At 41.3% G+C, this 263306-nt stretch overlaps 2 protein-coding genes across 15 annotated transcripts in view; both read right to left on the bottom strand.

Annotated features, from left to right (window-relative positions):
• The window catches only part of kdm4aa (lysine (K)-specific demethylase 4A, genome duplicate a), a 36306-nt gene extending 16114 nt beyond the window's left edge, over positions 1-20192 (bottom strand). Inside the window, exons 1-14 of one of the 10 annotated variants that reach the window (XM_069151011.1) lie at positions 19474-20192; positions 18926-19068; positions 16520-16695; positions 16298-16412; positions 14783-14976; positions 13184-13233; positions 12904-13007; positions 12565-12702; positions 11007-11224; positions 8130-8365; positions 1909-2300; positions 1728-1821; positions 1451-1635; positions 238-439 (exon numbers count right to left, since the gene is read on the bottom strand). In XM_069151011.1, coding sequence (XP_069007112.1) covers positions 238-439; positions 1451-1635; positions 1728-1821; positions 1909-2300; positions 8130-8365; positions 11007-11224; positions 12565-12702; positions 12904-13007; positions 13184-13233; positions 14783-14976; positions 16298-16412; positions 16520-16695; positions 18926-19051 — 2230 coding nt within the window. In that variant the 5' untranslated portion in view covers positions 19052-19068; positions 19474-20192. The other 9 variants (XM_069151012.1, XM_069151013.1, XM_069151015.1 and 6 more) reach the window with 9 other exon arrangements.
• A 2106-nt stretch (positions 20193-22298) lies between these two features.
• ptprfa (protein tyrosine phosphatase receptor type Fa) lies at positions 22299-239306 on the bottom strand. 5 transcript variants are annotated; one of them, XM_069151002.1, is made up of 35 exons: positions 238774-239306; positions 183419-183582; positions 170103-170248; positions 167557-167698; positions 138639-138827; positions 133214-133231; positions 128370-128480; positions 123813-123824; positions 113045-113314; positions 109383-109964; positions 108347-108483; positions 106514-106658; positions 96255-96448; positions 86938-87055; positions 84464-85045; positions 77355-77464; positions 76439-76695; positions 75592-75673; positions 72441-72647; positions 63144-63307; positions 58155-58166; positions 55676-55785; positions 51547-51579; positions 50817-50914; positions 47845-47968; positions 46395-46570; positions 43724-43843; positions 41674-41828; positions 40143-40428; positions 36807-36985; positions 33553-33679; positions 32450-32575; positions 30230-30384; positions 27771-27906; positions 22299-26244 (listed from the first exon to the last, which is right to left on the bottom strand). In XM_069151002.1, the coding sequence occupies exons 2-35, from the start codon at positions 183510-183512 to the stop codon at positions 26176-26178; spliced, it is 5466 nt and encodes a 1821-aa protein (XP_069007103.1). In that variant the 5' UTR covers positions 183513-183582; positions 238774-239306; the 3' UTR covers positions 22299-26175. The 5 variants fall into 5 exon arrangements, with proteins under 5 accessions (XP_069007103.1, XP_069007105.1, XP_069007106.1 ...); XM_069151004.1 differs by having other exon boundaries at positions 77355-77452; XM_069151005.1 differs by lacking the exon at positions 51547-51579 and having other exon boundaries at positions 238774-239305.
• Positions 239307-263306: the final 24000 nt, after the last annotated feature.

The following is a 263306-nucleotide window of genomic DNA, read 5'->3' as shown; positions in this document are numbered from 1 at the left end:
TGCGTGTGTGTGCGTGTGCGTGTATGTGTATGTGCGTGTGTGTGTGTGTGTGTGTGTGTGTATGTGTGTGTGTATGTATGTGTGTGTGTGTGTATGTGTGTGTATGTGTGTGTGTGTGTGTGTGTGTGTGTGTGTGTGTGTGTATGTGTGTGTGTGTGTGTGTGTGTGTGTGTGTGTGTGTGTGTATGTGTGTGTGTGTGTGTGTGTGTGTGTGTGTGTGTGTGTGTGTGTACTGACTGGTGTGAACCCGAACGCTGCACTGAGAGCAGCTGATGAGGAGGCTGGTTCCATCTTCCTCCAGGTGAGGTGTGGCAGGCTGCTCCTCACACTCAGAGTCCTCCTCCGTGGTGGTGGTGAAACACATCTCTGGGATCAGAGGTTTGGTCCTCATCCGGCCGGCCACCACCACGGGACTGTCCACGCCGGTCGCACACTCGGTCTGACGACACAGCACGCACCAACAAAACTTCTTCAAACTTTTCAACAATGACCGTGAGTCCGCGGACTCAACATGCCGTCATCAAACCTTTACATACTGAACTATAGAAGATACTTTCCTTTCAGAGGAAAGAGGTCATTTAAACTGATAATCTCCATCTGAACTTTGACACGGTTTCTGTTCTTTCCTTGATCAGAGTTGTTCTGAGAAGTTTCCTAAATGTCTCCTAAGATGAGACTCCTTGATAAAAGTTTGAGGCTCTGAGAGGATTCTAAGAATCTTTGTGAATACGGACCCTGATGCACTGAAGAATTAACAGACTCTGATCGTTATTCTTGATGAGACGCTCGGTCTGCAGTAGTCCGGCTGCTCCGACTGTCGCCCACAGATTCAGTTTTCTTCTCTGTGAATACATTCTGGTAACTCGGTTCCTAATTAATTTTTGCTCAGCCACTCTGAAGGGCCGACCAATCAGCAACAAGTGTCGGTGGTTTGCCCCGCCCCTCCTTCACTGTGATTGGATGATTGGTGACAGCGACAAATGTTAAAACAATTTCAAGTCTCACTGATCAAAAACAAAAAGGGCTGAACGTTCAGTGTTCAGTGCAGAATAAACGCTCAGCACCTCGTTAAGCTGCTGAAGTTCATTAAAACAACTTTAAAAATACGCTGGACTCAGGAACAAACACTTTGGTTTCTGTGCATGCTGATTGGTTAAAATTAACTCGAGGTCTACGTCCAATAGGCTGGAACGACTGCAAACCATTCTCTGTGGCGGGTGGACAGACTCATGTTCAAGGGGTGGAAGGGGTGGAATTGGGTCGGGTTGGAACCAGGCCGGGTCTAAAGCACTAATGTGTCACATGCACTTTTCATAACGGAAAATACAATGAACAATAATGTCAGCATCAGTAATAAGATAAGATGTTAAGTCTCAACCGGAAATGGAGGAGAGCAGCAGGCGTTCTGGTGTCTCTGCAGTATTTGGTCTCTATGTTGGGAGCAGATTACCTGCTGGTACGTGTGGAAGAGCATGCAGATGGAGCAGTACGGAGGTTTGGAGCCCATGCGCTGGTTGTACTCCCTCTCTTTCTTCAGGTTGGGAGGTCGGCTCTGCCACAGGTGAGCCAGAGGCTTGGCCCAGCTCGCCCCTTCCAGACCGCCCTCCTCCACTGGGGGGGCCTCCTCTGCAGCCTCTGACAGACCAAAAACCAAAGAGAACGTACACATTCAAGTCAGATAAGGACGAGAGGGAGGATATAAGAAACAAGTTTGTGTTTGGACGGACCTTCGTCACTCATGCCGTCCTTTATGAGCGGATGGTGGCCCGGCAGCTTCCCCAGGTCGCTCTCCAGCTCTCCAGCTCTGACTTCTACCACCTGCTGGGGACGAACACCGACTGTTAGCATCAGCTAACACAAAGACAGAGAAACTGTTCCATTTTGTGTCTCACGTCGGCGTCCACTCACTGCCTTGCTGACATGCTGGCTGTCTTTCTCCATCTCTCCGTCACTGCTCTCACTCTTCCTGTCCTCCCTCGGCAGGACGTCTTCTCCGTAGTCTCCCTTGGCGTAGCTGTGGACGTGCAGGACGTCCGCGGGGCTCAGCGTCCTCTGGAACACTCTGTGTGCTGGGCTGCAGCTGCTGCCCAGCGGGGGCTCCTCATTGGCTCCTCCCTCCTCAGAGCTCAGGGCCACTACCTGGCCCTCGGCGGGCTCAGGAGGACAGACGCCTGCAGGTGATACACAGTTCTTCTCTTTTTTCAAAGGGCTTCGTCTGTTTGAAGACTTTTTGGTGCCAGCTCTCAACTGTGGCTTCGTGTCCTTCTCCTTCTTCGGCTCCAGTTTGACTCTCATCGTGTCTGAAAGAGGAAAACCTTATTAACCGTTGCAGATTGGGCACTACAGGCTCCATCTTACAGCAATACAAGTGTCTTTACTAATTTTCTGTTATTTGCCTATCCAGCACCCATGTTGTTTAAATAGCAAATGTACTTGCACCCATTGGCGTGTTGGTCTTAAAATGAGGTGTGGTCAGGTGCATTGTTGGTGTTTTTCTATCCCGAGACAGCTATAAGTAACTGACCAACAAGAACTGGTCAAAATCAACGGTGACATATTTTACTGGACACAAGTACTAAGACAGTAATATGCAACACATGTACACTTGGCTTTCTACCAAGTGGTAACCAGCAGTGATGTCACCTGTTGGTTTGTAAATGGTCATTATGAAGCCTCCAGTTTGAGTTTGGCTGACGCCATCTTTCCTAGTTCGGAGTGGTTTGGAGCAGGAAGTGACCATATTTGGACGAACTGTGGATGAGCGACTGATCTGATTGGAAACCCGACCATACCACGTCCCACCCATCGATAGCTGTAACCTGACTGCACCACAGGCCTGTCAATCAAACAGACACGCCCCCAAAAACAGGTTTTCTTGAATCTTCTTTTCTAATGAATGAGGGATTATTTTCAGATGGACCTCGAGAAAACTAATAAGAAGGAGTGACTTTAGCTAACAACACCGAGATAACTGATGGACACATTTTATTCACTTTGGATTTGATGAGAGAAGTTGAATGGGAGTCTATGGAGCTGGAGGCTTTTTGGAGCCGACCTCTAGTGGCACTCGCTGGTATTGCAGCTGAAGACACTTCTGTAACGGAACCATTTTTCAGAGCCGGTAGCGACACACACTTTTATATACAGTCTGTGCTTTCTACACTCACAGGTACAGGCAGCAGTGTCAAACAAGCAAAGAATTTAAAATACAAAAAGACAACATTTTTAGTGTGCACAGCGATCTGGTCAATCAGCACACGAGTAGCTCCGTATCCTCAGTAGAGAAGTGTTCGTTTTAACTACTCAGATCCGCTGTTAAAATATCACTTCTGCGCACCTTGCTTTTAAAGGTAATTATGAAGTAGCAAAAGGAGAATTGCCCTGAATGCAACTGCGCTGTGTGCTTTAATCACCGCACTTACACCGCTAAGATATAAGATATAGCCTTTTATGTTAAAAGGACTACATCACCCATGCAGTTCTGCATATTAATTACTTTGGAAATACATGTTAATCAGGTCTACATAGTAGGAGACTTTTATTCTAAAGTGACTCTCAACCAGTGTTTTTTTTTTTTTACTGTAGTCGTTTTATTGAAAAGTAATAAGTTGCCCTGTATTTTATTATTGAGAGTAACACATTTTCAGCATTTCAGGCAGATGGACCTTCAAAGTTTCAATGTTTATTTTACACCTTTAGTAGTTTACTGGTCCTCAGATATAACTGACAAAAATTCAACATAGTCTTATTTCTTCCGTTTCCAAAACCTTATCCTTTGGTTTATTGAAATACTTGTTGCTTATTTTGGTGTGTCAGTGGATCTCCAGTTTCTCACTCCAACAGATACAAAGTTGCTCGAGAAAATATTGTTAGTTTTCTAGATTACTGCACATAGCTTCTTTTTCTTCAATTAATTCAAGCACTCATGAATTTGAAATCCTTTTTTATTAACAAAGTGCTTTCAAAAATAATCCTACAAGAGTCTAACAGTATAATTCTTCTGCAGTGCATTACAAATGTCCTGTATTGTTCAACAATAAGGTTTTCACAAAGCAGCCTCTGAACTGACAGACAAGAGGACTAAATAATCTCAAACTGCTAAGCAGTTAGTACAAGACGGTGTGTACGAGGTACAATCAATATGTGCAGAGACGGTTCCTGTTGCTGATGAACAGAGCCCAGTACAGTGATGCTCATGGAGCGGTGTCTTCACGTCACTTGATCAACAGCAGCACCTGAGTTACACACTTTTTTTGTGACCACCAGTTCGTGTGCGTTTTACGATTTCCACATCACATTTAACTTGGTCAGACAGTGCACATCAAATTTTGTGTCAACTTTTTTTGGGAGCAGAAACATGTCGCAGGAAGAGAAACGTGGTGAGGAGAAATGATTGTGTTGTTGCATTGTGTTGTCACAGCATTATTGTTGTGCTGGAGAACCCTGTTGCCATGGTGGTCTGCAACGAGTGCTTTCCCTCAGACACCTCAGAAGGTCCCAGTAGAACTTGTGTTGACACTGGCGAATTCACGGTGACACGACCCCACCATACTCAACTCCAACAGTCTATAAAACAAATCCCAAAGTCCCTTCAAATAATCTTGTGGTTAATTATCAATTGTTGTTTTAAAGTTGGTTAATTCAGGGTTTTGCTTTGGTTTCTGGGGGCTTAAAGGTGCTATAATAGCAATGAGTTGGTGGGCACTTATTGGTGGGCATTTTCACATAAGTTTGACACATCAAATTTTTTATATTTCTGAAAAAATTCTTATTTTTTTAAGAATTGCACCATGGGCCATGAAAGTATTTTAGCTTGTGAGCTACCACGTAGCCACTGGTTGGAGACCCTGGTTTCAATATATTTTACAAACTAATGTGAACTCAGCCTCTCTGTTTAGGGGCAGCTGAGATTGTCACTAAAATGAGAACAGCTGGTCCACCTTAAAGGTCAGTGCCCTTTCGTAAGTCTGGTCAGGTTAGGCTAACCTTTAATCAGTAGGTGGCAAGCTTGAAACAGGAACTTAACTTGGGTCTGGAGGAGTTTTAGCATTCATCAACTGGCAAACCGACTGAACTATAAACACACTGCACTGCTACATTCACAGCTTTAATGCTGACTTGACACTCTCTCAACCGCATACTGGTTACAAGCACCACCGATGCACCCACCATAGCTTCTTATTTAGGATGCTTCAGTTTGGGCACTCAACTGTTTTAATGGTGGGAAAGACCTTGCATGCACTGTTAAAGGTTTTAACCAGGTAAGGAGGACTGACCACACATGCTCTTTTACCGGCCCTGTTTACACCAGGCATTTAGATCCTTTCATGGAATAAAAGAAGCTCAAAATTTGAATATACATTTCTTTTCATTAAATTAAACTGTCAGCTAAAATAAATGGCACAGACCAACCTGAAAGGCTCAATCTCAAATCAGAGAACCTGTTCATTAGAAGTCAAATATAACAAGTACCGAGTTGATCACTGCTCAGCATGTTGAAATCGTAGTGGTCATGTTCTGGTTTGATGGAGCTGCCTTTCACAGGGACAACATCTCCTGGAGAGGAGAAAACTCTCTGCGGACACGTGCCGAGGATGCAGATATGCTTCTTTCAAAACTTAAGAGAGGAAAGGAAATGTGACCTCATGTACATGATCAAAAGAAAGAAAAGCATTTAACCAGGACTTTGTGAGTCAATACATGAGCTCACATCTATTAGGATAAAATGTTATAACTTTTACCCACTGTAGCTACTTCATATAGGGATGAAGTTTCACATGAAACAAAGTGAAATCACCTTCAAGGCCGCAGCCTCTGTACTCTCCCCAGCGTAGATCTCCCAACTGTCCTGCGTGAGGAAACGCTGTATACAGGAGGTTCTTCTCCGCCTCACTGTTGGACCGTTCACAGCCTTCTGATCTCCTGGTAGGTCTTCTGTGGGAAATGCCATTTTCAGGAGGAGTTGTGCATTGAGTGAAGCAATGAGACGAACAGTCTTCTGACAGTATCCTTCAGGGTCCTCTTCATTTGACTCATTGTGTTGAGAGTGCAGTGGTCAGGAGACGGTTTTCTACGTATGACTGGTGCTGCTGTCGAGGAGCGTTGATGTCCGTCGGATTGTTCCAGAAACCCGGAGGCCGTGGACGGTTTAAGAGCCCGCTGTGATGCGAAGTATGTGGGACATGTTGTCGGGCGCCGGTATGACATCTTCGTATGTTAGGCGGCATTCTTCCACGACATGGGACAGTAGCTCTGCGTTCAGATCTCCCACTTCTCGCTAATATACGCTGTTAAATAAATGTGCTCTCATCATTCCATACGAGTCAGTTGTGACAGGAAGAAGATGAGATTGCTCAACCAGCTTTAGTGACAGACTCCATTACCTGCAGGTAGAGCCATTTCTGTCAACTGACTTCTTGATGGGAGCTTGTACCGTGGCTCCAAGACTTCAGCAGGTGGCATCTTAAGTTCATAAAGTCCAAAATGAGCCCAGATGTCTTCTTTCAAAATACTGGTTTGGGTTTTTAATCACTTGTTCTCTGTCGCGCTCTGTTTATCTCCCAACATTCGTCATGTTATCCTAACGTTTGCCCACAATTCAATGCAACGTTGCCCCCGAAAGTAATTGTACCTTTAAAACGGTATTGTTCAGCCAAGGCTAGAAAATCAACAATTAATGTTAGTAGACTACTTTTGTGCGATTGGGATGCAAAATCCTCAACGTTCAAAATGTTCACACCTCTTGTATTCAAACCACTCTACTTCTTGAACACGTCATAGTATTGTGAATCTAAGTTTAAAAGGATTAAACTGAATTATTTTTCCATGAATCTACAAAGTGAAAACATGTCTTAGGAATTTCTTTCACATGTCTAAATCCTGTACTTTGTAGTGGCCATTCAGGTATTCTTGGATAAGTCTCTACAGGCTTTGCACACCTGGAATTGGACAGTTTATCCCATTATTTCTGGCAGCTCTTGTGAAGCTGCATCATAAAGGTGCATAAAGGTCTGAGAACGGTCATCTTCAGGCCTTTCAACAGACGGGGTTGAAGTCTTGGCTTTAACTGGACCACTCATCTACAGTCACTGTCGTGTGAACTCTACAGTAAGTTTTCTTTATGGATCGCTCTGTATTCATTCTATGTTTAATTCTGGCCAGTCTTCCTGTCCCTGTTTCTGAGAAGCACCCCGTAGCATGATGCTTCTATCACCGTGCTTCACCATTGGGATGGTATCAGCCGGGGAACGAAGTGTTCACGAGACGTATCGATTGGACTTCTGGCCAAAGTTTTCATTTTTTGGATTCATCAGGCCAGAGAAACTTCTTTCTGTATTTTATCATGTGCCTTTGAGTACCTGGAGCACCTTCAGTCTAGCCGCTCTATTTATAATCAAGTGTTTACAGACGGAGAGGGTTGTATGATCAAAGGTTTCCCATCTCTGCAGAGGACTTTTGAAGAATCTGTTAGGGAGGTGACCAGAGACCCAACAGTCACTCTGAGAAACGACCGCCTTGGTCTGTGGGCCAAAGGCCAAAGTGCAGCTGGGAACACGTAAATCCTCCCTAACGGAGGATACGGAGAGTTCCTTCGACTTCATGGCTTCATGACAGTTTGTGTCCTGATATGCAGTGTGGATTATGGGCTCTTCCTGACACGGGTATAATGGGCCCTTCCAAACTATGTCCAAATCAACTCAATTGGTACACTTCAAGGTCTAGTTTAAAAAAAAAAAAAAATCATTAAAGCAAAAAGGATGAATGTGACCACCGTTTGAAGTGCTTTGAAAAGAACGATTTCAATATTTGTTTTTTAATAAATTCACAAAAACATGTTTTCACTTTGTCTTAATGGGAATGTGATGGGGAAATAATATTTAAAAAAATTAATTTACAATGCAATAAAGTGTGCAAAAAAATGAAGGGGTTTGAATACTTTTTGAACCAAATGTGAGACCAAAGCACAGAGTCATGTATTTTAAGCAAATGCCCGTCAGGTGAAAAGAGGTCAGAGGTAGAATTAAGCAGAAAAAAATCCACTTTCATAGGCTCATTTGTATTTTGCCTTTTAGTTTTAACCAAAAAGCTAAAAATGACTCTATGAACTCTGTCTGTGAACCGTGTGGTACCTTTTTCTGGTCTGCCGGGGACTTTCGATGGCGACTCCTTGCGTGACAGCTTGGCCTTCTTTGGCTCCACCGGCTCCACCGGCTCCACCTCCTCCACCGGTTCCACCTCCTCCACCGGCTCCACCGGCTCCACCTCCTCCACCGGCTCCACCTCCTCCACCGTCAGCTCAGGTTTGACATCTTCACAGTCTTCAACGGCTTCGAGCTGACGCTTTGTCCCCGTCTGAAGGTTCAGACTGATGCATAGGAGACTTTAATGAGGACATGTTGGACTCAAGGAAAGTCGAGTTGTTGAGCTTATGAGAGAGAATCACAGACTCTACACAGACTATTGACAACTGAATCACTGTTGTTACAGAGAAAGTAGCTTTGAGTGAAGCAGTTCCCCTTACTGGTAAGGGTAAAAGATCATTTCACAAAAAGTAGCTCCAACCCAGAGATCTGATTGCTCAAATCATCATGACATCACACCCTGCTCATCACTAGAAATATCACTCCACCTCCTCAATGGGAACATAGAATTAGAATATAATTTCCTATAATATGTAATATAATGTAGTTTCTACTTGTTATAGATCTATTAAATGACCCATTTGGTGAAGTCGGGTCTCTTTTGGTCCTTTTTGGTCGCTCCGAGCACCCGTACCGTAACACCACGGACAGTCACGCACTTACAATCCTAGAGGAGGCTAGCTGGACCGGTTTGGTTTGAACACATGACACGGAGCTAAAATGTTAAAAACACATGAGAACATGGATATCTTTGTTCATCAGATATCTTTGTTCACCAGATATCTTTGTTCATCAGATATCTTTGTTTAACAGATATATTTGTTCATCAGATATCTTTGTTCCAACCAGACTGAACTAGCTGAGCAGTTTAGTGTTTCTATGTTCTGTGTTTATTCAGTTGGAGACTAGAAATCCTCTCTGTTGCTAGGGTGGTTGCTAAGGGTCAGACTACTTCCTGGACTAGTAAACATGGCATACGTTACAAAAAAGTCTATTGACGCGACTGATTGTTTTCCAGTTGTTAGTCATACCCCATGCATTGCCATGGAAATGGAGATCACGCTAAAAAAAAGTTGTATATTTTGAGAGCGAATTGCTCCACAATATGAACACATTTAGATTTCATATTTTATCTAGATAGTAACTTGTTGTATGTGATGCGGTCAGGACCATATTGCTTAATTTTAAAAAACTGCAAAAGCCACAGAGACAAGTCTCAAACAGTTGAACTTTAACCTTATAAACAACCCGCGCAGCACAGAACAGATTCTGTAATTCTCTGAAAACAGGTTGAACGCATTACTGACCTAAAACAGCGTGAATCAATAAATGCATTGAACAAACTGCAGTCAGCAACCATGAACCTTTGAATTTAGTTATTTATAATTTCTTCAGATTCAAATAATTTGTCCCAATTTACTACGGTCTGAGGAAATTTAGGATTCAAATACAACGCAGCTGCCATGTAAATAGTTTAAAGAATCAAGTTACTGTTTTCAACCTTATCTCTACCCGGATCAGGGACACAGAGTGAAAAATCCGTCGTTCTTCTATCACCAGCGCCATCCTCTGGCGTGAACGGTGACATAGTCGGGGGCCGAGAACAACTACATGCTAATTTGACTATTTGCTAATTTGTTGTGGACGAAGAAGCATTTTTCAGTGTTTTGTCTGACTTCGATATTCAGCCACGTTTATTTGAGGCAGAGACCTCTCTGGTTTCTGCTGCTGGAGCTGGTGGGAACCGTCCAGAAACTGAGCTGCTCAGAGCAAATAGCAGCTGCTGGTGCCTTTGATTAAACTGCTGTCAGATGCCAACAGTGCAGACTCAGTCGTTTCACAAACTTGTTTGTGCCCTTTTCTATTTACATGCTGAACAAGGGACCTTGTTCGGATGGAACGGTTGTGCTAATGTAGTCCTTAATGGTGAAATATGATCATTCAATAGCAACAATATCCAAGATGTTGAATGTATTTTTAGATCATGCAACATGCCATACCATATATAGACTGCAATGTTTGTTTTTTAAGCTTGTGCACAATACAATAAGTGCAATATACCTTGGGATGTATTGTCTCTCTTTACGTACACCTCGCCATCTATGGCACATAAATTTAGCCCATGTTTCTTATGAATAATGCTATGTTATGTCCAAAATCCAGAATCGTATCGCATCGTATCAGACAGAATCATTCTGCTGCAGCTTTTGTTGGATTGTGTTGCCGAAGCCAACCCGGAGAGAGAGCCCTGTGTGCATTACTTTTACATTTTACTTGGACAGAGACGTGATGGTGACCAAAGAGGAACTGGAAAAGACAAACCAGTAGAGTCGAGAGGGCAGTCGACTGTTGAGAGACTAGTTGGATTGAACAAGCTGTTTACGTAACACGTCGAGTCGTTTGTGTGTACAATAGCTGCTGATTTTGCAGTATATGATCAGGGCTAGCAGCTTCCTGATCAATAACCACCTTCTTTCCGATCTTTCGCTCTCTGCAAACAATTGGCTGCTTATCATAGTTTTGTTGAGCGAGTGCTAAAGGGGAGAGATTTGGCCGGAGAGCCAGGTTTTAGCAGGATTGGGGCGTCCGACCCGTGTGTGTCAGGCATCCTGGCAAAGAATGCTTATTGAGACATGCTGAGGAATTTACTGCTTCAGTTGTCTACATGTACCATTAACACAGATAGGACATGCTCATTGTGAAAGTAGTAAAATTTCACTTTAAGTAAAGTGAAGAAAATTCAGGTATTTCATAGTTTATAAGTATCTGACTATTAATTATTGATCGTTAAGAACTAGTCACATCCAGAGTAGAATAATCAGTGAATCTGTCAGAGACGGGTTAGTAGTGCGTGTAAATCCAGACCTTTTGTCCTCCTGGACAGGAGGAGTTGGTTCCTCGGATGGACTCTCTTTTGGAGGCTCGATCTCTGCTTCCTGAAACTGAGCAGCCTCCGGTGTGGGTTTGGAGTGGTCGATGGGAGCGTTGTCTTTCCCTGCCTTCCACAGCTTATAGCGGTCAGGCTGAAACTTGCGTACAAACACGTCCATGGAGATCTTCACCATGTCTTGACGGCATGAACACTGAAAGGAAGAAACACACCGACCATTTATTACACAGATATTCTTTATCACGTTTTTAAGGGCGAGTCCACAGCAATATTCAATATGTTGCTGTAATTTGTACTGTAAGCACAAGATTTTCTATTTTGCCAAAGGTTTGATCAAACTTCAACAAAATAGTTGACAAAACACCCAAAATCTTCACAAGGATGTTTGATTTTCTTTAGAATTTTGACTTGACAGCATAAACAGACAAAAATACGCACGTTTTGCACATGTGATGTTATTGCCTGTATATCTGTGTCTCCCCAGTGGCGCAACTCATCTTGTTTGGGGATCGAAAGGTTCAGAGTTCAAATCTCAGAGCAGATATAATAAACTATTTCAGCTTGTGTTTGAAATTATTCAACAGTCTAAAATGCTGCTCGGGACCACTTGCAGCCGTTTTATTCTCCATTTCTACCAACGAGAGACGGGAAGTCTCACCGAGAGACAGGAACGAGAGACCCCTGAATCCCAAACTAAAAACCTTTAAAAGAATAATCTTGAGAATCGTGCAACAATCAGGTCACAATTTCCACTTGTACACAATGTTAGAACTCTACAGTACCTGCTGTGAAACATGGAGGAGGTGCGGTTCCGTTTCAGGCTGCTTTGACGGGAGAGAGACGGGAAGTCTCACCGAGAGACGGGAAGTCTCACCGAGAGACACAAGGTCTCACCGAGAGACGGGAACGAGAGACGGGAAGTCTCACTGAGAGACAGGAGCGAGAGACGGGAAGTCTCACCGAGAGACGGGAAGTCTCACTGAGAGACGGGAGCGAGAGACGGGAAGTCTCACCGAGAGACGCGAGTCTCACCGAGAGACGGGAACGAGAGATGGGAAGTCTCACTGAGAGACGGGAAGTCTCACCGAGAGACGCGAGTCTCACCGAGAGAGTGGAACGAGAGATGGGAAGTCTCACCGAGAGACAGGAACGAGAGACGCACGAGTTGTCTGTTTGAGCTGATTGTCTCTGAAGGTTGTGCAACTAAATATGAGGTTAAGGGTCCCGGAATTTCAGGTGAAAACTAAACACAGCATGATTTTTATTTAATATTGAATAAACAATCACGGAGTCCAGTTACTTTTGTAAGTTTCAAACTACTGGCCAACCAAATTATATTTATGTGTAGTCCATGTTACATTAATTGTGCAGAATGACTGAGTTACCTTGCAAGCAAGGTGTTTGGTCAAAATAATGTGAAATCATAAACCACATTTCCTACACGTTTGTAACGTTGTAGAAAACCCTCCACTACAGATGTAGCCGGACCCTTTGCATGTGATTCCCTGCTGTATAAATGATGGTTTTGTGTACCAGCGTTGCCTGTTTGCCGTAATCGATCCATCGCTGGGTGGCAAAGTTGGTGGACTCTGCACAATTGAAGCCGTGGTTGAAACCAGCATGATAGCCAAATGGGAACGTCACAATGAACTGCCCCGCCTCCTGAGTGACCTGTAAATAAAAAAAACAACACAAAATTGCTAACGCTGACAATATTTTCAGAATTTGACGTTAAATGTTGTATTTCAAAATGTGTACTTTCTTTTTTCATGTAAGCATCATCATTTTTTTCTTCCTGTTTGCTAACAGCTAACATAGTTTATTTTTCTACAAAATCTCACAAAGTTTATGCAAAAATATATGAAAGATTACCTTCTGAAATGGTATGCCATATTTTTTCAGGATTGAGGGTGAAATTAAAGTCATCTTGTGCCGCAAGAAGGCCTCACAGCTCTGAGCATTACCTGGAAAGAAACCTGGAACCACAGGAACCCCCCCAAACCATCAGTGCAGCTCACCCTCTTCGGTTGTGACCTCCTCTTTAAAACTACTGAGCGTTCACAAGCTGAAGGGCCTTGAGGCACCAAGAGGTTCAAACTGGAGGAAAAACACTGTAAATGGTCAATCAAACATGCACCGCCCCATCACGTACCCTTGGCAAGTCGCTCAAGTCTTTTCCCGTGCTCTGGAGGGACAACATACCTGAGGACCAACAAAAAGACATGCGTGTCAAATATAATGAGAACTGTGATGCTGGCAGCAGCGTCAAGATGAAAATCTGCAGATGAGGTCTGTGCTGGTTTCGGATTATTTGAGGTTTTGGGAGAATAACTACTTTAGAGAAGAACATCTTCTTTCAACAACTGAACATCTTCATGATCTCTTACTGTAGTATTTTAAAGTGGAGACCATCAACACATGAAGGAACGATTACCAATAACAGAGATAGAAGAGAAAATAAGTTTATGGGTGTGTGTTTTCCCCTCTTCAAAGATTTGACTGAAACTGAAGAGCAAAAAGTTTTTGAACCTTTGGTTTATTTTCTAGTTGCTGTGTCTGGTAACTATGACAACTACAAAACTATGTGAACATTTGTGTTAGATATATATGATGTTCATATTAAATATCATAAGATATAAATGTTTATTAATTGTTCACCAGTATGTACTAGGGCTGTACATTTTGTATTCGAACATTTGTTTAAACGTATTTAACATTTGAACTGTAATGACCCGAATGAATATAAAATTCACAGTCTATATGTGCAGCAGACCGTTGGAAGCAGTTTGCCTTTTCATCCAGCAGGGAGCGCTCTAACAAATCACCATCTGATGGCCCTGTTGGAGCCACTATTTGGCCTGATTTGATCACTGGTTGTTGATCAGACAAATGTAAAGAGAGCTGTCAATCACGACACCAAAACAGGTGAGAGGCAGTGTGAGGAGGTATTTTGGGTTCTAATTAACAAACTACTGCTGTGACGTCGTCACCCAAGTGTCCACATTAATTAATATAAATAAATAAAATAATTCGATACATGTAATTTTTTGAAAAAGTGACCTCCCTTATAGGTATACTGAGGGGCTGATTGTTTCCACTGCCAGAGTCTTCATGTATTTACACGTACATAATGTTTCTGATTACATTTTCTGGACAGTTCATCACTGAAAATGTCAAGGTTACCCAGCATGCACTGAATCCAGACAGGATGAAAACTAGTGAGAGATGTTTTTGATTCACTTTACTCAAAGTCATTCAAACCAGGAGCATCAGTGAGAAGCTGAAGATCGGAAACAGTGTATGACCTGGATGTGTGTGTGTGTGTGTGTGTGCGCGTGCGTGCATGTGTGTGCGTGCGTGTGTGTGTGCGTGTGTGTGTGTGTGCGTGTGTGTGCGTGTGTGTGTGTGTGTGTGTGTATGTGTGTGTGTGTATGTGCGTGTGTGCATGTGTGTGCGTGCGTGCATGTGCGTATGTATGTGTGTGTGTGTGTGTGTATGTGCATATGTGTGTGTGCGTATGTGTGTGCGTGCGTATGTATGTGTATGTGTGTGTGTGTGTGTGCGCGTGTGTGCGTGTATGTGTATGTGCATATGTATGTGTGTGTGTGTGTATGTGTGTGTGTGCGTGTATGTGTGTGTATGTGTGTATGTGTGTGTGTGCGTGTATGTGTGTGTATGTGTGTGTGTGTGTGTGCGTGTATGTGTGTGTATGTGTGTGTGTGTGTGTGTGTGTGTCAGTGAGGGACTGTACCAGGACTTTGGCTCTCCAAAGTGCAGGTAGTTGATGCTGTACAGATCCATGTCCTCTGTGTGCCACGCGAAGGCACTCTTCCACATCCCAAAGTAGAGGTACGGTGTGTTGACTCCGTTGATCTTGATGCCGCTCTCGTTCTCCACAGTGTCCAGGATGGTGTTGAGATGGCCAATGTTCCATTCAGTCACATCCTGCGAAGGAGGGATTGTGAGAAGTTGTGATAAAACAGTTAAAACACAACCAACGGAGCTTTAACTGATCAGGAAAACAACACTTTACAAGATGTGGTTGAGTGCGAGCTTACAATTGAAAGGTTTGTTTTAACCAAGCGGAAACCAACAGTGATGTCATCGTTGGTTGTGAACGAATGTTATGAAGTCTCGAGTTCGGATTTTGTCCGTTGCCATCTTTGCTAGTTTGGAGCAGGAAGTGACCATATTTGGACGAGCTGGGGGAGGAGCCAGCGGTGGACCTGACTGATCTGACTGAAACCTGACGATACTACGTCCCGCCCACCGATAGCTGTAACCTGACTGCACCACAGGCCTGTCAATTAAACAGACACGCCCCCAAAAACAGGTCTTCTTGAATCTTCTTTTCTAATGAATGAGGGATTACTTTCAGATGGACCTCCAGAAAACTAATAAGAAGGAGTGACTTTAGCTAACAACACCGAGATAACTGATGGACACATTTTATTCACTTTGGATTTGATGAGAGAAGTTGAATGGGAGTCTATGGAGCCGGAGGCTTTTTGGAGCCGACCTCTAGTGGCACTCGCTGGTATTGCAGCTGAAGACACTTCTGCACCGGCCTCATTGTTCAGAGCCAGAAGCTACGAACATTTTTAGAAACTGTCTGTGGTTTTAACACATTGAAAAGTTGGAGGTTTCAGGTATCCAGTCTGTATCATGATATAATGTTTTGTGATGCTGTATTGATTCTTAAAAAAGATTTTTAATTAATTGTTTACATTATTTATTTTACTTTTTATTAATCCCCGAGGGGAAATTTCTTCGCTACAGCAGGGGGGCTCTCAGGGGGGGAGCTGCTGCAGCAGGCTGCCACTAGCGCGGCGCCAGGTAACCTGACCTGAGATGCATGTTTTTGGATGATGGGAGGAAGCCGGAGAACCCGGAGAGAACCCACGCAAGCACAGGGAGAACATGCAAACTCCGCACAGAAAGGCTCAGGACCGGATTCGAACCCGGAACCTTTTTGCTGTGAGGCGACAATGCTAACCACTGCACCACCATGCCGCCCAAAAATGCAAAGATTTGTTGCGGTTCTTTTGTAGTGCTATGAATTTAAAGGATAATTCTGCTCTAATTGCATTACTACATACTCAGATTTTATGCATATGGTGGTGTATTCTTTATTCTGACAGTTTTCCCAAAATTAGATTAAAAACAAATAGTTAGGAATTGCCTTTCTTGCAGTTCTCTCAACGTATTGAATGGTAGCGGTATCATGATATGAATGGTATCACCACATTCTTGCCCGACAACTCACTGGATCATACAGCGTGCCACTGACATCGGCCCCGTAAAGTGGAGGGTTGAAGGTCAGGTTCTTCCAAAACTTCCTTTCCAGCTCTTCAAAATCCACATATCGAGGACTGCAGAACCTACAGTCATAAAATGTGTGGAGATATTCAGTGAAAAACCATCTGAAGTCACAGGGACAAACATTTATCAGTTAAGTGGAGCCGATGGTTTCACTGTGTGAACTGACTTGTCCATGTTGGAGGTCTTGCGGAACTCGTGCACGGTCATCGGCTTCTTCTGGATGTTGTACTGTGTGAACAGTCCCGACTGGCCGGTCACCACCTGCTGGATGGGAGCAGGAATCACCAGGTCGTCGATGTCGTCGTACGTCCTTCTAGGTTTCCAGCCTTTAGGTGGAATGACCTACAAGTAGAGAACAGAGCAGATAAGAGAAACCCCAGAACGGTGAGTCTGACATTACTGGAATTAGTGATGTGTAAAAAATTAGTCTTAATCTGTCAAAAAAAGAGGTTGTGTTCGCTCATTTTTTCCAACGTTGCTCAGGTTAAATCCCCCTCAACTGTCAGGCTGCAGCGGATGCCGAGTTTCTTGTACCAACGAAGTTAAGTCAGCATTGAATTAATGCTTATTTAACTACGGAAAGAGGTGAGCAGTAAAAACTGGATTCAATCTGAAATTTTTAAGTTATCAAACAAATGACTACTGCTTTCATTCTTTTTCAGAACAAAAGAACTTAGTTCAAGTCATGTATTTGGCTATTTATATGTAAGTGCAACGCAGACAGTGGTACATATTTCATTGTATAAATGGCAATAAAACAAAAAACATAAGGTTGTTTCAGCATAAAATTATGAAAATGAAAAGTCTATAAAAACAATTCAGTCTAATGTTAAAAATATTTCAAAACCTGTCAGCATGGAGTGCCATGTGATTGGTTGTTCCTGTGGTGCTCATCAGTTTGGGGATCAAACTGTTCCAGGTCCATACTGGTCATGTGACCACTGACCAACAGATATAAGGAACAGCCCCAATGAAGGCCTTAGTGGCTGAAAGGCGTAAGCATGTGTTTTTTTTTTTTACTATGATTCAAAAGCCGAGTGATTAAAGGCTTTTTAATTCATCACTCTCTTGAGTGCCTCAGATTTCCGAAAGTTTTCATCTTAAAAATATTCAGTCAACAAATGTTGAGTTTTACTGACAGGAGCTGATAATTATACTCTACTTACTAGTGTGCTTATTTTTTCACTAGTAAAGCAGCTGTTATCTCTCAGGCACAAAGCTGCCTCATTAATTATGGCTTTTGTTGAAATGTTGCATTCTGAATCTGCACAGATCCTGGTTTTAATGTGACAAATTAAAAGTCAAAGATGAAACCAGCTGCAGTGATGCACAGACACAGTTTCAGACAGAAGTTTAAATCAGCACATATACACCGATATGTCTGTAAAGGCCACTATTGGCTGATATATCAGCAGGCGCCAATTTTGAGTGTTTTCACTAAAGATGCAACATAAATATAAAAAGGGCATTTCAGAGAGGCAGAGTCTCTCAGCAGTGGATGGGGAGAGGTTCATCACACTGTAAAAGATCATGTGGGCAAATAGTGCAACAATCTGAGAATAATGTTCCTCAACGTAAAACTACAAAGAATTAGTGGATTTCATCGTCTACGGTTCATAATATCATTAAAATATTCAGAGAATCTGGAGAAATCTCTGAACACAAGGGACAAGGCTGGAAACCAATATTGGATGGTGGTGATCTTCGGGCCCTCAGGCAGCACTGCATTAAAAACACACTATTCTGGAGTGGAAATCACTGCATGGGCTCAGGAACACTTGTGAAAACCATCGTCTGTGAACACAGTTCATCGCTGCATCCACAAATGCAGGTTAAAACTCTCCAAAGAAGAAACCAGATAGAAACATGATCCAGAAACACCGCCGCCTTCTCTGGACCGAGATCATTGAAGATGGACTGAGGTGAAGTGGCGAACTGTCCTGAGGTCTGATGGATCACAATCTGAGATTCTGTTTGGAAATCATGGACGCTGCATCCTCCCGGTTAAAGAGGAGAGGGACCATCCAGCTTGTTATCAGCACCATTAATGCTGAATGATATATTCAGGTTTTGGAGCAACATATGCTGCCATCCAGACAACGTCTCTTTCAGGGAAGGTCTTGTTTATTTCAGCAGAACAACGTCCAACCACATTCTGCACGTATTCCAACAGCATGGTTCTCTAGTAGAAGAGTCCGCTGATAAACTGGCCTCCTGCAGTCCAGACCTGTCAATCATTGAAAACATCTGGAACATCATGAAATGAAAAGTACGAAAGGAAACCCCGAACTGTTGAGCAGCTGAAATCCTTTAACAGGCAAGAACGTGACCACATTTCACTTTCAAAACTCCAGAAACTGATCTCCTCAGTTCCCAAACATTTACAGAGTGTTGTTAAAAGTAGAAGTGATGCAACACCGTGTTAAACATGACCCAGTCCCAACTTTTTTTTGAGACATATTACTGCCATCAAATTCAAAATGAGCATCCCAACTTTTTTTGGAAACGGGGTTGCATTAGATAAACAAGTTTAAGAAGAAAGAATGAGTGAGCTGAAACACAGCATACTTACTTTTGCCATCCCGCCTCTGTGTGCTCCTTGCGACTCCATGTACGCGATGTAGCGACCGAAGTCCTTGAACTCCTCTTTGGATGGGGTGAAGGTCATGATCCTTTGGGGCGGCGTGTCGGTGGTCATCTTGACTTCAACTCTGACTGGTGGAAAGTGCGGACGCATGGTAAAAAACCATCTTAGTTTGTTTGTCTGAGAGTCACCTTCACTTTAAGCATGTTCTTTTCTCGACCCCTGAGCAACAGCTTGTGTCATGGATCGACAGACTTAACGAACCACCTCACTCACACCACTGAGGACAGTTTAGCTGAACTGGACACCAGTATCAGTGGTAATGCTGGTAAACTCTTTATCTGATTTATAAAAGTGTACTCCATGACGACATAATAAAAAGGCATTTTCACTTCTTTTTCTCAGTTCAGACCACTTTATGTTATCAAACTGGCTCTCTTCAATAAATGGCGTCCAAACAGACCATTTATAACCGAAATTAAGATTTCTGAAACCGTTACTCTATTTATAGAAACAGAAAACTGCATCCAAAGTACCTTATAATAAATAATAATACAAACAGTCACTCAAATCCCTCCCTTGGCAGGTTTCCTTTGAAAGCTCCAGATTGACATGTGATGTTCATGAAGAGAAACGACGTGTGCAGCGTTGGTGTTTAACTTTGAGCTAACGGGCTACATCCTCTGCGCTCCGGCTTCACGGACATTACCAGTGAAGCCCGAAGACTCGGGAGTCCACCGTGATTGGACGGAATTCTGACTCCTCCTCCTCCTTGCAGCGTGATTGGCTGAGCGAAATGTCCGTCACACACCGTGGCCCACTGACAGCGAGGCTCCTCGGGAAAATAGAGCTAATCCACTGGCTAGCATGCTAACTGCAGGAGAACTAAAAGTGCCGCCAACTAAACCCGAGCCGCCGTCCGGCCCAGGAGGACATACCCAGTACCCGACAGGTACGGACGGAGCAGGTGGAGCTGTCAGACCTGACGGGAGCTCCTCAGGTACCGGGCAGTCTGAGGCGGACTGAGGTCTGACAGCTGCTCCGCTAACGACGAGCGAACACGTCTCGGCTCCGCTTCCTGAACGAACTTCTGAGTCCAGCTGCTCTCCTGCAACAGAACTACTTCTGACGTCACGAGCACTTACTCACGCACGCGGAAGCGTAGAAGAGGTGAATTTGTCTCGAGTCACCGGAAACAGCCGAAACACAGACATCATCAGGAGAGGGAGAAAACACTGTCCTCCATTACTCCAGTGACGCATGCCCAGTGTGTATTTGTTTACATAGTGCCCAGGGGGCGGGGCTTCCGCACTCCCCCAGCCAATCACAGCGCCCTGATTTCCAGAACGCGCCTCATGTTTTAACAGCAGAGCTGAGTTTCTAAACGCTGCACCGGGCAGGTCAAAAACGGACATGTTATACCATTCAAGTTTCTTTGTGAAATCAGCTATGAACAAAGCTACTTAATAAGAATAAGAACACAGTTACCTTAATCAGTGTCCAAATGTGATTTAAACTGTCAAATTGATTTCCCAATACAAGCATGGACCTGGTGTAATGATCCTTCCTCTGTTGAACACAGGGAATGAAGAAGGCTCCACTAAATGAAGACATGCCACCCACGCCTGCTCCAAAAAAAAGTATTGTGCTCTATTTCCTACCAACAGCCACATGTTGTTGAATTAGTGATGCTCTATACATTGTAATTTATAGATTGTATTAAAAATAACTATCCACATGATACCTTCCATAATTAACAGAGGAATACCAGAGTCAGGCTGATTGCCAAATACATTTTCATAAAAAAGGAATTTGTTTGTAAAAATGCAACACAATCAACAACTAAAAAGTAAGAGAAGAAAACTATACAAAGTGAGAAAAATACGACGAACACAGAAGACAGGCGGGATTGCTGCATAAATGAAGTTTCACAATAAAGAACGAGTATAAAAATATGTAGCCTACTAGGTCAAATGTTCACAGTATAAACAGTATGTGTAATGTTCAAAGGTAATAATTAAAGAATATGAATAATTGTGTTACTGTAACGCTCCCTGCAATGAGTTAACAGAAGTGCAATAAAGGATTATAGATTTGACATGAATGTGATGTGTGGTGCCTTGGAGTGGTTTGGGTCGGTATTTCTTTTTTTCTCGGGGTACCAACAAATCTGTCGAGGCCAATTTAGACAAATCTTTGCGGAAGAAGCAATACATTTTTTTCACAATCTTTTTTCACACTTTCTGCCATGATCTATAGAGCACATGTGATCACAGATATTTTCGCTGTATATTTTTGATATCAACTATGAAATATAGGCGTCAGGTTCAACAAGTCATGACCATAAACTGTAGCTGTATAAAAGTGTTCATAGCTTCCAGCTTCCAAAAATGACGCTGGTTTCCATAGACTTACATTCAACTTCTCTCATGAAATTCTCAGTCAACAAAGGTTTTCTACAAGTTTTTCTGTATATCGTTAGCTAAATTCACTCTTCCAGATTAGTTTTCTGGAGGTCCATCTGAAAATAATCCCTCACTAATTAAAAAATAAACCTCAAGAAGACCTGTTTTTGGGGGCGTGTCTGTTTGATTGACAGGCCTGTGGTGCAGTCAGGTTACAGCTATCGGTGGGCGGGACGTAGTATCGTCAGGTTTCCAATCAGATCGGTCAGATCCACCGCTGGCTCCTCCCCTTGCTCATCCAAATATGGTCACTTCCTGCTCCAAACCGCTCCGAACTAGCAAAGATGGTGACGGACAGAATCTGAACTGGAGGCTTCATAACGTTCACAAACCAACGATGACATCACTGATGGTTGATGACATCACTGATGGTTGTTGATTGGTTTTTGACTCTCTCACAGGTTGTTTTTCTTCCTTTTTTGTTGTTTTCTTCAATTAAATATAAAGAAGATAACTCTGAAGAGCATCAGTGGTGGAGACACTGTCACCGTCATTTAGTACGTTCTGATGTGCCATCTCTTGATTTGATTTTCATTTTTATATTTTTATGTCACTGTTACATTTATTTGCCAGTAATTCACACTGTACTTTACAGATAAAATTTGTATAAGCATTCACAATTCTGAAATATTTCTTATGAACTACTTATTAATAAGCAAAGCCAGTTTTAAAATTAGAATGTTTCTTACATCACTAAGTACTTTTACTTTTGATACTCCCGATAAGATAAATTTACTTTGGTGAATATTCGCTCATGCACATTTTTTCATAAATTTGAAACACTGGTAATCTGAAACACAGCTGGACAGGAAGTAAACAGGAAGTGAAATGAAAGAGGAGGAAATGTTTGTTTACCATTATTTTTCATTTATTGAAATAAATCACCGCTTTCATGGTAAAAATCAATAATTCAACTTTATTCGCATCAAGGTTTTCAAGACATTTTTATTAACAATTAGAAAACAGATTGTGTATACAACAAATAGAACCCCAGACAGCAAAAATATGTGAAATGAATCCTTTACATGGGTCACTTCATCCAAAACCAGCTCACTCTGTCATCCTGTGAAAACCTCAGAGATCCACCACTGAGTTCAAAGTCTGTCAATCTGCAACACAGTGATTAAATACTTGCGTTGTAATGTATTAAGAATGGGGAGCCAGTATACCTGTTTATAAGTTAAGCCCATATACAGTACATACTGTATATGATGTCATGGTATCCAGATGTCCAGATTTAGTCTGCTTCACCACAACTGGGCTGATTTTGTACAAACAGAATATCAGAAAATGTGGTGAAATGAGTATGCGAACCAAAAACCAAACAGCATGTTAGAAGAGGTTAAACTCAGCATGTTCAGCTCGGTGACGCCAACTTCAAGTAAAAAACCTTCAAAAAAACGCTCTCACTTTTTTCAGCCAAATTGTAATGAGAAAATATGTTTTTGTGGTTTTGTTGAGCTGGTCCTTCATACTTTGTGTATGTGTTTTTTTTTCCCAAAATAATCCAATAGTGACCTCCAACACCTACAGTACATTTCTTCCAAGATCATCTTTCATGCTTTAAAATTTCAGATGTAAACTGTGATGATTTAAAATCATCATTAGGCGAATGCAAACATTTTTCTCTGTCAAAAAAATCCCATGTGCAGAACCAAAGCAACAGTAAACTGTGGACCAGGGGTCTGCAGCCTTTTTGCCTCTGAGAGCTAGTTTGACAAAATAAAAGTGTCCGAGAGCAACTCATGTTTCGTAACATTTATTCACACAGCTTAGCTCCTCCCAAACCAGCTGAATAAGCTTCTTTTATGTGAACAAAAACAATTTAATATTCTTCACACACATTTTGTATCACAAGAGCTTAAATTCAACAGCATGTTTTTTTTTACTGTATGCATTTCTTTAAAGTTTCAATTAAGGAGGTGGGTGGAGGTGGGGTTCTTTATCTCTATCTACAATTACACAGATGTTCCCTAAATGCATACTGCCGTGCATGCAACTCTTGTGTGGCCAAACTGGTTTAAAAAGTGTCAAGTACATTGTTCTAATATAAGATTTAACTAATAAAATCCAGTGTTTAACCTTCGTTTGGAGAAAGGAAAGGCCCCCCCCCTCCTGAAAGAAGAACATGTCTAAGTCAAAACCTAGCATATGGCTGGACCACTGATTTGACTGAATGTAAAAGTGGACATCGCTTGCTGGTCTGAAAAATGTGCTTAAGCTGCAATACCAGCGAGTGCCACTAGAGGTCAGCTCCAAAAAGCCTCCGGCTTCATAGACTCCCATTCAACTTCTCTCATCAAAAACAAAGTCACATTTTTTCCAAGAGTTATATCAGTGTTGTTAGCTAAAGTCACTCCTTCTTATTAGTTTTCAAGCGGTCTGTTTGATTGAAAGGCCTGTGGTGCAGTCAGGTTACAGCTATCGGTGGGCGGGACGTAGTATCTTCAGGTTTCCAATCAGATCGGTCAGATCCACCACTGGCTCCTCCCCCAGCTCGTCCAAATATGGTCACTTCCTACTCCAAACCGCTCTGAACTAGCAAATCAAATTCAAATTCCGAACTTCATTACGTTCACAAACCAACAGGTGACGTCACTACGGGTTGCTGCTCGGGCTGAACCCTGTGTCAAACCAGAAGGCTTTTAATTTGAAAAGTTACAGCGTTCAGCCGACCTACAGTGTAACTTCGATCTCTCACTCTTTCAGTGACAGACACTCTTCATAGCTCCGCCCCCCTGTAATGTTGTATTTATGTTATTGACCTCATTTCTGAGCAGCCGTTTGTTTCCAGCTCAGCATGAGAGTCTCTGCTGTGTTTTTGTCCTCTGATCTCTGTGTCTCACTGTGGGCGGAGCTCCACCTCAGCTGTGTTTCTGTCCTCTGATCTCTGTGTCTCACTGTGGGCGGAGCTCCACCTCTGTTGTGTTTCTGTCCTCTGATCTCTGTCTTACTGTGGGCGGAGCTCCACCTCTGCTGTGTTTCTGTCCTCTGATCTCTGTGTGTCTCACTGTGGGCGGAGCTCCACCTCAGCTGTGTTTCTGTCCTCTGATCTCTGTGTGTCTCACTGTGGGCGGAGCTCCACCTCTGCTGCACTGAAGCAGCGTGGAGCAACAGAGGGGGAGGGAGGAGGGGAGATCGTCCACTCGTTAATCCATCGCATTGATGCAATCGTCCTCTCGGACAGGTTAAAAAATTAATATATTAAAAATGCTACAATGGTTCACCAAGAATACTTGGGCAGACATCAGTATACCTGGGCAGGAAACACTGCGTACTGTTGGATCCTTCCTCGATCTACTCAGAACAAGGTCCCGGGCTACTGGTGGTTCACGAGCTGTGTTGGAGACCCCTGACGTATACTGTGAGTGTATCCAAAGCCTGATACATATTATTCCTGTGCCATAGAGTATAGTTGCAGACTAAAACGATGGAAACACATTGTTCTTTCATCACCTTGAACTCACACTTTTATTTTGACTCATACACTGTCCTGCTGCCCCAAATATTCAATAATCCCCAATAATCCACAGCAGAGTATACTCCCTCCAAAATACACTTTTACATTTTTTACAATTGAAAATAAATCTTCATGAGCCATTCTTAAGTATTGATATATTCAGCTGGTGCTGAGGGAGGTCGCAGACGAGCATGTTTTAGATTTTTGGTCTTTTCATGGGATTTCCTTACAACAATAAAAATATGGACTGAATCCGGTTTAATCCTTCAAGTTTAAGCAACAAAACCCATCTGGTTGTGGTGCAGCACTGAGTGTTGGACTACTCAACAGAAAAACATGATGAGGCTGAAGTTCTTCCTTCAGAAAGGATCTCTTTTCTTTATTCATGCATATTGCATGACGTGGATTTGGCATCATACTTATTTCACAAAAAAAATCGAATGAGCCGGCTGTCTGTGTTTAGCCTACCTGAGTCCGAGCTGAGAGTGCAACCACAGTGTGAATTATGGTGCACGCAACCTTTTCCAAGAGCTTCATATTCATTTTGTTGGAGATCTCCAGATCTCTAAAGGCTTTGAGAAAATTAGTTAAAGACAATAAACTCTGTACATTCTAGCAGTTATTCAGATGTGAATAGTATTTGCACAATTATAACCATTGGTTTATCTCATACTGCAGTTCCCAACCCTTATGTGCTTATTTGATCTGTTTGGTAAAATTCCTCATCGTTCTGTTGGATGTCGAGACGTTTCTCCCTAAATAAGACCAAATGAGTAACAATAGATTATCATATCTATGGCACAAAATAAAATGATAAGCAGCTGTGAGTATATAACCTCCAGTCTTAACACCTCAGAGCATGCTGAAAATACATGACCCTTCAAAATGATGAAAAAATGATAAGCAAATTAAGAAAAGACCCATCAAGACATACAATAACCAGTTAAAGTGATTATAAAATAATGTTTTAATATGCATAACAACAAAGTAATTATGAATATAAATGAAAATAGCCCCCAAAAAATAGTTTTTGCTATAGAGAAGAGGCAGATATTGGGGAGTTAGAATCAGGCATGACTACAATATGAGTCTGTTAGGGTGGGATTCTGGGAAGTATTGGTGTGGGATCTTTTGCAGAGTCACGATACCAGTCCAGGAGGAGGTCACGTCCCTTCTCCTTTGTCCTTCAACCTCAACTGGCTCCTGTGGTGGTCATCTCCTCATCAGTCTTCCTCGTAGCCTCCTCATCAGGCTGCAGGGACTGATGCAGTTGAGTGGACATGGCTCTTCTGAGGGTGTCTTTCCAGGTGGGGTTATGTTGCATAGTGATCAAAGCTTCCCAGGTACTCTAGTGCAGCCCGGTAGCACAGTTGGTACTGTTCCTAAAAGACAAAAAAAAAAAAATAATAGTTGATTCATTTTGTGAGTGCTAAGCCAAAACTGAAGAAATAATAAAGTTGTAATTTAAAGTATTGAGACATTTCAGCGAAGTCTGCAGGTTTTCTTTTGCAGGTCTGCAGCCGCAGACAAAGTGAACAAGAGAACTGTTGTTATCTCATAATGGGATGTGATATCAGTATATTATTCCCTATATATGTATATATATATATATATATATATATATATATATATATATATATATATATATATATATATATGTAAGTGATGCTTTGGTTACTTGGAGGGAGCAGAGACCAGAATCAACACTGTGTCATATCACCTTTGTGGCAAAGTTGTTTTCTACATATTCAGCAAACATAGAGCAACTTTATCAGTCATTTCAAATCAAATATTGTGTGTGTCTGTGTGTGTGTGTGTGCGTGTAGGTGTGTGTGTGTGTGTAGGTGTGTGTGTGTGTGTAGGTGTGTGTGGAGGTGTGGAGGTGTGTGTGTGTGTGTATGTGTGTGTGTGTGTGTGTGTGTGTGTGTGTGTGTGTGTGTGTGTGTGTGTGTGTGTGGAGGTGTGTGTGGAAGTGTGGAGGTGTGTGTGTGTGTGTATGTGTGTGTGTGTGTGTGTGTGTGTGTGTGTGTGTGTGTGTGTGTGTGTGTGTGTGTGTGTGTGTGTGTGTGGAGGTGTGGAGGTGTGTGTGTGTAGGTGTGTGTGTGTGTGTGTGTGTGTGTGTGTGTGTGTGGAGGTGTGTGTGGAGGTGTGTAGGTGTGTGTAGGTGTGTGTGTGTGTAGGTGTGTGTGTGTATGTGTAGGTGTGTGTGTGTGTGTGTGTGTAGGTGTGTGTGTGTGTGTAGATGTGTAGGTGTGTGTGTGTGTGTGTAGATGTGTAGGTGTGTGTGTGTACGTGTGTGTGTGTAGGTGTGTGTGTGTGTAGGTGTGTGTGTATGTGTGTGTGTGTGTAGGTGTGTGTGTAGATGTGTAGGTGTGTGTGTACGTGTGTGTGTGTGTAGGTGCGTAGGTGTGTGTGTAGGTGTGTGTATGTGTGTGTAGGTGTGTAGGTGTGTGTGTGTAGATGTGTAAGTGTGTGTGTACGTGTGTGTGTGTGTAGGTGCGTAGGTGTGTGTGTAGGGGTGTGTGTAGGGGTGTGTGCCAGTGTGTTGGTAGGTGACCATTTAGCTAGATTGTTTATTGTGGTAGATTAAGCATTGCTGTAGTGTTGCTTTTCCCCTTTTGAAAAGCAGTTTTAAGTTTGTGCCTTATATGTTTGTTTGATTTATTGTTAATAAATCACTTTTGTTTATCCATTCGTTGCCCGTGATCTTTTTTCCCTAGTTTATTTACATTGTTACTCCCCGCCCCCCCTAGACATCAGTCGGGGAATGTAACACAGTGTTTGAAGTAATTAGAATCCTGTAATGTTATCAATGATAATATAACATTGTGACGGGCCAATATATTTCCTGTTTATAGTATCAGAGCTGACACAGACAGGACGGAGAGGAGATTTGACAAACAGATACCTCAGTCTGCACCATGGCTGGCCTCTGAGTTCGGAGAGTCTTGATGGTTTGGAAGAGGTCGACGACTCCCTCATACCTCATCCTCTCCAGGACGATGCTCAGGGTGATAAAAACACCTGTCCGCCCAACACCGGCACTGGTGGGCACACACATTATTACATTCTTATTACCATTCCCCCAGTTCATCGCAAACAAAAAATGACATCACGCTAGAAAACAGAAACCTGAAACCATTTCACCATTTATAGCTACTTCTGTTCTGTGAAGTCATGTCAGGATAAAATCAGAACTTCAGAAAATCTCCAAAGGGTTTTCACAAGTTAACCCAACTGATCTGGTAAAATGAACTGTTACAATCTGCTGACATTTGAACGAGAATGAAAATGAAGAAATGGATGTTCAAACCGAATATAAATGAAACACAAACCCGTGTAGATGGTCAGATAAACTAAAACAACAGTGTAGCATCAAGTTCTACCTTCAGGAAACATTGTGTGAAAGAGATGTTGATTCAACTGTGATCAGTTTTGGGGCTGCAATTTGTCGTGTTGATTTATTGGACTGGATCTTATAATAAGATGTTTGTTTTTCTTTTGCAACAAAGTAATTTGGGAAATATTCAAATACAAACATTTACTTGTACATTATATTTTGAATACCCGTTAAAACCAGACCAATTATCATAATTTTAGCAATGCAATTACAGAAAAAGTTAGAAAATACAATATTAAATAGAACATATTTAGCTGCAGTAACTAACTCAGCAGTTGTTTACCTCCACTAACCACTTAAGTAGTACTTTACATGCATATCTGTCAAAACTCAAATAGATGTTGCTGCAAAGAAGCTATAAATTCAAAAAATGTAGCTGGTTCACACACAACCTCAATCCTGACATCACAGAATACGGACATCCAGTAATGTCACCAATTTAGTATCTGTTATAAATGTCAAATATGGTCATAATCTCCACTTCTGCTCCTCAGTTATGGTGCTGAATAACGGGACAGAAAAGAAGAAGAATCATTTTATCCTCTTAGAAATTTGTGTGAAATGTTGTTGTAATTCATGTATGAATTATTGAGTTATGGCCACAAACATGACAACCAAATCCTAATCAGTTCATCTTTGAGTCCAAGTAAATGTCGGTGCCAAATTTGAAGAAATTCCCTCAAGGCGTTCCTTACATATCACATTCACGAGAACGGAGTGGGCGGATCGGACGGACGTGAGATCATGTTGACCTTGACTTCTGACCTCCTCACTTCATGCTTTAGTCTAACTGAATATTTATGCCAAGTTTGAAGAAGTTCCCTCAAGGTGTTCATTGAGATATTACGTTCAGAATAATTGGAAAGACTTGAGTTGAGGTCAGAGTCACCTTTGACCACCAACATGGTCAGGTCGTCCTTCGTACCAAGAGAAGCTTTTTGCCAAGTTTGAAGAAGTCCTCTCAAGGTGTTCCTGCGATATTGAGTCCAGGAGAACGGGATTGACTAACATTTTCATGTCTGTAGAGGGGGGCCTCCAATTTACTTCTGGCTATGGCTATTACCAGCATGGATATAGATGCGGTACAGAGGTTTTTTTTCTGTCAGACAGGTACAGTGGGCATAAAGCTGTAAAACATTCAAACAGCTTCAAGCTTTGTACACCTGGATTTTTTTTAGGCCATTCTTCCTGATGAGCTTTTCCAGAGTGGATGGAAGCATCTGTGAGCTGCAGTCTTCAGGTTTCTCCAACAGATGCTCTTTGGGGTTCAAGTTTGGGCTTTCAAGGACAAAGGCTTGTCGTGAAGACCCTCCAGCATCGTCTTGACGCACGCTTCACATCACTGTCATGGTGAAAGGTGAATTAATGCCAGTTCTCAGGCCACCACACTCTGGACCAGCTCCGAGGACCTCTGTCTCTGATCATTCATGACTCTCCACCGTGGCTCACTGTACAGGCGGTAGTCACCAGCTAATGAGCAGTGCTCGGTGATCCAACCACTTCTTCTGGTCAAAAAGTTATACTTTGTGTATGTTTGAGGACTGGAGTGCAGCTGTAGAGTGATAAACCCAAAGCTCCCGGTTTAATCCTGTAAAAATTATGACTCTGAATTTCTACTGATCTGATTTGTTAGTAGTCGAGCTGTCTCTGCCCTGGAGTAGCGTTACCATGGTGATCTGCTTTGGTTAAAATCCAGCTCTGTGACCATCAAAAAACTTGAGTCCAAAGAAAATTGGATTACCAACAAATCTGAGGATGTGAAACGTTTGTACAGTGAAAGGGACCCGGACTGTGAGCTACTCCCCCTTCCATGAAAATCTCTAACTAGTCACAACCAGAGGTTCCTTTAACCAGTAAACACAGTAAACAAGCAACACACACACACACACACACACACACACACACACACACACACACACACACACACACACACACACACACACACACACACACACACACGCAGTTACCTGCAGTGCACAGTGATTGGTCCGTCCTGTCCAAACTGCTCTTTAGTTTTATGGACTTGGCCGATGAAGTCGATGAATCCCTCCCCTGTTTTCGGCACTCCTTGCTCCGGCCAGTCGGTGAACTGAAACTGCCTGATGGTCCGTGACTGACCGTCCTTATGAAGAAGCGGGAAAATGGAAACAGATATGATGAGAGATTCGCTCCCCGACAGCCTTCCTGTACTGTTACTACTGTTACTTTTCTCCTGCATGTTGTCCATCACATTAGCTGAGTTTCTTCTTAAGAGAAATCAGTGTCTCAAATCAAAATGTTCTGAGTACTGAAGTTAGATCCTTCAAATGGTCTCAGCATTTCACAGAGCATAAAACGTGTTTGACTCTAAGCTTATATTCTTTTTACCGTAAGTGCTGTAGTTAAAAAAATGTGTTATATAGCTCCACCCAGATTCTCTCCAGCGAAAAGTATATAAAGTATGAAGTTTTTTCCTCCAGTTGTAATGTTCCAGTTCTTCTTAGCTCCATCCATCCAACACCAGCACATATGGGCTTAAGGTCGAGGGGACTTTTCAACCGGATTTTATTTTTTCAATTAATTTCTAACAGAAACAAAACTTCCCTTTTCCTTTCTCCTCTTTGTTGTTTTTCTGCAGGTTGCGTAGGCTAAATGAGACTAAGGACTGTTTTTTCCACTGGTGTCCCATGTTGCAGAGCAAAGCCCCAAAACACGTCACAGCTGCATGAAGAATGGTAGCAGAGCAGGAAAGAAAACTGTACATCAACCAGTGCAGTATCGCCCGTGCCTTCATCACTCACACTGGAAATGTGTGGAGTGTGGAAATAAGGAACAACCTTTCCCAGATGATCAGCTGTCAGTCAGATTTTACAGCTCCGTGGTGACTTCAGTTGAAGTTTTTGCCTGTTTGTAAGCAGGATTACAGAACCTCACTTCCATTACCTCTGCCAAGCTTATATTTTTGGTGAGGTCTGTTTTTTTCTTGGTTTGAATGTTCATCAGCAGAGTTAAAGAGAAACTACCCACTTGGTAGAAGATTGGAGGAAGAGCACGATCAATTCTGGCAAACACCCAAAACACAGGGCGGTTTGTGAGCTGCAGGATATTTGGCCTACTGAATGCCATACATCTTAATGTCCAGCAGATGCCAGAACAGTTCATCAAATCTGGAACTATGATAACTCCGTGGCCCGGTCCCAACAGTGTTTGACTGTTTTAAGTTCATGAGAGCTAAGAAGGCAGAAATGCAGACTTGCGCAAAGGCTGTTTAAAGGGCTCAAAATGTCTCCAGAGAGCCTTCACAGACTCGATGATGTGACAGTGGGAGACTTACCAGGTTCGACCTCAAAGTCTGTGAGTCTGTGAGGGTGGATATATTGGGATTGGGCCCATGTCATAGTCCAGGGACCCGGCAAATCCCCTGGGACACACATGGACCTGCTCAAACTTAATACAGTAATACAGTTGCTACGGAGCACTTGGGTACAGTGGAGGGACTTCAGTCAGCTGATTAAATATTACTGGCTGTCCCTCAACAAGCCTCACTGCGATCTATCGACTCGTGATTAGCACGTCTATATAACTCTTCGTTTTATTTGACTTTTTAATGACCTATTTCTCCACTAGTGTTAAGAATGTTGCTCTTGTTCTTGTGACGTCGTTTGATTGTTGTTTTTGCTGTGATTTTAACTGTTCAGAGCATCATATGCTGCTTTATTGATGTGAAGCACTTTGTGATTTTATACCTGTGAAATTAAATAAACTTTACTTACTTACTTAAATTCTAGTTTGCATTTACTGACATTCTTGAATTTGATTTGTTATTATAATTATTAGTGTGAATGTTTTACATCGTTTAACATCAATATTTTAGGTTCAACTTTTTCCTAATCAGTGCACAAAACCCTCAGTTTCACATGAGAAGAAATTCAGGATGATAAATCAGAAAATATAAAATCTGTATTTAAATATGTACAATGTTATTTATATGTCCAGTAGGTCTAAGATTGCAGTGAGTTATGATATAGCTTCTCTCATATACTCGCTCGTGTCTCCACAAGTGAAGATTGAGAAGGAAGAAACAATCAATTTCACATGGTGTCGGCCATGACCTCTGACCTTTTGTTCTTTGACAGCATCAAACTCTGTGTGGGGAGCACACAGTACAAAATCCTCCCTCTCCCAGTTTCCCACTGGAGAGAACCTACCCGGGCGTCTGTGACTTTGAACTCTCTCAGGATGTACTGCGGCATGTTGTACTCAGCCATGGGGTCCACAACGAAGTACTGATAGCGTGCAGAGCGCTCAGCAGGCCAGTACTGATGGCACTTCTCCTAAACAACGGAGAGAGGCGATGCATCACAACGTGGGCTACTTAGGCAACTGATTCATGTCGTGAAATCACCGTTAAGGGACAGGTAGCAGAGTTTGTTTATTGAGGGGAGTTTTTCCTTCTTCCAGCTATCTTTCAAGGAGGAAGTTCTTTTTGTCAAATTACAGGGCTGGCGGGACCCTTTGTGTTAAGAGATCAAAAACATTCATATGGCAGAATCTCTACCACAATTTGTGGATAAGTTAATATGAAATTAATGTAAGTTATAAAAGCAATTCAATTCTTAAAAGAAGAAACCTCCAACAGAAGGAAGGAAAAATTCCCTTTTATCAGGAAGAAACCTCTGACAGAGGGAAAGAAAAACTCCCTTTGAAGAGAAAGAAACCTCCAACAGAAAGAAGGAAAAACTCCCTTTGAAGAGGAAGAAACCTCCAGCAGAAAGAAGGAAAAACTGTCTTTTAACAGGAAAAAAACCTCCAACAGAAGGAAGGAAAAACTCTCTTTTAACAGGAAAAAAAAAACCTCCGACAGAAAGAAGGAAAAACAATGAAATATGAAATAGTATAATTTAAAGTTAACCAAACCAAACTATAACCTAAAACGAGTTTTGAAAACTACTAGTATGTAGGATACTTACAATATGTCTCACTTTCTTCAGGATTATTTTGTTTCACCTGGAGAAACTGTTGTCTTACTTTCATTGTTAAATGCAATTCCATAAACATTTGATACTTAATGTCCAATATAGACAATGTATAATTTGTAGTAATTAACATATTGTGCCTTTTTTTCCTCAGGAAATCAGCATAATCTTTATTCTGACATTTAAATAGCTCTGCTTGCTATCAAAAGAGTAGAAAATGCAAAAACAAGATTTCCTACTTTTGATATGATTCAAGGCATAAACTGTATTCAGACTGATGTAATAGTGGTTAATACTCAATGACATGAAATCAATAAAAATGATGTTGATGTTACCCGTCCCATCTCTCGGAGTTTGGTGAGCATGACTACAATGGTGGAGTTGTGCTCCCATAACATCCTCCAGAAGTCCTCTGTGGTCTCAGCTAACGGTCCCTGGGTGGCCATGTATGCTTTCTGCTGCCTGCAGATGGAACAGAGACACGTTTGTGTTTACTCCTCAGAGCTGCAGTCCAGGTGAACAGAGGACTGTCTCACTCTACAAAGGACCGTCTCACTCCACAGAAGAATGTCTCACTCTGCAGAGGACTGTCTCACTCTACAAAGGACCGTCTCACTCCACAGAGGACCGTCTCTTTCCACAGTCATCAGTGATGTCCTACAACTGTTGAATGATCCGTTCAGGTGTTTTACACACCGACTTAAAGTGAATCTGCTGAGTCAGCTGCTGGCTAACGAGTGCGCTGATATTTAAATGGTTTTACTTGAACACAGACCGTTTTTAACAGCACTGTTAGAAGGACAGATGCCTCCCCAGCTGCTCCGCCTGGCTGATTCATCAGAGTAGTTACAGGACTCAGCCACTAGGGGGCAGCGTTGTAGCATGCAGCAAAGGGCTTTGGGTCACCTCAGAAGTCTTGTGTGCTTCTGTTCTCTACATCAGGGCTGTGTCGTGTTTGTGTGCCAGTGACGGTTGGAGGCTTTATTGTTTTTGGCTGCATGTTTGCTGCTCTCAGCTTTACAAGCACTGGAACTATTATCTAAAAACTTCACAATGCATCAATCAATATATAAACAACACGAGCTGCAGTATTTAGCAGGACCTGCAGCTCCTCTGTCACTGCTGAAGGACTGAGGCACGTTAACAAGCAGCAGGTGAGCCTGACTTTGTTTCATGTCAGATATTAAAACTGCAGTCTAATGAGCACACAGACGAGTTCTACCCAAATGCTTCTCCATCAGTCTGCTGTGTGTTTGAAGAAAAGGCTGGTTTTATTCTCCCAACAGTATATCAGTCTATTCTTTATATTGTGGGCCACGTAAGGCTGATATCACATATGGCCCTGGAGAATGAGAAAAATTAATGTTGTATTATCAAATGACAGCTTTCTAGTAGAGAGTAGACAAATCTTTTATACTTAGAATCAAAATGCTCAATAGGTGGATATAGATGACGTGATAATGGATTTCCAACCTGCTGAAATAGTACTTTGTCTACTTCTACTTTATATCTGCTGTATTTACTGCAGTAGTGGTTTTACAGTTCATGTGCACTCATGTGCAAATGTTTATTAACAATATTTCAGGCATCAATTTTCAGCTTGGTCACCTTCAAATTATGGTTCTGATTATTTACTAATTATAATAGAAATCTATAAACATTGATATAAACAAGGGTCAAACCAAAAAAGAGAAAAGCTGTAAAAGATGACAGATTAATGATACATATTTGTATTAATATTGGTCACATATTGGGGTGAGAGGTGGAACTGACTGCATCTGATTGGAAATCTGAAGATACTAAGTCCCGCCTGCAGATAGTAGAAAGTAACTGCACCACAGGCCTGTCAATCAAACAGACACGCCCCCAAAAACAGGTCTTCTTGAATCTTCTTTTCTAATGAATGAGGGATTATTTTCAGATGGACCTCCAGAAAACTAATAAGAAGGAGTGACTTTAGCTAACAACACCGAGATAACTGATGGACACATTTTATTCACTTTGGATTTGATGAGAGAAGTTGAATGGGAGTCTATGGAGCCGGAGGCTTTTTGGAGCCGACCTCTAGTGGCACTCGCTGGTATTGCAGTTGATGGATCTTCTGCATCTGCCTCATTTTTCAGAGCTGGAAGCTACGAACACTTTTATGTCAAGTTTCCAGTCTATCCGCCTCACCTTAATCTGTCCTATTCCATGCTGTGCAATTTATAGCCTGAACACAGAGAGTGCTGCAGCTCCTTGTAGCTCACTCCACTTTTAATTACTGGTACAGGAATTAGAAAGGAATTACATGCTAACCCTGCCTCCCACCATATCCTCCCTCAGGAGGGGGAGCCCAGGGGACTTCATTAGGTCCTGGCAGCCAAAACCCAGATAAACCCACCTTGGAAATAAAAGAGGAAATCCTGATTCATTTGCCTCTGCTTTACTCACTGCACTCACTTACTGCACTGGGAAGTATTCTCAATTAGTCTTTAGATTTACATAAAGGGTCTGAGAAACCAGTTTAAGCTGTTTATCTGACAGATGACAACATCAGTGCTGATGTCAAGTATGTACAGTTGCATTAGCAAATAAAACAGATGACCTTTATTTAGCTATCACACTGACACAAACAGACAAACAAACATAAGACATAAAAAAAAAAAAAAAAGATCACTAACATTGTAGGACAATTACACCTTCCAGGTTTAATACAATTTACTATATATTTGTCTGTGAGATAAAACACATTGTGTGCATGATCTTAATACACACACACACATGCACGGAAGTGCCTTAAACTGCAATCCCAGCGAGTGCCACTAGAGGTCGGCTCCAAAAAGCCTCCGGCTCCATAGACTCCCATTCAACTTCTCTCATCAAATCCAAAGTGAATAAAATGTGTCCATCAGTTATCTCGGTGTTGTTAGCTAAAGTCACTCCTTCTTATTAGTTTTCTGGAGGTCCATCTGAAAATAATCCCTCATTCATTAGAAAAGAAGATTCAAGAAGACCTGTTTTTGGGGGCGTGTCTGTTTGATTGACAGGCAGCTCGTCCAAATTTGGTCACCTCTGGCTCCAAACAAGCAAGATGGCGATAGCCAAAATATGAACTCTGGGCTTCATGATAGCCGTTCACAAACCAACGGATGACATCAATGTTGGTTGCTGCTTGATAAATACTAAATTGTTCTGCGATGTAGTTTTCATTCATTAAATTGTAATAATAATAAAGTAAGTAATAAGTGTACAAAGGTAAAAACTGACTGCTGTCTCATGAAGCCCATGAGTGACAGTGTGTCGAGGACACAGACACTAGAGGAGTGCAGGCGTGATCACTTCATCCCTCTGGTGTGTCACCGACATCCAACCAACTATACATTTAAAACTAAATGGGAAAACGGGGCAGAATTAACAGGCCTGTCAATACAACCAATTTGTTTTGCCAACTGACATAACTAAAGGATGGAAGGCAATGAAAGGCTGTTACTCCATGTCAACTTGTAAAAAGGAGAAAAGGTCCAACCTCCAGTATTTGTAATATCCTTAGACAGATTTTTCAGACTACCCTCTGCTTCCTCTGTTCCTATGATCTCTGTGCACTCACCTGTATCCGTCGATGAAGCTGGCGTTGATGTAGTCGGACCCCTCCACCCCTCGGACCGGCTGCAGGCAGACGCGGCTGGACTCAAAAGGCAGAATATTCACCAAGCGGTTCTTGAACTTGTTGCACGGCAGGTTGGCACTGATGAATCTTGAGGTATGTGCTTTAGAGTTGGCCAGTTTCTGCAGTCAGAGGGAAGGACGGGGGTGTCAGCGATGCTCCTCACATCCCCGGTCCTCATCTTAGAGGTGACTTCACTACACCCTCCAGCGCTACGGTGCGTCTATGATCTTTTAGAGTGCTCATACAACTAGTGCTGGTGGAGGGAGGTGTTTGAACAAGGTTGTTAAAAGGCTGAAGGAGCAAACTACCAATTATCATTGGTGCACTTTAACATCATCATTTTTGATCAATGAATTCAAATAAATGCCTGATGTTGCAGTGTAAATGGTAAATGGTCACACCCATGTGATCGAACCACCAACTTTTGGATTAGTGGGCAACCCGAGCTGAAGAAGACAGATCCACATGAGGAGAATAAAACTCTTGAATACAAAAAAAATGGTTGACAGTCCGTTCAAATGTTGCAGCACGGGGACACGTAACATGCATCAGTCGTGGATTGGTTGAACACCACTGCTGATTGACAGTTAAAAACAGAGCCAATGTCTCATGATGTCTTTCCTACAGTGGGATAACAAACGTTAAGTAGACACAGTGGTCCACAACACTGGACAAAGCCTATTCAATCTGAATGTGGACAGTCTACAAAACTACAAGCTGTCATGCAGACAAGTGATTTAAACAACAGATTATTTGTTTATTTCTAACTGATTTCTTCATCACCAAAACGTAGGTAATTAAGACAAATTATGGATGTTTCACTCACGAAGGGATGTCACTGCTCAGCATGCTGTAGTGTAGTGAATGCATTTCATACACGTTGTTTCATCCTCCTCCATAAACTAAAATAATCCCAACGGTTTAACAAATTTTGAACATTACGCTTGCGTTTTAAACGTCGTCCTCCTCTCTTTTATGGCAGCCAGCTCGACGTACGACAGTCCACACTTGCATCATTATGCATCTCGAGTGACTACTTTGACCGGATGTCGCTTCTCCTCTAAATGCAAATGAACGCGTATATAAAATATGCAAGTAACACATGAACACAGCCCGGCATTTAACCAAAGGAGACATCTTTGCTCACTGCTCCTCATTTTAATGATCCTTCTATCAGAACTTTATGATGTATTTCATGTTTGTAAATAAGGTTGTAGTTCACAGCCTGAACCACCAGGACCCAATCCGTTCACATTATACATTTATGGTGAGTGGTGGAATGCAGTTGTTTGTTGCAGTGGATAAATTACCTGTGGGACCCCCCCCCCCCCCCCCAACAGAGAGTGATGCTTAAAGGAGTGATGTCGCTCACTGCAGTGAGCAGTCAGAGATGGAGGAATGCTGCAGCTCATCCCGTGTAAAGCCACACCTCACTGAGCAGGACCTTATCTGTCTGCTGCCGGTTTGGTGGTGGACCCCCCCCCCCCCCCCACCATGGCCCGTCGTCACAAGCTCAGTAGATAAGCTGCTGCCCCTCCTCCGAGAGGGAATTCAGCTCTCTTACGCAGGCTGAAAGTGAAAATCCTTCCTCTCTCGTTGCTTTCTTGCTCAACAACATAACAAACACGGATTCTTCTCGCTCCACTCAAAGCAGACGGCTTCCATCATCTGAGTCTGTTCAAAGGAAATGTTCCCGCCACCGTTGCTCGTGTGGGAATTGTTCAAATGTGTGGAGTTTCTCTTTAAAATTCGGTAACCTTTTGACCAAACTATGTAAAGTGCCCCGAGATGATTTGTGTTGTGATTTGGCACTACATAGATAAAATTTAACTGAATTAAAAATGGAATGTTAGAATTATATATCTGGAGTTAAAGGCTTCTTGTCTGCAGTAGATGCAATTAAATCTGTACTTGCAGACAATTGATGAACGGTTTTAATGTAATTAATTTCTGTAATGAAGCATCACGGATGTAATTAGTACTACAGTTGAGCGTTGTGATGTCTGCGAGGCTCCTGAGAGTCAGGTTCGCAAAAATGATTAAGGAAGTACAAGATGCACATCTAAAAGATAAAGAAACCGTCCTTGTCTCACTGTCTGTGTGGTAGCATCGTTCAGTGTAAACACACAACAGAAAGGCACAAAAAACACACTCTGTGTTCTGTCAATGCAACTGAATGTGTAATTGACATTTCTTGACTCATTTAGGTATTTGTTTCCTCCACATCATAAAAGCATAGATTAAACTTCACAGATCTGATCATTTTCACTGTGGAGGAGGTTCCTGTGTTCGATGGGTGTGCATGGATCGCCTGATACGGATCACATTCTGTTTGCATGGAGGGTATTGTGACTGTTCACAGTCTCCAGCTTCACACAGATCTGCTAATACATCCTGGGTTTGAATGCTAATAGAAAACTGTGCTTTTAGTAAATTCATGTGTAATTTAAAAGACAAAATAAAAAGACAGAAGCCCCGACACCCGTAAATTACAACACATTAATTTACCAACTATAGACTCTGTCCAGTAGACATAAATGTAGGCCCGGACTGTCTCCTTTCCTAACAGAGGATCAAATCCAGTAGCCAGTATCTGATTTAAACCATATTCACATTTGTATGCTACTGAGCTCTCCAGTTGGTATATGTAACATACATTTTAAATGGCTTGCTATGAGAATGGATCAAAAAGTTTAGAGACTGAAAGATAAAACCCTGATACGTAGCAGGTCAAGATTTGATCTCTTGATCGTCATCAGTTCCTGACTTACACACGTTTTTGTGAGCAATGTTGTGGGTGCATCCACGATGTTTTACGCACCTGAAACTTTATCAGAGTTTGTGACAAATATTTTGGTGACCGAAAGAAGCAGCAGGGAGCCAAATCTGGTGTGTGGGAGTGGAGGGAAGTGATGACTGTGTTGTTGTGAGAAACTTGTGTGTTTTCATTGTGCTGTGAGCGGGCGTGTGGAGAACCGCGATGCGATTGGTTCAGGTAATTTGAACTTAACGTTTGTCCTCAGACGCCTTAGAAGGTCCCAACAGAGCTCTGTGGTTTCACTCCGACCCTCCAGGGATGAATTCACAGCCCGTCAAAGAAAACCCACCTGCCCTTTTTCAGTCTTGGACGGAGACGTTCTTTACATGTCAGCGGGAATTTGTAATGACAGAAACAGTCTGGGAGCCTCTGGGTTAGACTATTATAAAACTCTCCCCGGTGGTCCACCCTAAAGGACAGTGAGAGGGTACACGTGGTCACATTACAGCTGACCTCACCTTGAACTCCAGCTCCATGGCCGTGCCGGTCTCTCCAGCAGGGGTCTGGCTGAGCTTCTGAATGTGGGCGTACAGGTTGCGGGCCGGGACTTCCGTGTTGCCGCATGTTGCAGCTTCCAGCAGCGCCTCATGGATGAAGATGTACTGATCCTCCGTCTGCACCATGTAGTTCCTCTCAGATCGCATACATGTCACATGACCGTATATGTCCACTGACTTCTCGTGTTTGATCCTCTCCAGCATGGCTGCGATCACGATGAAGCAGCCCGTCCGGCCCACACCGGCGCTGACGGATCACAAACACACAACACCACACAGCAGTTTCTTGTCATGACAACATACCAACTCATCCTGTTAGGTAGCGCTGTGAAGGCACCTGCTGCTGTCAGACTGTAGAAATCTAATTTCACTGTCTGCACTTAATACTTCCACAAACACTGCTTGAGAGTTTGTGAATCCTTTGGATTCTTCTATATTTCTACATAAATATCACCTAAAACATCACAGGATTTCAACACAAGTCCTAAACATAGATAAAGAGAGCCCACTTAAACAAATTAGATGAACATGTTATACTTGGTCATCTATTTATTCAGGAAAGGGTCCAATATTACATATCTGTGGTTGAAAAGAAGGATGTAAACCTCTGGGATTAGCAATGAATTTGAAGGTGACATTAAAGTCAGGTGCTTTCTATGGGATAATAATGAGTGTGTGGGTGTGAACCCTGATATATTTAAAGAGCTGTCAAAGTCTGATGTTCCCAGCACATGCTTGTGGCAGTTTGTCATTGCACGAACATACAAAATGTATTTGAGGGTTGTTGGTGCTCACCAGCCTGAAACAGGTAACAAAACCATCTCTGCGGTGTCCACAGTCAGCTCGATTATGTACAGTTGGAACAAATTCAAGACCATTGTTACCCTCCCCGGCAGAGGTTAACCAACAAAGATCCCTCCAGGAACGTAACAGTCCTCCAGTTGAACCCAGGGTAGCTTCGAAGCAGCTAATTGGCTAATTTTAATGTTCTTGAGTCCACTATTACGAGAACACCGAACAACAAAAGATGTGCATGACACGATTACAAGGTCGCTGTCCTCTAAAAAGATCATTGCTGCCCATCTGTAGTTTGTCTAAAATCATGCGGACGAGCCAGAAGACTGTCTGAAAATTATTTTGTGGACGGATGAGAAAAACAATTTAAGTTTCTGGTTTAAAAGAAAAAGTGTTATGTTTGGAGAACAAAAGCCTATAGTATTCAAGCCTCACAATAATATGTTTTTAAATGGATGCTAATGGATTCTAGGTGCCTGTGATTCTGTGTGAAGAGCCTGAAAATGTTCAAATTGGTCTACTTCCACTCTCCTGACCAGCCGCTGTGTAAAAGACGGCTAATTGTTGCTCTGCCTGTTTGAGAGAGATACAACGAGTGTTGGATGTCATTGGGAGGAATTTTCAGACGACATCAGATCATCTCACAAACCCTTTCTTTCAGACACACTGAGGGGTTCTCATGCATTAGACGGTTTACCTGCAGTGAACCACCATGGGTCCAGCATCTGGGGGGTTACAGGTTGTGACTCTGCGTAGAAAGGCCAGGATCGGGGTGGGATACTCAGGCACTCCATGGTCAGGCCAGACCATAAACTGGAACTGTCGAACCTCTCTCTTCTCAGGTGAGCCATTCTGTTAGAGCGCAGGTACAGAAATCCGTGAAAATGACTGTAAGCACACTGTAAACTCCATGACACGATTATGTAGCCATCAATCATCTGACCGGTCCATTTAAAGACTTAACATTTGTACACTTCCAATGCAAAGGTCAGAAATCCAGCAACATTTGCAGCATGTGGAACAACTTTATTGTTAGACCAACGCGTTTTGGCTTGTGGCCTTCATCAGGGTCAACAAGAGACGCCATGCACCAAACACTCAGACAGGGGGGGGGGGGGGGGGGGGGTTTAAGACACATTTAAAAAAAATCCAAAAGGTAAACAAAATGATGGACAACCAATCCACTGTAGAAACTTACACACATAACAGCCAATAGGGCACCTGAGGTGGGTTGGATTCATTGAGGGACATGGTTGACACCATAACTGGGCCATAGACTGGAGAGGTCTACCGGTGGGGTGTCACTCAAGTTGGTATGGGCGGGCCCATCACACACTTCTATATACACTTTAAAACAGAAGTAAAATACTCCATTTAAGGACAAAGTTATCCTAAACAAGTTAAAAAAAAAAGTCCATCGTATGTGTTTTCTGTACACTGTATATGTTTTGAAGTATTTATATAACACTGGACCATTGGCTGTTACATGTGTGTGTTTGTATTCATCAATTATTTTACTTTTTGGATTTTGTTACTTTGTTTTAATCACACGTGTTTCACGTGATGAAGGCCACGAGCCGAAACATGTCAGTCCAACATGAAAGTTGTTCCACATGCTGCTGTTGTCGCTGGAGTTCCGACCTTTGGAGACCTTTTCTTTCTCCGAGCACCTTGTGGCTGCAGGTGAAACTTCTACTTCCTTTACATTACGAATGCATTCAGAGCAGCACTCAAAACCATAAGAAGCTTCCCAAATGTTCTTGATGTATGAGGACAATTTGAATCTATGAAAATAATGTAATAGAGTGACATACACTATTATTCATGACATTTTCAGTAACTTCTATTAATAATATTAAACAAAACACAGTTTTCACATTTTCTCCATTCAAGCACCATAACACAACATTCAATTTTAGACGTGAAATATGTGAACGTGTCCCATGCTGGTATGATATCGGAAACCAGATGAGTGTACGAGAGATCAAAATATCATGACAGCAAAGAGGAAGAATGTTTTGTGTTCTCTCAGGCTGTTGAACCTGATGCTTCCAACCTCTCACTGTGAATCCGCTGTGTCGTCACGTATATGTGACCAGAGGTGCACTTTAAGAGCGCAGATCTACACCAAGGCCAATAGTTCACTCTTTTTTAACATGTTACAATCGTACTGGACCTGTTTCCTCTCCATGAACTGTCCCTAAGTGCTCCACTGCAGTGTACTGGCCATCAGGTAAATCCCTGTGGGCCTCATCAGTGGGCCGGTGGACCATCAAAAAACTCTCTAGTTTTGACAGTTTGTCTGTCTCTTTCCCACCAGCCCCCTCAGGGTGCCTGTCATGTTGGGTGAGCATGGGAGCATGATACAGGCGCTCCAATCTAGAGAAGTCCAGGGCTGAACTTCTAACCCTGTAAACCCTGACATGACTGCTGCTGTATTTAGTTATAGATACGGGGTCATGATGTTTCTCCAATGGTCTATGTTTTATTATTATTGTGGCTCCAAAATGAAGGCGGTTCTTCCTCGGCCTATGCTACATCCCGACACCAAGTGTTATGAAAATCGGGTCTGCAGTTTCTCTGTAATATTGCTGACAAACAAACTGCATGAAAAACATAGCCTCCTTTTCCAGCTGTTTCAGAACCGCCAAATTCTTCTTAACCTGCGAGTTATGAGCTGCTTTGCTGCCAAACAATCACACTTCACACACACAATACAACACATACGACACACATGAAGGCGTCACCTTGTAGAGGGCGAATGTTCGAACGCTGTACGTAGCCAACTCGGCATTGTCCAACATGGTCACCTGAATCATCCCATATGTTTCGGTGCCTCGACTCGGCCAGTACTGATCACACTTTACCTGCACACAGACACACAATAACAATATCACAAGTGGTATTTATTCATTCAAAGTGTTGACGACATGGGGACAGAAGGGGGAAAAAAGAGAGAGAACATTTTCTGGCACGCTACCCTTCCTCCGGTTGGTCCTCCATACATCCATCTGACACGGAGCTCCTCTGGAGAAGATACTGACCACTTCGGATCACATCCACAGATTGTGTTGGATATTTAGGAACCGCAGCAGAGTATTCCTTGTGTTTTCCTTGAGTCCAAACTTGAACAGTTGACTCTTAAAAAGTTGACTTTGATTTTACAAACAAGGAAACAACACCAAACAGTTTTCCAAATTCAAGAACAAAATAAGTTGTTGCCCTTTAAAACAACTAGATGTGTTGGCTAATCAGCAGGACATCTTTTGCCAGTGTCCCAAATTTGTTACAAATCCCTGCCTGTGAGAAAACATCCTGGTGAGTGTTTGGTGAAGTTCAGACACATAAACAGCTTGGCTAAGTTTAGGGAGAGATCAGGGTTAAGGTCAAACTCCACTCTACTTAGTTAAGGCTAATCAGCTTGTTGCTCCTCACTGAGTTAAACACTCTACAAAATCACAACTGTTTGCTGTCCTGGCTCCTAAATGGTAGAATGAGCTCCCCACCGACATCAGGACAGCAGAAACTCTGAACATCTTCCACCACAGACTAAAAACACACCTCTTCCTCCTTTACCTTGAACAGTAGAACTTTAGTAGCTTAAAATGGAACTTACTGATAGAACTTTGTAGTTTGGCTTTCTGGAAGAAAATTGTATTTTCTTGATTCCTGTTGTTCTGGTTTTGTACCCTCATGGTTAAAATGAACTTATTGTAAGTCTTTGGATAAAAGAGTCAGATAAATTAAATGTAATGTAAACATTTGGATCAATTACCACGTTGTTAATGTAATAGGACCTTTGAGTCACAGTCACACATTCAGGTGATTCTTTGTACCTTAATCACAAAAAGCAAGCCTGTTATCACTGTAACATTGTGTTTGCATTTTCACTTCAAACATTGTTAAAAAAGTATCAGTTATAGCTGAAATTTTTCACAAAGCAGCCACCATTTCATCAATTAGGTCTTAGAACTTCTCCTTTGCTACCACTGATAACTAAAAACAATATATGATATATAAGTGACTTGATCTAACTTGACATTAAGAGGAAATATATTCCATAAATTACATTTTGTATTGTACATGTGAAGAAACAGCATGTTTATGTTATGTTAAAGACGTTTATGTATTGCATTACACTGTGGAGTCTCTTAATACCCCCCCTGCACCTCTAGAGGCAGTAGAGAGTCATTGTGATGTCCATTCAACCCCATCGATTGTATATAAAAGTGGACATAGCTCCGGGTCTGAGAAGGGAAGCCAATGCAGAAGTGACGTTAAGTGCAATACCATCAACAGCCACTGTTGGATAAAAAAAACTCTGACTGCATAGACTCCCATTCAACTTCAAAAGAGAGACTTTTTTGTAGATCTAGGTGTGATGCACATGTCAACCGCATTTTGTACATGTAGGTCGGAGCAGCCATAAGGTCACTTCTGGCTCCAAAAAACTAAAATAATGGCTGAAATGTGGAACTCGAGGTTTCCAAACAACAGTTTCCAAACCAGTGGGTGACATCATGGTTGATTGTGGCTTCTTCAGCCCTCCGTCCAACATGAGAGGAAGAGGAAGTAGCATATTCCAGCCTCTTCTTATAATGAAGAGGACAGTAAACGCAACCATAACTGGAAGTTTTGACAAAATAGAAGTGAGGCAAGATGTTGCTTTCCAGAACGAGAGTCAGCTGCTGGCAAGTAAAGAAATAACATGAGATGCTAAACTCTGAATGTTTCTTTGAGGTTATTAAGCAAACAGCTTTTCCTGCTAACAGAGGCTATGTTGCAAACGCTAATAAATGCAGCGGCTCATCGTCCGTGGTGTACTGGACAACGAGGAAAATGGGACAAATCAGTGTGCTGCCGCTTTAATGGACCAGCTTACTGTCCAAAAAAAAAAAATCCAGGTTTTTACTGACCGTGTACTGTAAGTCTCTGTACCAGTCCTCTCTGTGTGTTTGTCATTTAGGGTGCTTTAATGTAGCTTACAACCAGGCATGCTGGTCTTGTTTGGACAACTCAAAAGGGATGTGTGGTGCAGGTGGCTCAGTTTGGATGCGAGCAGTAGATCTCACAACACAAACCGCAGCCATATCTTGGCTCAAGTTGGACTTTGAATGGGAACATTATCTGGGCTGTGACTGATGTGTGACATTTTATAAGTCCACAAGAATACAAGCACAGAGAAGAGAGCATATTGAGAGAAGCTTTGGACTAAACCCTAGCACTTAGCCAATGGACACTTCAGACGAGAACCAACCCTTGCTACAACATGATGCCCTGTTCTTCCTGGAACATATGTGACACCAGGCGCTACCCATTGGGATCCACTTCTTCGTCACCTTTGCGGCATCGGCCCTAACCCTTTTGTGACCGGTGCATTGTGTCCTGCTGCTTTGTGCCAGGAACAATCAGGCTCACCCGTGACTTCTCCTCGAGGCGGGTCATCATGACGATGGTGCAGGTCCTCTGCTCCCACACCATCCTCCAGAAGTCACTCAGTGTTTCCGGCAGCGGCCCTTGTGTGGCGATGTAAGCATTCTGTTTCCTGTAGCCATCAATGTAGTTGGCATTTATGTAGTCGCTACCTGAAACTCCTGCAGCAAAGCACAAGTTAGACAAAGTTAGTGAGTAACAGACGAGGACCGGACTGATAGCTTTTGATGTCGCTTTAAGCGTGTTTGTGTCCCTTTCTGTTGCAAACACTGCGTTTTGCAGTTACATTAGCTGTTAGATCATATTTCTTATCTCTACAACACTAGATGTCTGTGGACAGTGGCCAATTTCAGATCTATTCAAACACCTGTGTTGCAAAATCTCTTTCTAACTTCATACTTAATGTGCTATTTCAGGTCCACTAGCTTAGCAGTCAGCAATGGCTGCTCTCTATCTGCCTGTTTCTCCTTCTTTCTCCTGCTCAGTTTGTCAGAAGTTTACTCTATCCTTAGCATCCTTTAGTGAGATTTGTATTAAATGTAATCGTTTCACTGGAGGCAAGGCTTACTGATTTTTAATTGTGGCACCACATCATGAAAAACAACCCATTAGCTGCAGTAGCTAATCAGGTCCCAGTAGTCAGAGCCAACCCAAGATAGTCCTCGTTAGCCAGCCGGGAAGCCGGGCCAGTTGGGTGATGGTACTGAGGAAGCATAGCCCTAAACAGACGTTCACCACCATCCCGCTTATGTTTCACATTGATTTTCCCCTCTCAGTGATCGTCATAAACCATTTTAAGAAACATGAAGTTCGCCACTTTAATGACCGTAGTGAAATATGTTCCCAGGGCCAGAGCAGGCGCCATTAAAGTCGAAAAATATAAATAATAAGATTGACTTCATAGTTTTCTTGGCATCCCTGGCTAATCTGACCAGTGATGGTATGTTCAGCCGCATGTCATCATTGAGTCGCGGCGCTTTGTCATAATTGGAAAACTTGGAAAATTGGAAAAGCGTCCATCCCTCATGTACCTCCAGCTCCTGAGCTACATGTTTCTGATCCACAGTTACTGGTCCCACCAACCTGCCCAGCGTTTACTGTGTTGGTTCTCTATGCTGTTCTTTTCTCTCTCCACTCTCCCCTCACCTCAAACAGCTACTCCGCTCAGAGTCTGCTTCTCACTTTTTCTCTCTATATGCTTGTAAGGTCTCAGCCTTACGATGTGAAGTGGCCTGAGATGACTGATCCTGTGATCTGGAACTATATAGTGGGAGCCAATCAGAAAATAGAGAAACCTTTTTTTTTTTTTTTTTACAGTTGGGCCTACAGTTAGTAGTCTGTCTTACATGAAGGCCTAGTTCTCGCTGTAATGAAGGGAGGTCAGCGAAGGCCCCGTCCACTAATTGAGATATGCTCAAAGATATGTGTTTCTCACCGTCCACAGGTGTGAGGATGACCCTGGAATGGTCGTAGGCAATAACATTTGCATAGCGGTTCTTTGGCTTGTTGACCTCCAGGTTGGACTGCTCCCAGGTGAACTGCTGTCCTGGATCAATGGACTGACACATAACGGAGGGGAAGAGAGGGAGGTTCAGAGGTGCATACTGCATACTGCATACTGTGGTTTAATGAAGCCAGACCAAGACATTTGCACACACAAAAATGCATCATCCCTCTCCCAGCTTCTAGCTCAATAATATTAAAAAAGCCCTGGACGATCTTTGGCGCTGTAAAGTTTTGGGACAATGAGCATTATATGTAAAATGAATAGATCGATTTTTCTTCCCATTGGTAAAGCACAGGCAATAAAGTATTTATAGCTCAATTGAGTTTGGGTTACTGAATTAAAACACAGGCTACAGACCTGGTTGGAAAGCAGCTGTATGCTAAGTATAGCAATCCAAAGTAGGAGAGTATGTTTCAATGTAAATGTGGGCGCATGCACAGGAAACAAAGCCTGACAGTTATTATACCATTTCAAGCTATATTGTTTGATATGCCAATCTGTCCACCTACAATAACTGTAAAAAACAGACAATATGGTGATCGTTTTTCCTTCACTTGTAAACATTCACTGATGGGTTTTTTAGCCACAGCCATGCTATGACTCTTGGTATGGTAATGAGTCGGTCCACCATTTAAAATAACTCCATTGTAAAATGGATTGCCTTTGAATTATCTACAATCTGGTCAAAGTTGTATTTTGTCCAATAGTTTGGTTTATCATTCAATAAATGCAAAAAAAAAAAGCCTATAAAGCCTCTTACACATCAGCAACACAGACGGTGGCTTTCATTCTACAGTACTAATAGAGACGAGGGCAAACCAATTGTTTGATTCACGCATTTAAAAAAGTAGAACGATATCTGACGCATCCAGTCTAAGACGTGGTCGGGTAGAGACGGCTGTTTGGAGAGAGGGAGCTTGGACTTTTAGAACCTTATACTTGGGTCACAGTTTGTAAAAAGCATTTTACGGTATTCCTGTCTTTTTCAAACTCACTCATTCACACATCAGTGCCAGCTAGCTACTACACAAGGGACTTGTCCTAACCTTTTGGGTAAATGGGATGCAATGGATACCTCAAGCAAACTTGAACATGCGTAAGTGATGCTTCATATCTACACGATGGTATCTGGAGGACAGCTGCCTATCAAAAAGTATGCAAGATTGTTGGTGATTGACCAGCTTCACAGAGCTGCTGGTGTGCTGTCATATATTGTGTAAACTGTATGCTGTATGTGTGTGTGGATGTGGATGACAGATGGCACAATTGACAATAAAATTGACTTTTGACCTTTTATCCAATCCAGATTCAAAACATTGCATTTGCTTCATTCATATGTAAACATACTTTGAGCAACAAATCAGGTGTGAAGCGAGCTGTCTTCCCACCAAAACATATTTATCGAAACTAAATATTGTCTTGTTGAGCAAACATAACAAACTGGTCTCCATAAAGTATTTCACCATTCTGGAAAAGAAAAAAAAAGTTGATTTACTTGGGTTTCATAATTCATATGCCTCCCCTCCTTCTCCTGTGCATAAACAGTGCACCCATCTGTCCTGGTTTATCCACTTGGAAATGCACCACTTTAAATGCAAATAACCTTCCTTTGTAGGACATCAACAAGCAATAATCTCTCACTTGCTTTTACAGTAGGTAGAAGCTGTGGGATATTATTCTTAGAAAGGAGGCAGAGAATACATGCATACTTAGCAGCATCCTTTTTCTTTTCCACCAATGCTGAACTTTAACTCTGCAATAGTAATCCAGCGCTCTACGTGAGTGTGATCATCTGAGGGGGAAAAGCAGAAGCTGAAATGGAGCCTGCTGAAGTAGAGGCTAGTTTTTCAATGGGCTTAAGGCCAGTTTCTCAGCCATCTGCAAGAAACAAACCCCAGACAATGACAAGCACTGTTTTTAGCCTCCTTCTCCCTGAACTCTCAGAGTTTCCCGAGAGACACAACTCAACTCGCTATCAAAGTGTCCTCCTGAAAATAACAAGGAGGTTATCCTCAGTGGCCCAGCGCCTCGACTCTGACTGGGTTCATACCATCAGGAAGCCCCATTCCCAGTCTGCTAGCAACAAGCCTGGGAAACCCCACTCACACATGACATTTCCCAGCATGCCTTCTTCCCTCGTAATGCTTTGAGAATATAGCAATCAAAATAAATCGGTCTAAGAGAGGGGTTGAAATCATTGTTGTTTTAATAAAACATGCATTTTTGGAATATTATAATAGAGACAAAGATATACAAAATAGGCTGTGACTCAGTGGAAGTCATTGTGAAGTGCACGAGGTGGGAAGGTGCTGTGTATATATAATTTTAACGATCCCTGATAATTAATCAGGGAGATTATGGATTAATTATGATACCTGGTCTTACCTAGAAAACATTTAAATATTGTGTAAACAGCTGATAGGTCTTACACAAATGCCCGCATCTTATCATCAACACTGGTATAATGTGACATAACTCCTGTTATCTTAAGTCCCTTAAGTCTCTTGACCCACCGACTGTACTCATTTTTTTATATATATATATATATATATATAAAACTGTCCAGCCAGAAAGGTCAATCATTTTGCCTATTGATCAATTTGCTTTTTACAGGACACAAAAAAAACGTTCTCAACTTTTGAATTATGTAGATAACTATAAAACAAAAAACATGATTACGTGAGCTATAAAAAAGTGGATCTGACATAAGCCAACTTTAATGTTGTATTTCAGACCAGACTTGATCAATTTTAAGATTTTTAAACACCTCCTTTCCTTTTACTTCTGTTTGGTTTTGTTTTCAGAAAACTAGCTCAACATTGTCACACTAAAGACTTTGAAAGTGGAAAAAAGTGTATATTGATTTTTCTTGGAAGCCGTGTGAGAGCAGGAAGGTTTACCTCATACTCCTGAGAGAAGTGCAGACTGTCGTTGGCTCTCAGCCTCCCTATGTGGTCTGCCAGGTCACCCATAGCAACGGGAGGATGCTCCCTCATCCCTGCAGAGACAGGTGGAGTGGTAAGTACATCACACACACACACACACACACACACACACACACACACACACACACACACACACACACACACACACACACACACACACACACACACACACACACACGGACTGGACAATGTAACCAGAGTGCAGATGCATGTTGAAGGCTTAATTGGTCATCGTGATATGGGCTGACGGTGCTGCATGGTGAGCAGAGGGATGACGTGTGGCCGTTCAGCTCTCCAACAGCATGCTATAACCAAACTGGTGATGAGCATTAACGAGCATGCTAACTGGTTAAAGAAATTCCACAAAGCAATACGGTGTGTGAATGGGGTGGGGGTGGTGGTGGTGGGGGGGAGGGGGGTTACACAGGTGGTTGGGGTGTGAGAATACAGTATCTTACACTGTATACCTATACTATATTTTACAGATGTCTCACCACTGTATTACATTTCAGCTTTTTAGTTTTCATGATAGCCATTCGGTTCGTGTGGCTGACAGACAGAACATGAGAAAAAGAGGTGATGCATTAAACAGGTCGGCTCCATTTCAAATGGCTGCTATGCAAAACAAAAAAAGGTGATGAGGCAGGAATGAGAGAAAATATTAGTTAGTGTGTTGAAAACTAACTTGGAGGGTTCGGGCAACTGAGGACACTGGAACCTGTGGAGGAAAGACGAGGTGAAACCAAGAGCACAGAGGTCAGTTAGGACAAGAGAACACAGGGAGTCTGCACTGTCCTACATCTGCAAAATATCAGAAATGGTGCTGAAATCCAGCAGATTTATTCATGATCCAAAGTACAGTAGTTGAAGCCTGCCAGCTCTGGTGATCTTCTGACTTTAGCAAATGTTCATTTGTCCAGTTTATGATCATGTTCATCCTCAGCTGCACTGCTAATTGCATGTCAGCAAATGTTAAAATGCTGAATGAAGATGGTGAACATGATGAAAGTGCATCTTAAGCATCCGCATGTTAACACTGTCGTAGTGACATCACAGCTTCAAGGAGATGCTGTAATCAAAGGATAATACAACCCCACGTTTTAGGTCCTTAACTACAGATATTACAGATATCTCATATTTTTGCCGAGCAGTTTTGAATGCAGGCTGTGTGCTTTGGGATACATTTAAAAATATATATTTCAGGAATACATTGGTAACCATTCATTTCTGTATAGTATGACCCCTTAGTGTATTATAAACATATTGCACAGCAATGTAATTTACATATTAACTCAACTCTTTTCTGTATCATCAAGATAAGTTAAAAAAATAAATGTTGATGTGTTCACTGTGGTGAACTGAATAACTCCAGCAAGCAAGAATGGAAAAAAAGGTTTATAAATAAGAAATGACTTGGAGTAAGTTGGACAGCAGTCAGTCTGCTACCGAAGCCATACCTGTGATATAGTACTGAGTATTCCTCTCAGTACTATATGTCTCTGGTTGCTGCAGTCCACCTGCTCTAGCTGTTATTCCATGCCATTATTTAACCAAATAAAGTATGTAGCAAAACATTTAGAACATTTTAAGCAATATAAAGTTAACAGAACAAATATTAAAAGCATAATTTATTTACGATGAATAGATTAAAAACTCTAAAGATGATGTTGCTTCACTAATCATGAAAACGTTCGTTGCTGGTGAAGATATGTTGCCATGGTCACCAGCCATGGTGTGCTGTGATGGAATATAATTGGAGCTTAGCTATGTACATGTAATGAGCATGGCCTTTGATTAAAAGCGACAGATTCACATTCACTTTTAGCAATCTGTGTCGTGACTGTAAATAGTATACATTTAGGTATATATTTCACCTCCCCACGTTGTTGATTCACAGCCTCTTCTATGTAGGCTATCTGAAGAGGTCTTTATTAAAAAGAAATATCATTTCTACCAATCCTTTGCACCTCATTAACTTGGTTGCTATATTGTTAAAAGTTACCAAGGATAGAGGGCATGCTGGGAAATGGGAGGGGAGGAACCCAAGAAAACTATATGAAGCGACAGTTATGTTAGTCTGCAGCAGATAATCTACTGAGAGCAAGAGACACTGATTCATTTTCTGTTACACAAAAGTTACAGACATAGAAGCAGCCATAAATTAAGACAGGATCTGCTGTTGTTACAATTTGATTTTCAAGAACAGAAATGAAAAAACAAAAACTCATCTATGCACAGTGCATACAGGATGAGCGAGCTACATGAAAATCTCGTTTGAAATACATTCAATACATACACATTATTTTTAAACAAGTTAAACTGTTGATGTTCAGCAGGTTTAAAGAATGTGAACTGAACTGAAATATAGATTACCCAATTAGTGAGCGACCTACAGACTGACTCAGCACCTCTCAATGTTTCAGGTGAAATAAGGTTTTCTGCAGTGATAAAACCAATATCAATTGTAATCACAGTCGTATTCGCATTTCGCCATGTTTACAGATGCTGGGATGAGAGTTAACTACTTCATGTGACTGTTAGTTCTGCCGTCATGACAACAGCGGCAGCAAACAGCTGCTGACCACTCTGCATCATGGAAAATGTATGTCCTTCAAAATTAGAAATCCTGTAGTCATCAAAATAAAAATAAAAAACTTTTTTTCCATCCCATATGTCCCCAAGACCCACTTTGGGGCACGACCCAGCAGTTGAGAAACCACTGACGTAAGCAACATCTGCCTAGTTACTTTCTCCTGCTATCTGCCACCCGTCTGAAATAACATGGACACAAAAATGACACATCGAACTTGAAACCTCCCACTAAAAAACAGATGCTAGAAAGAGATAAGAGAAGTTAGAAAGTGTAGAAGATAAAAAAGTGACAATCTGTGAAACAGTCAGACAGTTAATGGGGACACAAAGATACAGAGTTTGTTTTAAGTAATTATCATGGGATAAAGGAGGAATTCAGGTGATATTATTGGGCCACAAAGCCCTCTATAGGACAAAACATTGTACTTTATACTGTAATGCAGGACAAAAAAACAGGCTTTGACAAAATTGACCAGTGGTTTGTTTCAGTTTCTAACTGGCAGTGAACTGTTCTTTTGTCTTCTTTTGTCCCTCACCTTCAATCATTTACCAGTTTTAATTAGTTCCAAAATGTTTGCTGTTTCTACTAATGATTTTGAAATCGTGGTCACCAGGCATCGCATTGTGTTCTGATTCATTGTGACAGATGGTGAACTGTGGGGACGACTTTGTTTTCACCACTTTAATTCTGAAACTGAATGAAATGTTACTATGAGACTGAAGATAGTTATGAATCAACATCAAATTCAAACTGGTGTTTGGTGAATGAAAATTGTCAAATAAAAGCTAATAAAAAGGCCAGAATTCAAAGGGAGCTTTAATTACTTGTACTCTTATAGTTTAAATGGCGAATTTGCTATAATACATTTTTTGAGCAGCCAAACAAAATATGATAAAATATTCAAACATTTTATAAGTACATTTGTATATCTATAGTTTTTCCTAACTCGTTATTAAAACAAGATGTCCAGTGTTGTAAACAGGTCGTCTCCTGGTTAGTGTAATGATGATTTATATTTATGATGGTATGATTTATGTTTAGGTCTGTGAATTGTTATTTCTCGTTGAAAGTCATCGTTGATGTCCTCAGGCTTGAAACCTTAAATGTTTTATCACAGAACCAGATATTTTGTAACATACTTGTTCATCTTTTGTACCAATGATTAAACATGCCTAACTCGAACCCTTTTTAGCAACAGTTTACTCCGAGGGAGGACGACCCAGGAGGACTGATGACATGAGTCCCATCAGCAGGAAAAGATGAAGTTCTCCAAGAGCAGAACATCATACCTGCTGTGAAACATGGAGGAGGTTCGGTTCTGTTTCAGGCTGCTTTGCAGCTTCTGGTTCTGGGAGCCTTGAATCTGCAGCGCAAAGAAACCTGAAGACTATCGAGGAACTCTGCAGCCAAACGTGCTGCCCAGTGTTAGAAAGCTCTGTCTCAGTCACAGGTCCTCCAACAGGATCAGGAGCAGAAACACACAGCTGAAAGCAGCCACAACGGATCAGAACCAAACATGGGACTGTTGTGAAGTGATCCTCTCTGAGTCCTGATCTGAATCCTATCAAACATCTAAAGAGCTGAAACATGCAGTCTGGAGAAGGACGCCTTCAAAGCTGAGACAGCTGGAGCAGTTTGTTCTGGAAGAGTGGACCGAAGTACTGTTGACGGGAAGTCTCGCCGGGAGACGGGAAGTCTCACCGGGAGACGGGAAGTCTCGCCGAGAGACGGGAAGTCTCACCGGGAGACGGGAAGTCTCACCGGGAGACGGGAAGTCTCACCGGGAGACACGAGTCTCGCCGAGAGACGGGAAGTCTCACGAGAGACACACACATTGGGTCATAATATTCGGTTAACGGTCCAATGGAGTTTTTGATTGCAATTTTTACTTATTTCTACATTTAAAAACATTGATGGAGACAGATTACTTTTGTTAGTCTCTAATTATTTCAGAAAATTTTGAATTCTTTTGTTTTTTTGTGGAAAGATACCAACTAATTCACCCATCACTTTAAGTTGCTAGTTCTCTGCAGTTGCAATAACTATTTGATAATTCTTAGTAGAGTATTTAAGGACGGGTGGAGGGATGGAAACCTGAGTAGATACGCATCAGTACTCAGGATACGACAGAGATCATCTGGACTTCCAGTAAGACTCTACTTAGAGTGTGAAGGAATAAATGAGTTTATAGATGTTACGGTCCACGTGAGTGGGTCCATACCTTGTGTCTGATAGTTGAGTCTCCTCATCTCCACGGGGTCTGAGGAGTGGGCCAGCAGCGAGTCCTTCACCCCCGCCATGTGCTCATCCTTGGCTGGACATGTTCGTTTCCTGGGGGGAGAGAAGAGGAGGCGTGACGAGACGCGGTAACCACGAACTAGAAGAAGTCACGACGACTAAAAGAGTTACATTTTCTTTGACACAAACTGGAAAATGATGCACATTTACTGAGTCCAGACTGGACTGACAGTAAATGTGCAGAGTTGCCACTGTAAGAAAAAAAAAAAAAAATCACAGTATGTTGTGATGGGAAATATTTTCCTTAAAGCTACACGTTGACTTGTTTTAACGGAAGTATCTGGTTCTATTACGAGACTGCAATACAGCTGTGAGGAGGAACTACAGTGGTCACAGTTTTGGGCTTTCTTCATCTCATTTCTTCTGGACTCTCCGACATAAAGAAAAGTTTTCTGTTTGCTTGGACCTGCCTCTGTGTCCCTGTGACAACAGTATGACAACGGCAAAAAGGTTAGCCTGAACAAAATACCACACAAGTTGTCCCATAAAGTATAACATCAAAATAATAAGGTACAAGACTTTATCAGGTCAGCTGTGTCTTTAGTATTGTAGTACAGCATGTCAGAAAACAGCTCTGATCAGAGAAGGCTGCAGCTTCTATCACAGTGATCTTCCACGTTCGGTGTTCACTCCCTGAGAGGACCATACTATGTATTAAGAGAATCATTATTATTTATTTATTGTCATTATGTCCTTATTCAGGGTTTTCACTCAAAGTCAAATGTCAAACTCCTCTCTGACTTTCACAGACTAAAAAGCTGAAACTCCACAACCTGTAATAAACAGAGAAACATGCTGCTGTTGTGCTGAGCGACAGGAAACAGACATTTCTGTTCAAAACCGGCTGACATGTTCATCTGTTTGATATTAAAACAAATGAAATCCATCTCTAAATCCTGGCTGCAGAGAGAAATAATTTATCGAACAATAACAGTAGTAAACTACATTTTTAATATCTGTCAGTGAGCACTAATGCTACCAAACACACACACACACACACACACACACACTGACAATAACTAGATAACTAATGTTACAGCTACAGACATGGGAAATATTACATTTGATTAAATGAAAACTCAAATTTTAACATGCAAACTAAATTAATTGATATTCCAGGACTTGGACCAAAAAACAATAAAATTCCCTGTCTGGGAAAAGAGTTTATAAAATTCCCTGGAATTCTGTGACCCGTGGAAACCCTGATTATTAGAGCCAAAGTCTTCTGACATCAGGTGTTTTAACTATTACAGTTGTTGATTTCTACATGTCTACAGTTTGGATAATGTGTCATGAGTAACAGTTTCCTGTATACGATGCTGGAGGTGGAAAGGATGCTCTGTTTTTTTTAAGTACACTTCCTTCTGCTCTGCTGGTCCTCCTCGGAGCAAAAGCACCAACTGTGAATAATGAGTGTGTCTACAACAGATGTCTGAGGACTAAACTGTTGCTACTAGCAGATTGTTCCTGTGTGCATGATATGGAAAACAGTATTTTTACATGAATTCTCCTCTTGTTAGCGCGAACAGTCACATACTTTCTTTTTTAGTACAGTCAGCGTCTGACCTCCGAACACCCAGGTCAGCGGTCTCAAACCTGTCGCTTGCCAGGAACCAGTAATTTGACACCCATTTTCTCAGGCGTGTTTAGAGATTATTACTTTTTTTTTTAACTATTTACTTTTTAACCTGTCTGAAATAACGATGCTATCAATGGTGATTAACGAGTGGACGATCTCCCCTCCTCTCTCCACCTATGTCTGCTAGGCACCGCGTCAGTGCAGCAGAGGTGGAGCTCCGCCCACAATGAGACACACAGAGATCAGAGGACAGAAAGGATGATGAGAGGGGGATTTTGAAGGGAAGTAAAATAAGTAAACTAAGTAATGAAAATGTTTTTATTTTCTATGACAGATGTGAGCAGTGTGAGCTTCATCAATTGGAAACATAAAGAAATTCATTCAGAAAAAAAACATGCACATGCTGCTGAATTGAAGGTGTTGTGATACAAAATGTGTATGAAGGGTATTCAATTGTTATTGTTCACATAAAAGAAGCTTATTCAGCTGGTTTGGGTGGAGCTCAGCTATGTGAATAAATGTTACATGAGCAGCTCTATATTTAAGAATTAGTTCTCAATACCAATTGATTGACAGGTGAAGTAAGCTCTCATGGAGGTTTAATGTAGATGGAAGATTCACAGGATTTGTGAAGTCAACAGTAGAAGCTGATGCTGTCTGAAAATAAAACCAAAACTTGAAAGCTGCTCAGGGAGTCTGGCACCGCGAGGGGATTTGAAAGTGTAACAGAAACAAGTATCCATCATTCGTCATCATCAGTTTCAGAAAACATGGATGTGAAGGGTGAAGTCGGTCGGCGGGGGGAACAACAGGAAGCACTCACCGTTCTTGTTTGCTGCATCCACAGAAAGCCGGCAGACGTTGAAGGATGGAGCAGAGAGAGAGAGAGAGAGAGAGGATTAATGGACGAGCAGGAATGACAGTGTCACAGTGAACAGGAAGTGAATCTGAGACAGCACCGTCCTCACTACACCTCCTCCTCCCTCTGCTCTCCACCTCATCCAGACAACTGGGCAGTTCAGCTCGCACACGTTTTATCAACGTTATCCTCAAATAAACTGCAGTTTAGTGAACAAATAAAAAAATCACACAAAAGACAACAGGCCGTGTTATTGATTGACTTTAATATACTCCTCCTCTTAAGGCCGGTCAGGCACCTGGAGGGATCCAGGCATCATGACTGACCGGATTCAGCTCATGACAGAGTGAAGCAGCTACATCAGTAACATGTAAAATTAGACTTCATCGTTAGTAAGAAATCCATTCAAGCTGCTCTTCTTAACCTGGCAGATTACTACCTCCTCTCCAAAAACAAGTTGGGACGCCGTGTAAAATGTAAATAAAGACACAACACAGTGATTTGCAAATCATGTCAACTCATATTTCATTGAAAATAGACCAAAGACAACATATCAAAAGCTGAAACTTATAAATGTTAGTAAAAATATGTGCATATTTTGATTTGATGGCAGGGGTCATGTGATTTTACATGATTTGCAAATCATTACATTCTGTTTTTATTTACATTTCACGCAGTGTCCCGACTGTTTGAAAATAGGTTTTATGAAATGGTGCATGAACGTAGAGTGAAGGGAGCTGAATACTTCCAGAGGATCCCATCTGAATCTCTTCTCCTCTAATCTCCTTTCAAATTCAACATGAAACATTTGCATTGCTTATCTTATACATTTTGGATTGACTGACTTATGATGTGTTATAGGTTAATAATAAGGTAGGTAGGTAGGTAGGTAGGTATTTACTTTACTTTACTTTATTACCTACTAATAAACAAACAACCTTGTGAAACAACTGGCCTTTTACACGTGAAATGGTCTGTTTTATTATTAGATTATTATCAACTACAGCACAGAAACATCACTGGGCCGAACATGAATAACTGTAGTGTTGAACGCAGCTATGAGGAGTTTTCACTGTTAATTTATCCGTCTTGTTGCCTGCAGGATAAAACAATGAGACTCCAGACAACAATGTACAAGAAAAAAAAATCAATGCGGTGAAAACACTTGTATGTTTTTCTAACAATTTATTTGCAGAGAAATTTTGCTGTGCTCCCCAACTGACGGGCAAACCTCTGAATGGCCTTCTTATTGAAGGGAGGAATGTCTCTGATGAGTTTCCTCTCCACGGAAAGCATTAAGGCCATCCGGTGTCATGGTGTTTCCCAGGAAGGGTGTTCATCCTCTTAAAGAAGAGAAGAACCTCTCAGATGGAGCTCAGATGTTTGTTGTGATGAGGATCTTTCAGAGTCTCTGTGAAAATGCTCTTAAGGTTATTCTCCTTAAAAAAAAGGGGGGTACAGAGGAACTGAATTACTTATAGATACAGTATAGGTATATTAAAGTTTTTGGGGCTTCCAGGTCTGAAAAATGAGGCCGATGCATACTTATTGGAGCTGAAGCCATTATTAATGTCTGCCATGAAAAAAGGTCTAATGGAAATATCTTAACCAGATCCATGAGCAAAGAAAGTCTGATATTCTTGTGTTCAGCTGAGGAAGTGTAACAAAAGTCCATCATTGCTCAAGACGGTCAGACAGACAGTTTCAAGAACTTTCTAAGAAGTTTCCTTAAATTCAAATGAAAGCAAAGTTCATTTGAGTGACCAACAACGAAAGTGAAAAATGAATTCGAGCCCACATCTGTGCTTCCCAGAGGTCCAGCAGCAGCACATCTCATCATCAGCTGATGAGGAGACAGGAATCAGACCGAGACCGAGTGGGACAAACAACGAGCCCAAACACACCTTCAGGCTGCAGAAAATAGTCCTCACAATGAAAGCTCTTTGAGTGAGTAGTTGTGTAAATGTAATGCTTCCTCCTGCCCACACTGACTAAAGAAATCTCTTCAGTCATATCTTAAGATCTCTTTAGTCAGAGAACAACATCCTCCATCCTTTTTCTACGTTGAGTCGAGTTCAGCTGAAGTTTAAATGAGTCTTCAATAGTTCAACTATTCAAAGGAGTATCAGGTAAAGTTTTGGTCCTTTCAGAACTATATTCTCTGCCTGTTGTTTTGTGTCCTGGTGATGGGCACATACATGTTCTGTTCTCATCCTTACATGTGTATGAAGCAGTTAGTTCGAGCGTGTCGGCCATTTATGACAAATAAACACAAACTCATTTGTCTAACCGACTCATCGGGTGTCATTGTGGGTTAAGACTAAGATCCGTTACACTGGTGCTGCATGATGAAGGGATCACATTCATAGTCAGTATGGATATTAAAAGCTGAATATAGAGACTGGTGACTGTGCTCTTAATTCAGTAGAAGTTATGACTATCTTGACGAAGCATTAGCTCTTTAAAAAAAAAAATCTCCAAACAAACAAATGTACATTTGAAGAATGGAAAATAAAAGACAGTTAAACTGAGTTTTTCTTCCCTCTGTTGGAGGTTTTTCTCCCTTAAAGAGTTTTTTCCCTCCTAGCTTATGTGGAAATTGATGAATTGTTGAATTGTTGGTTTCTCTGTATAATATTGTAAAGTTCCACTGTACGGACGTTAATGTGTTAAGTGCCATGACATAACCTGTGTTGTCATTTGGCGCTATATAAATAAAATTGAATTGAATTGAATTGAATACACTGAATATGTTGTTTTTACCAATCACATCAGTTTTTACTGATGGTGCCTGCTGGGTTTGTTTTCCCTCGACATAATCAGGAAATGAAACAGGGTGTTCATATTTCAGAATACACTTTACTATTACTTCACAACCTGGGTGAACTTTGATAGAATCATAACTTCACACTGTATATTCCTTGTGCTGGATTACAACCTTGCCTTGAAGACAAGAAAAGCACATTCAAGATTGTACAATACTATTATTCTGTATGTTTAGGCGCATGTTGGACAGTAGTTTAATGAAGCCATATTATACACAATGGTGTGCTTTAACGCCATTATTGGCACGACAGTGATGCGGTTGGTCTAATTCGTTTTTAAAATATACAACTTTTTGTTAGTGTGAGCTCCGTTTCCATGGCAACACACGGGGTATGATAAATAACTGGAAAACAATCAGTTGCAGACTCTTATGTAATGTACGCGAAGTTTACTACTCCAGGAAGTAGTCGGACCCTTAGCAACCACCCTAGCAACAGAGAGGATTTCTAGTCTCCAACTGAATAAATACAGAACATAGAAACACTAAACTGATCAGCTAGTTCAGTCTGGTTGGAACAAAGATATCTGAGGAACAAAGATATCTGATGAACAAAGATATCTGAGGAACAAAGATATCTGATGAACAAAGATATCTGATGCTCTAAGATATCTGATGAACTAAGATATCTGTTGAATAAAGATATCTGATGAACTAAGATATCTGATGAACCAAGATATCTGTTGAATAAAGATATCTGATGAACAAATATATCTGTTGAACTAAGATATCTGATGAACTAAGATATCTGTTGAATAAAGATATCTGCTGAACTAAGATATCTGATGAACTAAGATATCTGCTGAACTAATATATCCATGGACTTTTGTTTTTAAGAAAAGTAAGTGTGAAGTCATACAATGGTCCGAGGACAGCAGCATCTCTGTGAAGCAGCAGTCGTTGTTTGGGGCTATTTGTAGAAATTAAATTGCACACTACCATTAAAAGAACAGCTGTTCACAAAGTCGATTTCTATTGTAACCTACTGGTCATTTACCCAGAGTGCATAGTTACAATGTTGCCATGGAGATGGCGGACTGATATTGTCCCGTGATAAGCTCGTTCTAAATGTACAGTTGACCAATCAGATTTCTGGGTTGGAACTACTTGTTGTACAATAAATAAGATGCAAAACATGAACTTGGCTTTGGAAGACTGAAACTCTGCAGCACAGTTAGTGCTGACACATTCAAGAGAAGCAGAGAAAAGGAGGAATTAAAAAAACAAAAACAAAGCACAAGTTGCCTTTTGAGGAGAGAAGCAGCCATATGGAGGCCGTCAGCAGCTCCGTCAGCAGCTCCAGATGTTTCACCACAGTACAGGAAGCACAAGCCAACTGTTCGCCTCGAACAGCAGCGCCGCGAGGCAGCGCACACTCTCTCCGTTCCATATGTCATGAAGGACCTTTGTCCTCAGGCCTGTTGAGGCAGGACACACGTCTGTCTCTGTTGGAGAAAACCGTCCACTTGGACCGTTTCAAATGTTCCTGTCATCTGTTGTGCTGAAGAAAATGCTTCAGGTCTCTCTTTGGAGTGTGATTAAATGATCGCTCAGCTAGATAATACGAGGAGGAACACAGTGAACATTGCCTTCAAGGTTCACTGAAATTATTGCTCTTTTATAACAGATGACAAAAAAAAGGATCATTTTTATACTGCTGTTTGTCAGTGGAACTATTTAACTTTCAGGGAGTGGGAGAGTTTGTTGGAGCGAAGATTAGACATAAAAATCTTTTTTTATAAAAAAGATTGATATTAATCTTGTGTACAAGGTGAGAGGTGCTTTCAGAAGTTTCCTGTGAAACGAGCAAATCACATTAAACTGGCTGTTCTGATTTCCTTGATAATCTTTTTCTAACAACAATATAAACTACATGAATATATTAAATATTATAGTTTCAGCAATAAAGACCCAGTATTTCAATATTATATAGAACTATTCTTTATTATGTGTTTAGATGTGACGTTTATGTGAGACAGCCATGTTTGATTTGTTTCCATGAACCTGACCTGACTCCAAAGCATTGCTCTGATTACATCCCTCATCACAATAAAACAGTTCCTGCAGTCACCACAGACTTCACGAAGTATCTGTCACAACGACGTGTGCTGTTTGAGTGTCACACTCACCTTTTGAAGAGTAAAATTGCGATGACGATGACGATGATGAGGATGACAGCCAGCACTGGACCCATCACCCACAGCATCTCCGGGGCCTCCTGAGGGTGCCGGATCACCCCGCTGAGCTTCACCACGAAGGGCTCGGAGAACGGGCTGGCTGCAAACGTCCGCTGCTGCAAAATGATCGGAGGAAGTTCAGTCAGTTCACATTCAGTTAGACCCAACCAGACTCCATCATGACATCATACTGAAGTAAATAGACCTGCATCAGGCTGCACAGCAGCACCTACAACAGCATACAGAGGAAACCAACACTTCAACATTTCCCACGTAAGATAGGAGGAAAAAAAACTCCTCTTTAAGGTGCAAAACCTCCAACAGAGGGAAGAACTCTCTTTTATTTTCCATTGTTCAAATGTACATTTGTTTGTTTGTTTATTGCTCATTAATGCATTGTTATTTATCAATTGTATTTGACCTTTTTGTATGTTATTATATTCAATTTTCCTCTATATTTTCCTTTGCCTGTGATACTGCTGCTGTAACACCCACATTTACCAACCTGGGGATTAATGATGATGTAACGAATCACTGAAATACTTTCACCTTCGAGAAAAGAACAATTATCGGGAGAGAACTGAAACCGAAAATAGCTTTGCAGATATTATTAAGTTACACACACACACACACACACACACACACACACACACACACACACACACACACACACACACACACACTTTGGAAGAGACAATAGCTGCTGTTTGATCACGTCTCCTGAGGTTCGATGGTTTGAAGGATCAGTGTGATGGTGTTCTTCACAGGTAGCTGAGGTTGTCCGAACTGGATTCACTTTATTTACGCAACACTCGAGTGCAAAGGAGGATGACGGTGTTCACATAATAGATGGAAGGTTGTAAGTTCCTCCAGTGTCCAGCTGATGGGAACACTTTCTTTTTAACGTAATTAGGTTACATGGAAATATAAATGTGTGTTACATGTAAAGTATTTCCATGTTTTTCGAGGGCTAATGAGCTGAATGAAGGTGGTCACTGGTGTACGTATATTTTTGTGAGATAAATAACAGAACTCACCAACTCAAAAAAAACTGCTCCATCAACATCAAAAACCTCAAAGGGAACCTTTAATCTTTTGAAGATGAATCTTTTCATGACAAAAACACACTGAGAACAAACAAAAAGTCACCTTCACTGACCAGAGAAACATTTTCAACACTCTAAACTACTTTAAAGCCCCAATATGTGACTTTTATTTTACCTTACAACAGCTTCAACATCATTTTGTAGGTAGACTGACATGTGGGCATTTCCGCACTGCGCCCCGAACATCTGTATTTGCACGATGTAATTTTGGTGAATGAGTTGAATCTTCCACACAAAGGTCACTGTTGGCCAGCAGGTGTTAGAGTTCAGGAGTGCATGACGACTAAAGCTGAATCTCTTTACTGATAAGAGCTATAAAACCAACCACAATAATTATGAGGCTGAATCCACGAGCTCGGTCACATTCAGTCCAGGGTCCGTGAAGCCGGGTACAAAAACCACTTCCAAAAACCGAGTCAGGTTAACAGTCCGAAAATTCCAAACCAGAGTAATCAGTCCAACCGGGCCGAGATCGAAGAGGCAAATACACAAAGAAATCACCAGGAAAACAGCCGGCCCCAAGAACTGGCAAAGACACGATGGAAAGACAGTTGGACGCAGGTGGAGACAATCAGGGCGGGACAAACCATCAAAGGTGGAAACACGAGAGACCGGATTCCCTCGCTGCTTTTCTAATCTCGGATCCATCGTCAGCTACGTTCTCCATCAATCAATGATCTCATGTGATGAAGCTGCAGCACCATCAATCACTGTTTGGCCATCAAGCACGGCTCACTGAAACATTTACTGCTTTCCAACAGAAATGTCGTGCGGACTATAAAGAGAGGACAATGTTGACCTCCAGTCGTACAACACAAAGACATTTGTTGTTGCCCAAAGTAGAACGACTACAACACTAATTTATTATGCAACTTTGACAAAGTCTGTGGACTCATCAAAAGAACGGTCAAATTGAACTTGAGACATCCTGACTGTCCGTCTCTAATCGAAGGGTCAAAGTCAAACATTTACCTCAATGCAACCAACAGCACGAATAGACCAACAGAACCAGTACATGGTCCTTCACTGTAAAAACAAGTTTGATGCTTTGACCCGTCCAAACATATCAAACACATATTTTCCATAATACATTTGGGTGGGTGAAGATCAAACCAAACTACGAACCTGTCTGAACACATTTCAAGAAGCAGTCATGTCAACCAGCCGCATGGCACCTTGTCTGCGTCTGTCTGGAGTCAGTGGGTTTGTTGTGAGAATTGGCTGGTGACGTGGACATTGAAGGATTCTTACATTCAGCTGCTCAGCATCACGGGTTTAAATCTGAACAGGAATTTGTTTGAAAAGGTTTGTGGTGTGACCATAAAACACACACATTATATATCACTGCAGAGCTTTATGGAGCTTTAACTCAATCAGCATGCGGTGAAACCGGCCGACACTGTTACGGCTGCAACCACCGACCGTGTCCATCAAAGGGATATTCTTCCTCCCTGATTTATACACTGCCATGCAGTTTTCTAATGTCGTAACAAGCTGAAACATTTATTTAAAAGTGCAGCCACACTGAAAACTTCACGGCAAAAAGGTGTGAAAACACAATCATCTGTCTCCGTCACTCTTTCAGCTCTCATTTGTCTGTAATACTTTATGGTACTTTCAGCAAATCACAGTTCGGAAACCTTTTATTTGAGGTGTATATTTTTCACGTCACCTCTCTGTCATGTCCACAGGGCTCTTCAGTCAGAGGAAGCCACCGTTCACTGCTCCACCACCACAAAGTGATCGCCCTCTTTATTTGGCCCTTTTTCATCTCACCAATTTCATATATCACAGCTTGTTTGCAGCAGTGGGGGTCACAGAAAACTCCGCTCCCCATTTCCTTCAGTCTACAGCCAACCTCTTTTTTTGTTTTTGCTTCCTACTCTTATTTTCTAAACCTCTGCCCTGTCAGCAGCCTTTAAATAAAAGCTGACCTCCCCTGTTTGCAATGAATGTGATTCTATTTCTATTTTTGTACAGCGCTTGAATTACATTCAGCAGAGGGTCATTTATTAAATGTGGACTGCAGCTCAGAACACAGTGAAATGGTCCAAGGCTGCAAACTCTTGACAAAAGCAGTACTGAGGGGAGGCAGAGCAACGTGAAGATACTGCTGAGGAGAGCATGTATTTACAAAGCAAAATCTGATTAAGCCTTATTACACAACAGAGTAACGTCATTATTAACACAATAGTTATGAGGTCCGTAAGCAGCACTATCGCCCAAAGCACACCCTCCAGTGTAATATCACGCAAGATACCAACTAAATAAAATAAGTAATCAAACTATTCATATTCTGAGGCAATTAGCTCTCTAAATATAAAACTTTTTGTGAGTGCGATCTCAATTTCCATGGCAACACATGGGGTATGACCAGTGACTGAATATGAAAGTGTTCGTAGCTTCCAGGTCTGTAAAATGGTTCTGATCCAGAAGTGTCTTCAGCTGCAATACCAGCGAGTGCCACTAGAGGTCGGCTCCAAAAAGCCTCCGGCTCCATAGACTCCCATTCAACTTCTCTCAGCGAATCCAAAGTGAATAAAATGTGTCCATCAGCTATCTCGGTGTTGTTAGCTAAAGTCACTCCTTCTTATTAGTTTTCTGGAGGTCCATCTGAAAATAATCCCTCATTCATTAGAAAAGAAGATTCAAGAATCGTCAGGTTTCCAATCAGATCGGTCAGATCCACCGCTGGCTCCTCCCCCAGCTCGTCCAAATATGGTCACTTCCTGCTCCAAACCGCTCCGAACTAACAAGATGGTGACGGACAGAATCTGAACTGGAGGATTCATAACGTTCACAAACCAACGGGTGACGTCACCGTTAGGTGCCGCTTAGATATGACTAACAACTGAAAAACAGTCACGTCAGTAGACTCTTATGTAATGTCTGCAATGTTTACTACTACAGGAAGTAGTCCGACCCTTAGCAACCACCTAGCAACCGAGAGGATCTCTAATCCGTTTGAATGATTTCTAGAGATTGTTTCTCTAACTGAATAAATACAGAACATAGAAACACTAAACTGCTCAGCTAGCTCAGACAGATTGGAACAAAGATATCTGATGAACAAAGATATCTGATGAACTAATATATCTGATGAACAAAGATATTTGATGAACAAAGATATCTGATGAACAAAGATATCTGATGAACAGATATCTGATGAACAAAGATATCTGATGAACAAAGATATCCATGGACTCATGTGTTTTTAACATTTTAGCTCCGTGTCATGTGTTCAAACCAAACCGGTCCAGCTAGCCTCCTCTAGGATTGTAAGTGCGTGACTATCCGTGGTGTTACGGTACGGGTGCTCGGAGCGACCAAAAAGGACCAAAAGAGACCCGACTTCACCAAATGGGGCATTTAATAGACCTATAACAAGTAGAAACTACATTATACTGCATATTATATGAAATTCTATTCCAATTACAGTATATATCTACCATTGAGATGGTGGAGTGATATTTTCTAGTGATGAGCAGGGTGTGATGTCATGATGAATTTAACACGATCCAAACGTGCAGCTGACCACTCATCTCTGGGTCGGAACTACTTGTTGGATCATTTTTAGTGAAAGTGAATTAATTAGAACTGATTCACACTTCGCTGGCTGGACATTTTGCAGTTTGAATTTGCAACGTGAAGAACAGCTCGGCAGCGTCATCTACGTGACAACAATAACAATAACAACAACAACAACAATGGTCCATTTCTCCGTGGTTTGTTCAATTTTTTAAGGCTTACAATGAAATGCATTGTTTGGATTGTTCAGGTGGGGTTGTACGGAACACTTTTGGTGGTTGGCACCATTTTAACAAGTTTAAATGAAGGAAAGGATTTGAAATTAGAGAGAGCCTGAAGATGCAGGAAGCACGACGCCTGTGAGTGACAGCAGAGGGGTGAACTACGAGCTTAATCGGTACTACGACGGCTTTCTCTGTTCACTCCGGCTCTCTGCTTTAGGCTCTGAGCGCCTCCACATAAAAGAGGAGGAGTTTTCAGCATCTGACCAATCACAAACATGGACAAGTGTACTGGCAGCACAGCGGCGTATTAAAAAAAAAGGGAGGAAACTATAATTTTTTTTTTAACTAGAATGAAGTTAAACATAATCCAACTGAAAGCAGCTCAGCTGCTAAATGATGGAAAGATGTGCAGAAACATGACGACTGTGTGAACGTAGAGCCGAAGTTGAAAGACTGATAATATCACCACAAAGACCACAGGAAGACATGTGTGTATTTCATTCATTCATCTATTATTAGATTCTCATGACGTGATGAATGTTTTAGTTTCATCATTTCACCTGCAGCCCCGGAGGAGTCCAACGGACCGAGGAGCAAATACATGAATATAAAATCAGAATTCAAATTCATATTAATCACCGGGGAAACACACAGAGGTTTGTCTGTCTCTGAACACTCTGTCCCCCGCAGAGGACTGTCTCTCTGTCCAACTGTCTCACTGTCTCTGAGATAGAGACACTCTGTCCCCCGCAGAGGACTGTCTCTCTTTCTCTGTCTCATGGTCTCTCTTGCTGTCTGTCTCACTGTCTCTGTCTCTCTATCTCACTGTCTCTGTCTCTCTGTCTCTTTGTCTCTCTGCGTACCGAGCTCCACTGGATCTTCTCTGATTGGTGGTGATATATTTCAGAGATCTGATTGGTCAGTAGTCGGTACTTTCTTACATTTTGATCCGATATCTCCAACATAACCTGCTCTGGATCAGGTTAAGTTTGCAGCATCAGTTACCATGGTGATCCAGCCAGCTTAAAGGAGAGCCAGCTTGGTGATACTGACAACCCTTTAGTCTCAACATACCTCGCTAACCCACTGATCTCACTTCGTAGTACAAACCTCTGGATGATGGTCTCACTGCCGAACATACCTGCAGATGCATGCATGACTCAAGGACGTGGTTCCTGCGACGTGTTCGGCATGCGAGCAGCGCTGCCGGAGGAGCTGCTCTTTAATCCAGACAGAAAGCTCCAGGGAGGAAATACAATGCCATTGACAGCAAACTCTGCTTTGTTTATTCAGCAATAAAAGGCATTTGAAATAGAAATGGAGCACACAGTGCAGCTGTATGTGGTGCAATGTGACCCATAAATGAAGTTTAGTTAAAAGCATAGTTTTATGAGAACTCCTCATTTGACACTTTTAAAAGACCGCCATCCAGAAAAATGTGCAATAGATCCGGATGTTTAAAACCCATTCACGTTGCCTCAGCCATTCTCCCGTCCTCTGCTTTATGATTTATTAAAGGGTAAGAGGTACCAAATGCAGCCTTGGTCTCAGTGAACCATTCTGGACACCGCGCTGCTGCACACGATGAGGCTGCAACTTACAGCTTCATCCACTGATTGAATGGATGATTGCAAAATGTGTTCATGACCAAAAACAATTGGTGCTAGGTGGTAAGAGATTGAAAAATGCATTAGTATTATCACCAGAACATGTTCTTCCAAGCTACTATTGATTGAAGGTGCCAAAAGATCAAAACGTGGAGAAAATAAAAAGTAAACTTTTGAAATATAATCCAGTCCAGTACAACAATACAGACGGTGGCCTGACTGCACAAACGAACCACAGAACACAAATGCTAATTCCACAAGTAATAAGTCTGGGTTTGTATTCATTGCCAGGCTACTACATTATATTAAACAATTGTCCCTCCTACTTTGTGCAATCCCAACATCTTATCAACTTTTGGATAAAGAGGTATCGTTGTAAAGATGTGCAGATGGTAGAAATTCAGACAAATTTGAACCTTGAATTTGTCATTTGTAACCTGTATCCTTTAAATCCCTGCTTGTTGTGTTTCCAGTTTTATTTTGAAGAACCTGAATGCCCTCAGTTCAGTTACTGCCCTCCTGTGTCTCCTGTTCCTTTGAACATCCAATCAACAGTCTAAGCACAAAGTCTAAAGTGCATTTGGTCCAAATCCACTTTGACTACTTTAATACTTGTAAGGTGCATAATTTAAATGGGTTGTACTCCGTCTCTTAATTAATCGAAGACGTGTTTTGGGCATATCCTGAAATAAACCCTGACGTGTCAACTTCCACCCTGTTCCTGTATTAAGTTTGAAGGACTAAGGATGAAGGATTCCTGGTTCCTGTGAGTCTGGATTGTGAGATGGACTCGTCATATTTTTAGAATTGCTGTTTTGTCACCATCTACAAACTGGTTGTGTAAAATATAATAAATACATAATGCATTGATTTGGAAATCCTGTAAATCCACATTTAATTGCAAATACACTGGAGACAATATATCAAATGTTGAAATTGTATATATGTATTTCATATATTGTTTTATGAAACACATATGCTCATTTTGAATTTTAATTTGATTTTCAATTCCGTTTTTATTGACATCTTACACAGCATCCCAACTTTTTTGGAAACAGGGTTGTAAACATTTTGAAATAATCTTTCAGCTGTTAGTCAGTGAATTTGGGTCAGTGAACATCATTGGCTGCTGAAAGGCACATTTGTGGGGTAAAGTCTGTTGCTTGTAGGGGAAGCCGACATGGAGAGGTAACGTGTAGCGTGATGTACATAAACCAGCCATGTTAAGCATCAGGGCTTTGAGAATACACCAGACTCCCTTTCAGTCAGTGACAGGGATAATGTCTCCCTCTCTGGACCTGAATATTTAATGCTAAAGGACACAGTGAATGAAATCTGTCTTGCTCCTGCAGCACCTTCCTCCCCCTCTTCTTCAGACTGTAATAGTGTAATTTCATCACATCCTGTATTGTGATCTGATTTCAGATGCTTAGCGAGGGTGGTGGTGTTTCCACGGTACCTGGCCGTCCTCCCACATGCATCACATACAGTGTTGTTGCTGTTTGAGAACTGAAAACATCCACACACGACTGTTAGCTGTCTGCAGCCGTCAGTTTCAACACTGTACAATGGATCACACCTTTAAAGAGCTGGAATTCACATTGGAGTTCAAATCAATGAAGTATGATTTAGACTGATTCTGGTGGTAGCATCATTACTTTCCCTTTTGATAAAAAGTATTGAGTCTATAAATCAGTCTTTTAGTTTGTGAATCTATCCTCGTACAGAAATGTTTGGGATCGGAGTTATCAATATTTCAATATCGACATGCACAACACGACCAAAGAGTCCTTTGATTGGCCTTCGTCACAACATAAATACTGTTTACGTCTATACCTCATTTTTGGGGCAGGCTTACTCTCTTCTGGAAACATGCAATAAATCAGTCCCTCCAGGAAATCACGATCACGAGCACAATAATCAACGTGAATGTAAGCAATATCTGAAATATTTGTGGGAGTTTGCAATTTTTCCGCAAAACAATGTCATCAGCAGAAACTGTGCTGAAAGTATTAACGGCATAAAGTAAGTCTTTTCAAACAAAACTTCTCCTATGAACAAAACAAACTCTGTACACTGAATGAAGAAGGAACCAGAGGAGAAACAGGAAGTGAAGGGGTTTGTGGGAAATGTGTTCTTCACATTAAAATGATGTGATTAAATGTTTGTGATCAGAGGAAGTGATTCCATATTACTGGATGTTAAATGAGTTTTCTCCAAACGTCCAGTTGTCAGAGACGTCTCTTTGTTTGTTTCATCCAGCAGGTCTATGTGTTGAATGAACATGAATTAAACAGCATCTAAAGCTCTTATTTTGACAGCTGATGTAGTCCTTGTTTCTATATTCCAGTCACAGATGCTCTGTTCTGGAAACATACGCAGCTTTTAGGACCTTTTTTTTCTAACTTTTAGCCCCATGGTTCTGAACTGAAATATTTCTGTGATGTGCAGCATGATTATTATCACAGGAAGTGTTTACATATTCATTCCTTTGTCAAGTGGTGCTTAAAAAAGCTAATTTATTTTCCTTGACTTGCAATTTTTTCAAATTCCCGCAAAAAAAGGTCACTTAAAACTCCACAAATTACATTGTAATTTTTGTTTTTAAATCCACCACAAAATCAAACAATTTTATAATAATAAGCAATAATAATAAAAAAAAATCCTGGAGGGACTGATAAACATAGTAAGGCCCAGTCCCCTGACTCAACCAGCGCAGCTTTAAAATGTATGAAAAAAAATGGCTGACATGCTCATATCCTTATAAATACAGAGGTCACTCACAGACTCATGGTCCGTCAGGTCAGCCAAAACAAAGCAGCGATACTGCTGCTGGCCAGGGAGGGGTTTGTTGTAGTACCCGTTGTATTTCTTTTCATCACCCAAAGTGAAGATCTCCGGCAGTGTCTCCAGCTTGGCGGCGATGTAGGGCTGCAGGAAGTCATTGCTCTGCCTCCTCTTCCTCTGTAGACTGCTGTCAGCCTCCAGGAGCTGCCGGAGGGACGACACAACAGGAGACTTTGGAGCAGGCTTCATAACAGGTGACACGACAATGCAACATACTGACGCAACGTGACATAACAACACAGACTAGAGTACACAGCATCAACACAGGGTTGAGATATTCTCCCCACTTTATTTCCTTTTATTGTTCTTGTTTACATATTGTTCTGCAACGTACCAAGAATATTTTGCTGTTGCATGTCCCTATTTATTCTAATCCAGTTTCCATTCTCATTACTTTGTCTGTATCTCTCTCTGAATGAGGACAAACACAAATCCTTCAAAAATCTAAAAAATATTGTAAGAACTCCAACTTGTCAGACATTCGTTAGTAATGATGGGCTTTATCGAAGGGAAACTCCATCAGTAGGGACAAGGGAGTACACCACTATCTGTACCCGTATCCATACTGGGATGGGGCGGGACACACACACACACACACACACACACACACACACACACACACACACACACACACACACACACACACACACACACACACACACACACACACACACCAGGCAGGCTGTGTCCCTGGCCTCTTGAGTTATTTTTGTATTATTTGTATTGATAGGATAAAATGAACGGCTGAGATTTGAGAACTCTGCAGATTGTAAAACACATTTAGATGTGACCAGAAACATGAGCAGTCAGACAATCAGTCATACATGTTGTAAACATCCCAACTGTTTATTTCACTGAAAGCTCTTTATTCTGGGGTCATGGTTCTCTGTGATTATGTTGACGCTTCTGAATTGTACTTCAGACTGAATAAACATCAGTTTTTTGTGAAAATGATTTAGTGGTTTTCTGAATCTATATTTATGCAATAAGCGTATAGTACTATGACAACAAGCATTTGCTTCAGTGAATCCAGATTTCCAGATGACAGAAAGAACTCGACTGGCACTCGCAGAGCTCTGAAATCACAGCTCGGCTGAGACGACTGTCGCTCACAGCTTCCGTTTTCTTTGCTGTGAATAGAGTCTGGGAACTCGGCTCTTATTAACGTTTTCACAGCCACTCTGAAGAGCCGACCAATCAGCGGCCAGTGTTGGTGGTTAACCGCGTTTATTTCGCCCGTCCTTCACTGTGATTGGACGACTGTTGACTGTGACGAACGCGAGAACATTATTTAACTCCCGGAAAAGAAACGCTGATCGTTCAGCGCTCAGCAGAAAATAAACGCTCAGCAGCTCGTTCATTAAAACCATTTTTAAAATACGGCTGTAATCAGGGAAAAAGCCTTTGGTGGACACTGTAGGTGGTTGCAGTGGTGGCAGAGTGTCGGCCGGTTTCAGCCGACTGGTTGCTGCTGATTGGTTGAAATCAACCCGAGGTCTACGCTCGTAACAATGAACTCTTTTGGCATCTTCGATTCTGTCTCATCCTTTTCAATAATATGACACTTCCAAGATTAATTTTCACATAGTAGTTTCAGATATGTTGATTTCCTACATTTATTGTGTGTCTTATTCTAATATGGAGACAATTTTATCTGATAAAACTATATTTTCAAAGTAATGTCCAAGTTCAGAGAGAGAGAGAGTGTGTGTTGGAGGATACCAGACACTTTCTGATCAGACAGGACTGGATTTATAAGTGTGAATGCCTGCTGGCACATTCAGAGGGAGTCCAGAGGGTCACAGCTTCGTTACAGAAGCTCAGATCTTCAGATTTATTCCAAGCATGTGTGCCTGTGTGAGAGAGACATCTCTCCCAACGACCTGCTCTCTATCGCCACCGTATATCATCTTAGAGCAAGACTCACCTGCCACCCAGCAATGATCACAGCAACACTGACTTCAATCACACATATCATATGTAAGACATGGTACATCAGCGTTTTGACAGATAGCACTACACAACAAAAAATGCTGACTGCAAAGCAGCAGACCTGAAATCAAGAGTAAAAGATGAACATCTTGATAACTCTCATTGAAGCAATAGCTGATGAGTGACAATAACACAGTCTCCCTCAGGATGACTGACACTATCCAGTTAAAAAACATGGCAGATGAAGGTGTTTGTTATAATTATGCCATGTTCCAGTTCTATTTTGATTACACATAGTCAATATTTAGTCCAAGAAATTAGTCCAAACTATTTTTATGATATATGAAGCTGAAACTAAAAAAAAAAGAAATCCAAGCACTCACAGGAAACAGATGCTGAAAGCAAAACAGCTGGGACAAGCTACAACTAGAAGTAGCGCCTGGCGGTTGTATGCCACCGCTAACCACTCAAGTTGTAGTTTACATGCAGTTCAAGTTCATACATGTCGGTGCCACGTTTGTTGAGATTTCCTCAAGGCGTTCCTGAGATATCGCACTCATAGTGGGAAATGGATGTGAGCGCATAGTAACCTTGAACTTTGACCTTTGATCACCAAACTCTAATCCGTTCATCCTTGACGCCAACTGAACTGTTTTCTAACATGAAGAAATTGACAATGATCTGTGGTGCTATGCAGCCCAGTGGTGCCGTAGGAGGAGTAGATCATTAGAAAGGGTGCCACAATCATGGCCAATTAAAGCAGCTCCTCTGTTTCCTTAAAAACTGCAGTGGTGCAGTTTATTATGAGTTTTTAATGACTGAAGAAGGAGCTGACCGACACCACCAGCCAAACTTTACACAGGAGGAAACGGACATACTTGTCGGGGAAGTTCAGGCTCTATATTTATGGTACTACGACTCCACAGGCTGGTGATGTTGAATTGGCTCAGGAAGAGGGAACTAATATTGTAAAAAAAACTCCTTCCCTATTATTATTATTATTATGAGAACAATGATATAAGACAGATTCAGGGTAAACGTGATTTTCTCATTTAAGAGGAAAGTGAATTAACTCACATTTAAACAAAATGTTTCATGGGCTTTTCATGATGGCTCAGCACACGACCATATCAAGGTGAACGACACATCTACTCACTTCCTGTATGTCCATGTCCTCAGGGTTCTCCCACATCCTCTGAGACGCCGGGGTGACCGGCACCACCACGATGTAGAACCACCTGTATTAGACACACAAACACAACTGCATTACACTTTCATGTGTCACGCATACAGCCAGCAAGCAGAGCTTTACTTTGGATCCCATGCTGTTCCCATATCAGTCATCTATTGCTGTTTGTTTGGACGATGCAACTTTTCACGTCTTCTCTCTCTCTTTTTGATGAAAATACGACTCTTTGGCGAAGTAATATTTCGGTGTTGAACTTCTGATGTTTACTGTACAGCTTTGTTGCTGTGTTAGCATTTAGGGTTATTGTTCATATATTCATATGGTAAACAAGTGTAATCATAAAGTTGTTGGGACGTAGGACTCTGTGTTGTACGAAGGTAATTCAATAAGTTCCCAGTCTGCTGCTGGTGACGTACACGGAGCAGCAGAAAGATAACATCCTGATTAACTGGTGCAGATTTCCTCTCTGGATCATCATCAGTTCCTGAGTTCTGGTGTTGGTTCAGTGTTCTGGTTCTGGTTTCTCCGTGAACATGACCAGAGGCTTCACGTCAGATTTACTATCAAACTCTGGAAATCATCAACGGAGACTCTGACGATGCTTCAGGAGGTCTGATGGACAGAATCTGAACTGGAGGATTCATAATGTTCACAAACCAACGATGACATCACTGATGGTTGATGACATCACTGATGGTTGATGACATCACTGTTGTAATAACAAACCGATGACATAATACAGCTAAGACAGTACCACGAAAATAAAACCATGGAACATCTATTTTTTAGTTTTTAAAATAAACCCAACACAGACCTGATGAGGGCTCCAGCGGGACCTTTGGATATGCTGATGGTCACTCTACCACCCTCCTCCTCATCCTGTTCGTATGCATCCGGCTTCACTGTCAGCAGGTCTGGAGCTGTTCGGATGGAGACCTGCTGCTGGAGGCCGCCGGCGCTGTTTCCTCGGCTCATCAGCACGAAGGAATAATCGGTGTCTGGCTGCAGCTCCGTGATCAGCTTCCTCTTCAGGTTGCCTGGAACCTCCACACTCTGCTGGTTGTACAGGATCTGAAACCAGGAAACAGCGTCTTACTCATTCTGATGTATATAAATCTATATTTATCAATCTTAGACTGAGACCACTGTGTTTTCACACTTGGTCCCTTTCAGACCGATCAGTCTGCATGTGTTTCACAGTGATTGGAAACTTCCCATGTTTTCTCTTGTGTTTTGTGTTGCACTCGTCATATGAATGTACTCGATAAAGTATAATCCATAAGCATAAACTTTGTAAAGTTTTGTGTATAATCAGAGGCCTACAGAGTGACAGGACAAACTTATTTATATAAAATATAATGGTATAACGTGTGACTAGATTTTCTTGATGGTTTATGGAACAGCTGTTCAGTTAAGGAGCGAAAGGTTTCACTAAGCGTAGTTATTGTCTTAAATTAGCTATTATTTGTTTATTTTTATTTATTTCTGTTATTACTGTTACAGTCATTAACTTAAACTGCTTTCTTTTCCACTGTTTGTCTGCATATGCAGTTCCAACACAATGATAATAATACTTTTCTACCAACCATGAAAATACTGAAAATACTTTTTATTGTTATTGTATTTTTCTGATAAGTTGGTAAGAAAGCTCTTTTGGTTGTTAACAGAGCCTTTGATGTCTGTTTCAGTGCTTCAGCAGCTGTGTGGGCGGAAGAGAGTGTTTAGCGTACCTTCAGAGGCACTTGAGATTTGTAGGTTTCGGGCACTTCCCATGTGAGCAGGACCGACGTCTTCATCACAGCCTTCACTCCGAAATTCTTGGTGAACGCTGAGGAAAGAGCTGGATGATTATTAGGGGGTTAATTTGAGTATGACATGGCTGACATGATTCAAGGTTGGCTGGAATATGAAAGCAAGAAAATTATGATATACAGAACAAGATTGCATCGACTGACTCGGGGTTTTTCTTTATTTGTACTATTTTCTACACTGGAGAATAAAAGTGAAGGCAAAGGCTTAAAGACTTAATTCTTAAGACATAAATAAACTTTTTTTTAAATTTTTTATTTATTCACTTTCTCTCTAGTTGCATTTAAATTGACATTATACAATAAAGTGTAATCTGGTAAATTAGTCTGCATTCATCTATTATTTCATTCCAATTTATTCATTCCATGATTTTGACAAAGATCTGTGTGAAAACGTTGCTACAAAATAAACCCGCACACCTCGACTGCTTTTTCATGAAGGAGACTTCGGATTACAAGATTTGATTAATCTGATTAGATTACAGTCAATCTGACTGATTATCTGATTATCATCTGATTAAGATGATTAAACATGAAAGATATAACGTAATCATTTACTTCCTAAAATACAGTAGAATTATGACCGCAATAGCAGTGGATGAATGTGATCACATGAGCTTTACAGAGTTATTTCTATCATTTATTTCTATCATCGGTGAGCTAATTAACTGTGAACAGCCCACAACATCTGCCTCTGGCTGCAGATCTGTGATGCTGTGTGTTCGGGGTGTGAAAGGTTGAGAGTATGTTAATCACCGCATCATCTGATCTATATTCAACTTCCCTCAGACCTTTCATTTTTTTTCTTTGTTCTCTTGCACATCCACTAACCAAAAGAGAAAGAATGACTGGAGATGTCCACATCGTCCATGAACCTCAAACCTACATTTGTTGCTGAGCTGCTCCAAATAATGGTCAGATATGAAGTTTAAAGCCAAATCCTGTGGTTTGAAAACAAAGTCTAAGTGTCTCCTTTGTGTGATGAGTCCTTACAGAGAGTGTTTCTGTCCCGCTGTCACTACGAGCTACATATAGAAGGCTGGTGATTACCGTGGCAGAGTAATACAGAGGGGCATCTTAAGCTTTGTCTTCGAGTAAATGTTTCCAAATAGTATGTTTTGATGAGGACTGACTGATTGGACCAACTGGCCGGAGCTCGTCCCAGATGATGCTTTGGAAAGACCAATGCTGTGTTCCAAATGTTATACTTGTGTTCCAGATGTTGTACTTGTGTTCCAGATGTTATACTTGTGTTCCAGATGAAGTACTTGTGTTCCAGATGTTATACTGGTGTTCTAGATGTTGTACTTGTGTTCCAGATGTTATACTTGTGTTCCAGATGTTGTACTTGTGTTCCAGATGTTGTACTTGTGTTCCAGATGAATTACTTTTGTCCTAGATGTTGTTCTTGTGTTCCAGATGTTATACTTGTGTTCCAGATGAAGTACTTCTGTTCCAGATGTTGTACTTGTGTTCCAGATGTTGTACTTGTGTTCCAGATGAATTACTTTTGTCCTAGATGTTGTTCTTGTGTTCCAGATGTTGTACTTGTGTTCCAGATGTTGTACTTGTGTTCTAGATGTTGTACTTGTGTTCCAGATGTTATACTTGTGTTCCAGATGTTGTACTTGTGTTCCAGATGTTGTACTTGTGTTCCAGATGTTGTACTTGTGTTCTACATGTTGTACGTGTGTTCCAGATGTTATACTTGTGTTACAGATGAAGTACTTTTGTTCTAGATGTTGTTATTGTGTTCCAGATGTTGTACTTGTGTTCCAGATGTTATACTTGTGTTCCAGATGTTGTACTTGTGTTCCAGATGTTGTATTGGTGTTCTAGATGTTGTACTTGTGTTCCAGATGTTATACTTGTGTTCCAGATGAAGTACTTGTGTTCCAGATGTTGTACTTGTGTTCCAGATGAATTACTTTTGTCCTAGATGTTGTTCTTGTGTTCCAGATGTTATACTTGTGTTCCAGATGTTGTACTTGTGTTCTAGATGTTGTACTTGTGTTCCAGATGTTATACTTGTGTTCCAGATGTTGTACTTGTGTTCCAGATGTTGTACTTGTGTTCCAGATGTTGTACTTGTGTTCTACATGTTGTACTTGTGTTCCAGATGTGATACTTGTGTTACAGATGAAGTACTTTTGTTCTAGATGTTGTTATTGTGTTCCAGATGTTGTACTTGTGTTCCAGATGTTATACTTGTGTTCCAGATGTTGTACTTGTGTTCCAGATGTTGTTCTTGTGTTCCAGATGTTGGACTTGTGTTCCAGATGAAGTACTTTTTTTCTAGATGTTGTTCTTGTGTTCCAGATGTTGTACTTGTGTTCCAGATGAAGTACTTTTGTTCCAGATGTTGTTCTTGTGTTCCAGATGTTATACTTGTGTTCCAGATGTTGTACTTGTGTTCCAGATATTGTACTTGTGTTCCAGATGAATTACTTTTGTCCTAGATGTTGTTCTTGTGTTCCAGATGTTATACTAGTGTTCCAGATGTTATACTTGTGTTCCAGATTAATTACTTTTGCTCTAGATGTTATACTTGTGTTCCAGATGTTGTTCTTGTGTTCCAGATGTTGTACTTGTGTTCCAGATGTTATACTTGTGTTCCAGATGTTGTACTTGTGTTCTAGATATTGTTATTGTGTTCCAGATGTTGATCCTTGTGTTCCAGATGTTGTACTTGTGTTCTAGATGTTGTACTTGTGTTCTAGATGTTGTACTTGTGTTCCAGATGTCATACTTGTGTTCCAGATGAAGTACTTTTGTTCTAGATGTTGATCCTTGTGTTCCAGATGTTGTACTTGTGTTCCAGATGTTGTACTTGTGTTCTAGATGTTGCACTTGTGTTCCAGATGTTATACTTGTGTTACAGATGAAATACCTTTGTTCTAGATGTTGTTATTGTGTTCCAGATGTTGTACTTGTGTTCCAGATGTTGTACCTGTGTTCCAGATGTTATACTTGTGTTCCAGATGAAGTACATTTGTTCTAGATGTTGTTCTTGTGTTCTAGATGTTGTTCTTGTGTTCCAGATGTTGTACTTGTGTTCCAGATGTTATACTTGTGTTCCAGATGTTGTACTTGTGTTCTAGATATTGTTCTTGTGTTCCAGATGTTATACTTGTGTTCCAGATGTTATACTTGTGTTCCAGATGTTGTACTTGTGTTCTAGATGTTGTACTTGTGTTCCAGATGTCATACTTGTGTTCCAGATGAAGTACTTTTGTTCTAGATGTTGATCCTTGTGTTCCAGATGTTGTACTTGTGTTCCAGATGTTGTACTTGTGTTCTAGATGTTGCACTTGTGTTCCAGATGTTATACTTGTGTTACAGATGAAGTACTTTTGTTCTAGATGTTGTTATTGTGTTCCAGATGTTGTACTTGTGTTCCAGATGTTATACTTGTGTTCCAGATGTTGTACCTGTGTTCCAGATGTTATACTTGTGTTCCAGATGAAGTACATTTGTTATAGATGTTGTTCTTGTGTTCTAGATGTTGTACTTGTGTTCCAGATGAAGTGCTTTTGTTCTAGATGTTATACTTGTGTTCCAGATGTTGTACTTGTGTTCCTGATGAATTACTTTTGTCCTAGATGTTGTTCTTATGTTCCAGATGTTATACTTGTGTTCCAGATGTTATACTTGTGTTCCAGATTAATTACTTTTGTTCTAGATGTTGTACTTGTGTTCCAGATGTTATACTTGTGTTTCAGATGAAGTACTTTTGTTCTAGATGTTGTACTTGTGTTCTAGATGTTGTACTTGTGTTCTAGATTTTGTACTTGTGTTCCAGATGAAGTACTTTTGTTCTAGATGTTGTTCTTGTGTTCCAGATGTTATACTTGTGTTCCAGATGTTATACTTGTGTTCCAGATGAAGTACTTTTGTTCTAGATGTTGTTCTTGTGTTCTAGATGTTATACTTGTGTTCCAGATGTTGTATTTGTGTTCCAGATGAGTTACTTTTGTCCTAGATGTTGTACTTGTGTTTCAGATGTTATACTTGTGTTCCAGATGTTGTACTTGTGTTCCAGATGTTATACTTGTGTTCCAGATGAATTACTTTTATTCTAGATGTTGTTCTTGTGTTCCAGATGTTGTACTTGTGTTCCAGATGTTATACTTATGTTCCAGATGTTGTACTTGTGTTTCAGATGTTGTACTTGTGTTCTAGATGTTGTTCTTGTGTTCCAGATGTTGTACTGGTGTTCCAGATGAAGTACTTTTGTTCTAGATGTTGTTCTTGTGTTCCAGATGTTGTACTTGTGTTCCAGATGTTGTACTTGTGTTCTACATGTTGTACTTGTGTTCCAGATGTGATACTTGTGTTACAGATGAAGTACTTTTGTTCTAGATGTTGTTATTGTGTTCCAGATGTTGTACTTGTGTTCCAGATGTTGTTCTTGTGTTCCAGATGTTGTACTTGTGTTCCAGATGAAGTACTTTTTTTCTAGATGTTGTTCTTGTGTTCCAGATGTTGTACTTGTGTTCCAGATGAAGTACTTTTGTTCCAGATGTTGTTCTTGTGTTCCAGATGTTATACTTGTGTTCCAGATGTTGTACTTGTGTTCCAGATATTGTACTTGTGTTCCAGATGAATTACTTTTGTCCTAGATGTTGTTCTTGTGTTCCAGATGTTATACTAGTGTTCCAGATGTTATACTTGTGTTCCAGATTAATTACTTTTGTTCTAGATGTTATACTTGTGTTCCAGATGTTGTTCTTGTGTTCCAGATGTTGTACTTGTGTTCCAGATGTTATACTTGTGTTCCAGATGTTGTACTTGTGTTCTAGATATTGTTCTTGTGTTCCAGATGTTGATCCTTGTGTTCCAGATGTTGTACTTGTGTTCTAGATGTTGTACTTGTGTTCTAGATGTTGTACTTGTGTTCCAGATGTCATACTTGTGTTCCAGATGAAGTACTTTTGTTCTAGATGTTGATCCTTGTGTTCCAGATGTTGTACTTGTGTTCCAGATGTTGTACTTGTGTTCCATATTAATTACTTTTGTCCTAGATGTTGTTCTTGTGTTCCAGATGTTATACTTGTGTTCCAGATGTTATACTTGTGTTCCAGATGAATTACTTTTGTTCTAGATGTTGTTCTTGTGTTCCAGATGTTGTTCTTGTATTCCAGATGTTATACCTGTGTACTAATACTCACTATTCCAAGTGCATCAGTGTTTTCACCCTGTCAGTACAGAAACATCAGAACACTACAAGTACCAGGATGAGGCATTCAGAACACTCCAAAAAAGAAACGCTGAACACTTTCCATCCTAAATGGTCGCCATCTTGGCTCCCTTGAGGAAGGGGCGGGGCCACCGACATAAGGAATTTTCAGATTAAGACATCTGATGAAGATGCAGCTGTTCCTGAACACAACGTGTCTCTTTTCCACTGCTGCTTCTGGACAGAAGAATCAGTGTGTTTATTGAGACAGTTGAAACAGAGGACACAAAAACATGTTGAATTCTGGGTAAAATAATTAAAGCTGCAGATATTTAGGAGGGTGACGTGTTCACATGATGAGGTCATTTCCTGTCGGTGCAGAAGAGCAGTGTGCGATCTGAAACAACACGACTCTGTCTACATTCAAATACTACACAAGTCAGAGTCCTGACATGTAAGAGCACTATTTATTAGTGTACTAATGGAAGTATGTCATCTGGAACACAGCACAAGAGATCTATTGTCCTGCAGGTCCGAAGCAAGTCGTTGGGCAAACATAGTTCAGAACTGAAAATTACATTATCAGTAATACAGTAAAACAAGACTGTACAGAGCAGCCTGCCCTCACACCGGAAACTACAACACTGGTCAATTGTTAAAGAGTGTAAAAATGACCTATTTACATTTATTGCGACCTCTAGTGGTCATAGTAATTATGACTTAATTATGAGTAATGGAGGAAGTCCACCTCGGTGGGTCAGGGGCAGTTGGATGGATCAAACACAGCACCCAGGGGACTGTTCATGTCACATGTGATACAAAAAAACAATGTTACTCCTTTTAACTTGCATGTATGAATGTTTAACATACATGTTAGGGAACTTAAGTCATGAATTTAACGTCAGGCAAGTTACTTCACATAAGTAACGCAACTTTAGTCACCTAAACTTTACCAAACAGAGAATGCCTTCACAACGAATGATAGTTGCCATGACGACCAGTATGCCTGTCGCTGGTACTCCCAGTGATCACAACACCTATTCTGTTTATTTGTGAGGGTTTGTTGATCCGTTGGAGGCAGCTCAAAATGCTTGTATACAGTTTGTTGTTTTCGATGTCAGTGGAAATTGACTGTCACTTCAGTATGAAGATGTGTTGGTACCATAGCCTGTAAATAAATATGGACGTCAAAGTCTCTAAAATGAAACCAATGTGCAAATGTAGTACAACTGAGGGCCACTAGAAGCCGCCGCTTGAAAAACTCTGTTGTGTTGGGTTCAACAATCAGCAACATTTTGTTGTCATGTTATTAGCTGCAGCATGACTGCACATTTTTAATCTTTTTTTTTTTTTCTTCATATAATTGTTTTCATATTTATTTGTTTTTTATTCTGTTTTGAAAATATCATAAATTATATTAAAAAAAATGTACCAAATTTTTTTAATGTTTTGAATTTTAAATCTCAGGAGTACAATTCTTTCTTTCTTTCTTTCTTTCTTTCTTTCTTTCTTTCTTTCTTTCTTTCTTTCTTTCTTTCTTTCTTTCTTTTTTTCTTTCTTTCTTTCTTTATCGCTTTCTAAATACAAATGCCTATTAGAAAATCCTCAAACCTATTTTGCATTTGTTTACTGAAATATTTAAGAGTTTTATGTATTTTTTTCTTGCTTGTTTTGTTTCGTGTCTGATAAATAAGGGCTGATATCATATCTCCCTGGACTTTAGACAATAAAAGACCCTTTTCAAAAATCCAGAGGAGAGGAAACAACACTTTGTTTGTATCATTGACACGTTTAAAGAATGCTGAGTCAGCAGCTCCTGGAGCAGCACTGAGACCTCGCCGATGGTTCTCACCTGGCATGGAGGTGGACATGGTCCTGCTCTGGATGCTGGGGCTGATCGGTCCTCCCCCCTTGCTGGTGAAAGCTTGTACTCTGATGTCGTAGGTTGTGTCCGGCTGCAAACCGTAGACAGTCGTCTCTGTTTCTGTGGTACTGTTGGTGTTATTTTGCTGGCTATTAATATCTCGATACACCACCACGTACTTGACAATCCTCCCGTTTCTCTCGGCCAGAGGAGGGGGGTCCCAGGCCAGCCTGGTGGAGGTGGCAGTGAGGCCGACCACGCTCAGATTCTGCGGGTAGCTGCTGGGAATGTCCTCAGGGGTGCTGATCTCCTTCAGGAATTCTTCCCCGTTGCCAGCTTGGTTCACAGCACACAGCTTGAAGACGTAGAGCGCCCCCTTGTGGAGGCCGGTGACGGTGAAATGATCATCTGTCTTTCTGAAGTCTTTGATGGTGAAACCTTCCTCCTCTGTTCTCTTGTACTGCAGCTGGTATCCCACATGCTCCCCCACCATCTCTTTAGGCGGCTGCCACTGGATCAGAGCCGTGTTCCCGATGGTGGTGCTGATCATCATGGTGGGCTTTCCAGGCACTGGAACACAGGAAGCATTGGACAACATTCCCAAGTCTTTATTACTTACAATACCAAGTTCATGAAACACGAAAAGATAGTATGATAACAACACATTAGCATCCAATTGTTATCCAGCTGTTGTTTTCAACTTTACATGATATTTTCAAGCCTATTATCAACAGAGTAATTGCTTCATTATGAATGCACCCATAATTCCATAAAAAAAAATCCATCATTTCACAGGAAAACTTTTTCACCATTATTTCCTCTTCAAAATGAGTTGAACAAAAGTGAGGATTTGTTTCCAAGCTGCCTGACTCTGACTGGTTGTGCTTTGTTTGATATATTTTACCTGCAGTGTTGCCACATCTGAACACAGTATGATGTTACCATAACCAACTTCCACCTGGGTAGAGGATTAAAACCATATGTCTCTTTAACCGTGACCGCATGATGGAATTGGTAAGTTTTTATTTTGACTGATATTCTAATTGGGAACGATATAGATTAATTGATTTGAATATTTCCCGAACTCCAACTCTTTCGGCTCACACCTTAACCCTTCGAACCCGCTGCAATTTTCAGGCTGACTTCACTACCTTCACTTTGAGGCTCATATCTTGGTCATTGTTGGGTCGAACCATTCATGCTATATCTTGGGGTTTTTTCAGGACAGTCGAAGCTATCCAGATCTGTCACCATTTAATTTGCTAATACTGAGAGATGTTTTATATTAGCCTTTCTATCAATGAAAATTAAATTGTTGTTTTTACATGTGTCTCATCAGAAAATATTGTTAGTCAAAATATCTCTTCATAATTGTGTCGAGGACATTGTGTAGAATCTGGCAACGTCTGAATAAATGTTTGTGGGACACTTGTGACTCAGCAATTTGAAAAATGATGTGCTTAGTACCGGACACAAAATAAATGTCCTGAATTATTATTATTATTATTATTTTGTTTCCTACAAAGTGGGATGTAATGTTGGAGACGGTACAGAAGTCAGCTGTGATTTCAAAACCAGATGATCTGAAAACTCTGTCATACAGAGAAACGAGCGGTTTCATCAGTTCCGTTCAGTTCATAAAACACATTTCACAAAACATGATAACATTTCACACACAAACCAACATCTGAAATGACCAAACAGACAGGAGAAGAGATAATTATTTGTATTACACCTGTGGAAGAAAACAGTTTAACATTAACAGTTTGTAAAGTAGAGCTGAAGTACCTGGCAACAGTAAAATGATGTGGTACCCTCAGTCGTGGACATTCTTTGAATTGACTTTGTATGTCATCACTTTGCAGGAATAATTAACTTCGCATTTGGTCTGAACACAGCAGAAGTTTCAAAGGATGGATTCAGCACAAACTCTCAATGAGGGTGAATGTGAATTTTAAGCAACAGAATAAATGTGACCAGGGAATTAACTTCTGTCAATTTAAGGAACTTCCATTTATCTGTCCATTTAGTTTTCTTTAACATGCCCAGAGCGTCATCATTTGCCTGACAGCTAAATAACCAATCACAGCAGCATAGAGTTTAGACTGTCCCTTCGGTTGATCCAATCTGGTACCAATCCAGTTTAGAGAAAAAGATTCATTCAATAAACTCTATTCACTTTGATTCTGTTCAGTCACAAACAGGAAATGTTGTTCCATCCTGTCTGTAATCCAAAATCTCATATTTTTGGAAATTATGTTTTTTGTTTTCTTTTATGAAACGCTGTTGTAGTTTTTGAAATGTTGTTGTCTTTTGTGAAATGTCATTGTGTTTTGACCCTCAGGGACACCGTACGTTACAGTAGAATATTTTAGTTTTCATGAAACAGTTGGAAAAACGTCCACTTCAAAACGTGTACGATGCAGGTAGATGTAACACATAAATGTAGACAGTGCACACACCTGCTCCTGTGGTGGTGACCAGCTGGGCCTTGCTGCGAGCTCCATCTCCCTTGGTGGTATATGCAGCAACAGTCACAGAATAAGTCGTTTCTGGGAGCAGACCTGTTATAGTGGCCTCCTGTACGGGAGAAAGACACAACGACGAGGGAGTGAATGAGAAACAGAAACAGAATAAAGACAGGAAGAGGGAGAGGGAAACAAAGGGAGGGACAACGAAGGCCTTTCTTATTTCAGCAAAACACTTCTAAACCACATTCTGCACGTATTCCAACAGCATGGTTCTCTAGTAGAAGAGTCCGCTGATAAACTGGCCTCCTGCAGTCCAGACCTGTCAATCATTGAAAACATCTGGAGCATCAGGACATGAAAAATACAGCAAAGGAGACCCTGAACTGTTGAGCAGCTTAAATCCTTTATCAGGCAAGAATGGGACCACATTTCACTTTCAAAACTCCAGAAACTGGTCTCCTCAGTTCCCAAAAGCTTGGAGTGTTGTAAAAAGAAGAGGTGATGCAACACAGCGGTAAACATGATCCTGTCCCAAATTCTTTTGAGATTTGTTGCTGATATATAATTCAAAGTAAGCATATATTTTTCGGAAAACAATAACATTTTTAAGTTTTAACATTTCATTTGTTGTCTTTGGTCTATTTTCAATTGAATATGAGTTTACATGATTTGCAAACATCACATTGTGTTTTTATTTACATGGCGCTGCAACTTTTTAGGAAATGTTTGTAGATTAAGGCTATAACAGGTAGTGGATGTGCAAACTAGGGTAAATAATTACTATATTACATTCTGGATAATAATTCCACTATTTGCCTTTATTTTCTCCTCATAAAAGTCTGAGTATGGCGGACGGGTTTAAAACGCAGTCAGCAGGTAAACTACAGCTACGAACGAAGCCTTTTAAAGCAGCAGAAGAAAGTTCCAACTGGAAGCACACGATACTGAGAAACGGGCCGGCAACAAATGTTCCGGCTTCATTTAGTCGATACACATTTGAGGAAATCCAGCGTGACTTGGATCGATCCAGAGAAATATGTAAAGAGGCGCCGTGTCCGTGCTGCTGCAGCGGTGTGATGCTGTTTGAAGCACCGCAGCTTGTTGTGGCTTTAAAATCTAAAGTTAGATCATCTTCTTCAGGAACACCTCCCTGCAAATGTTTCACAATAAGTGAATCCGTTAATACATCTTAAATGTAATTATGAGAAATTGGACTGTTCCACTTGTTTTTATTGTTTCTCTTGAATGAAACACTTTGTATCTTCAAACAGGTCAAATATGTTCATGAATTTCAACCGGATCAAGTAAACTGAAATAAGTGGTGGAGCATCACTTCAGCTGCAGAGTGTCATTTCACAGTTCCTATTGGTGGTGCGAACGCAAACAGTAAAAGGAACCTATTTAGTTTGGGGGGGAAGTTCCCCTTGAGAAAGTCCTTTGTTCTTTTTGGTCTGAAAACGCCTTAAAGTGACAGCAGAGCTTTCAGGGTGGCTCACTGCAGTAAACTGCATATCCTGCAGAAGAGTGCGTCATGTGAGATTAACAGCTCAGTGGTTTTAACCGTGTGCCACACCCGGCTTCAATAATACAAACTGGAATGATGGACCAACCATGAAACTATAGGAGCTGCTTTTTTAACCTGCAGTATGTTAGAAAACATTTCACAGGTGTAGAAAACTGATAACTGGCAGCAACGTTTCATCCAAATCATCCTCATGTTGCACACACAAGCAGATCATATGGGATAACACATCCATTAAACATGGAAACTTCATGATGTTTGCACATGCTCCTTTGGCCCTTGTTAACACACCAACATGAGTCCATGTAGAGGCATGAAGAGGGGCTACAGAGATGAAGGTTGACCCAACAGAACCGGGCCTCTGCCTCCAGCCCACAGGTCGCTGCGTGAGTACAAACAAGCAAAGCCCTGCCACAGCTGATGGATGTTTAAAAGATCCTTCTCCAGCTAATTTAAGAGCAGACATGAACAGAGCACAATTCTGCCAAAGAGAGACTCCTGACTTCCTTTTCTCTTTAGTTGCTGGGGATGTTCTTACTTTTGAAAAGAGACACACAAAAAAAAAAAATCCAAATCAAATGGTTCTTTTATCTGTTAGTATAAGCAGGAGTGTGTTTGGATGTGGGGATGAATTCCCGAGGACTAAAACAGACGGTACACTTTATATTAAAACCGGAGACATCACTCCTGGGAAGGGAGGGAGTGGTTTAACAGGAGCTAATTAATAGATAGTGACTTCCTGTGTGTCGAACACCCAACGCTGCTGTCCTCTGCTTCCTTCTGTTTTCAACCTGCAGCCCCGTCGGGGAGATTCCCCTAACGTTGGGAACGACATTCATTCATCCCCACAGAGCTCGACGCTCAGTGACGGACTCTTCTGACTGATCCTTCAACGATTGTTTCCCATCAACTAAACCCAGTCTGCTTGTAAAATGGAAGAATTTATTCAAGCTCATATTTTTAATGCAGTCAGGGAAGCTGGGCTGATATTTTACAAGCTAGTTGACCATAACTCCTGAATGGCATCGGCTACAGCTGTACCTTTGTTGAAGGCTGGCGGCTCCACCAAAACAACATCCATTAGTGATGTGTAAATATCAGTGAGTTTATCAGGCTAACCAGTAGGTTATGATATCTACCGATCCTACGCTGAGTCGGGTGGTAGTCGTAGCTGCTCACAACAGAGACAAAGCTGTACATGGCTGAAACTCAGTTTATACATATTATATTGACATGGGTTCACCTGGAATAATTATGTACAGAATAAGATAAATAATTAAATTTTAAGATTCATTATTTGGTTAATTTGTTGCTTGAATACTTTGATGTACGTAACTACACCTTTGGCCTCAGAAGCTCATATTGCCTCCTTTAGCCAAAATAACTCCATGCAGGTGTTTTTCATGATTGTCCCAGTACCAGTCTCTGACAAAAAAATCCTTCACTTTCAAGATGATTTTTTTTTTTTTTTGTTCCGTTTTTTTTTTTTTTTTTTTTGCAAATACCATCTGTCCATTTCAAATCCCGGCGCACCATTTCAACAGGAATCAAATCTAGAGTCTCTTTTTTTTTTTAACCTTGACCAGACCGTTGTGTAACCCTCTATTTCTTCTTTTTCAACCTTGGTGCATTTGCACCATTATCCTGTTTAAAGGTCCACTTCCAGCTCAACTTCAAGCTTCGGACACATGGCCTCACGTTATCTTTCAAGCACTCTGTGATATGATGCAGAATTCATAGTTGAATCAATGACTGCGAGCCACCGAGTCCCTGAGGCGGAGCAGCAACTGAAAAACATCTTTATCACCGTGCTTCACAGTTGATGTGAGATTTATCTCCTGAAAATCTGGAGCCAAACAACTCAACCGTCGAACGCTATTATTAATAACTTATTATTAATAACAACAGTTATTAATTAATTAGTTATGAATGGGAAAACTCTTCACAATGTGTTCTTTGGATCCGTGGACAGGACAGTGTCCCTGGAAACAGATCATACTGCTGAATTATTTAAAGTTTATTTAAAAAAAACAAAAAACACCTTTAGTGTAATCAAACTTCTGATTTTGTTGTTTTGTCAAATTCTCACATGCGGGTGTGACGTTTTGCAGCATTTCAAAGCTCTTTACTTCTGTCCAACAAGGCAGTCTGAAAATGTTACTAAAACAATGGTTGCACAAAGATGTTCCCTCTGTTTATTTCCCATTAATTCTGCTTAATGAGCCTCTCACTAGGAAGATTTTAGCTCATCAAAATGATGAAACATTTTGAAAGGCAAAATCAAAGCTGAGAGAAAGAATGAAAATAATCGTGGTAATGATGTGATTGTTTAAAACTTTGTAGTTGCATGAGACAAGTGCATGAATGTAATTAGTGTGCCGACCGTGAGTCATTAATGCAGCTGCAGTGTGGACAAGCAACAATGCTGACACTGCAATCAGATAGTTCCTTATTATTGAACAGGGTGTTGTGACTTAAAGGGACAGTTCAATCAAAATACAAATAACCCCAGTGCTGCAGAGCAAAGGTTCCCAAACGTTTTAGACCTTGTACCACTTCCTGCTGGAGATATACCAGAGATAAAAATAACTTTTGAACTAACTACATTACAACTTATAAAACTCTCAAAAAACATATAAGGAACTTTCAGATAGGATGGAAAGATAAGAGGTTAATCAACGACCGGTTAGTGGATTATTTATTTTAATTATTTAGTTTGTAACCTCGGGACATTTTGATAGACGGTCTGATTTCTGACACTTCAGTGGTGCTCACACACGATGTGAATTCCTAGTCTGAAGGTAATTAGCCAGTTAGTCAGTGGAGAAGCCGACTTCCTCGTGTGCTGTCTCGGCCACCTACTCCGTCACACGACTCTTGGCATGCATGTGATGTCCCACTTTGCCCTCAAAACATGAGGCAACATGAGCTTGAATATTGCAACATGTTAAAATGCAAAAACAAACATCCTCTTTCATCAATAAGTCCTTCAGCTCTGCACCTGGTTCCACACCAGCCTGCTGTTCACTGTTGGACTCTGAGACGATCTGGAGACGATCTGGAGACGATCTGGAGACGATGTGGAGACGATCTGGAGATGATCTGGAGACGATGTGGAGACGATGGGTGGAGTTACACGATGGTGGATTTACACGATGGGTGGAGTTACACGGTGGGTGGAGTTACACGGTGGTTATGCTCAGCACTGAAGGAAAGAACAAAGTGGAGCTGGACTGAAGAAATGCTGCTTTCAACACAGTAGATAGAATCTCAAACACATCTGTGTGCACTGATGCAGCGGGAGTCCAGCAGACAGCAACAGGAGCTGGATTCAAGCAGCCTCGTCGTCATTGGAGACGAGATCCCAGACAACAGACTTCACACGGAGTCAAACAACAACGTGAGGAGGCAGCAGGACACACTGAACGACAAGATGAACACTGTGGGACAATTACTGAGGAGGCTGTTCACTGTGGGTCTGTGTGTGTGAGTGTGTGTGAGTGAGTGAGTGAGTGAGTGAGTGAGTGAGTGAGTGAGTGAGTGAGTGAGTGAGTGAGTGTGTGTGTGTGTGTGTGTGTGTGTGTGTGTGTGAGTGTGAGTCAGTGATGTGTGTGTGTGTGTGTGTGTGTGTGTGTGTGTGTGTGTGTGAGAGTGAATGAGTGAGTGAGTGTGTATGTGAGTGAGTGAGTGAGTGAGTGTGTGTGTGTGTGTGTGTGTGTGTGTGTGTATGTGTGTATGTGTGTGAGTGAGTGAGTGAGTGAGTGTGTGTGTGTGTGTGTATGTGTGTGAGTGTGTGAGTGAGTGAGTGAGTGAGTGAGTGTGTGTGTGTGTATGTGTGTATGTGTGTGAGTGAGTGAGTGAGTGTGTGTGTGTGTGTGTGTGTGTGTATGTGTGTATGTGTGTGAGTGAGTGAGTGAGTGAGTGTGTGTGTGTGTATGTGTGTGTGTGTGTGTGTGAGTGAGTGAGTGAGTGAGTGAGTGAGTGAGTGAGTGAGTGTGTGAGTGTGCGTGTGTGTATGTGTGTGTGTGTGTGTGTGTGAGTGAGTGAGTGAGTGAGTGAGTGAGTGAGTGAGTGAGTGAGTGAGTGAGTGTGTGTGGATACACAGACGTTCCCACCCTGAAAAACAGTAGAATCCCAACTGGAACATTACATCCAGAAAACAATCAAACGGTGGAAGTGTTCAGTCTCATGTCATCGTCTGTGTTGTATGTACATGAAACCATGACAACTCAACCTGACAGTACACCCGTCCACTATCAGCAGAAACCTGAATGCACACCAGGACTGTCAATCAAACTATAAGCCTACAAACGTACCGCTTTGGAGTCCTAATATCAAATTAATTATGGAATTATTTTCAGAATTAGAAGTCAATTTAGTGAATCAAACTGTGGAGAAATAATGATTGACTTTGTATTTGGTGGAGCAAATAGCTGCTTCAGCAGAGATCAGCCACAGAGAGGTTTCCATGTCATTAGTACTGTCTGGGAAACCGACTGGACACACTGAGACTCCTCCGATTCTCTGGATGTGGGTTAAAGGTCCCATAAAGGACTCCCCGAACCTTCAGTTCATGAGGTCTTTTATATCCAGTCTGTGGTTCAAACTCACTGCTGTTGGTTTTTACTTCAGTTACTTCACTGAAAACAGCTGGCTGATTCCATCACCTCATCAGCATCCACAGTTTACAATTCTGTAGCTTCTTTGAAGCAACATCCTCTGTCAGTCAACTTAATTGCCCAAACGTGAACACATCCCCCGCTACACCGACCTGCTCCTCCACCGGTCAGAACCAGGCGCAGAACATTGTAAAATGTTTGTAATTCTCAATCCTGTCAGGTTTGGTCCATCATGTTGCTTCCAGCTCAGTTTATTGAATTATTCCAGCAGCGAGTGAGAGGGTTGGGTCCTGTGCCGCGGTGGATAAATGAACTGAAGTGTGCGGGGTTCTTCCACAGTTATAGGTTTGATGTGTTTCAGAAATTGAGAAGGAAAGAAAAAAAAAAAAGTAGGCTTTGATGAAACAAGCGTGAGGCAGGAAGCTTTTTATATTTACAGTTCAGCAGAATGACACAGAACACTTGTTCTACGTCATTTGGATTTCTTGGTTTCACCAGGGATGCTCACCCCTCTTCTCACAGTTAGTTCACATTTTCAAATCAATTTCAGCATTCATCGTTCACAGCGAGGAAATTGAGCTTGTTTTATGAAATCAAATGGTGCACAGACGCTGAATGATCAAACATTGAGTTCTGGTTTGAATCCTTTTCACTCACAGGCTGCATGTGAAGTGTTTTGGCTTTATTTATTCATCTACACAGATGAGTGTTTTATAGACTGATTAAACAGCCCATGAAAAGATATCCTCTTACATAAGACATGAAGATTGAGATGATAAATTCATTAAAGACGGTACAACACATTCACTCTGTGTTTTAACTCCTCCGGCAGCGTTGAAAGTGATTTAAAGTGGTTAATAAGCGAAAGACCAATGTCTGTACAGGTCTGCAGAGCTTCCACTACATGCCATCAGATATGAAACCACAACAATTCACTCTGAGTAATATAATATGTGGGAGCCTAAATGCTGTTTAATGATGTTTGACTAATTGGTTACAATAATTGAATGCATAAAATGTTGTTGATACGACTTTAGTAATCTTTGGAGCAGGATACAATGCTCCTTTCATTTCTTTGGATAGAGAGTGGAGCCCTTCGAACTCACGTTTTCTCTCGCTTGACTTTTGTTATAGCAGTGTGATACATACATAGTAATTCTAAGTATTTAGGCCTTCTGGAAACGGTCACAACATGAGCCTTATTACTGTATTTACATTAGCTGCGGTATGCTAAAGATCAATATGCTGCTATACTAATACACACTAATAATTTTTCCTGTTTTAATATGAAGGTAGTGGTAAAACTTTATTGTGAGACAACCACAGTAAATGGTGGCGTTATGGCAGTTGGCCAGACAGAGGGAAAAACAATATTTTGAAAATTGAGACATGTCCTGCCTGTCCACAGTGGAAATGACTCACTTTATGGATTTTATTGCATTTTAGTTGCTATGCGGTTTCAACTATAAAAACTTCATGAAATGTAACACCAGTCGACTTGTGTCAAAGAATAGTTTCCCATTGGTTGCTGGGATTTGAACCTCAACTCAAAGCAAAATTCAAGCAGTTCTCAAAAACGTGCCTGATTCAAGCAGCAACCATCAGTGATGTCATCAACCATCAGTGATGTCATCATACATCAGTGATGTCATCGTTGGTTTGTGAATGTTATGAATCCTCCAGTTCAGATTCTGTCCGTCACCATCTTTGCTAGTTCGGAGCGGTTTGGAGCAGGAAGTGACCATATTTGGACGAGCTGGGGGAGGAGCCAGAGGTGGATCTGACCGATCTGATTGGAAACCTGACGATACGACGTCCCGCCCACCGATAGCTGTAACCTGACTGCACCACAGGCCTGTCAATCAAACAGACACGCCCCCAAAAACAGGTCTTCTTGAATCTTCTTTTCTAATGAATGAGGGATTATTTTCAGATGGACCTCCAGAAAACTAATAAGAAGGAGTGACTTTAGCTCAAAATGAAACCAGGTTGTGCAGAGATGGATAGAACGGTGCAACAAGGGGTGTGTCTGTAAAAATACGCTTGAGCAGTGACATTTTGGTGTCAATTTTGAGGTGAAATCCTGCTTTTGTTTCAGACAGCTGAGGACTACTTTGATGGCTTTAGCAGAGAGCGCATGAAAAAAAACCAATTCAATATTCCTACGTATTTCTACCCTGGCGTACCCAGACCCAAATTCACTGTGTGAATATCTGGCCATGCTCCTTATGGAATCACACGTAGTCATTCCTTCCTACTGGGCGTAGACATTGGGTTAGTTTTGAAACTGTTGGGGCACCTTTAACCAATGAGTCTGAACCACTCTGTTACCACGGCAACGACCTTCAGAAAAAAAATACTCCACTTCAGCATCATTGTACTTAACCACCAACACCGGTCACTGATTGGTCTGTCCTTCAGAGTGGCTGAGCCAATAGCAAAAGTCTGGTGGAGCCAGGCTGACGTATTTAATCCCATTTACATGAATAACTAGAGATTGTTTTTTAATCCAACCTTCTGATTTAATTTATCATTAAAAAAAAATGTAGCGTCTATTGAGTTTGATGTGAATCAGGCAGTTGGTGAGTGTCATAACAGATTAAAGACTCTCAGCCATGAAATAAACTCAACTCTGGTTAACTACAAATTAATTGCAATTCAATTACACACAAAGGGGAAACAATTCAAAAGCTTCATCATCACCATAAAAAACACACAAAAAAATGATGTGCGGCTGGACCTAATGGCAAAATAATGCAAACTATGAAATTTTAAATTAAAGTCTGCAAAACTGCTTAACACGTTAACATTAACATTATTAATGGTACAGATGGGTGTAGTTGCTTTACCAAACAGAAAATGCAGCAAACAACAAATATTATTGCAGTATAAAGATATATGTTATAGACCATAAAACATAAAAGTCCTTTGTTTATCTACAGGTGAAACTTCGAGGGCCGAAACAGGCCTTTTGTGACAGAAAAAGAAGACCAATAAAAACAAGCAACTGTGCTTCTTCTTGTTTTGCTACCTGATGTGCCCCTTTCCTGTTTTGCAGTACTGACCACAGCTCAACAGTCCCTGACTGTCGCAGGATATTTCAGCTGACCATCGTCTCAGCAAGCTAAATAAACGGAAACGTCACGGGACTCAGAGTGTGATGATACCTGGGCTTCAGGGAAGGAGATGTCGGTGATGACTGGCTGGCCGTGAGGTTCCCCGTTCTCCAGCCGGGAGTGGACCAGCTGGTAGCCTTGGATGTGACCATGCTGCTTCACAGACAGCGGAGGACTCCAGGTCACCCTGAGAGCCGTGGAGTTCAGGGCTTCTGCCTTCACCTTCCTGGGAGGAGCTCCAGACACTGAAAGCACACAAACCTCTGCTTTAGAGTCTCTATGGCAGGTTTAATGTTTCCTTTTCTGTGTCTGGTTGCATGTACCACATCAAGCTGTCTAATTTCAACGGACTAGGTACTGTTAAACTTTTTTACAATGATATCCTGATGAAGTGTTTTACCTTCATTCTTACCTGAGGCCTTGTTAGTCTCTGGTAACATTTCCATGAATTTACCAGTTGAATAACTCTGCATTAGTTTGTGTGTATTGTAGTGGAGTATTTTCTTTCTAACCAAGAGAAACAGAAGTTTGAGCTGCTGGACATTTTTGACTGGATTTCAAAAAGCCTCAATTGGCCTCCAACATCAATAAAACAAAGGTTGGTGTATTTCATTAATGTGACAATGTTGTTTTTTTCCCTGATACTTCTCACATTGTCAGTGCGGTTATTAGTCACTGAGTGCTTTTTCTTGTGTGGTTCACTTGCTGGGAGTACTTCATGAAATGGCTGTTACTGTTGTACACCATCAGGGCGGAGAGAGGTAAATAAACAACCTCCCTGAGGAAGTATTCCACGTTGCATCCATTCATCAACATCAGCACCTGAGTTACACACTTTTTTGTGACCACTGGTTCACACACACACACACACACACACACACACACACACACACACACACACACACACACACACACACGTACTTGAAGATCCAACCATCTTCAAAGTGTTTGTCGTGGAAGAGAAACAAGACAAAAATGATCACAGTGACCTTTTAGGTGCATTGATTTATTAACGGTGCAAACTAAAAGCCTCATTTTGATCCATTTGCCCTGTTAAAGCTCCTGCTTCAGACTTAAAAAAACCTTCTTAATAGACAACAATCACTTCTCCTAGTTCTACCTTTAGGTTTAGTAAATATCATTACAGGTGCTAAATCTATCTATTTACATTTTTCCCCTCCTCGTGTTTTACACATTCAAGTAGAAACGCCCAAAGTTTTATGCATTCAGGAAAACACACAAAATGGACAACGTGTGTTAAACTGCACATCTGAAAGAGAAAATCCTTGCTGCACGTCGTTAGTAGATCAGCTTGGACATTTGTTTTCGGGTGATGTGAAGTTTGCACGTGTTTTAGTAAATCAGGCCCCGTTTATTTTAAGATGAACAGACTCTGGAAACCAATGTGGAAAAAGATCTCTGTTTTGAATGAGAAACAAAATAGATTTAACAAGCTAAATTAAACATCCTTTTAAAAACTTTGAACAGCCAACATGGCAGCAGAAGATGTTGGATAAAAGCAAAGTCATGTCAAGGCCTGGTCTCGCATGTGTAATCCAGGGTCTCTGTCCCTGTTTGACCTGAGGAGGCGGTACAAGGTACTGTGAATGTCACTAACTATCTGATAGCAGGTTATACACATCAAGGCTTGTGCATACGAAGCCCCCAGAGAACTCTGGCAGCTGGTTTAGAGCTCACTTTCTACTTTTTTTGCATTTCAACATTAGCGAATAAAGATTCCTCCAGAATGCTTGGTCAGCTTTAGAGGGACGTAAAAATGAATACAAAATTTGACTTCAATAAAAAATGAAACGAGGTTTTGCAAATATTAATGATATTGGAGCCAGCAATGAGATAGGAGGAAGCATTAAAGGTTAAAATACTGGAAATAAGAAGAAGACATGGAGAGAGGAGAGTTAGTGAGCAGCACTAATCCAAAACATCTAACCTTTAAAAAATCAGTAAGCTTCCAGAAGCAAGCTTCAAACTGTGGAGGAAAAACATCAATAAAGCACCATGTTAACAGAAGAAGAACAAAAGAACCCGACTGAGTTCTCCTGCACGCCGAGGCATCTTTGAAGTCAGTCCACCGCCATGGAGTTAAGCAACGTTGCACGAGATGGTGCTTTAACATTATTGATGGCACGACAGGGATGCGGTCAGAGGTCCGTAAGCATCACTCGTGTGCCAATAATGACATTAAAGAACACCCTCCAATGTAATATCATACAAGTTAAACTAAATAAAATATGTTGTCAACATGTATTCATATTGTGGATATACAACTTTTTGTAAGCGTGATCTACGTTTCCATGCCAATAAATGGGGTATGACTTATGACTGGAAAACAATCAGTCACCTCAGTAGAAGCAAATGTAATGTATATAATGTTTACTACTCCAGGAAGTAGTCCAGCCCTTAGCATCCACCTAGCAACAGAGAGGATATTTGGAGTGATATTTCTAGTGATGAGCAGGGTGTGATGTCATGATGATTTGTTCCAAAAGTACAGTTAACCAAACAGATCTCTGGGGCGGAGCTACTTGTTAGATAATGTCCGGATGAAATCTGGGCTATTTTCAGGGTCATTTTATCACTATGGCTACGCGACATTTTGTTTTTTTGTTTAAAAAAAAAATCCAAGGTACCCAGATCTTTTATTATTGGATATGATAATACTTCTGATTTTTTTCTTTTTTCAAATGTACAGTTGACCAATCAGATTGCTGGGTCTGAACTGCTTGTTGTATAATTTTGTTTATGAGATTGACTTATTAACGTTGTAATACGCGACAGTTCTCTCTGTTGGATAAGTGCTGTCAAATCTTGTGTCATACGTTCTGCACATACCTCACGATAAGAGATCATAATCGTTAATAAGTGTAATAAGTGTAAGTGAATAACAATGGAATATATTTGCATTAATATATCATTTATTTCATATTTGTGTTGAATCCATCTCCCAGTTAAAGCCTGTTGGTGACTGAAAATTGGGTTGAATTTGGCTTGAAGCTTCCTCTGAATATGGATTACCTTCAGAGCAGATTCAAACTGTAACGTCAGGAGGAGTCTCTGAAACTAAAGTAGGAGCTGGAACAATGTCTACTTATTATACTATACATGCAGTATAGAAAAGGGCAAACAGTGATGTCTGTTAGTTTGTATGGAAGCCTGTTGGGGTCTAAAATGATAATGTGAACCAGAAAACTAAAATGTAATTCCATACTAATTCCCCGCATATGTAGAAAATGCACATACAAGGGTCAAATGCATTTCTCCAATGTGCATGTTCATTTGCATAATTTAAACTTTGACCATATTCAAATTAAAATGAAACAGCTGTTTGACATTTATTTTTTTTGCCGTATCCTGCTGGACAATATTCAAATGTTAATTCATATTTGAAAATTAAAGCTGGAGTGTGGGACTTCTACATATGAATGACAGTCTGATACATTAAAGCATTTCAAAATGAATTATTAACTAAATAATTATATATTATTGTTTGGAGTTACAGGGAGTTATTTTTCGGATGATCAGCAAATAAACTCTTAAAAGTCAACATATCTGGTCAATCAAATCTCACATCAGAAGAAGTTGGTTTCTGGGTCCTATTTACTCAATTTCAAATTGCCATGAAAAATAAATGGGACCACAAGTTTAACCATACTTGTATCTATCTTGCATTTTATTACACAGGAAACTCAGAAATCAAGTAAAGATGCAAGCGAGCAGGTTGCGGGAGAAGATGGTGGATCCTCAGGGCTTCAGGTGAGCCGGGGGTTGGGTTGTTGTTTCCTTCTGCCTCAACAGAAACTGGACAAACAAGCTAACTTCAAAGTGGATAAAATAATTCAAACATGCGGTTTTCTGCATTTTATGAACGTTATCAGGTCAAATTCTAAAAGTGAAATGATTCATTTTGTCAAAGTTGTGACGCCCAAAAACATGCATCAGCCTTTATAAAGCCGCAATAGTAGCGACAGGGTCGTTATCAGCAGCGGCTTACTTGTGCTGCACTGATGACTTTTTGTGGGAGGATGTCTCTGTAGCTGAAGAGAACTCTCCTCCTACTCAACTCATTAGGACACAGAACCTTCTCAACCTATAATAGGTGTGGAAGCTACTGCTGCTAATGACCCTGATTGAACCTCTTTGAAACCACAAACATTGTTCATTAAAAACAACATATTGCCCCGTTCTGTGCAGTGGACATAATTCAAACGCAATAAAAAAAATAAAAAAACAGCACCATCCTTCTATCTTATATATTTAGATGTTAAGTCTTCCGAAATTAAATATCAAATGTTTTCAGTTAAATATTCAAATTGTTAGAAAATGTCATTTAATTTTAATTGTGACTTTGAAATAGGTCACGTTGTTTATTTTGCATTATATTTTTCAAATTTGAATATTGTCCACTGTACAGCTGGGTACATACCTTAAAAATTAATCGTTAAAAAAAAAAAAAAAAATTCAAACACGGTCAAAACTGGTCTATGACTTATATATATAACATTTTTGACTGTGTTGGAATTTTTTTTCAAACAATTTATTTTAGTAAATCTTTTATTTACTAAAATAACACACATATGTGGAAATTATAATGCCGTTGAGCAATTGCAGTTTTATTTTCAATTTTAAAATATCACTGTAATATAGTACCTTCCATAATTTTGCTTTAACATGCCATATGTATTCATGTTTTGTGTTCCTTGTGTAGAACCCAACATGAGGGAAACTAAGCTTGCACAAAGCTTCTGTTGGCTCAAGGCAGCAGGGAAATAATTGAGCCCTAATTTGATGCATGTTTTGATGAGGCAGGCCGGAATCACATCCCAGTGAGATGTGATGAAATCTGTGGAGGCAATGAAGTCTGACAGAAGCCTGTTACAGATAATTACTGATACTCTGTGCTCAGACTGGAACAAAAACAATATGTTAAAATGTTCAGTCTCAGTGTTTTTAAAAAGCAAAGTTAGCTTCATTTAAGTTGATTAAAATAAAGCTGTAGTGAGATAAACTTTCACCCTGTGCTGTGAGCTGCCGTCGGTGTCAGTGAGATAAATAGAAATGTGTTGTGATACTAAGGCACTGGGATGACACCAATGTGAGCCCGGAGGAGGATCCGTGGGCCGCGTTGGAAATGGACATATGCTGGAGAAATCCACCGAGCAATCAGTGCTCGAAGTCAAATGGAGCGAAATGAAGAGAGTGAGATTGAATTTGAGTGGGTGTGCAGCAACAAAGTGTGTTGAAAAAGCTGGGAGAGAGAATCTAGAGAGGAGAGAGAGAATCTAGAGAGGGGAGAGAGAATCTAAAGAGGGGAGAGAGAGAATCTAGAGAGGGGAGAGAGAATCTAGAGAGGAGAGAGAGAATCTAGAGAGGGGAGAGAGAATCTAAAGAGGGGAGAGAGAATCTAGAGAGGGGAGAGAGAATCTAGAGAGGAGAGAGAGAATCTAGAGAGGGGAGAGAGAATCTAAAGAGGGGAGAGAGAATCTAGAGAGGGGAGAGAAAATCTAGAGAGGAGAGAGAGAGGGGAGAGAGAATCTAGAGAGGAGAGAGAGAATCTAGAGAGGAGAGAGAGAGAATCTAGAGAGGAGAGAGAGAATCTAGAGAGGAGAGAGAGAATCTAGAGAGGAGAGAGAGAGAGAGAATCTAGAGAGGGGAGAGAGAGAATCTAGAGAGGAGAGAGAGAGAATCTAGAGAGGGGAGAGAGAGAATCTAGAGAGGAGAGAGAGAGAATCTAGAGAGGGGAGAGAGAGAATCTAGAGAGGAGAGAGAGAGAGAATCTAGAGAGGGGAGAGAGAGAGAATCTAGAGAGGGGAGAGAGAATCTAGAGAGGAGAGAGAGAATCTAGAGAGGAGAGAGAGAGAATCTAGAGAGGAGAGAGAGAATCTAGAGAGGAGAGAGAGAGAATCTAGAGAGGAGAGAGAGAGAGAATCTAGAGAGGGGAGAGAGAGAATCTAGAGAGGAGAGAGAGAGAGAATCTAGAGAGGGGAGAGAGAGAGAATCTAGAGAGGGGAGAGAGAGAGAATCTAGAGAGGAGAGAGAGAGAATCTAGAGAGGAGAGAGAGAGAGAATCTAGAGAGGGGAGAGAGAGAATCTAGAGAGGAGAGAGAGAGAGAATCTAGAGAGGAGAGAGAGAATCTAGAGAGGAGAGAGAGAGAGAATCTAGAGAGGGGAGAGAGAATCTAGAGAGGAGAGAGAGAATCTAGTCAGAGCCTACAGCCCTGTCAGTCGCCACTACAGACTCTCTACCCCCCCAGCACCGGCGAGTGATCCAGACGCCATTCGGGACGAGGAGTTGGTCCGCAGGATCATGCAGGCCGTGCCTCCAGCTGCGGCCAATGATCCAGATGCCATCCAGGCCAGGGCGTTGGCCCGCAGGGTCCTGCAGCGTGGTCTACGCGGCAGTAGCGCTGCTCCTCCGTTTCCTGTCGCTGGACGGGTCGTCGACGTCCTGTCTCCAGCTCCTGTATCCTCCGGCGCGGTCGACACCCCCGCCTCCGGCTCCGTCCTCCGGCTCCGTCCTCTGGCGCGGTCGACACACCGCCTCTGGCTCCGTCCTCCGGCTCCGTCCTCTGGCGCGGTCGACACACCGCCTCTGGCTCCGTCCTCTGGCGCGGTCGACACCCCCGCCTCCGGCTCCGTCCTCCGGCTCCGTCCTCTGGCGCGGTCAACACACCGCCTCCGGCTCCGTCCTCCGGCGCAGTAGATGCCCCTCCTCCAGCTCCTGCTGCCTCCGGGTGGGTCGATTCCCCGCCTCCAGCGCCGGTCTCTGGCGTGGCCAATGTCCCGCCTCCAACTCCGGCCTCCGGCACGGTCGTCACTCCGCCTCCTGCTCCGTCGTGGTCGACGCCCCACCTCCTGCTCCGTCCTCCGGTGCGGCCGACGTCCTGCCTCCGGCTCCTGCTGCCGGCTCCTGCTGCCTTCGGGTGGGTTGAAGCCCTGCCTCATCATCATCCCCCGGAGGGGTTCCCCAAGCCCGTCCTGCCCCGTGGGCGTCCTCCGGAGCGGTCCCCCGAGTCTGTCCTGCCCTGTGGGCGTCCTCCGGAGAGGTCCCCCGAGCCAGTCCTGACCCGTGGGCGTCCTCCGGGGCTGCCCTGCCAGCTGCGTTTCCCTGGATCAGTCGGTTGAGTTGCCCTCCCGACTTGGAAGCAAGTGGACACTATAGGTGCCACCTTTTGGTTTGTTTGTTCGTTTGTTTGTTTGTTTTTATTTATGGAAATAAAGACTATTTTGGAACTGATACCTGAGTCTGTGAGCCTGCATTTGGGTCCTGGTAAAACACCCACCACACAACACATGTAGAGGAAGGGGCGGGGCCACCGATGTAAACATTTTTCAAATTCAGACTTGTGAAGAAGCTGCAGCTGTTGCACAGTATCATTCGTCATTTGGAACACATGATTCCTTCTGGGAGCTGTCAACATATTCAACTGTCGCGTCAAAAACCCAGACAATGAGTCAGTAATCTTTAGATTCTTCAAAAATATCATGATTCAATAGTTGGTAAAGCTTCTTGACTCATTAAGACAAAATAAGATACAAAGACATTCAGGCTGACTAAAGTACAATATGCCTGGCAGAGTTCAATGCCACATAAGATTTACTGCATATCCAAAGACAAATCTGAGAGTTGGTTTCCAGGGAGAGCGTCACTGAAAAGATTCTCCAAAACTCCCTTTTTAGATCTAAAATATCCACACCTTATGGTATGTGGCTAAAGACCAACCAATTTGATTACCCACGCCTTGGCGGAGTTTAGTTTCAGGACGTTCTATATTTCATTTCACTAGTACGGTGCCCGATGAAAGCATCCTGTTGGCAGTATGTTGCCTGGCGTGTGGTGCTGTGTAGCTTCGCTGAGAACAGCTCGGTCACATTGGTGAAGACACGCTTCATTACATCACCAGACATGTTCATCTTTTGCAATTGTATCATTTAAAAGAGGAGATGGAGATATGAAGGAGGACCATGGGCAGGTAGAAGTTCATTGGGTGAACCTGTTAACATTAACTACTACCAGGTCATGGAAGTTAAATGTCACTTAACTGAGAAAATATCATTTGAAATTTGAAATAACTCATGTTGGAACTCAACAAAGTACATTTATTTACAGACAGCACTGATATAAATATATGATGATCTTATATTGCTGTAGATTAAACTACCCGAAAAAAATTTCCCCTCGGGGATTAATAAAGTAAATACCTACCTACTTACCATACCTACCTACCTACCCAAGCGTGTAGTTATTAAAATTAGCACAACTTTAAACATCTACAGCAGCTGTCACGACGGTAGTTTTTTCATTCGGTTTATGTGAATTGAAGGTGAAAGAACTTGGGCGCTGCTTCTAGGTGTTTTAACGGGTAGATTCAGACTCTAGAGAAGAGCTAGCTGTGGAAATACTGTGGGGTCCCGGGAGGGACGGCGGAGTCTTCGTCAAACCTGGCAACCGGTCAAAGACAGCTGCCAGGTTTGCTTTTTCTTTTTTTTTTTCCGCGTTTTGCAATCGCCTCTTTATGAAAATGTATTCATATCGAACGTGTTGCACATGTTGCTTATCCTAATCTTACAATAGGCAAAACCTCATGTTCCCAGCAAATCTCCTACTGAGTTTGAACCAGGTGGGGCGATCGGTTGTGGAGATATGCATAGGACAAACAGGCAGAGATTTCTGAAATTCTATAGAGATTATTTTCTGGGGATTTTCCATTACGATAGACGGAGTCGAGGAGTTCAAGGCCACGATGGCATCGCTTATCTGTGCATGCACTCTACAGGAGTTCCTCTGCAGCAGCACACAATTAAGGCACTATAAATGATTTTTCAGACATTTTAATTTACCATTATTTACTGAAAGTGGAAAAATCACAATGTCGAAATAAAAAATAAAAATCTACTCCTATTTTCAGGACTTAGAAACGTTCGGGAGACTTCGACCATATCTTTGAGTCATTTAAAGTTTCATCACACCTTTAAACTGATTACTTGATCGAGGATAATATACCACAGCACCTTCAACTCCAAGTTTTCCAGCATGCCAGAGAGGCAGAGATCAATGGCAGATATGCAGTCCAGTGCTGAATTAAAGGGGTTTAGTCTATGCTACATTTCGCATGACAAACTCTTCTTGGGAAGTAACATGACAGTCATGATAAAAGCTGTCTGCGACAGTCACTTTGTGTTTGCCGGGTCTTACATCATAATATTCCCTCCCTTTATTAGACTGTCAAAATGTGCAACGTCCAATGCCTGGTGACTTGTTACGCAGAAGAAAATTCAATTTATATCAAAATCAATCAACACTAATGCTGCTACAAACGTGGATTTCATGCCTGACAAAATACTCTTTGAATGACATTTTCTTTTCATGCTGCCTTGCTCCTTGAACTTTGTAATTGAGTTAAATTGTTCAGCAGAATCAAGCATGACCGGCACATGGTGAAAACGTGTACTTATATTCAGTGCCACACTGCTGATTACATTTTGCCAGCTGGAAAAGTGACATTAGTAATTCCACAGTTGTGTGAGCTGCAGAGCCGTTCTGCTGCTGCTATCACTGTGTTCTAATAGTTTCAATAAACTCCAGTTGGGTCACAATCACAACAGCAGTTTCTGCTCCGCCACTCAGGTGACAGTCAGTGTTACATAGATCTACATATAAGCAGATCTCTGCTTTTAAAGAACACAAGAACGCCACAAGGAGACTTCTAAACTCAAACCTCTCTTTGACGTACGCATAGGTATGAAATAAACAGTAGACTGAAGTTTAAAACCACAACAAACTAAACGATACCTATACCACATAAATGTAGAACGCAAGTTATGGATATGCAGCAAAGCTCATTCTCAAACACAAACACACTATAATGCTGCTGTCGCGAAAACATTTCCCCTTGTGGGATTAATAAAGCATCCATCCATCCCTCCACCCATCCCCCCCCCCCCCCCCCCACACACACACACACACACACACACACATATAGGAAACAGACAACGCCAACTAGCCACAGTCAAGACCAGAAACCTAAAAGCTGAGACTGAGACACGTGTAGGTTGATAAAAAAGATGTCTCTGAACTGCACCGGACTGGACAGCTGACTGAGACCCAGTCCCAGCACTACAACATTATTACCTTAAACTGTATTCACCCACAAGAACACTTCAAGTTCAGTCTTCTTGGTTAATTCAGTACGAATTAGTTTTCAACTTAAAAACAGAGCAGAAGTGAAAGTGAACAGTAGACCACAACCTGACTGACACGTGTACAAGCTCATACTGAATGCTGTTGTACTTACTGGACTGGACGGTTCTGGACTCAATAGGCTGAGTAAAGACTCCTAAACCCATCTCGGATCGAGCTGCCAGGGAGAACATGTACACTGTGTCCGGCTTTAGACCATCAACTGCATACGAGCCTGTGGCAGCGAAGGTGACACGGATCTGTAGGGAGATGAAAACCAGGAGATCATGAGGGCAACAGTCCACAGACAAACTGTACAGTGCTGTGAACAAAGGTTGAGGCACTCATCCATCCATCACATAAGATCCTCAGGGTGGTGCCATATTGGTCTCAACATCATGCATGCAGTCTGGGGTCACATGAACACACTGCGACAGACAAAATCCCCTAAAAACTGTGGCAAATCTCCAAGATACGAAACCACCTGCCTGTCAAGTACCTTGAAATAAATTAGCATGACAGTGTACCGTGGAGAACTGGTGCTGGTTTTGAGGCAAAGGGCACGAACACCAAATATGGATTTAATTTAGGTTTTTAGTTTTTACATTTTACTTCACTACGTATTTAGTTATGAAATAACTATAACTATTCATTCTTTTGTTGTTGTTGTTATAGCCTCCTCACTTTCCTTTTAGTGCCTGAAACATTTTGCTTGGTATTTTAGTTTCATTTTTAAATTGAACTTTGGCAGACTTCAATTCAAAATCAGCACAATGAGCTCGAACCTTCTCCTGTGCTTCTTAACAATGAGAAGGAACGGATGCAGGGGAAGTTAGGGCACATTAAAAGTTTAGACCCTGTTTGCTCTGAGGCTGTCTGTGGGAAATGAAGGAAAAACGATGTCCTACTTGGGGAACTCAGTCTGAGATCAGATGGGTTTATGAAGTGGAGTGTAAATGACAGCAGGAGCAAACATTAACAGCACTGAAATAAACCACAACTACTGCCTCGCGGTTGTATGCTGCCGCTAACCCCTAAAGTTATAGTTTCCATGTATATCTGTCCAAACCCATATAGATATTGAGCTCACAGTGACCTTGACCTTTGGCCTCCAAAACCTAAACAGTTCATTGCTGAGACAAAGTGAACAATTGTGACAAATATAAAAAAAACCTTTGATCTTTAAACATCAAAATCTTCTTAGGTTATCATTAGTACTAAAATAATGTTTTTTCAAAATCTTATCAAATTCCTTCAAGAGGTTCTTGATATATTGCGTTCACAAAACCAAGACAGACAGATGAGGAGAACGGGAGGTCACAGTGACTTTGAACTTTGACCACCAAACTCTAATCACTTCGTTGTGGCCAAGTGAACGATTGTGCCACATTTGAAGAAATTCCATCGAGGCCTTCCTGAGATATCATGTTCAGGTGAATGTTTCAAATTGGGGTTGAAGTGACCTTGACCTTTGACGTCTGTCCCCCCAAAATCTTAGCAGTTCATCCTTGGTAGCAAGTGAATGTTTTTGCCAAGTTTGGCCAAATACCTTCAAGGCGGACGGACAACACAAAAACATGAAATACCTGAAAAAACAAGGCAGCGAGGAGCAGATGGAGATAACAGGTTTGTAATTTTAGTGTTAAACTGTCAGTTCTACACAAAGAATGCATGAGCTGGTAATAACTTAAAATGATTAATATGTTAATATAAACAAGAAAAACAGCCATAGAACAAAAGTGCAGATAGTACTGCATGCATACACACACACACACACACACACACACACACACACACACACACACCTTATATTACATATGCAGTTCATATTTTACAGCCATAAATAAATGTAAATGCACAAAATAAAAAAAAAATAAAAACACATACAACAATAGAAAAATGAGGTGAAGATTTAATGGCGATGGGACTGTTTTCCAGCTGGTTGTACCTTGCCTGTGGGAGTGCTGGCCTCCCAGTAGAGCAGTTCGAAGCCAACAATGGGGTCCTGGACCGGCCAAAGCCACGACAGCATGATGCGCGAGTCGAGCTCGGCCTCGGCCTCAAAAGCAGACGGCTGAGCTGGAACTTTAAGCAGAACCAAAGATAAAGACGGTAAAACACAGGAACGGTGAAAGGTGTACTCAGTGTGAAAATACAAACAAAGGTAGTCGAGAGGTTAAGTGAGAAGCTTTTCTTCTGCCATCCTTACTTATGAGTAATTAGAAAAGCTTCGAGTTCACCAGTTGTGACGTGTTTGCTGACGTTTACAGAAATGTCAGAGGTCATGTGATTTATTTTCCGTTGGATGTTCAGCTAATATATTGTAATTTTAGTCATGTAGTTTGTCTTCATAACTTAGATGATAGTCTCCGTCTGAGGAAAACGTTGATCTTCCCAACGGCCTCATCTTGTCCCTCTGTGTCTTTGTATTTCCTGCATTTCGTTACCCCCCCCCCCCCTGTTAGCATGTTAAACTGTTAGCTCCTGTGGCTTCTAGACACCGCCCACATTGCCGTTGCCTAGCAACGGTGTTTTTACAACTTAACCACTTGAACACCAAACATACGACTTCCCACGTTAAAACCACGAGCTCACAAGTTCCATTTGAACGCAGCATTACGGTCATCAGGTAAACAGGAAATGACACTCCAAATGAATGTTGGTCTGTGTCTACTGGCTGTAAAAACATTCATCAATACAACTGGATCCGGTGATAATGAGGCAAAGTTGCATTAACAGCTTGTGTTATTGCACCCAAGCAGCCAGAGAGAATTGATTAACACAGCTTGACGTAACACTGCAAACATCAGTTTTTAAATACAAGAGAATTTGACAGAATTCTTGCACCACTGCCAAGAACTTCACCGCCAAATGATCCAGCAATAATCTGGCCCAGTGGCACACTGATTATAATAACGCAGTGTGACTGGAACACCTTCAGAGTTTGTCACTGCTTTTCAGTGACACAGTGAGCATGCTCTCACCTCCCTGCTGGGTTTTGATTTGCAGAACATCTGAGGGAGGCCCGTCTCCCACCGAGGTGAAGCCCAGCACCCTCAGGCTGTAGGTGATGTCTGTGGTCAGGCCTGAGATGGTGGTGAAGTGGCTCTCGTCCGTGTTGTGTTTCTGCCAGGCGCTGAGTGGGGCGTCCTGGTCAGAGCTGAAGTAGACCCGATAGCCCCGGATTTGGCCGTTGGGTTCCTCCGGAGGTTCCCACTGGAGAAGCATGGTGCTGGAGCTCAGCATGCGTGCCTGGACATGAAGAGGTGGAGACGAGGGTGCCTGCTCGCTCGTACGGGTGTCCACGATACCGCTGGGAGGCCCCCGGCCCACGTTGTTCACAGCCATGACACGAAACTCGTATTCGGAGAAGGGGCTGAGGCCGCCGATGCTGTATCGAGTCGTGGCGACACCGTCGACTTCCTGGAAACCGTTGTCAGACACTTTGGCTCGGTACTGAATCACATAGTAAGACACAGGTTCTGGGTTGCCGGAGTCCCAGGTCAGAGTGACGCTGGTGGCCGTGGTTTCTGTCACAATGAGTGAAGTGGGCAGCTTGGGAAGAGCTGTTAGAGAGCAGAGACAGACACAAGACTCAGATGAACAATCCCTCCACAGTTTCTGTTCTATTCAACCTCTCTGACATGAAGGTCTGGCAGGAGGCAGACCTCCTGAAGCTCTGAGCATGGAGCTCTTCCACAGTCCTTCGGCCAATTATAATGCAGCGTCTGTCCTTTCCTGATCCCAGCAGGCTGAGCATGTGTTATGTTGCCAGGTAGATGAGTGCATGTCCTGCTACGTAAATATATCTATCGTTGACCCAGCCAGAGCTGGAGATCATCAGAAATGCACATATTTAATGAATGCAGACACAGCAGAGCTCACAGTCCTGACATTTTAAAGAGTAAAAGAAACTATTCATTTAATCTGGAGCTCAACAGGAGTCATTAAGAGAAAAAAAAGTAAATAATTCATGTGCACAAAATAAAATACTAAATTGTGTATATCTGTTTAACCATGTATCTGGATCCCGTTCAGATGAGATCGTCCATGATAACACACGTCACTGTTCCTTTTTCACGGCAGTAGGCAGCACAGTCCAGCATCCAGTGATTACATTGTATTAAAACAAATGTAAAAGAAATGTATATAAAAAGGGCTGTCCGAGGAACAAGTGAAAAGATTAGCTGGTGGTATTATGAAGGAATTAAAAGAGCATCTGTAGCTACTCTGAGGGCTTCCCCCCAAATGCAGTAGACATGAGAACCTGCTGCTATCGGAAAATAACATTCAGTGTTAGTAATAATATTATGATAATATAACAAAAGATAGTCAATCATTTTCATTTCAGTTTTTGACAATGATACATAGATTCACTAGGTGATTTTGATTGAATGCTGTGTTTAACAGTCTTCATATGATAATATCTTATGTTGCTTTGCTTACATTTTTTCCTCAACAAATTAAAATTAAACCATTTCCGAAAACTCATATGGCATGAACACAAAAACAAACAGTGCTTCTGATTTCTGCTTTTCACTTCTTAACAACAACCTTTTACCATTAATTATGGATATTTAAGAGCACAAGTTAAGGAATTTGAGAGCACAATATAGTATTTTTTGTACATACATTTGTTTCTTAATTCTTTACAACGTCGGCCAAGCTTTGTGATTTCAAAACAATTTCTGTAATAAAAATGTGAAAATCTGAGAGCATTTTCAAACACGGTCTTTTAAGGCAGTGATTTTCTTCAATATTCACTCTGCAGCGTTACGAGCCATTAAATGATGCATTCTATGTACTTTATTATTGACCAATAGTCTATAGAAAAAAACACGAGTTAAAAAAAAAAGCCTTCCAGAAATATATAATGTGTGAATTGTGTGTGTGTGTGTGTGTGTGTGTGTGTGTGTGTGTGTGTGTGTGTGTGTGTGTGTGTGTGTTCACAATACTCCTACTGATGTGGACGAATACATACAAGCAACACAATAATTAAATGGAATGTAATTACAGCCAGATCTCAGGGCAGTAATTTAATCCTTCTAATTTTGACACAATCTGAAATGATTTTCAAACAGCGATTGATGTTTTTTTTACTTTGCCTGTGAAATATGTTTCTCTGCTCCCAGTAAACTTTTCCACGTGAACATGTTACCAAGTTAAATCGAATTAAAGTAGGTGCTGTTTTGAGGCATGTGGCTTGACTTGTTGTTATTTGCTAGCTTGTAGTTTTTATAACAGTTTGGTGAACAGCTCTGGCAAAACTGGACAAAATGTTCAACAGCGTTCGACAGTCCATCCAGGAAAATTCCATCTCTGCAATATTTGCAGCAGCTTGCAATTTGCCAAAATTCCCACAATTTCACCGCAGTAAGGGCCTGATTTACTAAGATCTGAAATAAAGGTACTAAATTGATTCATAATAAAACATGGTCAAATAAAAGAGGAGGACGGTGGATGAGATCCTCTAACAGACAGAGATCAGCAGGTCCAGATCTTTCTGTGATGAGCAGCTGATGTTTCATTGAGTTCCTGGAGGTCTCGTGAACCTGATGAAGCTACCTGTGAATTCTGCAGGACTCATTCAGGATGTGACACCTGAATAACAGGACTGGAGGGAGATCCAAGCAGAGATACGCTGGAACCACCCAGAGGCAGCAAAATGCAAAAAGTTTTGACTTTGCTGGTATCTCGTGGCTCCTCCTTGCTGTTGGCTGTCAATCATCTTTCAGTTCATTCAATAACTCAGAAGTATCATCGCTGGACAGACGATATGTCTGAATCATTTTTACCTCTCATCTCCAAAATGTTTCCACGGGTGTAAAATCTCGTTCTCTACATATTCTTTAGTTTCCTGTGTCTCCTTCACAATAAGAGCAGCCGTGTCTCCTTCACAATAAGAGCAGCTGTCTCTCCTGATGTTCATCTGATTAAAACCTTCAGTCGTACTAAAATACACAACAATCACTTCTGTTTCTACTTCCAGGTTTAGTAAATAGTTGCAGGTGATAAATTGTTCTATTTGCATGTTTCTCAGTATTTTACACCTTCAAGCACAAACGTCCAATATTACATATGATGCAGACAAACACGCAAAATGGACAACGTGTGTTAAACTGGACATTTGGAAGACGCAGTCCTCACTGCACGTCCTTGGTAGATCTGATTGGACATTTTTTTGGGTGGTGTGGAGTTTGATTTTACCCACGCAGACCTTCAGTAAATCAGACCCCTAGTGTAGAATTTTATTGGAATTTTGAGCACATGGTTCTTTCATTTCAGGAAATTAAACAAAATGAGAAGTGAATCATTTTCAGCTATTTCTGTAACGTGCAGAATGTTAATTATCACAGTAAGTGATTTGTATGACGCTTTTCTTATTAGTCATTTAAAAAATATTTTGTTCCCTGAATTTTTGCCAATTTTACTCCAAAGAAAACCAAATAAAATTCTACAACTTGCATCTACATTTTTGAGAAAAGACAATCAAGCCCTTTTGATCGCAACTATCACCCCCCAAAAAACAAACAAACAAAAAACGCAAAATATTTAAGGTCATGCTTGGACTTTAAATCCTTAAAACTCCAGTACAAAATCAGAAAATGCATCTCAGATCACATCCCGTCCGGACACCGTTGCTGACCTTTGACGGTGATCTGCGCCGTCGTCTCGATCACGCCCAGGGACGATATGGCCACACAGGTGTAGTTGGCAGATTGGCGAATGTTGGTGAGCTCCAGGACGTTGCGTCCAATCGGCATCTCGTCCTCCCGGGTCAGCTCCACCTCACCACTCATCCACTTGACGTAAGGCATGGGAGCACCGACCGCCACACAGGTGAGGTTGACGCTGCCGCCGGGCATCACCTCGTGGTTGGTGGGCGGGATGGAGAAACGGGGAGGCACACGGCGAACTGCAGGGGTGAAGAGAGGGAGGAGTCACTGAGGAAGTGACTGAAGGAAGGAGGGAGGGGGGGGGGGCACTGGGCTGACTTAGTGTCTGATTGGTGTTACTTGTGCTGTGCAGAAGTCAGGGTTGATGAGCCTGAATAGCCAATTGGCATCAACCTGGTGGAGTTTTACTGTTCGGTCGGTTTGAAGCTCATTTCTCCGCCCGGTTTTTCTCCTGCGACTCAAATAGTCTTCATGAGAACTTGTTTCACTTGAGATCATTCAGTCTACGTCTTCTATTGGTGAATGTCCCTAAGGATGATTTCTACAATCGTTTTTTGTCCATCTACTGTTATGGGTTATCATTTAAAGAAATCAGTTGATTTAATAGGAGAAAGAAGAGTTTGGATTTGTTTCAGACAAAATTATCACCACTAATTTTACCTGCGAGTTTTGGTCCAAATTCACTTTCACAGAGCTGTTCAGTTGGTTCTGAAGCAAACTTTTTACTGACCATGATTGCATAATTTCACTTGTGATGCTACCCTCAATTGATTTTGCTTTTTTTGTAGTTTGTGTAGTTTTACCAGTGGTTTTATTAATTTAATTGAATTTGTAAAGAGTTCTGTGATCTAGAATCAGAACAGCATGCCCTATTGGTCATTGTTTCATAATTTGACCATCGGTCTGTTTTTACAGATGCACCTCCGTGCAAAGCTAATGTAACTGTGACAAGCGCAGACGTGATGTGTAGCTACTGTCCTCGATGTCCTCATGTAAGGAAACCTGAAATCTCTGCACATTGATTTTGGTAATAAAGAGCAGTTCATTTAAAAACAATGGCTGCCAGAAAAGTAGTAAAACCTAATTAAGCCAACAGTAGGAGATACTTTGAATTGGGAGCCAGATATGCTGTTTATTCAGTTTCTATTCTCAATCTGTGAATGATGCAGAAGGTTGGCAGCAGCCTCGACAGCACTGAGGTTTGTTGTTGTTTTTCTGTCTCATGTTGTTTTGTTTCTTTCTCTGCACGTCTTCTATCTGATCGGGAAGCAAAGCGTTTTGATTTTTTTTTTAAATTTCGTTTTTTGTAATTTTTGTGTCTAAAGTTGTTATTTTCTACTTTGAACTGTAGCTAACAAACAAACTTCATATAGTTTGTTGTGTTATAGTAGGTAAAAAAACCATCCTCTAATTATCTTATAGCTGTTTCATACTCAGTGCCTGTAGCTGGATGAGAATGCAGTTTCTGTCCTACGTGATTGATTACCAGTGTAGAAGTTGATTTAGTGATGGAATACAGATGGCGTTTTATTCTGAAGTTTTACCGCATGCCCTATGTTTTCCTCCGTCTGATCTGCTGTCTCTGATCTGCTCTGTGTAGATCGACATGATCTCCATCCTGCTTCCATCTGAACAGACCTCAGCAAAGCGCCGTGCCGAAGACGCACCGCTGCTGACGCACCGCGGTGGGTCTGGTGGACCGTCGAGTGTTGACTTTAATGGCAGCGATCGCCTCTGGTGGCCGTGTCGGAGGACAATAGCCATACTGGACCCTTTCAAAAGCCTCTTGGTCTCTTCCACTTCCACTTGTAACTTCATTACAGCGTGGAACTAAAGGATGAGTTCAGCCTTCCCTCTCAGAGCTCCATGATACTGACATGGCATTACCTTTCCTCTTCTAGATTTAATGGTTCACTCAGAAATTGAGAGCCTGTGCCTGCATGTGTCTGGACCTCCTGCTGAGTCTACTGCACTGCTAGTCGGGCCCGTTTCAATCCCATCCTCATACTGAGTGTTCGATGGATGATGATGATGTTCATTTTTTTTTTCTGTTTCTTAGAAATCTCCTCTAAGCGGTCGGAGCTGCTTCTTCAATAAGCTCTAAATTGGAGCAACAGTCATGTGAAGGTGTTAGATATGGAGGCCGCTGTGTTCAAGTGAAGTCCTCGCTCTTTTCACTCAGCCGGGCACACAGTCACAAAGATGTGACTCACAAAGTGTAATTGAAGCTGGGAGCCCGAGTGTTGGTGTGAGGGGCTTATAGAGTGGACCGGAGGGATTATTAAGGGCTTCGTCTTGGTTTCACTGAAGAAGGAGAAAAGCAGGGTTCCACAGTCGACCACGCTCCCTCTCAGTAAAGAAAACAAATCATCACTGGTGGTGCAAATCTACAGTAACGCTTGGCTCAGTGACTGGTGACAGTCAGTGAGTGTTAGAGGACAACGTGGGCTAAATGCTGCTGCGGTAGAAGAGCTGCAGTGTTTCTGGTGCTGCTCGTACAAGAACAGCCTCGTTGGCTGGCATGGGAAGCTGGAGGCTCTGAAACGCAGATGGCTGGCATTAAGAAAGATTCTCATGGAGAACATGATGTGGAGGAGGAAGAGGAGAGAGGCAGAGACCTGGGAGACGAGGAGGAAGAGAAGGAGGAGGAATATTTTGGTTTAGGCGCTCTGGATATATTTTTTGACGTGGCGGGTCACGTGTTTGATGTTGAAAGATGTTTTCTTTGAGAGTTTGATTAAAGTCAAATACAAGAGTGGATGAAAAAGCTCAGAGACTGCTCCTGTTGCACCTGAACAGTAAGTAGTGCCGTGACGTGCACGCAGCCGAGGGAAGCTATTACTTATGGGACGAAGTATTCCAGCTACACGGTTCTGTGAGCGCTGGTCCGGGTCCACTATGGCGACTTAGAAAAGATGGGGGCAAGATGTTTTAATGATATTCACATTAAAAAAAAAGGGGCAGAACTTCACTGTCTGAAGCTGTAGAAGGCGCGTCAGGTCAGGAGCATCCAGGTGGGTTTTCTTTGACGTTGGTGGGGTCGTGTCACCGTGAATTCGTCCCCCAGAGTCAGACTGTCAACACGAGTTTGACTGGGACCTTCTGAGGCGTCTGAGGGAAACATTTGGTACAAACCACCTGAACTTTGGCACCATGGCAGCAGGGTTCTCCAACATGACAACCAGCCCGCTCACTGTGCATTGAAAACAGTCGCTGCCCACCCCCTTTCTCTCTGTTCCCCGAAAGCTTGACACAAACTTTGACGTGAGCTTTAGGTGCATGGAGACATCGCTGTTCATCCAGACCAGGGCTCCCAACAAGCTGTGGAACTCATGATGTTGATCAAGCCAAGAAATGTGGAAATACTTACTCAGGAAGGTTATAGCTTCCCCGTGCTCCATGAATCTCATGGTGCTGCACCATATTCACACACAACAGGAGTCTCAGAACCTTTTTGATCCACCCACTAAGATTGTTACAACCTCACATAAAAGATATTCATATTTAGGGTAGGTATCATTCTTGCTCAACAGCCATGACATCATACTGAGACATCTGACTGGAAAAATATTAAGGAACTGTTACATTTATGTCTTTTTTATTTACATTTCTATTTCTTACTTGCCAGTTCTTTATATCATTATTGTCTCAGTTTAATCCGCTTTTATTGATGACTTTTATTTATGTTGTTAGAAACGTGTTAAATGTGCTGAGAAACCCCAACAGTCACTCAGACAGGTTGTTAAAAAGCCAAAATTATGGGTCCTATTCATAATATTTGACGGGGAACTGAGAGTGAGGAACATCTAAAAGTCAGTAATAATCATTGCAAAGGGAAACGACTGCAGGACGTACAGCTTGGTCAAGTTTCATTGAAGAAGTGGGTCTCTAAATTAGGAAGTCTGTTGTTTGTAACCTTTGCTCACCCCGACACATTAAGACTATTTTCATGTCAGTGGATGGACCACTGTGTTGGATTTTTCTTGCAAGGTGCTCAGGACAGATTTACCCTAAAAGTTCTACTGAATGGTAGAAAACGGGACAATAAACTAATGATGGTGGTCAATTTGAATTTGTGCACAGCAGAAGTCAGGCATTGGCCTGTTTCACCAATCGCTCTTCCAACACACAGGTGGCCTCTCGCTGCCGTGGCCATGTTTCTCAGCCACCTTTGCTACTAACTGTGATTAATTAATCTTGACTGTGACAACTATATATTGAACAATAAAAGATTTGAGTGAAAACTAATGATGTAACAGAGAAGAATGTGATTCCAAACTGTAAAATTTGGATGCCAAAAAAAGGGGAATAACCAAGCTTTGTGTGTTGCCAAAATCAAAACACTAAAGCCAGCAGTGAACAAAGGAGATCTCGACTGGTAGACATCACAACACTGAAATTACCTGTTTACATTCTTACCACGACAAAGTGGGGGAGGTCGGGCACACAGTAGCATATATTAGTGTCAGCTGGCCAGCAGTTACATCCAAACTGTTTGTACAATGTCCTCATTCTCACTATTGGTTTATTGAAACTAGTGAATCTTTAGCAAACATTTCAGTTTTACATGACATGGATGCAACATTCATCCACACAGGATGAGCAAAGATGGAAGCATTATGGATTATATAACATATAATAAAGGTGACAGATTGCAGAGCAGTACTCATATCGTTACACCTGCAGCCTCGTATCTATAGTTGCCCTAAAAAGGCAGGAAAACTTTTGGTTGGTTACTTTTAACTTACAAAAAACGTACTAAAAGTCCTTCAACTTTGTTGTTATTCCCTTCTTATTCCTGTCTTGTACCAATCGATTGGGAAACTAAAGTAACTTTGCAAGCAATTTAAAATAACCCTCCATCTTTATTTGATGGTCAATTGTTTGTAAGGGTCAGCTTCGGAGTAGGGTTGCAACGGAAGGAGTTTTTCACGCTATGATAACCGTCTCAGAAGATATTACGGTATGATGATATCACTCTACACAGTACTTCATTATTATGATTATGATTATGATTATTATTATTATTATTATTATTATTATTATTATTATCAGTTGCATTGTTTGACGTGTCATCAGAAGTGCTCTTAATGATGGTTTACTGGAGGTGTGTGACGGTCAGTCCAACTTACAAACTAAAAACTCACTCACACTGATGTCAGCACCCTGAGGTGGAAAAGGTGGAGTTGGGAGGGGGGATGTAGGAAATTATTGCAATAGTACATTTTTGGATTGATGTTTAAAAAAAAAATCCTGTTTGTTTGTTCGGCATTGACGTACTTTGATCTGCGTGGAGGGATTCTTGAAGATGTTTTGTGTGTCTCCTCCTTTGGAGACACTCTGCGTCCACATTATTGGAAATCCGTCCTCAAGGACAACCTCACATGTATTTATAAGAGCCGTTTTTTAATCACTTTTTCAGGGGTGGAGACGATGATGTGATCTGTGTTGTTTTATCTGTGGCACCCTCTGCTGAGTCCGACAGCCAGTCGAGGAGGAGAGGAGAGTCGCAGGCGAACAGCTGCGTTCGCTGCTTTGTTTTTTTCCCAATCCCGGTAATTTGTGGACAGTATGATAACCATCGATTTGAACACCGCGACATACCGTGATACCCATATACCGCTGCAACCCTAGGTCAGGTGGGAGCAGGCTGAGCAAAGTAGCCCACCATCCTTCTTGTTAGCATGTTCTCCAGCTGCTCCTGGAGGTTTCTAAAGGAGCATCCACACCAGATAGGTTACGTGATGTCTCCATGGTTACCTCCAGGCATCCTTCCAGCGGTAAATACGTGGAATATCTCCGCAGGGAGGTGTTCTGTATCAGGTACTATCCCCGACCCACCAGCTCCTCAGTGGATCTCGGCTGAAAACTAATTTCTGCTGCTTGTGACCAGAATCTGGTTGTTATCTAAAGCTCATGATCAGATTTAGGTTTATTTATCATGTCGAGACTATTATTTGTCAGGTGACTCTGAGATGCTCAGTTTAATTTAAGTCAGGTAACACTGACATGCTTGCTTCAGAACATTAGTACAGATTCACACTCTGACACTGGGGGTTATTACGAGTGTGCTGGCCAGCGCTGTGGGAATCATCACGTTCTTATATTAGTCGATTAGAAAGTCAGCCGTGGACATGGAAAATGGTCACAGTACAACGACAACAGGTTGTTAACTGGGGAGTTAAAAGTGATGCTATTATTGCAACATTTAGTTTGGACAACAAGTGGATGAAAGCACTGAAAATCTGAATGTTTCACCGAGTGGCCGTGACGACATCGAGGGGTTTCAGATACATTTTAAGAGCAGCAAATAGTGAGAAGCAAGTAGAATGCAGACAAACTCATATCTTTCATTTGCATGCCAGAGAAGAGACACAAGAGAGGAAAGGGGAGGGAGGGAGGGAGGAGAGGGAGGAGTGGAGAACATTTTGAAGCCAAGTCCTGATAAAGAGAAAAGTAAAATAAAATGGGTGGAGCAAACATCTCTATGCATTGTAGGAGAGGTCATGCAGCAGCACAGGTAGAGAAGGAGCAGCATGCTTGCTGAAGGTTACATTGACAAACCATGTTGAATTGTTCTAATTTAAAATGCTGTGAAATACATGTCAAGAAGAAGAGTTTTTGTTAAACTGACCAAAAGTTTAACATTCATTGAATCATTTTCCTTTAACTCCACAGTGACAAGTCAGTCGTTCCTGCTCCTGTTCAACAGGTTGAAGTGCAATTCACTGCATAAATTCATTATCACTACATTTAACAATATTTTCTTCAAGTCTGTACCAGTTTTTGATATACTTGGGGGGATGTAAACTCTGTGGATCCATCCAGATCAATAATATTGGTGCGGTTTGTGTCGTCAACAGCTCACTGCAGTGCAGAATTGTTAAACTGGCTTGGCATGCGCAAACTTAAATTAATTTTCACCCGATACACCTTTCGCCTGATTTCAGACTGATTTGCTGAAATTGTTGAAAACATTCTATGTCTCACAGAGGTTAACGTTTGTGGAGGTGAACAGATTATGGTGCAGCAAAACATGCGGCGCCCTTTTGATTGCAAGTCAACATGTAAAGCGTGTGTGAATAAATGTGTGCTGATGTACCTACGATGTACCGTGGACAGAAGCCCTGGAACATGCTCATAAATACTCTTTATGGAAAAGCTTTTGTTGAGCCAATATTTCTAGTGGTACCCCTTTACTGTGAAATAAATCACAGTTCATCCCTCAATGATCTTCCTTCTCTCAGACATAACAGATGGAGGAAGAAGTACAATTGAAATTCTGCATGCTGTTGCTCCCACAGAGACAAAAGTTGACATAAACTCCTGAAGCTGTCTAGAAGGAAAATGAATGAACTCTATCCTACAATGTACACTGCTGTTTTTCTAGGAAAAATAAAGCTGTCAAGTTCGTTGTTAATAATTGTATTTTGAAATGATGTTTCCCTTTAAGTTCTCTTCAGTTTGGTGTTCACATTTAGTTTTACAGTATTGGGTTAAAATGAGCGATATTACACTAAATCCTGTTAAACTTACATAAATTTAGTTAAATAAAATGATGTCCGTAGATTACATGTCTTTAAAGTCAGAAAGTATTCATACTTTTTATTGTGCCGTAGATTAGATTTTTTTAAGGGATAAAACTGGCCTTTTATCCCATCAGTCAACATCCAACAACCCATCCTTACAAAAACTTTCTTACAAATAAAAAACTGAAATCCAACATTTGTAAATGTGACACTCCGAAGTATCATCAGATGCATTAGTTTTGCTTTAATTATCCTCCAGATATGAACTTAATTGGAGTTCACCTGAGATTAATTGAAGGGATTGGATGTAGTTTAGAAAGGCAGACACACCTGTGTTTAATGTCAGGACCGAAACCAAACCATGTCCCAGGAACTCAACGACGCATAAACCAGAGAAAGACATTAAAACCATGTGGAAGCTGTGAGTGTTCCTCGGAGCACAGGGCTCCGGAAAATGGCTTGGAAATGGGAAGACATTTGGAGAGTTGGCCATCTGGCCAAACTGAGTAAATGACCAAGTAGGTCCTCGGTAAGGGTGGTGACCGAGAACCCAACAGTCACTCAGAGTTTTAAAAGTCCTCTGCAGAGATAGAAGAACCAGAAGGATGGTCATCTCAGCAGAACTCCATCAATCAGGCCTTTATGGGACAAGACAGAAGAAGATGAGGACTTTTGAGTAAAAGACATCTGGCAGCCCAGTTGGAGTTCTGGATGGATGAGGGAAAAATACTCTGTGGTTGGATGAAACAAAAACTGAACTCTTTGGAAGAACTCCAAGCACTAATTGTAACAGCACCAGGCGCTGCTCATCACCTGGCTAATACATCCCAATGGTGAAACATGGTGGTGGCAGCATGAGGGGGCTGCTCAGCAGCAGGGCGGGGACTCTGATGACTGTTGCGTCCATATACAGGAAACCTGCTCCAGAGTGCAGCTAGCTGACACTGAGACTGGAGGAAATGGTTCACCTGGCAGCACAATAATGGCTCAAAGCAAACAGCCAAGACAACACTGGAGGGGCTTCAGGACAAGACTTGTACTGTCCAGTACGAGTTCACAGACACCTGCCAGCCAATTAGATGCAGCGTGAGAGTAGCCGTGTGGTGTAGACACTTGAAGCAAAGTATTGAATTAAGACCCTGACTTTGGTAAATGAGAAATTTCAGTTTTGAAAGCATGTTTTCAGTTTGTCATTACAGGTTTTGGGTGTAGATTGATGCGGACAAAAGGCAAATGGATCAATTTAAAACAAAATCTACATGAAATCTACAACACAATAAAGTGTGCAAACAGTGAAGGAGTATACAAACTTTCCAAATCAACTGCTTTGTATTGTATGTGATGCAAAAAGACACCAAAGATCACTGGTGAGTCTAACACTGTGAATGGCCTACAATACCGAGGATAGCTAAAGTTTCTTGACTAACGTTGCAGTATTTGGTTCTTTTAAATGGTAAATAATTTTATATTTGATCAAAGTTCTGCTGTTGTATTGTTTTTTGTTCTTGGTTCGCCTTAAATCTGTAAAATTCATATTAGAAACACTTATCCAGGGACGACAATTTTCTTCTTTAGTATTTCACTCCCCCTCAATTTCTGAGCTCCTCCACATCCTGCTGTCAATGATCCAGCAGTAAAAGTCTTGGAAAGATGCTGTAAATATGTTTGAGGCCACTGTGCTCTCTTGGAGAGCTTCTACTTTTTGAGCAGACACAGATCAGAGGACAGAATGGAAAAAGCAGCTCTGTGTGATGATGGTCAGGCAGCAGATGAGAGCTGCGACGAGCCATGCCATTCAATTAGCCAAGACAATGAAAACATGATCAGCATGCCGGAGCATTATTAGCTTCATTAGAGTGATGCGAAATTTTGTGAATTGAGCACAAACTCCGAAATCATATACTGTATATAGTGGACACAAATTATATGAAGATTTTGTTCCCTTTTCCAGAGAAAGGTGTGAAATATAACACGACACAGTGGACACATTATCATCATGCTGCCGTCACAGGTCAAGAGTAGTTAAAGACTGTTTATGCAAGTAGCAAAGCTTGCATGAAAATTAGGCTTTGTTAATAAGTTGTTGTTAAGGAGTAACCCACAAGTGATTTGAATTGTCTGATCATCTGTTCGTGATGCTGTTGTCCCGATTGCAAATTAAATGTTAATGGTCCTGCCTTTCTTGCTAGTTTCAAATCTTGAATAATTTCAAACTTGTTGTGATCTGTATTAAGAATAGTTTATTCCTTGAGTAGAATAAAAAACAAATTAACACCAGAACCATGCAAACAAGGGATGGGTATTCTATTCTATTCGAAAATTGCTCGAAACGATTAGATTATTAATTGACTATTCATTTACATTACCGGCACCTTCTGACGGGAATAACGCATAACAACTAGGCACCGGTTAAAATGGTGGAAATAAAGAATTATAGTGGCATTTATATAGGATTTTTTTTTATATTATAACGACTTTCCAAATATTCAAAAATCAGGTCCAATCCACAGGCCTGTCAATCAAACAGACACGCCCCCCAAAAACAGGTCTTTTTGAATCTTCTTTTCTAATGAATGAGGGATTATTTTCAGATGGACCTCCAGAAAACTAATAAGAAGGAGTGACTTTAGCTAACAACACCGAGATAACTGATGGACACATTTTATTCACTTTGGATTTGATGAGAGAAGTTGAATGGGAGTCTATGGAGCCGGAGGCTTTTTGGAGCCGACCTCTAGTGGCACTCGCTGGTATTGCAGCTGAAGACACTTCTGCATCGGAACCATTTTCCAGATGCGGAAGCTACGAACACTTTTAAATCCAGTCTGTGTATATATATATTCCATATAATGACACCTAAGTGTCACATCCTTGATCTAATCCTTTCCTGGTAGGGAAATGTATTTTCAAATTTTCTTGTGCCAAGAACATATTCTTGGAATCTAAGACATGCTCATTTCACAAAATTTCATAGAAACAGGCTGCATAGAGCAATATGTGATGTTCATTTAGTATAGAATCAGTATGGCAGGTAGGGTGGAGCTTGATGGGAGTGGGAGTGGGAGTGGGGGGTGGTTTGCACTGTGGGGGGATGGGGTCCTGATAGAGAGGCCGGGACGGGCCTGAGGCGCCTCGCGAGATGCTGGCGCGGCACGGCTCCAGTCTGCCAGGCCTGAGCATTAGGAGGGTAAAGAGTGAAAGAACCAACCTTCCCGTTGATCTGAGTGGTGAGATTTGGGTTGTATTTTTTGGATGACGGGGTGCGATGAGGATGGAGGGATTCAAGATAAAGTGAGAAAGAAAACATAAACCACGAGAGGGGCAAAATAAGAAGTGGGAGGAAGAAGACAAGGAGAAACAGAGAGAGTAAAACAGGCAAATATCTGCTTATCCATTAATGAGTGAACAACATCAGTGGAGACAACAGCCTGTGCAATGCAGTGGATAAATCACACAATACGAGGGCAGGCCAATAGGTTGTGAGACCGCTTCTTTTGTATGGAGTCACGGAGCAGGAGCAGGAGGAGGGTATAATCCTGATGAGTAACGGATACAAATTCCATCGCTTAATCATCATCAGCTCCTGAGTTACATGTTTTTGTGAGCGGCGTTCTGGATGCGTCAGCGATTTCTCTGTGGACATGACCAGAGGACGCACCTCAAAATTTGTGTCAAACTCTGGAAATCGTCAACAGAGACCCTTACGATGCTTCAGGAGGGCTGTGCAAATGAAACAATGAGCAATGAAAAGGTTTTTGTGCAGAACGTCGCTGTCCAAAACTGAAAAGGCACATCAGGTCATGTGCGCGACCAGGTCTGGAGGGTCAGACTGTCAACACCGAGTTCTACTGGGACGTTCTGAGGGAGAACATTCAGTAAATGACCTCAGCACGATGAAAACGCAACACAATCATCACTCCTCATCCCTGCTACTCTGGGACTTATTTTGGTTCCTCAATAATTTCTCACAAACTTGGATGTTTGCTCTCTGCTCAAGTTTCAAGTTTGAAACTGCTCCCTAAAATGTTTGGAACTCAGGAACTGATGAGGGTGATGCCTTCCTCCTGCTCCCTGCACGTGACTGTGTTGTGCTCCGTGCACACGCATGAGCAGCAGACTCCAAACGTATCCATCCAACCTCGTATGTGGTATGTAACAATGAAATGCAAACTGGCCCCCGACACAACAGCAGGAGGCCGTGAACGTTTCTCAGAAGCAGAAGAAGACACAGGAAGATCAGCAGTCGGACTCAGACAGCAGAAAACAGCAGCTTCATCGTGTTTCTGGTCGGCATCCACACACACACACACACACACACACACACACACACACACACACACACACACACACACACGGTCACACACACAGTCACACACACAGTCACACACACCCTCCCCTTTGCTGCAACATTTAACCCCCCGAGCCTTTGAATTAAGACAGCATTAAGAAGGCTGAGGCTTGCTGAAAACTCGACTTCATTTAGCATGTTACTGCTCACATTTATTCTGGCGGGGGGGAGGGATGGGGGGCACGGCACCCTGAAATCAATGAGCACATAAACGTGTTCCCTAACAGGATTAATTAAACACTCACCTCGGATATCTGAACTTTGTAAAGCCGGTCCTGACCGACAGCAGGTTCATCCTGATGTGACGGCTTTTTTCCATCGAATCAGTGTCATGAAGTCTTACTGTGGACCACTAGAGCCAACTATCCGCTGTCACTACATTTGATATCAACATTCGTATCTTTTAAACAGATAAATAGACCAGAGAAGCATCTCTGTCTTCAATATGAACGACCTTCACAAACATCCTCTCACAGGTCCAACACAACAAGAGCCAACAAATCAAAGCAGAAGGATAAACACAGAGACCTGATCACAAACATACGCAGTCTGAGTATATGACCACAAACAGAAAGAAAAGACAAACCGAAACAGAGGAAGACACACCGACGACATGTTTGCAACATGTTGCAGTGATTGTTTAAAAGCCACACAGTGAGATGACAATGGAAACACAACCAGCACACCTGGAAAGGTCAAAGGTCAGAGTAACAGATAGCAACCTTAAAAAGAGAAGCAGAAACAACAATTTATGTGTTTCACATTTGGATTTTGTTGGCTGTGGTTCTGTTTGCTGTGGTTTAGTGGAGGATGATTCGTGCAAAAACATAATCTAATATATACCATTTTTATCTTTGATAACAGCGATAGTTTTCATCCACAAATCAGCCGGAAGTAAAAAAAACTAAATGTATTCAAAACGCAAATTCTTTTGTCTCAAGAGATTCTTGGAGAGTTTTATTTTTCAGCTTTCAAAGGCAGTTTTGATCACAGTATGGTGCTCTGCTGTTCTCTCTCTCTCTTGCACACACACACACACACACACACACACACACACACACACACACACACACACACACACACACACACACACACACACACACACACACACACACACACACACACACACACACACTATAAAACTAAAACTAACACACACATGACAAAACATATGAGAATGTGTCCTGAGGGTTCGGCATCATTTCCCTCCTGGATGACAGACTTTATCCATAAAATTCTGTTTTTTTTTCAACTCTATCTAAAGAGAAATGTGATATGCAGTCTTTGCTCGCTGTAATAATTCCTCCTGTCTCTACTGGCAGTGAAGTAAATAACTTTATAGCCTGACGACACTGTTATGCGTGTAAATGTCTTTATAAGGCTAACAAGACACTTCAGGAGTCTTGAGTTAAACAAACCAAGCAAGTCATTTTCAAACGCAGCTCTGTGCTGCAGAGCTGCAGCAAAGAAATACATCTCAATAGTTCCAGTGTAGCAGTGAAGGAAATAGTGGAGTGCAGCAGGTGCAGCAGTTACAGCAGGTCTGTCCTACCCTGTCCACTCTGAAAACCATGAGGACAGCTCACCAGTGAACAGAAATCAAGTTCCTTATGGTGCCATCTGTGTTCTTTGTAGTGTCATTGGGGAAGTCTTTAGCTTATAGTATTCTTCGAATGTTTCAATAGTTTTTTTCAACCAGGACCATCTTGATAATTGTTTAAACAAACAGATAAACTACTGAAAAAAGAAAATCATGCCAGTTTGAGGCTGTTTTGTTTATATGTGTATGGCTTTGTTCAGACTGCCAGCCCAAATCAGATTTTTGTCCGCAAATAACAGATGAAATGGGATTTTTCCAATCCCTGTCCGAACCACATTCGGAGGTGGTTTGAAATACGATTCTGATTTCTACAGATGTGACTCAGTCTGGATGCTCTGCCGGCTCCGATCGGATTCATTTTCAGAGACAGAGTCAGTGGAATCCGTGCTACCGCTAGCAGAGCGATCACAAAGTGTAGATTTTGTTGCTATGGATGACAACAACAGTCCACGGACAGAAGCCCAAATAAACTGTCTGATGAGATTTCCGCGCCGTTAGCTGTTAGGAAGCCAAGTCACCAGCGTAGCTGCGTGTACCACGTTACCACAGCAACTCATGCAGATAGGTTGGTGATGTCTGGACGCATCAAATCCGATGTGCTCACTTGCAAATAACAGAATGGACAGTCGGTCCTAAAGATCAGATTTGGAAAGAAAAAAAATCCGATTTGCCTGCAGTCTGAACACAGACTATCGTTCAGCTCTCGGTCAGGAGAGATGGTGCTATTAAACCAGGACCTGTCAAATCCAGACTGTGGTTGTGTGCTGTGCGTCTGTAAAGCTAATCAACCAGTCTTGAACCTTGGGCCCATCATCACCAGCTGATTCCAATCACATGTAGGCTTGTTGACAGGTTAACGGTTAACCGATGTGTCACCTCCTGACTGGTATGAACAGAGGGAACGATTAGAACCAATGATCAGTAATTGCACACATGGCTTGTGTATATTGTACTATATTATACTTGAAAGAATCCAAACACCTCTCTGCCTGGTGGGACATTTGACATACTTTAGGGTTCATGAGGACATAGTGGGCCAGTATTCCAGATAAATGAGCAGATATGTTCAACCTTGTGGAGATCTAATAAAACAGAACTGAAAACTGTGTGATGTCTATATTTGGTTTTCAGAAGCTGTCACATACTTTTTTGAAGGCAAACTGCATCAAAGAGCATCATCAATGGAAACGGACGGTTAACGAGAAACTAAAGGAGAAATTAATCACTTTGAAAATTGCCTTTGAGAAACTGTTGCTGGTCGAGGCTAATTGAGTTTTTTTGATGACTTATGAGAAGCTTTAAGGTTTGCTTTCACCCCGCTGTCTGTTGTTGGTGAACATCCAGCCGACTGAAGCCACGGGACACAAAACCAGGACGTGTCAGGTTCTCTCTGTGGCACACCAAAACCTTCCCCACCCCCAAACAAAGACGCAGAACCACAGCCAACATCTTTCACACCTGATGAGTCAACCTCAACCACACACACACACACACACACACACACACACACACACACACACACACACACACACACACACACACACACACACACACACACACACACACACACACTCCTTCCACAGGTCAAGCAAACTAACAACAGGGCAGTAGACAAAATACACAGAAGAAATCAGCAGCCTGCAGACAGAGACGAGAGGCAGATAAACAGAGCAGAGGCAGCAACAGGTTGGACTCTGACTGCACTCCGATCCAGGGACTCAGTTTTCCTTTTAGCATTCGGGAGGTTCGGGACCTTTGTGTCAGAGCCGGTAACCTGAACGGCAGCATGAGAGGGCCATCGGGGGGAGGGTTCTTACCTCGAACATAAAGGTTAGCCGGAGCTGAGTAGCGAGTCCCGGCGCCGTTGACTGCCACGCATTCGTACTTGCCCTGGTCCGACTCCTCGCTGCTCTCAATCTGAAGCGCTCCTGGGGAGGGAGGCCAGAATGTCACAGTTCAAGTCTGCACCACACACACACACACACACACACACACACACACACACACACACACACACACACACACACACACACACACACACACACACTGTATAGATATGGCAGAGTGATCTGATGGGACACTAGTCAGACACATGAAGCCTAAATATATCCACATCTGATTCTGTCTTCTTTTTTTGTCTAATGTCAATAAAAAAGAGAATTCAGAGCTAAAGTTATTTGTATTATTTGGAGGTGAACACTGTATCCAATCATTCAGCTAATTTATGAGCATCGTTCGTTTCCAGCTCAGCGTGAGAGTCTCTGCTGTGTTTCTGTCCTCTGATCTCTGTGTGTCTCACTGTGGGCGGAGCTCCACCTCTGCTGTGTTTCTGTCCTCTGATCTCTGTGTGTCTCACTGTGGGCGGAGCTCCACCTCTGCTGTGTTTCTGTCCTCTGATCTCTTTGTGTCTCACTGTGGGCGGAGCTCCACCTCTGCTGTGTTTCTGTCCTCTGATCTCTGTGTGTCTCACTGTGGGCGGAGCTCCACCTCTGCTGTGTTTCTGTCCTCTGATCTCTGTGTCTCACTGTGTGGCGGAGCTCCACCTCTGCTGTGTTTCTGTCCTCTGATCTCTGTGTGTCTCACTGTGGGCGGAGCTCCACCTCTGCTGTGTTTCTGTCCTCTGATCTCTGTGTGTCTCACTGTGGGCGGAGCTCCACCTCTGCTGTGTTTCTGTCCTCTGATCTCTTTGTGTCTCACTGTGGGCGGAGCTCCACCTCTGCTGTGTTTCTGTCCTCTGATCTCTGTGTGTCTCACTGTGGGCGGAGCTCCACCTCTGCTGTGTTTCTGTCCTCTGATCTCTGTGTCTCACTGTGGGTGGAGCTCCACCTCTGCTGTGTTTCTGTCCTCTGATCTCTGTGTCTCACTGTGGGCGGAGCTCCACCTCTGCTGCACTGACGCTGTGCGGAGCGACACAGGTGGAGGGCGGAGGGGAGATCGTCAATCCATCACGTTGATAGTGTCGTTTTCTCAGACAGGTCAGAGAGTAAATCAATAAAAATGCTGACATGATTCCCCAGATATACCTGGGCTCTGGAGGAAACACTGCACGTCGTTCAAACTTGTTGATCTACTCAGAAACGGGTGGTGAGCTACAGGTTGGAGACCGCTGGGAAAGAACCTTTCTCCCCAAACCCACCTGATCACTGCTCTAAGAACACACAATATTTACCTGACTCCATGATTTACATACATTCATTCAAACACGTTATAATCAGCTGTGATTGGAAGGGTCCCATTATCATAGTATTTATGCAATATTATACACCGACTGTGAATGGCACACACATCATGCAGTATCGCAGTGGACAATCAAAAATATGAGAAATAAAATGTTAAAAATGTACATATTTCAGAACGCAATCCTGAAATGCAGCATGGGATGGGTTTGTAACTCGATGTTAGGAGCTAGTTTAAGAAACAGAAAAATCACTAGTTGAAATAATGTGTGTGTGTGTCACCACATCCGTGATGCAACTGGTGCAGACAGTGTGTCCTGCAGCGGAGGAGGACCAACCTTCATCTGGGATGCAGTCAGGAGGGACATCCTGTCTGAGACGTATGTCCTAAAACTTTCTCTGTCTTACTAGCCCTCTCTCTCTCTCTCACACACACACACACACACACACACACACACACACACACACACACACACACACACACACACACACACACTCAACACACACACACACACACACACTCAACACACACACACACACACTCAACACACACGGAGCATTTCTCCTACTTATCACAGATCTAAATGTTGAATCTGTGAATCTTCCCCAGCTGATCATGTGTCCAGGATACTGTAGACCAATCCTCTGACTGTTGACTGACAGGTGCAGCTCAACATCTTCCTGTCCTTCTACATGTAGTGATGATTGTATCCTGTATTTTCTGGTGGTGCTGGTCGGTATCACCTCTTACAAATGAAGAGTATGAAGCCCTAAACATCGGACCTCCGCTGCTCTTCAGACTTTGATCCTTCAACAATGGAGCATGTGTTTCCTTTCTCTGCCTTCAAACCTTCGCACTCTGCAGCTTGTACGTTACTAATTATACACATGGGAAGTTATCATATATGCTAAGGCATGAAATTAAACAGGGTGCTAAAGTTACATGTTTAAAACAGAGAGGAATGCAATTCTACATGTTCCGTCATGTATACGAGAGTGGATCAAGAAGTTCACGGACTGATCCCGAATGCTGCGCAGCACCGTGACGTCCACAGAGCAGGAGGAAGGTATAACCCTGAACAGGAAGTGACACAAGTTTAGTTGCTTCATCAGCACCTGAGCTACAAATGTTTTAGTGAATGCTGGTCTGGTACATCGTGAACAGAGGGCGCATATTCAATTTGTGTTTCAAACTCTAGAAATTGGTCACAGAGACCCTTAAAATGCTTCGGAAGGTCAACGGCAATGAAGCACTGAGCCTGGAGAGGTGTTTTGACTTACATTCACGTTTCTAAGAGGGCGGAGCTTCACTCTCCAAACCGAAAGAGGCGCGTCAGCTCAGGAGCATCCAGGTGGATTTTCTTTGACGTTGGTGGGGTTGTGTCACCGTGAATTTGTCCCCCAGAGTCAGACTGTCAACACAAGTTCTCCTGGGACCTTCTGAGGCGTTCACTGCAAATGACCTAAACTGTGGCGCCATGGCAACGGAGTTCTCCAACATGGCAACACACTGCTCACAGTTGATCGAAAAGGTTTCTCACCTCAACATAATCGTCGCTCACTCATCTCATTGATCTCCCTGCTGCTTCTTTCGGTTCCCCGATAATTTGTCTAAAACTTTGAGGTGCACTCTCTGCTCCAATTTCAGGTACGTGAAACATTGCAGATGGTCCTGGACCAGCGCTCACAAAAATGCAACTCAGGTGTTGATTTTGATCAAGTGACGAAATCTGTAATCGGTACCTTCCCCCTGCTCAGTCCGCATTGTTCGCCCGCAACAGGAGCAGTCTCTGAACTTTTTCATCCTCCCTCATGTATGTAGGACATTTACGCCTGCCAAAATCTGTTTCGTGCATTTTTCCATTGACTGACGTTTCTAACAGACTGTTGCCATTTTTGGACCTCCATGTTACTTTTGGAAGTTTATGGCTGCATTCACACAAAACGTTGTTTTAGGGAGTTTGGTGCAGTTTGTCCCATTTGGTTCAGTTTGATGAGGCTGGTGTCAAAGTCAGGACCAAACAACTGGCTGAGAGCGGCTGAAAAAGTAGGACCAGGTCCACTTCCTCTGTTCACATAGAGCAATGACGTCTCTGTACACCAGTGTTATATCTTTTCTTTCATTCTGATACCCTGAGACAACCGTGTGTATTATAATATGTTTCACAGATCAAAAGGACAAAAAATAAAACTATTGCATTAAAAATCAAAATCATAAAATAGAACCAGATAGAACAATTAGCCACGTGAAAAATGTTTTTTAACAATGTTCTCATCCCTCCCCACTTAAGGTGAAGGTGATCTCTTCCTTTCAAGGTTTGTCGTAAGGCACCATTGGTAGGCCTGTATTGATCTTGAATGTGTGTGGTAAGTGACGTTTAAACCTGATTCAATCAAAAAGACACAATTTCACTTTTGGTGAACCCATCAGTGATGTCATCAACCATCAGTGATGTCATCAACCATCAGTGATGTCATCATCCATCAGTGACGTCATCATCCACCAGTGATGTCATCGTTGGTTTGTGAACATTATGAATCCTCCAGTTCAGATTTTGTCCGTCACCATCTTTGCTAGTTCAGAGCGGTTTGGAGCAGGAAGTGACCATATTTGGACGAGCTGGGGGAGGAGCCAGCAGTGGATCTGACTGATCTGATTGGAAACCTGACGATACTACGTCCCGCCCACCGATAGCTGTAACCTGACTGCACCACAGGCCTGTCAATCAAACAGACACGCCCCCAAAAACAGGTCTTCTTGAATCTTCTTTTCTAATGAATGAGGGATTATTTTCAGATGGACCTCCAGAAAACTAATAAGAAGGAGTGACTTTAGCTAACAACACCGAGATAACTGATGGACACATTTTATTCACTTTGGATTTGATGAGAGAAGTTGAATGGGAGTCTATGGAGCCGGAGGCTTTTTGGAGCCGACCTCTAGTGGCACTCGCTGGTATTGCAGCTGAAGACACTTCTGCATCGGAAACATTTTTCAGATCCAGAATCTACAAACTCTTTTATATCCAGTCTGTGAGTGAATCCTAAACCACTTCTCTAAGTCAGATGGCTGAATGCTGAAGACTTAAAATGCACCAAACATGTTCGTGTGAACACAACCAAAATTAGTGGCTAGCCAAAAACGCATGTCCTCTGGTGTCCTGGTTTTGCCTTTAGCCCTCTACAGTCTTTAAATCAGCTCTAACATCAGTTGGTTGAAGGAAACTATTATCAGTGATTGTATTTGAGAACTATCTCTCTACCTGCCTCTTGCTTTCATGTCTTCCCAGACCTTTGACACCTCTGAAAGGTTATTGTATGTGTTGAAGGCAGAGAAAGTGTCAGAGCAGGCAACAAGGACGGAGGGCTGGAAATGGGGTCACACCGAGGTGGATGGGATGAGGAGGGGGAAGGCGATGGAGGAGACGAGGCAGTGAGGAGGAGAGGATAATGAGTGGATGTTTTTCTGCACCCAGCATTCTTACCTCTGATTGGTGTACCACCTGTGAGGTAATTTGAATGCAAATAAGATTAGAAATAACCATTAGTATAGCGATAAGACAAAGTGAAACAGAGAAGACAAGAAGGAGAGCAAGGAGGAAAAACAGCAGAGATAAGAGGGGCTGCTAGTCTCACCCTGTTTACAGACACATATCCAGAAATATAGAAGCAAAATAAGTGTGAGAAATAAATTTAATGATTATTTGCAACCAAAAATAATTCCATCAACAATGACAACTGTGAAAAATGTTTTGGTGGGAAAACCCCTTTTTTCAGTAGAAATTTTATATATTTTCTCCACAAGCACAAAATGATTTCAGTAAGTGCTACACCTCTGCTCTGACCTGCAGTCTGTAATTTGTGAATCTGGTTATTTACTGCAACATGGCGCTAATTTGCATTATACACCTGCTATGTGCTCCACATAGCTGGAATCCTGTGGGAACTTGAAACCCCTTCTGCTTTGTTCCCTGAAAGCACCTGACGATCAGGCACTTGACCTCTAATTTACTAACAACTGGCCTCATCTGTACTCTTTGACAACGAGGCAGATACGAGCTGCCTCTTCTCCCTCTGATGAGTTAAAGGAAGCTGCGCTGGTGTCCTGGAGTACACTGTGATGTTGCTGTCTCAGTGGAACGAAGCTCCAGAATTAGCATTCTATATTAGTGAACTACTGAAGTGTTTTTATAACAGTTGTCACATTATGTGGGTCATCTTTCACCAGCGTTTTCCCAGTGCGCTATTTAGGGATGAAGAAACAGCGGAAAATATCTTATTGAAATATTTTTACACCAATATTATAACAGCAATTTCTGCTGCTACTAATTTCTATAGATTACACATGCAAGAGTTTTAATACAAGTTATGACAATGAAAGCATGATTCCAGATTTATCCTGTTTCTACATGTAGGTCCAACTTTAGTTCAAACCATGGCAGTCAGAGAAAAGTCTTCTAAATACTTTAAAACTGGTTTGTCTTTGCCTCACATTTAGATATAAGATTAGATATTACAGCACATTACTGAACATGTATAATAATTATCATAAACTGATGATTTTGGACTGTGTTTTACATGCACATTGTTTAATGACATAAAAAATTAAGTCATGTCTGATAATATTAGATTTTGCCAGATGACCTTTAACAATACAAATTAAACAATAATAGCACACTTAAAAGTTTAGTTTAAGATTCGGACAACTACGGTGGATCCGACCGATCTGATTGGAAACCTGACGATACTACGTCCTGCCCACCGATAGCTGTAACCTGACTGCACCACAGGCTTGTCAATCAAACAGACACGCCCCCAAAAACAGGTCTTCTTGAATCTTCTTTTCTAATGAATGAGGGATTATTTTCAGATGGACCTCCAGAAAACTATTAAGAAGGAGTGACTTTAGCTAACAACACCGAGATAACTGATGGACACATTTTATTCACTTTGGATTTGATGAGAGAAGTTGAATGGGAGTCTATGGAGCCGGAGGCTTTTTGGAGCCGACCTCTAGTGGCACTCGCTGGTATTGAAGTTTAAGGCACTGTAAGCCCCGAGTTCACGAGTTGTGATGTGTTTATTGATATTTACAGAAATGTCAGAGGTTGTGGAAGTTCATGTTTTGTTGGATGTTAAGCTAATATATTGTAATTTTAGTCTTAAAAATTTAGATATAGCCTACGTCTGAGGAAAATGTTGATCTTCCCAGTAGTATCATCTTTTCCCTCTGTGCCTTTGTATTTCCTCCATTACGTTATCTCCCTGTTAGCATGTTAAACTTTTAGACTGTGTAGCGTCCAGATGCCGTCCATGTTGCCGTTCCCTAACAACGGCGTTTTTACGATTTAACCACTTGAACGCCGAGCATACGGTGCACATGACCTTCCATGTTGTAACCACGAGCTCATGACTTCCATTTGAATGCAGCATAAATACGGATACTGGCATGCTGATAGCTGGTAAGATTCTTTTTTGTTAGATATTATTTATTCACAGAATTAACTTTGAGCTGAGTGAACGACAGTTGTCATTAAAGGTTGGAAACTTCTGGATCACATACTTAAACCTAATCTTCACCCTCTACAGCTTGTTGAGATAAAATCATAAAACAGCTTGTTGTAGTTTGAAAATCACCCTCAGCCTGGTAGAACATTAGTATTATTTTTATTTAATTTGTACCTCATTAGTGTAGGTAACTGGGGCCATTTGGGCATATCAGGTCATATGCAGCAAAACAGTGGCGAGAGGGATGGTTACTATGCAGATGCTGATGATCTGGATGATAAACCAAGCCTCTCTGAAGTTGACAGGAACACAGAGTGTGAGATAGGTGGTGAGAGGGGAGCCCTGGAAGCTGTGTGGCCCTCGGGGGTCTGATAAAGGGGACATCAGCAACTTCCAGAGGGCGGGGCTGGACAATACCGAGACCTGCCATGACTTTTCTCCTCCGCAGTTGTCTGACAGTTAGAAGCACCACTTCAGCATGAAATCAGGAGGTCATGGCAGATTTCAGGGTTTTATTGTGAAAAATAATAGGACTTTATTATATTTTCACAATATCTGAATTTGAAGGATTTTTTAATTTCTTTAGTAGTTTTCATCTAGAAAGGAGGTAGTAACGGGCTGGATCTTGATATTTTTAGTTGAGAACACCAAACTGTAGGTGTGTGGTGTAAGATGCTCCAGTGAAACCCACTTAAATGTTCCTTACAAAGCAGAACTAATGAGAGCGAACAAAAGTCCATCGGCTCATCTGATTGGCTGTTCAAGGAAGGGGACCTACGACTTAACCTGTGGAAACAATGGTTTAATGTCTTCTGTGGCTCTGAAGGGAGCTTTGTCATGTCTGATAGAATAACTCTGATGATGTCATATTAATGTCATCAGGACTATCGAGCCTTGGACAATAATGAGGAAGTCTCTGTGGAGTCTGAAGAGATTTGGCGTTTCAGCAGGTATTATTCTAGTATTTTTAGAGCTGGCTTGTTGGTGCTATGGAACATCAAATCCATTATTATGTATGTGCCACGTTTGTAGGGTCACAACAAATACAGCAGAAGACAACAACGCGTTAGAGCAGGTCGCTGGGTGAAAGCTGCCAGGTGGTGTTTGTAGAAAAAGCCTGGAAACACTCGTAAGGAGAAAGAACGGCCAAACATTGTAATGCAGTACAGTGCTATTAGTGTGTTGCTGCTGCCACTGGGCCTAACAAAGTTCAAGTAACAACTACCCACTAAATCATTTTTTTCTACCATACAGAATCACAGATTCTTCGGGATATTTTTTTTTTTTTTTTTTACAAAAATAAGCATATTGTGAGTAGAAACAAAAATCTCTACATTTGTTTTAATTCTGTATAAATCTGCCTTTTAAAAGTCTCCCAACACTCTGGAGCTGCAATGCTACATCAAACAGCATCCCTTTAACAGTAACTGATTCAGCTGTGGCCATGTTTGCCAGTCTTTGCCCACATATTGGCCTTTTCTGCTTTGTGAACTGAAAGCAGGACGTTTTTAGCGACCGCTGGTCCTGTCCAACGTAAACACACATTTTCTGTTGGTGTTTTTATGATCTGGCAGTTGACTGAAGGTTGTTTTTCTCTCCTGGAATATCAGATCCCATCTTGGGACTCGGAATCGGCATCACATCGTTCCTTAATGAACTCATTTGGTTAAAATTACTGACAGATGAAGCAGGGTTTTGGAAAACCAGTGTAAGCTGGAACGTTTCTCCTTTTATAAAAGAGAGCAACGGCCTCAAATTCAAAAATAAACTACAATATTTGACATATTATTAAAGTCATTAAATTAGAACTCAGAAGAAAACATGTTAATATAATGAATTCTGTTGACTTATTACTGACTCTACCTATTTCCCTTGCTTTGACTCAGATCTTTCTACTAAAGAAAAGAAGCCATCTGGTCCTCACTGCTGTGGGACTTCATTTGACAACGGGGCCCTGCAAACCAAATTGAAACAAATTGCCATGCTGTTCAGTTAATAATACATAGCATTTTGTCCCTACTCAGAGTCCCTGACTGTGGCGGGATAAAATCCTCTCAGCGAACCTCCATGCCAATGATCCACAGCCAGTCCTGCAGCCTTTCGTCCCTTACTGTATCGAAACGAGAACAGCCACATTTAAAGGCCCCAGGCTTCCAGTGATGGGAAATCTGCTTCTAGTTTGGACCTGGACACCCGATCCAGCGTTGTGTAGGTGCTTGAGATATTTGGCAAGAATCAAACTTGTCTCTTTCCTCACAGAGAGTGAGGGAAAGGGCATCTGACAGGTTGCATGGAGCTCGGTTACTCAGCGCTGCTGAGAGCTGCTGGGAGGGTGTTGTGGAGAAAGATGCCCTATCTGCTCCTCTGGATGCTGGCGTCCTTCTCACAGAGCCGCTTCAGATGGCTGCCTGAGCTTTAACATTCATCCCCGTCTGGGATGTGGTAAGTCATGTTGATGCGCCGATATTCCAGCACAGGTGCTGCTCAGGTAATATCAGGTTCTGTTCCAAGTAGGACACATTTCTCTCCATTGTTGTGTATTTTACTTTTTGAAAATTAAAAGTTCCTTACAGCAAAAATGATGATCAAAATAAAAAATAGTTCAATCAAAATAAAAAAAATAAAAAAGAATCAACCAGACATCAGGTTCCATATTAACAAAGATTCTTAGAATCCTCTCAGAGAGCCTGAAACTTTTATGAAGGAGTCTTATCTTAAGAGTGATTTAGGAAACATCTGTTGTGTTTCATTAATGTGCCGTCATCCAGCGTTTTAATGATATTTCTCTGACCTCGCTGTACTTCAGCTGTTTTCTACTCTGATTAAGAAATTCTTCATCCTCTTAAAAGTCCTCCTCCGTGTTACGAACAGTTTTTCTCCGTAGCAGCTGTCTTAAGGCTTAAGATGTTTCGTGAATAACTTTTATCTTTACAAAGATTGACTCAACTTTAAGAGGAAATTGTAAGAAAACGTCACAATTCTAAAAATGTTCCTCCAATTTCGTCACTAGGAGGAACTTTTAGTCCGAAGAATCTTTGTGAATACGGCCCCTGATTTGATACTTCACAGTTTTTTTTAGTGGAAACTATGGACACATTTTATTTTGTACCAAAACATAGGTCTTATACCCAGCTCTAATTGGTGAAAATATAAGTGACTGTCCTCCAAACAGAACCAGCAGGCTTCACGTATTAGATTTATGGTTTATTATACATACAGTAGGTATCATGATATGTGGCTTCCCCCAAATATCACCGCAACGGCGCCATATTTGTTCTACGAGGATTTCTAAAAGTGAATGATCGAAACCTGAAGTGAAACCAACTCCAGGTTCAATGCAACATGTGCTGCTTACTGCTGAAGAGAGATCTTTGTGTGAACAGAGCCAGACGAGTCATTTACCTGAACGCAGCTGTTTTATGCGGCCGTTGCTGCTGCTGATGTCCACAGGTAGGAAGTCTTTGAACCAGTAGATCTCTGGGTCCGGGTTTCCACTGGCTGCACACAACATCGTGGCAGTACGTGTTCTCTCCACCACCTTCAGCTGGGGGCCCATGTCGATGGTCGGGAAACCATGGGGTACCTGGTCCTCTGTGACAAAGACAGAGACAGACAAAGTTAGACAGACAGCTGCTGGACAGACCCAGGGAGGTTTCTGTACGCCTTCACCCAGGGCTGCAAGATTTCACTGCTTATTCCACAACCTTAAGTTTGTGAGGTCCCCCCACATGAAATTCAAACATAATAAAAACCCAGCTGTAATGAAAGCATTGCCGGGCCACCGCATGACTAATCTTTCCACAGAATTTCTCATCATGGATCAGTGAGATCGAGAATGAGAACAAAATAATTTCACTGCAAATGCAATGCATTCCATCAGGGAAAGGCCAGTACCAAGAAGACACAATCTGAAACGCAGCTTAGTGCATTCAAATGACAATCCTGCTAAATTATGGATGGAATACAAGAAAATCATTGGCTGAAAATCCCTTTCCACACCTCTATCCACACGTCTGAGAGCAGACACAGAAACAGGCCCACACACCTCTCCAACCCTCTCATACATTATACCTGTATGATTTGTAACTGCCTTATCCAATTGGTGACGGAACAGATTAATGCTGGGTTTGTTTATATTAATCAAAAACACCCTGATGTGGCATTCACAAGGTTTCCCACATTTAAGGGAAGGTAGAAATAATCAATAATATAAAGTATAGGACATCAGTGCAGGAAGCTGGACCACAGTCTTGCCTTGGTATTCCTGGTTACAGACCACTGACTGTATAAAAAAAGAAGACAAAGCTTCCGGTGTCAAAAATGAGGCCGATGTGGAAGTGACTAAAGCTGCAATACCACCAAGTGCCACTAGAGGTCTGCTCCAAAAAGGACTTACGCAATATCTTCACTCCTCAGACCCAGAAGCTACATCCACTTTTACATACAGTTAATGGATGTACATCATCCTAAAGTTGTCCTCTTTTTCTTCTGGCGCAATGAGTGAAGGGTAATTTCCATTAATGGTTTAAATCGCACAGTTCTCAAGAAGCTTTTCAACTCATGAGCCGTATCTGAAGTAACCGATCAAGGTTTCTGACCTCACCTGTTTTAGCTAAAATTATCCACTGTGTCGCAAAGAGAAAAACAAAATGGATAAGTTTTGTCAAGCAATGCTGAAAAGCCCAGAGAGCCATTATTGTGCTGCATTTGACTGGCTGTCAGTCAAAGAGTGTTTACATGTAAAATAATAGTGTACGGAAATATCAAATGTGACCACTGCTGCCAGTCCTTCTGCCCTGCACCTTCCTTTCATCAGCATGATGATAGGAGAACAAGTACTCTGTTTCCTCTCTTCATAAGAGGAACATGATTGAAACTGATTTTAGTGTCTTGAAAACACAATTATTCAAAATAAATAATACTCCATCACTTTGTTTTAGCTTTACAGCTTCAGAAACAACAGCTCAGACAACATCAGATTTTGAGCTCAGGCTGAACGTTGAAGCAATTCACTTTCACTTCATTCAGCTGAGGAAGAGGATTGTCTTCAAACGCAAATGGAAACACTAAAATGTGTCTTATATTGAACCAATGGGAAGTTTATTTAGAAGGTAGACTGATTCATTATTATGTGAGCCGTATTTTTCAATGTAAACTTTGAATGTCTCAACTATAAGTGGATTGATGCAGACGTGAGTCCCAGCACAGTGTCCCTGTTGGGTCTGCAAGTGTTCTCTGAAAACAGAGGCAGAATACCTTCAAAGTGAGCACTGCAATATACTATACACTATTAGATATGAGGAGATACTAATATATCCATCCAAAACGTGTCGACATTGAATTCATCGGAACTCCCATTTAAATAAAATAAAGTTAGACTTCTGCACAGTACATCTGGCGTGGACATTAACATCCTCCACCAATCTAATGGTGTTTCAAATTCATTCTGGCACGTGGTGAAGGGGTTTGTGTGTCCAAGTGGCCCTGGGTGCTCTGTTGTGCGGGTCCCGGAGATGGTCTCTCAAGGCAAATGGTATCCCAGTGAGGGACCAGACCCTTGATGAGCACCAGAAAATAGGGTGAATGGAGAGATGGTGAGGTAAGGTTGTCAAATTGCAAGGCAATTTAGCAGATTCAGAATCAAATACTGAATTTGTAAGTAGAGGGCAATAACTATGTCATTAAAAAGTCCCCCAACACATGCAGCCAATTAGGTTGTTTGTTCCTATGTTTAAATAAGACCCACTGGAGTGTTCCCTATGTTAGTGCTTGTGATGGTTGTTCCTACCTTCAAATAAGACCCACAAGAAGAACTCCTAAATTGTTATCCCCAACTAGGTTTGGGGACATAAAACCCTCGCTTAGGGTGAGAGAATGATAATAGTTTGGTTTAAACTTAATCTCTCTTGTGCATTAAAGTTACACAACCGCCGTAGTTATGGCAGTAAATGCAGTTTTACAAAACTGTCCTGACTCGCTGTTGGAAACAGGAAGTTAAACGCGGTCTCCTGCTGTCATCGTCATGCAACTCTTTTCATTGTGGCAACGTGCCGATGACCACTGAGCAGCGGTCTCTCATGCGGTACCCATGTCCACTGTTTTTTTGAACCATTGACCCAACCTGCCTCCTCCTAACAAGGTCAAACTCACAGTACATGAGTGAGGCTGGCCCTGTAGAAAGATTGAAGCTAGTGATTGATCAGATGCTCAGGGGTGAACAGGGAGAGTGTAGAGAATGTAAGATTTAGGCCCAATCCCAATTCCACCCTCGGCCCTAGCACTTCGCCCTGCCTTCTGGTTTGTGTGTGCCCACAGAGTAGGGTGTCCTGTTTGTTTTTGGGATTGAGGGGTAGTGATAATCTAAACATTGTTTTCAGATGCAGACGCCAAACACAGTGGTAGAAGAATGTTTTACAAACTGAAGAAACATAACATGAAAAATGGTCCACAAAATAAATAAATCAAAATATTTTTTCAAGAATACTTTTTTTAATCTGAAAGTGCAGCTTTGGGATGATAAAGCTATTTCTGTTTCAAACAGATTGAATGAAGTAGTGTTTGTGAACATTAATAGCTGATTCTCTGAGATACACTATTTTATCATCATCCTGCATATTTCCATAAATTTAATAATCCAATTCCTGAGATGTACACATTTTTTTGAATAATGAATTTAGTAGAATTGCAGCTAGTGTTGACTCCACGAGTGGTGTCCCATTTCCTTAGTTTAAGATTTTAAGCTCCACCCATTCTAGCTCCGTTCTGAAGGGCCACTGCCCAGTACATGGTACTCCTTAATGAGGGGCCGGGCCACGGGATGGAAAATGGGACTGGGCCTTAGTTGGAAGGACCTGGGGTGCATCCAGTCGAGTCGTACAGGCTTTCTGCTGGGAGCAATGTGTGACGTGCTTCCATCACCCGTAGCTAGGTGCTTAACTAGCTGTGCAGGAGGATGACATATCACTTCTTCAGAATAACAGTGCAAAGTTTATCCTACTGCATTATAAGACAAAAAAGCCTGTCAGACCAATTTTTGCTCCTCTTTCTTGAGTCAACTGGACCTGACTGTGGGATGCATATGATAAATCAACATCAATTTATGGGGGAAGAAATCCTGCTTTTTTTATATTTGCATATTGCTGTGCATTTAGATCTAGAACAACACATGAATATTGCATTCCTGCTCTGCTGCTTCTAAAATACAGGCTATACTTTTGTAGGCAATAGACTGTACTTGCTGCACGACTTCAGATCTGATTCGACTCTTTTTTCTACTACCTACCTACCTACCTACCTACCTTTATGTTAATCTTCAAATGTGGCTGTTAAAGATGTCTTAAAACATTGAAGCATGTCAGTGAGAGTGAACTCTAGTAGTACAATGGAAAAAAGATCTAAGCATTTATAAAATAGAAATGAATGAGCGTGTTTTTTTTATTGTATGCACTCTCAGAAATGCTCCACGTTTTGGTTTTTCACTCGGCCTCTTGATCCATTTGTTGACCCCACAGCTGGTTGAACACTCATTGAAAAGCTTTTGGGATCAGGTAACCAATAGCCTTGACAGATAGAGTCGAACCAACCACTGACCTCTGGTTATTCAGGCAGTGTCACAACATTAGCCACGGGCTAAAGACACTTCCGATGATGCAAACATTTTACCACTGTGGAGGGTGACTTGAAAGGCTTGGAACAGAAGACAAAATGCCTCTCTAAGCGTTGTAATTTCTCTAAAACAGGCCATTCCCACTTTAATGAAGCAGATTGCCAAGTGCCTCTCCAGAGCAGCTATATGCTCTTAATAAGATTTCTCTGGCAAATTAAAAGAGCCAGCAAGTGTCTCTGTGAGCAGAGAAGAGGACAGGGGCAGCCGGGACAGAACTTGGCCGGACACTTAGGATGTTTGCCCAGTGCATCACCAATTAAAGACAACAAGCAGCTCTCAAATGGGCTGATTACCTTTTTAAGGGGAAACATTTATTACAAATCCATTTTGCTGCACTTATCGCACAGTGCTGTGAATAAGAAGACAACAAATGCCAAAACTCTTAATTCATCTTCACAGGGAGATTTAAAGTGTCTTTGCTTTGCCTGTCTACTGCTCTGATTACAGTCTGATTAGTCTGGCAGCACTATCCACATTAAGGTTACCTCAGCCTCTGAAGGGCGGACCAATCAGCGACCAGTGGTGGTGGCAGTGTGATGATGTTGACGTCAAACGTTTGTTTCAAAATGTCATGTGGTTCCTACAGTGGTGGTGGTGGTAGAGTTTTGGTGCACAACATACACCAGTATGGGTATTGTTAGGATTTTATCGATTTCGATACTTAGCGATTCCCTTATCGATACTTCCCTCCATAATTTGGTACAAAAAATAAAGACATAACAAGAAAAGATGTGACAACATTCAACAATTATTTTATTATTAATTTTAGCAAAAACAAGTTAAATTGCTTATTGATTCAATTCTCTAATGGTACTATAATTGGTTCTTGTGGTTTTTTTTTTTAAAGAGAAGAAACACCACATCATGTACTGTATAAAATTCAAAATGACAGTGTTACTACTGTGCAGTAGTTTATTTCAATAACCATCCCGATACACCAGATAGAATCCAATACTGACCGTTAAAGGCTGCTCCAATAGTTTCCTAATTCACCTGAGATCAACACCCGATAGGATGCAACAAATGAAAACAATCGTCAGTGGAGTATGGACCAGTCCATCTAGTCACACACTGTACTGGGATCTGGTAATTATACCAGGCTAGATCTGCTGTACATGACTGTAGGTTATTGAGAGATTATTTGAAAAACAATATCCATTCATGCAGTCATCCGTTATCTGTACGCTCGTATCATTGGCAGTGTCACAGAGGCTGAAAAGCCCAATATTTCTATGACAAAGTAATATGTTTATGGTAATATTTTAAGATCTTTCTGATCTTTCTTGTAAAGGTATCCGAAAAACAAATCCTCCTTGGATAATCAAGCTGCTAAGGACATTTATATTTAATCTGGCTATAAGATTAAAAAATTTGGTCCTAATTAATTGAGATTTTGATTCATCAACTGGTGATCTTCAAGATTCACAACAAATGTCTTGAGTCCGACCTCGATTCTGTGTTAGTTTCCTGTCCCAGACAGAAGTAAACAATTATGAGATAAACATGGTCAAATCTATATCACCTGCTTCTACAACCACATCTCTAAAGCAGTCAATCTGAATTCAGCATGAAATGGGACAACGATGCCAACGATGCCCACGGCCAGTACATTCGCACTGTAATGTACGCTTTTGGGTATCTTTAAATAAAGTTTACAGAAACTGCAAGAATTACTCCGGGTCAAGTTGCTGTTTACATCCATGTCTGTCTAGACACATCTTAAAAGGAATTACAACTATTTGAAGCTATGTTGGTCTTGTGCTGTATAAATACCATGGCAGTGTGTAAATTGCTTGAGAGAATCAACAATTAGTCAAATTCCCAGTATGTCTTCACTGCTGGGCAAATAAAGTTGATTTTGATAGAACACAAGGTTGTTGCCATGACAGCAGATGATGCTTCATATATGGATGTTGCAAATAAAGAAAAAAAAAAATCTAAAATGTGGATGCTTCACACATCTTCAGCCCAGCAGCTCATATTCACCAGTTTCATGGTGGACACCCAAAATTAGTGTCACCAATTCTTTATTTGACCAAATATGAACCATGGTCACGATCTCCACTTATTTTCCTGAGTTATGGAGTTAAACATTTGTATGAAATATAAATTAGTACATGTATTATTAAGTTATAGCAACACATGCTTTTTGAGGCCTCAGTAACTTTGACCTTTGACCCCTAAATTATAACCAGTTCACACGGGGAGTCCAAGACAACGTTTGTGCCAGATTTGAGGAAATTCCCTGCAGGCGTTCCAAAGATGGGGCCAACGTTTTTGCTGCATTTTTAAGAGAAGACAGAATTTTATTAATTTAACCAAATATCCAACTCAAAACGTATATCTGACACTGATTGTATGAAGATGGTTTTGAATCCGTTTCTTCCCTGTGCAGGTGAATGTCTTTCACTCCATGTTTTTCAATTCATTTGAATATCTTTTTCCTCGTCATTTTTTCCCTTTGTGTCCACGTACAGCCACACACAGTAACACGCATGCGTTCCACCAGGATGTCAGCACACCTTTGTCGGGGCCACAACACTAACCTTCACTTGGCTTCATTCAGAGTAATTAGTTTCACTAAATTACTTGCATTTCGCATTTCCCTCCGCCTGCCCTTAAATGAATGCAGATCGTTTTTATACACAGGGAGCCATTTGCCTTGTCGTGTGTAAATGTCATCTGGTTGCATTTATAAGGAGAAAAAAATGCAATTGAATTTGTAAAAGGTCATGTAAATTTGAATCTGGATGTTATCTCAAGCTGCCTGTCAAAAGCCTACAAATGAGTCGTTTCTCTGCAAAGAAAAACGAAGAGCTCAGAAAACTCTCAAAGGTGTTTTTATGAAGTACGAGATAGAGATTGGCAAGTGAACACTGGTGCTAGCATGTTTCTTCATGTTAACTCTAGTTCATGGATGGAGCTTCTAGGGTTTAGCTGCCATTTCTTTTTACCGTTTTCTCCTTTTTTTTCATAGTTAGGAAGGTGAGACTGTGTTTGCTGTGATCAATCTTGGTTAAGGTTATTCAAGTTATCTTTGATTTTTTTTTTGGTTTTTTGTGTTAGCTTTAGCTCAACCTCGAAGATAATTCTAAGTTAACGCCATTTTATTTTTGTAGACATTGTTAATAAATTGCCGTTAGTTGAAACTGTGTTTACTTATCCGAGTGGATGACATAGACGTGACATGACAACGGTATAATTTCTATAATGATGCACTCCAGAAAGAGGTTTAGGAACAGCTTTTGGCCACGGCCTTGAGTCATGATTTATCATTCATTTAATTGCGTTGGCCGGAGGCTATCAGCATTCAATGCTAGAATAATGTAGCAGAAAATATCCCGAGGGCTGTGCCATGCAGCCGGCTGGTGACCACAAATAAAACCAAACATCCTCTTACCTCTCTAACCCTCTTTAGTCCCCTTAGCTGCTGTCGGTTAGGACTTTAGCTCTGTTGTCGAGCAGTCTGCTACTAACACTATAAAATGGCAGGTGAAATGCATGTGTGTGTCATGACAGAAATGTTGTTGACTTGTCATTTGTATCGATCAACGAACTCTACAGGTATATAAAAGTCATTCGGAAAGCTAAATATATTTACAATATATTGAGACTGTATATGCAGTAATTCTTTTCAGAAATCCTATTATGTGTGTCAGTCTGTAGGCGACTGTATGCACAGCCAGATGATTCAGGAAAGCAGCGTTCTACAGTTCAGTGATCCATTGAGAACTACTACAAAAAATAAACCATTTCTAAATAGTAAAAAATAAAAATGAGTCCATATCTCTGCTCTCCTCTCACCCCAACCGGTCGAGGCAGATGGCCGCCCACCTCTGAGACGCGTTCTGTCGGAGGTTTCTCCCAGTTTTCTCTTTCCACTGTTAAAGGTTTTACTTCCTGTTAAAAGGGAGTTTTCCTCTCTTAAAGGAGTAAAGTGCCCTGAAATAACCTGTTGGTTGGACGCTAAATAAATCAAATTGAATTGAATTAAATGAGTCCATGTTTCTTTGGAAGGAATTCTGCATCATTTCAGCAATCGATAAATTGTTGGGTAACAGAGAGCATGAGGGTGAGGAAGAAGGAAAAAGGGATGGGAACAAAGCCGGCAAAGAGAGAACAGTTTGACAACACTGCCATAAAATGTAAACTACAAAATGTGGGCTCCTTTTTACAGCAGTTCCTTCTCCTCTCTGGCATTGACAAGACGTTTCACTTATCCTGAAGGTTACCGACCCTAATCAAGACGGGTCAAGGACTGTCTCTGTCCTGCCAAGTGAACTGCGGTGAGCCCTTTCAGCAACGTGTGGATCAAAGAAATTATCTTTCCCCAGGAGCAACATCAGCTGCCAAGGACATTGCATCTGTCTGCAGACTGGAAGAGAGGTCTTACTAAAAACAGAGACGGGCAGCGGACGGGCGAATTCTTTCCTTTTTTTTTTTTTTTTTCATGTTCAAAATAAAGTTTTGTGCCCTGCCGTGAAGTTTCTATGTATCTGTTGGCACCACAAGGACTCTTAAAGCTTCAGTACAGACAATACATTTGTCCACAGTAAGGAGCAGTTGAAGATGTTATCAAGCTAACACAGAAGGTGTCTCAAGACTTTGGATAATAAATTAATGAATACATATACACACACACACACACACAAGGGTGGATCAATAAGTTGTTGTCTGCCTTCCTGCAAACGTGAACACTTTTGCTTCAGGTTGTTTTTTTTGTCACAATCGCTGTGCTTTCATTGTCATCTCAGAGCTTTACTCACAGGTGTGTGAATTGACCTGATATGAAGCATCTGCAGAGCAAAATAATGTACTGCCAGGGTCCATTGTGACTTGATGTAAATAAAGATGAAATTGAATTGAAGGGGAGTTGGGTACTGAAAGTGCCATCAGGTGGAAGCCAGGTGCTGCATTGCGACAGGTTTGGAGCTACAAGTGGCGAGTCAGGACCGGATGTCACCAGGTGGAGACCAGAAACAGACCTTTGCATGCACATCAAGTCCAACCGCCCTCAGAGCAGGCCGCTTTGCTCAGGTGGAGGCGGTGGGGCACACAGGGTCATCCGGTCGGGAGTGGAGCCCAGAGAAGGACGAGCTCAATGCAGCAGGAAGGGGGGAGGAGAATGAAAAAGGACAGAAGAAAATGAAGCACACCTTTGAGATGGAGATGTGATCGACTAACAAAAGCAGCATGGAGGAGAACTGACATCATGACACCTGCAAGAGCCACAGGGAGAGTGACGGAGGGCAAACTCTGGATTTTCTGAGATTTAAAACAGTCTATAATTTGCTTGAGAAGTTTGCTTGAACTGTGAACATGTGCCCAGATATCCAGCCTTGGATTGAAGGTCCCAGTACCGTTGGGTATTTAAGAAGCAGGTTGAACTGAGGACAATCTCAGGAACACTGCAGAAACCTGTATTTTGTGACCTAAGAAAGCCACTTAGAGGACAAACCTTGGCCCAGTGCAAGTCTCATTCTTCATTATCAGATGTATGAGAATACATCAATCAACAAACCAAACCCTCCTCTCAGGTATAAATCTGCAGGAATCTCTTAAAGCAGATAGAACACCAACACAGAGAGGTGTAATTCAGCCTTTATTCCTCGGCTGCAATGACTCCGTCTCCCATTTTATTTATTTATTTTTATTTAACCTTTATTTAACCAGGAGAGTCCCATTGAGATTCAAAATCTGTTTTTCAAGGGAGACCTGGCCAAGACAGGCAGAAACATAAGAAACACAGTTACAGACAGAAGAACACAATGAGACAAGTTAAGAGAAACTAAAAGTTAAGAGTCAGTTACGTAACCTGGTTAATTTAAAAACATTGACATTTTTGGGAACCTGCCTCTATTTCTTTCATTTTAGATTTTAAGTGGTATCAGTTATTTGAGTTTTAAATCATTCTGCAACATATTCCATGATGAGGGTGCAGAGTACACAAAAGCCCTTTTTCCCATTTCCGTTCTGGCATTTGGGACAGCGAGCATAAAGAAGTCCTGAGAACACAAGGAGTATTGTCCGGCACTTTTCTGTATGATGGAGACACACAAGTAGTTTGGGAGCAGACCAAGGATTGCCTTATAAATGAAGGTGTACCAGTGACAGAGCCTACGGGTGGCCAAAGCAGGCCATCCTACCCGAGAGTATAACTCACAGTGGTGAGTTAGAGTAATGAACCGCAGTGAACCATGGTAAGCTGTGTCCACCATACGAAGACAGTTAGCAGAGGCATGCATATATAGAAGATCACCATAGTCCAACACGGGTAAAAAAAAAAAAGGAGCAGCTTTTATACATTAATTGAAAAACACAGCTCCCATGGGGATCATCAAAGTGTTATTCTGTCTTCTGATGCCCCAGCAGGTGACTTACTGACATATGGTCTGCACAGCATGATGGCGAGAGTTAAAGAAAGTGTCCATAAGTTAGAGAGGAGACGAATGAATCACGTGTAAGACTCTGACTTAGTCTCAGTAATTAAAGTCATTCTCAATGTCACCGGTGACTGAGGTGGACGGGAGAGCCAAGAAGTAAATAAACAGCCATTCTCACACAAGACGGAAATCGGATGACTTTAATTACCTTTTTATCAGTGTGCTTCCACCCAGGCACTCTGCCCTCTGTGTGTGTGTGTGTGTGTGTGTGTGTGTGTGTGTGTGTGTGTGTGTGCTGCTGCGTGTTGCAGGCTACATTTGCCACTACGAGCCTTTGAGCGTCGCAGCTGAGTGTCGGGACCGAGATAAACGGCAGAGGAAGATGGCAGATAGTTGACTCTGAAATCTCTTTCCTCAAGTTGCTGCAGCAGTAATAAACATGCCCTCTTACAAGAACATACACAGAGCAAGGAAGGAGAAGCAATCCTTACGAGTTTGATCTGGGATTATTTGGGTCCACGGACTGAAACACGTACGCATCATGCACAGATCTAAAAAGTAAGATTTGGCTAGAGAAATGAATTCAAGCTAAGGAGTTTACTTTTTCTCTCTTTTCAACTGTGGTGGCACTTTCTGGAAACTGAACCGATTTCCAAGGCAGCCTCCTTCTCTTCAGACCGCTGCTCAATCACAGGCTGCAATATGTCGCTGGAGAACTACCTGTGTGTGTGTGTGTGTGTGTGTGTGTGTGTGTGTGTGTGTGTGTGTGTGTGTGTGTGTGTGTGTGCGCGTGTGTGTGTGTGTGTGTGTGTGTGTGTGTGTGTGTGTGTGCATGAATTGGTGTGAGAACAGCTGTTGAAGCATATTAGTGGTAAAGCTTCAGTCTGAATGTGTTTAGTCAGGGTTTCAGTGCTCAGTGTTCCAGAACCGCAGCTCGGATCAGAGGAGTGGACTGACCAGCAGGCCGGAGCTGCAGCTGTAATTGGCATTGCTGCTTTAAAATGAAGGAGGATTTTTCCTCTTTAGAGAGAAGTATGTACCCAGCAGAGATGTTCTCCATCGTTCTGAACAAGATGGCTTTGACAGATGGAACAGGACGTCTCCTTTAATTCAACCATACCAGAGTTCAGTACAGTAGGTCTGGATGGAAACCTCCATCTGCTCGGCAGAACATCATATAAATCTACAGGAGGACTAAGTCTTACATTCATACTTGTTTCACTGTTTTTGGTTGGTTAGGCAGGACATCAACATTTAAATCTGTCCCATGACTGGCTACTAAATTAGTCCCATAAAACGGAGATAATATAAGATGTTCGAGCTATTATTCATCTTGAGTTTGTCATAGAGAATTTGAAATTGGATAGAAAAGGTTGTGAAGTATGATTGACAAAACTAGCTGCAATAAAGATAGATAGATAGATAGATAGATAGATAGATAGATAGATAGATAGATAGATAGATAGATAGATAGATAGATAGATAGATAGATAGATAGATAGATAGATAGATAGATAGATAGATAGATAGATAGATAGATAGATCGATAGATAGATAGATAGATAGATAGATAGATAGATAGAGAGATAGATAGATAGATAGATACTTCATTAATCCCACAAGGGGAATTTTTTTTTTCACAACAGCAGTGCTTATAGATACAGGTAAAGCAATAAAAATAACAGAGAAAAACTTCAAATATAAAAATGTAAAAATGCACAATATATTCAATAAAAATGTAATAATACTGAATTAAATTAACTAAACAATAGAGCACAGATTTAAACAAACAAACAACCAACAGTGCAACAGTGTTATCGTTGTTCGATTGATTTGGTCAAAGGTGAGTTAAAATCTTATTGCAGTGGGCAGGAATGATCTCCTGTATCAGGAACCATCTCCCGTATCAGGAGCCATCTCTTGTATCAGGAACCATCTCCTGTATCAGGAACCATCTCTTATATCAGGAACCATCTCTTGTATCAGGAACCATCTCCTGTGTCAGGAACCATCTCTTGTATCAGGAACCATCTCCTGTATCAGGAACCATCTCTTATATCAGGAACCATCTCCCGTATCAGGAACCATCTACTGTATCAGGAACCATCTCCCGTATCAGGAACCATCTCCCATATCAGGAACCATCTCCCGTATCAGGAACCATCTCCCGTATCAGGAACCCTCTCTTGTATCAGGAACCATCTCCCGTAGCAGGAACCATCTCCCGTATCTGGAACCATCTCCCGTATCAGGAACCATCTCCTGCATCAGGAACCATCTTCCGTATCAGGAACCATCTCCCGTATCAGGAACCCTCTCTTGTATCAGGAACCATCTCCCGTAGCAGGAACCATCTCCCGTATCTGGAACCATCTCCCGTATCAGGAACCACCTCCTGCATCAGGAACTATCTCCCGTATCAGGAACCATCTCCCATATCAGGAACCATCTCCCGTAGCAGGAACCATCTCCCGTATTTGGAACCATATCCTGTATTAGGAATGATCTCCTCTATCAATGTGTGACGTGATTTTGCGATCAGTTCATTGACTAACACTGACGTTATTAAGTCTTTTTGAAAGTATCTTTTTCTTGGTGTCACTTGGTAGATGGTCCCGACATTCACAGCCGGCTGGACATACAGACGAGACGGCGCCTTATGTTTAAAATTAGGTTGCAGCTTATGATTGTAGTCGGTTGTCCCCTTTCCCACCGGAGCATTTGAGATGTTGTTGTTGTTTTAATGACGTTTCATTTACGAGTTACTGATTCAGGAGGTTTAAAAGGTATCAATTAGAGACAGCAGACAGCCTGTACAAAAAAGTAAAGTTATAAAAGTTGGATACATAATAGTAAAAGTCACATCTACAACAGAGAGGAAATATGAGCTCATATTCACAAATGTAGAAAACAAGATAAACAGTAAAACCTGATCCCTAGGACTAACAATAAGCAGACATAAGGTGCTTTTAAAACAGGCTCATATCCACAAATACAAGAGAACGCAGTGAAACAGAATCCATCAGATTATCAATAAATAGGCCTGTTCATGATTCTATGAAATAAACATGACTGTGTTGAAAAGATGCCAGGAGTCCCTACACTTTCCATTTCTATTCCTCTGAGCCCTCATTACTTCAGACAGAAAAGCAGCCATGATTTGACTTGTAGTGCCTCTTTAAGTTGTAATAAATTAATCATCTTATTTGTGTTAGTCCATTAAATCTCTCGTATGTGCTGTCAACAGGTGTCTTAGTGTGCTTTATATTCAGCTATTACCAGAAAATCTCCTACAGTGCTACCACTGTTTTTTTTCCCATCATTCTTAATAGGCTCATAGAGCTCATGGCATCAACTAAACAGCAAGCTGACCAATCAACCAGATTATCATTGAGCAGGATGAGGATGTTTCTGTACGTGAGTTTACACCAGCATTCAGTTGCTCTAATTACCATGGAGACGGAGCCCACAGCAGCTCCCACAGGGTTCCTTCCATATCCAGCCGCACCAGACTCCCCGATCTCAGCACAGCAGCTGCCAGGGCTGACTCCTCCACGTCCATACAGTTACTGAGATACATCATTAGCATATCACGCTGCTGATATCCCCCAGATACAGCATTTACCCAGGCTGCATGGCTTTCTTTCCCGCTCAAACTGTCACAATAACCAACAATTACATCATTTCCATTGTGGTCACCACAGGGTGACTCCAACAGTGGTGGATTGGGTTTATGTGCTTGAGCAGCTTGTCTAATGTATGAGTCTTTATTTCATTAGCTGAATGACTTCAGGGCAAAAAGAGGATGAAAAAATCCTCTCCAAAATCACCAGAAGTCAGTAGAGACAGAAGGGTGACCACTGCACCACAAACCTCCTGTCAGAAAGCAGCAAAGGAAAACACTGGTGTCTGTTACATCTGTATATTTACTGCCAGCAAGGCCCGAGTCCATTTTGAGACTGCCGTGTTGAAGGACTTTCAGCATGCACGAGGACACTCTTGCTGGACGACCTCTGAGACTTACTAGAAGAAGCAGATACAGAAAGCAGAAGGAGGCCCTGCTGTGGCCATGAGGCTGAAATGTGTGGTTTGCTCGAAGCATCAGCCTCCAGCCAAGTTCTTGATGAAAGACAGTACTGAAAGGCTTCGCTGGAAGGGGACCCTACCAGAACCCGTGCCATGTGCCAGACTCCAAATAACACCGGTCCAAAATGGAGAAGTTTATTGAAGAAAGTCGTAGGACCTGCACGTAAGATTCAGGGCAGAAATTGCCACAAATTAAATATAATGGTATAATCACCAGATAGGAAGAAGAATTGCTTTGATGTTGTTACCATATACCAGCTCTTTACATCTGCATATGTGGGTAATTTTCCAATTAGTCTGCCAGCTGATTTCAACACTTCCAGTTCAAGTGAGCTTTAAATAATGCTTACACTTAAACTGGACAAGGATCTCCTTTCAGAACGTCCTTTTTAATGCCACTTTAACATCAGTCAATGCTCAGTTGTAAGATAATTTTATTTAATATCTTAAAGGGGAACTATTATAATTATTTCAATTTTGTGATTTGTATTCTGGGACTCAACCAGAGTAGCTTTGCACAGTTTAAAATAAAAATCCTTATGTATCTTGATGCAGTCCCTCAGTTCGGCCTGTCAAACTAATTCTTGAGTGAAAAACATATGAAATCCATCCATACATGATCAAGCCCAGATCAACAATAGGTCTGCTTTAAACTTCCACTGTAACTCCAATGTGAACACAAATGTATAGCCCTATAGTCAAGTATATTTACTCACTTTTTCAGTATGTATTCCAGTCTGAAAAAACAGTCTTGAAAGGTCTGAGTATATTGTAGGAAAAAGTCTGAACTGGAGGCTTCATAACATTCACAAACCAATGGGTGACATCACTGCTGGCTGCCGCTTGATGTATACAGAAAAAAACCTTTAAAAACAAGTTCCACTTGATGCTGCAAGGAGGAACATTTCTAACTACAAGTTAGGACTTTTCAGTCTGATGAGTTGTTTGACTTGGTATCAAAGTAGCATGAAAATCTCATACTGACATGGAAGTCCAAATTGTGGTATTCAGCCCACTGCACTGTTGCTGGTTTCCTCCAGTGTTACTGTTACATGTGAGACAGAAAGAGAAGAATGCTCTGTGCTTCCTGCAGGTCAGTGCGAGCATGTGAAAGCAGCCGGACTCTGTATGGCCTGCAGAGCCGGCACGCTGATGGATGACAACAATCATGTGGAACGTCTACTTGCATGGTGTTTATGGTTGTGTGTATTTGTGTGAAAATGTGTGTCTGTGTGTAGAAGACTCATGTTCACGTGATACAATAACAGTGAGGCATGGTTGTTCATTCCTGAGGCCCAGTGCTCTCCATCACCCCCCCCCCCCCCCCCCACCACCACCACCATTCCCCTCAGTCTCCAGACCTGGCTTGGAGCCTGCCCAGCTACGAACACACTTCAACGACATCAGCAGCCCTCCGGCTGCAGAGAAGGAGGCAAGCTGTCTGTCATTGGAGCACGAATGTGCAGCTAGCAAGAGCTGATGCTGGAAGTTAAAAGGTGGATGTGTTCAGGATTACAAGATCCATTGTGTTTCTGAAGCCTTCGGTCAGATGGAGTGGCTTTTATTAGTCATTATTCCGATGACATATTTTGGCAATGGGACGAACACCATCATCAATGTCAAATTGTAACATTTCTGTTGAACTCAGAGTCATACACTCCTCAATTTTCAAGTGGATTGAAGATTATGAAAGGCTCCCACTGTCCACGGCAAGAACTGAAACAAGGGGAGACAAACAAAAAGACACAGCTACTAAACAGAAGTATGCAAGTATATCAGAAATATATTAGCAAGTATATAGGAAATACATTAGTAAGAAGTCAAAAAGAATAAGCCAAGGTGGGTTATGTTGGGAAGGTTACTTTCGCAATGTTATAGTGGTGCGTTCACAAGCAACTGGAAGTGGGAAAGTTCGACCTCTGAGTGGGAGAAATCACCTGAACGTCTGTCGAACTGGGAATCTCCCACCAGGAAAGTCAGAGGTTTGTGAGAGCTCCGAGAAGTCGGTCTGACGTCAGTTAACATGGAAATGTTTGAGGTGAAAGGAGATACACTTGCTTCGTGCAAAAGTAAGTCACTTCATGGTTAATTGAGGTCCTACACGTTAGAGCAGGGTGTTGTGCCGTTAAACAACACTAATTACTATTTTGACAGACAGCACTCCTCCCACACGGCTGTTAGTTTGTTGCCGGTAGTTTTCTGTCCGTTTTAAACGTGATCTGCTAAAAACTACATGTAGAAATGTAGTATACAAATTATAATGACTCCATTTCCTCCCTGTGATGGTCTACAGGGGTGATGACAAGGTTGTTTGTCACTTTTTCTGTATTGAGACAGCAGATATAGAGCTGATAGGAGCCGCCATGTTGCCTCTGTTGTTGTCATGTGAACGCTCTATATTGGGAAATCGGAGGTTACCAAATCAGAACTTTCCCACTTCCCCGCTGCCTGAACACACTGTGAATTACAAATCATTATTATCCTGTTAAAAATGTAATAAGTAATGTAGATATTTTAATTACTTTATCAAGGTAATGCAACCTTTCACATTGGATTACTTTTTCATTACCTTTTTAACAAGTTTTTTTCCACTTTGGCAATAAAAAAACAGAATTTAAGCGAGGTAGTGCAAACCTGCCAACACAACTCAACACTGATTACAGTCAAACCTTTAAGTTCTTCAATAAAACTCTAATTAAAAATGGGAATGTTTTGATTTGAAAGCACAACCACCAAAACAAATCTTGAGTGTGTCGATCCAAACTGACTGCAGTAAAGGGAAAATATCAGCAGAACCTCAAACCAACCATATTCAGATGTAACACCTTAGTAATCACACATTTTCAATGGTAACTGTAATTTAATCATGCATTATTTTCTCTGTAACTGATTCAAATTCATTTATTTTGTGATTTAATTACATCATTTATTTACATATAACTACAACATGTAATTAAATGTTATTTGTAACATTGTTATTTGTGACTAGTTACTCCCCAACATTTACAATAGTTTGAGTTTGTGTTTGAAAATGAGCACACTAAAAAAAGACAAAAGTATGGCATCAACATTTAAGAATATTCTAAAAACGAATATAAAAAAATTAATCAAACAAATACGACAAATAAAAAATATATAAACACATTCTCTGTGGCAGCAGGTTTATCCCTCCCAGACAGACTGCTCTTCATTTGACTCTGAATTTTCTTAAGAACAAATCTTAAACAATAACAGTGGGCAAATGGTGAGGACAACTTTTCATAAGGAAAAGTTGTTTACTTCTGTAACATCATAATGTCCCACAGACATTTTACACTTAAAGGATAGTTCCAGTTTATTTTACAATGTAGGTCTTTTGTATATATGGTCATCATAAAGCAGCTGTTTAATGAGAAATGTTCATTTACCAAATGCAAATCATCTATTACCAACCAACCCACGAACCAACCAACCGACTTACCAACCAACCACCTAACCAACCAGCCAACCCACTAACCAACTTACTAACCATCTTACTAATTAACCAAATAACCAAACAACCTACCAACAAATGAACCTACCAACCAACCAATTAACCAACTGACCAATTAACCAACCAGCCATCTAACTAACCAACCAACCAACCATCAACTAACCACATAACTAACTACTTAAATCATGTGTCAACTGTTGAGGGAGGACAGAGTAAACTGAGATCTCTAGCTCTACACCATCTACCTTTATGTTACCCTCCTCTGCTAGAGTGTAAAATGAAAAAAAAAAAAGTTGATGGAGTGGTTGATATAAAAACGCTTCATCATCTGTTAGCAACTAAACTAGATTTTGAACGGGTAGTTGGTAAGCCAGCTAGTTTGGAGGGCTGTTTTTCCTGGCTAGCGCAGACATAGACAAGCTCGCTAGCATGAAACCGGTCTCAGCTAAAGATGTTTTCCAACTGGCTTTGAAAACATCCAGTACAACACCAACTTTCTCGAACCACCTTTGTTGTTTGAAGTCAGCTAAGCGATGTCATTCTGCTCCGATTAGACACGATAGTTTCATTTGACATCAGTTTGATTACTGTTGAGAGGGATGGTCTGAGCTCTGGTATTGGCTGGGTTTCCGGTTTCTGTAGATGTACGTAGACATGTAAAGATGTGAAAAATTTGCTAAGATGTGGGATCAGAAAGATAATTGCTTCATGTTTCCTGGTGTCTCATTGGGCTGCTTACTGTCTCGTCTTCCTCATTAAGTAGAGTCCCAGGATTCTCAAATGATTTAGTCTGCACTATTACCAGTACTTTTGTCAGAGATTACTCTGAAATCTGAATTTCACACATCACTAACAGAGTAAGAAAAGAGCTTCTGCATTTGTTCCCTGGAGTTACGAGACAGCTTTTTAGTGGCAGTCAGTCCAACACTACTCCCTGGGACAGAAACCAATGAGCTGGCCTGCATTTGGCAGAGTTCATTGATCTCCAATTCGAGATGGTAACAGCTTCTCATTTTTAAGGTCAACCCAAGGTGCCATCATACAGACCCGTGTGCAATCAGACCAGCAGGCAGACAGAAAGCAGCCTCCTGGCATGAAGAAACAAAGAGGTATCCCTTTAATGACCGGCGCTGCCCTTCACCTCTGTGACCTCGGTCGTCAGAGAACCACAGATTCCAGGGAAGATTGGAGAGCTGCTCTGTCCAAAGTTTGAAGTTATTGTCAGTGTGTGTCCCCATGAGGCCCTCGTATCTTATGCTCAGCTTTTATGTCAACCCATACATAACATAATAGTCCGTAGGCAGGAAAACCAAAGGATAAAACAGCTTAAAAACACTGCATCAGTCACATTCGTGGCAGGTCTGTTGGAAAGGTGTTCCACACAGAGAGATGACAACCAGCATAAGAGCGGCAACTACAGAGACATGTAATCAAACACAAACAAACACATCAGGTAAAATGATGATAGACTTAAAGATGGAGGACATCAAAACCCATCAAATCAAAGTAAAATATAAAAAGCTTCTCACAAGCCTGTTTTCTCTCTCTGACACTGAAAGTGGCCCTTAGGTCGCATCCTCACATGTAAAACAACCATCAACCATCAGTGAGGTCATCAACCATCAGTGGTGTCATCAACCATCAGTGATGTCATCGTTGGTTTGTGAACGTTATGAATCCTCCAGTTCAGATTCTGTCCGTCACCATCTTTGTTAGTTCGGAGCGGTTTGGAGCAGGAAGTGACCATATTTGGACGAGCTGGGGGAGGAGCCAGCGGTGGACCTGACCGATCTGATCGGAAACCTGACGATACTACGTCCCGCCCACCGATAGCTGTAACCTGACTGCACCACAGGCCTGTCAATCAAACAGACACGCCCCCCAAAAACAGGTCTTCTTGAATCTTCTTTTCTAATGAATGAGGGATTATTTTCAGATGGACCTCCAGAAAACTAATAAGAAGGAGTGACTTTAGCTAACAACACCGAGATAACTGATGGACACATTTTATTCACTTTGGATTTGATGAGAGAAGTTGAATGGGAGTCTATGGAGCTGGAGGCTTTTTGGAGCCGACCTCTAGTGGCACTCGCTGGTATTGCAGCTGAAGACACTTCTGGATCGGAACCATTTTACAGACCTGGAAGCTACGAACACTTTTATATCCAATCGGTGGTGTAAAGCCAACACATGACCTATACAATACAAGGGCCCTTCGGTGGGAGTCCAGTAAGGGGCCCTGACCCGACTAACCTCCCTCTAACAGCCAGTACTGGAGGGCTACAAGTCACTTCCTCAGCTCTGGACTGTCATTTTGATGCTGTTACAGTAATCTACACAGCCTGGGAAGGTATAAACCTTTTAGACCTTTCTGCAGAGTAATTCCAACCCAGAGATTTATTGCTCATTTTGCACCATGTCAAGTCCCTTGCAGCATTGGAAGTTGTGACAGGCAGTTGGCTCACAGCACCAGCTTGACGGATTCCATATTAATGGTTAACTGTTCCCTTAGTAAAAACAATGGCTAATGCATGGCTAATAGGCTCGACCACTGAGGATGTTTAGCAGTCTAAAATGTTGTCAGTGAACACTTCAGGGATGTGGTAAGTACTCACCATGGGCTGTTCATGTCAAATTTCCTTCTTGACTCATTTTCAAAGCAACAAAAGATTTCTCAGGGCGAATTCTCAGATAAAAGAACAATTTCAAACAACACGTGCTCAGCAAACTCTTTTACTTTCATTCGGGAAGATATTTTCTGCCAGCTACTGCATACTGTATGTGCAGTCCAGATTCAGACGCTGTCTTTGCTCGGCCAAGGACAGAGCAAGATATCTGCAGGGAGTAGTCCTAATACTGCAGTCGTCTGGATCCCTCACACACACACCAATGGAGCTTTCATCAAACTGGACCAGACAACACAGGTTCGCTGCATCACCATGTGACACTTCAGTCTCGCTGTAGCTCATTAAAGGACGGCCCAGTTCCCTGTTCGCTGGACCACCAGTCAACGCTCACTGACTGAACCAAGAAACAAACAGACCTGGAGAGCTTTATGGAAGCATTAAAACATTGGTGGTCAGGTGGCGTGAACTCATTTTTCTATGTCTACATGACATGAAAAGGGTTTTTGATTTGAAAGTAAAGGTTTTTGATTTCAAGCCAAAAAGTCTTGTTTCAAAAGCAAAATTCAGAATTCTGTGACCAAAACTAACAAAACAGTGAGAGAAAATGTGTTTGCAATGCAAATTTAATCTCACTTTATATATTTTCACTTACAAACTTGATTTTTGATTGCAATGACAGAAATTTGCTCTCGACACTTTTTTCTTTTGCTTCTATAATAAAGGCACAAAAATACCTTCATACAACACCTTGTATTTTCCACTGAATCAATACGAACGGTCCTATTTTCAAGTAGGTGTTCCAACATGTTTGGTACTTTGGTAAACAAGCGCAGGTGCAACTGTGGTGCATCGTTGTTTGTAATAGCTGAAGGAGGAGCAGACCGGCACCGCCATCAAAACCTTACACAGGAGGAAACTAACATATACATGTCTGGAGGTTCACGCTCTAATCACTCAATTTATGGTGCTGCGAGTCGGCCTCCACGGACTGATGATTGTCAAGAGTTAACTAACATTATAAATAACTACTGAAGCCTACTGAATGTCACTGTCCCTTCTGTGCCCATTATCACAAAGATAAAGATTAAATCAACCAATCACACCTTTTAAAAGGAAGCGATAGCCACAAGGTCAACCACATCTCCTCACTCATAAAAGTTGCTGCCTTCTTTACTCAGGAAGCCAAGACAATGCAAAAAGTATTATCTGTGAGGACAAGCCAAGTGGATGCAGACTCACAGTGAATACTTCATGTCCATGATACAGCTCAGAATAAACAAGAGATATTGTGGATATTATTCCAATTATACATCCTCTGCAATGAGTGGTAAAGACAACATCTTTTACATTCAACATTGAGGTCATTGTCATGCTCAAATGGATTTGTTTTTTTTATCTTGGCAGAATGCATCAGACCATAAGAAACACAACCTAAATTAAAAAAAATCTAATTTTTAATGATTACATACCAAGAGACCAGAAGCTTCCTTCATATCAGCTGCTTAAAATACATCATATCCATCAAAGGAGCGAAGGAAGACCAGAGGAAAACACATGAATTCAGCTGGAGGGCAGTGCTATCATTCCAGAAGCTGAATGTTTGTTTAAAAGCAGCACAAATGTGAGAACACTGTGTTCTTGTTGTACATTTGGTTTCAAGAAAGCTCCATCTTTTGCCCAATGTTCAAATTTGTCTCATGGTGACAGAATAACTCTCAGCTACATAACTCTACCGAGAGCTGCTTGGCCGGAGGCTCCTGCTGCCAGAGACTGTTCTCCAAGACAGACGTCAGCATGAGACAAGGCTGACCTTGGAAAAGTAAATAATTAGACTCCTTCCAGGGAAAATCTAGTTTTTAATCTTGTTATATCCATGTGGGGTTTTATATATGCTAAAAAACATTATGAGCAAAATAAGCCGTCGACTGGAAAACGAATTCTAAAAATATAATATTGGTTACAATCAATGGGATTCAATCAATGCAGGCGAGGGAATTTCATTTTTAACTTGGACTTTTAAGCTAACATATCGGTCAGAAGACAATATTATAGCTTGATATCACATAATATCAAATGATATCACTGACCCTGACCTGGATTGTTATTCCTTTAGCCACGATGGTGAGGGACGCAAAGGATGTTAGTATAATCAAAACATGGGAAGGTTTATCAGAAATAAAATACAGTCCATTCACAGAAAACTCAAAAAGTTTCTTCTCTCACAATTCAATGCTGAGAAATAATTTTTAACTTTAATTGATTGGTGCTGGTGGGGAAATTAATTTAAAACATTTTAAATCTTAAAAAGGGCATTGTGCTTCTCTGTTTGATTGGTAGTGATTTTATATTGTCATTATATATATATTGTTTCCTGTCATTACAGACCAAGCCCCTCCCACCTTCTGGGATGGAGGTTTGATTTGCAAAGAGGTGGAGACAGACATCTTGCAGGGAGGCTCGGGGTCCTCACACAGAAAATGGAGTTTTTCAATACATTTTCTGCAATTCTACACATTATACTATGACTATATCGTACTTTATTGAACACAAGAAAAGGCCAGAAATCGGAAAAATCACAACATGATAACAAATTTGTGATATAACGTGTTGATACAAACATGCACGCAACTTTTAAACCGGGCTTAGTTATGGATAAGAATGTTCAATACAGTACGAAAACCTTGACTTTGATATTGATTCCTAAACAATACTTTTCTAAAAGCAGTTTTATAGAATCCATGTTAACAGAAAGAAAATTACATTACTGATTACAGTTTAAAACTTTGGGTTTCATGCAGTTTGGGGTGGGGGGGTTACAGATGTCCTCAAATGCCTCATCTGCTCGTTATGACCTGTGTCTCTCCTCTCCTCTCCTCTCCTCTCCTCTCCTCTCCTCGTACTTTGTCTTTAAGTTTTATTTCATTTTCTAGGTAAGTGTAAGAAACAACTTTGGTCCTTTTTGTTTGTTGTTTGTTGTCTGAAGACATGACGTGCAAAATAAACCTTTTAAATGGCTTTAAATCTTGATGCTGTTGTTGTTCTTCTGGGAACGGAGAGAGGGGAGTCTCTGGTTTCCCCGAAGCCAGGTCGTAACAATGCTACAATTTACAGATGTCCACTATACAGCTCACTAGTAGGACAGTAGCAAGCCGAAGAAGCTTCTCCCCTCTCAGTTCCTGCACAGGTGTACCGGACAGGTACGAGGCTAAAAATTCATTTGAAAAGTGTGAAATAAGGTATTCTTATGTAAGCTTGTAGCAAAAATTCTGCAATTAAAAATGAAAGAGCAAGCGTGGATGTATCTGTTGTATTTGTACTGTTGTATGTGTATTTGTTGCCGAATGACAAGGCTTTTTTTTTTTTTTTTTTTTTTTTTTTTTTTTTTTTTTTTAATGCTAGTGTTAAATGAATTTGTCCGAACTGAACTTCAGCAGCTCGTCCTACTGACTGGGTCAAAATTGTTGAATGTTTTCACCATAAGAATAATTCTTCAATAAACAGGTTCAGTTTAGAGTTTTAGAAATGCAGATAAACTTTAAATGTTTTGTACATGGTCATTTATAGGCTCATGGAAATAATAATAATACAGGGAACTTTATCTATACAGTACTTTTTAAAACAAAGTTACAACGTGCTTTAAAAGGTATTTCCAGTATGAAACCACTGCAGGGTTGCAGCAAATAAAATCTATTGGATATATTGGGATGAAATCCCCAAGAATGAATAAAGGACAACTGTAATAATGTGTCATCCCCATCATTCACATCGTGTAAATATGCATTCTACCACAGCACATAAAGCAGAGAGCTCCAGCACACACCTTTACGGTCGTACTGCCCCGAGGCATCTCGGAGGAAAACAAATGGGTTACTGCAGAGGGCCGACGGGAAAACAGGGGAAAGAAATCTGGTACTTTAAAAGACTTAATTGTTGATACAGTGCAACCAGCAGTACCACAAGTACAAGAGGCTTATTTGGAGGGAGGTGAGTTTGTGATTGAAGATGGTCACAATCAGCTGAAAGAAGAAAGTATGATATTTTCTGCAGTAAAACATACAACCAGGCGTGAAGAGTCCCTCTCCTCTCTGTGTGCCGGGCATCGGCTGCACCATCTCCCTCCCTTCGTCCCCTTAACTTCTCTGTCGGTTTACTTCTTTACCAATGCAGCACCCTCCTCACCCAGAGTCCTGCTGTCGACTCCCCGCCTCTTCATCCTCTTCATCCTCTTCCTCTCTCTGTCATCTCTCATTCTGCCCATTCTCAATTATTGCTTTGGCTGTTTTTTTTTTATTTCCATTCAGTCTTTAGTTCTCACCCTCTCTGAGACTGACACACACACACACACACACACACACACACACACACACACAGAGTGGAGCAAAAATCAGTGACTGGAATGAAAGTAGGTTTCATCATCATCAGTCATGAAACATTTAGTGTTACATTTAATTTTAGCTGATACTTTTATCCAAAGCGACTTAAAACACCGATGGTTCACCATAAGGAGCAATTTTTAGGGTCCAGTGTCTTGCTAAAGGATGCTTAGGCACATGGACAGGAGGAGCTGGGGATTGAACCACCAACCTTCTGATTAGTGGGCAACCCACTCTATCGACTGAGCTACTGCCTCCCTAAAATAAAAGGCCTTCAGTTTTTTCAGCTTTTACTACGAGAGGACAGAACCAACTTCAGCCTTTCAAGGTGGGAATTCTAGTTATTTTTAAGATAATGCAAAACTACTTCTGAAATACATTTTTCCCATTGTGTCACTTCATAAACTTTTCAATTGCGGACTGTGATGATCAAATAAGTTATGATCATGTTTACAAATATAACATTTACACCCTAAAATATTGGTAGAATGTTGTTTATACAACAAATAGCTCCAACCAAGAAATCTGATCGGTCAACTGTACATTTGGAATGTGCTCCTCTGTCGACTAGAAAATATCACTCCGCCATCTCAATAGTAAATATTTAATTAGAATAGAATTTGATATAATATGCAGTATAATGTAGTTTCTACTTGTTATAGTTCTATTGAATGACCCATTTGGTGAAGTCGGGTCTCTTTTGGTCCTTTTTGGTCGCTCCGAGCACCCGTAACGTAACACCACGGATAGTCACGCACTTACAATCCTAGTGGCGGCTAGCTGGACCGGTTTGGTTTGAACACATGACACGGAGCTAAAATGTTAAAAACACATGAGAACATGGATATCTTTGTTCATCAGATATCTTTGTTCACCAGATATCTTTGTTCATCAGATATCTTTGTTCAACAGATATATTTGTTTATCAGATTATCTTTGTTTATCAGATATCTTAGTTCATCAGATATATTAGTTCATCAGATATCTTTGTTCATCAGATATCTTTATTCATCAAATATCTTTGTTCATCAGATATCTTTATTCATCAGATATCTTAGTTCATCAGATATCTCTGTTCATCAGATTATCTTTGTTCCTCAGATATCTTTGTTCATCAGGTATCTTTGTTCATCAGATATCTTTGTTCCTCAGATATCTTTGTTCCAACCAGACTGAACTAGCTGATCAGTTTAGTGCTTCTATGTTCTGTATTTATTCAGTTGGAGACTAGAAATCCTCTCTGTTGCTCGGGTGGTTGCTAAGGGCCGGACTACTTCCTGGAGTAGTAAACATTGCAGGCGTTACATAAGAGTATCTGATGTGGCTGGTTGTTTTCCAGTTCTTAGTCATGCCCCAGGTGTTGCCATGGAAACAGAGATCACGCTTGCAAAAAGTTTTACGTTTTGAGAGCAAACTGCTCCACAATATGAAAACATTTCGATTACATGTTTTATTTGGTTGGTAACTTGTTGTATAATCACAATATTACACTGGAGGGTGTGCTTTAATGACATTAATTCCTCTCTGAAGCACACTTTTGTGTGTAATATTGCTTCAGGGTTTTTCAGTTTTGCACTCTTCCCTCCTTCCCACACAAGATCAGTCTCAAAACGTTAGTTTTTGTAAAAACTGTATCTTTTAATGGTATCATAGTCATCATGCTTTCTCTCAAAACATCACTTTGCTCACATAACATGCTTTCCTGAAGGCTATTTCAGACTCCTGGAACTCTACTAAATATCCGTGGAGATTATAACTTAGGAAAGTTAATGAAAATGCTTTAAATTCTTGACCAAAAAAGCTTTATTGTTTGGCCAGTTAAGAGTGATTTTCTCTTATAAAATGTGTAATAAATACAGGCTCAAATGACATCTGTAATTTGTCCCTCCACTGTGCTTACAGCTGCTTTTGTTTTCCTTTCCCAGCTGTTTTCAGAGGTCTCTGCTGGAGAGACACGTTGCATGTTTACTCTGATTCTCCTATTACTCACTTCGAAAACAGCAAAGAGGAAACAACTGTAAATTCCAGTGGAAAAAACATGATTATGATTTTAAAACAGCGGCATAGTGTGGAATATGAAATTACTGTTTTATTTAAAAAATGAACATTACATTGTTGTGTAATTGTTGTGATAAATCCTGTGAAATTACTGCTCTTTGCAATTTTTTCACAAATTATTTTTAGTGGTAGTAAAATAAAATGTTTTTCCGTCCACGTAGACAAATATAATGGAGATGAATCCGATATTCTTATTATTCTTTCACAACTAATAAAATCTGTCTCCATGAAATGCTGTCTCTATTAACTTGGTCTGTAAAAAGCTTCATTGATGATCTAACCCTGTCAGATGATAAAGAACATCTTGACTGTAAAAATATCTGCACCACTAATCAATAGTGCACACTGTGTGACACGTGGAACAGTTAACATCTTATTCTGAGCTTTATAACGAGCATTAAATGGTCGTCTGCCACCACGGATCATCAGCCTGGCCTGTCACTCTCTTTTAACGAGACCCTGAGTGCTTTCATAGAGAAACGATGGTGCGACACCTCCGGCTGTGTTTACTGCTGACAATATCTACATGGCAGAAGAAGCATAATGGGTTCCTGAATGATTCCTGAGAGACGGCCCTCTTTTGTGTCTGGTTGTTTGTCCATCAAACAGCATTGATCATATTAATGGGACCGGTCTCCGTCTCCTGGCAAAGAACAGAGCTGTTATGAGACACACCTACAGGAAGTTCACCGCCTAAATGTCTTTCAACACATCCCTGCTCAGTAAACACCATCACAGAGATTCTGGACACTATTCAGGAGCCAAACCGGTCGGACATTATGTCCCGTCACATAGGGAGTTTCAGAAAGCCTTAAAGTGCTACAGTTTTTAAAGGCAAAAAAAACAGGCTGCAATTTGTCATTCAGTTTGGAGGACTTCTTGTGGACTCGAGGGGGAACAGCAGCAGCCTGTCTGAAACCTGCTGTGGAAGAACTGCATTGAGACTCGACCATAATATTCCCCTTTTCAGCAGTGATTCTGTCACAGGGATTAGTCTCGCCTGTCTGGGGAGAACCAGCATAACATGCTGCCCATGACACCGCCACATCTACAGCTGCACCGTAACATCACTGTGATTGGTGCAAATCTTTTCCTTGGGCCCCAAATACAGACGCACACTCAGGCACACACATAAACACTGGAGAGCTTCTTCCTAAAAGGTCGAACCATTGACACAAATTGTCACAATGTCAACGCAGGTTATCACGTTGGACAAACAAATTAACATTTCCCAGCAGGCCTTGTTCTTTTGAACCAAATTAAAATGGCCTCAATGATGGGTAGAAATATTGGCAGGTATATATGTCGCCTCAGCAGAATTACCAGATGCTTCCAGCACCCAGTGCAGTGCACCAGTTGCACCGTTGACTTGCAGTTTGTATACTCTGAATGTGCAGAGATGGAACTGGTAGCGAGGTGACACCTGCCTTACGAGCAAAGTCCTTCTAAAGGAACATCTGCACTTCCAAGAGGGCCACGTGTTTCCTCTTCAGATCTACTGGGACGGCAGCACCATTCAGCCCATCCTTCACTTTCACAAACAATCTGAGACGGGAACTCACCTCTAATGTGAGGGCAGCACAGGATCACAAGAGCACCAACACCTCTTCAGCTGTCGGAGAGTCAGTGAGACGATGACAGAGTGAAGGTCTTACCCTCTAACACGGTGAGCTTGGCGCTGGTGTTGATCTCTCCCACGCTGTTGGTGGCCGTGCATTCGTAGATGGCTTCGTCACGGTGGGTCCTCAAAGGCTGGATACGCAGCACCGAGCCGGAGCCGTCGTCGAACTCGATCACCTGGCCAGAAGAGAGCAGAGGGGGTTTGAACACATGTCGTACTTTTGGATGTTCCTGCACTTGCTTGTGTATTTCGTGCAAAAGTTCAGCACTTACCAAAAATAATCATAAGATCTAAAGTCCTCATCCTCCAACATACAGTATCTGCTAGCCTAAATTATTTTACCCAGAAATGAACACTTTTTTGTGCCCTGTTTAAAACACACAATAAACATACTGATGACTTCTATCCATCATCAGTATCGTGATATTCAGTGAAGAAAAAATATGGACATATACAACTTGCTTCAGTATATTGTTGTATCTCGCAACAGCTGGAGCCTCCTCGGAAACCGCAGTTTTAAAATACTTTAGGAGGGGGGTTCCTCCTTTTCTGCTGTTAGCCATAATGCCTACTGTTATTAGCGTGGTGCATCAAAATGAAAAGGCTATTTTTTATGGTGACAGCCACAGCTGCAGGGATTACATTTGCAGGTTGTCCATCTGTTCCACTGTTCTTCTTTTCCCATTCTTATGAACGCAATATCTCAAGAACACCTTGAGGGAATTTCTTTAACCTCGGCACAAATATTCACGCAACTTCACAGTCATCAGTTTTAGAAAAAGCCAACTATTAACTTGAATAAGTGATTTCTACTGACAAAACTCATTATCACGGTGAACACAGAAAGACCGACAGAAACAGACAACCATGCACACTCCCGATTACACCTACAGGATATTATGATCCCCAATTAACCAAAACTATCAATTTAGAAATGAGGGTAGCTTTGCACAAATGTAACTCAATATATATATTTCAATGTGAAAGCCCAGATAATGAAAATTAGACCCATCTGAAAGATAAAGAGCTGAAGGTTTTTGGGTATGTGAGACAAAACAACAGAAAAGACAAAAATTATAATTTTTCAATACCAAGATCAGTAAGTAATAACCCTGTGGACATAAAGAGGTTGTTTTCTATTTCCAGAAAGCATCTTGAAACTGTGTGTTTGGACAAACACAGACACTTTAAAATGTTTGTTTTCATTGGACTACGTTGCTGGCCATTGATTGATGTTGACTAAAGAGTCTGTTCTTTCCCTGTTAATCAATCAAAAGTCTAATTCTACTGAATGAAATCGAAACGCAGGCTACAGTATTTAAAAGAGAGTTGCAGAGCAGGACTGTCTGGCTGCATTGGGAGGAGGTAAAGCACACCGCACACAGGGAAGCCATCAGTCTGAGTAATGCTGAGCAGACAGGTGGAAGATGGTTCCCATTATTCACAACATCAAGTTGAGTCGCTTTACTCTGAGTCAGTTGGGTTGGTTGGCAGCTAATGAGCCTTCCCGCTGCTCCGGGGTCCTGCAGGACGACTCATACAGTCCGACTTATTACGCAGACACTGTGAGTGTTAATACAGCTGGATTAAAAAATATATTGTCATAAATGTCTACATATACATATATATATATATTTGCACATTTCAAGACATTCACAGGAGACTCTGAAAAGGGCTTGAATCCAGCACTTGATGCTCTGTCACAAACCACATTAGGAAATGTCCTACAAAGATTCTGCTGACCAACCACCTCGTGAATTAATCAAATAGCTATTTTTGTATTTTATTTTGTGCAACAGTCATGTTTGCCAAACAGGCAAACACACAACGCCGCTTCCCAATTTACAAATATAGATCCCACTAAGTCACAATCACATTGACCTTTGACTATCAAACGTAATCTGTTCCTCTTTGAGTCCAAGTGAACAATTGTACCAATTCCAAAGAAATGCCCTCATGACCTTCCTGAGATCTGGGTTTTGCACCGACAGATGGGACGAATGTGAAGTCGTAATGACTTTGACATTTCACCAACAAAATCTAAGCAGTTCAACTTTAAATCCAAGTGAATGTTGTGTGTAATTAGCTCACAGCCTAATAAGAAGCTACATTTTCAATTTGTGTCAGTGAGCATTAATGCTACCAAACATACACACTGACAATAACTACCTAGCTAACGTTGCAGCTACATACATGGACATTATTACGTTCTAATAAATGACGACTATAATTTAAACTAGCAAGCAAAATTCCTTGATATTCCGTTACTTGGTGAAAAAATGATCAAATTCCTTGACTTTCCTGTGTATGGAAGAGTGTTTAAAATTCCCTGAAAGTCCCTGACCTGTGGGAACTCTGTGTTTTGCATCAAATGGTCTTCAAACAGGAAATACATGGAGGAAGCTGCTGCGTAGGTTTCAATGCAGAGTGGTAATGAGACATATCCACCCGACAAGTATACTGACGGAATATGATTGCATACAATACATCGACACACAAACACAGAAAGGTAATGAGCAGTAAAGGTGTGACGCGGCGCTGCTGCATACTAACACATCAGACTAGTTCATGTACTCGTACCTCAAAGCGCTGAGAGCTGACTTTCTTCCCCTTCTTCATCCAGGTGATGCGAGGTTTGGGCTCACCCACCGCCTGGCACACGAAGGACGCCACACCACCCGAGATCCCTGTTTGGTCGTCAGGGGACTTGATGAAGCTGGGCATGCCTGAGGGAGAGAGAAGGCGAGATGAAGATGAGCTGAGAGAGGATAACCAGTCACAGAGATGTCATATCTTTACACTGGCTGTAAGCTTTGCACTGACAATATGTTCTTTCCAAACCAGTTTAATACCCGTGAGCACACCTCCATGTACGAAGTGCCAGAAAGTACCACCTTTGCGGGAAATTGCGGGAATTAGAAAAAAGTCAAGAAAGAAAAATGAGTCTTTTCTTTTAAGAACTTCCTGATAAAGGAATAAATCACTTCCTTTGATAATAATGCTGCACATAACAGAAATGTTTTGGTTGTAATTTTTGTATTTATTTATTGAGCTTGAGGCTCAAAGTTGAAAAAAAAAAAAAGGTCCTAAAAGCTGCGTATGTTTCCAGAACAGACCGTCTGTGACTGGAATATAGAAACAAGGACTCCATCAGCCTTTCAAAATAAGAGCTTTAGATGCTGTTTAATTCAAGTTCATTCAGCACATAGACCTGCTGGATGAAACAAACAAAGAGACGTCTCTGACAACTGGACGTGTGGAGAAAACTCATTTAACATCCAGTAATATGGAATCACTTCCTCTGATCACAAACATTTAATCACATCATTTTAATGTGAAGAACACATTTCCCACAAACCCCGTCACTTCCTGTTTCTCCGCTTGCTCCGGTGAACAGAGTTTTATTTGGTGATGAAAACAGGAGCAGAGACTTTCTGATTAAATGAGGAGTTATTGTTGGTAATAAAGAGTTTTGTTTGAAAAGACTTATTCTAATTTGGGAATTTAAAAAATTTTCAGGCAGTAACGGTGAAAGCAACATTTTCAAATTGGCAGGCTGAAAAAGAGGAGCGCATGTTTCTGGCAGGGCTTCAATCCTATTTCACCGGCAGGGAGCCATGAAGAGGATTCTGCAGGCAGGGAAACATTTTCACAGGAACTTTTGGCAGCTGATAATTGAGCGTTTTAAAGTTCAACATGACTTATAACCCATCTGTGCAGTTGGAGCCAAGAGCTGCTCCCCAAGCATATTTCCATGGAAGTTTAGTAATACACAATGTACCCCAGGTTACGGTGGGGTTCTGAGGATGGTCAATGTACAGCAGAGAAATAATGCACTTAAATAAGTGAGCATGTGAGATTTAAGCCAGCACACATTATTTTTCTTAATCAGAGGTTTCATGGAGGCAGAGAAGGTGGGAGGAGGAAAAAGTGAGTGGATCATAACATTATTAAGCTATTTATTTCCCATGGCTGCTTTGGCTGACCCTGAGGCTCAACGCTTCTGATATAAAACAAGCCGGTGCCCTCGCTTCACTTCACTGGCAGCTGGGAGTCGTCCCTCATTTGCATTCTTCTCTGACCCCGCGCTTGCGGTATTTCTTGGAATTCATTTTTGACCTCTTGCATATAATCTTCAAGGGTAGGCGTTTCAGATGAGGAGGAAAGTAGACCATAAACTCTCTTCTGTGGATACACCGTCATGATTTCACTTCATCAAGAAAATGCTACATGCATAGTCGTAATATTTACTGTAACTGCTTGCTTGTTAAAAGTAAAGAAAAAAAAACTAAAAATAGTCTGCAGTAACAAGTGCAGGTCAGAGAGGAAATTTGTTTTTTTTTTAGACTCAACTATTCTCAGCATGATCGGAGTATATTCTTTTAAACGTGGTGGATGGATGCAACATGTTGTTGGTACAAAAAATACAGTTCAATCTGAGCTCTGACTCAAAGCAACTGTGCCCCACAACTTGCAAATGTAACAAACAAACACAATCACAAAACCGACCAAATTAACAGGTGCAAAGATGATATGCACGGTGAGACAGTTAGAGCTCTTTAACTCCACTGCTAATGCTGCTCCTCCAGCGACTAATGGCTAACCTCTCTGAGGAACCGACTACCTCGTCTTTTGAACTTTTCAAAATGTGAACTAAAGCACTTGACAGCGTACTTATCCAAAGTTTACAGCTACTTTTGAACCACGAAATAAAAAATATAATTCCACAGTTAAAAACCATCAAGCTGCTGCTCCAAATGTACTTTAGATTTCTCAGTCCAGTTTTTGTTCGGTGTTTTTGATTACACTCCATATATTTTTGTTGTTCTTCAGGCTGTATTAAGTTGATATAAAATAACTGATTCTGAATTGGAATGCCATGTCTTAGTTTTACATTGAGTGGGTTTATACTCTTGACACCAAAATAAAAAGGTGCCCACTCTTACCTGTTTATCATCCTCAGTGACTGAAAACACCCGACTTTAATAATCCAGGAGGTTCACATATGTTTGACACTCACAGATACACAATATCAGATACTTTTCCTTTAATAAATCAGTGTCCAAGTACAATATTTGTTTCTCATTTGTTTAATCGGGTTCCTTTTATCTAATTCTGTTAAAATCAGATAATGTTTTAGGTTATATTTATGCAGAAATATAGACAATTTGCAAACTTTCAGGCTGGTAAAATATAAGAAAATGTTAGCAGTGAACCTTTTATATTATGTTTAATATAAACACGTTGTGTTGGCAGTAAACAGTTCACATATTAGAACATTTTCTTTCATTTTGTTGATAAAAAGCCACAGCTGAAACCACTGGTAACATCCAGTAACATCCATAGAGATATCTACGGAGGCCTCTGATAACTTTTCTCACAAAGCAGAGAATTTCCCTAATTTATCTGAATGAGTTTTATCTCAAAGGCTGTCGCGCATCATTGATGCCCCCAGTGAAGATCATCTCAACAATAATATTGGCAACTAGCTTTTTTTGTTGTTTTATTTGCTGCATTTAGTTGTGATGAAAAGCGTTGCACGTTTCACCAACCCTGCATCAGTTCCAGTGGTTCCCCTGTACGCATTTAGCATCGCCGCACCTACACTGTTGAAAAAGGACTGCGGCTGTAATAATTATTTTATTTTATTTTATTTTTTTGGAAATGTACATCATATTATTTTTTGCTGGGCAGTGCAGAATGAAGAACTGGGAGAAAGAACGACAGCTGATCGATGTCATTCACCCGGTGGGTCATTTGGGTCAAACAAAAGTCTTATGGTCAAATCTAATCTAATTTTCAGAATTTACTGTATAATACTGGTTGTTAATACTTATTTTTTTGTTCAATAATTGTCAAAAAACCTGGTTTTGCACGTGTTAAATGTTTTCTAACGTGCACCTGCGTGGACTTTTTTTTTCACGTGTATGTGTGCTTCATCTCCGCTGTCACTTCATCCTGGGAAACTGAGTGAGTTCTTATTGCTTACTGCTCAGGAGTCTGCATGGATGTGACGGGCAGCTTGGTTAGTCAGTACACGTCATCTGAAGGAGGCAAAATCTTTGTTGACACAACGATTTAGGCTACTGGCATTTACTGACATAACAGCTATCCAGCTCCCAATAATAGGTTTAGCACGTGCTAAATGCCAACTCCTCCCTGCTCATTCAGAGGCTGATCTTTGCATAAAGTAAACCTCTCAGAGGACATGCACGGCTGCACCACAGATGGGAGATTGTTTCATCAACAGCAGTGCAAAGAAAAGCAGTAGCTCACAAGAGAAACATGCTGGGGCTACACACATCCTTTTAAGGAAATTCAGATGTATCTAAACGCATAAGGGAAAAGGGTTTATTCATATAAAGCGATGTCTTTGTCAAAGAATGTCAGAATAAGGATGTAGTTGTGTTTAATTAGATATTTTCTGCATAAACATGGCTTCAGTTTCATCCCACAGTTGAAAGATATGGATGTTAACTTAAATGGTGATTTAAAATTGACCCTAAGTGTGAATACAAAAAAAAAAGTGACATTTGTCAAAATTGTTGTTAGAATGTCGAGAAAGATGAAGTTTATTCTTTTAAAGCAACACTGACACCGGGGCCTCCGAGGCTAACGGTGAAAATAAGATTCATGTTATCAAGCTGCTGTCGGGAGCTTCTGCCACGCCTGCACTGTCGTGGAAATAAAAACTGGAACAGGGCTTTGAGAGCACCTGTTTGCATGTTTACAATAAGTGTCCATGTCCAACAAACCATTTTTCCCTGAGCAGTGTATCTCTTAAATTGTTGTTGATGGGAGTGCCGCGTCATTTCAAACAGCAGCAGTGTGACGAGGTGCTGAGCGTTTCTCTTTATGCGGAGCACTGAAGGTTCAACGGGGTTTTTACCAGTTGCAGAGTTGAACAATTCTAAACTTGAAGTAAAACACTGGCTAGTCACTGTCACTTCGTATCCATCTGTCCAATCACAGCGAAGGAATGAGCGGGACAAAAGACACAAAGACCTGACGTCACGTCTCATTCAGCTCTGCACATACCTCACTCCTCCGAGCTGACCGCCTTCCGTAATTTGTGTCTTTCCTTGAAATTAAAGGTCCAATTTTGTAGAGCAACACTTGAAACTGTCCGTCTCACACCAAACTACAACTTCAACTAGATTCCTTCCAACTTCTGCTCCTGAATCAGACGATTGTCCTCGCCGAGATGTTTCCTCACACAAACTCTCGTGAACCCACATAGACCGGCGGGTCGTCCTCTCTGCCTACGAGTGTCAGTCTTCCTTTCAACCAGAACAAGTACTCAACTCTGTCCTGACATTTTGCTGATGAAACCATATATCTTTAAAATTGTGTTCTTGAAACACATACATTAACTTCCGCAGGTATTTGTTATAAAAGGAAAAAAGGTATCTCCGCTGTAAAAACGCTGCTCCTCCAAAGCTCTGGCGATGGCTCCCAGCTTACAGGAGGAAGAAACTCTTTGGTGGACACAGGCTTTAAGATGAGTTACCAACAATGCACATCGTGAGCAAGTACCACTGATTCACCAGAAGTACACCAAGTAGTAGTTGTCCTGTGTAAAGTAAAGTAAAGCAAAGTAAAGTAAAGTAGCAGATGGAGATCAATGGTCTGCACTTGTATAGCGCTTTATCACTGTGGTAGTGGGGCGTGGTTTGGCTCAGCTGCAGGAGGAACTGATTGGGGCAGTGGTTCAGGGAACAGGCTTCATTAGCCCGGCAGCAGTCAATCACTGGTTGTCTCTCTCTTCTCCATAAAACCTGATAGCAGGACACCGGCGGCTCACTGCTGGGGACAGGAGAACACAGTAATATATATATACTGTATTGTTTGTGGTGAAATAAACACCTTGTGAAGCTGTACTGGAGCTGGTTGTTGTTGTTCGTGCTGAAAGAACCCACAGTGATAGCAAGATGTCTGTCACAATCACCTTATGGTCTCAAAGCGCTTTTACACGGTTTTCCATTCACACACTCATGAGACTTGGTGCTCGCCAGCAGGAGAGCATTCCCGCACCGATGGTACGCGGTGGTGTCTTGTTCAAGGACACTTAGGCATGTGGAGTCGGGGATCGAACCACCAGCCGTCCAATCAGTGCACAACCCACTCTACCGTCTGGGCCACAGCCTCCCACAGAGGGCACATCTAAAGTGTTGTAATCCCACTACTTCCTCGTTTGACAACGGAGCACAGATTCCCTTCAGAAGCAGTTGACCAAAGAACTCGAGTACCTTTATTCCTCAACTCTTCAACATCGGTGTATTTCCAACTTTTCAATTACAACAAAGAGGGAGTTGGCAAACCTAACAAAACTCTGGACTCCATATTTTAGTTTTGTCAGGTTTGCTTGTTTGGTTTTCTTCTGGAACATTTTGTCATCATGTTAGCAGTACTGTATCCTGTCCATCAACCCACCTCCCAGTCAAGCTGACGGGCAGATTGTAAGCACAGGCTGAGTTCAGAGGTTGGACATACAACATCAATCATCACCTACAAAATGTAGTTGCTACCCATCAGCCCTTCAGTGAGCCTAAAGCTGTTTTACACACTACTGTAATTCAAACTATTCAAATGTGCTTGATGTCAGGCTTTGAAAACCGAGGCTGTTTATATTTCCAGTGAGTGAAGGGAAGCAGAGGAGAGAAGAAGAAGGGAGAGAGAAACAATGAAGGAGGAAATGGGTTCAGAAGCAGAACCTGTCAGCAGCTGACATGTTAACTATAAACTCAGAGGGAGAAAAACTGTTGAGGTCTAACTTGTAGATTGTTTACACAGAAATTGAAATCCAACTAAATTCATTATACATTAATGGGACCTCCTGTGAAATGAGTGACGGACCTTTCACAGCAGAGACTAACACATTATAACAACTATGTTTTTAAATTGTTTTCTTATGTTGTTTAAGGGATCTTTACATCGGTAACGTTTATAGACACTGCAATGAAATCGTTTCAGTTCTGATCAGAAGTAAAACATAAAATGCTGCTTATCCATAAACAGGTCAAAGGTATATTTCTCCATCATCACTGTCCTTATTGGGTCCACAATAGAACTTCTGAGGTAAGGTAGGCTTTACCCCCGCCCCCCCTTCCCCCACTGGAAGAAACCCAGTACTAGGTCAAAACCAATCATCATCCATCAGTGATGTCATCATCCATCAGTGATGTCATCAACCATCAGTGATGTCATCGTTGGTTTGTGAACGTTATGAATCCTCCAGTTCAGATTCTGTCCGTCACCATCTTGCTAGCTTGGAGCGGTTTGGAGCAGGAAGTGACCATATTTGGATGAGCTGGGGGAGGAGCCAGAGGTGGATCTGACCGATCTGATTGGAAACCTGACGATACTATGTCCCGCCCACCGATAGCTGTAACCTGACTGCACCACAGGCCTGTCAATCAAACAGACACAAACACAAAAATACAGCTTTTTGAGGTTTATTTTCTAATTATTGAAGGATTATTTTCAGATGGACCGGCAGAAAATTAATAAGGAGTGGCCTCGCAGTTGTGGTGAAGCAAAAATGTTTTACCCAATTTATGTTCGGCCATTAAATTACGGCTCATCGTGAGAAGCTCTACTTCTGCCTTCATTAACGGTGTCATGAGTTTCTATCACCTCTTCTGTATGTTTCATGTCTCTCACACTGTAGCGGAGTGGCGGGGAGACAGACAATGGGAAGATGATCTTACTCATATTGATGACACACGTTATGTTATTGTACGTGTTACTTACTATCTGGATTTTTTTCGTACATCTTTGCATGTCAACATTAGTCTCACACACGCCTGTCTTAGATTAAGGATAAACAGGTGGAAAATGGCTGTGGTCCAAGACAATCTGAAAACGCCCGCACGTAATGACTTAATATACCTAGTTCACAACTATTCTTCAACTAAACTACTCCTAAACACTCCGATTTTACGGCCTTTTCTTTTGCACCTCTTTGTCACCCTCATTTGTCTGCCAGTCTCGTTTCTCATTCGGGTTCCAGACTTTAATGGCGTCTGGGCATGTAGCCAGGCAGTCAAATGTTGTGTGAGGCGGAATAAAGCCGTGTACCAGAGTCGAGTCACAATGACGAGTGACAACAGTCTCACATAAAGTGTCTTCCTTTCACAGAGACTCATTAGGCTGTGGCGCTGAGAGAGAGCAGCCATGCAAACCAACCTCTGTTCAGTCAGAGTGACGTATAAACAATCCAACTGCAGCACAGTGTTTCTCAGATTCTCTCACGAGCCTCCTTCCTGCAAATAATAACAAAGGCTTGGAAAAACAATTCAGGTGCATAAGTCAACTCAGAAGGAATAACACACCGGTTATCAATGTCAGCAATGCCAAGAGAGTTTTGTACCATGTTACCCTTTTCTATCCAGCTTTACTTTAACAGGAAAGAAAGACAGATTTTATTTGTAAGAAAGTGAAACAAACTGTGGTCAGCATTAAACTATAATGCTGATAAATATTTTTTGCAGGACCAGTTCTGGATGGTGGCTGCATGCGTCTGCTTCATTTGGCTTTTCTTGACTGTGACTAAGTGTTTTAACAGCTAATCTTAACCCCAACAACTCATCTTGAGTTATATGTTAAAAAAAAAAAAAAAAAAAAAAAAAAAAAAAAAGTGTCTAAATGAATCACCTCTCGAAGTGTCCCAAGATGATGTTATCTAAAACGCTAGAAAACCAGTCAGAAATGGAATACTTTGCCTATCAACGCTCTACGGAGGATTGAGGGAAGAGCAAACGTTTGCTCATTACATTTCACAGCACACCTCCTCTGCCCTCTAATGCAGAGAACCCTGCCAGTTCCCCAGCGCTGCTCTGACGTGCCTGTCAGCATGAACTGTCAGCCGTGTCACGCTGCTAACTTCCCGCCTCCATGGTGGTAAAGAGAGAGCAGGAGGGAGGCTGATACATGGCTGCATGGAGTGAACACATAACGTGTCTTTGAAAAGCTCCTCCGCTGCTTCCACAGCTCAAATGTACAGCAGGTCTGAACCAGACGATGTGCCACAGCGCCTTCAAGGAACATCTCCACATGTTGCATTTTAGACTTTTAGTTTTTGTCACCAGGCAGTTTTCATAAAGCCGGAATACTTTCTGTATCTGGTGTATAGAAACTGTAACTTTGCTTGTTAGCGTTACAGTCAATGATTTTTCATTCAAACCAGCAGCCCCTCACTAAAACCAACCTAGTATCACAGCAAAGCGTGAAATGGACACACCCATCCTCTACAGCTAAACGTGAGATAGCTACACTTGGCAGTGTCCAGGCGTGACAGTTCCACGCATTGCTGTAGTGGGCCGGCGTGTCTATTACATGTTTATAGGCATGAAGCTAACATGTTAAAGTCGTATTAATCCACAAACAAATGTCCAAACTACACTCCATCCAACTCTTACTGTACAAAAAAAAGAAACAAAATATCTGTACACACAGATGGACAAATTTATGAGGCTGAAGATTTACACAGCTGCATGCTTTTGCATCTGTGCCCTCAGTGTTTTTACCATTTCGTCACCTTCCTCAAATAATGGCCAAAGTCATTTTTTCAGGTTTTTCAGAAAACACAAAAAACTTAACAAACGTTGATTATATTATATTTATTAATAATTTCACTCAAAAAGGTTATGACAATAGATGACTATTGACATACTAATAACAATGTCTGTCAATTATGTAACATAAGAGGAATAAATGTTTTAAAAAAATTAACATGCCTTTTTAAAGCAATTTTAAACCTTCAACTCTGTCAACAATAAAGCATAACTAACAAACGAACTCAACATAATGCTGAGGAGGCATGTGCATCTCCTCACTTCTCCCTTCAGATGTTCTTTGCTGGGTTCTTGACTGATGTCTATTGATGTGGCAAATTGTCAAAGATGACACTCGACGGGCATGACGTGTTTCATTGACTGGAGGTCCTGGAATACAGGCGGCTGGCTTGGCCTTTTGGACACAACAGCACAGCTTGCAAGTCCATTGTCCAAACGGACTTCTCATTATTCGCAGAATCCTTGTCACAGGATTTCTTTTGCCTCGCTTCATCTTTCTGGGTGAAGTGCATCATATTCAGCCTTACTGATATTCCCATGCTTGAATGAAACACAAACATCACACTGATCTTTTGGCAGAATGAATACGGAATAGTTCTCTTCATGGAACACATCTGTGAAATATCGTATTCCAACGGACATCACGCCAGCAGTTGCAGCGGACTGTTGATATTCCCGATGTAGTTGGGAGATGGTTGTGCCTGGGTGAAGGAACTTCTTGTCTTTGTAGGTCTCTGTGCTTCTGCAGTAGTGTGAACCAACAGTGGGCAGGTCCTTCAACCAGTCCTTGAGGAAATCCTTGACATCAGTTCCAAGCTTTGCATGCTTGCCACTCTTAGGTCCAGATTGTGTCTTTGCTCAGCCAGTGTGTAACGGTTCTTTCAGGGAGACCAAGTGTAGAGGAAAAAAGTGCCTTGCACACGTTGAGACTCGTTCCATCTTGAAGCTTCAGTTGGTAGGACAATGATGAATTGCGTCGGGATCCCTCAGCAACTTTCTTTTGCTTCATGTTAACCTTTGTGACCAAAGTGGTGATGTATAACTGACGTTCTTCCCAGGTGTTCATTTCCCAAATCTTCTGAAATATCCACTGCCGCTGCTCTTCTGTAATGACTCGGCAGTCTCGAGTTGAGACTCGCTGACATAACTTGGAGTTGCAGGGAGGACCCATAGCCTTTGCACTTATTTCTTTGCCACCTTTTCTCTTGTATGACATTCCTTTGAGACGTTTCTCCTTGGATTAATTTTGCTTCCATGTTCCTGGACTAAGGCGTTTATTTATTTTCCTTTTGGCCGTATTGTTGAAATCAACATCCTCATCCTGCTGTTCTGGAGTTGTTGCCACCATGGTTAGGCTGTCTTCATTTTCAGGGGCAGCGGACACGTCACAGGATGGGGTATAGTCTGGATCGCTGATGACATCATCTTCATCAGATATGTCCTCTTCATGGTGTGGATCAGTCTGCCTGCCATCTTCAACAACATCAACGAGTGTTTAAGCTATTGTCTGCTCCATCTGAAACAGTCTCGGCCTGGTACATGCTGCTTCATCTCTTCAACAACGGTCTCATTGTCATTTTCAGTGGATGAAGCCTGATCGGTCTCAGAATTGTCAAGTGCATCTCCTACCGAAATGTAAAAACATTTCAACCCTTTGAGGTGTACGGTCACAAATGTGTGATCATTCTGAAAAACATTCATTGCCTTGTGGTCACTTGTATTAAGCTACATCAGGGATTCCCAAAGTGGTGTGCATGCACCCTTAGGGGTGCACAAGCTGCCTCTAGACACTGCACAACAGGCATACTATAATACCAGTCAAATGATGTTATGATTACTAATATTATGTTCAAGTGAGATTTTCATTGACTAAAATGCTGAATAAAAAGACTGAATAAAAAGACTAACTAACTATGCAATATTTGTAGCCTCGCCTATATTATAGTAAATTTCATCACTTACCAATAGGAGACGAGCCCTGAATCATGGAAATAACTCCAGTGGCTCGGTAGATTTCCGTTCTTCTTGATGCAGCCTGCATCTTGAAAAGCTTGTAAAATTGCCTAAGTCACATTGTCTTTCGACTTAGGCAAAATAAAACGGCCTAAGTCACACTCTTGACATAGCCCATTATACTACAGGGGTAGAACCACATGATCTGTTCAACTGAGGCTGTAGGCGATTTTACCAGAGGTGGCCAGCATCATATCATGAGGAGATGATTTGGGCAACAAAATAATTTTTATTAAAAAAATGACATAGGCCATTATTTTAGGAAGGTCACGATATTTAAATGAAGCCTTTAATTTAAAAATTCCAGTAATTTTAATTGAAGGCTGAAATTCTAATGTTGCACTCAACAAAACAAGGTTTTTGTTAATCTTTTGACAAGGAACACATTAGCTAAATGTATGAGTAGACACAAAAATACATTCTACAAAAAGAAAACAAACATTGAACAACTCCACCTCATGACATGGTAATCCATACGTCAACCCACTGCCATGAATATCTCATTTTAATCAAGATAAAGCTGTACACACTCATGGACCAATCAATTCACACTCTTGTCAATATCAGTCTGCCAGCACAGACCATGCACATCCAATATATTCAACTGGGCCTATGCAGCAGGCTCAATGTCGCAATGAACAGCTGAAGAATAAATCCCAACAGTTCAGTGTCATCACAAAATAAACTCTTAACTGAACACAAGAGATTGATGAAAAAAATACAGTATGTAAGAGGATCTAAAGAAGGAGTTATAAAAGGTGTTCTTTGCATCCTTTTGTCTGACATTCAGTTCCAGTGGACTCTCTCAGCTGCCACCAGTCCAGCTTTCCTCACATTAAAATCTACTCAGTGTTAAACAGACAGTAAATAGAAGGAGGGAGAAGAGACCAAAGTAGAATTTAGCAGCCTTAATGTCGACATTCACCGACACTGGATAGTTTAGACTACCTGCTATTCACCATAATCCAACACCCAGAAACAGTCAGTCAGCCCTGCAGAGTGTTTTTACTTCCATATGGAGAGCCAGATATGGAGACACGTTTGCCACTTGTGTTTGTTCTTATTAATAATACATTGTTCTGTCCTGCTTCTTGTTCATGACCTGCAAAATTGCCTCCCACACAAGTACGGTAGCAGCACCTACATGCTGCATGAAAGCTGGGAGGGACGGAGTCAAAGAAACACAGAATACACTCAGTCTGACTGTGTATGCAACCCTGTGGAGCTGCAAGGCTGGAGCCAGGCTGGGCACAGGAAGAGAAAGGTTGCAGCACACTGGCCATAGGTGAGCCTTGCTTGGATGAGTACACAGAGTTTTTAAATACAATTTACAGTCATTTTTGTTTAAATAGGACCACTTATGCTGGGGACAGATACAAGTGGAAGATTAGACACATAAAGCATATATTTTGAGCCAACAGTACCTCTGGGAGTTAGCGTCCTTGAGTCAAATTAAATCCTGTTCCAGCAAATTACACTTAAATAAAAAAGCACAAGATTCAATTTCCATTTCCTTTTCTGCTTCTTGTCCAACAGTGTTCAGGTTATTCTCACACTTCCCCGGGTGCTGTCAACTCAAATGAGACGTGCCGTCCTGTAAAGCATTCTGACTGGGTCATGCTGCTCCGATGCATCGATTGTGAGTGCGAAGTGTGAATTATATCTCCGAAAGCAGCCACGCATTTCAGTAATACGTACTGTAGAGCAGGCGTCTCCAAACCAGATCGCGATGTACCAGTAGAACGGGAACCGGTTCTGAGTAGATCGTGGAAGGTTCAAACAATATGCAGTGTTTCCTACACATAGACTCACTTGGGTGGGCCGCCCAGGTGTATTTGGTGATCTATTTAAGCTTATTTTAGTTCATTTATTTTGTTTAACCTGTCCGAAAGGACGATCAACTAACACAATCAATTAACGAGTGGATACTCTCCCTTCGTTCTCCTCCACCTGTGAGCACTGACATACAGAGATCAGAGGACAGAAACTGAGCTGGAAAGAAACCGGTGCTCACAAATTAGGTAAATAACCTAAATAAGTTTTTTCAACTGGACCGCGGAGCAGTTGAAAAAGTTACACCGCAGTTCAGTTGAGTGCCGCGACTTTTCAAATTAAAAGCCCTCCAGTTTTACACAGCTTCCAGACATATAGTAGGTTTTGACTTGGACGTGTTTCTTTCAGGAGGAGCAGGGGGTCCCAATCAAAGGGGAAACACTGGATTTCATTAGTTAAATCTTATATTAGAACAATTTATTTGACACTTTTCAAACCAGAGGTTTGAGCTGTGTGGATGATATTTGTACTCACTCTCTGTGTTGGAAGGCAGAATCAGTCTGGCCAGCAGTAGAAGATGAAGGGCTGCCCTGGTGAGTGGCAACAGATGTCTGAATCTCAGGTCCATGGTCTTACTCCTCTCCGGTCCTTACACTGCTGTTAATTGTCTATGACAGCACACATTGGTAGAGTGACTCCTGAAAAAAGAAAAGAGAACTGATGTCAAAAGACAAATTCCGCATAACTGCATTTCAGTGTAGTTCATTCAAGATGTATAAAGTCTTATTTTATTTCCTACTTTCTGTTCTAAACATCTGGTTGGGTCCACGAGTCATATTAGTGATTTTATACATGTGCTTGTAGTTTATTTCTTTTATCCTATAAAGATATTTTTGCTCATATTTTTCTTCAATGCAACTTCATCACAATTATGAGGAACTTTATGTCATGCGTTTGCAGCAGGTGCGCCATGCTCATCTCATTTGTGATGTGAAAACATCATCTACAACTAATGCAGGCTGGCACAAAAGCCTTGCAATAGGCTGAAGTTTTAACATTCCCAGTCACAAACATCAGAAGCCTTCTCCCCATACTTCATGACAGAAACTATCCTGCTGATGAACCAGCCCCTTTCATGCATGAAGCTCTGACTCCAATCGCAAATGAGAAGTTAAGAGGCTTCATCAGTTAATCAGAAACTCCACTTCATGTGAAACACAAGCACCTGATCTGGAGTCAGTTCCCATTCCTAAAGCGTTTCACTCAATCATCCCGTTCTGTTTTTATTGGCATTTTACTCAGCGTCCCAACTTTTTTGGAAACACGGTGGTTTCCTTTATGTTCGGTATCACAAAGTTTACACTCTGATCCAGGTGAAGATCAATAGTCAATACTAAAACACTGAACACTAAGAATACATGGGTTTATGTTCACAATGACCATGAATGCAGTGAATGCACAAACTACAGACTCCACCATGAGAAGACCTCCTCTAAGCTTTACTTATTATATAGCACGGCTCACAAAAGAGAAGGATAAAGAATTCTTGAAGAGCAACCAGACCTACTCCACAGATTATACCGCCTGTAAAGCACATCAACTTTTGCCAAACAATGGGTCAACCCACTCAACCACAGTTTACTTTTTCAGACTGCCCTCTGAAAGTCGAGTGAGATCATTGGTCAGAGACCCTCAGTTGACTTACATTCTTCAAGTCAAGCAGTCATTTATTTTATGGAGGTGGAGGGTAGGGAGGCGGTTAAGGTTATTTTACCCACCGATACTAACTAACTAGGTGAGAGAGGCACACAAGGTGACCAAGATGAGTTTGCCACACAATCCTGAGGTTACGGCAGAAAGGTTTGAGAAGCTCTGGTATATTTGTTTGTTTGGAAAAATTAAAAAGACTGAATAGTCGAAACTTTGTATTGACCTGCCAAATCTGATTGGACTGACAATATTCTGAGTCGGTTAGAACCACAGACTGGATATAAAAGTGTTTGTAGCTTCCGGCTCCCAAAAATGGTTCCAATGCAGAAGTACCTTAAACTGCAATCCCAGCGAGTGCCACTAGAGGTCGGCTCCAAAAAGCCTCCAGCTCCATAGACTCCCATTCAACTTCTCTCCTCAAATCCAAAGTGAATAAAAATGTGTCCATCAGTTATCTCGGTGTTGTTAGCTAAAGTCACTCCTTCTTATTAGTTTTCTGGAGGTCCATCTGAAAATAATCCCTCATTCATTAGAAAAGAAGATTCAAGAAGACCTGTTTTTGGGGGCGTGTCTGTTTGATTGACAGGCCTGTGGTGCAGTCAGGTTACAGCTATCGGTGGGCGGGACGTAGTATCGTCATGTTTCCAATCAGATTGAATCCAGCCAGATACAATGATTTATTTATTACAAGCCCCTGCGATTATAAAAAAAAAACAACAAAAAAAACAATGTTATCTACAGGGACATCTGCCTGCGGTTTTACAGTATTGTATGATATGCAGTGGCTGGTTTATTATTGTCACTAACATATTTCTTGTTGTTTCCCCTTTTTCACCATTGATAGAAAAAAAGCATAGATCTGGAACGCAATTACAACCCAGTTTTCACAGCTTCCCTGATTTCACATCAAAACCAAATATGGGCTGAGATAGAAAGCTGTGAATTCAGGGAACACAGAAACACAAGACAATCAAAGAGAAAGAACAACCATCAGACTGTATTTTCGTCCGACTTTCCTCATTTCGCAAATAAAATCAAGGGCTGCATGAATCCCATTCTACCAGTTTACCTACTCTTCAGTATAATCCATGTCAAACACGTTTTTGGAATCAACTTGGAAGAGAAAGCACAATTCACAAAACACAAGCTTTGAATGTTTCCCCAGTGTGACTGAAAACTCATTTCACCGTTCGCTCTGAAAGTGTAATTACAGAAAGTCTCCGAAAAGAAGCAGACAAAGTTTAGGAACAGTTCCCGACACCTTCGATGCCTCATTAGGTGTGCCGTGACAGGACCTGAGTGACAGGAGGAAGTGCTGGATTTTCACAGTCTTCGCGGAGCAACTGCATCAGCTACCAACAGCCCTGTAGAGACAACTCACTCTGTTTGGTTACTTTTTACTTTACAGCAATGCAGTGTTTTAACATATCTATTGCAGTATTTCAGTTTTTGTCTGGCAGAAATACCCTCCCCCCACCCCCCCAAAAAAGTGAAAAACGATGAGACAGATGATCACGCCACTTCAAAATGCCTCAAACCTTTAGCAACCTGAGCAATTAGCTCAAACATTCCCTCAGATTATCAAGTTCAGTACAAATACAGGTGCAACCAAAGTACAGGTAACAGTACAATAGGCTTTAGCTAAACAGCCGAGGCTAAAACAACCCAAAAATGGCAAAATTAGAACACCGGATAGTAAATGTGATATAAAGTTTACAAAAAACTTAGATGTATACATATGTTATTAAATATGATAAAACCATCCCATGCCTTGTATCACCTAACATTGAGGCAGGCCAAAGATGTCAACTGGGCCTGGGCAACAGGTTGCTTCAAGTACCTTTGGTGAGAAATCAAACAGATCAAATAAAGTCTTTAAAACATAGTCAGCTTTACAACAAGCCTTCCAGAAGCAGATCCTGCTCCCCAGCCACACTGGGCAAAAAGCATCAAGATTAAAGCATTGACTGATACCTATATATACCTGGTCCTCATGACACAATAGTCCCCAGGTGTGTGGCTGCCAGTGAGCAAGGCAGAGGGCGGGTCTTCCATAGAGGAAGAACCCAATCTGGCTTCAGAAAGGTATTGCAGTTAAATAAATACTGTAAAATTACTCACCAAACATCACTAAATAAAGATCATACAGCACTGACATGTTGCCCAGGTGATTTATGGAAAAACAAACTCTGCCACACTTCTATGGCCGCGTTTCTCTCTTTTTGAACATATTTTTCTTTTGCCGTTAATAATCTGATTAGATCCTTGATATTTTTCCACATTTTTCTCTGAAATTGTACAACACAGACAGTAAAGTCAAAGAATTAACATGTTTTATGTTCCCAAAAATGTTCACAGGAGTAAAATAAAGAAACATGGCGTGTTGTGTGGGAGTGAGTTTATATTTTTTCCATAAATCATTTTTCCTCTGACAAGCTGGGCTGTATGATCTTTATATAATCATGTTTGGTGAGTAAATATATAGATACTATTTTCTTTACAGTATTTCCATAATTTCGATATGTTTCTGAAATGATTTGGGGTAAAAGTTTGATCATCATCCTCCTGTTTCCGTAGTTTGGTTGTAGAGAGGTGAGGGCGTCGGTGTGTTCAGACACTCGCCCTCAATGAAGACGTCCTCCACGGCCGAGAGTGCGACTCCACGCCGATCAGGGAGTGGGAGGATGGAGGGAACAAGTTTGTTCTCACCCCTTCACTCTGTTCAGTGATTTCCTGTCTATAAATGCATTTGTAATATGTCTTATTAGGATTTCACAATAACTCTCTTAATATTCTCCTGTTGCTCCTGTCCACATGCAGAAGTGTCCTTGAGCCAGACACTGAACCCTGAGTTGCTCCTTTTATGACTTGTGTTTTGCAAGTAGCCGAGATTTGCAGTGTCGGTGGTGAATAGCGTGGCGGGCTAACTGTCAGCAGAAAATAAAATGAAGTAAGGAAACAGTCTCAGGCTGGATACAGATGTGAAAGTTGGCATCACCAGCTGATTTGGATCCTCAATGTGGAAATTCAGGTTCAGGCCATGCAGAACTTACAGAATATTATAAAAAGGAAGTATTCACCATGAATGGAGATGAAAACTCTGAGTCTTTTACTACTGATCAACATTTGAAATATAATAAAATATACATACACACTCCAAGAACACATCGGAGCTAAATTCCCACAAGCATCAACTTTAGAGAGATATAGGAGTTTGAGAGGAGCCACAGTGAGTCGTTGGAGACATAACGTGAGAGGAGTGACAGTCAAAATCCAGCCGAACTGCTGTCATTTTTTCCCCTGCAGTTCAACAGTGCTCTGTAGACACCGATTAATCCGCCTCATCACTCTGTGGAGACCGAGATACTATACAGGCCATTTGTGGACAGGATTATTCACTTACTGATGGCCCAGACAGCTGGAAATAAAAAAAAAAGACTGTCTGTCAGCAGGCAGCCGCAGCACATAGACGAGAAGCAACCTTCAGAGAGCTTTGATATGTTAATGCAGTGAGATCAATCAATCAACAATCATTTCAATCTTTTCATGAATCTGCTCATCTGATAACGTGCTCATCAATTATAGGGAAAAAGCAACCTTCATGTTCCCTGTTGAGTTTTTGCTGTGGTTGAACAACAATATGATCGAAACCAATTAAATATGCGTAATGGTTTTGTCAATAATAATTTCCACATATTTAACGTCTTTTCTTTTTTTTTATTACAATGATGAATCCACTTCTTGTCTAAATCTGCACCGAGAATCCATTTCCTGAATCAATTTGACTGGATGTCATGGAGTGTTGGTTACCTACACAGAAATGAATGGAGAACTCAAAAATCCCCAACAGCTGAAATGAAGTCTCCCTCCACACACACATTACTGAGAAATAATAAAAGACGTTATGTCAGCATTAGTTTGCATCTTATACATGCTGCTGTGCTGGCCCTCACCAAGTCCAGCAGTTTTGTTGTTAAAAACAGTGAAAGGTTTGCGTCCACTGATCCGTCTTTCACATCATTTCTTGCCCTCATTGCTGCTGCAGTCTAACAAAGCTAAGTGAAGGTAGTTACCTTCATACCATAAATCTGCTAGATTTTCTCTCCATACAGAGAACATACAGAACAATGTTTTCTCAGTACGTGATTCAATTCGCTTTGTTTCTTGAAGATGGATACAGGTGGCTCCAGTAAATAATTTACATCCCTCAAATGTGCACATTTCAGCCCATTCCTGCCACAGGAGCTCATTTTCCCGGAGGTCAGTGTGCTGTGAAGCCCAATCCTTCCACATAGAAACACAGGTGGGGAGAAAGACAGAGGGGCCGAAGAGTCTGTGATCCCATTGGGTGCATATCAAATGCATATAGTTACAACGTTGGATGTTCATATTGAATGTGGCCAAAGTTTCAAATATTGAGCTAAAAGCAATTAATTTGAACTGAATAGTTCGTGATAAGCTCACATCACTTAATCACAGATTTCTTTCTATGTGGACATCTGCTTTAGCATCAGCATGCCCACAAAGTTCAGACTGACGCTCTGCTACGTGCAACCGCCAGGACGTTCAGACCACAAGCTCGCCTGGTGAGACGTTTAGGGAACATCTGTAAATTGGGCTACTGAACTTTACCTGGGTTACAATAGCATCACACAGTTGCTGCAGATTTATCAGCTGCACATCCGTGATGTGAATCTCCCGTTGCACCACATCCCAAAGCTTCTATTAGATGGAGATGTGGTGACCGTGGAGACCGTTGGAGTCCAGTGAACTCATCGTCATGTTCCAGAAACCAGTTTGAGATGATTTGATCTTTGTGACGTGGTGCGTTGTCCTGCTGGAAGCAGCCATCAGGAGACGGTCCACTGAGGACATAAAGGGACGGACACGGTCAGCAGCAATACTCAGGTAGGCTGTGGTGTTTACATGATGCTCAGCTGGTACGAAGGACCCAAAGTGGGACAAGAAAATATCAAACCACCACCACCATCACCATCACACCACCATCAGACCACCATCACACCACCATCACACCACACCATCACCATCACACCACACCACCACCATCACACCACCACCATCACATCACACCACCACACCACACCACCACCATCACACCACCACACCACCACCACATCACACCACCATCACACCACCACCATACCACCACACCACCACCACATCACACCACCACCACCATCAAACCACCATCACACCACCACCATACCACCACACCACCACCACATCACACCACCACCACCATCAAACCACCACCACACCACCACCATCACCACCACCATCACACCACCACACCACCACCACCATCACCACCACCACACCACCACCAGCCTGTACCACTGATACAAGGCAGGATGGATCCACGCTTTCATGTTGTTGACACCAAACTCTGCCGACCATCTGAATGTGGCAGCAGAAATCCAGACTCATCAGATGGAGATGTTACTCCGATCTTCTCCTGTCCAATGAGCCGGTGTGAATCCAGCCTCAGTTTGCTGTTGTTAGCTGACAGGAGAACCCAGTGGTCTTCTGCTGCTGGAGTCCGTCTGCTTCAAGCTTCCAGGTGGTGTTCAGATCTTCTGCATACCTCAGTTGGAACGAGTGCTTATTGGAGTTACTGTTTCCTTTCTATCATCTCCAACCAGTCTGGCTGTTCTCCTCTGACCTCTGACCTCTGGCATCAACAAGGCATCAGAGAACTGCAGCTCACTGGATATTTTCTCTTTGTTGGACCGTTCTCTGTAAAGCTAGAAATGGTTGTGGGTGAAAATTCCAGTAGATCATCAGTTAGTGAATACTCAGACCAGCCCGTCTGGCTCCAACAACCTGCCACCTTCACCTTCACTGAAATCACCTTTCTTCCTCGTTCTGATGCTCCGTTTGAACTTCAGCAGCTCGTCTTCATCGTGTCTTCATGCCTCAATGCATTGAGCTGCTGTCATGTGATTGGCTGATCAGATATTTAGTTAACGAGCAGTTGAACACCTAATAAAGTGGCTGCTGAGTGTATTAGTCATGATTGATAGAAGAAAACAAGAAAAATCCCAGTTTATTTTCAGCACTGTAGCCAGGCTGATCAGGAGTAATGTCTCTGTTGAGCCTTATATTCCTTTAACGCTCGGTAGTAATGACTTCACGCCCTTCTTTACAGACAGAATTGTAAATATGAAGTATAACTTGATTGTATCTTTCCTCTTGGGATTTCTTAAGGTCTATGGACTTATATCCAATCTCCTCTTTCTTTTAAAATATTTGAAAAAGCTGTCACAAATCAATAATGTGACCATTTGCACAGGAATGACTTGAGGATTTTCCCTCAGGAGTTGGAATGCATTATAGCACAGAAACAGCACCACTGACAGTTAACAATTCAGACGAAGTTTCCTCAGTCAGTGGACTAACCTCCATACTTCCTGCTAGATCTCTGTGCTGCATTGATCACAACATTGTATGACAGAGACGGATCATTAAGTTAGTCATTCAGTTCCACAGGGCTCTGTAGTAGAACATTTCACATGACACATGCTTCCTTTTGGCAATATTATTAGGAAACACTGAATCATTTTCCGTTGCTATGCAGATGACACCCAGTTATATTAATCAAGATTAAACAAATCGCTTAGTCAAACTTTAAGCATATCTTGAAGACATAAAGGCCTGAATGACTTGTAATTTTCTAAATGTGAATTCAGACAAAAACAACTCAGTAACTCACTATCTGACCTCTCAGTTACTCTGGATGGGATTGCCTTGGTCTCCATTAGTACCGCAAGTAACCTTGGATGTACTTTTATGTTATGTATTTTATGTCCTTTAAATCAAGTCTCTGGGAACTTCTTTCACCTTTTAAGATTAGGAACATCCTGTCTTATAGCGATGCTGAAAAACTAGTTCAAACATTTGTTATCTTCTGTGGAGTGATGTAATTCCTTGCTATCAGGATGTCCCAGTAACTCTCTAAAAGGCCTCCAGTTGATTTAAAATGATGTAGCAAGTGTACTGATGGGGTTTAGCAAGAGAGATCATATTTGTCCCATAATATCTTCCCTGCAAAATCAAGAAACAAATTTATAGTCCTTCTCACATGCAATGCCCTTAATGACCAAGTTGTATCAAATATTTGAAGCTTTATAGTTCCCTTTTATTCCAAATGATCTCTTCTGGAATCAGCTCCCAGTTTGGGTTTGGGAGGCAGACACCCTGTCAAGTTTGTTTTTCAATCTAAAACCTTCCTTTTTGATAAAGCATACAGTTACGACTGGCTCATATGACATTGAACTAACCTAACCCTCCTCTCCTTTGCACTCTCTTTCACTGTTCATGCATTTAAATTATAAAACTCATTGCCATTAACTTTCTGCTCTACTCTCACAATGTGTGAGTTTTCCCTCCCTGTCCTCTTTACCTTTTCTCAATGATAACTCTGCCTCGGCATGTTTCTGAGGAGTCACAGAATATGAGAAAAAAAAAATTATAATGAACATAATAGGTCCCCTTTATATACTCCTCAGTCCCAGGTTTATTGTGGGCCATCACTTGCACTGCTGTTAAATTGACAGCTGTTCTACATGTAGTTGCTGTAGTATAGATTATGAATAAAGGCAGAGACCGAGTATGTTTGAGACCTGCTTGTGTGGTAGACGTGTGTGTGTGTGTGTGTGTGTGTGTGTGTGTGTGTGTGTGTGTGTGTGTGTGTGTGTGTGTGTGTGTGTGTGCGTGTGTGCGTGTGTGTGTGTGTGTGTGTGTGTGTGTGTGTGTGTGTGTGTGTGTGTAAAAGAGTTATGACAGCTGATGTTACAAGCAAAGTTACAGCAGTGTTTGCTGCTACTAATTTCACACATGAAAGAAAATGAAGCAAAATAAATGCACCACTCACAGAATAACCTGACTGAAGTTATCAAAACAAAAAGACTCAAAGTAAATTTTTCCTGAGAAACAACAGTCGCTGGAAAATTAATACCTGTCACGACAATGCAACAGACATCAAACCAATCTTAACTCCATGTCCATGTTCTACTTGGTGGGAATTAACTGCATGACAAATGACAAACACCATTAACTGATGAAATCCATTTGAAAAAGTAGGTAACTTTTCAAACTATTGTTCCTCAAGTCAAGTTGGAATTTTGAAACTCAACCCAGTCATGGATTCGTTGTAGCTCAAAACTATGGAGGGGAATTGGACTCATAAATATGTATTCCATGACCTACAAAGGGAAAAAAAATGATTTCCAAATGTTCATGATTTATGGATCATTTTGATGCCTCACAAAGGCACTCAATAAACAAATACAAAAAACAATATGTTTTGTTAATGTGTTTCAGAAGAGACTAATAACACTGAAAATACAGCAGCAAACATATTCACTTAGCGAGCATTCAGGTTGGTTTCAGAAAATTCAGAAAAATGTGATCCTCTTAAATTCATAAATGACAAATTCAACAATTAAATGAGAAACTAAGCTTTCACATATTTACCCAAAACTTAATCTCCAACCAAAAAGATTTGGTAGCCTGTACCACATGTGGAACTCTATTATCTCCAGTGTCAAACACCTGTACATGGTTATTATTGTAAGCATCTTTTTGTAAAAAGTCAAATAAAATGGTTACAGAAAAAAACTAAAAACATCTAAAGGCCCCATCTTTATGTCATCATCAAAACCTTTGTTTTTAATAGAGCTGGCAAGCTGCTGTTAAAAATGAAATGCAATAAATCCAAATGGAAGCCTTGGTGTGAACACTGTGACAGGTCGGTATAACTGTTCGAAAGGGTCAAATCAAAATGGTCCTTTAGCAGAAAATCTGCTGATTACATTTTGTGTTTGTTTTTTTTATTAGAATTTATGGTGCAATTAGAAAGCAGCATCACACATTATGGCAACATACATGTCAGTGAGGCAATCAATACCAAGGGGAAAATGTCCTCTGTTTTTCTTTCTTTGTGCTGTTTTTTACTTTGTTGTTGTTGTCAGGTGGGTTTTTGTGAGTTGCAGCTCTTAAGACAACCGTTCCTGACAGGACAGCTGCTCACGTCTGCCTTCATAAACACAGTTAAATATAAATGCCACTGATCCGTCATGTCCCTGGTTCGCATGGACAGACAGTCACATCCTGTCACAAAACTGTGTCAGCAGCCAGATCGATACGTCCTGACGCTGGAGGAGTGAAGTGGCTGGGTGTGGATGGTTGAAGGAGGGTGGAGGATAACTGTGGCTGAATGACAGCTATCAAGCAGCTCAGAGACATTCTGCTGATATTCAACATTAAGCATCATAAAGAGCTTATTTATGACTGATACATGTGGCATGCTGTGCATTTTAACTGTGTTACAGGACACATATGGGTCAGCGGCGGCATACAACCACTAGGCAGTAACTCTAGTTTTATTGTTTCTCCCTACCTCTGTTGTATTTGTCGCTAAAATACTTTATCTCCATTAGGGATAATTAAAGTCATACATTATCTTAAGTTTGATTTAACATTCATTTTCACTGGGAAAGGTACATAGACCAGTTTCTCAAAGTCTACCACAGAATTTACAGCCAAATTCTGGTGAACAGTCAATTTGAGTTAGTTATTTGAGTTTGACTTTCATTCATAGAAAACAAATTCAATTTCATCAGATTCTATTTTGAAAACCTGGAAGTACAGTATGAGATTAAAAAACAGGTTTATAAATTCAATACCTGCCTGCACAAATATCCGCCCATCCTGAGCAGTATCGCCGAGTCACTCATCATTTCCCTCCATGTTCATCCATCAGCATATCCATGAATCTGGAGACAGACAGGCGGGCTGAAAGATGGGCAGCCCCTGAGCTCAGTCTAATAAATCCCTCTTCGTGTATGAATCATGACATTCAAAGAATCCCAGCTCTCCCCTGTTCTTCATTTTACTGTCCCATCAGCCTGGGTTCATATAATGAAGGCAAAGAGTGGTTGTCTTCGATCATGAGTCCTGTCAGGACAGTCAGTAAAATGGACTTTTTCTTTTGCTGTTTTCAACGGTTGTTCTGGGTTATTCATTTTACGTGTGATTGTCCGACTCCGGTCACAAAACGTTCCTGCAAATGTTTCACAATAAAAAGCTTTTTAAGAAATGAGGGGTTTCTATCAAATAAAACACTGGAGGGCTTTTAATTTGAAATAAAACAGGAAGGGTTGAGTTTGTATGACTGCATAATGCAGTAACTATGACAGCGCAAATGGTAGATGATCATAACAAGGTTTCCAGTTGATGTCATGAATCATCCATCCATCTTCTATCTGTACACGCTGCATCCTGAACAGGGTCACGGAGGGGGAGGAGCCTATCCCAGCTCACTGAGGGCGAAGGCAGGGTTCACCTGGACAGGTCGCCAGCCTATCACAGGACCAACACACAGAGACAGATGGAAACAAAGACCATTCACACTCTCCTTCACAGCAAAGGGCAATTTCTTCCAGAATCACCAATTAACCTGAAGTGCATGTTTCTAGATGGTGGGAGGAGGCCGGAGTGCCCGGAGAGAACCCACGCAGGCACACGGAGAACATGCAAACTCCACACAGAAAGGCTGCAGGCTGGGATCAAACCAATTTGACCATAGCCTTGTGCCTTCTATATTCATCTGTGCATGAAAATCATGGAGAGGTTGAAGTTAGGGTATAGATCAGACTGGCATTAAGTCATCCAGGGCGGGCTCTCATCACAACACCCCTTTAACACATTTAAAGAAGTAGTTCCACTTTTGGGATGTCTGTAGAGTAAATATAAGGCACCAGCCAGCAGACTGTTAGCTTAGCTGGACATAAAGGCTGGAAATAGGACGCAGCCAGCGTCTGAAGGCCAAACAGTCTCCTTTGTGTAATTCATACAAAATCCAAATTGTCAAAGCAACAATTTCACATTTTCATGAGGTTTTGTCAGATATGTGCTGAACTATTTATTGGCTGGTTGCTTTGCAACAGATAGATAATGGGCTTAAATGTTGGGACAAAAATAATTATAGCAATAGAATTGCTTCAATTAAAGGATTTGTTCATGGAGTCAAAGTAAATGTGTCTTTAGTTGAACCCTGACAAGTAGATATCTGACCGGTTGCAGACTGAGCTAAGAAATAGCATTAGCAGTACTTAATAAGACACCTTCATATTTTTTTATTATAGAAAAATAAACAAGCTTCGAACTCTAACTTGTGCAAGGACATGACTGACTTAGTTAAGTCTTTTAAATGGTTTTGATCACAACTGACTAACATAATACTAAAATGTTCAGCAGCTCTTTGAAAGAAGAGAGCAGTCCATTATGAATCAGATAGGCTTTAACAAAACCCAGAACAATCCCTTCAAGGACTTTCTTTGCAGCTCCTAAATCAGAGAGCCCCCTTGATGAGCGGTAGACCCATGAAATAAGACTAGTTCCTTCTGGCTCGTGTAATAAAGAAAAGCCTTGAAGCAGGATATTTACATTTATTATTTATAAACATTTTAGATCATCGCTACTTAGGTCATATATTTCCAATTTCATCTAAAGAACTTCAATTACTTGTAAAAAATTGAATGCGCACTACAAAAAAAAATCCAAACAATTCATGTTCATAATGTCGCTGGGACAGAGATGAATTAAGTTCAACACAGATCCCAACTATTAATGATGACAGCCTCAACAATAGAGGCAGAAAATAAAATGGCAATAAACTCCTACATCAAAGAGGTAAGGAGAACAGTGAAATGATTTCTTCATAAGGCAAGTAAATTACTTGCATTGATGTTATCTTCATCTTGATCTCCATCCCACTGAGGTAGAAGGTTTCACATAGACTTCAGACATGGCACTGTATGTGTGTTTGGACATCATTTATGGTGAATGTCTTTTGTGGTTGTTTTTTGTCTGTAAAAACACAGCCTTACTGAAAACCTTATGAAATATTCATCAGGAAGATGAGAGTACACAGAGCCTCAATGCTAATCAATTAATACTGTACATACAACCTCTCACAATAACCTGGATAAAAAGCTCAAAAATGGCACACAAACTACACAACAGCAGGATTAGCTCCATTATTATAGGAATCTCTGAGGTGATTAACCTGCCGAGGGCAAAGTCCTTTCCAGCTTGAGGCACCGACCAGCAGAGCAGAGGGAGGACAGTAAGGGGTGATGCACTTTTATAAGCTCTCCTTGTTTGGACCAAAATGGAAAAGTGCCATAAGCTGCAATACCAGCGAGTGCCACTAGAGGTCGGCTCCAAAAAGCCTCCGGCTCCATAGACTCCCATTCAACTTCTCTCATCAAATCCAAAGTGAATAAAATGTGTCCATCAGTTATCTCGGTGTTGTTAGCTAAAGTCACTCCTTCTTATTAGTTTTCTGGAGGTCCATCTGAAAATAATCCCTCATTCATTAGAAAAGAAGATTCAAGAAGACCTGTTTTTGGGGGCGTGTCTGTTTGATTGACAGGCCTGTGGTGCAGTCAGGTTACAGCTATCGGTTTGGTAAATTTGTGCTGTTTAAAGACACACACACACACACACACACACACACACACACACACACACACACACACACACACACACACAGACACACTCCATCCTGACAGGGAAGGTCAGAGAAATATGTTTATATTATTTGTTCCAAAAACAATATCTGCACACGCAGGTGGATGAACCTAGCTGTCGCCTTCCCCACTTGTATATCAGCGAATAACAATGCATTTTATTGGTCATACATACATGATGACATCATATAAAATGCTCTTACATTGCAGACTGTAATGTGTCATTACTGCTCTGGTTGCCAAACTGTAGTTTTGCTCTAATATACTTTTTGGACAGCAAAGGCTTTATGAGAAAACAATTCCTTGCATAACCTACTATGTACACTGTAAAAAAACAAGTGCATCCTAAAAAATTCAAATCTGGAAGTATGTTTTGAAAGAAACCACATTCTGTTATTGTGTTATTTATTTAACACAAGACAAGCTCAGTCTTCAGGGGACAGTTTGTGTAGGCAATTCTAACAGGTAGATTTAACAAAAGTGGCTACTTTAATGATGATTTATAGTTTGTACTATACATCAACTGACCATTTTTCCTGTATAGATAGATAAGATAGGAAGTCACTTTGATGTGTCAGAAAAAATATTAAATATTGAAAATAAAAAGACACAAATTTAATTTAAATTGAATGATTTGCCTTTGTAAAAATGTACCAATTGTATGAGCTACTACCTTAATCAGAGGAGTGTGTGTATATATATTTAAATATTCAGTGACAAGCATTCGCATTTATAGGGCTGTGTAACCAAACGTGTGTTTACTGTCAAGTGATTTTATCACAGCAGGACCTGATTCACTGTCAGCCAATGGCATCACATCCGTCTGCAACAAAGATAATTTCTCTCTGCTGTTGCTCCAAACTGCAATTTCACCGGGTCAAAAGACGCATCAATCAAACTGTAGTTTCTCTTGAATGGATGAGTGATGTGAGCTGCCTTTCAATGACGCTGTAAAATCACAGATTTTAGTCAGGCTTCAATAATACTGGCAGTGAATAGATCCATGAACTTCAAAGATTTGATTTGCAAAAGTCTCTTGGAAACATTGAGTCTGAGTCTGCTACTCTATCTGTATGTTTTGCATCACGTTTCTCCTCCAGGAGAGCGCTCTAACGACACCTTTAGTCGTTTTTAGACGTCTGACTGAAAGCCAAGGCCACACATGCAGTCTCTTCTTCAACACTTTTATTTTCTGAAATCAGCACATTGTTGCAGATAAAACAGCTCAAAATACAGTGAAAGTCAGTGATCTAAGTTATTAGCTTAACTTTTGTGATTATTAAATGCCATTTTGTAATTGATCTTAAACATCCAAATGTGCTCTTCTCTATTTTTAGTCCGAGGGCTCTCATTATGACGTGAAAGTGCTTAATACAACCTGTAATATGATTACTACATCATGCAGACACCAATTAATTACAGGACGCAGTCTCAATATGACATTAGTATGACATGAAAGCATTTTGAAGTGTTGGTAAAAACATCTCTACAATGATGCGTTTACAATTGAAACATACAGACAACCTGCAGAGCTTCATCGTGCTCTGCAAAGGCTCAGAAAACCAAAGTCAATTGTCATTTTGTAAAATCTGATTCAATCTTTTTATTCACACTAAACTACGGTCCATGCAACACATTTATTGACTTCAATTGATCAATTTTGGAAATTAACTGAAAAATGTCATGTCTTTTTCTGTGTATTCTTGAAACTTTTATATACAAAATATATGATAAATATATTATCAAAAAGTATCCGCTCCTGTGGCACATGAATGGTCAGTAGACCCGTGATGTGCACAGAGCAGGTGAAAGCACCAACCAGTTCCTCGACTGCAAAAACACAATCGTAGCTCCCCACCACCCCTACTCACCATATGTATCTCCCTGAGACTTATTTCTGTTCTCCAAACAATTTGACACAAACTTTGATGTGCTGTCTCTGCTCAAGGTTCAGTTGCATGGAGAAACCATCATGTGACGAAAGCATGTGTAACTCAGGCGCTGATGATGATCAAGCGACGGAACTTGAACTACTTACGCAGGTTCGAGCTTCCCCCTGTTTCATTCACGGCACGCTGCTGCTCAACATAATTTGTGCCATCTGCTTCCTAAAAACAGGCAGCAGCATCTTAAAATCCAGTTAGGAGACAAATATACAGCTATAATTCAGTTCTTAATATTCAGATTCATTTTTAAAGCTTTTTTCAGGGTTTCCGCAAAATGCACTGATTTCAATGCGTGGTAATAATAGATCATTATCTGCCCGTCATGCCGACTGTTTAGTTAATGGTATGAACATACTGACGTTAAGCAGTGTGGTTGTGTTGCCTCATGAGATTAGTGAAGTCATAGACTCTAAATATTTATGCCTGGGCAGCGTGATGCAGAGTGTGCCGTTATCCTCCACAGAATGCATTAACATTTTCTTTGGCTAATGACAAAGACCGCCTCTGTTCATCAGTGGATAATTCAAAGTCTGTTTAAAGGTTTCCTGGTGCCTCTGACAGCCACACAATGTTCAGAGAGCTGCTGTTCAGTCCAGGGAGACTTTACAATCTGTCAAGTCACACCTGCCTCACAACACCTTATTTGCTTCTCACAGTTCCAGATGATGAATTTGCAGGAAAAAGGAGCAAGTCTGGGCACACAACATGCAAATAGCTAAATGATGATTTCACTTAGCTGCTTTTAGAGATTTTTCTGAGCTGATAATGAACATGAGAAAAACAGCGAACAAAAAATAGTGCGAGTAGCAATAATGTGCAGGAACGGAACATTTAGTACATCTCAATAACTGGCAAAAAAGTTAAGAGCTAAAGTAGTGTTAGTGTGAAGCCGAGTACTCTTGGTACTGCCTGTAACATCAAACGCTAGCTTTACACAACTATATTTATCAGTGAGAGGTAACAGGATATCAAATAGCAAACACTTTGGTGTTTTCAGTTTTAGGCACCACTTGTGTTTTACTGTGTGCAAGCTAACGGCTACCTTGCTAAAAGAAAACAGTGAGAGTGCGGCTGCTGTCAGGTAGACAGAGGTGTGCTGGTCAGTGCAGAGCTGGGTAAGCAGTAGCCTGCAGTAATACATGTAAATTTATGATCAACATTTTGTGATTAAAAATGAATAATGCAATCCTTCAAGCAAAGCCGAGTTCCTGAATTTTGTGCAGGTAGACTTTCTTCTGATGGTAGTGACACGAATGAGCTGCAATTTATTCCAAGCAGCAGTAAAGGTGCGTCAGAGCTTTTCAAACAGCTATGGAGGGTTAATCGCAACACTTTTTGAATTTACAACCGTGTGGGAACTGACAAAAAAGATCATGCTTGAAATGTATTACTGCAGCACCACAAGCTGCAGGAAAGATTTGGCTAAATTAGCAAATTAGGTCCACCAGTGCAACCAATGAAAAAAAGTCTGGATTGGATTATGTGAAATTTATCTTCAGTGTCACGTTTTGTTTTTCTTTCTACATTATATGAGTCCATATGGAGATCATTTTAGGTTTCTTAGAAACACAAGCGGCTGCTGCTTTAAAAATTGTGCATTAACTGAATTTGTGTCAACTTGGTCTTTCAAAGCAGTCTTGATGACAGCTGCCGTAACTGTACTTGAGATATTAAGTTCAGTCGAATAAAAAATGAAGTTGAATCAACTGTGTAGCTACAGATAATTGTTAAAGACAGAATCATTTTCCTTTTATGTTTTTAAAATGGCCAGTCAGACAGTTGGGGTAGGCAGGTTTTTGTTTTTGGCTGAGTTAGGCAAAATTCCCCCAAAACCTTTCAGCATACTGTGTTTCAAGAGGTCAGAGAGAACAAGACTTCCACACCAATTCTTGGCTCTGCATTCTGGCTTTAAAATATCTAATCTGTGACAGAGACTTCAGGCAAATGATCAGAGAGAAGGCGTTCTCATTATTCTACCAATGCACATGGACGTACACTTCCCTTCAGATATTCAGCCAGATTTAGTGGCAGAAAATCCTTGAGAACTGCAAAGCAACCCAAAAACAGGACGATGGACTTCTCAAAAAGAAATTCTAAATGAGTCTGACAGGAAATGCAGTCAGAGGCGTGCCCAGAAGGAAATCCAGATTTGGTAATGCACAAACCGAATAACAGGCAAACAGGGAGGAACGCTGACAGACAGAGAGGTCTAGTAAAAACTTTATGGATCTTTTTTTTTCCTAACGGCCCACTGGCCCTCTAATACGACAGCCCACCGGGATTAGTACAAGTATTCCTGACGGCCAGCACACCACTGAAAACAATAAATCATATGTCGAGACTGGCAACCACAAGATGAAGGGAACTTTGCGATTAAAGCACCTGTGGTCATCTGGTGGGAGGGGTTTAGGACTAACACTCACTATCCAAAGTGCATCAGTGTGTTCAGCTGTCAGTACAGAAACATACAGTACACTACAAGTACCAGGATGAGGCGTTCAGAATGGTCCAAAAAAAAGTGGAGGAAGGGGGAAAAAGAAATTTCAAATTAAAGCATCTGAGGAAGCTGCAGCTGATCCTGAACACAACGTGTCTCTTTTCCACTGCTGCTGCTGGACAGAAGAATCAGTGTGTTTATTGAGTGTTAAACAGAGGACATTTCTGGGAAAAATAATTAAAGCTGCAGATATTTAGGAGGGTGACGTGTTCACATGATGAGGTCATTTCCTGTCAGTGCAGAAGAGCAGTGTGCGATCTGAAACAACATGACTCTGTCTACATTCAAATACTACACAAGTCAGAGTCCTGACATGTAAGAGCACTATTTATTAGTGTACTAATGGAAGTATGTCATCTGGAACACAGCACAAGAGAGCATGTTGAAAATATGCAGAAACATTGTGGTGCGTTCTGTGGACGGCACTTTGGGAAGGAATGACAACAGCAGTTTTCAGTTTCACATGATTACACACAAATGAGGACAGAATCATAAATATTATATTCACATTTCTGCCAATAAATCCTCCAAAATCCAACACACTGAACTTGAAGAATAATATTTTACATTTTACTCAGCCTCTGCATTAAGCAGTCTCATTCAGACAGACAGTAACAACACCCCAGAGGAAAGAGTTCAATATACCGAGGGAAGAGAACGAGAACATGAAGCAACAACACTCAGAGTGAACTGTGGAACAGTCCAGTAACTGTAGAGCAGCGTAGGACCAAGTCTCTGCCTCCAGATCACTGCAGACTGAATGGCATGCATTATTGGACTGATCATATCAAGTTGTACATCTACAACCACACCCTCCTTCTTATTAACATCTGAAGTTACACAGCATGTGGGAATAAATCCCACTACAGTAGATGTCTGTCAGATGATGCCGTGGCCAAGTTTAAGGAAGCAGTTACATGTTTATCCTCTTCGATGCCGTGTGTTAAAGCAGTGGAAGACATCTACGTTGATCTTAGTCCCACACTAGTGGATCATCTGGTAGAAAACACTGCAGTATCTCTGCTACAACTCTAGATGATGTCGCCCCTCTGAAGAAGAGAGTCATGAACCAGAGGAAGTTGTCTCCGTGGTACAACTCAGAACTACGCTCTGCTAGGCAGCGACTAGAAAGATGGAAAGGAAATGGAGTTCCACTAATTTAGAAGAATTTCACCTGCCTGGAAGGAGAGTCTAATATTATATAAGAAAGCTCTTGGTAAGGCCAGGACTTTATATTATTCATCATTAATAGAGGACAACAAGAACAACCCCAGGTTTCTTTTCATCACTGTAGCAGGCTGACAAAGAGTCCCAGTTCTGTTAAGTCCTCTATTCCTTCAGCTCTCAGCAGTAATGACTTCATTAACTTCTTTACTAATAAAATTCTTACTATTAGGGAGAGAATCGGGCCGACCCTTCCTGACACCATCACTGATGTGTTGCTAAGCAACAGCAGCCCTGAAAGCAACTGTAGGACCAGATGTAAACTTGGAACATTTCTCTCCTGTTGAGCTCTCTGAGTTAACTAGAATTATTTCTTCATCTGGATCCTCTAGCTGTCTGTTAGATCTCATCCCAACTAAACTTTTTAAGGAAGTCTTCCCTTAAATTAAACACAAATTGATAATTGGAAAGTGCTCTGAGTGAGGGCGAGCTCATCGGGTTTAATTAACTCTCAGCGAGTGGATGTGGTGGAGTTTAGAGGTCTTTAATCTCAGTTCAAGACCATGTGCTCATCAACTTTTGAAGGTTCTGCTCCTCGATCGCCTATCATTCACACGAACACCGCGCTGGAGGGTTCACACCCGTGTCACTTCAACATCGCTACGACTCAGATGTGTCCTGACCTGACGCTGATGTCAGTCAACCTGTTGATTCCTCCAGAATGCAGTTGTTTTGTTGGCTGTTTACATGACTGTTACGGTTTCAACCAAATAAGTAGCTGCTAAAGTCATGGCAGGTCCCATCAGCCTTGTATTTCTCAACATGCATCGTGGTCGTGTAGAAAGAGAAACGTGCATCTTCAAGAGGAATCAGGCGGCTCGTAGCAGAGAGCCACAGAGAGTATTTAGGTCAGAGGTCAGAAACTATTCAGAGACACTAACACATTGTTGTTTTCAGTGTTTTTATAGGATATGTTGGCAATAACAAAAATATAGAATGACACTAAGTTCATCTTTTATAGTAAGTGTTTTATATGCTGGTTTCTAGTGTTACACATCAATACTTACACTCCTGGTATTATTACTCATGCTAATGAGGATATCCTTCAAAATCTATTTGTCTTCATGTCCTTTAGTAAACATAGTTATGACTCTTGTCTACTGGGAATAAAAAGGAGGAAGTGAGGTGGCATTTTTTGTAGACTGCTGCTGTTCATTTTTCTTATTGTAAACACGCTGACGAAGGAGCTCTCCTCTGGATGGACTAACAAAGGTGTCCATTTGGAGCTCTTTGGCAGCACCAGTACGTCATTACATCTTCTCAGTACACTGCTTTACACATCAGTGATTTGAAGACAGATTCAGTGTTTTTATGAAAGAGCTTTCATAAATGGGCCAGGGGCTCAGATATTTGATACATAATGATATAACAGACATTTATGTACAGTATATACAATTTTTATTTTGCATTACTTTAATCCAAACAACAATGTGTTTCTGCTCTTCAGAAAGTATTTATTTTAAACCAAACTGTTATTCTTCCCAAAACTCAGGTAATTCATGTTGGTGCCTGAACCCTGCCATAACCTAAACCACTTCATCACATGATTTGTAACAGTTGTGAAAGGCACAGACACGTCAGGTCATTCGGGATGTCCATTACAAACAGTGTAATTAGTCATTTGGAGTATGTGATGTCAATTCTGTAGCAGTTTTCAAAGTTAACACTTAAAAAAAAGGAAACAATATCATTTTCTGAGTGTTATCATTTGGTCACATGAACAAAAATTAAGATATTAATTGATATATTGATTGTGGCAACAATTCCAATTCTTAAAACACAAGCCCATAGTATGGGATGAGACCAGAAGGATGATTTAACAGCATTAGAAATCATCACAAAAGGACAGTAATGAATATGGGAGGAATGTTGTTTCTGTGGAGTCTATAAGCAGTATGAGCACAGCTGGGTGGAAGGTGACAAACTAATTGGACGCAGACAGGGTCATCGTCCTGGTGTTGGTCATGTCACCTCCTGTGATCTGTCAGCGCCAACGTGTCTAACGAGGCAGCTTGCAGACAGCAGAGGCCTGAGGAGAGAGCAGCGCTGCCGAGACACCTGTCAAATTAATGTCTTCTACAACCAGACGCTCGATAAACTCCCCCAACACAAGCAACTGATGACAGACAGGTTCCTGCTGCTGCCGTCCACCTCCCACCCCAAAACAAAACACATCTTACTGTCCTCTCGATGCTTCATTTAATATTACTTTTATAGTAGCAGTCACTTCATTTGCTCATTGGCATTATTTCTTCCTTTCCTATTCTGTCTAATCTGTGAGTAACGCTGTTTGCAATGCTGTGCCAAGTCTTGTATTATTTGTGTCCCTGTGTGTGTGTGTGACATGTGCTGGTCCTAGTTTGTTCTTGTATGTCTGTCGGTGTTCTCACCAGGACTGTTGAAATTGGCCAGCACCATGTTGAGGTGTGTGTGTGTGTGTGTGTGTGTGTGTGTGTGTGTGTGTGTGTGTGTGTGTGTGTGTGTGTGTGTGTGTGTGTGTGTGTGTGTGTGTGTGTGTGTGTGTGAGTGAGTGTGAGTGTGTGTGTGTGAGTGTGAGTGTGTGAGAGAGAGAGGATGCTGTCCCTATAGGTTCCGCCATGGAAGTGCTGAGTCAGCTGTAATAGTCAGCCATATCTCTCCTCCAAGCAACACGCCTCACCACGACCCCCTACTGGGAAAAAAGCTGTCACACTCCGTCTTTATCTGAACGCATTAGAGGCAGTTAAGGGCTTTATTGCTTCTATTTGCACACAGATGTCTCTTTCTCAGTCAGAAGACCACTGCTTCTCTTCAGATACCGCTCACATCATGTCTCCATGACATCAACAAATTACTGACTGCTAATATCCACCAGGAACAAAACGCCTACGACTAAATGAAGGATGGCTCACAGTAAATTCAACATGAAGTGTATTTCCACAGAGCCGATTTTCGTCAGTGTAACAAAGTCAAATCATACTGACCACTCTGCTTCTCTAACTTTTTTTCTCTCACAGAAAAACTGTCTCCTTGGAGTTTTGGTTGCTGTGAAGCTTTGTCACATTAAGGGCCCATTTTTGTACCGGTGCAAAGCAGGTCTAAGCCCAGAACCAGGACCATGTGCATTGGAGCAGGGTAAAAACTCCAAAGGCTTCTCACACACTCATCCGGTGTAATAAGACCTTAAACTATGTGAAACTATCTGTGAAAATGGGTTCTTGCAACAAATAAATGAACTGTTACTTCTGCGGATATTCTGTATCACGCCTCAGCTGATAAAAAGGGCTCCCAGCTGGGCGTTCTCAGCTGGTCAACCTCTTTGGTGGACACCAGCCCTTTCCAAGCTCTGTCTTAAAGACCAAATAGTACCAGTTATCCCAATATAACACTGACAGGTTCACTAATGGTTTCCATTGTCTAAAAGTAGAATGAGAGGCGGAGCTTTTAACTGCAAAACTACTGCAGTTTGGATTTGGCAGCCGGGCATCTTCTCTCTTTAAGATTTCATTTAAAACGTAATTTTTTGATAAAGTTGGTAGTTGGGCTTTGTCAGACGCCCCTGAACTCTCTCCCACTTATGCACCTATATACAGTAGTTACAGTTATGAGCCTCCCTTAATGTGCTGAGTGCCACTTCTCTGCTGTCCACTCTCTCACTTCATGCATTTATATGCTGCTATTGCACGTCATTAACATTGTGTTCCTCCGAAGAGTTTGTCCTCTCGGTTGTCTCTCTTCAGGACCGTTCTGCAGGTATCTCTGACTCCGGAGCGACCGGCCCTACAAACCTTTCTTAATGCCCTCTCTCTCCGCTCTGTTTCACCCTATACCCAGCCCCAACCCCACCCTGAGTCTGCTTGTGTTGGAGCTTTCTTCCTGTTAAAAGGGAGGTTTTCCTCCCAACTGTCTCTGACTGCTGCTGAACCGGGAGTTTTGGGTTTCTCTCAGTAATACTTTAAGGTCTTGGTTTAACATTTAAAGTTCCCTAAGATTTGGCACTATATGGCATAAATAAAGTTCAGTGAGCAAACCAAATCAATACATGCTCACTGACAAAAGTTAAGCAGTCAGAAGCCTTTTTTCCACCGGTTCTGTCTCCAACATGGCTGAGTGAATCACCATCATTAATGTGGACGCTTCGTGTCCCACCGGCTCACCAGCGTCCCAGAAGCAGCTCGCCGCGCTGCTCTGCTAAAGATCGGCAGCGAGTCTATTTCTGACGGAAAACGCTCGGAGACCGCGACAAGCTGAGCGGAGAAGATCGGCCGGGTAGGAAGTTTATCGAGAAACAAAATTAAATTCATGGAGAATTTTCAAAATAAAACACCCATGTGGAAACTCCCGGTCTAAAAAAACGTCACTGCATCACCGTCTACAGGTCTAGATTTGGACAAGAACTGCATCCTCATCCTGCTACAGACACTGAATGTAAAATAGTTCCACAATAAACAGCAGAATTCATGTTTTTAATGACTAAAACACAGCAGGTTGTTTTAACTTTGTCAGCAGGCTGCACAAAGTAGGAAATGACAACAATAAATACACAACAGACGAAAAAGAAGCGGTTTAACAACGTTTACCCTCGATAGAAGAACAGAAATCAAGGAAACATGATCAAATCAGGACGTAAGATAAAACAGGGAGACAAAAGGCGTCTACACGCTGCCGGTGGAAGAAAACAGCGACGCACACACGACGTGACCGACACGTCTTCAGTGGAATATGCGGGTTATTAGCCATGTCCACTGTTGTACTATGTGAACTGGGTAAACCCACCTGGACACGGATACAGGAGGTATCATTCAGGTAGGTAGGTAACATCATCACTCAGTCACAGGGCATTCAGGAGACCAATGGTTTTAATTTACAACTCACTCACTATGGGGATTTCAAACAAGTCTCGGTAGACCAGAGTAACATTTCAGCTAAGTCATACAGAAGTAACACATGAAGCCTCTCATTTCAGATTCTACATATTTCTCTCCAGTCACATTTATGTGGACATCTTACTGTGGTGGAAATTAATGTATTTCCTTGTGAAAAATCAAAAGTATCTCAAGCTCGCTGTCATTTAAGTATTTATTACAAAATGAAATATGGAAAATCATACGAGCGTACACATCGTCCAACATGAGCCAAGCGAGCACATCAGGTACAACCAGAGTCACAGGACACTTATTCAGCTGAATAGTTTTGGAGAGAGTTTCTACACTCGGAGAGTCCAGAAAGTCTGACCCCTCCTTGTGAGGAGAGCGGCCTTACATCCACGTAAGGAGGCGCCCTCTTTTTCACCCCTCAGAGCGCTCAGCATATACATCGGTCATCGGTCATCTGCACATATGGACCGTGGATTCCAGTTAAGAAAGGTCATGTGTGTGGTCCGGGGTAGAAAAACACTGCTGGACACAAACACGGATTCGATTACATGGAATGGACGTGGTTTGGATATACCTGTTTTCCCTTCAAGAACACACCGTTGATACAAGGACCTAGGGTCAGCTACAGATCAGTTACAGAGGAGGAATTTTCCTCCGACACTTAGTACACCTACATTTCCTCAGGATCATTCACTGAGCTCATATCTAATAACCAGCACACAGCTAATGCTCCTGTGCATGAGTCCGGGTGTTTTAATAGCAGGAACACATCTATATTCATGAACTCAGCTGATACAGAGGTCCTCTGGGTGCTCGGTGGAGAAGGTACGCCTCGTCTGATGCAACGCTCCAACAACGGGCCTCCAGCATCACATGCAAAGGTTGTTTGCCTGCATGCCATTAACCAGCATACTTCAACCAGAAATACTGTCTGTCAAGAGCTCCTCTCAGTTCCAGAGCAACGGCAGATTGTGTCTATTTTAACCGTGCTATGCAAGCAGAGAGAAAACACAGACCTGGTGAGGGAAACAGAGATGAAAACGGCCTTTTATACTCCTTCCAGCCCTGTCTCTGAGCAATGCTTTATATCCAACTACCATGCAACAGAAAATACATTTCTATTGAAACATACCTTGTTTTTTGCAGTTTGGGTAGATATTCAACAAATATATTTATTTCCCAATACATTTTCAATCTTGTTGTACAGTATCCCCTGAGAGTAACTACAATATAGTTGATGTGTATTAAGAGACTCTGGCTCCTCTTGGTTAAGGTTTAGGTTAATGTTGTTCTGGTTTAATACAGAACAAGTCCACAATGACTTTAGAGATAATTGTGTTATTTTAAAATCAATACATAATAAAGCCTAAAATATAGATAGCATTTAGATACAAGATTTGTTTACATTTATTGATGTCCACCCCGATCAGAAGGGGGAACTACGAAGCCAGTTCAACATCAGGCTTTCTTCATCTGAGCTGCTCAACAGATCAGAAACTCTCAGTCAGACATAATCAGCACCACGACGGTGGTTATCAACTTTCTCTGTTAACACAGGTGTTCTGCTTTATTCTCTGAGCGTGTTCACATAAAAGAGGAGGCATTTGCAGCATCTGACCAATAACAAACATGGACAATGTACTGGTAAAACTTCGCCGACTGTGAATCCGTAACTGAAGTTAGTTTATTACTGGACCGGAGCAGGTTATGTTGGAGATATCTAAGTCAGTAGTCGGTACTTTCTTACATTTTGATCCAATATCTCCAACATAACCTGCTCTGGATCAGGTTAAGTTTGCAGCATCAGTTACCATGGTGATCCAGCCAGCTTAAAGGAGAGCCACCTTGGTGACACTGACAACCCTTTAGTCTCAACATACCTCGCGAACCCACTGATCTCACTTCATAGTACAAACCTCCGATCCATCAGGCTGATGGGCTGTTTTCTGTCTAAAGGGCATCAATGCTGAACAGTCAAAGAATTAACTTTAAATTCAGCATCGAGATAAAACAACTGATAAAGAGTGAAAGATGATGTTTGGGTTAAAGTTCAGTCATAAATTTCATTTCAGATTCATCTTAGCAAGTGTGTGGTTCAACTTATTTTTTTAGGCACAAAAATGCAAGTGTTTCGATGGCAACGTCCCCACAGGAGCAAACTCTCAGCTTAAAACCTTCAAAGGCAGCAACCAATCCCCTCCATGCTGAATACATTTAGAGAAGAAAATTCAAATCCTTCAGGCATTGAAAGTGTCTACCACCCCCACACCTGCGAACAAACAAGGGAAACATATGTCTAGTTGCTTTAATACTGCATTTTAAAAGCTGCCTCGACAAATTCTTCCTCTTCTCCTTCAGACTATTTCACTCAAAATCCTCAAAGGACTCATGTTTGTTACACCCATAGCTTTCTGTATCTGTTTAATTCATACTAACATTTCTAGTCAGAGCTACACTCAATCAATCAAATGCCAGTATAACCTAGTTTATATGCAGATACCTAAACAAATAAAAAATAAAGCTTCAAGCGGGTAATTGGGGTCCAGTGATTTCTAATGAGATGTCAAAAGAAAATGGATGAAAAGCTGTACAATTTCACATTTTTAGAGCAGAAGAGCAAAGATGGACATGAGTTCAAAACAGAATCTCATGTGGCTTCTTATGAACACATGAAACGACAGCACGCAGCAACATGTAACGCACACGACACGCAGGCAGCGTATTTCAACCGTTCCTCACATCTACAAAACTACGCTGCACAACAGTCTTTGAACGTTTTGATTGCACTTTGTAAAATGAATGATGATAAAATAATTGGCCATGAAATATTGGATGACAATAAGTTTCCTCTGATGAAAACTTCTGTTGAAAAGTTTTACAATCTGCCAGCAACAAGTTGAAGCCATGTGCAGCTGAAGTGATCTAGCTGATGAAAGTCAGCTGGGAGTCTCATGAAAATCCACAGCAAACTAAAAGGAGAGTGAGACACGAGGCTCAACAGTATCACACAACTAATTAAAGTGGCAGCAGGACTAAAGGGTGCAGAGAGGACAATGACTGGCTCATTATTTACAACGCTGTCGCTCTCTCCGTTTAATGGAAGAAGCAGAAGTCACAAATTGCAACAAATGAGTCTTGGCAGGGGTTCACAGGGATGAACATTAAATTACTGACAGGCTTGACGTTGTCTCGTTGGATCTCTGTTGCACACTGGGTTGCTCTCGATAATCCCCAGACTTCGGTTTTAATAGGAATGCAAAGTATGAAACATTCTGAGGCCGGACTTCAGCTAAACCACAAAAAAATAATCCAACACGACACAGCACACTGATGTTGTACCGGTCTCATCCCTGCAAATAAACAAATATTCCACAGTTCCACTTGGCGTTGTCGTTCTACTGCCGGTCAGATACCAAAGAAGAAGAACTAACCGTGTAATTACATAATGGCTGACGTGAGGTGAACCTGAAAGAAGGAGTCGAGAGTTGTCCAATCACATTAGAGAAAGAAACGTAAAACAATACCGATTCGCTGCCAATAAAAGACGAAGGGTCCAACTGGAAAATCTGAAACAGCCAATTGAAGAGCAGCCTCAGGTCATGTGGTTGACAAAGTTGAAGGACTTCATTCACTCTCATTTGGGCGGCGCCCCGCACCAGGAAGTATGTATTGTTTTTATTGAATGCTCACAGGCTCTGACAGACTACCAGGAGCATTTTATCAGCAAATTATTATTATATAATAATTAATGTTTTAAATGTCAAAATAGTATTTTTTTTCCCTCTACGTTGGTGGGGGCGGCGCCGCGTATTAACAAACCGCAACTGTTGTTGAGTATGCTGATGATACGCTGCTAAATCAAATGATGATGCAGGTATGTGCTCCATCACTGAATGTCTTTCAGCCATAAATGAATGGATGAGTAATAATCTTCCAAAAATGATAAATGTTAAATTTGTGTGATTTAAAAACCTCTGACTTTGCACAGATTTTTTTCTCACTTCGAGTCAAATTAACATTACTAAAGCCTTTTTTTTTTTGTGTCCTGGCGTGATATTTCCTTGATACTATGACATACAAGGTGTTGCTCCACCCACCCCAGCCTTTCCCACCAGGATCCAGGGGAGCAGCAGATTGCCGGGGCCTGGGGCTCCGCCAGGCCCAGTGGGTCACATCCCCTCAGAGCCGGGGCCAGGCGGCCGTCGAGCCAGAAGCCAAGCCTCCTGCCACTGGGGACGTCACGCTCCCGGAGAAACAGGGCCAGCACCCTGCCAGTCTTCTCCTTATTCAGCTCACAGCTGACTGTACTGGCACATCATGTACTGGACATATGGTCATGATTCATATCCCCAAAGGAATTGCTCATGTGACAGGATTAGCTGTAAATCCTCAAAGTGAAGAAGAGACAAGATAACGGTGACCAGTAAGAATGAGCTCTACGAGACTAAATGTGGGAAGCCATTAGTGGCGATGTGGGAGGTCACAGCAGGACGGTATCGCCGGTCTCAGGCGTGGACATACTGTGACCCACTGGTGTCTGCGAGTCACCAGTATTCATGGACAAAACAACTTTCTTTTGTTGTTTCATGTGCTAAAACGTCCTCCTTTTTTGGATTCAGGACTCTGCCATCTGTCGAAGACAGAGCAATCTGTGATCAAAACTCATTCTGAATTGACTGATGTCATTTTTTTATTTTAACTTTCAAAACCTTAAAATAGCTGATATGTCATATCCTATAAGCACATAATTGATAATTAACTAAGCCTCTCTCTAAGAAAACAGTGAAGCCACTTAGTCAGGCCAACTTGTTCTGGAACAAAGAAAATAAAAGCAGGTTGCCAGACGCATTCAAATGCTGCAGCAGCACAGACAGCTCGTCACACTTTATGTCCATCAATGGAGGATTGGTTCAGCAGCACAGCTGATTGACAGCAACAGACAGCTGCACTGTCTCACTACATGTTTCTAATAGGGACAACACCAACATCACCACACCAACAGGTTTATCTCTTCTTCTTCACGGTGACAAACATACCAACTGCTTTGTCCTTGTCAATGTTTATGTCCCAATAAGCACATGGCAAAGTATCTATGAATGCACCACAGGAGATGAAGCTTTAGGTAGTTTAAAACATGGATATCTAATTGCTGCCTCATTTTAATGCTAGATGGGTCTATTTTGTGTGTGCAAATGTCTGGACAGGAAGTTTGTAACTGACAACCTGAACTTTCAGGACCGATCGGTATGTTCAGATTATTTAAATGCTCCATATATGTAGCTCTTTACGGTGGATAAATGAACAGCTGGAGGTCTGATGTGTGAGGATGAGACGAGGTAAGCTAAAAGAAAAACAGCAAAACCCAAAGGAGGCTTTGGTGAAACACGCGTCACGTACAGACGTCCACTGTTATTGTAGAGTTCAGGGTCCACTTATAGCTCAGACCAAAGATTCATTATGACACCAAATTATTTTTGAACAATGCAGGGAAAAGTTGCAGTAATGTAGACTGGCCCGTCTCAGATGGTGGTGTCACGTGGGACTCAATTTGACAATTTGAGGTGGGCAGTTTTAGAATAAAAGGTACAATAGTTGGTGTCTTTTCTTATTATTAAAGGAGACACCAACTCTTCCAAACTTCAGGAAAAGACAGGAGAAACTGGCAAAACAGCGGTGATCTCCTGTCTCAGGTTCACAGCATTAATTTGCATCAACTTTCCAAAATCTTGCACATTTCGGGTTTTTCACCATCACTATCCTCAATGTTACAAATTATTTCCAGCTCCATTAAAGATTAAAAAGCCAGCAATTAAAACAGAATCATTTATGGAGATATTACACCACGCAGGTTACAGACTGCTGCAGTTTCAAGTAGTTGCAAGTTTTCTTTGGTCTAAACTGGATAGGTGATCATATTATATCAGTGTTTACCCTGTAGTTATCTTTGAAAGGGTGGGCAGCCCCCACAACAGGACCCCCCGCACCTGCTGACATAAAAACAGAGTACAATGTTATTTGCTTAGTTCCTGTGCGCCCGTTTCATTCCAGCGAAGTGGGATTGATGCATTTTTCTGTCACTGAAGGTCACGCTAATTTCTGTCCTATATCTCTACTTTCCTGTGCTGTCTGTGTTTCACGAAGGCTCAAACACTCACAGCAGAGCAGAACAGAGGACTGAAGCAGGTGAACATACCGCGACTTGAGTTGATGACAAGACTCGCTACACGAGTGTAAAAACAAGCGCAAATAAAGACCAAAGTTATCCCAAGGACATCTGCCTGTGGAAATTATATTTTTATTTTAGCATACTATATTATATATCCCTAAAAAAATTGCAAGTGTATTAAATGGGTCAAATTACACACCCATGTCAAGTAGATACTAGTCTTCCACTTCAACAGTCCTCCATTGGTTTTCACATCATAACTGCACACAAGTAGGAAACAAACACACCTGCACATTAAAAATATATACATGGTAAATAGTTTGTTAATAAACTCTGTGCTATTTGAACACTGTGCTCCCAAATTTCTTCATGTGCTTCTACTTGTTTTCATTAAGAGCACATGTGCACTGTCAAGGTGTCTGAATAGGGATTCATCTACAAGACTTAAACAAAACAGTTTAGGATCCTTTCCTGGCAGAATCAGGCAGAATACAGGCAGCAGTATCAGTGGGACATCCAGATACTCAGTGTCAAGTTCAGTCCAAAAAAAGGACAAAAGCCAGGCAAGAGGAGATCTGACAAAAGTATCAGGAGGGAAAGACAAAGGAGGATCCAGGAAACAAACTTAGATCAATACACTAGGACTCACAAAACACAAGGAATTCACTGATGGAGGACTGAACAACAACGTTAACACAACGACAATCTGACACAAGAAATAGGGGAGCATGCAGACTTTATACACAGGAGGGCAGGGAGACAATCACGCACAGGTGGAGACAATTAGGGCGGGAAGACAAACATAAAGGGGAAGAACCAAGGGCAGGAAGTTAAGACAACAGGAAAGAGACAAGAAAGGAAGTTATCAAACTAAAACAGGAAATGAACGTAAAAATTTCAAGGACAGAGACACATAACCAAGAAAAACACAGAAAGACAACTAAACAATGTGGGAAAAGACTGAAATGGATAAATAATAAAACAGAAAGACATAACAGAACGACAAGGATGAATTGTGACATGCAGCTTTGGGAAAAAGTGCATGTAGAGCTTTGTATTCACGTCATTTTAGTAAAAATATTAGGGAAAAAAACCTTAAAAGCCTGTTGTCAGGTACAAATTGGAATAACCGTCACACCAATATTAGTTTAGCTAAGTTACAGAATGTCTACAAAGTAATGGCTTAGTTACAATGAGCACGTTGTTGACTCACTCAGATGTGAGCTACAGCAAAATCCAGGGGTGAAAAGTTCAGACTAACGCAGGCTTCAAACAAGAGGGCCAGAGGAGGAAGTCAACACTGAGCCAAGAGGGGAACGCGAGCTGATGTGTCACTAATTCAAGGAGGACTGGCAGCGGGATATATGGGATTTATATGCTTGAAGGGATTGAAGGCGCTCTCTGGTTTCATATAGCTGATAAACGAGAAAGGAAACAACATGACAAGAAAGGGGAAAGTGATTTCATTGGTTAGTAGGCCTATTACCTCCTTTATTTCTATCCTGCTGTACGTTTGTCTTTGATTCTGTGTATAACTTCCGTAGGCAAATTTCAATAGGCAGTATTTTGAATTTTGGAAGAAATCTGTCACAATACTCGTCTCATATTTCCCTTCTCGGTTTTTCCCATGTCTTCTACTAACTTGCCTGCAAATCCACACCCTGTCCTACAGTCACCACTGAGATCCCGTTATTCCCCGTCACGTATCAGTAGCATTTCAACTGGCTCACCTTCTTTCCCATCTGTCCTGCCTTTCCAAATACCGAAGGTCCAAATTCAGAAGTCTTATGAAGGAAAACTACAATAACTGAGGTGATAATCTGAAATTAGTATTACATGCACAAAAGTTAAACTGGAGGATTCAGAGAAGGAATTTTGGATGGAAGAGTGAACAAAATTTTCAGTAAGATGTTGTATCATTTTAACTGTTTGTGACTGAGCCAAAAAGCTCACACCAGCTCAGCTCCACTAACATCAGTGTCTATGATACGGTTAAGGACCAAGAGCTGAATGAGGCGTTCAGGGACACCTAAAACTTTCTACATTAAATACTGATAGCTTTCAAGTGATCTGATAAGATAATGGAGTCTAAATAACAGGTCTTGACTGCATGTAAAAAACAGTTCGACAATAGCTGAAGCATGTGTTGTTGAACTGTGAACAATCAATATTGGACGATATTTTAACATTTTAAGTGCATGGCACCAGTTCATTTAGGGCATGTCCAAATCCACTTTTGCTAGTTTAACAGCAGATAATCAGATCACAAAGTAAGGTGCATGAGTCAAAGGGGTTGTAGACTTGCAACTTGGTGGTTTGCAATCGTAACAGCAGATTTCCAAGAAAGAAAGAACATTTCTCTGCAGAAGAAACTTATCAGATCATGGGCAGATTAAGGAGTGATGTACACAATAATAATCTTAATATTCTTCATCTTTTTCATGTTTGTGCGCTGCTGCATATCCCTGCATGTGTGCCAAACAGAGTATTCGTGCATTGTGCAGCCATCATTGTTGGTCAATCACACAGTTGCCTTTAGCTTCCTCAAGATAGCAACGTGCCAATACTGAGTCTCACCACAACTCATTTTAAGATTAACACACCCATGGGTGCTCAGATGGGCACAAATAAAGGTGCTTGACAAAATAAAAAGATCCCATTATGTACATCTAATAACATCATGTACACAACAACAGTAGATGACCTTGGATTGGATATGTTTGTATTTTTCCAGACAGGCATTCATTATGCAATTAAAATCAGCCGAAGAGTCTGTAGCAATGATTCAACTTTAATACTATTTGTGATTTGAAATAAGGTGAATCGTATTGAAGCTTTAATGGATCTGGTAGACCTGAACCAACCCTTAGTTATGCTGTTATAGGCCGAGGCTGCTGGGAGACCTCGTTACATGCTGAGCTTCTTTTCTTTCCTCCTACTCTTTAACTGACTCATACCTCACCATCCTTTTCTCTCCCATAGTTTCTTCTTATTATCTGTTGTCTCCATTCAGTTCCTTCGCTAACATAGTTTCTCTCCTTTCTTTTCCAGATGTCCCGTCATGGAGCTGCATGTCTCTGCTCTGTGATTGTCGTCTCCACCAACAGTTCTTCTCTTGTATCTCTATGCTGTCCTTTTCTCTCTCTGCTCTCCTCTCACCCCAACCGGTCGAGGCAGATGTTCTCCACCTCTGAGCCTGGTTCTGTTAACAGAAGCTCCGCCCACCTCTGATCCTGGTTCTGTTAACAGAAGCTCCGCCCACCTCTGATCCTGGTTCTGTTAACAGATGCTCCGCCCACCTCTGATCCTGGTTCTGTTAACAGATGCTCCGCCCACCTCTGATCCTGGTTCTGTTGGAGGTTTCTTCCTGTTAAAGGGAGTTTTTCTTCCCTCTGTTGGAGGTTTTTCTCCCTTAAAAAGGAGGGTTTTTTTTTTCCTCCTAGCTTATGTGGGAATTGTTGAATTGTTGAATTGTTGAATTGTTGAAGTGTTGAATTGTTGGTTTCTCTGTATAATATTGTAAAGTTCTGCTGGAAGGACTTTAATGTGTTAAGTACTATGAAATAACCTGTGTTGTGATTTGGCGCTATATAAATAAAATTGAATTGAATTGAATGTTTATACAGGAGTACGAGAAGAACCGCAGTTAAATATAATATTTTGAATATAATTTAGTGGATGTCATTCTGCCTAAATTGTAAAAGTAACGCATGGTACTCCTTTGAGTTTTACCTTCGAGATATTGTGAACCTTCAGTTGTAGAGTTTATGGCAGCCATTGTTAAATATCTCTATGTGCAGTTAACACCAATTTTCAGCCGATCAAGCAGATGTGATGGTGAATAAAGCGGATCTCAGTTTGATCTGAAGCATCAGCACACGATCAAAGGTTTGGAAACATGTTCACAGACAGAGTGAAGTAACCAGTACGCCTATTGAATTTTAATGACCAGAAAACATTGTTCGTCCTTGTTGGAACGTGCATTACAAGCGGCAATTAAAAAGTTTTTAGACTGTTCATGTGAGCGAATGAAGCGTGGTGCATTAAGGTGCACAAAGGAGGGAGGAGGCAACGGCCCCAGGAGTTATCACTCTTATTGGCTTATCAACTGATTTATGTCAGTTGATTGTCGCCATTAGCTGAGATACACGTGTTTTTGTGATCAGTCGTATGTGATACATAAACAGCTGGAAATATTTTTGTTCTAATATATTTATACTGTCTTATTTAACTTGACATTAATCTGGCATTTACAAACACTCTTTAAGCATCCAGGCCGTGACATCCAATTTATTTTAGTACACATATCTAAATCCCATTTCTGTTTTCATATTTCAGATAATAACATCACTTCTTCTCATGATCTTGATGAACCGAGCTGTTTGTGAATGGAGTGTTATTTACTACGGTCGAGGACACATGGTGTCCTCACGCTGCTTCACTGCTTCATTCTACCGTCTGATTTTATGAAGATGAGTGTTTGTTTCCAGGTGTAGTTTAGAGTTTTTTATAGTTTCAGAGTTTGCAATTAGGAGCCCTTTCCCCCCACTCTCAACATGTAATCTCTATCTGAATAGCTAATCTGGATCCAGAAAAATGCACGTGAATATACAGCAATACAGTGTACACATGCAATTAGAATCACATCTGAAAAATGAGCGAATTCAAAGGTCTGTGATCAGTTTCCTTTGTCAAGACATCCAGACACAGATTACATGTAAGCAGCAGGTGTAACTGGAGTTTTACACATCTCGCTTCGGAGAGTCGTTGGTGCAGCTTTGACACATGGAGCTGAAAGCACACGAGGAATTAGGAAGACCATCTTCATGTTTCTTTCTTCCTCAGTTCATTCTCTCTGTACCTTATCTTGTCAATAAAAATCGGTTCACTCTCCTGATTGAAATATGAATGTGAAATTGATAGCAATAATTTTCGATGTAAATATGCACCTGTTAATAAAACACAGTCTCATCCTCACTAACTTTGACACCCGAAGAGAAAACAGAGAGCGACAGAGAAGATCTCAAACGTAATACAAATATCAGATGGACAAATGGACTGAAACTGTGATTCCTGTTCCTGGAAACAAAGGAAGCGTCCGCTTCAAGGCGAGCAGAGAGAGGACGATTACAGTGACCCATAACTGTTTCAATGTACACAGGGACATCTGAGAATCAAGACTGCTCATAGTCCGGACACTAATGGGAGGAGTGCAGCTGTTTCATCCTCTGGAAAACATGAAATCTGTCAAGGACATTGTTTTGACCCTGGTTCCACCTTTGATTTGTCAATGCTCCTTTAAAGTTCACATAAAGTACAGAAACCAGCCAGTATTCCTCTACTGGAAGGCAAAATGTCTGCATTCATATTTTCATTGCATTCAGGGTTTTTTTATAGTGACCATAGCGGTCTGCAAAGCGCTTTACAATTTTTGTACACACCAGTGGTAGCAGGATTCCCAGGTTACAAGGTAATATACACCACATTCACATCCTATCAACTAAATTGATAATGATAAAAAAAAATTAAAAATCGCAATGATAATAATGAAGTAGTTAAAACTAGATTGAATAGTGGCCCTCGACAAGAAGGGGTATCACAGGATCCACCTTAGTCGATAGTTGAATGGCGTTAAGTCCAACCGAGACACAGATAACAAATACTTTCCTCATGTTTTTCTGGGTTTCATGGAAATTAAGGGTCAACTCATCCCATCGAGTTTTAACAGCTAAAACTCTTTTGGAGATTGTGAAATTGTATAAAGAGTCATGTGTACTTTAGCAGTTTAGCTGTTATTGTTGTAAGCACAAAGAAGCAGAAACACAGGCAGGACTCCCACAGCTGGACGATGAGCCAGTTCTCCATGTTTCCTTGGACTCCCCACATTTCTCAACCCAGAGGGAGGATTCAATAATAGTTTAGATAAATGTAACTCCAGCATGTTAAGTCTCTCCTGAGTCTAATTTTAATGTGATTAACTCTACTTCCACTGACAGTGTGGAATGCAGTTGGATGTGTTTACACATTCATGTTTACACTTGGCTTTTTATCCACGCTTGCAACAAGATTAGGGAGGATGAAAACTACTCGAGTAATGTTACACAAGCGCCTTGGACCTGACCTGCTGTGCCAATAATGACGTTAAAGCACACCCGCTTGTGTAATATTGTGATTATACAAGTTGCCAACTAAATATAATATGAAATCTAAATGTGTTCATATTGTGGAGCAATTCACTCTCAAAATATAAAACTTTTTGTGAGTGCGATCTCCGTTTCCATGGCAGCACATGGTGTATGACTGACAATTGGAAACAATCACTCACGTCAGCAGAAGCTAATGTAACGTATGTAATGTTTCCTACTCCAGGAAGTAGTCAGACCCTTAGCAACCACCTAGCAACAGAGAGGATTTCTAGTCTCCAACTGAATAAATACAGAACATAGAAACACTAAACTGATCAGCCAGCTCAGTCTGGTTGGAACAAAGATATCTGAGGAACAAAGATATCTGATGAACAAAGATACCTGATGAACAAAGATATCTGAGGAACAAAGATAATCTGATGAACAGAGATATCTGGTGAACAAAGATATCTGGTGAACAAAGATATCTGATGAACAAAGATATCTGATGAACAAAGATATCTGAGGAACAAAGATATCTGATGAACAAAGATATCTGGTGAACAAAGATATCTGGTGAACAAAGATATCTGATGAACAAAGATATCTGGTGAACAAAGATATCTGATGAACAAAGATATCTGGTGAACAAAGATATCTGATGAACAAAGATAATCTGATGAACAAAGATATCTGGTGAACAAAGATATCTGATGAACAAAGATATCTGATGAACAAAGATATCTGGTGAACAAAGATATCTGATGAACAAAGATATCTGATGAACAAAGATACCTGAAGAACAAAGATATCTGGTGAACAAAGATATCTGATGAACAAAGATAATCTGATGAACTAAGATATCTGATGAACAAAGATATCTGGTGAACAAAGATATCCATGGACTCGTGTTTTTAAGATAGTAGCTCTATAGTAGCTAAAAGAGACCCGATTTCACCAAATGGGTCATTTAATAGACCTATAGCAAGTAGAAACTATATTATATTACATATTATATGGAATTCAATTCCAATTATATATCTACCATTGGGATAATGGAGTGATATTTTTGAGTGATAAGCAGGGTGCAAATGTACAGTTGACCAATCAGACTTCTTGGTCCGAACCACTTGTTGTATAATTATGCTGTCATTATGATGTCATTCCCATCAGGCTCAGCATGGACTTAGTGGTAATGGACTTTTATTCATGTCATAAATCTTGACACGTCATTGAAGAAAAAAAATGTGTATTAATGATGGCTGCCTTCCACTTTGGGGAAGTCCTGCTTTTGTGCAGGTTGTTGGTTTCCATGGCTTACTAGGACACTTAATGGAACTGTGTCATCATTATCAGAGTTCAGGAAGCAGTTGAGGGGAACTGGGGTCACAAAACTTTGGCTAATCCTGGACCACTGCTTGATATGTGGAAGATAGTCAGTCCGCAGGGACGGCACGGCAGATTAATTGGACTAGGAGACACGAGACACACCAACACAAGTTGGAGAGTCCTTAAGGAGTCTTTCACATGCAGAGTGATGTCTGAGATTGACATGACAGACCATTACATTTCATGAACAATGTGATGCACTATCAAGACCATGAACCAAACTTCTCATTAACACCTCAGGCAGTTTGTTAACTAAGCACATCAGCAGCAAAGTGGCTGCAGAGACAAGACAGAAATAAATGCTCTTTAGAATATAAAATGACCTATTAGGAGTAGTGCTGTTGTCCTGCACCTGTCGTTCATTAGAAGGCTGATGAAAGGAGTTAGCACGTAGTTTAAATGAAAACCGTGCACCGTGTGAACTTTGAAATATTTAAATGCAGAGTAAATAATCTACAGATAGTTATTAGTGAGCAATTTATTCAAGCCGGCTGAGTTAAACATGAATTAACAAGAAGTCTGATCAGAAAGTAACACAGATTCATCAGTATTCAACAACAAAGCGGCTGAAGCTTCCCTGTGCTGCAGAGCTTAACGATAGACCGACTGAGTGAGCTGCCTTTCACAGCTGCTGTCAGAAGAAGCTCTCAAACCGTCATCATCTGAAAAGATGCAGGTTTTGATGGATATGAAAATAAAAATGATAATATCAAAGATGTTTTTGTTCGGTGCTGATAGTTAAGGTGAGCTGAGGTACAAAGTGAACCAGAAATGTCAGAACTCTGGATACGTCTCATGACAGCCATGTCTGCTCTGCTCTGTTTTCCATCCTTCATTATCTCTCTGATATTTCTCTCACATGTTGTCTGACAGCAGTTCGACTGTATAAAAAAAGTTGTCTTTTTGACCTTTTAAATTAATTAAATTGCAATTAATAAATTACAGTTTGTTTGAAAAAAAATCCATATTAGTATTATATACACTGAATTGTAGATGTATAATGTGAAAGGCATCGCTCACAATGATGAACCAACAAAGATTTAGCTAATGTCATCTGTTCCCTCAGTTCTGAGGCATTTTAGCATCTTTCATTCAATTTCTTTGGTTTCATGACCTTTGCTGTTTTGATTCCGTCTCAATGTTCTCATTAGCAGGCAGCTGTTCTTAAAGAAAAAGCTTTGATCATAAGAGATCATATCCTGGTCAATCCAACACATAAAGAAGAGTAAATGTCAATACACAGGATTTATACACACACGACTTCCTGCCTGTCTGTTCAAAATGTCAACGTTACGTGTACCTCAGCTTTATATGACCATGTTATGTTAAAAACTGTACCACTTGCTTTTGTTAAGTAAGTTAATGCATTAATGGCCTCCTCATAAAAAAATATGTACATCTTAAATTATGCACATGATGTGGAGAAAAAGCAGTTTTGTCAAAGACATCTGTATATTGTGTTGCATAGATGTCTACTGAATTAAGCAGCATATTCTAACCTCTTAGAATGAATGTAAAAGTAAATGTAACGTTGGGTGAAACAGGCTCGACTGTTTTCATCTCCGTTTTGAGTCGATCCACTAACGGGTCCATACAATCAACCTCTTGTTGGACTCTGTGGTGTGCATTTCAGATCAGTTTGTAAAAGTTGCCAGTTCTTACATGAAACATTTCTTTGTACGGCCGTGTGAGTTTTTGCTCAGATTTAGCCGGCGTCGCCTCCCTTTGACAAACCTGTTTCACCCACAGGTGTCTTTTGTGTGGAGACATAAATGTCAGCTTGCTTATGAAAATATGAAAGCATTGCTAGCACTTGTGTTCATACGGCCATGTCTTGTGTTCATCATTCATTATTTCATGTGTGACTTGACATAATGATTTTATCTGCAGTTCAGAAGGTCTAAAATAACTGATGGGCAACTAAATAATCATGAACTTTGACCCATAATCATGATTAACTATATTATATATTTGGCTACATTGAAAAACAATGAAAGGGGTCACAGAGAGCAGGAGGAGCCTCAACGCTGGTTTAACAGACTCTTTCCTTCCTTCCACAATTGTGATTTTAACTTTTGTTAAAAACACATGACTTTCGGTTAATTGCCAAGAAATACAGGTATTTATGCACATTAAGAAGTAAACTTCATTCTAGAGAGAGACTCTGGATGCTATGCAGGGTTCCCATTCTAAGTCAAATGTCAAACTCCCCGACTTTCACTGACTAAAAATCTTAAACTCTATTAACCATAATGAACAGAGAAACATGCTGCTGTTGTGCTGAACAGACAAGAAACAGACATTTCTGTTAAAAACAGGCTGACACATGTTCACCAGTTTGATATTAAAATGAATTAAATCCATCTCTAAATCCTGGCTGTAGAGAGAAATCATTGATCTAACAATAACAGTAATTAGCTCACAGCCTCATAAACTACATTTTTAATATCTGTCAGTGAGCACTAATGCTACCAAACACACACACTGACAATAACTAGATAACTAACGTTACAGCTACAGACATGGAAAATATTACATTTTGATAAATTGAAAGTAAAACACAAGTCCCTGAAATTGCAGGACTTGGTCAAAAAAATGACCAGATTCACTGACTTTCCCTGTCTGCAAGAGTTTTTAAAATGTCCTGATATTCCCTGAATTTCCCTGACCTGTGAAAACATTCACCACTCTGACATGAAGACAAGAGCCTTTTGTACGGCAGTACACAAGTCGTCACGATTAACAGATGAACACAAAAATAACACGAGTGATGAAGATGATCGAGCCTCTGGGATGTGTTCATCCCAAACATACAGCAGTTGGTGCCGGATGAGTCACAGGGTAGATTCAGGTGAACGCCTCTCCTCCGATCCACTGAATGAGCTGGAGAGAAACTAATCAAGCCACAATTTCCATTATTTATTTCCTGTGGAGCCAAACACTTCTCTCTATCCAGCTCACTGGACCACGGGGAGGCTGGAACCAGAGCAGAAATGTGATCCTGTCCGGCAGACTGTGGAGCAGCCAATAAATGTCAGGAACTGATTACAGTCTGTGTTTCCCAACGAGCAATGAGAGGCTGAATCCGAGCCTGTCGCTCCTCTTTATCCAGCTGCTGTTTGTGACTCACACTGAGGTTAATCACCTTCAGTAATCTAGTGTTTCTCAGGGGATCCCCAAAACACGCCACACGGCCCAGCAGCTCCGCAACACACAAAATTCACAGTGTTCCCGTCAGACACACTAAATTATGCATCAAGTGAAGGATCCAGGAGTCAAGGAAAGATCCGACTGTCCAACAGGCAGCTGCTGATTTAAAGCATGAGGAGTTATTAGTGAGATTGCTGGGAAACCACCCTTTAGGTAAACTAAATGTTCAGTTTTTAATTCCGATAGCTCGTCTGTTTAACAGTCGTGAACATACTGAAAGGACTAGTGTGCTTCCTCAGTTAATCTTTCTTGTGATAGCAGTTCTTAGACATCCATAAACACCAATCAGGAGGTTTAAAAGCCAAAGCAAACATTTAACTTTAGATCTGGATCTTGATCACATTAATAGTTTTTCTTCATTATCAAAATGTACCCAGTATTTCCAAAAGAAAGAAACTCCAAGGCACTCTTCTGCCAGAAATTAAAACACCTTTCTTCCATGTGGTAATTCTCAAAACGAGGTGCTTGTTCATGTTTAAACTGGGTTATAAACCCAAGCGTAGCGGCACACGCGGCCTTCTTCAGGGTGTAACGCTCAGCACACTTCAGTAGACTCAGGATGATTTCCAACACCTGAAACTAATCAAGCAGCAGGTGACTGATACAAAGTATGGCTACGAGGGGTCTCTGCAACTGTAGAAGGATAGTGAGAACAAAGAAAGAAGAAAACGGGAATATACAAGACAAAAGGCAAAATAAATACATATTGATTGTTCACATAATTTATTCACATTATGGCTTAACCTTGGAAAAAGGGTGCCAGTTAAGAGACACGTCCTCGTCCTTAGAGCAAGGACCTCCAGGGTGGAAGGGTTCATATAAGCTTTGAAAAAGTCACATTGGGAAACAGGGATGTTAGAACACCTTCGTTCTTTTAAAAAAAATGTCTTACTTTCTGCTGTTTTGGAGGCTCAGGATGGTAATTTTGTGATAAAGAGAGCAGAATGACCATTTATCCTTGTACACCAGGTATTAAAACACACCTTGCCTGGCAGCTCACAAACAACCTTCCCTTTGTCATAAATTCACTTTTTTTTTGTTCCATATCTTTCCAAATTTATAGCTGAAATAAACTTGAACTGTGGCCATGAAAATACTTATATCCTGCTGGTAACACGGCAAACTGTTTGTTGCATTGCCAGCCATGAATCAGGCAGCTGTGAGGCTGTCCTGACTGAAGCCCTTTCACATCCATTTCCCAATGATAATGTCTGCTGTTCCAACAGGCCTCCCGAGACCACATCCAGATCCCTCCATGAATAAGCAGACCTGTTCCATCCTCCAGCTGACACCCTCAGCTGGGCGCTGAGTGCTGAGAAAACACTGCAGGCAATTAGCAAAGTCTTGAAATGAAAGGTGGGGGGGGGGGGCTGGTTTCCTCATGGTACCAAGAGAGCTGGAAACTTCTGTAGAATCAAAAAAGTAATGGCTTTGAGGCCGTCGGGAAGATCAACATTTCCCCAGACGTAGGCTCTTAAATTCATATTTTTTTTGTCAGTGTCCAGTATATTCAATGTTCACTTAAACACACTGGATTTATAATTATTATTATTGCATTAACAGTCACACTTCGAGCTAAATTAATATTCCTGCTGTTGATGGTTGCTAGTGTTTAAATAACTGATGGCCAGGACCAACAAATAGAAGCTAGTACCTTATAAAGAATGAGTGAAAGACATTGACTATTGAATGGAATATAATAATTGAAGTAATATGTTCAGTATAATGAACATGTCAAGAGCAATAATATTAATAGTAATAATCAGTCCAACAATGCAGTCATTGTGACCACCACTATACACTTTGCTGTTTGTAACAGTCGTGCTGTTTGTTCACTAATCAAATCCAATAGCTTCCACGACAATCTCTCCTTTGTTCTTAAGCTACTTTCAGTGAAACTCAGCACTTCCCTTTAATATTTCATATACTTAACAAATCCTTACAAAAGTCAGTCTGGCATCTGGCTTCCACCCCCCACTGTCATGGCCAGGAGATGGAAACAACACTACACTATAAGCAGTGATTCACTCGCCCTCGTGCTTCTCTAAACAGCTGTTACTGGTAACACAACTCACTCCCAACGTCATGGGAAGGTCTATCCCTTCATAATGTTACTGGGGTTTCCTTTGTTCCTGGAACAGAAAAGGGAAGCCAGTGTTCCCTTGGATCAAGCCTTCATCCAACATTGCCAACTAATGTGGCATTGGACCTCCTCCACTCCACTTGGCAGCCATTCCCTCAGTACACTGATGCCCCTCAACGCACCCCTGGACAAAGAGTGTGACTGTACACCAAAGACGTTCTACCTCATGTGGAGTCCAGAAAGATGACTATTAGGTCATTGGCCTATATTCCCAATAGCTGTGTCTCTCAGATGAACTCACCTGTCATTTCAGACCAGCCACTCCCACCTGCCCCAACACACCGGTCCACCATTTATTTCTTGTGAGATTTTTTTATTTTCTTTGCACTACCCCTGACCTTCCCAGCCTCCCGTCGTCTTGTTTTGTTCCTCCTCTTCCTGTCAACCTTGAACACCATTTTTGCTTGCCCCCTTTTTGCCTCTTCAATCTGCCTTGCAAGTAAACTGCGGGTTGACGTTTACCTGCTTGTCTCTGTGTCATGAACTTGGTTTATTTTCAGAGTATCACATGACTCCACTGGAGGAGTCTGACAGAATTGGTGCAAATATATGAAATAATAAATTTATCAAGACAACAAGAATTGGAAAAGTGAAGGATTTAAATTAACAGCAGACAAAATCCCTAAAGTGAAAGAAAGAACCTTCTTACTAAAATATGACAATAAAAGTATGATTTATAACTTATTCTTGTGTTTTGTTTAATGTCATAAAAATTGTTAGTCATTCAAATGGAAACACAAACATTAAAAGCATAGGTTATACTTAATTAAATGATATTACATAATATAATGTAATTGTAATAGAAAATAATCTAAAATAAATAAGAATATCTTTGTGTCCGTGGAGCAGAGACTCCCGGTTAGATGTCACTTCCAAACAAACATTTCTAAAGCTGCTCTATTTTGTTCAGTGGTGAAAACAAGACAAGTCCTCAGACAGCCTTCTTGCAATGAGATTTCCACTATGTTGGAAAGTGTGACCTTTTTAAACTGCATGAAATGAAACACACTTTCACCAACATCAAAGAAATATATCATCTTAAAATGGCTTACTCAGTAGTAATGTTTTAAGTCTGAACTTATTCAAGCAATTTCCAGCTGAATTTTTATTGAACAATCATCCAATATGAATATAACTATGGAATAAAAACAATTTGATGATATAGTATGCCCATAAAAGAAAGTCCCGAATAGCGGTCATATGAGGACCTGACAGATCTCTTTATAACTGACCACTCCAACAGCTCTCTGTGTCCTTTGAGGGGGAGGCTCCATAAAAGCTTCATAAAAGCTCTCCATACACTCGTCTTCACGGCTTTCATCTTGCTGCCACTGTCTCTGTACTGTACAGTCATGAATATCAATCCTTATTACAGTAGCAGTCATTGAGGATGGATTGTGTCCCGATGACTGATCCGGTAATACTTCTCTAGAAATATTGGTCACGAGGCCAAATGAAGCATCTAATGCAGCAAATAAGATTATTGCTCGTGCATTAAAGTCATTAGAGTTCATGATGATGGAAGTTGCAGTACACTGCATTACATATTGGCTGAGGCAGTTGGAGCTCATTAGGAGAGTCCCTTAACAAAGCCCTACTGAAGACATGTTGTAGTCAAATACAGTGAACAATGTTCATTTTTTATCATTCAATCCATTTTGTTTTTAACAAAGAAGTGAGACAAGGTGAGACAATGACCAGTTGTTTCAATTACATCTGAATTCATGTTTAAATCTAAAGCTTAAGAATTAATTAGATGAATAAAATATTTCAGAATGTTGCTTATCGTGTTCAGTAACAGAATTTAAAGCCTCCCTTTGGTTTTTCGAAAATTCTGTAATAATCGTGATGATAAAGCTCTGGTGCCTTGTGGAAGCTGCAGTCCGAGTCGCTGTGGAGGTTTGATTTAGCATACATGTGGTAGTTGCAAACACACTTTGACTGGGACGACTGGCTTGTTTACACGATGACTGATGGTCTGACTGCTCTTGTTTCTTCCCCCATCTGACTTGAAATGACACAAATAAAAACCTAAGTTGGAACAAATAGGAACACTCTGCAACAGACAGTACTGGTATCGTCCTGTGGGAAGATGGAGCCTGAGTACAGTCTGGAAAATCTGACATGACATCACATTTATTCATTTATTTTACCCGTCTAATGGCCCAAAACAGGTACTTTTTTTTCACATGAAAATGCTTGAGTTGATTCTGAATATTGGGGAAAAAAGGTCAGCGATGGAAAACCTGAATCATTTGATTTGAGGTCAAACATTTACTATGATTTCACAAATCAAAAGAGGCCTCAGAATGTGACAGCAAATAGAATAGTACAAACATCTTACAGATCAAGGCTCAACAGCATTTTACCAAAAATAGGACAAATTTAAATAATTCCTGCCTTGCTAAGTTTCTGTAAATGAATGTTTCTCTCGTGTTTTCACCAGAGCAGAGCTGTTACTCTCTAATAGCAGCTGGTATCCATGTTTGCTTGTCAGAAGCATTTGTTTTCCTGCAGTGCGAGCACACAGCTCTGGCAGCAGGTCTGTGAGGAGGTTGGACTCCAGCCCTGATTTGGCACAACGTGGGACGGCTCCAGCAAAATGTGGAACACAAACGACAACAACACAGTTGTAATTATTACATTTATGAAACATTACAACAAAACTTGAGCAAAATGTAATGTTTTTGTGAAACATGCAGCTTCAGAGCAAAATACTCAAATAATTGCTGTTCAAGCCAAGTGGACCGATTAACTGGACTAAAGAAGCGGGTGATGCTGCCCTAAAATAATTCCACGGCACGGTGGGCTATTTTGGCGACAAACATATTCATGACACACACATCGTTTTTTTAATAGTAGCTTATAAAAATATCCGTTGTTGTGGAAATACTGGGTTCCAGTATCATGTCATGCCATTTTCTGAAAGATACAATGAGGAAGACCATGGCTTCACAGACGAGACACTGTGGTGTTGATTCTTTCAGCAATCACTCATTCGTAAGTCTGCTCTAAACGGTACACCGCATTTATTTTCAGTGATTTAGATAATCGGCACTTTTTAGATTTACTCAACGCCAAAATATATCTGGTACCTTAAACATGGCCGTATGGTTGTTTGAGGAAGCAGCTCAATATCACTCATCTTACATTTAGTGAAACCTCTGGAGGCCAAAGTTATTGGACAGGAGAGAAGAGGAAGGTCATGTGACAAAGTCAGTGATGGGAGGAGGTCGGAGGTGGAATGAGAACGCCGCATTCACAATTTCATTCCTATTTGTAATAAGAGGAGAAGTTGCCTCGCAACATAACCTTGGGAGGACTACAAATAACACATATTGTCATTTTGTCCATTAATCTTTGTCATAAATGAATGAAAAATTCCCACTGCAATTTCCTGAAGCAAATGTTTCATACAAAGCTGGTCAAAGCACAGATGCAGACGCACTTGCAATTTGGTGGCTTTTTTCTACAGTTGCGCCAGGTTGCTATTTTTGTGGCTCAACATGATGTCAGCTGAGCTGGGATGGACGGAGTGGTGGTTAAGATGTGCTCATGCAGCTTTGGTGTCAATTTTGAGGAAAGATTGCGACGTGCTTCCGACGGATCAAACCAAAATCCCACAGACAAGTTTGGTGGATGTTCTAGGTATTTATCCCACTCACATAAATAATTAAAAACAGGATTTTTTTTTTTTTTAATGCAACCTTCTGGTTCAGTTAATGATGTAAAGATCATAATGATGTGAATCTGGCAGTTGGTACGTCATGACGCAGCAGCAAAGAACTCAAGGTCACGACGAATTAATCGCAATCCAATTACACATAACGGGGGTAACAATTAGGAAGTATTTTTTTTAATACCAGATATTTGGTAATTATGAGCCTGAACATCCCAGAAATGTGTGTCAGCTGTAAAGTTTGGCTTCGGCCGGTCTGCTCTTTCTTCAGACATTACAACAGAGACAATATGTTGCGCTACAGTGGTTTTAAAGGGGATGAGAGGATCTGATTTAATTGGCCATGATTGAAGTTGGCTGTGACATTCTTTGTAATGAGCTATTCCTCCTTCTTTACCGCTGTGCCATGCAGCGCCACAGATGCGCTTGTGTTTGTGTTCACTAAATTACCAAAATAGACATGTGCTCCTAGTGCACAGAACTACCGTTTGCATTGTGCCGAGATTCATGAAAATAAAGGCCAAAGTGTTTGTTTGGTTCCAAAGTTAAAGATCCTCATATACTTGAAACACTGGAAATGGTAATTTTACAGAAGTTCATTAAATTTGCCTTTAACAAAGCAGATTTATGTTTCGACTTCAAGCCAGCTTCATCCCACCAGTCTTCTACCAAATGCAAGAATGACCTCCGATTTTTAATAAATGTAATTTTTGCCATATGACCTATCACGCAAAAGACAAACACCTCCTCGTGTTTTATGATAGACACTACAAGCAGCATTTATTTTACTTTCAACAGTAAATCCAAACACAGGGAACTCTGTGAAAGCAACAGATACAGATAGCACCCACAAGCTCCAAGTCTACGGAGGCAGCTGGTTGCTTGTAATTCCATTAACAGTGACTTTGTGTGTGAATGTGACCTTTTATGTTCTCGACTACTGAACCGCCACTCAGCAGGTCGTGTCCTGCATCCTGTTTCAACCACATTACATTCTGGAAGCAGCACTCCATTAAAATGTGCCCTGGCCAAATTCACAGAGGTCATTTTTGATACCAGCAAAATATCCTATTGTCCAAGTGGGGAAATCACAGGCCTGTCAGTGCTGATAGGATCTTGCCTGGATCCGATGAAACAACGACACTGCCACCACAGTTTGACTGAACAGCAAATAACAGAGGGTCTGAATGAAAAGCCCGGCTAGTGTGGTCGGCTTCTATTGTGGGAATGAAAGGAGGCAAACTGGACTGTTCTGTAGATCTGTCCATCAGTCCAGGAACAATACCTCTGTACGCCAGAGAAAAGATGAACTCCCATCCAATCATGTGTCCGGAGCCTGTTGTTCTCCGCTCTGCAGAGAGACAGCCGGTTCACTCAATAATTAGTATTTTCAGTTCTAACTACCAGAGAACAAATTCACTGGATTTAATTAGAATGAGTCATCGACACTGACTTGAGATATGAATGTGCAGTGTATTTATTTGGTCTGACGATTTAACCAGCACACATATGATTAACTTGTTGAATCCTATTTATTTAGAAATATATTAATGAGGAGTACACTGCTTTTGCCTTGTTCATACTCTTATACTTTTAAAATAATGAGATACAGTGAATTTGCTTTACTTTGGCTGCTTCTGTTACTGTCAAAACTATTTTTCCGTAGTGATTCCAAAGAGAACGAAACAGATATTTGAGATTGTAACTTTAACTTTCTTGATTAAAAAATGAGTTGTTTTTTTGAAGGTACTGCAGCTGGAAACACAACCTGCTGTAACCTGATGTCGTTGTGAACATCTGTGGCACCAGCCAAATAAAAACCAGAGCGGTCCTCCTTCATGTTCACTAGAGAAACCAACAAAAAGACAACATTTCCACTGAGATATACGACAGCAACTGTTTGGGTTCAGGCCCAAGTAATAATCCCAAGACTAAAAATGTCATTCATGAATTGATTTAACGCTGCACATTCTGCAAGCTCATGTTTTCCTACTTTAATCTATGATATCATATCATTACTATTTGATGCCCGTGGAGACAACAATGTCCAGATATGCTTCTTTTTTTTTTTCAACCCAATTGTTATAAACATAAAACTCGATAGGATTCTGCATCTGTATGGCCCGTTTCTCAACTCAGATTCATTTATTTATTCATTTAACTGTCAGCAGTGAACAGTTCAGGAGAAATTTAATGGCATTCCCAGAAAAGCTGACACGTTTTCAGACCCCTCAGAAAAGTGTTTGTATATTTTAGTTTAGGAGAGATTACTACTGAAGCCTCAGTTAAAAAGTGAAGTATTATTGCATGTTGAGCCTTGGGAGAGTGCAGTGAGCAAAATGAGAATGATTAATATCAGTCTCATGTTTGTGTGCTAATTATGGAGCTGGAGGCGGGACGGGGTTAGTCTAGCTCAGCATAAAGATTCGAGAACAAAAAGCTTGCCTTGTTCCATCTGAAATAAAATAGCATCAGTACCAACACCTCTAAAGTTGACTGATGAAAACAGGATAACGTGTTATTTTAGTTTCAACATGTAAAATGTACAGATGTGTATTTCTGGCTTTTGGCCAACTTCTCATCTCGCACACATTTTTCTCAGTGCTAAAATTTTTACTTCCATTAATTGATTTATTTAGTGTACAAAGTGGTCATAAAATACCAAAACATATCCTAATCCCAATCATGTCTAATTTACTAGAAAGACAAATCAGCAGACCATCATGTTTCAAATGGAAATAGAAAAAGGTTGGTATTTTTTCTTGACTAACCAATTATTGAACTAATTGTTTCAGTTCTTGTTTTTACAAGAGTCCTTATTGAAAATAATATACATTTCATGATGTTTAGTTACATTTGTATTGTGTATTATCACATCATTTGTTTACTTACTTGCGTTGGCAAAAAAAAAAAAAGGATTAAAAAAACAATATCACTGATATATTGATTGATATGTAGATTTTCATTACTGTCAGGAGTCGGACTGTAACTGGATTTAAGATAAGTAACAACAGAAACCTTCTAAAAGTCTGGATTATAGTAATTTACGGGCCCTGAAGATATCTATCTGAGCATCGGGACTGTTTCCTCTCACCTAACTGCACAGATTATAATTGTATATACAGAATGCCGAGCATCCCCTTCCACCCATATGTTTTCATGCTTGTTCATCCCTGAAATTACACACAATCTATCAATGTGGAGAAATCAGCTGAGTTTGAGCAAATTGGAAGCGAGCGAGCCCACAAACAGTTGTGATACCAGAAGATAAAGTCTTAGATGGAGCTGTGATCAAAGACAAAAACAGCAGATTCAGTCAAATACCTGCAGTTATATAATCATATCAATCACAATCACAAGAACACATCTGGTTCTCTGTAAATAGGCTGCCAGGACTTCCAACCTGCAGCTTTTGTTTTCTGTGACATATCCATGTATGATTATTGCTCATCATATGTATTTGGCATTTAACACTGATGCAAGAAATTACTTTTAAAATAATGAGCTGCAGTGGATTTGCTTTCTTTTTGGATTCTTCTGTTACTGTTAGACTGTATTTTTTTCATAGAGCTTTGAAAGAGAATGAAAGTGAGATATTTGAGATTGTAACTTCAACCTACTTTTTATTTTTGTAATCATGACAATGAAGGTCATCTTTTTGAATCCTAAACCCTGATCTTTTCCTCAACCAAACCAAGTTGTTTTTTGTGTCTAAACTTAGCTAAACCAATGTGCTTTATTTCCTGCCACTGGCGCTCATTCCAAAAATGCTAATTCAATTCAATTAAAATCCGAAGATTCAGATCAGTACCATTAGTTACACTCTCCTTCATTAGTGACAGACTGAACCTTTATTCACTCCCTCTGACATTGAGGATCTGGTGTTATCTTTGCTGCTGAAGTGTGGTGTCATCCGCCAAGATCTTAAGAGATCTCTAAAACCTGCCGGTCCTCCAAGGGATTTAAAAAGAAGACCTAATTATTTGAAAACAATCTTTCTATAAGATTTATCGATCTAAAAACTTGTTTTTAATTTACCGGGAGAGGAGCAGATTTAGCCCAAGAACATACCAACTGATGCAAAATTTCATAACATGGTCTGCTGGTAACCTGTGCAATTGTTGGTGTCAAAGTGCATGTGTCTACAATCACAAAGATATTATATCAGTCTGAGCTGCATGGGAGGTGTGCCTCTGGTGTCCAATAGGGACATTGTTTTTGTGCCTAAACCTACTTGAGGAGAGGAACCTCATATCTACTGCAAAGCTGGAAATGTCAGGATTTTGGGTTGAAAATGATGATGGTGATGAGTCGCTGAACGTTTATTCTGCGCTGAGCGTTGAATGTTCTGTGTTTTGTTTCCAGTCACTGAGAATTGAAAAATGTTCAACTTTGGGTAAAAAGCTGCGCTTGTCACTCACTTTTTACTCAGCCATTCAAACCCAGCGAAGGAGGGGCGGGACAAACGCACGTAACCACTGACACTGGTCGCTGATTGGTCCGCCCTTACAGAGGCTGAGTGAACACAAGCAGCGCTACAGACTGGAACCAGTGGAAAACAGAAGCTGTGAGGGTTAGTCTGGTGGAGTCCGCCTGTACTTACAGAAGGACTTATTCTTTTGTCAAAATACAAAGAACACAATAACATCTTCATGTACTCATGTACACATTGGACTCTTGAATGAAGACAAAGACATTACAATACATCGTTAGATGTTTCTGTCCAGCCTTTCTCTCTGTGACTTACCTATGTACCTCATATGCTGGGAAAATGGACCACAGTTACTATTTCCTAACTACGCAATATGAAGCTTGAATCGGGTGTTTTATTCTTTGCTCTGAACACATCTTTCTTGAATGTCTGTATAGTGATCATGTCCTTAGATTTTCATAATGTCACTCTATGGCTTGCTTTTCCTGTCTCAAGAAAATGCCTCTTCAAACAATGGTCGACCCTTTGACTATACACTGTATAAATGACCGTTTATATTCAGCTGCAGCATTTCTGGTCTCTCTATCTTCACTCTTTGTCTCTGTTTTCTGTGGCAGTGTAATTTTGTGTAATAATGTGTTTTGCCATGTTAGAGTTTGTTAGTTGTTGTTGTTGTGTTCTAAAGTTATAACTGTTAGTGCGTATGCAGTTAACAGTAATCGCCTCTCAAAGCACAGTTTGACACATCACAGTAAAAACAGCTTGAATGTGACTCCAGTCTATGAGTTTGCATTGATTATGCTGAGTGCTAAATTACAGCAATGGCATTATCACAGAACAGTATAAAAGTATATTACAAATTCATTCCAAGTATGAATTATTCTCCCTACCCAGCACTGTATTGTACCAGCTTATAATACCATTTTTCTTTAGGCCTATTTATTATATCACTATGTTCATATTTGGACTAGAGCTGTCACAATCATGAAACTTAAATGACAAATGATTGCCATGTTAATTTTGTCCCACTTTTAACTAATTTAATAATACACATTAAAGAAGTTGTATTGATATTGAACACAGAAACACGGGAATACAAATTATATTTCTGTATGTCTTTAAGGTTTTGTAAATAAAACAAAACTGCACAGGAAAGATAACAATTTAACCAGATTATATTAGAAGATACACTCACCAGCCACTTTATTAGGTACACCTGTTGAACTGCTCGTTAACTAAATATCTGATCAGCCAATCACATGACAGCAGCTCAATGCATTGAGGCATGAAGACACGATGAAGACGAGCTGCTGAAGGTCAAACAGAGCATCAGAACGAGGAAGAAAGGTGATTTCAGTGAAGATGAAGGTGAAGGTGGCAGGTTGTTGGAGCCAGACGGGCTGGTCTGAGTATTCACTAACTGATGATCTACTGGGATTTTCACCCACAACCATCTCTAGCTTTACAGAGAACGGTCCGACAAAGAGAAAATATCCAGTGAGCTGCAGTTCTCTGATGCCTTGTTGATGCCAGAGGTCAGAGGTCAGAGGAGAATAGCCAGACTGGTTGGAGATGATAGAAAGGAAACAGTAACTGCAATAAGCACTCGTTCCAACTGAGGTATGCAGAAGATCTGAACACCACCTGGAAGCTTGAAGCAGACTATATTTTCTTGTCCCACTTTGGGTCCTTCGTACCAGCTGAGCATCATGTAAACACCACAGCCTACCTGAGTATTGCTGCTGACCGTGTCCGTCCCTTTATGTCCTCAGTGGACCGTCTCCTGATGGCTGCTTCCAGCAGGACAACGCACCACGTCACAAAGATCAAATCATCTCAAACTGGTTTCTGGAACATGACGATGAGTTCACTGGACTCCAACGGTCTCCACGGTCACCACATCTCCATCTAATAGAAGCTTTGGGATGTGGTGCAACGGGAGAGCCAGAGTTTTTAGATAATATTAAGAACATGCATGGGACCAAGAATCAGAAATGATGGAGAATATCAGTTAAATTCCAGCATTGCTGTTTAAATCTAAACATATTTTAAGTCAAAAAGACGCGCGACAGTTGACAGTATCGGACCTTGGACAGTTTCTGGAAAATATATATATTTTTTTTAATATTAATTAGATTGTTTTTAGACATCACACCACAAAAAAAGTCTTATTCACTTCCTGTATTGAGATGGAGACAGAAATCTGAGAGATTTTTACATTAAAAACCTGAACTAATTAAGCCGAAACGGTCGGCCAGCAAAAGGGAAGGAAGAAAACATTTCTGCTTTTTAACCAATAACAGGTAATGATGGTGAATGTCCCTGCAATGTGTCAATGTTGGTGAAGAAAAACTTGCTGTTTACTGCCACGGAGCAGGTGCAGCAGTGTGTGTGTGTGTGTGTGTGTGTGTGTGTGTGTGTGTGTGTGTGTGTGTGTGTGTGTGTGTGTGTGTGTGTGTATCACTGATGCATTCAGCTTTCATGCAGTGATGCCGCCTTCATTAGGATGAGAAGAGCAACGCATCGTACGTTCACAGTGCGAGCATTCAGCCGATGCATTTATGGACGGCACCCTGAAAAGAGCACACTGCCTCCACCTCTTCTCTGCCTCCACCTCTTCTCTGCCTCCACCTCTTCTCTGTCTGCATCTCGTCTCTGTCACTGCGCCTCCTCTCTGGCATCCCTGCCCTCACTCCTCTTCTCTCCATCTGCTCCATCACTCCTTCGCTCTGCCTGTCTTACGTGTTCTGTATTCTACGCCTGGACTAATTAGGACTCTGACAAAAACAGGTGAAGTGACAGCAAATCATCACACTAAGTCCTGCACTCTTAATCCTCCTCTGCCTTGTTTACTGTTAAAACTTTTAAGTTGTTGCAGCACAAATAAAGGTTCAGTATGAGGTCATGCATAAGAGTAATAAGCATGCACACACACATGGGCAGCAACACAGTCAACAGAGCTGAGACAGACTCTAAGTCAGGAGGAGAATACTGAAACACTGCAGCAGTGAGCCTGTAAACATATTCTTCATGACCACTAACCTCAGATATATAAACACCAGCAATACATTCCAGCTATATGACGGTTTATTATAAACAAAGAATGTACCACTGACACGGCATGCATCTGCACACCGCTAGTCTATATTCACACGTGCATTTATCTTTCCTGAATTATCAAACCAGTGAGATGCAATGATTGAAAATGTGTTTTCTTCAAAGAACAGACAGCTGAGACTCCCGCTATCAATGACAGTAATTACACTATTAAGTTCTCTCTTAATCTCAGATAAACAAGCACAGCTTGGATCCACAAATTAGTGCTTTGACTTGGACAGAAATTTCAATTCCCTGCACAAGTGAGACGTGATTTCTTCTAGGATGGGCTGCTTATGACAAAACTGCATTTCAAAAACCATGAATCTTGGTCCTCACTGGACAGAATGAGAAAAGAAAGTATGACCCATTTCTGTCTCATTATAACAAACTCTTTCAATGAACTTGTAATTCATGAAAAAGCACATATTACAGTAAACATGCGGACTGTACTGCAACAACAGCTTCAGCAGATTAATCTGCAAAAAACACCTTCACTGGCAAAAAATTTGGAAGAAAAAGATTAAATGATACAGATTCGAACATGTAGAAAATTATTTTATATGCTAATATGATCTTCTATATATTATTTCAAACTGTGGGTACATCTGGAATCCAAATCTCGCTGTGTGAGGCAGCTCATTTTGAGTAAAGGATTTCTGTGTGCATTGTATAAATGCGGATCAGCTGTGGGTGTTGTGTTCTGTGGACTGCAGTCCAGGTGCAGGAGTGACGGACCTGCGTGGATCTGTAACGGAGACTCACGTGTAGCTGTGATCCTGCAGGACAGATCCTCCAACATGTCTCAGCGCTGCGCTTCAGACCGTGAAGCAGGTACAAAGAACATGTTTCAACTCACCGTGAGGTTTCCTGGACGTTTGCATTTCGGGAAAGATGCTGAAGAAAAGAAGAGCAGCAGGGTCCCAAGATTATAGAGACAGTTTGAAAAGAGTCCCTGAATTCCTTCAGTCCCGCCTGGTCTATTCCTACGAGCTGAAATCAAGAGATATTAAATTTTAAAAAAAAAATTAAAAAAAAAAAAAAAAAAAAAGGTCCGTAAAAGCACCGCGACGAGGTTCACATAAATTCGTGAAGTCAGCAGCCGGGCAGTGAAGCTGGTCGGTCTCCGTGTCGGTTAGTCTTCCCGGTAAGACAGCGATCTGCTCCCTGACCGTCCGCGGCAGCTGCTGTTTGACAGAGCAGCATCTCTCACTTTGTCCATGTACTTCCTCGGGAGAACTCGGCTACGTCCGACTTTTTCCGGAAACAACATCCCAACACAGGCTGTCAAAGACGTCTCACTTTGGATGCAAATTTTGATTCAATAACCCGCCAAAAATGATGTGTGTCCTCACGAAGAGACAATAATCCACCTGATATCTAATCGGAGTATCAGTGATGGAGGTTCGAGTCCCCACACCGAGCAGAACTCCACCTGTTCCCCCAGCCTGCCTCCCCGCTGAGGCCGTGGAGCAAGAGAACTGCTCCACAGGAGATCCAGGCATTAAGCTTCACAGTACCAGTGCACAGGTGACACCTATAGAGAAAAGGATTTCTCACAGCTGACTGTAGAAAAGCCAAAACAACCTGTTTAATCTGCTAGAGGGACATTTAACAAAGCAGAATAACTATTTCTCTGGAATTTTTGAAAATTCCCTTCAAATATTTCTTTTTTTCTGGTCAAATGTTTCCTCCAAAGTCTGAAACAAAGAAATAAATTGATGGTAAAATGTTAATACAGTTACATTTTCACTTTCAAAATGACAGGCTACATTTCACAGTACAAAGTATATGAAGCACAAAATGCACAAAAAAGCACAAAACGTCTCCATAGTGTGAATGGAATAAATCCATTCTGTGTTAAGGTGACACATCGCTTGCAGAGAGGAGCTGAGAGCCCAGTACACATTGGTGCCATGACACCAAACTCCAGCTGAATATTTAGAGGGCACTTTCTCACACAATAGGTTCCTATTGTTCCTAATAGAAAAAAGCTCGTGCACAAGACGCAATAATTATTAATTAATTAAAATTAGTATTATGCAAAAAAACATAAAAACTAACCCAGGTTTGATATCAATGTCAAGTCTCTGGGCAAATGCATTATAGAACAAGAAAATAAACAGAAAATATTTTTGATTAGAAACGTCTTTGTGACACGTTACAGACGAATATAGTCTGTGACGAAATACGTTTCCCCTCAAAACCTAATTGAGAATGCCGTTTATTTGATAGATTCTTCATAATTCGATAAAGCTGTCATCCTGCGGACACAGTGGGACGCCGTGAACTCAGAGCAGTAACCAGTCAGGAGACGTCTGCCCACAGAAGGAACAGCTTGTTTCATTTTGGTAGAAACAAAGAAAAAGTACCTGGTTTCTTCTGTTTCTGTCTCCTCTCTCCCTGTTTCTGACCTTTACAGAGGGTCATTCTCTATGTTGGATTCCATCAGTCCTCCTCCAGTGCTCAGAGGTCCCAGTGATGCATCGTCTAGTTTGGGCTTAAACAGCGCAAGTGAGTTGGAGTCACTGATATTGACTGGCACTTATAGAAGCTACCTGTCCAGGATATATCGTGATTTCTTTCCTGTCAACCTTCACTGTGGCATTTAGTTCTTCCTTTGGTTGCTCAGCATGGACAGAACTCACGATGGACTCTCCCTTAGGCTGTCGAATTCCACAGTACCAGTAGGTTGGCTGATGAGATGGATCTACTGTAGGTTTCTGCTTTCATTACTTTTAATGAGTTGTTGGACGACATATTAAAACCCACTCTCCAACTCTTTTCTGCAAGCTTTTTTGCCACTTCATCATGTTCTTTCCGCTCCGAGCTGCTCGACCGATGCGCTTGCTAAAGAAAGTATGAATGGCAACACTTACTCTCCATGTTATTTATATGTTAATTAATTTTCCAATTTGTGCACATAATGGCTAATTACCAACTTTGGTATTGGCTTACCCAAAATATAATTTCTGCCTACAGCACCACAGTGGAGCCAAAAAAACAGGATTTCAAATCACATTTTATAATCAGCATGAGTTTATGTTTCAGTATTAGTCAAACACAACACACAACAACAGTGTTGTGTGATAGTTGTGTGAGTGTTCATATTTGTCTGTCGAGCTTCTGCCTCTCTGGATTCTCTCTCCGTGTGTCAAACAACCTGCTGATGTTACACTTCTTGCTGTGGAGTAATTGCCATGACAGAGTCATAAACTGGGTAAAACTCCACTTCACAGAGGGAAGTGGAAGATTAAATTAAAAAGTTCACTGTGTCTCGCTGTGTCTGGCCTGCATTGTCCTGACCTAACCTTAACAGTGATTATTGCTCAGGGGCAGGGGCCCATTTTCTTATAAGGCAGTATTTATAACAGATTATAAAATGTAATTAATGGATTTATTAACAGTTGAGCATTTACTAAAGCTTTGTAGATCAGTTATAAACCACTAATAATGACATGGTTATTCATCTTCTAGCACTTACTTGTCTTTTTAGGTAAATCTTCAATTCCTTATGGAGACCTCTCCACTGAACTGTACCAGATATGTTATCTGAAACAAGGACTGCAACAAAAGCAGAACAGAAATCCAGTTCTAAACTGTGTACTCACATTAACTTTTACAATGGTGACTTTTCAGGGAGCGCTACCATTGAAGGGATTCTACAGAAGTAGGCCTACTATACCTCACACATTATTTTACTGTCTACAATTGTTCTCACGTTATGAGGTTTGAGGGCCATTTCTTATTTTTGACAGACGTCGTTGAAAAGACTGAAGTAAGGCATTTTAATGTTAGATTTTTACTGGGAGCCAATGAAAAGAAGCTATTATGGGAAAAATATGAGCTGTCTTGTTAATTCCCATCAGTACTGAAACTGCAACATTTTGGATTAACTGGAGGATTTTCAGAGGGTTAATACTGGGACACCCTGATAATAAGGAACCATGATAACCCAGCCTATCCAAACAGGACATTTCTAATTTTAACAACAACGTCCAGGTGAAAGAAGGCATCCCTGGAGACTTGCTTCATGTGTGACTTATAAAGGACATATCCTGGTCAAAAAGAAGTCCAAGCTTCCTCATAATAGTATTGGACGCCAAGGCAATACCATCCAGAGTTACAACATGGTTAGATAGTTAGATAGTTAGATAGATGGTGGTCTGAGGTGTGTCGGGCCAAATGCTGTAACTTCAGTTTTCTCTGAATTTATAAGTAAGAAATTGTCATCCAGACTTTCATGTCTTCAAGACATACCTGAAGTTTGACTAACATTTGTTTCACCTGGCTTCATTGATAATTATAGTTGCTTGTCATATACATAGCAATGGAAATGGAAAGTGCCTAAAAGGAGCATGTATAATGTGAAAAGTATTAGTCCTAGTACAGATGGGACTCAGCAGGACTCAGTAGGACTCCCTGAATAACTTGTGTGTGCATGGAAGACCCATTGCTGATGTGAAGAAATTGGAATCTATCTAATAATTAAGATCTAAACCAGCGATAATTGAATCACTGGCCAATTTGTGTGAAGTGGTTTCAGCTGACTCTGATAATCGCAAGCTTTATCATGTTTACATTGAAACAAGTAAAGTGGAAAGAAAAACCTTGGTTGAAATTGATTTAATTGTTAAACTAATTTGTAAATGAAGGGCAAAGAGTGTCATGAGTCTGGGCGGTTGTTCTAGATGTTTCTGGATGTGTAGTTGTCCTTCTGGAGGTGTAGTTGTACCTCTGGACGCGTAGTTGTCCCTCTGGACGTGTAGTTGTCCCTTCACAGAGTGGAGGAGAAGCATGTAACCAAGAGAAAAGAAAAGAAACTCTAAACATTCTGTTCTAATTTGTTTTCCTAAATAAATTGTGTCCTTAAATGTGGTCAGTGGCTGGATTATGGTCACAGGCCACATTCTTTCCTGGGACTTAAGTCTCCAATTACGAGGGTGGATCAGAAAGCAGTGATGTGGACGGAGAAAGGAGAAGCTGAACCCTTCGTGAGGAAATCCTTCCCGGTTTGGCCACTTGCTCAAAATCAGCACCTGAGTTGCGTCTGTTTTTGAGCAGTGGTCCGGGCGCGTCGGCCATTTCTTTACACATCAAACTTTGTTACACATTTTTGGGGAAGAGAAAGAAACAGCAGGGAGCCAAATGTGTTGGGGGGGAGAGGGGGCTGTTGTGTTGTTGTGTGCATGTTCGATGTGCTGTGAGCGGGTGGATTGTCGTGTTGGAGAACTAACGTTTTAGGGGAGTGACGTTCTGCCCCTTGGAAACATGAATGTCACTCAAAACTCCTCTCTGGGTTCATGGCCTCATTTCCCTCGGCGTCCTGCTGATTTCCAGAGTTTGACTCTTACCACCAAATATTTTTAGAACGTTCTTAAAGATCATGATCCTGCCTAGTAAGAGGAACATTCTCTGAAAAAAACCACAAAAAAACTTCCAGCTGAAAATGTTGTTTAAACCATTAAACATTCTCAGACCAATGTGAGAACCCCGGCAGGGCGCCGACCACAGGGTGCTGTCACAGTGAGTCCCAGGTTTGATTCCCAGATGGCTGGACCTTCGCTGTCTGTCACTCCTACTTGTTTTCCCCACATTTCCTGTGTACGCTGCTCTTTTCAAATAAAAGCACAATAAACAGAAATAAATCAATCGTAACGATTGTGTTATGAAAATCAAACCAATAGTTGTGAACATCTTCCTGTTTGGACCGAAGTGGTGAACCGCCTCTCATCATCCCTCAAGGCACGCTGCTGGCAGGAAGAAAATATCACCTGCACTTTATCAGGTCTCTGTTTGTGTACACTGGGAGGGATGATTCAAATGTTTGTCTGTCTGGGAACAGTGAGTGAGTCAACAGTGTGTTTCTCAGTAACAGTGACACCTAACGTGAGCTGACACCGAACCTCGCGGCAGTCAGTGAGTAAGCGGGCTGAGAAAAACAACAGGACATCATCCTTTGACAGGAGGACCAAAGCCAGCAACTGCTCAGTTGTGATCTGTGCACGCAGCTCATGGCTTATTGTAGGTGCTAATTTGAAGAAACCAGAGACGGGATGACCAGACCACAGGCAGATGTGGCCGGATGCTGCTAGACGTACCCCGTCTCTGACAGCATACCAGTGTTCACACTGACCAGTGTGTCAAACGACGAGTCCTCGGATGGTGTACTCATAACGGTCAAAGGTTGAGTGTGAAGGGCTGGACACGTCTCGCCCTCAATGGTTGACGTCTCGGCCTCGAGGAGGGACCACCGACCTATTTTCAAATTGCAGCGAAAGGCAGCCAAAGGAAACTGCAGCTGTCGCGGCGAACACTGCATGATAAAACTGCAAGTTGTCCATGTCTACACAAACATGTTTCTTCTTCTTTTAGTCCCACTACACACTAGATGGAAGCCATCAGTATGTTTGTGTGTGAAACAGGTTTGGTTTCACTGAGACGTCTTCCAGCCAGCCTTTCTCTGATCGGCCACTGGGAATCCACATTTTCCACATTTCGCTGCCTTTTCACTAGATTTGAAATGCAGTCTTTCTCCTTTTCTCGACTCTTATAATCTTACTTATTATTCCTTTCGATCACAGTCCAAATTTTCCAAACTCTTTTCCTTCCATGTAGTGCACATTGGGAATGTTTTAGCTCTTTCTTTTCTTCAGCAAAGCTAACCTGGCAACACTGAGCTGGTTAATCTTTGATTACTTCAATGCAGAGTTCTGTTGGGTGATATCCTAATGGCAGGGAGGGGCAGGGAGGGACTGTGAGGGACTGGGAGGGACTGGGAGGGACTGGGAGGGACTGGGAGGGGCAGGGAGAGACTGGGAGGGGCTGGGAGGGACTGGGAGAGACTGGGAGGGACTGGGAGGGGCAGGGAGAGACTGGGAGGGGCAGGGAGGGGCTGGGAGAGACTGGGAGGGACTGGGAGAGACTGGGAGGGACTGGGAGAGACTGGGAGGGACTGGGAGGGGCAGGGAGGGGCAGGGAGGGGCTGGGAGGGGCTGGGAGGGACTGGGAGGGGCAGGGAGAGACTGGGAGGGGCAGGGAGGGGCTGGGAGAGACTGGGAGGGACTGGGAGAGACTGGGAGGGGCTGGGAGGGGCTGGGAGGGGCTGGGAGGGGCTGGGAGGGGCAGGGAGAGGCTGGGAGGGACTGGGAGGGACTGGGAGGGGCAGGGAGGGGCTGGGAGGGGCAGGGAGAGACTGGGAGGGGCAGGGAGAGATTGGGAGGGGCTGGGAGGGGCTGGGAGGGGCTGGGAGGGACTGGGAGGGGCAGGGAGGGGCTGGGAGGGGCAGGGAGAGACTGGGAGGGGCAGGGAGAGATTGGGAGGGGCTGGGAGGGGCTGGGAGGGGCAGGGAGAGACTGGGAGGGGCAGGGCTGCTCTCCAGTGGGAACAGAATCACCGTCTCCATTGACTACCACTTGGTCTACCTGTCTTTGAGACAGTGAGCTCCCATCATTCACCTTCAACAAAGGAAGAAGGGTTCAGAATATTCCTGTAAAAGTTTTCAGTCTTTTCAAAGGCAAACTGATATTGGAATGATCACTAAGTTCACCACTTGTACAGTCACTGTGATGGGGGACATGTAATTGTTCATTGGGTTGCTATCACCGCAGATTGTACATCATTTATTGTCAGTGGTCGGTGGCATCTGCACAGCAAATGGACATTTGTTTTTAAGATTGTTTTCCTAAATAACTGGACTATATAAAGAAGGGAAGTGATGTCTCTGGGAGAGCACTCAGGTGGATGGTGGAGGCGGCGTCCACAGAACTATACCTGGCAGCAAGTCCAGAGGATTTTGGAGAAGGGAACCACGTCGTGGAGTCTCTTCCTTTGGATTACCTGAGATTTGGACTTAACCTGCCAGAGGAGGAGTTCTAACTTCTGGATGAAGAGCGGTGGGGAGATCTGCGCTGGCTTTGTTTGGAGACATTAAGCCGCGGCGGCTCACCATGTTTCACCAGGTAGCGCACCTTTTTTGGTTTAGAGACTGTTTTTAAAGTCAACAAAGACTATTTATGTTTGAGCCCTGGGGGTGTTTGTGTAGTTTGGGATATTCGGCGGGTATTATTTGTGTGTTGGGGGCCTTTGTTTGATGATTACTGTCCAGGTGGGACGGGTCCTAATTTGTATGTTTCCCCTTTAATATATTGCACCTCTCAACCAACTTGTGTCACTTTCATCACTTTATATTTTTGTTTCACATTATAGGCAGGTAAAGGTGAGGATGTTATGTTTAGGTCTTGAGTTTTTTAGGTGAAATCAGGTCCGCCCGTTCCCTTAAATAGCATGTAGCATTTTTCCTACTATTAGTTAGGGTGACGTGTTACAATTTCACTGCCTTAAATAAACCTTTGTGCAACTTAACCACTGTAGATATAGATCTTCATTCCAGCCCCTTGTTTAACATCTCATCTTCTGCAGTGGTGCAGGTTGTGTCAGTATCATGGGATGTCACCCTTCTTGAGTGGCACCAGGTGCTGCAGAGAGCTTCTGACAATTGCCTCCACTGTCAGGTATTTCAAAGAAACAATTTCAAAACACAATGCTACCTCAGCATTGTGTTTTCAGTTTCAAAGATCCCGGTGGTATTTAGTGGAACCCCAACCCTCCTCATGGATGAGAATCCATTGTGGCCATAAAACGTGCTCTCTGTTAAGCCAGTGTGTGGTTGGTCCTTTCTGGGCTACTGTAGAAACATGGTAGCAAACATGGACGGCTCTGTGGAAGAAGCACTTATTCTAAGGTCATGAAAACACGACAATTCTTAATTTCAGGGAATTATGTGGGAATGAAAATATAATTATTATGATTACACCCTAAACCCAACAAGTTGAGCTTTATGAGAACACTCTGTCGGACCATCCGACCTGTGGTGGCTCTTGCAGCAGTGGCAGGGGACACAAATGCCTCAAATGTAGACGTCTTGAAATGTTGTTTGAAACACGGACACACTGCTGTTAGGTGTTGTGTTGTATTCAATGTACTGTATGTGGGATAGAGTCCAAATAACCGGAACATGTCACCCAACCTTCAGGTGATATACTGGATCACCTCATGTAACGTGATGTCAGCACAAAGGGGTTTAAATTTTGCCATCAGATAGAAGCATATCTGAACGAGACAACGTTTCCGTCACCAGACCGGAGGAGCTGCTGTGGAGTAAAGTGAGTAAAAGTCCACTGAAAAAACTTATTCTGAATATTTCTCTTTAGGATATCTTAAAATGGTGAGAGAGAAAGAGATTTGAGCTTCATTTTTGATAAACATTAACTGTCTCGATGACGGCAGCGCTCATAACTGCTAATTGTATCATGAGTTCTGGTTACATGTACAACTTAGGTTGGTGTTAAATACAGCATGTTATAAAAAACTGTAATTAAACTACATTAAGAAACCAGCTTCTATCTGACTTCATGATTTTGCATGGTCCATGCATATTAGGTCAACTACAAGTCTTAGAGTTACTGCAGGGAAAAAAGAAGCAATTAAAGTCAACTAATGTTTCTACATGAATGAACCGGTTTGCTCTGTACAAACATTGCTCTGTTCAAATAATATTGCTGGCTGCGCTTCAGGCAACGCAGGCTGCACTGGGACTACTTTACATGGATGCACTGGATGAATTAATCTAACCCACATGCTAATTCTGTCCCATTGCAACATACATTGTAGGGGTAAAGGCAACGTATGGAAACAATATTTTTTCAATCTGTTGCCAGGATAAATTAAAACACAGACTGCAGCTGTAAACTGACTTCAGCAGAGATGGCGTAAACCCTGTTATCTCCACATGACAAAATGGAAATCGATTGGAATTGTTATTTTGTAAAATGTTAAACAAGCTTGTAGAATCAGTGTTTAAATAATTTGAGTGACGGTGGTTTTAACATCACCCGCCCTGCTTTTCTTTATTTTCTTTTTATGAGCTCAGTGTGAAAAGTGTACTTTTGCGTGAAATTAGAGAAAGGCAAAAACATTTAGCTTTTCTGATATGGGGAAATAGACCTATCTGGGAACCAACATGACTCAGAACAAAACTGTGCAAGCAAGATCATATCTTTTAATACAGCTGCTGTAATGTCAGCTACAGGCTGTGGTAATCTCTTTTCAACCCCCATTTAAGCCTGTATTTGTTTACATTTTGGTAAATTGGTCCAATTAAAAGTATAACAATTTAGCTATTAGCAGTTCATGTTTGCAATGTACCCAATGATATACAGACAACTATCTTCGATTTCTTTAACAGTGAAGAAATCATTAAAATGTTCAGAAAAGTGGGTTTTTTTTGGACAGAATTGATCAACATTTATTCACAATGGACATCAAAGATAATATCCTTGGGAAGTGTAAGTCATATGTAATGATATCAATATGTGCCATAACCAAGTCAAGTCTGTTATGACTCAGAGGGATTACCAGTAAACTTAACCTCACAAAGTAAAGAATTATATTTGAGGCTCATGAAGATTAGTTCATTAACTAAACTAACTATCAATATCTCTCTAACTGTCTCAGGAATACTAACATGTATATAAATATATATCCACTTAGTTATTGATTACATAGAACATGTTTCAAACTGCATCTGAATACTTTACAATTCCTGTCTATAGATTTTTTTTTATTTATTTTTTTCTGCATATTGTGAAATACCAAACTATACAGTTAGGCCAATATGCAACATTATTGTCAATTAAACAAATGTTTACCCATTACCAGTTGTATGATTTTTGACAGTTTAAGGTCATTGGGAGTCTAAACATCATCACTTTAATATCATCCTTCCCGTACGTTTCAGCCCAAGATCCAGAGTGCTTGGTAAGTGGGAACGTTGTGTACCGTTCTCGGGGACACTACAATGATCCATGTCCAGTTCTGTCTGGAAAAGGCAGACTCTGGTCCAGATCAGCATATTCAGGTACAGTACCTAGGAGGTATAAATGTTAGCAGGACCAAAATCATAAAGGATGCTGCTGTTTAGGATATGACGCTCGCATGTCAACACTCGCATCGGTTAAAAAGCGTTAAAAGATTTCCTTTAAAGAACAGTTAGTGAATGAGGCCCAGCGTTTTCAGTGCAGACGTGAAGATGGAAAGGCTGCAAGCATCCCAGATAAAGAAGCAATCGGGGTCAATTCCATGCTTCCATGTTGTAGCACCTGAAGGTAGCATGCTCAAAGCGCAGGGATTGGGGAATTCCATGACCTATTTTGTATAAATAAATGATTCATTGACATTCATGGATATGTACAAACTGAACACGGTCAGAAAGGTAAAACCCTTTGATACCAACATGTTGCAACAAACACCATTTTTGAGATCTGGTTTAATCATTGCTATTTTGAATAATTGTGGTACATATCCTGACACTTTGAAGAGAAATGTGTCTGTTAAGAGCATTGCATGTTTGTGAGGATAACTGGTTTGAATGTGATGGACTGCCTTCCTTTTCCATACATCATCCATACATCATCTGGATCCAGATGGGGGGGTGTACTTTTTTTTTTTTTATAAGACATTGATCTATCCTATCTCCTCTTTTTCAGAAGTGTGTGAAGGGTTCAGCTAAGTGCATATGTGACGCCATCCATTAATGAGTCAGCATGAGGTGGAGATGTGCTCGTGCCATCAGTCAGAATGAGCCAAACATGGCGGGTCGTTTTTCAACTTCAATTTTAATCATTTATTAGTTTTGATACAAACTGTTCAAACTCTGTATCTTAAGTCTTATCAGATTAGCAGCCCTTGCAGAAAAACACACGAGTTACCCGTGTTTTCCAAATGGGACATGTGATCGCGTGTAGGACACGTGTTTACCCACACAAATAACACGCATACTATTGCAACATATAATAAAATGGGAAAATTATGTGGAAAGGTTTTCACACATTGTAGTATGTCGTAGCAGGTGGGGCACATGTGGGAAACATGTTATCACATGTAATGTGTCATAAATACTGTAAATTTTCACCAACACATTCTAACAAAAGCAGCAACGTGAGCACTGACAGACACAAAGGTTCAGCAGACGAGACAAATTATTTACCCACTTATTTTGACTTTTGGGGCATTTTGATCCTTTTTACTGACAGTTTAATCAATATACATGCAATGCACGTTTGAAAATAAAAACTTGTATCACATATGTTTTATCTTTTTTTGTCACCGTTTGATGGTTTCCACATGTGGAAATATATGGTTTATTATGGTAAAGAGTTGCTAGGGGGTCTATTAGTCATGGTTAATGCAACCACCTGCACAGTCTGCTTCACTATTTGATGCAATTTGATCTGCATTGTGGAGATGCAATGGCTGCAAAAGGAGGCTGGAAGAGAAGATAAACATAGTGTATACAAACTAGCTACCCAATTAAGAACAACCTCTTCTAGCAAGGAATGGCAGAGAACAGGAGAGAGTTCAGATGTGAGAGTAATCACAGACTCGTCTAATACTACAAGTGATTGGAATGAGAGCTGGCCCTAATTATCATCTATCATTATAACTATTGACCATCGAAAAAGCCTTCTAGCTTTTAAATTAAGAGAGGCAAGAGAAGAATTACAGTAGCACAAGAAAACAGATTAGAAATAGAAACATAATTATGCAATAAATCAGGTTATTAAACAATATGCAGATCATAGCCATGGATTAATGAAAAGGTGTTAGCAGTGCAGTGTACCATACAGTGTACTGAGGTATTATTTGCAGGTTGTCGTTATGTTCATAACATTTTATGTTAAGTGTGAAATGTTTTTCCTGCTTAGTATGTAGCGAGAAGTGAATTATCACACGTTCAGGTTTGTGTAGTTAGAAGTTAAATCAATGAAAGGTTTATTTTTATGCTTTATGCAGTTATCCAACTGTCTTCATGTCACAGAGTATATTTCCAGCAAGTGGCTACAGTGGTGCTCGAAAGTTTGTGAACCCTTTAAAAGAAAAAAAACCCCACCTGTCTGTCCGTCTGTCTGTCTGTCTGTCTGTCTGTCGGTTGGTCTCATGCGTGTTGTATTAGACTATTGTATGACAATTTTATCTTGTTCTCTGTACAGACAAAATATTGTCTGTTTTTCTTTGTGACAACAGACCTGATAAAAAAAAAAAGAAGTATGAAATAAATATACATAAACAAATGCACATTTTATATTTGTGTGCAATATAAATTATATAATGGCATAGTGTTGAATTTCCCTTCATCCTCCCCCACAAGTTGTACAATTCCTGCAACAAGCCACCAGATGGTCTCCCCCAGGATATAAGTGCTGAGGGGATGTATGCCAGGAAAAGCAGCTAATATTAGATATATTAGAGCTTTTCTCAAGGTACTTCCACTGACAGATGGCATAAAGTCATCTTGGACTCGCAGCACAATGTGAGTAAAATATGACCATCCAGAGGCACATTAACAGCAATGTAAAACTGGGGCACTTCATACAGCGGTGGATTGTTTTGTTGGTAGCTGTAACCGCTCATTGAAAAAAGGCTTTATTCCTCCTTAAATGGATTGAAATTAAAAATGCATTTTCTCATGTATAACTGCAGCCTCTGGTCTGTCATAGAGTAGTGTAAAAAAGATTAATTATGGTTTCTTCTACAAAGATCATTTTAAAATGGCCTTTACAGATTTGTTGGTACCCCCAGAGAAAAATAAATAAATAATTGGAGTATAGTTATATTCCAAACGAAATGTTTTCTTTTGATTACTATTGCATGTGTTCAGTCGTGTAATTAGTCACTGAGCCTGTTTAAATGGAGGAAAGTGATCACTCTGCTGTTTGGTATCATTGTGGTCAACATATTGAACACACTGGAGCAGAGAAAGCAAAGCAGAGGGAACATTATAGACAGCATGTTAAAGGCTGGAAGAGTTTCATCTCCAAGCAGCTTCATGTTCCTGAGACTACAGCTGCACATTCTAGGAACCAGTTTCAGGTCCATGGGACTGGAGTCAAACTGTCTGATGCAGCTGCAGGAGGAACGTGGAGCCCAGACTGAACAGGAGGACGGTGCTGATGGTCCACAAAGATTCAAGGAAGACTTTCAAGTAGACATAAGCTGAACTCCAAGGTCTCGGTAAATCAGTCCGATTGCAGCATTCGTTGCTTTTTGAGCACAGTGGGCTCCATGGAAGACAACCTAGGAGGACTCCACTGTTGAAAGAGAAACGTAAAAAAAAAAACTAAAAAAAAAATGACTGGAATTTGCTAAAATGCATCTTGAAGAGTCACAACGCGTTTGGCAGAATGTTCTTTGGATAGATGGGACAAAATGGAGCTTTTTGGGTAAATCAAAACAGCTCTGCGTTCACAAACAAAAAGAATATGTTTTCCAAGAAAAGAACAACTGTTGTGAAACACGGAGGAGGGCTGAATGAAATCTGAAGACTATTTATTTACTATTTTGCGGAACGTGAAGTTAGCGAAACCAGCAGCCAGAGTCAGATGTCTTTCCGGGGCCAGAGTCAGATGTCTTCCAGGGGCCAGAGACAGATGTCTTCCAGGGGCCAGAGTCAGATGTCTTCCAGGGGCCAGAGTCGGATGTCTTCCCGGGGCCAGAGTCAGATGTCTTCCCGGGGACAGAGTCAGATGTCTTCCCGGGGCCAGGGTCAGATGTCTTCCAGGGGCCAGAGACAGATGTCTTCCAGGGGACAGAGTCAGATGTCTTCCCAGGGACAGAGTCAGATGTCTTCCCGGGGCCAGAGCCGGCGACATTGAATCAAACCTGAAACTGCTGACTAAGGCTAATCATAAATCCAGTCAGATTGTTATTAACGTCGGCAGTAACGACACCCGGTTACACCAATCGGAGGTCACTAAACTTAACATGGAATCGGTGTGAAACTTTTCAAAAACAATGTGGGACTCCGTAGTTTTCTCTGGACCCCTTCCTAACCGGACCAGTGATGATATGTTCAGCCGTACGTCTTCACTTCACCGCTGGTTGTCGAGGTGATGTCCCGCTAACAATGTGGGCTTCATTGACAATTGGAATACTTTCTGGGGGAAACCTGGTCTGATCCGGAGAGACGGCATCCATCCTACTTTGGATGGTGCAGCTCTTCTTTCTAGAAACATGGCCGTGTCTCAACAGCCCTAAAACCTGACATCCAGGGTTGAGGCCAGGACGCAGAGCTGCAGTCTTACAGCTCCTCTGCAGCGTCTTTAGAGCTGTCACTCACCCAAAACATTCAACATCCTGTAGAGGTTGTGTCTGTACCCAGACCACCTACATTTAAAAAACTCAACAAAAGATCTGTCAATAAAAATGGAATAAAAATTGATCCTACCAAATTAATGGATCAAAAAAATCTGACAATTAAAAGCGGACTATTAAATTTCACATCTCTCTGGTCTAAATCTCTGTTAGTAAATGACTTGATAACTGATCATCAGATTGATTTACTCTGTCTCACAGAGACCTGGCTGCAACAGGAAGAATATGTTAGTATTAATGAAGCAACTCCTCCCAGTCAGATTAATTATCATATTCCTAGAGATTCAGGCCGAGGAGGAGGAGGATGAGGAGGAAGATGAGGAGGAGGAGGAGGAGTGGCAGCAATCTTCCACTCAAGTTTATCAATTAATCCAAAGCCTAAACTTAGTTATTAATCATTTGAGAGTCTGACTCTTCGTCTCTCAGCCAAACTGGAAAGCAGAGAAACGGATTGTATTGTTGTTGTTTATCTCCCACCTGGTCCTTATTCAGAGTTTCTAACTGAATTCTGACTTTTTATCAGATTTAGTGCTGAGTTCAGATAAAGTGATGATAGTGGGAGACTTTAACTAAACGTTTTAAGGAAGTCTTCCCTTTAATTAATACTTCCATATTAGATCAGATCAACCGATCTATTGTAACTGGTTATGTACCGCAGGCTTTTAAAGTGGCTGTAATTAAATCTTTACTTAAAAAGCCGACTCTTAATCAGCTGTTTTAGGAAACTACAGACCAATTTACAACCTGATGTTTATTTCTAAAATCCTTGAAAAAGTTGTTTCAAATCAACTTTGTGATCATTTACAAAGGAATGATCTATTTGAAGATTTTCAGTCTTTAGAGTTCATCACAGCACAGAAACAGGGAGTTGGATGTCAGAAACTGGTTCACAATAAGTTCTTGTACATGAATGAAAACTCAGAAAAACAAATCTTTCTCAGTCTATATAGTACACTGAGCAACTAATTGCATCAATTAACCATATTTACCATCATTACTGAGTGGACATCCACATTAGAGGTGATGAATTTTCCCTCTAAGTTAGCTTAGTTGTTTCACCTTTTATTTTTTTCTAGCTCTTCCACCACTTATAAAGTACCAGCATCAAAAGATTAAAAAGAATTTGAGAACGTTTACAGCACCTGGTATTCCCAGGTGGTCTCCCATCCAAGTACTAACCAGGACTTTTTACTTGTGTGTGTGTGTGTGTGGGGGGAGGGGGGAGGGGGGGGGGGGGAGCAGACAATACACACCACACTGGAAAGAAAGCACAGCTCATCAGTGGTTTCATTATGCTTGAACTTTTTAAACAGAGCTCTTGATGAGCAGGCGGAGATGATTGTGTGGAGATGATTGTGTGGAGATGATTGTGTGGAGGAGCAGAAGTCGGAGACCCTCGAGGATGCTTCAGGGCTGTCTTGACAGAACGATCTCAGGGCAGTCAACTGTGTCGGGCATGTCATCTGCTGGCACTGCCACATAGCTCAAGAGGAAGTAAACAAGTGCATGTTCATTGTGACCCCACAGAGCTGTCCCGCTCACACGTTACATTTCCTTAATGTCCACACACCACTGGAAGGGTGCGTTAAGACTGAGTTAATTAAATATTCAGCTAATTACTCTCAACAGGCCTGCTTATGGCCAAGTAGAGGAAGTTCATGACTGTGTCCCTTTCTCTGTGCATGTGAAATGAAATTGGGCATCCAGCTGATGGATGTCAGTCTCTGGGCTCTGAGCAGCTCTTCCACAGGGACAGCTGTGGGAGGTCTCCATGGTCACTGGAGCACAATGAACAGGAGCTGCACTTGTTCACTGTGCAGCTGTAAATGATACATGTCACTCAGTTAAACAGTAGAGGTGTCACTGAGTTCAGCTGCCACCATCAGCTGAATGTGACATACAGCAGGAGAATTTATTTGACTATTTAAAACTCATCTTGATTCTGCAGCAGAAGTGATTACATCACAGTAAAGTTCTGTGGTTCACCAACATACCACAGAAAACCACGTCACAGGGTAAGGCCTGCAACAGCAGCAACATGCATCAAATTCAAAATGAGCATATTTTTCATACAACAATCAAATTTCTCAGTTTCGACATCTGAAATTTGGTATTTGGTCTATTTTCAATTAAATGTGGGTTTACATTATTTGCAAATCATCACTTTTTGGTTTTAATTACAGTTTACAGAGTGTCCCGACTCTTTTGGAAACTACTCATAAAGGTGGCCGTACATTGGACTTCATTGTTACCCTTACATTTGAATTTACTATCTTTGGTTTTAAGAGACATTTTTACCTCTGATCATCGATATCATGTTTTTAACGCTAAGTTTTATGTGAACATGTATTCTTGATACATAAATTGAAATTTTACTCACGAATCTTTAATGACACAAGGGCCTCAATATTTTCATCTTTATTTGTGAAGTCTGGTAAATGCTGAGATTCAGTAAAACCACTGTTTTAGATAGTTTTGCTTCCAGGCATCGGCCAGCAGTGATGTCATCAACCATCAGTGATGTCATCGTTGGTTTGTGAAGCCTCCAGTTCAGATTCTGTCCGTCACCATCTTTGCTAGTTCGGAGCGGTTCGGAGCAGGAAGTGACCATATTTGGACGAGCTGGGGGAGGAGCCAGCGGTGGATCTGACCGATCTGATTGGAAACCTGACGATATTACATCCCGCCCACCGATAGCTGTAACCTGACTGCACCACAGGCCTGTCAATCAAACAGACACGCCACCCAAAAACAGGTCTTCTTGAGTCTTCTTTTCTCATGAATGAGGGATTATTTTCAGATGGACCTCCAGAAAACTAATAAGAAGGAGTGACTTTAGCTAACAACACCGAGATAACTGATGGACACATTTTTATTCACTTTGGATTTGATGAGAGAAGTTGAATAGGAGTCTATGGAGCCGGAGGCTTTTTGGAGCCGACCTCTAGTGGCACTCGCTGGTATTGCAGCTGAAGACACTTCTGCATTGGAACCATTTTACAGACCTGAAGCTACGAACTCTTTTATATTCAGTCTGTGGAAACAGCATGAAGCATGAAGGGTCTGCAGCAGCTACATGCAGCTCCTTATGATAACTGATTATTTGTCTGTACAACCTTTGACCCATAAGTTCTTTGGCCGCCTCCTTTTAAAACCCTCCTGCAGTCGGAGCACAGACTGCACTGTACCGTGGACGCAGACAGAAAACTGGAATGCAGGACCTCCACCTCCAGCTCTGCACTGATAATCCACTAACAGTTCGCTTGTGCCTGATTGTATACAGTTGGTTTCTCAGCTAATGACGGCTCTTGTTGATAACATGAATAAAATATGACAGAGATGGCGTAATGGAGTGAAAACTGAGAACTCAGGTTTCAACCCGGCTCTCACTCTCTGGTATTAATACAGGAGTCATGTAATCAATAACAGTCCACGGTATTAAACTTTTCTGATGCAGCTGAAGGTTATTTATTCAATAATTACTCATTATTGATTGACACTTTATATTATATATATATATAATTGTATAATTATAAGAAATCCTCATGAACAGACAGCAGGCCTACCTCGTATCAATGTAAATGTTGTAAATGGTTAGAGGATTGCAAACTACTTCAAATGTATGACTGTCCTCTTTTACAGTTGTTACTGATCCCCCAGGTGATCATGAGGACAAAAATGAGTTGAGACCAGATCAACCGTAGAGATCCAGCAGGCGACCGGAGAACTTTACGTGGGCCGGACGCTGTTGTGATATGACGGCGTGATTACGTGTAAAGCCGACACGTGTGCGGCCTCCTTCCCTTCAAAATATTATTAGGGACTCTAGATTTGATTAGCATAACCCATCTATCCACATGAACACAATGTTTTCATTATGATTAATGACAAAGTACAGGTATTTTTACTTATTATTATCATCTAACCTACAGTTAACGTTATACTGGGTTAATATGCATGGTTTACCCTTGTCCTTGTAGTGTTAGTGTCATTTATTCAAAACCATAATGCTTAGTAAAGTACAAAAAATTTTAAACAATTTTTTTTAATGAATTCTAATAAACATCGTTGTAGATTAAATACTATATTATCATACAAATGTAATTGAAGAAAATGAAAGAACTAATATTTTGCACAAACTCAAATGTGCTTAAGGCACTCTTAACTTCAGTGTGTGTAGTTTCTGTTCTTACCTAAGAAAAAAATCCCAAATAAGAAAACTGGTGAATGCCAGAAGCTTCGTACAAACTGCGTAAGAGGGTTTTAAGAAGAAATTTCTTCTTAAGAAAGGTTGGTGAATGAGGCTTATTGACTTTAGCGAGTGAACTGGGTGGAATACTAAAATGGACAGAAGGTATCAGAAAACAGAGAGAGGACAGAAACAGTTTCGAGGCATCTACCTCTGCTGATTTTTGTGCTCTGATGAATAAAAGTATTCTTTGATTTTAAAATAGTATTGCTTTAGTTTACCCTTTTTGAGGCAGTGTATGGTAAAATCAGGGATTTTATTTTATTTTATGAAAAACATGTTTGGTATCTGAAGCGGAAAGTGTTTGGTTGGATATATAATAATCACACATATGATCATGTTCTTTTATTTATCAACACAACATTTTTATTCAATGATTATTTGTGTATCTAATGATTGTAAAACACTGAAGCCATTCAAAGTAAATAAAATAAATGTGTTGCGAAAAAAGTTTTAAACGCGGTTTAAATCTTCCTGCGCATGCGCGTTTCACAGGCTGGGAAGCATGCTGCCACTTCAGGCCCCACAGGGAGGCCGATCAACTCCACTAAACAGGCGGTCATTGGAAAAGAAGCCCGGGAACACTTTTATAAGTTTAATAACTTTATTTACGATATTAAAAACCATCTCGGTGTACAGAACGTCTTTTATAAGTTGAATAACTTTCTTTACGGCCCCCCAGGTCCAGCAGCTGCAGCACCAGCTCTCCTCCTTTCTCCCACTGCCGGCCACCAGCTCGCTCCTTCGGCTCCACCAGACTTCAGCCAAAGCAGTTTGTTCAGTGTTGTTGGGTCCAATGAGCCTGAAGAACCGCTGTCGGTCCGGACGAGGCCGTTTGACACACAACACAGCAGCTGCACGTTTAACGAGCCGATCTACGAATCGCACCGGACGGTGGTTCGCTCCCGGAGAACACAAAACCGTCTTCCGAGCCGTACCAACCACAACCGCTGGACCCAAAGTGACCACCGCGACGGCTGGAGCTACAGAACCTGGAGCCAGGTGGGGAGAGAGACCGGAGACCCCGCCGGCTGGGGAGGACCGTGGTCCCGTGACCCCGACTCTACACTGCTTTTTTTATCAGATATATATAGTTATAGAAATGCCACAGAGTAAAGGAACAGCACTGTGAAATATCTGGATTTAGATAGATAGATAGATAGATAGATAGATAGATAGATAGATAGATAGATAGATAGATAGATAGATAGATAGATAGATAGATAGATAGATAGATAGATAGATAGATAGATAGATAGATAGATAGATAGATAGATAGATAGATAGATAGATAGATAGATAGATAGATAGATAGATAGATAGATAGATAGATAGATAGATAGATAGATAGATAGATAGATAGATAGATAGATAGATAGATAGATAGATAGATAGATAGATAGATAGATAGATAGATAGATAGATAGATAGATAGATAGATAGATAGATAGATAGATAGATAGATAGATAGATAGATAGATAGATAGATAGATAGATAGATAGATAGATAGATAGATAGATAGATAGATAGATAGATAGATAGATAGATAGATAGATAGATAGATAGATAGATATATATATATATATATATATATATATATATATATATATATTAATCCCCCAAGGGGAAATTCTTTCACTACAGCAGCATTATACATGCCCATAAAAAGTATTCACCCCCTCGGATGTTTCACCCTTTTGTTGCTTGTATACAAGAAATCATGGTCAATATAATTTGGCTTTTCTGACAAGAATTTGCAAAAAAAAAAGCTTCTTTCATGTCAAGGTGAAAACAGATTTTTACAAAATAATATCAATTAATTAAAAATATATAGTGTAAAATAAGTGTTTGCATAAATATTCACCCCCTTTAAAGTGACTGATCTAATCCAACAGAGGTCCAGCGAGTTGATGCCAGCAATGTCACATTAGTGAAATGGAGATCAACTGAGTGCAGATGATGTGTGTCCAGTGATTGTAGTATAAAAACACCTGTCTGGGAGGTCCAGTCTCTGGTTCATCAGTATTCATGCTACAACTGCAACATGAAGACAAAAGAACACTTGAAGCAACTCAGAGAAAAGATCATTGAAAAGTATAAGTGAGGAGATGGCTACAAAAAGATTTCCAACTCACTGGACATCCCACAGAGTTAAATCCATCATTAAGAAATGGAAGGAGTATGGCTCTTGTTTAAATCTGCCTAGAGCTGCCGTCCTCACAAACTGAGTGACCGGGCGAGAAGAAGACCGGTGAGGGAGAACACCAAGACACCTACGACACCACTCTGGAGGAGGTGAAAGCTTCAGTGGCTCAGATGGGACAGACTGGACATACAACAACTGTTGCCCGGGTTCTTCACCAGTCGAAGCTGTATGGGAGATGGCAAAGAGGAAGCCACTGTTGAAAAGAGCTCATGAAATCTGGCCTGGAATTCACCCAAAGGCATGTGGAAGACTCCAAGGTCAGTTGAAGAAGGTTCGTTAGTCTGATGAGACAAAAACGGAGCTTTTTGTCCATCAGACGAGACGCTATGTTTGGTGAACACCAAACACTGCACATCTCCACAAACACCATCTCCACCGTGAAGCATGGTGGTGGCAGCATCATGCTCTGGGGAGGCTTCTCAGCAGCAGGCCCTGGAAGGCTTGTAAAGGTAGAGGGGAACATGAATGCAGAAAAATATCCCCAAATCCTGGAGGATAATCTGACTCAGTCTGCAACAGAAAGACGACTTATTTTATTTGTTATACTTTCCAGCGAGACAACGACTCCAAACATCCAGCAAAAGATACACAGAAATGGTTCAAAGACAACGAGGTGAATGTTCTGGAGCGGCCAAGTCAAAGCCCAGATCTCAATGCAGTCAAGAATTTGTGTCTGGACTTAAAAAGAGCTGTTCACGGCCGATCCCCGAGCAACCTGACGGAGCTTCAGCTGTTTTACAAGGAAGAATGGAGGAAAATGTCAGAGTCCAGATGTGGCGGCCTGATTGAGACACATCCACACAGACTCAGTTGCTGTGACCGCAGCCAAAGGTGCATCTACTAAATACTGACTGAAGGGGGGATATTTATGATATCATTTACTTTACCTTATATATTTTTAATTAATTGACATTATTTTGTAAAAATCTGTTTTCTCTTTGATATTAGAGGTTTTTTTGCAAATTCTTGTCAAAAAAGCCAAATTATATCGACCATGATTTCATGTATAAAAGCAACAAAAGGGTGAAACATCCAAGGGGGTGAATACTTTTTATAGGCATGTAGGTACAGGAAAAGATATAAAACAAGAGTAAAAATGCACAATATATATACAATGAAATAGAATAATATTAAATTAAAACTAACTAAACAATAGTGCAAGGATTTAAACAAACAAACAAGAATAATATTTACAGATAATATATATATATATATTTTTTTACATTTTGAATCACTGGTTGTTTTTCTTAAGAAACCGGAGCACCCGGAGAAAACAAATGAAAGATGAAGATGATCTGGACCCACAGCCACAGAAATAAAAGCCCTGAAGAGGAGCTGAGCAGCAGGATCAAACCTTGTTGTGGTCACAGAAGGTGATGTGGGACTCTGTTGAGAGAAGACACGGCTGGAAGGAGTGGCCAGTCAGAGAAGTGGGGAGAAGATCCAACGTGATGAAAGGGGGGGGGGGGGGGGGTGCATACAACACAATGCATTGCAGCTGGGGAGGAAATCAATCTGGATTTGGTTTGTAATTTTAAGGGAGTTTAGCACTCAACTTGTGGCAAAGCTCGATCTTCAACCGGCCTTTTTGCCCTGAGAAGCTTTGTTTTCGTTTCAAGAAGTTGTTTACTTAAATTGTGGATTTCCACAACCAATTCATTATTAATTCGGAGAACCTCGTGGGTACTTTTAGATTGGGCAATGTCCTTCTTCAAAAAGTTTGCTTTTAAACGCATTGTTTCTCTTTGCTTCGCCTCCACAGCTTTTTCCATATGTTTCATCCTTTCTGCGCAAATCACCTGCATTGCCTCATAGCCCATCCTAGTTATTGGGTTTATCGGCACTTTGTCATCGCCGTCTACATATCGATGTTTAAGGTTTATAAATTTCTCACGAAATTGCTTGTCATCATTGAAAACTTCTGCGCACGCCTGCACATCCTGCTTGAATCGAAGTTCACACGTACGCTGCAGCTGCATCTTGTTTTCCAACTTGTCGTATTCGGAGTCCTCATGGCTCTTTTGTTTCTTGATCATTTCTAGGTCCTCAGTCAGAAATTTGTTTTCCCTCAACAGTTTTTTGTTTTGTTCTTCAAAATTTTCATCTGATTCTAACTTTCTCTTTCGTTCCGACTCGGCCTTTTTCATGTTAATAGCATTTTCCTTATTGAGCTCGTCTGCCAAAACATACTTATCCTTCAGTTTTTTCAAATGGCTTTTTGAATTTTCTAATCCTTTCCTTAAGTCTTCAACGGTGGTACGTTCATGACTAATTTGAGAGTCCTTGAAACTGATTGTGCTTTCTAACGTTTTCATATCTTCTCCCAAATTGCTTATATCCTTTTTCAGAGATGCAATATTAAGATCCTTATCTTTGAGCTCAAAGTCATGTCCAAGGTATTTTGCATTGAGTTTACGATTCGAACTTTTTAGTTCCAATGTAACGTTCTGGAGCTCAAGTGTCCTCTCATCAAGCTCTTGTTTTAAGTCGGTCACCTGCTGTTGGGAAAGCAACAGGGAGTGTGACACCTCACTTAACTCCTTTTGGAGGTTTTTCACGTTGTCCATCATTCCAGCCAACTCTTTCCTTGTGTGGTCGTGGCGTTCACACAACGCTTCAAACTTATGCTCCAACGCCGCGTATTCCTTGTCAGCTGCCTGTTTAAGGTTCAACACGTTCAATTCATGCTGCGCCGTCTTTTTTGTCACATTTTTTTCATGCTTTTCTTGCTGCATTATCAAATCTGTTTGAAGGTCTTTCACCTTGTGTGTTAAGGTCTTATTCGTACCACGTGTCATCTTGAGCTGATAGCTATTGACTGATTCTTGATCCTTTGGTCTTCTCTAATAGTTTACTCACTGTTTCCTCTGCAGCCTCCAACTTCTTCTTCAAAGAGGCGCTGAAAGTCTTTTCTTCACTTATTTGATCCATGTAGGTGTAATTTGATTTTTGAAGCGCCCCCACCTTGAGGTCCTGGTCCTCCATGAGCCTCTTCAGCTTCCTCTGAAGGATTTGGACATCCGGCTTGAGAAGGCGCTCCTCAAGGTCTCTCACTTTCTCCTTTAGGTTTTTAATTGTTTGATCTTGTTTTTCATTCTGCTCATCGAGCACCTCTTTTTCCTTTTGTTGCTGTAATAAAGTGCCCTGCAGCATTTGTATTTCAGCCTTCAAAATGTCATTATGTTCCAGGTGTTTTCTTTCCGTAGCCCTGGCTTTTACCCGAAAAGCCTTAAAACTATCACTTATTATTTTTATTTCACTTTATTAATCCCGGAGGGGAAATGTCTTTGCTACGGGGGGGGGGGGGGGGGGGGGGGGGGGGGGGGGGGGGGGGGGGGGGGGGGGGGGGGGGGGGGGGGGGCTGCTGCAACAGGCTGCAACAGGCTGCCACTAGGGCGGCGCCAGGTAACCTGACCTGAGGTGCATGTTTTTTTGGATGATGGGAGAAAGCCAGAGAACCCGAGAGAGGAACCCACACAAGCACAGGGAGAACATGCAAACTCCACACAGAAAGGCCCAGGACCGGATTCGAACCCGGAACCTTTTTGCTGTGAGGTGACAATGCTAACCACTGCACCACCGTGCCTCCCTTATTAATGCGTTAGAGCCCTTTAAAGTTTGAATCTCCTTGTCTCTTTCTTTGACCTCATTTTCTGACGTTATGTTCTTCTTTTTTTTGTTTAGTTAAATTGTTGCAAACTTTTGCGTGTTTTATTGTAATTTCAT

The sequence above is a fragment of the Embiotoca jacksoni genome, unplaced genomic scaffold, assembly GCF_022577435.1.
Source record: "Embiotoca jacksoni isolate LCO1_2020_lvr unplaced genomic scaffold, fEmbJac1.0.p SCAF_16, whole genome shotgun sequence".
NCBI lineage: Eukaryota > Metazoa > Chordata > Actinopteri > Embiotocidae > Embiotoca > Embiotoca jacksoni.
This window is presented reverse-complemented; position numbering and strand designations above follow the sequence as displayed.

What these genes read in the sequence shown, in the direction of transcription:
- ptprfa (XM_069151002.1), bottom strand. Translation starts at nt 183,512, where the DNA reads ATGGACCTGAGATTCAGACATCTGTTGCCACTCACCAGGGCAGCCCTT. An exon ending in ACCTGACGGACCATGAGTCT is followed by an intron (nt 63,308 to 72,440) that starts GTGAGTGACCTC and finishes ATCATTTTGCAG; the next exon opens with CAGCGGACGTTTGCAGCCAG. An exon ending in CATCCTCACACCTGTGGACG is followed by an intron (nt 46,571 to 47,844) that starts GTGAGAAACACA and finishes GCTTTGCTGCAG; the next exon opens with GAGTTTCAGGTAGCGACTAC.